At 43.2% G+C, this 282178-nt stretch overlaps 2 protein-coding genes and 1 long non-coding RNA gene across 3 annotated transcripts; 1 reads left to right on the top strand and 2 right to left on the bottom strand.

Annotated features, from left to right (window-relative positions):
- The first annotated feature begins 38760 nt into the window (after positions 1–38760).
- Positions 38761–61798, top strand: LOC134359663 (POU domain, class 5, transcription factor 3-like). Its single transcript, XM_063073161.1, has 5 exons — positions 38761–39414; positions 40455–40566; positions 53312–53442; positions 56891–57055; positions 61556–61798. The coding sequence occupies exons 1-5, from the start codon at positions 38761–38763 to the stop codon at positions 61796–61798; spliced, it is 1305 nt and encodes a 434-aa protein (XP_062929231.1).
- Positions 61799–62813: 1015 nt separating this feature from the next.
- fut7 (fucosyltransferase 7) lies at positions 62814–177617 on the bottom strand. Its single transcript, XM_063074171.1, has 5 exons — positions 177306–177617; positions 176965–177068; positions 129102–130122; positions 113286–113408; positions 62814–63083 (listed from the first exon to the last, which is right to left on the bottom strand). Exons 3-5 carry the CDS (start codon positions 130023–130025, stop codon positions 62814–62816), a joined length of 1317 nt encoding a protein of 438 aa, XP_062930241.1. The 5' UTR covers positions 130026–130122; positions 176965–177068; positions 177306–177617.
- A 21815-nt stretch (positions 177618–199432) lies between these two features.
- On the bottom strand, positions 199433–204852 carry LOC134360071 (uncharacterized). Its single transcript, XR_010021245.1, has 3 exons — positions 204802–204852; positions 201483–201579; positions 199433–199525 (listed from the first exon to the last, which is right to left on the bottom strand). It is a non-coding gene; the product is annotated as an uncharacterized LOC134360071 (long non-coding RNA).
- Between the last annotated feature and the right edge of the window lie 77326 nt (positions 204853–282178).

The raw sequence follows: 282178 nt of genomic DNA, 5'->3' as shown, positions 1-282178 counted from the left end.
AGTTTGAAAGGTCAAACTTGAAGGCAGAGTACATGGCAGAATTCTTAACAGCGTGGAGAAACAGCGGGATCCACATCCTTGATTCCTCAAAGTTGCCGCACAAGTTGATAGTTCTAAGTAAATTTATTATTGAAAGCACATACATGTAACCATATATAACCTTGGGATACATTTTCTTGCAGGCATTCACAGTAAATACAAGAAACACAGTAGAATCAGTGAAAGACCATCCTCAACAGGATGGACAAACAATCGATGTGCAAAAGACAACAAAAAAATAAACAAGCAATAAATATCGAGAATATGAGATGAAGAGTCCTTGAAAGTGAGTCCATAGGTTGTGGAAACAGATCAATGTTGGGGTGAGTGAAGTTATCCCCTCTGATTCAAGAGCCTGATGGCGAAGAGTAATGAGTTCCTGAACCTGGTGGTATGGATCCTGAGGCTCCTGTACCACCTTCCAGATGGCAACAGTGAGAAGACAGCATGGACTGGATGGTGGGGGTCTCTGATGATGGATGCTGCTTTCCTGCAACAGCAGTCTGTGTAGATGTGCTCAATGGTGGGCAGCACTTTACCATGGTAGACTGGGCTGTATCCACTACTTTTTTAGGCTTTTTCATTCAAGGGCATTGGTGTTGCCATACCAGGCCATGATGCAACCTATCAATTTCTCTCCAGCACTTATCTATAGCAGTTTTCCAAAGTTTTAGATGACATGCCAAATCTTCACAAACTTCTAAAAAAAGTAGAGCCGCTGCTGTGCTTTCTTTGTAATGGCACTTGCGTGCTGCATCCAGGACAGATCCTCTGAAATAATAGCACTGAGGAATTTAAAGTTGGTGACTCTATCCACCTCTGATTTCCCCAATGAGAACTGGCTCATGAAAAGCCAATTTCCTCCTCTTGAAGTCAATAATCAGATAGGGTAGTTCAGAAGGCCCTTGTTGTGTAGCCTCTCTCTATAAAACTCTGGTAAGATTGCATTTGGACTATTGTATTCAATTCCTCATAGGAAAGATATGGAAGCTTCCGAGAAGGTGCAGAGAAGAATTACCAGGATGCTGCCTGAACTAGAGGGCATGTCTTATGAAGACAAGTTGAGCAAGCTCGGGCTTTTCTCATTGGAGCAAAGGATGATAACAGGTGACTTGATAGAATTGTCTAGATGATAAGAGGTAAGGCAGAGTGGACAGCCAGCTAATATGAGAGAGCATAATTTTAAGGTCATTGGTGGAAAGTATAGCAAGGATGTCACAAATTGCAGTCACTATATATATAATCTATGTACAGTATATTTACACATGAATTTATGTATTTATAATTGGAAAAGTAGTGCAGTAGTGCAGATCCTCAGAGATGTTGAATCCTAGGAACCTGAACCTGCTCACCTTTTTCAATGCTGATTCCTCAATAAGGAGTGATGTGTGTTCCCTCAACTTACCCTTCCTGAAGCCCACAATCAATTCCTTGTTTTTACTGATGTTGAGTGCAAGGTTGTTGTAGCAACCACTTAACCAGCTGAGCTATCATACTCCTGTCGTCTCCTCGTCACCATCTGAGTTTCTGCAAACAACAGTTTTGTCATCGGCAGATTTATACATGGTGTTTGAGCTGTGCCGAGCCACACAGTCATGGGTGTAGAGAGAGTAGAGCAGTGAGCTAAGCACACATTCTTGAAGCGTGCCAGTGTTGATAGTCAGTAAGATGTTATTTCCAATCTGCACTGGCTGTGGTCTTTCCATGAGGAAGTCAAGGATCCAATTGCAGAGGGAGGTACAGAGGCTCAGGTTTTGAAGTTTATTAGTTAGTACTGAGCATGTGATGGTGTTGAACGCTGAGCTGTAATCAATAAACAGCAACTTCACCCAGGTTTAGCTATTTTCCAGGTGATCCAAGGCCGAATAAAGATTGCATCTGGTGTAGGCCTATTGTGGCAGTAGGTATATTGCACTGGGTCCAGATCCTTGCTCAGGCAGAATTAATTCTGGTCATGACATACCTCTCAAAGCACTTCATCACAGTAGATGTCAGTGCAACTGGGCGATAGTCACCCTGCTCTTCTTGGGCACTGTTATGACTGACGCCCTTTTGAAGCAGGTGGGAACCTCTGCATGCAACAGTGAGAGATTGAAGATGTCCTTGAACATACCTGCCAGTTGGTTGGCACAAGTTTTCAGTGCCCTACCACGTCCTGATGCCTTGTGAGGGTTCATCCTCTTTTATTAAATGAATATAGGGTGCACAAAATAAATACTTAAATTGTGCATTTAGGAGTACAACACTGCCTTGGACCTTGTGTCACTGAACGATGCAGCAGCTGACCCTGAAAACAGTTGATGACTTCATGACTTGAGCTGCACTAATGATTTAGCTTGCCTTTGGTAGAAAAAGTTTGAGTTGGTTAGAATAAGTCTTCCCTCTCAATGGATGTAAAAAGATTCTATAGCTTAATTTCAAAGACAATCTCGGGTAAGCTGATTGAGTAGAAAAGGCAGCGACTCGTGGCAGTTTGGAGCTATAAAGAAGTGGCAAATTGGAGATCAGAAGCCTGAGAAGACGTAGCTCACTCAGGTTCACCGCTTCAGTAGAAGGGCAGCGACTTGTGGTAGTTTGGTGCTTTGAGCAGCAGCAAATCAGTGTTTGGGATTAAGTGGCAAGAAGAAATTAAAGTAAGGCAGGTGCAATGGGAGCGGCCATTGTTGGAGTGGTCAGAATTAGAGTGGAGATTTTTAGGCTTTAGTTGTTCGAGGCTTCAGTGAGACAAGGCAAAAAAGCTATAGGTAGAATTCCCCCGCCCCCACAGTTTATTTTTCTTCCTTGCTTATATTTGCTCAGTTAGAACAGTAGAGATGCCAGGCAGTATAGTGGAATGCTCTTCTTGCAGGATGTGGGGAGGCAGGGAGACCTGCAATGTCCCTGATGACTAAACCTGCAAGAAGTGCATGCAGTGGCAGCTTCTAATCTCCATGTTAAGGAGTTGGAACTGGAATTGGATGAACTCTGGATCATTTGGGAAGCTGAGGGGGTGATAGATAGGACATATAGAGCGCTGTTACATCTAAGGTGCAGGACACAGGAAACTGGGTGACAATCAGGAAGGGGAAAGGGATTAAACAGCCAGTGCAGAGTATCCCTATGGCCTAGCAGAGGAAAGTCACAGAGGTCAGGTCTCTGGCACTGAGTTTGATTCTACAACTCAGAAGAAAAGGGGGGAGAAGAGGCAAGCGGTGGTAGGGGATTCGTTAGTTAGGGGAACAGAAAGAAGTTTGTGGATGAGAACCGGATTCCAGGATGATAGCTTGCTTCTCAAATCTAGTCCTCAGCATTCTTAAGTGGGAGGGTGTATAGCCAGAGGTTGTAGTCCATGTTCATACCAATGACATAGGCAGGAAAAGTGACGGGGTTCTACAAAGGGAGTTCAGGGAGTTAGGTGTTAAGTTAAAAGGCAGGACCTCTAGAGTTGTGATCTCAAGATTGCTACCTGTGCCACTTGCTAGTGAGGCCAGAAATAGGAAGATTATACAGTTTAACCCATTCTAAGGAGTTGGTGTAAGATGGAGGGCATAAGGTTCTTGGATCATTGGACTGTCTTCCACCAAAGGTGGGGACCTGTACAGAAAGGACAGTTTGCATCTGAACTGGAAGAGGACTATTACCCTAGTGGGAAGATCTAGTGCTGCACTGTGGGTTTTAAACCAGAGTTGGAGGAGGAGGGGAAACAGAGTGCCAGAACAGATAGTGGAGAGGTTATGGAGACATGTTGTTAAGACCTCTGACAAAGTCTGGAATCAAATGGTTGAGCATGGTGCGACTAATGTCCTCTTCTGCATATATTTCAATGCGAGAAGTTTCGTAGGATAAGCAGATGATATCAGGGCATGGATCAACACCTGGAGTTATGATATTGAGACTTGGTTGTAGGAGGGGACAGGACTGACAGTTCAATATTCCGGGATTCCATAGTTTTATATGTGAAGGGCAGGATGGATTAAAGGAAAGGAGGAGGGGTACCATTACTAGTCAGGGAAAATGTCACGGCAGTGCTCAGTCAGGACAGATTGAGAACTCGTCTATTAGGGCATTATGGGTGGAACTGAGAAATATGAAAGCTATGACCATGTTAATGGGCTATTTTACAGACCACCCAACAGTCCGAGGGATATAGAAGAAAAAATTTGCAGAGAGGTCACAGACTATTGCAAGAAACATAAGGTTGTTATAGTAGGTAATATTAGCTTTGCACGTATTGACTGGGACTCCCATACTATAAAATGACTATATGGTTTCGAGTTTGTCAAATGTGTTCAGGAACGCCTCCTTAATCAGTAATGAGAGAGTGTGTGAAACTTGATCTGCTATTAGGGAATGAAACAGGGCAAGTGACTGTACAGGGGAACATTTTGCATCTAGTGATCACAATGACATTAGTTTCAAAGTAAGATGGGAAGAAGATAGGTCTGATCCATGGGTAGAGATTCTAAATTTGAGAAAGGCCAATTTTGATGGTTATCAGAAAGGATATGGCAAGTGTGGATTGGGACAGGCTGTTTTCTGGCAAAAGTGTACTTGGTAAGTGGGAGGCCTTCAGAAGTGAACCTTTGAGAGTATACAGCTGTCAGAATAAAAGGTAAAGATAACTGGTTTAGAGAATCTTGGTTTTCAAGAGACATTAAGGCCCTGGTTAAGAAAATAATGGTGTATAGCAGGTATAGGCAAGTAGGAAGAAATGAGATACTTATGGAGTATAAAAAAATGCAAGAGAACACTTAAGAAAGAAATCAAGAAGGCTAAAAGAAGGCATGAGGTTGCCCTAGAAGACAAGGTGAATGAGAATCCCAAGGGATTCTACAGATATGTTAAGAGCAAAAGGACAAAATTGGTCCTCTGGAACATCAGAGTGGTAATCCATGTGTGGAGCCAAAAGTGATGGGGTCCTCCTAACTGATTTCTTTTGCATCTGTATTTACTCAGGAGACAGACACAGAGCCTATAGAAGTGGCATCAACTTCATAGACCCTATATAGATTACAGAGGGGGAAGTGTTTGCTGTCCTGAGGCAGATCAGGGTGGATAAATCCCCGGGGCCTGACAAGCCATTCTCTTTAGGCCTACAGGACGCAAGTGTGATATTGCTGGAGCCCAAGCAGAGATATTTAAATCATCCTTAGCGACAAGTGAGGTACCAGATGACTGGAGGATAGCCAATGTTGTTCTGCTGTTTAAGGAAGACTCTAAAAATAAACCTGGAAATTATCGGCCAAAGAGCTTGACATCAGTTGTGAGAAAGTTATTGGGAGGTATTCTAAGAACCCAGATATGTATGTATTTGGAAAGACATGGGCTGATTAAAGATAGCCAGTACAGTTTTGTATGTGATAGGTCATGAGCTAACCAATATTATAGAGATTTTCAAGGAAGTTACCAGGGAAGTGGAAGAGGTAAAGCTGTGGATGTTGCCTACATGAACTTTCGCAAAGCATTTTAACAAGGACCAACATGGCAGATTGGTCAAGAAGGTTCAGTCACTCGGCATTCAAGATGATTTGATTAGCTTTGTGTGAAAATCCAGAGCGTTGTATTAGATGGTTGCCTCTCTGACTGGAGGCCTGTGACTAGTAGAGTGCCGCTGGGATTGGTGCTGTGTCCATTGTTGCTTGTCATCTAATTCAGCGATCTGGATGATAATATGGTTAACTGAATCAGCAAATTTGCAGATGACACCAAGATTGAGGGTGTTGTGGACAGGAAGGAAGGCTATCATGGCTTGCTGCTGGATTTGGACCAGGTGTTAAAATGGGCTAAAAATTGGCAGATGGAATTTAATGCAGACAAGTGTGAGGTGTTACCCTTTGGTAGGGCCAACCAGGTTAGGCCCTTCACAATGAATGGTTGGGCACTGAGAATTGCAGTAAAATAAAGTGACTTGGGAATGCAGGTTTAGAATTCATTGAAAGTGGTGTCACAGGTAGATAGGGCAGTAACAAAAGCTTTCGGTACATTGGCCTTCATAAATCAAAGTATTGAGTACAGGGAATGGGATGTTGAAGTTGTATAAAACATTGGGGAGGCATATTTTGGAGTACTGTGTGCAGTTTTGGTCAGCTGCCTATAGGAAAGATGTAAACAAGATTGAAAAAGTACAGAGAAAATTTACAAGGCTGTTGCCAGGTCTGGAGGACCTGAGCTATAAGGAAAGATTAAATAGATTAAGATTTTGTTCCTCAGAATGTAGAAGATTGAGAGGAGATTTGACAGAGATATACAAAATTAGGATGGGTATAAATAAGGTAACTGCAAACAGGCATTTTCCACTGAGGTTGGGTGGGACTGCAACCAGAGGTCATGGGTTAAGGGTGAAAGGTGAAAAATTTAGGGGGAACATGATGGGAAACTTCTTTACTCAGAGGGTCGTGAGAGTGTGGAACGAGCTACCAGTGCAAGTGGAGCATGTGAGCTCGATTTCAACATTTAAGAGAAATTTGGATAGGTACATGGATGGTAGGGTGATGGAGGGCTATGGTCCAGGTGCAGGTCAATGGGAGTTGGCAGTTTAAATGGTACAGCATGGACTAGATGGGCAAAAAGGTCTGTTTCTGTGCTGTTCTTTTTGATGACTAAGTGGGACAATACTTATGCATCACCTAACATTGTTGCAGATGACTATTGGTCATTACTGAATTGTTCTTTCAAGGAACCTGTCAGAGTCAGAAATTTGGAGCCTGATTTTCAAATGTGCCTAGACGCGTGCATCATTTATACTCCGTGTGCATCATTTATACTCCAACTGAGTGACTGAAGTTGAGTGACCTTGGTTCTGTAATGAAGACTGAAGATATTAGTAAGCTTCTCATTGTTCAAGAATGTCAACTCCACACCAGCAGGTAACTTGTTGGTGTCTTTCTAGGCAACCCCTTAGGATGAAGGATGAGGTACTTTTTCTCCACTCTTGTGGGTTCTGAGCTTGTTCATGAAACCAGTGTGGGACCCTGCAGATTCTTGACAAATGAAATAAAATATGATAAAATTAAGAAGAGGGTCGGATATTAACATTCCCTCACTTAGATTGGGTTCTTGGGGAGCCCTCTTGATCAGAATTGGAGCTTTCATATTATCCCGTGGCACATAGAATGATAACAAATTTTGGAGAATAAGGAAATTTGAGAAGAATTCTTGATAATCCCTTGCACTTTGATGGAATCAGAGCCATTTATGAGGCCGAGAAATGCTGTGTACATTGGTTGTGCTGCTTTCTACATTTTCTCTGGACTGGGTTAACGTCCAGAGAAGACCACAATCTTTGTAGATTGGAAATAACATTTCCACCTCACTACAATTAACATTGGCGCACTGCAGGGATGTGTGCTTAGCCCACTGCTCTACTCACTCTACATCCATGACTCTGTGGCTAGGCACAGATCATACACTGTCTATTAATTTGCTGATGATACAACTATTGCTGGCAAAATCTCAGATGGTGACAAGAGGGCATTCAGGAGTGAGATATGCGAGCTAGATGAATTATGTCACAGCAGTAACCTTGGTCTGTAAGACCAAATAACTGATTGTAGACTTCAGAAAGGGTAAGATGAAGGAATACACACCAATCCTCATAGAGGGATCAGAAGTGTAAAGAGTGAGCAGTTTCAGGTTCCTGGGTGTCAGCATCTCTGAGGACCTAACCTGGAGGTAACATATCGATGCAGTTAGAAAGAAGGCAAGACAGCAAGACAACGGCCATTTTTTTTTCAGAGTTTGAGGAGATTAGGTATGTCCTCAAGGTGTTGTATTTGAATGTGGACAGTATACGGAATAAGGTAGATGAACTTGCAGCACAGTTGCAGATTGGCAGATATGATGTTGCAGATATCGCAGAATCATGGCTGTAAGAAGATTACAGCTGGGAGCTTAAAGTCCAAGGACACACATTGTATCGAAAGGACAGGCAGAAAGGTAGAGGGGGTAGGTTGATCTGTTGGTAAAAATTGAAATCAAATCATTAGAAAGATGTGACATAGGGTCAGAAGGTGGTGAATCATTGCGGATTCAGCTAAGGAACTGCAAAGGTAAAAAGACCCTGATGGGAGTTGTATACAGACCCCCAAACAGTAGTAAGGATGTGGCCTACAAATTACAATGGGAGATAGAAAATGCATGTCAAAAGGACAATGTTACAGTAGATATCGGGGACTTCAGTATGCAGGTAAATTGGGAAAATTAGGTTGGTGATGGATTCCAGGAGGGAGAGTTTCTAGAGTGTCTATGAGGTGGCTTTATAAAGCACCTTGTGGTTGAGCCCACTGGGCGATCAGCTGTTCTGGATTGGGTGTTGTGCAATGAACCAGAATTGATTAGAGAGCTTAAGGTAAAAGAACCCTTAGGGGAAAACGATCATAATATGATTGAATTCACCCTTGAATTTGAGGAGAAGCTAAAGTCAGATGTATCAGTATTACAGTGGAGTAAAGGGAAATACTGAGACATGAGAGAGGAGTTGGCCAGAATTGATTGGAAAAGAACACTGGCAGGGATGACAGCAGAGCAGCAATGGCTGAAATTTCTAGTAGCAACTTGGAAGGCATAGGGTATACACATCCCAAAGAGGAAGAAGTATTCTAAAGGCACTATGACACAACCGTGGCTAACAAGAGAAGTCAAAGCCAACATAAAAGCGAGAGAGGGCGCATATTAGAGCAAAAATTATTGAGAAGTTAGAAGATTGGGAAGCTTTTAAAAACCGACAGAGGGCAACTAAAAAGTTATTAGGAAGGTAAAGATGGAATACAAAAGTAAACTAGCCAATAATATTAAAGAGGATGCATGCCAAAAATTTCTACAGATTATACATAAAGTGTAAAAGAGAGGCAAAAGTAGATATCAGACAGCTGGAAAACTATGCTGGAGAGGTAGGAATGGGGGACAAGGAAATGGTGGACAAACTGAATAAGTATTTTGCGTCAGTCTTCACTAGCAGTATGGTGGAAGTTCCAGGTGTCAGGGGTCATGAGGTGTGTGAAGTTACCATAACTAGAGAGAAGGTTCTTGGAAAACTGAAAGGTCTGAAGGTAGATAAGTCACCTGAACCAGATGGTGTACACCCCAGCATTCTGGAAGAGGTGGCTGAGCAGATTGTGACAGCATTAGTAATGATCTTTCAAGAATCACTAGATTCTGGAATGGTTCTGGAAGACTAGAAAATTACAAATGTCACTCCACTCTTCGAGGGAGAGAGGCAGAAGAAAGGAACCGATAGGCCAGATAGTCTGACATCAGTGGTTGGGAATATTGGGGTACTTGGGGGCACATGATAAAATAGGCCAGAGTCAGCATGGAAAGTCAGGCAAGGGAAAATCTTGCCTGACAAATCTTTTGGAATTCTTTGAAGAAATAACAAGCACGATAGACAAAGTTGTGTACTTGGATTTTGAGAAGGCCTTTAACAAGGTGCCACACATGAGGCTGCTTAACAAGCTATGAGCCCATGGTATTACTGGACAGATTCTTGCATGAATAAAGCAATGGCTGATTGACAGGAGGCAAAGAGTCGGAATAAAAGGACCCTTTTCTGGTTGGTTGCCGATGACTAGTGCTGTTCAACAGGGGGTCTGTATTGGGACCGATTCTTTTTACGTTATATGTTCCTGATTTGAATGATGGAATTGATGGCTTTATTGCAACGTTTACATACAATATGAAGATAGGAAAATGGGCAAAGAAATGGCACATGGAATACAGTGTCAGGAAGTGTATGGTCATGCACTTTGGTAGAAGAAATGAAAGGGTTGACTCTTCTAAATGAAGAGAAAATACAAAAAAAAACTGAGAAGCAAAGGGACTTGGGAGTCCTTGTGCAGGATTCTCTAAAGGTTAATTTGCAGGTTGAGTCTGTGGTGAGGACGGCAAATCTCAATATTCAGCATTCGTTTCAAAAGGACTAGAAGATAAAAGCAAGGATGTAATGTTGAGACTTTAGAAAGCACTGGTGAGGCCTCACTTGGAGTATTGGGAGCAGTTTTGGGCTCCTTATCTTAAAAGGGATGTGCTGGAACTGGAGAAGGTTCAAAGGTGGTTCACAAAAACGATTCCAGGATTGAATGGCTTGTCATATGAAGAGTGTTTGATGGCTCTGGGCCTGTATTCACAATAATGAGAGGCGACCTCGTTGAAATGTATGTTCTTTCTTTTTAAATCTTTTTATTGAGTAAGTATACAAAAAAGGTAAGCCATATAAACATTAATACAATGTTAAAGTATAATAAAATTCCAAAAGATAACAATACCAAAAAGAAAATACTACAAACAATGTAATTTAAGCATAAGAAACCAAAATAACATAATAGTATACTAGATTTTATATATATCAATGGAAAAAAAGAAAAAAACCCCCCAAAAAAAAAACCCACCGTGCAACTAACTAAAAGCAAAGCAAAGCAATGGGCTAACTTGAAACCAAACAGAGTTAAACTTAAAATCACGTCCTCAATCCCGACCTCCATTAAAACAGTGAAAAAAAAACAAGAAGGGTAAATATTACATTAAATGAAAATATCGAATAAAAGGTCCCCAAATCTGTTCAAATTTAAATGAAGAATCATGAAGGTTACTTCTAATTTTCTCCAGATTCAAACATAAAATCGTCTGAGAAAACCAAAAAAAGGTAGTTGGAGCATTAAGCTCTTTCCAATGTTGTAAAATACATCTTTTCGCCATTAAAGTAAGAAATGCAATCATTCTACGGGCTGAAGGGGAAAGATTACTAGAAATTTTAGGTAGTCCAAAGATAGCAGTAATAGGGTGAGGAGAGATATCTATATTTAATACCTTAGAAATAATATTGAAAATATCTCTCCAAAAAGTTTCCAAAGTAGGGCAAGACCAAAACATATGAGTTAAAGAGGCTATCTGCCCCGAACATCTATCACAGAAAGGATTAATATGCGAGTAAAAACGCGCTAACTTATCTTTGGACATATGTGCTCTATGCACCACTTTAAATTGAATTAGGGAATGTTTAGCACAAATAGAGGAAGTATTAACTAATTGTAAAATCTGCCCCCAATCATCCACAGAAATGGTAAGCCCCAATTCCTGTTCCCAATCTACCCTAATCTTATCAAATGGAGCTTTCCTGAGTTTCATAATAATATTATAAATCATAGCCGATGCACCTTTCTGACATGGATTAAGGTTAATTATCGAATCTAAAATATATATAGGAGGAAGCATTGGAAAGGAAGGAAGTATAGTACTTAGAAAATTTCTAACTTGTAAATATCTAAAAAAATGTATTCTTGATAGGTTATATTTATTAGATAATTGTTCAAAAGACATAAGGGAACCATCTAAAAATAAATCCAAAAACCGTAAAATACCCTTAGTCTTCCAAGTTTGAAAAGCGCGATCCGTAAAAGAGGGAGGAAAAAATATGTTACCTAAAATAGGAATCGCTAACCCGAATTGATTAAGATCAAAAAATTTTCTGAATTGAAACCAAATACGCAAAGCATATTTAACGATCGGGTTAGAGACCTGCTTAAGGCGTTTCGAATCAAAAGGAAGAGATGAACCTAAAATAGAACCAAGTGTATAACCCTGAACAGATTGTAATTCCAATGCTACCCATTTAGGAATAGATAGTATATCCCGGTCAAGTAACCAAAATTTCATATGTCGAATATTAATAGCCCAATAATAAAATCTAAAGTTAGGTAATGCTAAACCTCCATCTCTCTTAGCTTTCTGTAAATGTATTTTACCCAGTCTCGGATTCTTATTCTGCCAAATAAATGAAGAAATTTTAGAGTCGACTTTATCAAAAAAAGATTTAGGAACGAAAATTGGTAATGCCTGAAACACATATAAAAATTTTGGCAAAAAAAACATCTTAACTGCATTAATACGACCAATCAAAGTTAAATATAAAGGAAACCATTTAGATGAAAGTTGAGTAATATGGTCTATTAATGGTAAAAAGTTAGTCTTAAATAAATCTTTATGTTTACAAGTAATTTTAATCCCAAGATATGAAAGGTAATTATTAATCAATTTAAATGGAAATTTATAATATAAGGGAAGATGTTTATTAATCGGAAAAAGTTCACTCTTACTAAGATTTAATTTATAACCTGAGAAAAGACCAAATTGTGCTAATAACTCTAAAACAGCAGGAATAGATCTCTCAGGATTAGAAATATATAAAAGTAAATCATCAGCATAGAGTGATAATTTATGGGACTTTAATCCCCGAGTTATCCCAGTAATATTTGAAGATTCTCGAATAGCAATTGCAAGAGGTTCTAATGCAATATCAAATAATAGGGGACTAAGAGGACAGCCTTGTCGAGTACCACGAAAGAGAGGAAAAAAAGGTGAGTTTAAAGAGTTAGTACGAACCGAGGCTACAGGGGAGTGATATAACAGTTTAATCCAGGATATAAATTTCAGGCTAAAATTAAACATTTCAAGCACCTTAAATAAATAAGGCCATTCTACTCTATCAAAAGCTTTCTCGGCATCTAAAGAAATAACACACTCAGGAACATTTTGTGAGGGAGTATAAACGATATTTAACAATGTACGAATATTATAAAAAGAGTAACGACCTTTAATAAAACCCGTTTGGTCTTCCGAAATAATAGAAGGAAGTACTTTTTCTAGTCTATTTGCTAATAACTTAGAAAAGACTTTAGAATCAACATTTAATAAAGATATTGGTCTATAAGATGCACATTGAGCAGGGTCTTTATCCTTCTTTAGTATTAAAGAAATTGATGCTCTATTAAAAGATTCCGGAAGTTTACCAAGTTTCAAAGAAGCCTCAAAAACCTTATAGAGCCAGGGAATCAATAAAGAAGCAAAACATTTATAAAATTCAATGGTAAACCCATCAGGGCCAGGAGCTTTCCCCAGATTCATAGAAAAAATAACATTCTTAATCTCATCCATTGTAATGGAAGTATCTAATAAAGAAGACATATCCTGTGAAATCTGAGGAAAGTCTAACTTATCTAGAAAATCATTCATATATTTAGAATCTCGAGGAGACTCTGATTGATATAAAGAAGAATAAAAATCACAAAAGGTTTGATTAATCCCCACATGATCCAATATCAATCGATCATTTTGGTTATAAATCTGATTGATTTGAGATTTAACATAATTAGATTTCAATTGATTAGCCAGCAGCTTGCCAATTTTATCACTGTGAACATAAAAATCACTTCTTGTTTTCTTTAATTGGTTTACAATCGAGGACGAGAGTAGTAAACTGTGTTCCATTTGAAGTTCAGTTCTTTGTTTGTATAGCTCCTCAGAAGGAGCCATAACATATTTCTTATCAATTTCTTTAATCTTGTCCACAATTGCCATCTCCTCCTGCTTCTGTTTCTTCCTCAAAGCAACGGAATACGAAATAATCTGACCTCGAATATAGGCTTTAAAAGTGTCCCAAAGAGTGTTAACCGAAATATCTTCTGTATGGTTAATTATAAAAAAAAGCTCAATCTGTTCATTCATAAAATTAACAAAGTCCGAGTCCTGAAGCAACAGCGAATTAAAACGCCATTGTCTATTGTTTGGTATATTGGCCATAATTTTAATAGAAAGCTTAAGTGGAGCATGATCCGAAATGGTTATAGAATCATAATCACATTTAATCACTGAAGGAATGAGACGAGAATCAATAAAAAAATAATCAATTCTTGAATAGGAATGATGAACATGTGAAAAAAAGGAAAAATCTTTTTCCTGAGGATGCAGAAAACGCCAAATATCCGTCGACCCAGAATCAGAAAGGAAAAAATTAATCAAATTTGCAGATTTATTAGGTAAAGTCCGTAAAGGAGCTGAACGGTCCAAAGCTGGAGATAAACAGGTATTAAGATCTCCGCCCCAAATCAATGAAAACTCGTTCAAATTCGGAAACTGATCAAACAATGATTTATAAAATTCCGGACAATCCATATTAGGAGCATAAACATTAACCAAAACTACTTTTTTATTAAATAGTAAACCACTAACCAATAAAAATCTACCATTCGGATCAGAGATAATATCCTGTTGTATAAAAGTAACTGAGGAATCTATAAAAATAGAGACGCCTCGAATCTTAGCATTGGAGTTCGAATGAAATTGTTGTCCCTTCCAGAATTTGAAAAAACGTAGTCTGTCCCCCCTCCGTACATGGGTCTCTTGTAAAAATAAAATTTGTGCTTTAAGTTTCCGGAACACTTTAAAAACTTTTTTTCTTTTAATAGGATGATTAAGACCATTAGTATTCCAGGAGACAAAATTAATAATAGACTCCATAAATCCTAAAGTCAACCCACAACAGGGAGGATTGACAATAGGCGCGACCCACAAACCCGGAGAGGGAACAGAACATACAAAAGATACCGGGGAAAAGGACGCAACCAGTACTTCAATAATGTATATAGCCCAAAGAAAAACAAACTAAAACGTGAAGCCCCTCCCGCCACCCCCCAGCCCAAGACCCCAAGGCAAAATCTAAAGCAGACCCGCCAGAAAGAAGCAAGCGCTAAAACTACCCCCATGACTTCCGGTATACGCTCCCTAAAAAAAAGGTATAAATATGAAAAGGATCAGCTAATTGTAAAACAGTAAAAAAATAAGTAAAAAAAAGTTAGCTCAATTAGAATACACACAGAACAGAACAAAAGCCGGAAAATATATATTAAAAAAAAACCACAATAAACCTCAAACTCATGAATAAACACAGCAACAAAAAAAATAGGATTATTAACATAAAGTGATTATAAAAAGCAAAACAGAATAAAATTTAAACAAAAACTACAAAATTTAAGGCCGCACAGGAAATACGTAAGATGACAAAAGGAAAGTAACCACCCAGAATCCCCTGGGAAAAGAAAGAAATGACGCAGTTAAAAAGAAAGTTTAGTAGCCATATTAAGAAATCAAAAGTAAACTTTTCTGCCCAAATAGGGCACAGAAAAGTTAAAACCAACCAATTCACAGCCTCCGATCGACGGAGAAAATTAAAAAGAAAGCAATTAAGATGTTGGAGATGAAAGTTGATCCAGATAACTCTGGGCATCCGATGGAGAATCAAAAAAACGAAGGGCTCCATCTGACATGCGAATCCTTAGACGTGCAGGGTACAGCAGCGCTGGTCTTAAATCCCTCTTATAGAATTCCGACATCACGGATCTGTAACGGACCCGTTGGTCCCAGATTGGTTTACTGAAATCTTCCACGAATCGGAACTTAAGATCCGAAAAATCAATGAAACCTTTAGATCGAGCGAATCGAAACAGTCTCTCCTTGTCTTGAAAGTAATGAAAACGTAAAATAACATGCCTAGGTCTATCTGACCTAGACGAGTATGATGGGATTCTGTGAACACGATCCAGTAGCGGTGGTTGGTCAGGAAATACAGTAGGGAATGCATCTTTTAAAAGTTGGGAGAAATATTTCATGGGGTTGTTACCTTCAGCGGCTTCCCTCACGCCAATCATTCGTAAATTCTGCCGTCGCATTCTAGATTCCAAGTCAGAGTTTTTAAAAGTCAAAAAGTCAAGTTTCTTCTTCATTACATTAATTGTTTCTTCGATTTTCCCCATCTTAAGCTCAGTTTGTTGCGCGAATTTTTGAAGATCAGATATAGCCGACTGATGTTCCGCAATACATGTTTGCATCTTATCAATTAAATCGGCAATTTTCTGGAAATTAGTTGAGATTTCCGTATGAATCAGGTCTTTAACAGGGCCTGCAATTTCCGTACGAATCATCTCCCTAACAGAGGTTGAGATTTCCCTCTGAATTAACTCCGCTATCGCTTTCAAAGTCACCGGTGATTCAGTCGGAGGGAGATCCGTAGCTTTCGGTTTAACCGGAGGTTTACCATCCTTGCCGTCTTTCTCGTTCTTAGACATAGCAGATCTAAGTTCCATCCAGTTGTCGGAGAATTCAGTTTAATTCAAAGTATTGTAAGAGTTGATGCCTTAATGGTTAATTAAAGTATAGCTGACCATAGAGAAAAAAAAACTCAGAGGTAATGGAGCGAGTCAAGAACGCGACTTCACTCCATGAGCGCTACCGGAAGTCGCCCGAAATGTATGTAATGGGGAAAGCCCTCGATAGCATGGATTTGGAGGATGTTTCCTATGATGGGAATGTCTAAGACCAGCAGACAGAACCTCAGAATAGAGGGGCATCCTTTTAGAACAGAGATGAGAAGGAATTTCTTTAGCCAGAGAGTGGTGAATCTGTGGAATTCTTTGCCACAGGCAGCTGTGGCAGCAGAGCCTTTATGTATATTTAACACAGAGGTTGATAGATTCTTGACTGGTCAGGGCATGGACGAATATGGGGAGAAGGCAGGAGATTGGGGCTGAGAGGAAAATTGGATCAGACATGATTAAATAGCAGAGCAGACTCAATGGGCCAAATGTCCTAATTCTGCTCCTGTATCTTATGGTCTTATAACACCAAAAGCGCTCGCTAACTTCTGCAGATGTACCATGGAGAGCATTCTAACTGGCTGCATCACTGCCTGGTACTGGGTGGATGGCTACTGTACAGGCTCGAAGTAAGTTGCAGAGAGTTGTAAAGTTAGTCAGCCACATCATGGGCGCTAGCCTCCATAGTATCCAGGACATCTTCACGGAGTGGTGCCCCAGAAAGGCAGCTTACATCATTAATGACCACCTTCAACACCCCCAGGACATAGCCTCTTTTCACTGCTAGCATCAGGAAGGAGGAACAGGAGCTGAAGGCACACACTAAACCATTCAGGAACTTCTCCTCTGCCACCCAATTTTGGAATGGACATTGAACCCGTGAACACTACCTTGCTACCTTTTTATTTTTATTTCTTTGCACTACTGCTTTAATTTAACTACTTAATATATATATTTACCGTAATTAAAGTTTTTTTTCTCTATTATTATGTTTTGCTACTGCTGCCACCGAGTTAACAAATTTCTCGACATATGCCGGTGATTTTAAACCTGATTCTAATTCTTCGAGTTAGCCAGATTTGCAGTGCAATTGGGATAAGCTTCTGAGTGGCAGAAAGGAGGCAAGTGAGGCAAATCTTGGCAATAACTTTGCCTGTGACCAGCAGCAGGGAGAGCCACTGACTGCTGCAGTGGGATTTGTCTCCTTTTCCTGCAGATAATGCTGATCTCCAAACGGCCCTGGACATGTTCTCCTCTTTCAGTATACAGGAAGTGAGGTGATCAACTTGAGCCAGGGCATCTAGTCCATAACGTTTTGGCTCTCCAGTATTTTCCACTACTGGGTCAGAGGCCTTACCTGTAATGTTTTGAGGCCTGACTCTGAGGCCTCATTTGTTTAGCTGGTCTGCTGATGTCACTGTGGGTGCAGTAGATAGACTGCTTTTAGATCGCGTTAACAACACTCATTTCAGTGACAAAGGTATGGATTTGCATAAACATGCCTGTGTTTCTATGCACTGAGCATGCCGACCATTAACATGCTCAACCCTTACCCCTACCCCAGCCCTCTCTCGCTCAGTACCTCCTTCCCACAAAGCCCCTTCAACTTTTACTTCCCTTCCTAATGTCCTTCTCTCTCTCCCACTCTGCCCCTTTCGTTTCCGCACTCTTTATTGTCCCCACTTTCCAGTTTTTAGTTGCTCACTCTACCAGAAGGGGCAAATCTTCAACCTCCTCATATGCTACTGGTTCCTCTTCACGGAACTCTCATCCGCAGGCAATTGCCTGTCCTGAGATATCCATACTGGAATGTTACTGGAATGATTTTATTTTCACAAATTAGGTTTGGGAGGTGAGAATAAATTATCCATTACCCCTTCATTTGGGAACAGCTTTAAGCAAGGAGTCAATCATGTAAAGACTCAGGCAAAGGACAAAAGGGAAGAGCAAAAGGCATTAATGACAAAAGAGACAAAGATTCAAGGCTAAAAGAGGGTGGTAATGGGACAAGTACACAAACAAAGGATGGGTCCTTGGAGGTGTGAATGGTTTCAAGAGAGCAGTACAGGGAAAAAATGGTGTGGAAAATCTGGCACCGGTGAGAAAACATTTCTGCAGACCCAGGAATGTGGCAGATTGAGGGGGTAGTTTTTTTCCCCCAAAGTGGTTGGTATCTGGAATTTGCTGCCAGAATATGTGGTAACATTAGATACACTCATTGCATTTAATAGACATTAGGACAAGCATTTAAGTAGGCAAGGCAAGGAGACACAAGAGGCCGAGGCAGAAATCTGGAGCAGAAAACAAACGGCTGAAGGAACTCAGCACGTCGGGCAATATCTGTGCAGCGAAATGGACAGCTGATGTTTTGGGTTGAGCCCCTTCATACAGAAGGCACAGAAGGATACCCAGCTCAAGAGGGTAGGTGTGCAAAATAGTCAGGATGGATAAGATGGGCTGAAGGGCCATTGTCTGACTGACTTGGATAGACCCCTCATCAGGTATCACCCCGCTGTGTTCTGCTCCAGTCACCAACTCATTACCACCAGCTTTCCAACAGTTCTCCACTCATTCAGCAATCAAGTTCTTGAAATAAAAATTGTGTTCGTTTGGAACTTGTGCATCTTTAACAATGGTGTGCGACATCAATCACATTAACCCAAGAATGGCACACCTGTTCCTTTCCTGTGGGGAATAATAAATCTCCTGTAAAATTACATAGCTCCATGGAATTATATATGGGATATTCTGTCTGGATGACTCATAAGTTTTTCATTGTACGTGTTCAAAGGAAAAAAAAATTCAGGACTGATTGGCTTGTCATATGAAGAGCATTTGATGGCTCTGGGCCTCTATTCATTAGAATTCAGAAGAATTCATTGACCTCATTGAAACCTTCAGGATGGATGTGGAGAGGATGTTTCCAGTCGTGGGAGAATCTAAGACCAGAGGACACAGTCTCAGAACAGAGGGGCATCTCAGTGGTGAATTCCTCATATTTATTGCAAATAGTGGTTTTATTGTCCTAGTCAGTGGCAGCCCCTGTCAGAGCTTGCCCAGTCAGGAGAGAAATGACAAAGGCAATCACGGCTTGGTCCATAACATACAGAGATGGCTGGTGCTCGAAGTGCAAGAGGACACTTTGATATCAGATCAGGGATCCGTTCATTGTTTGGGCACTGGAAGCCAGGGATCCAAGAACGGAGATGAGGAGGAATTTCTGTAGCTAGAGAGGTGAATCTGTGGAAATCTTTGCCACAGGCAGCTGTGGTGGTCAAGTCTTTATGTACGTTTGTATATTTAAGGCAGAGGTTAATAGATTCTTGATTGGTCAGGGCATGAAGGAATACAGGGGAGAAGGCAGGAGATTGATGCTGAGAGGAAAATTGGATCAGCCATGATGAAATGGTGGAGCAAACTCGATGGGCCAACTGGCCTAATTCTGCTCCTGCATTTTATGGTCTTATGTGACAGTAATAAACGAGTACCATCTGCTGCAAAAAAAAATGCTATATAGGAGTCACATTACAAACAAAATCTCTGGACAGCCTTAAAAATAACCCCAGGATGCTCCACATGCTTGGGACCTTCTTAACTGAGGATGAATGTGATCCCTACAGGGATCCAGTATAACAAGGCATTAGATCCAGTCATTGTATTGAGGCAGTTCTTAAACTGAAGTACCCCTGCTGTGTTGACTTCTGACTGAATGTTCACATTTATAGGCATGAAAGGTCTGTCTATTGATGGGTACATGTGGCACACGCCAGATGTCCAGACCACAGAAACCCCACAGAAGTCTGTGCACAAGATTCTTCCCAAGTGTGCTCAAATATTGACAACAGAGGCAAATAATGGCACACTTATCTTTAACTAAGTCGAAGTTTTGATCCTGCAGAATGAAGCACAGCTCCACCTGATTTACATTGCTGAACCCTAGTTTTGTTTGTTCCTCGTTTACTCCTCAGTGTTTGCCGTGATTCAGATTGTAACTCTTGTCCCTGGCAGAAGGTCATAGGTTTAAGTCCTGTTCTAGTAACCAGAGCACTTACTGATAGAATGTATAACACGAGGAGGTAACTTTGGATCCTGTGGCTATGTGTGATTTTCAAAAGCACCCAGTTTGTTCTATATACTGTACTTCCCCTTCTCCCCACTTTATTTCTTTTCTTTCTTCCCTCTTAATTAAATTCCTTAAAAAAAATCAGTGACTGAATTGGCATCCCTGTCAAAGAGAACTATGCCACATTCTGAATTCTTACTGCAAGAGAAAGATTTTCCTTACCTCATCTATCAGAAAAAGCCATCTTGTTCACTATTGTTAAGGGAAGGAAACTGCCATCCCTACTTGTCTGTAATTTCATATCGCCAGTTATATTCCTCAGAAATACTCCAGCAAGCTACTTGACACATAGGCCATTTAGAGATGGTAAATAAATATCTGCAATGCCCACATACTGTGAATAAATTAAAAGAAGGACCTTAATTCTCTCCTCGCTTGTTATGGATGCCCCGACAATGACAGATCTGTTGCCACACTTTAGGAAGAATGTGGTATTAATAGAGAGAGTGCAGAAGAAATTCATATTCCATATAGGTAGCCTCCAACCTGATGGCATGAATATCGATTTCTCCTTCCAGATTTTTTTCCCTTTCCCAATTTTTTTTCCCTTTCCCCTCCCCTCTTCTTCTATTCCCCATTCTGGCCTTAAACCTCTTCTCACATTCCTATCACTACCCCCCCCCCCCCGGGTTCCTTCCTCCTTCTCTTTCTCCAAAGGTCCAATCTCCTCTCCTATCAGATTCCTTCTTCTCTAGCCCTTTATCTTTACCACCCATTTGGCTTCACCCATCACCACCTAGCTAGCCTCCTTCTCCTCCACCCCCACCCCCGCCCCCAACTTTTTAATTCTGGCACCTTCCCCCTTCCATTTCAGTCCTGAAGAAGGGTCTTGGCCCGAAACATCAACTTTTTATTCATTTCCATAGATGCTGCCTGACCTGCTGAGTTCCTCCAGCATTTTGTGTGTGTCATCAGCCTATTGCCTAGAATGGAGGGCTGTAGTTAGAAGGAGACATTGAATACGCTGAGATCATTCTCACTAGAATGGAGGAGACTGAAAGACATGGATAGGGTAGATAGAAACTTTTTCTCAGAGCAGCTGAGTCTGGAATTAGAGGGAATCACACAAAATGCTGGAGGAACTCAGCAGGTCAGGCAGCACCTATAGAAATCAATAAACAGTCAATGTTTCAGGCCAAGACCCTTCATCAGGACTGGAAAGGAAGGAGGAAGGAACCAGAATAAGAATGTGGGAGGAGGGGAAAGAGTACAAGATAGATAGTGATAGGTGAAGCCAGGTGGGTGGGGAAGGAAGTAAGAAGCAGGGAGGTGATTGTCAGGCCTGCACAGGTAGGTACCTCTTCACCCAATTCACAGGTGTCACCTGCCACTTCGTTCCAACTCATCACCTGCAGCCAATTTAAACCCAGCTCTCATTCGCAGCACTTATTCACCCATCGAACCCGCCAGCCTCAACCAGTTGCTCTTAGCCTTCAGTTAGCTTGTTGCCTTCTTGTGTTAAGTATCTCTTCTGTCTTGCTTTGTGGCCCCTCGTGACTTGTTAATTTGCAATTTGTTATTAAAGTTATCAATCACCACTAAGTTGTCTCCATTGCTTTGTATTTGGGTCAAGCCTTCTCTACATTTCTAGAGAGGATGGGTGAATCGGCAATTGACCCAACAAAGCCTAAAGGAAGTTGTCTGTCGACATGAGCACACAGTCCAGAAGCAGCAGAAAACCATTGACCATCTACGCGCCACTCTCAACTAACTCTCCATTACCATCATGGCCTCTTCGAGCGCTTGAAAGGCGAGTTGTCTGCCCAGGACATACCCATCAGTTTCTTCCTGGGTTACATCCTTTCACATAAGGATAACCGTGGGCCCGTAGAAAGTGCGTGCCATTGTCGAATGACATCATTTGCATTCCCTTAAACAGCTACAGCGCTTCTTTGGCTTCTCCAACTTCTACTGACATTGCGTCAGAAAATACAGCCAAATCGCCACTCCTCCCACCCCCCTCACCAAGTCACCTACTCACAGATAACCTGGTCTGCGGCCACGGACCACGCTTCTGAGGAGCTCAAGAGATGCTTCACCATCTCTCCCATTCTCCATCGTCCAAACCTCTTCTGACATCTGACGTGGGTGCTGGGGCCATTCTCTCCCAGTGAGAACCGGGCAGGAAGACACACCCTTGCACCTCCTTCTCACGCACATTCAGCTCCACACAGCACCATTATGGAGTAGGAGACAGAGAGCTATTCACCATTAAATGGGTCTTGGAAAAATGGAGACATTGGCTGATGGGAAACACCAAGCCCTTCCTGATCTGGATTGACCACCAGAACCTCATATTCATACAGAAGACCCGCCCATTCAGCCCAAGTAAGACTTGCTGGGCCCTATTCTTTGAGCGATTCAACTTTGCCATTTCCTACTGACCTGGCTCCTAAAGCACTAAGCCAGGTACCCTGTCACAACAATTCAACCCAGCTGAAATAGAGATCGACTCTCAGCCCATCAATCCATCCTTGTGGATCCAGGCCCCACCATCTGGGATCTTGAGAACAAGATCCGTCAGGCCCTACAGCACAAGCCAGCTCTGGCCAACACACCTGAGAACTGCATGTTCGTGCTGGTGACCATGCGCTCTGAGGCACTCCAGTGGGCCCACACCTCACCCCCTCTCCAGCCATCCAGGCTCACAATGGACTCTGGATTTTCTGCAACACTGGTTCAGGTGGCCCACCATGATCACATATGTACATCAGTTCGTCGCTGCCTACCCTCAATGTGCCCATTCCACTTCCTCCAAACAGCAGCTCTGTGGGCTCCTACAACCTCTCAGTCCCCCGATGCCATGGACCCAAATCAACATGGACTTCGTCATCGGTTTGCCTCCTTTCGATGGAGCCATGGTGATCATGGCAGTGGGTGGACTGGCTCTCCAAGGCGCCCCTCTTCATTGCCCTCTCCAATCTTCCGTCAGCCGCTGAGACAGTGGACTTCGTTCTCCAGCATGTTGTTCGCTTCCACAGTTTTGTGTTGGACCAGGGCCCACAATCTGTCTCCAGCATCTGGTGAGTCTTCAGCTCCCTCCTCCGCATCTCAGTGAGTTTGTCCTCTGGCTATCATCCACAGACCAACAGTCAGTCAGAAAAAGCCAGTCAGCAAGTGGAGAAGTCTCTGCAATACTTCACCACCTCTAACCCTTCCACATGAACAAAGTATCTGCTCTGGATCAAACTATCCCACAATCTACACACCTCCTCTGCCACGGGTACAGTATGTCACCCTTTGAAGTATTTCATGGCTACCAAACCCTGTTGTTCCCTGCAGAGGTGCCAAAGGTGGAGGCCCCGCCCACCAAGGACCTGGTTCACCGATGCTAGAATGCTTGGACGAAGGCACAGAGGGCCAATGTAGCTGCCAACCATGCCTACTGCTGCTATGCTAACTGCCCTTGGCACTCAGACCACTCCAGAATGGGGACTGCGTCTGGCTGTCCAGCCTAGGTCTGCTCCTGCCAATCGGCTCCCGCGAGCTCTCACCCTGGTTCATTGATCCCTCTAAAATTATCCATCACTTCAACCAGTCACTTACCATCTCTAACTGCAAACATCCCTCAGGATCACACTGACCTTCCATGTGTCCTGCCTCAAGCCCACTTGACCATGGTCCTCTCAGGCCTGCACATACAGGTACCTCTCAATTTCTACCCAGTTAATGGGTGTCACCTGCAGCCTATTGGAACCCAGCTCTCATCCACAGCCCTTGTTCACCCATCGAACCAGGCAGCTTCAAACAATCACTCTTATCCTTCAGTTACCTTGTTGCCTGGTTGTGTTTAGAATCTGTTCTCTCTAGTTTTGTGGCCTGGTCACTTTATTTTGTAGTTTGTTATTAAACTCATCTCCTTCGCCATGTGTTTGGGTCAAGCCTCTTCTACATTTCCTGACAGCGATAGGTAGAAAAGGTAAAGGGCTGGAGAAGAAGAAAGTTGATAGGGGAGGAGGGTAGACTATGAGAGAAAGCAAAGGAGGAGAGACACCAGGATGTGAGAGGCAGGTGAGGAAGAGAGGGGAGCCAGAGTGGGGAATGAAAGAAGAGGGAAGGGGAAGGGGGACGAGGAAAATTTCCGTTTGCATTTTGTGCGTGTTGCCCTAGATTTCCAGCATCTGCAGAATCTCTCAAGTTCTGGAAATAGAGGGCATAGACAAAGTGAAAGGGGAGAAATTTAAAGGTGACTCAAAGGATAGGTTTTCCGCAGAGAGGGATGAATATTGTGTAGGGCCATACAGGCCTAATGCAGGGAAAGGAGATTAGAGTGGATAGGCTTCATGATCAGTGTAGACAAGGTGACTGAAAGGGTCTGTGTCTATGACATTGGTCATACTCTGCTCTGCAAAATGTTTTCCATTACATTTCTGGGATGAAGGGGGGTTTTAAACACTGGCATAGTGTTGGTGACTTGTATGTTCAAAACAATTGTTATAAAACTATTGAATAGTTCTCTTATGCAATACTATTGTACAACCTCACAATCAACCTTGCATCTTATTGTCTGCCTGCACTGCACATTCTCTGTGACTGTAACATTTTATTTTTCACTCTGTTATTGTTTTCCCTTCTACTACCTCAATGCACTGTTTGAATGCAGTGAACTGTATGGACAGTATGCAAAATAAGTGCTTTACTGTACCTCAGTATATGTGACAGTAATAAACCAGTTTACCAATTTAACTACCCCCTGACTATCACATCAGTTGCCATTAACAGTAAGACAGTGATCACACTGGATTTCCCAACAGGCCTACAAACATTTCAACCATACTAAGTTTTATTTTGAAAATATACTTTATTCATAATACATGTTCACACACAGGAAATAAAACACAATTTACATTCAGTGTTTTCTCAACCAATGCCCAGGGCACTGTTTTACAAAACACCACTGCTACTCATGTTTTCTCTTTAAACCATATATCCATGATATGCTTGAGAGGCTTTGACGCAGGACCAGGCCCCTCAGTATTCAGTGGCTGCAGGATCCTGAACTGTTGCCCCTCAAGACAGAGTCTTTGCAGTGGCTGCACTGAGGCTCAGTGTGTACTCCTGTGCCCAGCAGAACGGCAGTCAGCACTAATCGCTCACGGGCATCTGTTACACGAAGACAGCATGTTTCAACAGAATATCTCAGTCATATGGTCCCTCCTGTGGCTCTTCCTGGACTTGGCAAGTTGCCTGGCTTTTGAACAATAGCAAGCACAAAGCAGACTAGATCTCCATCTTGCGGTAGAGGAACTCAGCGGACATTCGACTTTTTAGATCAAGTCCCTTTGTCCAGAGAAGAGTCTTGACCTGAAATGGCGATTGTCCATTTCTCTCCATAGATACAAGAGATTTGGCAGATGCTGAAAGGCCCAAGAAACACACATAAAATGCTGGAGGAACTCAGCAGGTCAGGTAGCATGTATGGAGAGGAATAAAGAGCCGATGTTTTGGCTTGAGACCCTTCATCAAGACTTATCCCTCTGATGAAGGGTTTCAGCCCAAAATATCAGCTCTCAGGCATTCCAGCAGCAAGATCTTAATGGGTTATTACGTGAGCCCAGCCTTAGTGTCTCATGGTGGGGATAGATTCACCAAGGTGTTGCAATGACTGCACCAAACTTCAGTGTGTTCTTCACAGGTAGTCCTGAGCCTTGCCCTCTTCCAGCCTCTGTGTGCCAGGAACCAGGAGCTTGGAAACAATGCAGCAAAATAAATGCACCTTATATCAAGTCATAAAATGATGCAGTAAGAAAAACAGACCCTTTGGCCCATCACGTTGCACCTACAAACATCAATCCTACCCTAACCTATTTTCTGCTCTCTCTTGCAGAGGTTGCTACAACAGGTCTCACAATAAAGGAATCTGCAAAGTGCCCTCTTGCATACTGCAGAGATGAAACACAGGTACCAATGAATATGTACTGGTGGATATTTTAAATATGCAAGTGTCACACATAATAGCCTTGTTAGAAGAACAAGCTGTCAGAGTTGGCTGCTGTTCATTGGGAATTAACGTTGATTAAGTAAACCACACAAAATTGGCTTTCTGGTCACTGGCTCATTCTGTGATGGGACTCAGTGTCATCAGCAGAAGGCTGATCTAATTGTTGCCAACGAAGATGTTGTTTCGTGACTTGCCTCTTTTTATTCCACCTGGACTGTAGATTTGACTCATCTCCTTCAGAATGACTCCAAGCAGCCATCTAATAATTGGTTGAGCCATGCCAGCAGTAAGGTACAAGTTTTGAGCCCTCTCATTCCTGTGTTTGTATCAGGATGGAGAAATAACCTTCAGATTAGCATGTGACCAATAGCACGTTGGTGATGAAGTAAAGTGTGTCCAGTGTCAGCAAAGCTTTTCGGTTTTATGACTGTGTGATATGTTCCCGAAGGTAAATTTCTCAATAAAGTTAGGGACTGGTACAGAATAGAATCAGGCCCTTCAGTCCAATGAGACAACTCCAACCATCAAGCTCCCATTTACATTAATCCTATCCCAACCAGTTTTATTCTCTCCACCTTCCCATCACTATCCTCCTGTATTCTATCACTCACCTGGGGGTGGGGTGCAATTTACAGTGACCGGTTAATTTACTGACTTGCATCTGTTCGGGTGTGGGAGGACACCAGAGCACTCAGAGTTCTATCGGTCACAGGGGGAACATGGAAACTCCACGCAGACAACATTGGAGATCAGGGCTGAATCTGAGTCTCTGGAACTGCGAGGCTGTGGGCTCTGCGAACTGCTGCCATCATGTTGCCCGAACTCTGCAGGGAAAATTGCACAATGCTGAGCCAGACTCAGAGGGATGAGGAATAACACCAAAACCAGTGAGTGAGCCAGCAACCTTTACACCTTCTAACGATCTGCCATCTGATCTATTGTAGCGGATGAGTGGTTGTTTCAGATGTCATGCCCCTGTTGCTCTGTCTGCATGTAGATTCCAGGTGCTCTGGTTACAGAGACTGAACGGTCTCAGAACCTTCCTGAATTACCCTCCATGATGAATAGCCATGGAGAAGGGTTGTCAGGGCACTCCCTCCATCCACTTTCACCACGCCTCTCTCCACGTGGTCTCAACGTGACTGTTTTCCTGAGTTCTCACTGTGGCCATCTTCCTGCGCTTTCACTATGATTGTTCACCCGTGACCCTCTTCCTGAGTTCTCACTGCGACCTCTACTGCCGTTTCACCATGACCCTCCGCCTGGATTCTCACAATGTCCCTCTCCCTAAGCTCTCACCGTGACTCTCTAACCGTACTCTCACTGCGACCCTCTCTCTGTGTTTCCTCTGAATACATCTTTCCATGCTGTCACAGTATCTTTCCTCTTATACCATTTCCCTTCTTGTTTGTACCGTACACTTTACTTTTTGGTCACGTGACTGTTAAACCTGCATCCCTCTAAGGCAGTGTAACTGTGCCTCCATTCTGAAGCCTTTGTTGTCCTCCTTGTTGTGTTATCACTGTGCCATCACCCCCCTCTCCCTCTGTGTCCGTGTGTCCCTGTCCCTGTGTGCCTTGCCCCGTTCGCCATGTTCTAGTGTGTCCACGTTGGTGTTATAGCCAGAAAGACTCAACATTGCCTCTGCTTCTTTAGGAGGCTAAAGAAATTCGGCATGTTCCCATCCAGTCTTAACAATATTTACTGATGCACCATCAAAAACATTCTGTATGGATGCATAACAGCTTGGTATGGCATCTACTCTGTGTGATCATAAGAAACTGTAGAGAGTTGTGGACCCATCTCAGCACATCACAGGAATCATCTTCCTCCCTATGGACTCTGTCTATACTAAAGCAGCCAGCATAATCAAAAACCCCCATCCACACTGGACGTTCCCTCTTCTCCTCTCTCCATTTGGGAAGACGATTCCAAAGCCTGAGAGTTCATATCACCAGGCACAAGGATAGCTTCTATCCCACCATTACCAGACTGTTGAACAGACCTCTAGTATAACCTCTAGGAATCCTGGCCTCCCAATCTACTTCGTTATGATTTTATCATTTATCTACTCTGCACTTTTTCAGGAGCACTTTATTCTGCATTGTTGTTGTTTTACTTCATTGCATTGTGTAATGATTTGATCTGTATAAACAGTTTACAAGACAAGCTTTTCACTCTAGCTTGGTACATGACAACAATAAACCAACACCAATTCCAAACATGTTGTGACACCGAGACGCTGAAAGAGCCACTACATCACAATGCTAGAGATCTGGGTTCAGTTCTGACCTTGGATGCTGCCTTGGTGGAGTTTGCACGTTCCTCCAGGTATAGCGGACTCTTCTCATATCCTGAACATGTGGGGATTAGTAGGTTAATTCACCCATGTAAGTTGCCCCACCACAGTGTAAGTGAATAGTACGATCTGGGGGAGTTGATGGGAAACCTTGTCAATTTAGGGTTAATGTAAATGGGTGGTCGATGGTCAGCATGGACTCAGTGGGCCAACAACCCGTCTCTGTGCTGCATCTCTGGTGTTTTCAGTAACCAATACCCAGAGATTCTGCAGATTGCTGGAAATCTTGAGCAGCACACACAAAATGCTGCAGGAATGAAACAAGAATTCTGGCCTCCATCCCTTTCCTTTCCAGTCCTGATGAAGGGTCTCGCTCCAAAACAGTGACTGTTAAATTCCTTTTATATATCCTGCCTGATTGCGAGTTCCTGTGTTGACCAATACACTGTGGCTTCTGGCTCCACAAGAGTAAGCAAGGTTTCATTACCTAAGCTTCCTCACGCTTCCCTCAGGATCATTGATCTTCCACTTCAACTCCAGTTCTGTGGGTTCTCGGGTGGCTGATATGCCGATGTGGGATCTGGAGTCCTGCCATGGAGATGCTTGGTGAGATAGGCGATTGTGTTCTTCCAGTATCGTGTATCTTGTCCATTGGTAAATGCTGCTGACTGGCTCATCCCAGGCTGCAGGGGTACACTCTGAGCGATGAACTGAAGCTCAACGCCAAGGCTCTGTGTGGAAGAACCACAGTCAAGGTCCTGCTGTACTGGACACTCAAGGGTGGGTCGTGAATAACAACTGCTCAAGCATGAAGCATTGTTTTAGGGAATGTGAGTGCTGTTGATTGATTCTACTCTATTGAATTGCTGATACAATGAATGTAGGAAAGACATATACCATATGTATATTTATAAATAAGACCATAAGACATAGGAGCAGAATTAGGCCATTTAGTCCATCAAGTCTGTTCCACCATTCCATCATGGCTGATTTATTATCCCTCTCAACCCTCTCCTGCTTTCTCCCCGTAACCTTTGACACCCTTATTAACCCCTTTCTAACAGACGCATTCAGCTCTGCTGTCACAAGGATCGTTACAGAAAATCTTTCCTACCAAAAGCAATAAGCATATTCAACAGTTCATGTCTGCGCGACAAGACAACACATATCATAAAACAATAGTCTGTTTTATTATTTCATACATTATTGCACATTATCTCACATTGGTTTATTATTATTGTGCATGTTATTACCCTGTACTTTATCATTAGTCAACTCTGCACACTGCTAAGTGTGTTTTTAAATGTTGCTGCTGTAACAAAAGAGTTTCCCACTCATGATCAATAAAGTACTTATTATTATGGTAAGTAAGCACATATCAAGTTCTGCTTTAAACATATCCAATGATGTGACCTCCACAGCCATCTTTGGCAATGAATTCCACAGATTTACTATCCTCTGGCTAAAGAAATTCCTCTACATCTGTTCTAAATGGTTGTCCCTCTATTCTGAGGCTGTGCTCTCTGATCGTTGACTTCCCCCAGTACAGGAAATATCCCCTCCATATCCACACTATCCAGATCATTCAGTATTCAATAGATTTCAATGAGATCTCCCCCTCCCCTCCATTTTTCTAAATTCCAGCGAATACAGGCCCAAAGCCATCAAATGCTTCTCATATGTTAACATTTTCATTCCCAGATCTTTCTCATGAACCTTGTCTGGACCCTGTCCAATGGCAGCACATCTTTATTTTAAGCTAAGGGGCCCAAAATAGCTCACAACACTCCAAGTTCAACATGTGGCCACTTTATCAGCCATCTCCTTTACCTAATAAAGTGGCCACTGTGGAAGTTTGTGGCCTTTCTCTGCTGTAGCACATCTCACTTCGATGGTGGAGGTGTTATGTATTCTGAGATGCTCTTCGACACACCGTTGTTGTAACACGTTATTAATTGAGTTGCTGGTGCCTTCTGGTCGGCTTGAACCAGTCTGGCCATTCTCTTCAGACATCTCTCATTAAAAAAGGCATTTTCACCACAAAACAGTCAAAGTCACTTAGATTAGATCAAACATCAGAATGGGGAAGAAATATAAACAACTGAACCTCTTGCCCATGTCTATGTGTTTTTATGCATTGAGTTGCTGCCATGTGTTTGGTTGATTAAATATCTGCATTAACAAGCAGATGTACGGACGTACCTAATAACGTGGCCATTGAGTACAAGAGTGGAATTAGGCTATCTGCTGCATCGAGTCTATTCTGTCCTTTAACTATGATTGATTTTTTTATTCCTATTCTCCCATGTCCTCCTTGTAACTGTTACTGAGTGAGAACCTATCACTCTTACTCAATGCCTTGGCCTCTGTGACAGTGAATTCCACAGACTGACCAGCCTTAGGCTGAATAAATTCCTCCGTATCTCAGTTCAAAAGGAATATCTGAGGCTGTGCACTTGGATCCTAGATTCTCTTACTGATGGAAACACCCTCTCCATATCCACTCTGTCCAGGCCTTTCATTATCCAGTAGGTTTCAGTGAGTTTACCCTCATTCTTGTGAATTCCATCGAGTACAGAATCAGAGTCCGATGCAGAATCAGGTTTAAAATCACTGACATATGCCGCCGTGAAATTTGATAACTTTACAGCAGCAGTACAACGAAATACATGATAAATAAATATCGAGGAAAATAACCGAATTACAGTAAATATGTATCTATTAAATAGTTGAGTTAAAATAATTGGTGTAAGAAAAACAAATAAAAACAAGTAGTAAGGTAGTGTTCATGGATTCAATGTCCATTTAGAAATCAGATGGCAGAGGGGAAGAAGCTGTTCCTGTATCACTGAGTGTGTGCCTTCAGCCTTCTGCACCTCCTTGCTGACAGTAACAATGAGAATTACAGGCCCAGAGCCATCAAATATTCCTCATATATTAAGCTTTTCATTATCAGAATCATTCCCATGAACCTCATCTGGACTGTCGCTAGGACCAGCACATCTTCCTTGAGAAAAAGGATCTAAAATTGCTCGGTATGCTGTGGCACCTGGATTAAGGAGCAACAGACAAAAAACTGGAGAAATGCAGCAGGTCAGACAGCATCCATGAAGGACTCCATTACTTCACCAATCCATATTGAAGTTTGCAGACGACACCACCGTCATGGACTGAATCAACAATGCTGATAAATCAGCATCTAGGAGGGAGACTGAAAGTGAAGTCAAAAGAATAACCTTTCGTTCTATGTCAACAAGACCAAGGGACTGATTATATACTTTAAGAGAAGGAAACCAGAGGTCCATAGCCAGTCCTCACTAGAGGATCAGAGGTGGAGAGGATTAGCACTTCAAACTCCTAGGTGCTACTATCTCAGAAGATCTGTTCTGGGCCCAGCACGCGAGTGCAACTATGAAGAAAGAACAGCGCTTCTACTTCGTCAGGAGTTTGTGGAGATTTGGCATGACACCTAAAACTTTCACAAACTTCTATCAATGTGTAGTGAAGAGTATATTGATTGGCTGCATCACAGCCTGGTGTGGAAACAACAATGCCATTGAACAGAAAATCGCACAAAAAATAGTGGATACGGCCCAGTCCATCACGGGAAAAGTGCTCCCCACCATTGAGCACATCTACATGAAACACTGTCATAGGAAAGCAGCATCCATCATTAGGGACCCTCATTGCCCAGTCCATGCTCTCTTCTTACTATTGTCACCAGGAAGAAGATACAAGAGCCTCAGGCCTCACACCACCAGGTTCAGGAACAGTTACTAACCCTCAACCATCAGGCTCTTGAACTGAAAGGGATAACTTCACTTTCCCCATCACTGGAATATTTCCAAAACCAATGGACTCACTTTCAAGGACTCATCTCATGTTCTCGATATTTATATGATTGTTTCTTCTATTTACATTTGCACAGTTTGTTGTCTTCTGCACACTGGTTGAAAGCTGGGCAGTCTTTCACTGAGTCTATTATAGTTACTATTCCATAGAATTGTTGAGTATGCCCTTAAGAAAATTAATCTCAGGGTTGTATATGGTGACATATATGTACTTTGATAATAAAATTTACTTTGAACATTGAAGGGTCTTGATCCAATGTGTCCACTATCCATTGCCCTCCACAGATGCTGCCTAACCTGTTGAGTTCCTCCAGCATTTAGTGTGCTGTTCATGGGAATGCAGTTTGTTTCAAGGTTCGGGAACATACTGAGCTTTCATTGGCTGGCTTCAGTCAACAGTGAAAAAGACTAAGGAGCTGGTGGTAGATCTGAGGAGAGCTAAGGTACTGGTGACCCCTGTTTCCAGGGGGTCAGTGTGGACATGGTGGAGGATTACAAATACCTGGGGATACGAATTGACAATAAACTGGACTGGTCAAAGAACACTGAGGCTGTCTACAAGAAGGGTCAGAGCCATCTCTATTTCCTGAGGAGACTGAGGTCCTTTAACATCTGCCGGACGATGCTGAGGATGTTCTACGAGTCTGTGGTGGCCAGTGCTATCATGTTTGCTGTTGTGTGCTGGGGCAGCAGGCTGAGGGTAGCAGACACCAACGGAATCAACAAACTCATTCGTAAGGCCAGTGATGTTGTGGGGATGGAACTGGACTCTCTCACGGTGGTGTCTGAAAAGAGGATGCTGTCTAAGTTGCATGCCATCTTGGACAATGTCTCCCATCCACTACATAATGTACTGGGTGGGCACAGGAGTACATTCAGTCAGAGACTCATTCCACCGAGATGCAGCACTGAGCATCATAGGAAGTCATTCCTGCCTGTGGCCATCAAAGTTTACAACTCCTCCCTTGGAGGGTCAGACATCCCTAGCCAATAGGCTGGTCCTGGACTTATTTCATAATTTACTGGCATAATTTACATATTACTATTTAACTATTTACGGTTCTATTACTATTTATTATTTATGGAGCAACTGTAACGAAAACCAATTTCCCCCGGGATTAATAAAGTATGACTATGACTATGAACAGGCACAATTCTGACAAGAGGCCTTTAGTGTTCCCGGGTATGGCCCAACAGTGCCCACTCCCCAGTGTCCACTCAGGATGGATCTTCTGACTGGCAGGCATACCCCACCCTCTGTGTCTGCTGGCTCCTGTGGCCAAGATGCAGAAACCCTGTGAAAAAGGCAATCAGATTATTCCTCTCCTGTCTGCCCTTAGGCAGGCTAAACATCCCTGTGGTATAACAATGCCCAATTACTGATGCACTGAGACACTCCACAACCCCTGTAAATGCTGTCCTTGTCTAGTCTGCTTGAACTTTGATGTTGGAATCTCAGCTCTTGTTTGGTTAACTACTTATTTCCATTTCTTCCTTTGCTCAACATTTGTTTCCCCCTCTTCTCCCATCCACACTCCCCAAACAGAATCAGCAATCCCTTGATTGCTTCCGTCTCCATGGTGCAGATGAGGTGGGAGGGGGGGTGGGGAAGGCCTCCTTAACAGAGTTCCTGGACCTGGCCTAACCGGCCATTCAATACAAACAAGCTGTTATGGGACTCAGTGGGTACCATCTCCACCATGGACCTTCTGGCTATCCTGACAACAGCCCATGAGCAGTGAACATGTAAGTCCATTGTCATCATTACGTGCTGCGTAGAATGATGATGAATCTTGAGACCATGATTGTTCTTCACAAATTTTTCTACGGAAGTGGTTTGTTCTGGGCAGTGTCTTTACAAGATGGGTGACTCCAGTCATTATCAATACTCTTCAGAGATTATCTGCCTGGTGCCAGTGGTCGCATACCAGGACTTGTGATCTGCACCAGCTGCTCATACGACCATCCAACACCTACTTCCATGGCTTCACATGACCCTGACCCAGGGGGCTAAGCAGATGCTACACTTTGCCCAAGGGTGACCCTGCAGGCTAGCAGAGGGAAGAAGCACCTTACATCTCCTTTGGTAGGGATGCATCACCACCCCGGTACCGAATGAGTCCATCACATTACCAGAATAAGAAGAAATGTATACGACGGACTTTGTGTTCACGTGGCACCTCTGTAACATGAAATGCTCCTGTTCTCATCACTAACCCCTATTTGAGGCTGAAGGAAAGGAATGCATTTTTCTGTATTATTAAGACATTCCAAACAGTGGGAGCTTGCTCTACACAAAAGTGACTATAAGAATCTTTAACGACAAACCATCTGCTGGAGAAACTCAGTGGGTCGAGCAGCATCTGTGTGGGAGTGAAGGAATTGTCAACATTTGGGGTCGCAAACTTGCATTGAGTCTGAGAATGGGGAGGCGAGATGCCCATTGTAAAGAAGAGCAGGGATGTGATGAGAGAGGAGTCTGAGGTGGTTGATGGACTGAGGAGGGGTGTGAGATAACAGGCAGGTGGTTCCAGGTAGGGGAGGGAGTTGGGATGAAGTAGCAAGTGAATGGGAGAGTGGGGAGAGGGGGGAGAGGAATAAATCCGGTCAATATTAAGAATATGTCAAGAATGTTTACATTTGAACTTAAAAAATCTTGAAAAGAATTTTTCAATACTAAAACATGTTTTATAGATATTGCATGATGTAACACATATTTCACGAACAAATGGGCCCAGAAGGTAACTCAGTTGAGTTGGTAGTAAGGAAGGCAAATGCAGTTTTAGCATTCATTTCAATTGAACTAGACTATAAAAGCAAGAACGTAATGCTGAAGCTTTATAAGGCATTGGTCAGACCATATTTGGATAATATGAACAATTTTGGCCCCTATATCTAAGAAAGGATGTGCTGATATTGGAGATAATCCAGAGTTGATTTATGAGAGTGATCCCAAGAGCATTCCATGGCTGTGGGCCTAAACTTGCTGGAAAAATGAGTGTGGGTGGTGGGGGGATCTTACTGAAACCTACCAAATATCGAAAGGCCAAGATAGGGTAGACATAGACTACAGGGAACAGCCTCAAAATAGAAGCACATCCCTTTAGAACAGAGATGTGGAAGAATTTCTTTAGCCAGAGGGCAGTAAATCTGTGGAATTTATTGCAATAGATGGCTTTGGATGCCAAATAATTAGATGTATGTAAAGCAGAGTTTGATAGGTTCTTCATTTGTAAGTGTGACAAAGTATATGGGGAGAAGGCAGTGAAATGGTGTTGAAAGAGAAAATCCATCTGCCACGATCAAATTGCACTGCATTCTCAGTGGACTGAATGGACTAATTCTGTTCTAAAATCTTATGGTCTCATAGTCTCTCTGATCCATAAGCTGTTCCCAGAGACGCACACCAAGACGGACTTCAAGTGTTGCTGGAAGATCATTAACTCAATGAGAAACACCCTTTGATCTGCTCAAAACCTAATGGTCTCTGAGCACTTTGAAATGTTTGTAGAGGAACGCTGCCAACTGGCACAGTCCAGTTTGCAGGTGTAGGTACTGAGGGATGCACGAAACCTTGATGTGGCCAAAACGAGCCACAGAGGAAGGACTGCAATCTAGTGCTCTTCATGAACTGGACAAGGAGAGGCTGGGTTGACTGGGAAAGCCCCTTAATCATTGTATTAGTGTATCACCCCAGGGGGCCACATGAGTAGCAATGGTGCTATCAGCTTTAAAAAATGTAACAATACTTAATGCATTGTCTATGAATGTAAAGGCACGGCATGGTTTATTCTTGTACATATTTTTATTAGGAATAAAGTTTATTTTGTTAAAAATAGTGTGAGGTGGCACAGGGAACATATACAAGGTCTCAAATAAGGGGTGGGTTGTAAAGTACTGAGGTGATGAGAAATATTTTCACTCAGTGTGTTTTTTTGGAATTCTGTACCTTAGTGACCATGGAAACGGAGTCATTGAGTTTATTGAAAATAGGGACAAATAGGTTTCTGGAAATTAAGTAAATCATAAGATATGGGGACAGTGTGGAAAATGGCATGAGGTAGACCAGACATTATCTTGATGAATGGTGCAAGACAATTGAATGAGCTGCTGCTGTGGCTTCTCGCTGCTGCGTGATCTGCTGAGTTCCTCCAGCATTCTGAATGTGTTCCTATCATCTATGTTCTCATTCACCTTAAGGTGTCCCAAACGTTTCCAGTGATGATAATAATGATGATGATGGTTCTTTGCTTGCGAAGATCAGGAGGGAAGAAGAGTCCTCAGGACTGACACATGATCATTGGTGACTATAGAGGCCAATTCTGGGTCTGCAGATTCTGGAGCCCTACTGCTCGTCCCCCCCCCCCCCCCGCCCCCACCCACCACCGTGACCATAATTTCTATTAATTATACAAGTTGCTACAAAATAACAATTTCAGGACCTATCTCTGTGATAATAAACCTAATTCTGATTCTGAGATCTTTAACACAGCAAAGCACCCGCAGGAGCACTATCCCAAAGGCTGACAAAAATACTATACATTTCCACAGATGACCAAAAAAAGCTCACAAAAAGACAATTAAATACTTCAGGAGTGTCATCACCACTGAAGCTTAGACAATCAGTGCAACCAATCTTCACACAGCAAGTCCCACAAACAGCAAGTGAGATAATGAGAACAGATAATCAGGTTTAGTTAATGCTCTTGGTTGAAAGATAACTGATCTTTTGAAAACCGGCTCACCTGGGGATCTGCAGGAGAAAATTAACACAATTTTGTTTTAGTGCTTCGGAAATCAAATATCAATAAAATGTAATTTACAGATTTTTTTTCTAAGTTAATACGGCTAGACGCACACAAAATCCCACAACGTCAAAGTGAAAAAGTGAAACTCCGTTTATGAGACGAAAGGGCGGTAAATAGGAGACAACAATGTTGACCGAGTCCTCGAGACATGTTGGGGGAAGGGAGAACGAAACCCAGATCTCTCATGTTTCAAGAGCAACAGACACAAAATGCTGGAGGAACTCAGCAGGTCAGGTAACCTATATAGAAATGAGTGAACAGTCGTTGTTTCGGGCCGAGACCTGATGAAGGGTTTCGGCCAGAAACTCGGCTGTTGATTCATTTCTATAGATGCTGCCTGGCCTGCTGAGTTCCTTCAGCTTTTAATGTATGTTACTCTGGATTTCCAACATCTGTAGAATCTCTTGTGTTTATGCTCTCAAATTTCAAGTTGGTCACCGAGTGAAGTTTAGGATCAAAAAAGTGAGATGGGTTATCAGGCTATTTAAATAAACCGCGCCTTGTTTATTGCGTTAACGCCCCTATCTTTCTCCAAATAAGCGGTGCATTTAATGTTTTTTTTATTTATTTTGGATAAAAGATAAAAGAACGCAAAGGGAAAAATCCAAATCATTATTTGTGGTCGATATGGCGAAGATCCTTGAGGCACTTTGAGCATCCACCTCGCAAGACAGTTTTGAAGTTTTTGTTTGGAGTTGTATTGTGGAGACTGATCTGAGGTCCTGCAATGGGGGCCAGTCTCTCTTCGGAAGTGAAACACCGGGAGTTCCCATTCTTTTCTCAGATACAGAACTGCGGATTAACGCCACCTCAGAGATGGAAACGCACACAATGGCCAAGCGGCGCCTTTCATTCATTGTCCTTGAGACGCTGCAGGTTTCTGTCCCACTGTTCCTGCTGACACGCAGCCAATAAATAAATCACCACAATACTATCATCTATTTACTATATCCAGAGAAAGATCTTTGGTCCCCGTGGAGGGTACAAGGAGGAACATCCTGATAAGGTGTAAGGATTTTCAGATCAGACTACTCCAATACTGAATAACATCCCTTACCTAACATCTTGTCTTTTATTTCCATGTTTGAATTTTATCCCATTGTAAAATACTTTGAACTATATCGTTTATCTGAGAAGTGCTCTAAAAATGTTATTATTAAACAAATAAAATCACAAGAGATCTTGCATGCCGCTGGGAAAAAAAGAAGTGATTCCCAAATAATTCCCCAAAAGATCTTACATATCGCTCGAAAAAGTGATTCCCAATTGATTCCATAAAGATCTTGCACTTCGCTGGAAAAAGACGAGTCCCAATGAATTCTATAAAGATCCTGCAGGTCGCTAGGAAAAGCGACGTGTGTTATAATTCCTCACCTCTTGCAGCTCACCCAGTGCTTTGGGCGTGTTTATGACGAATTGCCCACGTTAAATTTACAATATTGTTAATGGGCTCAAACTATTTGCTCTTTTTTGAAGCCTTTGGTGGGGGGGGGGGGAGTCATTGGCGTCGTTCAAATTTGGATCATTTATTGAATCTCTTTGCATGCGGGAGCTCAGGACCCTGAGCGTTGTTGGGCAGACCGTCAGTCTCAATGCACGCTCAACTCATCAAGTTCATTTACACCTCGATCTTTTCCACGCACCCTAACCAACCCCAGCACCAATGAAATGGGCTTCACTTAACACACTGACCCAATCAGGTTGCTGACTCAGGTCAATGAGCTGAATGTTGTAGTGCTGGGATGACCACTTTAATGATGGGTCTTGCGGGAGTGCTGTGAGTGATTGTGTGTTGGAAGGATGTCTGGCAGGCCAATTAGTCCTGGGCAAGGTCCCAACGTGAACGGGACGGCTCAGTCCCCGGACAGGGCTGGACTGTTGCCTTTCCCCACTGGGGTTCTGCAGGATATGGGAGGGCAATTTTACAAGTCCGGTTACAACGGCATTTCGGCCCAGTATCTGTTTCCTTTCCCACCTCTGAAGAGTGAATACGGGCACTGTGAGGCGACAGCGTCGGGGGAACAGGCGGCAATGTCGCACTCCAGCTATTGGTACCAGTTACCTCCAGCCGAGGCGTCCGGAGCCGGACACTGGCCGCAGAGGCAGCACCCCACGCCAGCGCCGCTGGCTGGTACCTCGGCCCTCCTCAACCGGTCCGAGATCAAGACGGAGAAGGAGAGCGCTATCTTCCCCCAAGAGGCGAGGTACAACTCTCCGAATCCTTCCTATGGCCACAGGTGGAGCGGCGCCGGCTTCTGGCAGCCTGTCGCCGCCTCCAACTCGTCCCCGGCCGGGGGTTCCGGACAGTCTTACCCCGGTTTCGGAAGCTTCGCGTCGCCTCCGCAGATGTACACAAGCCCCACGCTACAGGGGGATACCGGCCAGCCCGCATCTTCAAACACAGGGTCCACCGGCACCACCAGCGAGGAAGGACAGTCTAGCGACAGCGAGGAGGTAGCCTACAATAAACCTTCTAACTAACTTTCTAATTCGGAGGGTTCTTGTTCCTTTCCATTCTTGGCTAAATATTTTATTTTCACACGCATCCAGGTACTGAAAAGCGTTTGTACTGTATGCCACTCAGATCATTCCTATACTTAGGGGAATTATGAAACAAAATGTGGAACTTGATACTGGGTTTATAGAGCTAGACAAGGGCCCTGATGCGATGGGTTAAGAGATTGAGAGTTCATGTAGCAGAGGTCTACAAGCAGTTTGATCTCACTTTCAGCAGGGGTTTTGAGGAATGCGTTAGACGGTCCAGGTTTCTGACCTTTGTAGGGCGCGTGAAGCTGACCTGCTTTTCCGTCTGTTGCCTTTAGGTTGTATTGTAGAAGGGGAAATATCTTCTCTCTTCTCTTCCTCCTTCCACCCCGCACACCCCAACTCCATGAACTGGTGAATCTTTAGAATCCTCTGCCCCAGAGACGGTATTTGGAACTGGGTTGGCTTCTTGGATATTGGAAGGAAGGGCCTCGGAGTATGGGTCTGAGTAGAATTAGTTGCCTTTATAAAATGGTGGAATAGGCCGTTTCTGCAGTTATTTGTCGATTTGATTGTGTACTTAATGACCTTTAGTATTTGGTTTAATGGGCAGTGATCAGTGTTGATAGTGCAAAAAGTTTTGCTTTCTGTGGTTCTTGTTAAGGTTGTAAACTAATTTTTAAACAAAATTTAAAACCTTGTCAAATGTTCTACAGCAACTTGATTCTAAGGCAAGATACTATTTTGAATAATGTGGTCTTTTGCTTCCTTCTCTCCACTTGTGTAACTTCAAAATAGTTCTGAGTTTTTAACCTGCTGCTTTATTCTCTAGTACAAAATAATGCTGAAGTGCTTGGTCAGGCCGCATCTGTGGAGAGCAAACTAAAATGTTAATTTTTCTTTTCGTAGATGCTGCCTAAACTAGATACTTATGGCATTTTCTATTTTTATTTCAACTTTTCAGCATCTGTAGTGTTTTGATTTTCACCACCTATTCTCTGTGCTTTAAGGAATATCCCACCAAAGAGAAAATGGAGCAGTTTGCCAAAGAACTGAAGCACAAGAGGATTACACTTGGCTTTACTCAGGCTGATGTTGGATTAGCTTTGGGGAACCTCTATGGTAGGTGAATAGGCAAGCACCAAATTCTTCCCTTCAGGAAAGAGTTGTGTTCAATTGATGTTTAAGCCATTTAATTCTATAATCCTCTTAATGGTGTACTGTATCTTGCTAATAAAGCCTGTGTGGAACAAGTTGTCGAGCTATCTTGCTGAGCTGATATTTGAAATGTACTCTGCATTGTATCTCCAGTTTTAATTTGGGATGGTGACTGGAGCTGGGATCATGTGGACTGCTAGATGACAATGCTGTTGCAATTCTCATTTATTTTTGAAGCTATGTTGATAAGGGAAGATCAGTTTAATTAAACTCCGAATGCAGATTGCTGTGGTGTTGTAAACATCAAGGCCTTCGAGCTCATTTACTTCACATTCTGCTATTTATATCCTGCTTTTTCATGTCCCACTTAGCCCAGTTCTTACTATAGCTTCCTAGTCTCCCAAAGTTTCTAACTTGAATCCCTTTGCAGGTTTTCCCTGTCTCTGTAATTACTTCCAAGTCCACATCTTGCACTCGGAACCCCTTCCCTTTCTATATATTGTTGTCTGTGTAATTCCAAAGTAATTGCTGGCCATGAGCTAGCTGGCTGGGTCCAACACTTGGCAATTCCTCATGACCTGCTACCACTTTGTTACTTAACTCCCCTACATCAGATCACCAGTCTCCAGTGCTTCAGTCTATCTGCTTTTGCAATAATTGTGTATTTTCTTCAGGCTTGCTGATTGCAATGCTCTCTATGCCATTGTCCTGTAAATAAGATAATTCAGAACTAGCTGTTTGCATTTTGTTCAAGTTCTTGTTCACTCACTGCCCTTCATTGTAATGACCACTGGTTTAACTATAAAATAGAAAGCACTTCACATTCCTAACTTTCTACTTAAATCCCTACTCCCTTATTTTCATACTGTCCAATGTGGCCAATCATATCCAGAGGTGCTGTGGATTCTTTTTCCCCTCAAAAGGTGTGAATATAAATATCCACTTGCTTTAATGCTGCAAATTCGGACCTGTTTTACTGTTGGCCTCAATATAAGCCTTTCTCTTGACTTGGAGATCTTAGACAAAACAACCCTTAAGCTCCTTAAATGCAAAGCAATTTGTTTAGCAAATTTCATCTTGTAGCAGAAAGTGGCTTTTCATTAAGTGTTCAAGACGTTAAAATTCTAAATTCTCTTTGTTGATTGCATTAATGCTAAAGTATTGAAATTGCTTTTCTTGTGCAGTACAAATCTTTTCAAGTTCTGAGATGGTGCTTTTGGTTGGTGTCCATCAAAGGATGGATTGGGATGGATGAACTGTGACATGCTGGGTGCAATGTGCTGGTCTTATCCTTCAGAAGCAACAAAGGTTTTGATTGGATGGTAGTCTTGTGGGCTTGTCTGCCTTTATATCCAGCCAAGCCAACTAGTCCATAGCCAACAATTACCTGAGTTGCATTGAAAATGATATGCAGCAAGAAAGGGTGCAAGATGTACACTTGGAGACAATTGCAACAATAGGGAAAGCTTGCAAAGGGATTTAAACTGAAGACATTGGGAGATTGCCAATCAATGTAGCATATTAAAAATGGGCTAGCAGAGCACTAATATTTTTCACATGCTAGAATATTATACAAATAAGCCTGACATGTTCTTTATTCATAAGAATGAATTGCATATTGTCTTTAAGCACCCTTCACTGACTCTCTGCAGTTATCTGCTTGGGGATAACAGCACACCAAGCAACATGGAGGAATTTTCCTCCCTCACCTATCTCAATTCTGTACAATTGGAAATCAATTCTGTTACTTTGTGTTGTGGCATTTCTCTTAATCTTTGCATGGAAGAGCTTCAATGATCCTTTTTGGTATATTTGTCAGTGTAGTAGTAGTTCTTGGAGAATGAGTTATTCATGGCTGAGATAAGATAAGGTGCCTGGTGTAACTGGTTAAGTTATCAGGCTAGTATATGCGTAGGATAACTATACCATCAAAAAACCCACATGGTAGTTGTAATATCAGTTTAAATCTGAAATACTTAAGAGAAAAGTCTTGATAAGAATGACAAACTACTGGATTGTTTAAAATGGCTTCTAGTTCACCAATGTCCTCCACTGAAGGATCTGCAGTCCTTGTTCGATCTGGCCTAGTGATGACTTCATAGTTCTGCCTTCTGAGATGGCTCAATTCCTCTTGCATCACAACCATTGTGTTCAAACAGAATAGAACCAGGTCTACTACCTGGTTTTGAGTGGGATACTGAATTCAGATGGGGAGAGTCAATTTCCTTCAACACCTGGGGATCAGTTTCTATTATAAATTAACTGTCCCATAATGATTCTGCAAATGTCCCTGTTTGCAAGAGTCCTTCAGCATCCCTGAGGACATCCTATTCCACAGTGGGTGCTAAAAATAGCTGGGGGGGGGGGATAATCCATTGAATTGTTGACCTTGGATCCAGACCATGAACTTTCATACTAACAGGGCAGATGTGGGCACATTTGGTTATGACAAACCTCCTTCACCTGGTGAGTTAATGCTCCTCTAACAACACATGGAAGAAACACTGAAAGTGGCACGAGTGCTTGTTGTGTTCCAGCTGGGGACTTCACTATCCACTTTGTAGAACCACTGTCTGAAGAACATTGATAACACATTTAAACTATTGCAGGTAGTGACTGAATCAGTATGACCTTTTCCTCATCACTCTTTGTACAGTAGATGCATCTGTCCATGACAAATGAACATTGCATTGTCCTTTAGAGACAAATCCTGTCCAGACAGAGGAAACTCTACGAGTGTGGCAGTAGACATGTTAAATGAAGCCTGCCCTCGAGCAGACGTAAAAGCTCAAAACTGGACAATGGTGAGGCACTATGGACCATCAGCATCAAAAATGTGCACCACATGGTAACATTGTAGCCTGGCATATATTTGGCCAAACCAATGGGAAGCACAGTTTGGCATGCTGGGAGCAGCACCATTCATAGCACCATAGCTACGAATGTCGTGCCTACCTAGTGAAATGCACTGTGCTAGGCAGCTTGTAATGGACAATGATCTCGCAGTCACTAGATCAGATTGAAGCCTTACAGTCCGACCACAGATGGACATGACCAATGGTGGTAAATGAAACAACTAACAGGAGGTTCCAAAAGCATTCCCAGCCTCAACAATACCAGGGCCAGGATTATGTCCCAAGATAAAGGATAATGCAATGTGAGTGACTAAGGTGAGGCTAAAATATTTGCACCAATGTTGAAAGTTGTCAAATAATCAACCCCTTTAAACTTCCCTTTGAGATCCCCACTACCTCAGCAGCCAATTTGATTCAACCATGTGATCTCAAGATAAGAGCTGAGACCACTGGATATGGCCAAGGGTCTGGGACTGGATGTCCAGTAGGGCTGAAGTCCTGCCTGGAACAAGTCAAGCTGCTCCAAGATGACTCCATTCTAATTTCTACTGTTTGCTGTCAATCATCAATAACATGATAGGTGTTACCAGCAATTCTAAGATCAACGCAGCCTAATTTACATTTTTGGATGGACCATTCTAGACCTGATCAGTCTTGGTCCAGACATGAACTAAAGGGTGAGTTTCAAGGTGAGTAACTGCTGTGCTATCAAGCAGTGGCATCAGGGAGTCTTGTTGGAGCAGTGGCCGATGGTGTGCCAAAGCCATGGCTACCAGCACAGGGCAGAGACCGTGCATTCTGCAGTGCCTCATGTCCTGACACCATCTACAGGGCACAAGTCAGGAGTGTGACTGAATTACGCACTTGCCTTGGTGAGGACGGATTAATCAATTGTCAAACTTGACACCATTTGGAACAAAGCAGCATAGTGTCTACCACCTGAAACATTGATTCCCTTGACTGCTAACGCACAGTCAATGCCTTGCGTGCCATCTATAAAATGCATTGTAGTTACTTGTATGGGCTAGTCTGACATACTTTGATGTCATGCCCTCCCACCAGTTAAAAGCCCAAGGGCATCAGGCCTTGAACACCATCACATGCAGGTTCTGATCCAGTTACACACTGTTTTGCCTTGGAAATACTTTGCTGGGACTAAATCCTGGAACACTCTCCCCAACTCTAGGAACACCTTCACTAGAGGACATACAGTAGAGGTGGCTCATGAACTTTGAGTCAATGGACAGTAAATACTGACCTCGATAGTGATACTCACTCTGACTTGTTTATAAGCAATGGACAGATTTGAGTTCATGGGCAATGGCATTTTTGATACAGTGAGTTGTGTTGGAATGTCCAGAATGTGAACAGAACACTTTGAAAGGAATTTGATACTAACATGGGGGGAAGAACATTTAATGATCAAAGGTAGGTAAACATGTTTAATGGGTAGCTTTGTGTCTTGAGCTGGCCACCAGTGCCTTTCACTATTTGGGTATCAGAAGGCTATATACGTGCAATGGTTGCCACTTTGTCCACTCTCTCAACTCTCTCAAAATTGGTGAGATTACTTGAATAACTTCCTAATAAAAGTAATTTTTAATAGAGCCGCAAAGAGTCTTGTATCAAATGTTCTAGCTGACTCTGGATACCTTATTTTTCCCTTCTGGCGTGCTTTAGGTGAGGCACTGTTGTGATTCAGAGGGACTGCAGCTGCGATGAGCTGTCTTAGTTTGGATATAGTCTGCTTTTAAAAATGTTTATATTTTGGGATGGCTTCAATCCTGGTTTGTCAGCATGAAGCAGAGAAGTAAGCAATGTTGACAAGGTTCCCAACTAAGCTAATCCCATTTCTGATATATGGCCCTTGTGCTTTTTACCCCTTTCCCCAGATATTCCTGTTCCCTGTCTCCCAAGAACCTTTTAAATGTTATTATTGTACTGCCTATCTCTTCCTCTGGCAGCTCATCCTCTGTACCGACCACACTCAGCAAAATGGTTGCTGCTTGGGTTCATAGTTTCTCTTCTGTCACCTTAAACCTATGACCTCATGTTCATGATTCCCAAACTCAGGGGGTGGGGTGATGGGAGGGAAGGAAAATCTGAGCAATCTCTCTATTTATGCCTCTCATAATTTTAATACACCTCCATCAGATCACCCCTTGTTCTGCTATGCTCCAACTAATAGTCGCAGCCTGCTCAACCTCGACATGAGTCATGGCAACGTCCTTGTACATCCAAATTCTTTTAACGCTTAATGATGTATATCCTATAGCAGGGTGATTAAATCTAAACAATATTCTAAAGATGTCCTCACAAAGATGGTGCACAACTGCAACCTAACATCACCATTTTTATAGTCAGTGCCCGGACAGATGAACACTAGTGTGCCAAGAACCACCTGCACCACTGTGATGCCACGTTCGGGACCATGTACTTCTCAATGCCTCTGTTCTACATCATTACCTCGGGTGCTGCCATTCACTGTACCAGTCCTACCCTCGATGTCTTCCCAAAACTGCAACATCTTTCACCTTTGAATTAAACTCCATTTGCTGCCTCTTCGCCCACTTACCCAGCTGATTAGGATTCCTCTCTAAATCCAGACAATTATCTTTACGCTTATTTTGGTGTCATCAGCAAACTTGCAATGCCTTGTACATTCTCATGCATTGGCCCAGTGATGATTGCAATTTTCCCAGCACTGAGCCCTGGAGAAAACCATTAGTCCTGGACCACCAGGTCGAAAACAACCATCCTACCAGTTCATCCCAGCCAGTTCTGTGTCCAATTAGTCAGACCTTCCTGAAACCCATGTAATCTAATGTTTCATAGCTGCCTACCATGCTGAGCCTTGTCAAAAGTCTTGCTGGTCCATGTAGACCACATCTACTACCCTACCCTGGTTGACCTTGATTACTTCAGAATGAGAAATGTGAAATGTTCTCACACAATATACGATAAATGTAAAGGTTACAGCATGCTCCCTTCACTCAGACCTGTTCATACAGAATAGTTGAATCAATTGATAAAAGTTTTAGTCATTCGATTGCCTCAAAAAAAGACATCCATCATTAAGGACCCACATCTGCCAGAACGTGCCATCTTCTCATTGCTATCACAGGAAGGAGGTACAGGAGCCTAAAGGCGCACACTCAGTGTTTCAGGAACAGCATTTTCTCCCCTGCCATTTGATTTCTGAATTGACATTGAGAACCCATGACCACTACCTCACACTTTTTTTGCACTACCTATTTAATGTGTGTATTACAAATATATTGCATATATAAATCATAGTACATTTATATTCACAGCTTTTATTATTGCATTTTGCATTGTACTGCTGTAAAACCATTTCATGACATGCTAGTGACATTAATCCTGATACTAGTGCCACCAAAACAGATTTGAGTGTGGCTTGTCTGTGCCTGATCTGTTCCTGATTCCTGCATTCCATCTAGCATTCTGTTAAACCTGTTATTCAGAGCCTTCTGCCTATTTGCTCTTTTATCAATCCTCCAGCTTCAACTGAAAGATAGTGGCAACCATCACAGCGGTGAAGTGATTTGTCCCGTGGTCATTCTGTGTAGACTCAAGGCATTTTAGCCTACTGAATCCAAGTTGGCCATCAGGTTCCCATTTATATTAATTCCATTTCAGTCGTCCCATTTTCCCATCAACTACACCCAGGATCAACAACTTGTCTACACAAGTGGTGCTTTTCAATGGCCACTTAATTTATTAATCTGCACGTATGTGGGCAAAGCCAGAACAATGGGGTAAGAACAATTAGTTACAAGTCTCATATAGCAGTAGTCAGTCTTGAAGCTACATTGCAGAAGATGAAGTAGCACCTCTACTGGCTGAGCTGTTCCTTCCCTGCTTGCTGTCACTGGCTTTACTCAGACAATTCTTTAAGCCCATTTATGTCACCATCTTTATTGCTTTTCCCTATTAAATGAATGCATAAGCTAAGGATTTCATTCCCACTCCTAACTTGTGTTCTCTGCGTTTGCAAACTCAAGTTTTATTTTTGCATTTCCGAAGTAATTTCAGCTTCCTACATTTTCTGCATGGCTCACTTGTGTGCTCTCTTCCTGGATCGAAGGGCTACTTTCTTGTATCAGAAACACAAATGTGGTATCTTTCTACAGAATGCCATATGATGTCATGGTTTAAGTGAGATGTTTAAAGCTAAACCGTTGAGTGAGACGTGGGTGCAATGTAATACTTTGCTGCTTTAGATCCAGAGCTGCTAGTATTCTGGACATTATTAGGTGTTGGTTGGGAAATGAATGACCTGTACTTTGGACATTTTTTAAAAGTACCATCAAGCTGCTCATCTACCATGACATTCCAAGGGATTGTTTATGCTGTCTTCAATTCTGTTCCAGTTCCCCATTACCTTCAATTCCTCCATCTTTCAAACATTGTCTGTGTCCACACCTAATGGTCTAGCTTCCATCACCCTCAGTGGTGCAGAGCTCCAAACTGCGCACCATGTTTCAGAAGCATTTACTTGGCCATGGAACACTCTGGTGAAAAGTGTTGAAATTTTAAATGATGGAGGGAGAAGTATGCAGCAAAATTGAAGATGAGAATCATTTAGAATTCTCCAGACAAAGCAGTTGGATGTATATCCAATTGATTAGTGACAAAGAGGACTTGCTCCATTGTATCAGTTTTTGGTATCTGCCCTGGATTGTTCCTCACTGATATTTGCATTTGCCCGTTCCATTGCTAACTCTTACAATGCAGCAGGTACCAATTCTCCATACTTGCTAAATTGCCCTTCCCATATTTTCTTCCTTCACTTCAAAGCTGTATGGTTCCTATTCTAAAGCTTGGTTAATCTGCTTAATAACACCTTTCTGAAATGTTTATTCATGGAGGGGGAGTATACTAGTGTGGCATTTTACCACTTGTGTGATTTATGGCAGGATTTTGTATTTCAGATTTCAGTAGCTCTTTCATAGCACTTGAATGAGATCATATTGACAAATACCCGCTTTGTTCCTTGACCTGCACATAGTCCCTATTCTAGAATCTTCAGACAAACAAGTTTCACTGAAACTTCCTTTCCTTCAGGGTTCAACAGGGAAGATGTTTCCCTGGACTGAGTGTGGAGCTAGAGGCCATGATCTCAGCAGAAAGGTCAGGCTGTTTAGGACTATGACGAAATCTCTTCACCCAGAATGATGAATCTTTGGCATTCTCTTCCCCTGAGGTCTGGTCACTGAATTAATTTAACAGATTGCTAAATGTTGAGGGATATGGGGATAGATCAGGAAAGGAGGTAGTGGAAGTGGGCAGTCAGCCAAGACATTTGAGGAATAATGAGAAGTCCTAAATTCTCAAACACCAGAAATTCTGCAGATGCCGGAAATCCAGAGTAACGCTTTCAAAATGCTGCAAGAACTCAGCAGGTCAGGCAGCATCTATGGGGCCAGATGAAAGGTCTTGGAGTGGCTAAGCAGCCAAAAGCAGTGCTCTATACCAGTGACGTCTCAGGAAAAAGGAATGGAATTGGTAGGTAGATTCATAGAATTGGATGAAAGTTTAAAAACAAGGATTTAGTACTCTGGAAGTGATTGATATACCCATGATTCACAAGTGGAAAGCAAACCACAGATTTACTTGCACTAACAGGTGGTGTAGGAGCAATGGGCCTAGTCCTTTAAAGTAAGGAGTCTTGTAAATGGAGGCACTGAACTATGGGAGTAAAACATCATGACTATCATAAAACCATAGGTTAAACTGGAATGGAATCTTAACTTTGAAGGACTTTTGTGCAAATGATAGATGGGTGTAGCAGCAGTTTAAAAAAAAGAATTAGAGTTGTGGAGGGTGGTGATGTGCTGGGAAGAATAGACAAATCAGGCTGAGTTGAACAGGTATAAAAATGGGGCGTGTGCTAAAGACCAACAGATCGGGGTTGTAGAGTCGGCAGCAGGTGGTACTACTGACTCCTTGACTCCAATGACCCAGGTTCCATCCTGACCTCTGCTGTTTGTCTGGGGTTTGCTTTCTTTCTCGTGATCGTGTGGGTTTACGTCCAGTTGCTCTGGTTTCTTTCCACATCTCAAAGCTGTGCAGGTTGACGGGTTAATTGGTTACTATAAGGTCATCCGTGGTGGCAGGAATGTTGGAAGGCAGGTGGTGGACATAAGAATGGACTGTAAGTGGGAGTATGGTAATGAAGGATCTTACTGAGAGAAGTGGTAAATGGTCTACTCTATGTCATGAGGTAGAAAGTCAAATAACCAGAAACTTTTTTTGTTGGGCTATTTTTGAAGAAGCCTAACATAAATTGAGGTGACAGAGAATGAGTATAGAAAGTGCAGAGTTCTTAATAGGATAACATGTTGATCAGTGCCTTGCATGCGCAGAAAAGTGGTACTGGACAGGTTTTGGGAAATTAATCTGGGTATGAAAGATTTTGGTTAGATTAGCAGATGCCTAGCAAAAGATAGACTATCAGGAAATGTTTTAAAGAGTAGCGCCAGATTTCCTTGGCTGAAACAATTTGATTTACATGGACTTTAGCAAAGCTCTGACAAGGTCCAGTAAAGGAGGTTGTTTTGGAAGGTGAGGGCATAAGGTATCCATGGTGTGTCGTCAAACTGGATCCAAAGTTGGCTTGGCATTAGCAGGTGTAGATGGAGGCAGTGGTCAATGGGGTTTTATGACTAAATTTTTAAGAGCTGGAATCACTTTATCATATGACTTGGATGAGAAAGTAAGTGGACTGATTTTTACCTTTCTATCACTGAAAGGATAGAGACCTATCAACTGGAAAGTTGGACGCAGTGGTGGCAGATAGAATTTAGTCCAGCCAAGTGTGAGAAATGCACTTTGGGGTATCAAATGCCTTCAGAATATGTACAGTAAATGACAGGGACCTCATTTCAGATTTATAATTTTCTGAACATGGTGATGCAGGTGGACAGACTTGTGAAGACGGCATTGAGTGGATGAATCAGTGAGTTCAAGAGTTGGGATGTCATGATTTAGCTGTGCAAAACATTGGTCAGGCAGTGCCCTGGAGTACTGTGTGCAATTCTCTCTGCCATATGGAAGGATGTAGTAGCAATGGAAAGAGGGCAGAAGAGATTTGCCAGGATATTGTCTGGAATAGTGTCCTGAGAAACTTTGTTTGTCCTCCCTGGAATTAGGAGGCTGATGAGTGACCTTTCTGAGGTTTATAAAACTGAGAGGCATGGATTGTCTTGGGGGGGGGGGGGTGGTGGGAAGACCACCGCTAGACAGCACAGTTTTCGGGTCAGAGGGAAGCAATTTCAAGGACATCTGAAGGTGATTATACAGATTGAACTGCCTGAGGATGTGGTAGGAGCAGATGGAATTAAAGGCATTTTGGAAAGCACTTGGGTAGGAAAAGCTTAGAGGCTTGCAGACAAATGGAAGTGTTGTAAGTGAGCATCCTGGTTGGCATGGATGAGTTGGGTTTAAATGGCTGCTTTGTTGTACAGCCCTGACTGGAAGCGGGTATGTGATGTGAAGCGGCTAGGTGTCAGAGTAGTGAGAGAGGGTCACGAAAAAGACAAAAGTATTTGAATCGGTGTATTGCCAAAGACAGACCAATCTGCAAAATCTTGGATCTAAGAAGACTTAAGTATTTAAGAAGAAAATGGGTTGGATAATCTTTAAAGGAAATGTGTGACAGAATGGCAACTGGAGAAAGCAGAGGTGCATAGTATAAGTATTACTAGCTAAAGTTGAAGCAAATCTTAAAGTTTTCTCCATGAATGTGAAAGGTTGCAGCCCATTTGAAACCAAAACAACAACTTGTGTGGTGGCTGTGTTTTTTTATTCTGATGAACATCACCACTTCCTAAAAGATGAAAGCAGTGATGTAAACTATTGAGAAAGAAGGTGAGGTGTCAAAAATAAGCCTAATGGAAGAATATTAGTAGCTCAACATCTCTTAAAAGTGGATGGATTGCTGGGTCTAGATCGAAGCTGGGTAAATTTCTCCCAATGAAAAGCTCAAACCCTGTGTCCTCCTGATCATATTTTTAAACTTTTACAGCTATTGGTGTGGATCAGTAACCCGAGGATGTTAGTATTCTTCCATTGTTTAAACGCACTAAATGACTACAGAATAAATTAGTGGCTGATGAATAGTGTAAAAATGTTTCAAGGATAACATAAAATTGAAGTTTGGATTGGCACTATTTAATTGAGGGCAGTTGATAATTTCAGAAGGTTAATTTACCCAAACTAATTGCTTTATTTTGAGGTATCAACCAATATTAATGAGGCGTGTTTTTGTGTAGTCTGGGTGAACTGCAGCAAGGCATTTGACAGCCAAGGGAAAATTTATCCTGAAAATAAGTTCACAAGGTCCAAGAAAAATGTCAAAGCAGATTAAAAGTTCTATGGGAACAAAAGTGCGGTGGCGGGGGTGGTGGTGGCAATGATCAAAAGGAGTTTCATTTAAGTGGTTGTGTGCAGTGGGGTTTTCTTTAGGGGCTTGCTCTATGCAATTCGTTAGTGATGTAAAGATCATGGTCAAGATTTTTCTCTGTAATGTGAATTAGCAGCATGATTGATAATGAGGGAAGTTCTGGGCTTCTGGACCATTGCAGATCAAGTGCATATGCTGACCCAAGTCCCAATTCACAATATTATGATTATGAAGACATGTAGTCCTATTTTATTGTCATTTAGTAATGCATGCATTAAGAAATGATACATTATTTCCTCCGGTGTGATATCACAAAACACAGGACGGACCAAGACTGAAAAAACTGACAAAACCACGTAATGATAACATAGTTACAAACAGTGTAACAGTACCATAACTTGAAGTCCATGAGCACAGTAAAGTTCAAAGTTCCACATCTCAAATGTTCCACATCTCACGCAGACGGGAGAAGGAATCAAAACTTTCCCTGCCATGCTGACCACAATCCGACTCTGAGTCATCCGAAAACTTCGAGCTCTGATCAGCTCTCCGACACCGAGTACTGAGCGCCACCTCTGTCTGAACAATTCGACCTCCTTCTCGGTCACCAAAGGCAGGCAAGGCCGGGGATTTTGGGGCCTACCCTCCGAAAGATTCCCGACCACACAGTAATGACAGCAGCGAATGGGCATTTCAGAAATTTCTCCAGATGTTCCTCTGTGCTTTCACGTCCATTCTCCATCAAATCAGAATTGTCCACAGCCACCATTTAACAGATACGATATCATTTTTCACTGGTGGGCTGCACACATGCAGGTGCGCCGCCATCTTCTCCTGCCTTATTATTATATTATGAAAAGGTCATGGTGCATCTGAGCATCTAGACTCAAAGGGTTTCCCAACCTTTTTATGCCATGGATCCCTATCATTACCTGAGGGGTCCATGGACCCTAGGTTGGGAACCCATGATAGGGGTAATTGTAGTGTAGATTTTGGGGTGTGGGGGACAGTTGTGGGCCATCTCAGGGAAGAGGTACAGGAGCCTGAAGATGCGCACTAAGTTTTAAGAATATCTTCTTCCCTTCCGCATTCAAGATTTGTGGTCCATAAGTACTACCTCACTAAACAAGACACACAAAATTCAGGAGGTCCTGCAGAATGGTCTCTGCCTGAAATGTTGACTGTACTGTTTTCCATGGCATGGCCTGCTGAGTTCCTCCAGCATTTTGTGTGTGTTGCTTGTATTTCTAGCATCTGTAGATTTTCTGTTTGTGATTACGCTCTCACCATTTACCTGTTTTGTTTTTTAACTTGTAGTAATTGTTTTGTCTTGCTGCCATAAAACAATTAATTTCATAATATGTCAGAGTTAATATGTCTGATTCAATTTTGACATCCATTGGAAGCTCTTCCTGTTTTGTTGTAGGCAAGATGTTCAGTCAGACCACTATCTGCAGATTTGAAGCATTGCAGCTGAGCTTCAAAAACATGTGCAAGCTGAAGCCGATACTTCAGCGCTGGCTGAATGACGCCGAGAACAACGGCAACCTGCACGAGGTAGGTGCATCTTGCTGGAAGTAAAGCCCGTAAGGTCACTGGATGGGCAGCTGCACAGCTCCTTCCTGTTCCTGGTGAACCTGGGCAAATCGCTCAAGTTTTAATAGTTCTGGCTGGGCATCTGATTGGGTAGAGGTGGTGAGGATTGTAGTGTGGCATGGAATTGCAATGTGGTCCTTGATGGTCATGCAGTTATTCAAGTCCCAAGCTTCCCTGAAAGCTTGACGGATCATGCACGTGGAAAGGAGCCTTTTGGCCCATCTAGTCCATACTGACCATCAGACAATCATTGAGAGTAATTACAATCTCCCCAGATATTATTACTCAACTGGACACCAGGGGCATCTTAATGACTAATTAACCTCCCAACCAGCATGTCTATGGGATATGAGAGAAGAACCTGAGCAGCTGGGGGAAATCCACATGGTCATGGTGCTATGTGTATTGGGCAGCAACCGGGTCTGGATTGAACGCAGATTAGATTACATTATGAGGACACTCCGTCCTCATTTATCGTCATTTAGAAATGGTCACCGAAGCATTGAGGTAGACACCTGGATGTGAACATAACTGTGCCTCACTTCCCAAGATCAAGTTGGTGTAGTGCCCCAAACCCTTTTAATCCATGTCTCAGTTGAATGGCACACTTAATCCTTCTAAATTGGATGGTTTGAGTGTTCCTTGTGCTAAATATCTAAACTGATAAGATCACAGCAGCTACATTGAATTATGGTCAAGCAGGATCAGAACAGGACCTTCACTCTCTGCTATGATGCCCATTCTAATCAAGCACCATCTTTTGATGTTTGGTTATTCTCTTCTAAACTTCCTATCCATGTACCTGTCCAAGTACCTTTTTAAACCTTGTTAGGGTGCCTGCCTCAACCACTTCCTCTGGCAGCACATTCCTTATACAGACTGCTGCTCAGCTCCCTATTAAATCTCTCCCCTTGAACTTGTGTCGTCTCTCCCCTTGAACTTGTTTCCTCTCATTCTTGATTTATCATCCCTGGGGGAATTAAAAAAAAACTGTACACGTGCCTTCCCTTTCTCTTGTGATTTTATTCGGTCTTTAATATTGAGCACAGGAATAGGAACTTTACTTCAGTTTAGTCAGTGCCTTGAAAAAGTACTCAGCCCCCACAATTAATTTATCATTTTACTGCCTCAGTTATCTATTTAGATACCATAAAGTGAAGTAGGAGGTTTTGAGCTAATCTGCAAAACATTGTGCAACATGTCAAATCAAAAGAACCTTCAAAACTTTACTAAAACTGAGTCTGAAGAAGTATTCATCCCCTTTGTAATTACTAAGCCAGCTTTCTCAGATGCGTACTGTATATTACTTTTAACAACTCACCCATTTTGTTGATGTATTAAATTGGAGGATCACTTGTTTTCAATGACTTAAGAATAAATGCTACCTCTCTCTGTAAGGTCCAACAGTATGATAGATTTTCAACAGACCAAACCAAAATGAAGGCAAGAGCATTCAAGACAAGTCAGGGAAATGACAATAGAAGTGCAAATCTGAGGAAAGGTACAAGATCATCTCAAAAACACTGAACATATCTTGGAGCTTATTTCAGTCCGTTGTGGAAAAAGTTGATTTTAAAATATGAAACCACAGCCTCCCTGCCTAGGTCAGGCTGTCCCTCTGAACTTGGTCGCCAGGCAAGAACTGCACTTGTAAGAGAGGCTACGGTGATGCCAACAGTCACTGAGTGAGCTGCAGATGTCAGTGGCTGCAACTAAAGATGGTCTATTTCTGCACAATTTCTAAGGCCTTGCACAAAAAGGGTATTTATGGAAGAGCGGCAGGAGTGGCCCTGGCTGAATAAGCATAACCTTGCCCCTAAAGACTTTCTAAAGTGACATTTAGAAGATACTGTAAAGATGTGGAAGAAGGCCTTGTGGTTGTACAAGACTGAAGTGGAACTTTTTGGCCTCAATACTAAGCGGTACATGTGATATAAATCTAATGGTAGGCATCAGCCAGGTAACACCATCCCTACTGTAAAGTATGGTGGAGGTAGCATCATCTTGTGAGGATGCTTTTCAGCAGCAAGGACTGGAAATCCAGTCAGGACTGAGGGGAAGATGAACGCTGCTGACTGGAGATTCCAGATTAAAAACCTACTAGCCTCTGCGAGAAAGCTTAAACTAGGATGGAAGTTCATCTTTCAAGAGGACTATGACCCAAAGCACACTGCCAGAGCATCTTGATTGCCATCTGCTGCTGCTCCCCAACTAACCTGGCACAGTTTCAGCAATTTTGCAAGGAGGAATGGGCAATTCTTGCTCCATGTAACACCTTTGTAGTGCTTGTCTTATCTCGTGAGTGGTTGCAGCACTGAGAAAATCAAATTGCATGTACTGCACACTAGGTGCTAATAGGCCATCAGAAGCTCTAGGTATCAGAAGGAGGCAGTGAATCGAAAACGTGCACTTCTGGAGGTAAGTTGTTATTATAAAAAGGGCAATATACACAATATTTATGAGCAAGAACAATTTGAAATTCCAACATTCTGTCTAGGTTCCAAATCACTATCAAATAAAACCAAGTTCCCTTTTAATTAGAATCAGTGAGATTTATTAGAATAACCTTTTACTCCCAATTTCTCTAATTAAATCTAGTATTATTCCCCATTAAAGGTTTACAGACTAACGTTTGCCTTTTTATTTATCCTTGGGGAAACTAATTGAATTCCTAATCTTAAGTATTAAAGTTAACCTTTAGTTTCAGTTCTGGTTAGTCAAATACAACAAAAATTATGATATGTGTAACAATAAATAAAATGTATATAACAATATAACTAATAAAAAAAAACACGCCATGCCTTATTCTCATAGCTTTTATCCCCCCTCCAAGTGCTCTTTTTTAAAAAAAAAGAAAGAATTCAGTAAACCTCGTTTTCATTCCTCCACAGGTGGAGCTTTCTAACATTGTGTCTTTGTAACATTACAACCCTAACCTGGGTTACAATCACATGTAAAGTCAATTGAGACTTGTCCAAAAAGACTACTGGCTGTGATAGCTGCGAGAGGTGACTCAACTACGTACTGAGCGATGAATACTTTAGAACTACTGCCATTTCGGTTTTTTGAAATTTTAGTTTTCCATGCTTTACAAATTTCCCTGTTGTTTGGGCTCTACTGTGGGGGTGGAATAAAACAGCATGTGATTCACAAATAAAAATTCTCAGTTAAGTTGATGAAATTCCTGGGTCAATACTCATTTATGTTAACAAGGGGTTGGGGGCTGAATACTGTTGCAAGGTGCTGTAGTTCCAGTTTATTTTAGTATTGCCCCAAGAGATGTTTTTAAGCAACTTTAAACGGTGAATGAATTCCTGCCAGAAGAATTTAAAATATTCTTTCTGTACTTTGATTGTTGAATTCCTCGTGGAATTGGTTTTGAACCTTTCCTTCCCTCTGACCTGCCAAGATTTGTAACGTGGAACAAGTTCTTGACCAGTCAAGAAAACGTAAGCGGAGAACCAGCATTGAGAATGGAGTGAAGAAAAACCTGGAGACCTACTTCATGAAGTGTCCCAAGCCTACCAGTGATGAAATCTCCCAGATCGCAGAAGACCTCCGATTAGATAAAGAGGTGCCTGGTTTTGCTTTTATCATTTGACTGCTGGCATTGTTGTAATGTTAACATAGTTAATTAGTCTTGAAAGAATTTGATACCATGCTGCAAGTTTGGAGAGGGAATTGCAGCGTGGCACCTCATTGAAAGGACTCACTAATAGGTTGAAAACAAAGGATGAATTAATGGAGGGATCCGCAAGCAAGGATGGTACATTCAAAAAAAAAAAGCCCCACGTACTGAAGGGTAATGGGTGAACTTAAGGAAGTCACGAGCTCAGGCGATTAGTTTATGGATCTCAAATGTACTGAGGGTACTCATTGGCAAAGCAGTTCAATCCAGGGCTTCTGGCACCAGATTACCTGAGGAAGAGGAGGAATTTCAGGCAGCATTGTGGAGACTATTGAACAGTGATGATGGGCAGGTTGAGGTAAGTGGCAAGATTTTGAAAGCATTATTTAAATACATGGTGTTGAAGACTTGGGAACCAGTTTGTAGTTGGGTCTGAAGACTATTTCTATTGTTTGTCCAAACCTGAACAGTTTTTTTTAATAAAAAAAAGGAGTTCATTGAGTTTCCCTGATGTTCAAGCAGATATTTCCTCAAAACTGACCTAGCTTTAACATAGCTGAACCTGTGAGAATTCAGTGATTCCTCCATCTTCTCAGGGCAGCAGTATTCCATGGAAATATTTTGAAGTTGTGATAGGTGCTGTGTGAAAACATTGCTTGATAAATGTTTCTGCAGTAATGCGTTGAACTGGATCATCGGCATTGGGGGGAAAAATGAGGAAACGTGGAGGACAACTTGTCAGTCAAATAGGGTGGTGATTGTAATGGGCTTTGCCGTTTCCATGTTTGAAAATCATAACACTGAAAAAACGGAGGTAAAAGTTCAGGAATGATAATGCCTTCATGTTAGTGAACATCAGCAAGGGATGGTTATATGTAATGGATGGTAATGATAACAATGTTAGATTTTTGTTTCACTTGTTTTCATTTAGGGAAGAAATTTGTCTATAGCTGGATGTTTCTCAAAGGTTCAAAGTGTAATTGTGTTTGTTAAACTACTCCAAATGTGGTATAAATTATCTGGATTTCTAGACATTTGAAAAGATGCAAATTGAAAGTTTTTGTGGATAATTTAAAAAATTCATGGTTTGAGATAATGTGCGTGGACAATTTTCTGATTAATAGAAAACCATGGACCTGTTGAGGATTTGAGTGTGTATTGTCCATGTGTGGTGGGAAAGGGTGGTTGCTTCTTGGAAAGTAAATTGTAAAGAGGACATGCTACAAAGATGGTAGGTCAAGTGAGCAGCCACATATCTGGAAAGTAGAGCACATTTTGGAGAGTGGATTGCAGAGTATGGACCCTACTATGGGTAAAATCTGAAACCTAATTTTAAGAGAATCTAAAAACATAACCTAAATGGTGATGAATTGTATAATTCAGAGGGATGTGAGTACCCTATTTCACCATCTGGAAATGGATGATGTACCATTCATCAGGAAAAGAAGCTCGTTTTAAGAAAATTGGGGAGGATGCACTTCAGTTGTATAGACCACTAGTGAGATTACAACACATGTACGGTTTAAAGTATTGATCTTATTTGGGGAAGGATGTAAATGCATTGGAAGTAGCAAGGATGTTTGCTAGTCTAACTGAAATTGATGAGTTTCCTTGAGGGAAAAGTTCAGCAGGTCTGGATTGAGAGCGATTTGTTTGGAGCATTCAACAGTCCTCAGTGGGCTTGACATGGTGGATATGGAGTGGATGTCTCCTCTTGCGGGAGAATCTAGAAATGGGAGCTACAGCCTTTCCAAAAAAAAGCAGCTTAATTTGGAGTTGAGCTAATATTTCTTCTCCTGATTGTTCTTGGGAATCTCTATGTCCACTGCTGTTTTGAAGAATGAATGTTTTTAGCTATACTTAAGCAAAGTGGAGGAAGGTTACTGGGAATTGTTGGGAATTGGTTTAGACAGATCAACTGTGATCTTTATATCTGGTAGATCAGATATCAGTTGTCTGAGTTCATCTTGTTTTAGTATTATTTGTATGTTAATAATTGGATACGGGTGAAATTGATGGTCTAACCCATGGAGAAGGTTTGGAGTTGGCAATATTGTCCTTCTGAATGGCTTGTACCACAACTAGGGTGGTAGTGTGCAATTTTGCACATAATTAGTCTCTAGTTCTTGCTTTTATTCATTATTGCATTGAGCATACATTATTGCTCGAGTACAGAGGACCATTGTTTTGTATTAGAAACAAAGTCTTAACTGTCTAGGTTGGAATTGGTTTATTGTCACATGTACTGAGATACAGTGAAGAGCTTGTCTTGCATACTATTCATACAGATCAAATCAATCAAATGCATTGAGGTAGAACAAAGTAAAACAATAAGATTTCAATGGTACATTTAATGTCAAATGTATACAATATACATCCTGAAATTCTTTTTCTTCACAACCGTTAATGAAAACAGGAGTGCCCTAAGAATGAATAACAGTTAAATGTTAAACCCTAAAGCCCCCCCCGATCCCCCGCCATGCAAAAGCAGCAGCAAAACAATGATTCCCCCTCCCCACTAGCAAAAAAAAAAGCATCAGCGCCCTCCACCGAGCACTCAAACATGCAGTAAAACATCAGTAGGGGTGATTGCAGTACCCCAAAGACTACTCGTTCCCCTGGTAATTCAACATACCACAGGCTGTCCCTTTCTCTAATAAGGGAAAAAGGGGTGTCCCCGTTTCACAGCGAGAGGGTATTCATAAAAAAACAACTTGCTGATTTACGATGTTAAAATTCTCTTGCGTCGCTTTTCCGAGCTCTGTGCCCAAAGAGCTCGGGTCCCTTGGCCACAACCGGTAACCAGCTTGCTGCTTTCAATCTTCCATCTCCCACGACAAACCAATTTCCTGCTGAGGCACCAACCTAGAGTCCGCCTGCCTCCAGAGTCTCACAATTCCAGAACCCTGAAGGCAAACTAGTCTCCTCGGCCACGTCCTTGGTATATCGAATAGCAGCCCATCATGAGACCCTGACAGCGGGTCCCATTCCCACGAAGGACCATAATCAGTGTGTAACTCTGGGTCAGGGTCTTTGAAAGGACCCTGAAAGGGGGGAAAATATAGATATTAAAGATAGAAATAGAACGGTTTCCGAAGATGCAAGCAAAGGATTCACTCTTAGGTGCCATCGTCCTCCAAACTCCACCTATACCCATGTAGAATAACCTGCAACGACAGTGCAGGTAAACAATAAGTTGCAAGATCATGAGGTAGATGATGAGGTCAGAGTCCAACCTATCATACAATTCTTTAATAGTCTTACAGCAGCAGGTAGAAAGTGTTTTTGAGCCTTGTAGGATCACTGGGGACCCAAGCCACCCCAATCACAATCTATTCCAGCTGCTACCATCTGGGAAGCAGGACCGCAGCAGAAAAGCCAGGGCCAACAGGCTCCGGGACAGCTTCTTCCACCAGGCCATCAGACTGATGAACTCAAGCTGACTTGAGTACTCTGTATTACATTGACTGTTCTATTTATTATAAATTACTGATTGCACATGGCACATTTAGATGGAGATGTAACGTAAAGTTTTTTACTCGTGTATGTGAAGGATGTAAGAAATAGTCCATTCAATCCAATTTTCTCAGACTTTTGTATCCTCTGCCTAGTGGGAAAGGGGAGAAGATCGAATGCCCAGGGTGGGTGGGGATTTTGATAAAGCTGGCTACTTTGCTGAGGCAGCAAGAAGTATAGTCAGTGTCCATGAGGGGATGCTGTCTTCCATGATGTGAAGTGTTCACAAATAGGTCTTTTTGCAGTCATATGCAGAACAGTTGCCATACCGAGCCATGCTCTTCCTCCATCTCTTGGTGTCTTGTTATCTGATTTTCCTTCAAAACTGCATAATTCTGCCTTTTGCATTTTAATATTAGTGAAACATTTGAAGAGAACATAAACATAGAACAGTACAGGCTCTTCGTCCCACAATATTGTACTGACTGTTTAACCTACTCCAAGACCCTTCTGTCCCACACAGCTTTGTTTTCCTTTCATCCATGTGCCTATCTGCATCTCTTGAATATCCCAGATGTATCTGCCTCCACCACCTCCTCTGGCAGTGTTCCATGGACTACCACTCTGCTTGTTTTTTAATAACTACCCCTGATGCCCCTCATACTTTCTACCAACCACACTAAAATTATGCCCACTCATATTGGCCATTACCACCTTGAAGAAGACACTGGCTGTCCACTCTGTCTATGCCTCTTGTCTTCCAATTACCAGATTTGTGCAAATACAGAAGTTTGTCCTCCTGCAATGCCATTGCAACCAACTCTTGGCTAATATTTTCTAGTTGGTCACTTCTACTTTAATTGATTCTGCTGGGGTGGACGTGCATTGAGATGATGGGAGAGAATGTTAAACTCCATGAGTATTTGGACTTTGGGTTGAAGTTTCAAGTTGGCGGTGACTGACTGGAATTAAACTTTTATCTTTTGCTAGGTGATCAGAGTTTGGTTTTGTAACAGAAGACAGAAGGGAAAGAGGATGACCCTCCCTTGTATGGAAGAGAATGATGTAGAGGTTCATGAAGGAAGCCCGATTCGCCTGCCCCCTGGTACTCTGATGCCTGATCCCACTGTAACCCAGGGATACGGTGCAGCACTGGTACCCCCTCCTTTGTATATGTCTCCCTTTCCCCAGCCTCTGCACCCTGCTGTCTCCATGGCCAATCACAACAGTTAAAATGATCACTTGTAGGATGCTTTTGATCTGCTTGTAAGGACATTTGATTCTAATGATACCCTTCAGTAAAAAACTGCCTGAGTTGTTCAAACTTTTTAGGGTCTAAGAAACGTCAAAGGGGGATTTGTCTGCTGCTGACTTTTAACATTGTCTCATTTTTTAAATTTGTTTAAAAAATTCTTTTCCCTAATGGGGTCTGAACTTTATCAAGTTTCATTTTATATAAAAATATATTTAATGGAAATCGTCTAACTTATTGTACTGAGATTTTTACCTTTGTCCCCCTCCAAATTTTGTGAGAAGTGCAAGTGAATGTTTTGATGTTGGTTACAATATTTCTTAATTGGCAAGTGGGATGGAACTACTAAATACTGCAGGCAAAGGAATTGTAGCTCCTACCTCAACGCGAGGGATCAGAGGAAGAAAGTAATTGAAAACATTTAAAGTTGCTGAGGAAATACGATGTCCATCTTAATGCCTTTTCAGTCCACTGATCTTTCAGGTGTTAATACCACTTGTCCCTTGAATTGTGGAGCATCTCTTTTATCACAAGGTGTCTTGATGCTGTTGTTTAGCAAGTTATGGGAGGAACTTGTTGTGGAATAGAAGCTTTGAAAACCTTTCCATTTTGAAGGATTATACAAGTCAGTGGAGTCTGCTGGAAGTTCTCCGGTAGTCGAATGTAGTCACTCAATGGCACACGATAGGGGATTATAGGAGATGAGGAAGGGTGGACGAGACTTGTAATGGTGATCAGAGTAGCGTTCAGATCTTTGGGCAGGTGGAACTCAAACCTTGGGGATCTATTAGAATCGTTCTTCCAAATGCTATATATGGACTGATTTGAAGATGACAATGGGGAAATATGTTCTAAAACTTCTAGTACAGTGCTCCTAATGAGTAGAGGGTCTGAGTGGTGCTAGACATGTACAGGCATTGGTTAGTGAAGTCACGCAGAAGATCTTTCCGATAATGTGAACGTTTTGCGGGGTGATGTTGGGGTGGGTTCCTTTCTTTATAGTAGTGTTGGGGTGGGCGGGTTCCTTGGTGGTGGCGGTATTGGGGTGGGTGGGTTCCTTTGTGGTGGTGGTGGTGTCGGGGCGGGCGGGTTCCTTTGTGGCGGCGGTGTCGGGGCGGGCGGGTTCCTTGGTGGCGGCGGTGTCGGGGCGGGCGGGTTCCTTTGTGGCGGCGGTGTCGGGGCGGGCGGGTTCCTTTGTGGCGGCGGTGTCGGGGCGGGCGGGTTCCTTGGTGGTGGCGGTGTCGGGGGTCGTGATGGGTCAGTTTCCTGGGGTGGAGGTGGTGCATCACTGATAAATGGGCTGCCAGTGGAAATTGGCGTTGAGAAGGGTGGGTGGGGGAGGGTGAATGGTGGTGGGGAGCGGGTCACCATTAAACAAAATGGTGGGAAATGGTCATTTTCAGGCTTTGAATCTGTAACTAAGGAAGGAGATGTTTGCCACGGTGAGGAGGTAGACTTGCCTGGTGTTAGGTAAGGAGAATGAGGCTAAGCTTACTAGTAAAGATGAAATTGTGAGCAGCAAGTCTTGAATCTGTTGGCAATCTACCTGAAACTTTGACTTTTTTTTTCCCCCTCCATGGATGCACACTAACTTCCTGACTACTTCCAGCGATTGTGTGTTGAAGGTTTCCAGCAATAGACAATAGGTGCAGGAGTAGGCCATTCGGCCCTTTGAGCTAGCACCACCATTCACTGTTATCATGGCTGATCATCCACAATCAGTATCCAGTTCCTGCCTTATCCCCATAACCTTTGATTCCGCTATTTTTAAGAGCTCTATCCATCTCTTTCTTGAAAGCATCCAGAGACTTGGCCTCCACAGCCTTCTGGGGCAGAGCATTCCATCTATCCACCACTCTCTGGGTGAAAAAGTTTTTCCTCAACTCCGTTCTAAATGGCCTACCCCTAATTCTTAAACTGTGGCCTCTGGTTCTGGACTCACCCATCAGCGGGAACATGCTTCCTGCCTCCAGCATGTCCAATCCCTTAATAATCTTATATGTTTCAATGAGATCCCTTCTCAGCCTTCTAAATTCCAGAGTATACAAGTCCAATCGCTCCAATCTTTCGACATATGACAGTCCCGCCATCCTGGGAATTAACCTTGTGAACCTATGCTGCACTCCCTCAATAGCAAGAATGTCCTTCCTCAAATTTGGATACCAAAACTGCACACAGTACTCCAGGTGTGGTCTTGCCAGGGCCCTGTACAGCTGCAGAAGGACCTCTTTGCTCTTATACTCAATTCCCCTTGTTATGAAGGCCAGCATGCCATTAGCTTTCTTCACTGCCTGCTGTACTTGCATGCTTGCTTTCAGTGACTGATGTACAAGAACACCTAGATCTCGTTGTGCTTCCTCTTTTCCTAACTTGACTCCATTTAGATAATCTGCCTTCCTGTTCTTACCACCAAAGTGTATAACCTCACATTTATCCACATTAAACTGCATCTGCCATGCATCTGCCCACTCATCCCGCCTGTCCAAGTCACCCTGCATTCTCATAACATCCTCCTCACATTTCACACTGCCACCCTGCTTTGTGTCATTGGCAAATTTGCTAATGTTATTTTTAATTCCCTCATCTAAATCATTAATAATGTAAACAGCTGCGGTCTCAACACTGAACTCTGCGGTACCCCACTGGTCACCGCCTGCCATTCCAAAAGGGACCTGTTAATCACTACTTTTTGTTTCCTGTCAGCCAGCCAATTTTCAATCCATGTCAGTACTCTGCCCCCAATACCAAGTGCCCTAATTTTGCCCACTAATCTCCTATGTGGGACTTTATCAAAGGCTTTCTGAAAGTCCAGGTACACTACATCCACTGGCTCTCCCTTATCCATTTTCATAGCAGAATCTTTATGCCTGAGCTGGGTTCAGTGGCGGCGGGGGGGGGGGTGGGGGGGGGTTTAATGGCTTCTGCTATGAAGTATTTTGAGTGTAAATCCACCTGTTGGATGAATGGCTATTGATTGTAACACTACTTTTTTCTTAGATCTAGCATTACACTGATGAACATTTATATGTTGATTCATGCCCATTTTGAGGCAGCTGAGCTGAAGGTCATGTGGATATTGGTGGTCAGGTGTGACGTAGGTGAAACTGATAAAATGTGTCAATGGGAAATAGGGGAGTTAGTCGGATGAGGCTGTGCTCAGCTAAATCTGCTGGGTATAACTTGTGACCTTGGTGAGGATGTTCTGGTTTTTGTAATACTTGGGATACTGTGTACCCATGATGATGTACTTGGCGTGTGAAATACTGCAAAGGTGTTCACCCTGAATGGTCGGTGAGTTGAACATGGTCAATGTGCTATCACAAGGCAGTGGCAGAGTTGCATGATCATTTGGTCAGTTGCTTACCCGGGCAGAAACAAAGGAAATGTATTTGCTTTCTGCTCACTCCATCCCAACTAGTATGCCATTTATTCTTTTTATACCATTGACCTGTTCACTGTCTTCCTTAAGCATGACTTTTACAGCACCCAATTCTTTTGCAGAATTTATCCCAGACCCACTTGCCTATATTACCCAATCTTGTTGCTGATCATCCCAACCCTAATCTGATTCTCTCCCTCTAAATCAGGGGTTCACGGACCCCTTGTTTAGTGCTAGGAGTCTATGGTATAAAGGTTGTGAATGCCTGCTCTAAATGATAAAGAACTAAACATTTTGGATAATCTTGCATCTCTTGCAAATATAACCATTTAAATTGGTTTTGGTAAATCTGCATTTTAAAAACAGGTGGAAGGCTCCAGATGTAATTTTACCAAGGTTCTGTGACTTCAGAGAGGCCAACTCTAAGCACTAGCATGTTTTATTTTGAGTTTTTTGCATCTGTGTCAATGTGAAGGAAAAATTGAATTTATTGCAAAGTCACTCACCTTCCCACCTGAATTGCTCCATTTACATTCCATTTGTTTTTGCATTGCAGCCTCTTGCCCTCGTCTTTACAACTAGCCTTTCTACAAGTTGGGACTCCTTCTTTGGCTAATTAATGTATGCTGTAGAAAAGGTTTGGGGCCTCATTGCAGGAGAACAACATTATTATCTGCTTTGACAGTTAACTTTGCTTTCCAAATAATAACCAGACCTGGTCCCTGTTTGCCTCTGGCAAATACCTTCTGATTCTCATTGACATCAGTTTCCACACCTTGTTAGTAACCTAAACACAAGTATCAACTTGGTGAATTGCAACTTTATCTCCAACTAAGCCTATTGCATTTAATATCAGTGTAGAATACATTGGGTCTTTGATCCTGTGTGCTTCACTGACAGATAAACAGATTTTGCTCTCTGCATTCACTGACCTGTGAAAGAAAACCTTAGGTGCGCCATCTAGTGGCTAACTGTCCAATAGCAGCTGTGGGGCCAGACTTCAGTGTGATGGTGACAATCAAAATGCTGGATAAAGCCTGCCTGCAACCGAAATAAATCATTATTGTAAGTATACTATTGTATCATACTGTATGTAAAAGAAACTTGAAATGGAAACTGCATTTATCGATTATTTACTTTGTGCAATACATCAACTGATCTTTCCCTGTGCCTGTCTTTTAAACTTTGGATGTCTGTCATATCTGGCAAATAAAACATTTAAGCCAATGAGGCTGGTTCAGTTCGAAGGCTTCTAGTCTCCATGTGGATGCCAGTTATCTGTTAATTATGCTGTGTGCCTGTTGTCATGGTTGCATTAGGTAAGAATGATCAGTTGATGGTGCTGTCTCTGGGTTGTTTTCTGCACAGTCTGGATGTGAAGATGTGCAAACTCTTCCGCCAGCATGTGACCAACCCAGAGATGGGTGATCTGAGGCTACAGCCTGACTGCGTTTGAAACCTGGTTCCTGTCAGAAGCTTATTCCCATGAGCCAGAAACAATCTAACTCTTCAAATTTTTTAAAAAAAAACACAACTTGGTACTTGGACATATTGTAGGCAGAATGATTTAGTTTGGATAAGAGTGCAATTAATTTGACATGACATTGTTGGGCCAAAGGTTCTGTTGCTATACTGCTCTATGTCCTATATGGAAGCCACAGAACAAGTAGCAATGCCAGAAAGTTGCAGGTCAGATGGCATTTGGAGGGAGAAATGATTATCATTTTGAGTCATAACATTGTATAAAAATTAATGGACTAAGACCAACTCTACAAATGGTTGTAAAAACAAAATTGTCAATTGGTTTGAAATGTTGCACATTTGTTGGAAAATGAAATTCAAGCAAAGATTTCAGAGAGGTGACTAATTGTTGTCTGTTGGTGCTTACAGACTGAGGAATTGCTGAGGCTGGGTTTCGCTGCTTCAGAAGTCTGGGTAATGAAAGCTTTTTTCAACTCTGGTCTTCTGTCTGGACTGAGGACAACTTGCTTCTGAGGTGGCTGGGCAAGTCAATATGGGAACTGCAGATTCTGCCACAAGTGGGGTGAGAGGGATTGTTTGGGAGAATTTGGATTCTTGTTCATATTCAACTTCTGAAGGAAAGGCTCAAGCTTTGAGGTCTTTTGTGTTCTGGACAGACCTAGTCTGGGGATTCCCAGAAGTCAGTGACAGCAATTATAATAGAGCACGATAACACAGAATAGGCTGTGACTCATGACGTGCCAGCCTTTTAACCTAGAATCAATCGAGCCTTCCCTTCTACATAGCTCTCACTTTTCTATCATCTTTCTGAGAGTGGTGTGGTTTTGGCCCAGGAGAGGACACTGAGTTTGTTTCTGCCAGTGGACATAAAGGATTTTGCAGAGACACTGGTGACATCTCTAATGTTTATGAAAGTTCTTTCCCCATGTTCCAAGGCTCAAATGTATAGGAGTGCAGGCGTTATTGGCTGATAGTTCAAATTTTATGCATGGTTTGATCTCCAAGAACTGAAGACAGCAGTGATATTTATCTGTCCATATTTTTGAGGGACCTGTGAATCTTCCATTGCCAGAAGGTAATGCTGTAGACAGGACAGGTTTGAGTGAGGATATTTAGTATCAGTTGTGTTAAGTAAGGCCTGTTTTGTATGTAGTCCCCCTGGCCAGCCTCAGGGTCACTCAGCTCACTGTCGTCTAGGGAAACAGCCCTTGGCCCCGCCAAACTGGGGAATCAGTTTATGTGGCTGCTGTGTGATGTACCCCACCCCGCCTAAATAACAGACAATACACCAGATACAATTAAATGATTTACAGTTTATAGATATTACTGGAACTATATAATTAAGAGAGAATAAAATATAAAAGGAAAATAAAAGGTGCCAAACTTATCAAAGTTCAGTCTCTTCGTGCACAAACAGTTGGAGCTCAGGACCCTTCTTCTTCATCCTGCAACCCCTCGGACCACCTCGACCGGCTGCCTGGGACCAACAACAGTGGTCGACCAGACGCTCCACACAAGCCCGTCTCCGTCTGCACCTGGTCCATCCTCTGTGTCTCTCTCTCTCCCGCCTTCTGCCCCAAAATCGCGCGCATACAGTATCTTACAGATACACCAAAAACATAACTATCGCAATTGGTTCATAACATCTTATCAGTAACGTGATTCAAACAAACTGCTAGTGGGAAGGGCTTTCTCAGCAGTTAACATAACAAAGAAGCCATTTTAATTAGACTATGCAGTGACATTAAAAAAAAGAAACCGCTTGCACTCTTTCGCCCCCCCCCCCACCAAATAAAGTCATGTCCTCATGACTTCTAAATAACTCGGCAACCAGTCCTACAGACACAGAAATCCATCCAGATACACACAGTGACATTGCTCCCCAAACAGTGGCCCTTCTGCCCGTCCACGGGTGCTACATAGGCCAACCTGTCTGAGAGCTCCCTAAACCTCCAAGACCTCCGTACCCCCTCACCTAAACCCTAAAGGCTCAGACACTACTAGGGATACCTTGGGCCTGCTTGCCGACTCCTCTCTCACTCAGGCCACCATTACAACTAGCAGTCCCGTGTCCGGGGCCCCGCTTCTTTTCCCTCCTGGTCCTGCTGTAACTCAGACTGCCCACAGCTAGCCCTCCCCACTACACCTGACTCGGTGGGAGAAGGGCCAAAGGTCTCTTCCTCAATTACGGGGAAGGTAGCGAAAGGCAGCCTGTACCACATGTTCAGCACATCATCGTTCTAATCCGTATTCTGCTTTGTTCCCTCGATCGGTAGCTGCTGTTTGAGTTTCTCCAAACTGAAACATTTAGCTGGGGCTACCCCTTCAGCCTCCTGCAGTCGAGACGTCAGTTTCTTCGGAGACTCCTTCAACTCTCACCACAGCCTCAACAGCTCTGACTCAGGGTTCTTGGCCATCTCCATCTGGGACGCAGCTACCCCACCAGCTTCTTCCACCCTGACCTGAAAAGCAGCAGTTAAAGGATGTTCAGCCTCTAGTTTTTTCTTCCTGATGATGTCTTCCAGGTCAACTTTCAGTTTTTCCACTTCATTTAAACTCTTGATAGTCATCTTCAGGTTCCTTTCAAGCGTCCACCTCCCTTTTCTGAGATCTGTCCTCCATTTCTTCACCTGCTCGGGAGTGGAGGCAAACTCCCCTCCCTGGGCTCTCGGTTTTCTGTTGGCCTTAGTCAGAACATTTCCTTGATCTTCCCCAACTTGGCCGTCTTCCAATCTTTTCGGAATCAACGTCTTGAGTTTCTGCTGATCCCTTCGAAGGTGGGTCACTGTTTCCTCTCACTGGATTAAATCATCAGTACATGACCGCAGTGTTGGCTTGGAATTCCGTTACTCCTTCTCCACGTTGACGAGCGTGAATTCCAAGTCTGCAATGGTCGTCCCACAAGTGCGGCACTCAGTCTCTGGCCGGCATTTCTGAGCACTCAGTTCAGCGGTGAAAATCCCCTCTCTCCCCTGTGTCGCATTCAGATTGACGACCTGGGTTTCCATCCCCAGGTCCACCACCGTCTGTCCGAACACCAGGAAGTTCAACTGGTATGTCGGGTCATTTTCTTCACATTGCACCAAACTCCTCCAGCCATAAACTCCTCCGCATGTGACTTCGCTTCTGTCGCCCGGGCTCAGCCACTCGCCTCGCTTCATAGTCCCCCCAGGCGAATCCAAGCTCTAGGCGGTCATCTACATACACCAAAACTTCACACACCTTCACTTCCCCCATGGTCTTCCTCATGCCCCGCGGGAAGGATGCAGGGGCTCCGGATATGCCCTTGGGCATCTTTTCAGTTCAGAAGAATCCTAGGGAACTAATAATGGCCGTCTTCGGCTCGACAGCCACACTCCTCGGGATCTGGCAACATCCACTCCTCAGATCCAGCACATTAAACTACATCGCATAATACACACACCCACACCCCTTCCACGCTGCCAGGGTCCAGTTGCTGCGACCTCTCTCTCACTGAGGTGTCTTCAGCGGTCAATTCCCCTCCCTCGTGGTAGTTCAGAGCCTCTACTAAGAGGGTCTCACCCTCAGCTACTTTCCCCAGGCCGTACCACCGCTGGGTCTCGCTTAAATTCGGTACCGGCTCAAGGCTGCTACACACGTCCTCAGAAGCAACTCGACATGCTGGGTGCCCAGACAATGCCCCCATTAACTCCAGGGTCATTAACCAATCATCGTCTTCTGGATAACTACTGAGACTAGTACCCAGAATCTCCGGTGCCCTTGCGGTTGTCAAGGGTAAATGCTTCAGACACCGGTTGTAAGACGAACTGTACAACATCTTGATCTGTGCCCCGGGGTCGAGGATGGCTTTAGCATCGCTTCCCTCTATCCGTAACGACACCCTGGGGCGTGGTCCCTCTAAGCCTTCGGGAATAGGGTCTTTTCCTTCCGGAAATTCATTGGTACATTGCTGGAAACGTGCTTCCCCGGAGACGCCTAGCCGTTCCCCACTGGGCCTCCACTAAGTTTCCCGACACCTCTCTGATCAGCTGAACAACTGAAGGAGGGGCTGATCCCCTGAAATGATCCCCCCGGCACTGCAAGCAATTTAGCTGCCCTCCTAGCCAGAGAAGACACACTGGAAACTTATCCCCCTCTTTCAAATAACTGACAGCTGTCACTACGGTGTAAGTGAACCTGACAGCTCTAACACCGTCTCCAGCCCACCTAATAAACTTTCAACCAATCCCTGTCGCTCTCCCTCAACCGAGCACTGCCACTCATCTAACAACTGAGAGATCCGCTCTGCCCACGTCTCGCACGCCTCCACCCCTCTTGGGGCGGGCACTATCCCAAACGCCAGGCGGAGCCTGCCAGAGCTAGAGCATTTATTCGCAGACCCTACCTCCAAATCAGACCACTCTTTCCTCTCTCTCTCCCAACAGCATGGACAGCCCTGAGTCCCACCTCCAACTCATCAATGCTAGTCTGAACTCGAACAAAGACCTCACCCACCTCGCATACAGCACTAACCAGCAAATAAGCCACAGAGACGCACATTACTGATTTAAACAGGGCAACAACACAGCATACCAGTAGATCCAATCCCAGACAAAAGCCCACACAATGTAGCCCCCCTGGCCAGCCTCAGGGTCGCTCAGCCCGCTGTCGTCTAGGGAAACAGCCCTCGGCCCTGCCAAACTGGGGAATCAGTTTGTGTGGATGCCGTGTGAGGTACCCCACCCCGCCCAAATAACAGACAATACACCAGATACGATTAAATGATTTACAGTTTATAGATATTACTGCAATTATATCAATAGAGAATAAAATATAAAAGGAAAATCAAAGGTGCCACACTTATCAAAGTTCAATTTCTTCGTACACAAACAGTTGGAGCTCAGGACCCTTCTTCACCCTGCGACCACCTCGACCGGCCGCCTGGGACCAACAACGGTGGTCGACCAGACGCTCCACATGAGTCTGTCTCCGTCTCTGTCTCCTCCTCGCCGAACGCCCCACTCGGGGTTTGACCCTATTAGTGGACTCACAGCACCTGGTCCATCGTGTGTGTGTGTGTCCCCTCTCCCCCCCTCTTCCCCCCCCCTCTCCCCCTCTTCCCCCCTCTTCCCCCCCCTCCCCCTCCCCCCCCTTCCCCCCTCTCTCCCCCCCCTCTTCCCCCCCCTTCCCCCCCCTCCCCTCCCCCCCCTCTTCCCCCCCTCCCCCCCCTCCCCCCCTCTTCCCCCCCTCCCCCCTCTCCCCCCCTCTCCCCCCCTCCCCCCTCCCCTCCCCCCCTCTCCCCCCTCTTCCCCCCTCCCCCCCTCTCCCCCCCTCCCCCCCCTCCCCCCCCTCTTCCCCCCTCTTCCCCCCCCTCTTCCCCCCCCTCCCCCCCCCCCCTCTTCCCCCCCCTCCCCCCCCCTCTTCCCCCCCTCTTCCCCCCCCTCTTCCCCCCCCCCCCCCTCTCCCCCCCTCTCCCCCCCCCCCCCCCCCCTTCCCCCCCCTCTTCCCCCCCTCCCCCCCCCCCTCTCCCCCCCCCTCTTCCCCCCCTCCCCCCCCCCCCTCCCCCCCCCCCCCCCCCCCCCCCCCCCCCCCCCCCACAATATCTTACAGATACACCAAAAACATAACTATCACAATTGGTTCATAACATCTTATCAGTAATGTGATTCAAACAAACTGCTAGTGGGAAGGGCTTTCTCAGCAGTTAACATAACAAAGAAGCCATTTTAATTAGACTACGCAGTGACATTTAAAAAAAAAAGAGAAACCCCTTACATGTATTTATTGCACAGGTTGAACATTGGTGAGTGTTTGCAATGCTCCCAAAGCTGGGAGGGTGAAGAGTTTGGAGTTGTGGTCCACATAGTTACCAATGGTATGGTTGTGGGGTGGGGGGGTGGGTGTTGGGGAGGCGTGGAAGGATGAAGTCCTGCAGTGCCAGTAAGGAGGATACAAAGCAAGATATCAAAGATCATAATCTTAATTAGTATCTGATACTGTCTGCTGGTAGAAGGAATGTAGTGTATGGCTGGAGAAATTGTGCAAGTAGGGAGGGCTTTTGGTTCCTGGGACTTGGGAACATTCTGGGGCAGATAGAATCTTAACAGGTTGGGTAGGTGGCATCTCAGTTCCAGGAGCAATATTGTGACAGTGAAATATACATGTGCATCTAGTGAAAGCTGAGATCAGCCTAAGCTCATTTAAAAGAAGATGCACCGACAAAGGTGATTCCTGGGGCATAGTCATTGTCCTTGGAATAGCAGCAGAACTTTTACTAGATTCTGATAGTTTGTATATGGCAGATACTGAGAGGTTGGGCTTTGTCGAGAGATGGCCCTGTTATTTTTTCCACTTGGCATTGAGAATTTTTGTTCTTTTTTTCACCCCTCCCCCCTGTATTATGGACATTAAGATGGTAAAGGTTGAAATCCACATACTTTTACTTGGTTAAGTAGATTGGGAAAAGTAATGAGGTAGGAACTGTCCATGAGATTGAGTAGTGGAACAGACTTGGTGTTTATTCGTCTTTTGCAATTGTTTGGGTGCCCACCAGGTGGCACCACTTTAACAGTCCTGTAAGCAGAGGGAGGAACTGTTCTGTCCTGCTGGTTCAAGAGGAACTAATAGGCTCACAACTAATTACCTACAAAATCCTCCTGATAAAAGGACTGAGCCCAGATCCAAGCTAATCCTCTAGCTTTCCACCTTGAAAGAAATGCTACTGTATTTTGCTTATGGCACTTGAGTGATTTTATAAAATTCTAAATCGCCTCCAGGGGTGTGTTCAGCTTTCTCAGCCATTCAGATTGAACCCTAATTCAGCCAAAAGTCTATATCTTCCTGTGTCTGATCAATTGACCTGTTTCCTATTCTGTTCTCTGACCTTTCATTTCTTTCTCTTGCGTATCTGATATACATTGAAATATCAGCTTGGACGACTGAGTGGCCTATGTGGATTCTCATGGTCCGTGACTGTTCTTTGGGCTTCTTATATAAAAAAAATAATTGTTTATCTGGATAACCCTACCAAAATCGAAATTCAAAGTAAATTTATTATTATAGTGTGTATTTGTCACCATATACAACCATTGATTGGCATTGATTTTCTGCAGGCATTCACAGAAATAAGAAATACAATTGAATCAATGAAAAACTACACACAAACAACCAACGTGCAAAAAAAAATAATAATACTAAGAACAAGAGTTGTCGAGTTCTTGAAAGTTGAGGTGAATCTCAACTCCTGTTGAAGGGTTTCTGTCCGAAGTGTCAACTATTTATTCCTATCCATAGAGGCTGCCCGACCTGCTGAGCTCCTCCAGCACATTGTGTGTATTGCTCTAGATTTCCAGCATCTGCAGTACCTCTTGTGGCTGTGAGGTGAATCGGTTCGGTGTTGAGGTGAGTGAAGTTATCCATGCTGCTGCAGGAGCCTGATGCTTGAAGGGTAATCAGAGTTAAAATTTAATATCAAAAGTGTGTATACAATGTACCGCTTTGTGGTTCATCTTTTTTGCAGGCACCCACGAAACAAGGAAACGCAATAGAATCCGCAAAAAAAACCACACGTAGCAAAGACTACCAATCATCTAATGTAAAAGGACAAATCGTGCAAATACTTGTATATAAACAAATAACATATTGAACGTTAGTCACCAAAATTAAGTCTTCAGCTGCAGAGTCAGTTCAACACGGAGTCAAATGAATCCGGCGCAGGAGCCTGATGGCTCCAGAGCAACTTCACCCGATCCTGGCGGCTTGGGACCCAACACTCTTGCACCCGATGGTAGCAGCAACAATAGAAGGGAGATGGTCAAAAGCAGGCAGATGTCACTGAACTCTGGTTTGGGGGGCCTTAACGATTTTAATCGGCTTGGGGTAATGGTGCTCAGCATGGGTTTGAATTCCGCAGTTGGGCCTCAATGTGGTGTCTGTCCCAGCTGGACCTGTAGTCACATTTGTCGAATCCTTCAGGAGATCGCAAAATTGCTAGTTCATCTAAATGGTTCAAAAGTACACTTTTTTAAAAAGGGGAAATTACAGGCTGTGATTTGCAGTGATCATAGCTCAGTGTCTAGCAGTTTTGTGAGCTGCTGCAAAATGTATATTGCCAATGTCAGCTTGAATTCTTAAATGCCAATAATCACAAGTTTTATTGTATTTGCCCCATTCTAACCCTTAGCTTCATTTGTCACATGTACATTGAAGCGCATAGTGAACGGCAAGAGATTCTACAGATAATGGAAATCTAGAGAAACACAATGCTGGAGAAAATCAGCAATGCCTATGAAGAGGGGAAAAAAAAGTTGACATTTTGGGCTGAGACCCTCCACCAGGCCTGAAAGGAAGGGGGAAGAATCCAGAAAAAGGTGGAAGAGGGGTGGCGAAGGAGCACAAGCTGACAGGTGATGGATGGGTGAAGCCAGCTGAGGGGGATGGTGGTTCAGTGGATGGGAGGATGAAGTGAAGCTGGGAGGTGGTGTGGGAAAAGTTAAGGGGCTGAAAAGAATCTGATCGGAGTGTGGACCATGGGAGAAAGCAAAGGAGGACTGGCACCAGAGGGAGGTTAGAAACATAGAAAACCTACAGCACAATACAGGCCCTTTGGTCCACAAAGTTGTGCTGAACATGTCTTGCCTTAGAAATTACTGAGGGTTACACACAGCCCTCTCTTTTTCTGAACAGCATGTACCCGTACGGGGGTCTCTTGAAAGATCCTATCGTATCTGCCTCCACCACTGTCGCTGGTAGCCCATTCCATGCACTCACCACTCTGCATTTATTTTAAAAAAACAACTACTTGCCCCTGACATCTCTGTACTTACTTCCAAGCACCTTAAAACTGCTGCCCTCTTTTGCTAGCTATTTCAGCCCTGGGGAAAAGACCTCTGACTATTCACATGATTAATGCTTCTCATTTTGTACAACCCTATCACGTCACCTCTCATCCTCTGTTGCTCCAAGGAAACGAGGCCAAGTTCACTCAACCTATTCTCATAAGGCATGTTCCCCAATCCAGGCAACGTCCTTGTAAATCTCCTCTGCACACTTTCTGTGGTTTCCACATCCTTCCCATAATGAGGAGACCAGAAATGAGCACAGTACTCCAAGTGGGGTCTGACCAGGGTCCTATATAGCTGCAACATTACCCCTTGGGTCTTAAACTCAATCCCACGATTGAAGGTGAATGTACTGTATGCCGCCTTAACCACAGAGTCGACCTGCACAGCAGCTTTGAGTGTCCTATGGACTCGGACTCCAAGATCCCTCTGATCTTCCACACTGCCAATAGTCTTACCATTAATGTTGTATTCTGCCATCATATTTGACCTACCAAAATGAATCACTTCACACTTACCTGGGTTGAACTCCATCTGCTAGTTCTTAGCCCAGTTTTGCAACCTACAATATCCTGCTGTAGCCTGACAGCCCTCCATACTATCTACAACACCCTAACCTTTGCGTCATCAGCAAATTTACTAACACCTCCCTCCACTTCCTCATCTAGGTCACTTATAAAAATCATGAAGAGTAGGGGTCCCAGAGCAGATCCCTGAGGCACACCACTGGTCACCAACCTCCATGCAGAATATGACCCATCTACAACCACTTCTTGCCTTCTGCAGGTAAGCCAGTTCTGGATCCACAAAGCAATGTCCCCTTGGATCCGACGCCTCCTTACTTTCTCAATAAGCCCTGCATGAGGTACCTTATCCAATGCCTTACTAAAATCCATACACACTACATCTACTGCTCTACCTTCATCAATGTGTTTAGTCACATCCTCAAAAAATTCAATCAGGATCGTAAGGCATGACCTGCCTTTGACAAGGCCATGCTGACTATTCCTAATCATGTGGCTCTCCAAATGTTCATAAATCCTACCTCTCAGGATCTTCTCCATCAAGTTACCAACCATTGGAGTAAAGCTCACTGGTCTACAATTTCCTGGGCTATCTCTACTCCCTTTCTTGAATAAGGGAACAACATCTGCAACCCTCCAATTCTCGGGAACCTCTCCTGTCCTCATTGATGCAAAGATCATCACCAGAGGCTCAGCAATTTCCTCCCTCGCCTCCCATAGTAGCCTGGGGTACATCTCGTCCAGTCCCGGTGACTTATCCAACTTGATGGTTTCCAAAAGCTCCAGCACATCCTCTTCCTTAATATCTACATGCTCAAGCTTTTCAGTCCACTGCAAGTCATCCCTACAATTGCCAAGATCTTTTTCCATAGTGAATACTGAAGCAAAGTATTCATTAAGTACCTCTGCTATCTCCTCCGGTTCCATACACACTTTTCCACTGTCACACTTGATTGGTCCTATTCTCTCACGCCTTATCCTCTTGCTCTTCACATACTTGTAGAATGCCTTGGGGTTTTTTTTTAATCCTGGCCACCAAGGCCTTTTCATGGCCCCTTCTGGCTCTCCTAATTTCATTCTTAAACTCCTTCCTGCTAGCTTTATAATCTAGATTCATATCGTTACCTAGTTTTTTTTTGAACCTTTCGTAATCTCTTCTTGACTAGATTTACAACAGACTTTGTACATCAGTTTCTGTGCCCTACCATCCTTTCCGTCTCATTGGAATGTACTTATGCAGAACCCCACGCAAATATCCCCTGAACATTTGCCACATTTCTTCTGTACGTTTCCCTGAGAACATCTGTTTCCAATTTGTACTTCCATGTTCCTGCATGATAGCCTCATTTTCCCCTACTCCAGTTAAACGCTTTCCTAATGTGTCTGTTCCTATCCCCCTCCAATGCTATGGCAAAGGAGATAGAATTGTGATCACTATCTCCAAAATGCTTTCCCACTGAGAGATCTGACACCTGACCAGGTTCATTTCCCAATACCAGATCAAGTACAGCCTCTCCTCGTGTAGGCTTATCTACATATTGTGTCAAGAAACCTTCCTGAACATATTTAACAAACTCCACTCCACCCCATCTAAACCATTTGCTCTAGGGAGATGCTAATTGATATTCAGGAAATTAAAATCTCCCACCACAACAACCCTGTTATTATACCTTCCAGAATCTGCTCCTCGATGTGCCTGTTACTATCGGGTGGTGTGTGTATATATAGATATAGATATAGATATAGATATATATAAAAAAATAAAAAACACCCGGTAGAGTTATTGAGCCCCTCCTGTTCCTAACTTCCACCTACAAAGATTCCATAGACAATCCCTCCATAACTTCCTCCTCTTCTGCAGGTGTGAGTGTCTGATCAACACTGCCACACTCTCACTACTTTTTGCCTCCCTCCCTGTCCTTTCTGAAACATCTGAAGCCTGGTACTTGAAGTAACTATTCCTGCCCCTGAGCCATCCAAGTCTCAGTAATGGCCACAGCATCACAGCTCCAAGGTCATAGGTGGGTGAGGAGAAAGGGCAAGAGGGGAGCTGGAGTGGCAAAGGAGGGAGGAGATTTGGAAGAGGGAGACAATTTACTGAAAAAGAAATCAATGTTCAACTCGGATGGGAGTCCATCTCCCCTCTACCGTCACCCTTCATTTGGTTGAGCTGGTTCTTCCACTCAATTTCTGTTTTAGCTCCTTCCACTTTTCCCCAAGCCCAAAGTGTAGACTTGGGGCCCCAGATATGCCTGTCTTTGTTGGCTATGTGGAATGGTCCACATTCCAAGGCAGGCCAGTGGCGTAGTGGTTAGGCTAACGCTATTACAGGGCCAGAAATCATAGTTCAATTCCCGCCACTGTGTTATGTACATTCTCACTGTGACCATGTGGGTTTCCTCCCACATGCTGAAGAGTTGTGGGAGGTGTACTTGTAGGTTAATTGGGCTTGTTGGGGCCAGAAGGTCCCTTTACTGTGCGGTACTGTATTTGTAAATAAAAATAAATGCATTGGTAATGTTCATCGACTCTTTCTGCTCTGTTATCGACTGCATTATTGCTACTTCCTGAAACCATGCTGAGCTCAGCAATTTCATCAACTTTGCCTCCCATCCTGCCCATGTCTGACACCTATATCCCTTTCCTCAATCTGTCTCCATCTCTGGAGATGGACAGTCTACTGATTCAAAATCAAAGGGTGATGAATACAGGACTGTAAGTGTCATATTTGAATGAACAGTGTATGGAATAAAGTAGATGATCTGGATTGGCAGGTATGATGTGGGAATCACGGGTCATTGTTGAAAGAAAATTATAGTTGGGAGCTTGACATTCAACAATACATCAAAAGGACAGTTGGGTAGGCAGAGGGGTGGTGTTACTCTGGTACAAAGTGAAATCAAATCTTGGAAGATGTCGAATTGTGGGTAGAGTTAGGAACTTGAAGGATAAAAAGACAGTAGCCAGGGTGTGGGCTACAAATTGTAATGGTGATAGAAAATACATGTCAAAAGGTCAATGTTACAATAGACATAGAGATTTAAATATGCAGGTAGATAAGGGGAAAGCCGGTTGTTGCCAGTTTTAGATCCCAAGAGAGAATTTCGAGATGGCATTTTAGAGCAGCTTGTGGTTGAGCTCATTTGAGGGTCAGCTATTCTGGATTGGCTGTGTACTGAACCAGATTTGATTAGGGAGCTTAATCCTTACAAGGCAATGATCTTAAAATGATGGAATTTGCCCTGCAGTTTTAAGAGTGACAAGACAGATGTATCAGTATTACTGTGGAGAGGTACGAGCGGGAAACACTTGGCTGCTTAGCAAAAAAGAGCCCATGGTATCACAGGAGAGGTAGAAGCATACATACTCATGATGGCAGGAGGCAGAGAGGGAATAAGGAGTCTTATTTGATTGACTGCTGGTGTCTAGGGGTGTTCTGCAAGGGTCGCTGTTGGGACTGCTTTTTGCGTTGTATGTCAATGATTTGGAATACTGAGCTGATGGCTTTGTGGACAAATTTACTGATGATACGAAGATAGATGGAGGGGCAGATAGTGTTGAGGAAGCAGGGAGGCTGCAGAAGGAGTTAAATTTGGAGTATAGAGAAGGAAGTGGCAAGTGGAATACAATGTTTGGGACTATATGGTTATGCACTTTGGTAGTAGAAATAAGTGTAGATTATTTAATAAACGGGGAGAAAATACAAAATATGAGGTGTAAAGGGACTTGGGAGTTCTCGTGCAAGATTGCCTAATGGTTAACTTGGAGATTGAGTCTGATGAGGAAGGCAAATGCAACATTGGCATTCATTTCAAGAGAACCAGAATATTAAAAACAAAGATGTAATTCTGAAGCTTTATGAGACACTGTGAGGGCCCACTTGGAAAACTGAGTGATCTTTTGCCCTTTGCTGAATTTAGAAGAATGAGCGAGGATCTCATTGAAACCCATCAGGTGTTGAAAGGTTTGGAGAGGGAGAGGATGTTTTCTATAGTGGGGGAGTCTAGGATGAGAGGGGCCTCCATTTAGAAAGGAAATTTCTTTACTCATGGTGGTGAATCCAGAATTTGTTGCCACAATAACTGTGGTGGCCAGGTCATTGAGTGTACTTAAGGCAGAGGATATAGATTCTTGAAAAACTGGGGCATGAAAGATTATGGAGAAAATGTAGCTGAGATGAAAATGAATCAGCTATGATCAAATGGTGGAACAAACGATGGGCTGAATTGCCTAATTCTGCTCCTGTGTCTTGTGGTCTTATGGTATGTTTTATAAACCTACTGACTCTTACAGCCACCTTGACTATACCTCTTCCCACCCCATCACTTGCAAAAATAATATTCCCCTTTCTCAGTATCTGTTCTCAGGATGTGGCTTTCCATTTCAGAACATCTGAGATGCCCTTCAAGGAACAGTTTCCTTTCCTCTACCATCAATGCTGTCCTGGCCCTCATCTCCATCTTCTGGACCTCTGCCCTCACCCCATCATAACGGGGACAGTGTTCCCAGTTCCCCTTTCCCCTTTCCCCTTTCCCTTCCTGCCACACCATGAGCCTCCACAGCCAGCACACTGTTCTCTGCCACTTCTGCCCTCTTCAAAGAGATCCTATCACTAAATATCTTTCCTCCTTCCCCACGCCATCTTTCTGCAGGGATTGTTCTCTCCATAACTCCCTTGTTTGTTCATCCCTCCCCACAGATCTCCCTCCTGATGCTTATCCTTGTAAGTGGAAGAAGTCCTACCCCTGCCCATTCACACTGACTGCCTCAAAATATCAACTGTTATTCCTCTTCATAGATTCTGCCCAACCAGCTGCGTTCATCGTGTATTTTGTGTGTTGACGCAGTGAAATATCGTCCAAGAGGACCACAACCCTGTCGTGGTTTGGAGGCTTGTGTGTCTCAATTACCCAGAGTGCTATGTTAGCTGGAGTCAGGGCTTTATGCTTTGTCTCTTGGTAAGGTCACCCATGCCAAACAGATCAAAGGGTAGAGGCCAGACTGAGTCGTCCACTGGTCCTCCAGGTTCAGGGGTTCAGCTCGGGGCTAACAACCCCTGATTGGTGAACAAAATTGTCACAGGAACGGCAATGAAGAATCCTACATCTGAGTGCAATGGTATTCCGGAGTCTCCTCCTGGGACTTGCATAACTGACAGCAGTGAAATCTGAGAGCAAGCTACCCGAAGATCGCTAGAGATGGAGGACCTTCATTGCTGCCCTAAATGCCAGTGAAATGGTGTTTGCATCAAGGACTAACACAGTCTGAAGATTGCTGGGGGCAGCCCCCAAGTATCACAATAGAATCATTATAAAATTTGACACTGAGTGTGATCTGTTGGAGTGGATGGCCGAGGAGCTGATAAAGTATCACTGAGGAGCAAGCGGTTTTAAAAATGGAATGCAAATCACTTCAGCCTCATTGAATGAAAGTAATTCTGAAACAATAATTCAGGAACCAAAATGGAGATGTGTTTTGGATTGGAGGAATTTAGAAGGAAGTTCAAGGTTATTGAGAAACATTACAAGGAGGAAATGGTTATGTTTGAAACTTCTCTGCCATTCAATAAGTCATGATTGATTTACTCACCTGTATCTTTCAAAGCTGTTCCTGCATCCTTTGGTTCACAGCAAGAAAACTAACTACCAGCTCAGTCAATTCTCATGTTAAATGAAAATATTTCACCTGGAGTCACGTGAGAGGGGCACTTCAACCTTACTGTGCGGTCTGCGCAATTTTTCAGATACTTCATGACATTTTATATCTGTTTGGAGACCAATGCCTGGACTGTCAATGATCACTTCTTGACCAACCCAAGACTGGACAGTTGATCGTTGTCCCTGACGTCGCCATTGTGTTATCATCTTGTGTCTAACAAACCATTGTCTCTGTCAGAGCCTAGTCCTCATATACATAAAGCATGACTTTGTTGCCATGGTGATGGTATTAGCAACAGACCCATTACCTCCTGTTTTAGTATGTCTCACATGGGCGTGGTATCTCATATCTATTGAACAAACCAGCATAGACTGGTTTGGAAGGGTAGAAATACACTTTGGTCTTGCACTATGCGTTTCTAAAATGTATGTTGACCCTTCAGTCTAGGTCATTGTGAACATAGCACAGTACAGTGCAGGAACAGACCCTTCGATCCAATATGTTGTGCTGAACCAAATAAATTAATAGTCAGTTGGCCAATTAAGTTAATCCTTTCTGCCTATACAATGTTCATATCCTTCCATTTCCCTCACATTTCACGTGCCTGTATCTGCCTCTACCGCCATAATACTAACCCTCCAAAATAATACTAAGGCTGTCCACTTAACAGCCAAACTATAATCATGTTTGTCATACTCTAGACGGGTTGTTCCAGCTATCACAGCAGCTCTATTGCACCTATGGAAATGTTTTAAATATACCTCTGGGCCACATGTTCCTTCCCCTCAAACTGGACACCCGCTTTTGAGAACTTAAAAAAAAAAATCAAATCTATTTTTGCTTGAGGTTAAGATATATTCAGTATATGGTGTTACTGCATGCCTGAATCATTTGCAGGTAGACGTCAAGTCTAATTTAGCATTTCAGCTTCCCCTTCTGAATCAGAAGATCGTTGATAATATCTGCTCTAGAAACCTGAAACACTTCTTCGGTACAACCTGATTTCTGTGTTAGGACACGGAGAAAAGTGTTCTCAGCTCATTGACTACACACAGCCATCAGCTGTTTTTTTTTCCAATTCTCCACATATCCCCATTAACAACCCTCAATCTACAGGGGTGAACATTTCTGAGATGTGGTAGAATACCTACACAGAGACAATACTAGAGGTTAGCATTGAGCTTGGGTCACTGGAACTGAGTCAGCTGTTTTATCAACTGCAGCACTGCTAAAATTTTATAACTTGTCACATTTGTAAGGGGAACAAAACTGTGGCACTAATTCTCTGTCAGTGCATGTGGAAGTTGTCTTAACACTATTTTGAAGGAATGTGGGGGAGAAACTATCTGCTTGGTCAATCTTCAGTCATGTATTACCTGCCAAACTGGGACATGGTATGTGTGGTGAGCAGATACAATGAGAGCAGGAGGAAATGGTATCAATGGGTAAGAATGAAGGCTGTTGAAGGTGATTACTCACAGCTAGGCAAGGGTGGACTGGTGTGTTTTCACCAGGTTAGGTGCTACAGCCACTTCAAGGAGGATGAGAATGTTCACCCTTGTGACAGATGTTGATGAGAGTCATTTCACTGTGGTAGAAGAGGCATGCTCCTGGCTGTTAGTATTTTTGATCTGGAGTTTGGGCATAAAGTTGGAAGAACATCTGGCGTGTCTGGGGTCTTCAGAAAGGAAAGGTTCTGTATTAAGGCCAGTGATGGAAGGGACAAACAGGTGCATTGTTGGGGTTGCAGGTGATGATGGAAGATTTGAATGGGGCAATACCTGAGCGGGAAGGGGCCAATTATAATGGATTAGTTAACATGGGGGGTTGGTCATGGGGAGGAGTTGGGTAGTTAGCAGTTTTGTGTCTGAGGAGCATAGGTGAACTGACTGAGGAAGAACCATGAAGGGAAATGGGAAGGAAACTTGGGATTTAGCATTTGGAAAAGGAGGAAGCTTGGCCTGGTGGCAAGAAAAGTGTTGGAGACATTTGAAAGTGTGACAGGGTCCTGAATTACCCCTATGAACTGTGCTTTTGAAAAGAGAGACAGAGGGGTGCCCAATTCAAACACCTTGATATAAAGAGAGAGGTATTTAACACCGACATCTTGTTTTTAAGAGAGAGAGAGACAAAGACTGTTCACAGTTTGTTTATACTTTCCCAAGGACATCGCCTGCTTGTACGTTCTTACAGAAAGAGAAGGAAGGAGCTGTTTGAATGACAGTTGGTGCTCAGTGCTGGGAGGTCAGATAATAGACCTCAGACACATGGTTTTGGACACTGAATGAGCTTTGTTGTGCCCACAGAAAAAGTGGGTTTTGGAGGATCGATCAGTGGCTCTTGCAGTGCGAACAGGGCGTGACCGGTGGGGAGTTATTTGTGTGTCCAACGCTCACCTGGGTTGATAGCTCCACCACAGAAGAACGGTCTCCTTTTTGTTGTGGTCACAGATGGTGACTTCTAAAGGATTTCAGAGGACAACGGAAAGACTGATGGTGACAGCTCACTTGAAGACTCAAATCTCTCCCTCTCTCTCTTTCCGTCACTACTCAACTCAATACCACAAACTGAACTGAACTTTACTCATCATGGTAGGACTATCCATTTACCCCTAGACTTGAAGCTTCATTTTCATATATTTCCACACACACATATATATATACATAAAAAAATCATTGCTAATCTGTTTGATCTGCATTTATATTACTGTATTGCGTAGTTGCTAATAAATACCATTAGTTAATAGCAATACTGGACTCCAAAGTGTTTTCCATTTCTGCTGGTTCTTTAACTCGTCACGGTGTAAGTGACAAAAGACTTTTTAATTTTTAATTTTAGTGTCTAAAGGTCAAACTCTCTAGCATCCTCTGTTATTGGAACTGAGAAAGGCAGAAGGGCAGACTGTTTGAGAAGTTGTTTTGCTGCTCAGAAAAGTCAGAGTTGCCTTCTCATTCAAGAACAATTCTGGGAAAAATCAGGTGTATTGGAGATGTGATCAGGCCTGCATGTGGTTTGGCTGGCTCTGGCCATGTGTGGATCAGCAGGTTGTCCAGCAGGCTGGTTTATGTCTGCAGGGCCTCACTGACAAGAAAAAAGGGCTGGGTGGGCGAATAATGATAAAGAGGTGAGCAGACAGGTGGCCTTTAAAATGTCACAATGGGTGTCTGGGCACAGTCTAGATATTTTGTAAATACAGTCCGAGGGGAATTGAGATGGGACTCATTTACACAGGTGGGAATGGGAGGAAGGGTGGAAGGTGATGCAAGGAAGTGATGGGGTGGATGGGAATAATCCAGATGAAATAACTTTTACTTCCCCTAGCATCACACTCTCAGAGCAATGATGAAGCAGAGCTGTTAAGCCAGTACTTGTTCACCACCGTGGGCTCAGTAGCTTATTCCAGCACAATGATTCTACCTGCTGCAATAAGCAGGTGTTAACTCTCCTCTGTACGTTACTAACAGAAGTTTGAGTAGACAATTGACTCTAAGAGCATACATAGAGATCATTATCTAATATCCAAAGAGACCGGTGGTTTTGCAAGAGAGATACACAGACTGTAACCCCAGTTTGCCCCTCCTCATTCCCAGTACCAAGATGAGTAAACCTTGCAATTCTGGTCCACTGTACAGTTTCATCTAAACATTGGTTCTGGATTTGTAAGTGAGAGTGTAGCTAGTGGAGCTGCTGCCAAAGACCTGGGATTCAATCCAGTTTTCAGGTGCTGTTGGTGAGGACTTTACACGTTCTCCCTGTGACCACATGGATTTCCTCCACAGGTACTTTAGTCATAGTCATAGTCATACTTTATTGATCCTGGGGGAAATTGATTTTCGTTACAGTTGCACCATAAATAATTAAATAGTAATAAAACCATATATAGTTAAATAGTAATATGTAAATTATGCAAGGAAATAAGTCCAGGACCAGCCTATTGGCTCAGGGTGTCTGACCCTCCAAGGGAGGAGTTGTAAAGTTTGATGGCCACAGGCAGGAATGACTTCCTATGACGCTCTGTGTTGCATCTCGGTGGAATGAGTCTCTGGCTGAATGTAGCCTATTAAGTCCTCACTGACCATCAGCTATCCATTAACACTAATCCTATTCTTTATTCTTCCCACATTTTCTTCAACTCAATTTTTAAGCCAGGGGTTCCCAACCTTTTTTTTATGCCATGAAGACTTACTGTTAACTGAAGGGTCCATGGGCCTAAGGTAGGGAACCCCTGTTTTAACCACTCCCTTACACACTAGGGGTTATTTACAGCAGCCAGTTAATTTACCAATTTGCACATCTTTGGGAAGTGGGAAGGAATACTGGGAAGAAGGATGCGTGGTTACAGGGAGAACATGTCAACATGCAGACAGCACTCAAGGTCAGGAATGAATCCTGGTCTCTAGTGCTGAGAGGCCGTGGTTTGAATCGCTGTGCTGCCTTTAAGTCAATCACCCCAATGTCCAGCAGCCTGTAGTGTTCACAGTAAATAGTTCAAGGTCAAGTACGAGTTGAGCATTGCTTCAGGAGTAGAGGGGTTTGTGCATCACTAGAACTGTGTGTAGCATCAAGTTGCTCAAGTCATGAACAAAATGACTTGCCATCAACCAAAAGGGCAAACAGTCGATATGGAAAAAGATCAGCTTGGCTTGTTGAACCTGCTGATAAGTAACAAGCTGTGTTTTGCTATTCTGGATGTGCTACACCAGCAAGAAATCACACCAGATCAAAACCACCAACAGCAGCTTAGCTTAGCTTCTGGTGAATTTGTCTGCAGTGCAGAGAAAGGTTTTGTTTTCGTATTCAATTCTCGAACAAGTTCCTTAATAAACCAATCATTCAGATTTCTGTGAATGAACCACACAGATATTTGTAGAAGAGATTGTTACAATTCATGAATTTACAAAACCAATTTTTTAAAATGGCGGTGAAAGATTGTATGTTTCAATAAGATCACCTCTTACTCTTTTAAACTCCGGTGTAGTGACTTTGCTATCGGGTACATCAAATGTGCCATCTGATAATCTGATGAAACTTCTGAGCCCTTCTGTTAACGGCTCATCTTTTCCATGGGTGGGGTGGTCAGACCTGTGTGCACTTTACTCATATTTCTATTTGTCTTTTGCTTTCCATTTGTTTCAGGAAGTGGTCAATTTTTTAGCTGTATCCTGTTATGTTGAAAAAAGGTAATGAAAAAACTCTATAACCACGAAGTGTCAGTAACGTGGCACTGTTAGCTGGTTGCCCCGCTCCGAGTCGTACCTAAGCTTGTGTGGTTCAGAGACCGTGGATGACCCTTTCTCTATAAGAATACGGTTAATCTCCAAACCAAAGTCGCCTTTGGGACCAAGCCATAAGCTGTCAGATTTCCCTGACCATGGGAACATTTCCATGCCCGTATCAGGCATTTAAAATTGGTCCTATTCTTCTGCTCTGTGCCCAAAACGTAGTTTTAATTGAACTTCCACCTTGGGGCAAATCTCTTCACTCAGAGTCATGCATGTGTAGAATGAGCCGCCAGAGGAGGTTCAATTATAACATTTGAGAAGTTTAGATGGGTACATGGTTGGGAGGTTTGTAGAGATATGGTCTAGATGAAGTAGGTAGGACTAAATAGACGATCAGAAAGCATGCACTAGATGGGCAGCAGGGTCTGTTTTGATGCTGTAGTACTCTGTGATTCTATCGTTTTCAGATCTTCAAAACAGGATTTCAACTTGTAGTATCGTCAGGCCGCTCTATATTTGTAGTAATATGTCTGTCTTTACCTGCACAGGTATCCTTAAGTACTAGTATCACAGCAGCAGCCTCCCTCTCAACGTCAGGAAAACCGAAAGCTGATTCCTTCATTTCAGGAAGGGGTAGAAGGATGAACGTGTGGCAGCCTACTTTTGGGGTCAGTAGTGGAGAGAGTCAGCAACTTTAAATTCCTGGCATTTGATATATGAATAACCTGTCCTGTCCTGGTCTCAGCACATAGATGCAAACACAAGAAAACCGCACAGCGTCTTTACTCTCTTGGGCAATTAAAGAGACTCTGCTTGTCACTGAATATTCTAAAAGCTTCTCCAGATGTACTGCTGAAAGTATCCTGACTGGCTGCATCATGGTCCGGTGTGACAATCTGAAGTAAGAAACTGCAGAGTTTAGGACCCTGTCCAGTACATCACAGGCACATCCCTCCTCACCATTGGTATTATCTACATGAGTTACTGCCTCAAGAACGCAACATAGCCGCAGAATTATGCAGCATGACTCTGGACTTCAGTTAAACTTGTCCACACCAGCCCGCATGCCTTCCTGAGCTTGTCTTATTTGTCCAAGTTTGGCCAAGATTGCTTTGAATTTTTCCTAAGTGAGAACCTGCACAAATGTCTTTTAACCATTGCAGTTGTTACCGTCTCCATAACTTCATCTGGCAGATCATTCCCATTAAATTCTGAGGAAAAATTTGTCCCCCTGCTCCCCTTAAATCTTCCCCATCCCCTTAATCCCATGCCGACCTGAGGAAAATGTCTGTAACCGTCCATTTTATCTACGCTTTTCATGATTTTGTATACCTCCAAAGATGGTGACTCCTCAGCCTCCTTCACTCCAGAGAAAATTGAATCAGCCTATCCAGTTTCTCCTTAAAACTCAATCTCTCCACCCTGGCAATAGCTTTGTGAAATGTTTCTGGCTTAAGCACATTCTTAATCTTCTTTCTGCAACCATCTGGAATTCTCCACAACATAACTCTTCCATTGTATTCTTTAATAAATGATACTTCTTCAAAGCCAAGGCTAAAAGACAACAGTGAATCTGTAGTAACTCCAGTTACCAGTATTAGCAAAGTGGGCTTGGTGGTTCTACTGTGAAGATTATTTCTGAGGCTAAAGATCACAAACCTGCAGATCCTCACTCTGCAGATGCTGCCTGACCTATTCAGTATTTTCTAGTTTAATTTCAGAAACCATCAGCCATAGTATTTTCCCTTTGAGGGCAATGTCCTTGTTTTTGACACACAGACTTGTGTTTTATGTGACCTTTGTCCCTTTTGCCTAATCTGCATTTTAATAAGAGCATGATAGAGGTAGCTGTAATCTCAGATTCCCATCTACCTATCATAGATCCTTAATGCCTTAAAACCTTCAGAGACTTTATTCTCAAAGTACAGATACATCAACCTCTGCAACACTTAGATTTGTTTTCTTGTTGGCATACTTGTAGATCCAAGAACCATAATAAAATCAATGAAAGACTGCAGCCAACAGGCCAGACAAATGACCAATGTTTAAAAGATGAAAAACTGTGCTAAGAGAAAAGAAAAAAAAAAGCATTATAGATCGAGAATGTGAAATTTAGAGTCTTTGAAAGTGAGTCTATAGGTTGTAGGAACAGTTCAGTGACGGGGCAAGTGACCTTTCACTTCATGTGGGGTAAGGTGAACCTTTGAGGAAGTGAGTTCCAAGAACTCCTGCCTATTTAAAAGAAAAAGAAATAGCTCCAATCCTTCAATGATATATTGAAATAGATCAAGGACACGTACTTCCCTTCAAACATTCAGTTCTGGAACCAACCAGCAAAACCCTAATCACTGCAGAATAGCAACACTGTGGTCAGATTGCACTAAAATGGAGATTGTTTCTTGTAAAAACAGTAGCCTGTTCATTGATGTATCACCCATCCCATTTTTTTTTTCACCAAACCATGGTTCTAAGACAACATCTTCCTCGCAAAATTACCCTTGATGAGTTCTGTTAAGCCTGCATGTAGAAACTACATCTAATCAGATGTTCAAGAGTGCTCTTTAATGATGAAAGTTATTAACATCATTAAATAAAAGTTGCCACATATCTTCCTTAACCCATTCCACACTGGACACAGTAGAAACTCTTGTGTTAGACATTCCCAAGAAAGCTTCCAACTCCCCAGCAAAGAAGATATTATAAGAAAAAGTGAATAAAGCAAAAGTACATCATCAAACATACTATTTTCTCCAAACTTCATGGATGAATATTTGCTTGGCTCAGATGAAGAATCTCAATTCAGAATGTTGGTGACCACAGACCCTAGCCCATCTCATACACGGCCACACATAATCAATATCGTGAAATTCCAGCTCAGACTGTACGTAGAGGCATGGAGCAATCCAACATGGAAACAGGCCCTTCAATCCATCTCTTCCGTTCTGACCAAGATGCTCATCTGACTGCGTTTGAACATACCCCTCTGCAGGTACTGCCTGACCTGAGTTCCTCTGGCACTTTATGAGTTGCTGTAAACAGGACTTGGAATGTGTAATTGAAAAGATGTGATGTGCAAGGCTACAGATGAGAGATGGGATTAGGCTGATAGCTCTTCGCAACTGGCATAAACTTGAAGAGCTGAAAGGCCTGGCTTCACTGTCCCATACATTTGCTCTGATTCTATGTAAAGATTTTCACTACCATTTGGGTGCAGATTAATTGATCTTGCTATCACGTGGAAATATGCATACACACACACACACACACACACACACACACACACATATGCTGGTTCCTGTGTTGTGTACCACACAAGACTACATACTTTGTTCAACATTGCTTCAAATCACTATTTAGGAGTCCACTAAGACAATTAGGTCAGGAAAGTCAAATCTGAAGGAGCATAATGCAAACAACCATCAATGGAACCAGCAGTCTACACCAATTATTCAAGCAAGTCGCCTGACCAAGAATTTGGGGTGTAAATAAATCGTGGAAGTATCCTGATGCAGGCTGTCTCCAGATTGATACGATCATAGAGAGATATGACATGGATGCAGGCACTTCAACCCATCCAAGCAAGTTGCAATTTCAGCTATTCAGCCCATTTCCCTTCAACACCTGCCCCTTCATGTACCTATCTATCCAAAAGCTTCTTAAATAATTTTATTGTACCTGCCTCTACCACTTCCTCTGGCAGCTCCTTCCATATACCCACCACACCTATGTGAAAAAGTTGCCTTTGAAATCTTACACCACTCACTCTAAACCTATCCCCACTTGCTTCGTACTCATCTATCCTGGGGAACCTTATCCATAACTCTCAAGATGCTATGACTTGGAGTAAAGGCTGACCAGGAACCACCTAAAGCAGGAAGTAGATAAATGCTCAACTCACACACTAAAATTAATCCGCATAGACCCATTGGCAGGTTCTCATCTGTCAAATAGATGATAAAGCATTAGTAGCAACATGCTTGCTTTTTCAACAAGTTTACACTTAGTTTGTTCATTAGGTACACCTGTTTTTTTAATGCAAATATCTAATTGTCCAGGTGTTTGGCAGCAACTTTGCATAAAAGTATGCAGATATGGTCAAGAGGTTTAATTGTTGTTCAGACCAAACATCAGAATGGGGAGGAGATCTAAGCGACCGTGGAATGATTCAAACCTGTTGTTCTGATGGAGATTTAAGTACTGGGCCAGATTGAAAAGGTCAGGGTGTCGAGGCCTGAGGCAAGGTTCAGATCACTGCTCCACACTGTTTATTCGGCTCTGTGCTGAACTATGGGACTCTCTTGCAGACTTCAGTTCAGAAATGTTATTTGCTTGAGGTTACTGTTTGCATGATTCTTTCTTTTCATTATACATTGGGTGTTGGATGGTCTTCTATTTTTATGGGTTATTTTATTCTTTTTTTATGGGCATGATGTGGTTTTTATTGTGCTGGGCACGTGGCCGTGGTTAAGACGTTCGTCTAGTGATCCGAAGGTCGCTAGTTCGAGCCTCAGCTGTGGCAGTGTGTTTGTGTCCTTGAGCAAGGCACTTAATCTGTGGTTCTGCCTGTCGGTGTGTTCCCATTCTTGGAGCTCGCCGATTGGCTGTGTTTTGGTATGTCCAGGTTCAGCCTGGTCGAGCACGTTTAAGGCCTTTGTGGTCCCTGTGGATATGAATTCTCACCAATGCCACAAACTGAAGCGTGGCGGGAACTGGGATATTGAAGACAGTGTGAGTGGCTGTCAGAGGCTTCTGTGCTCGGTAGTTGATCGATCCCTCTCTTTCTTCCTCTCAGTGGTGAGGAAGAGTTTGCTACCGATCCTCGAGTCAGGGAACTCAGAATAAAAAGCAACACTTCAGACTGACTAACGTCGAAATGGTGACTGTTGTCTCCCCTCTCGCTGTGGAAGGAGCGTTATCTGTCTCCCTCTTGTTAGTGAGAGAGAGTGCCTGTGGGATGTCAAAAATGTTGGAGTGAACAGTTAGTTTTTGATGTACTGTAGACCATGGTCTCTTTCGGGGGTGGCTTTGCTGTTGCAGGTATGGTGGGAGGTGGGAATGCTGATGCTTTATGTTGGAATAAGTGGAGGAGGCGATGTTTGGTGCTGCTTGTGTGTGAGAGCGTGTTCTTGTGTTTTTTTTTCTGTCATTCATTCTTTGGGGTTTTTTTTTCTGTTTCTTGGATGTCTGCAGAGAGTAAGAATTTCAGGTTGTATATCGTGCACATTCTCTGATATTAACTGGAACTATTGAACTATTAATGCCGGGCAGGGTGGTTGAGCATCTCAGTAAGTTGATAAGGTTGTTAAGAAGGCATGGGGTGGTGTTGGCCTTCATTAGTCAGGAGATTACATTCAAGAGCCGCGAGGTAGTTCTGCAGCTTGATAAAACCCTGGTTAGACCAGACTTGGAATATTGTGCCCAGATCTGGTCGCCTCATAAGAGAGATGTAGAATCTTCAGAAAGGGTGCCGCGACCAATTATCAGGATGCTACCTGGATTAGAGTGAATGTCTTATGAGGAAAGGTTGAGTGAGCCAGGGCCAGTGAAGGAGGATGAGAGGTAACTTGATAGGGGTGTACAAGAAATAGAAAGAGATGTTTTCTTGGTGTGGAAATAGTTAGCACAAGAGGACGTAGCTTTTAGGTGACGTCAGAGGAGGAATGTCAGGGTTAAGTTCTCCGCACTGAAAGTGGTGGGGATTGGCCAGACTGGTTCAAGCTGACAGGAAGGTGGCAGTAACGAAAATAACCCCAGTGGTGTGCAGATGAGGATCTCTGAATGCACAACACTTTGAGCCATGAAGGGAATAGGCTACAGCAGCAGAGACCACAAACATTCAGAAATACATTCTGTGGTCACCTTATCAGATACCTGCTGTACCTAATAAAGTGGCCACTGAACGTATTTATTTTTTCCCCAGAGTAACCAAATAGAACACTACAGCACAGTGCAGACCTTTTAACCTACTCTGTGATCAATCTAATGCTTCCTTTCTACATATCTCTCCATTCCTCTAGATTCCAGGTGCCTACCCAGGTCGTAGTTTCACCAATCACCTCAAAACTGTACATAGTGTAACAAGGCATGGAAACAGGTCCTTGGCCCCAATGAGTCTGGTTGACTGTCAAACACCCATTTACCCTAATCCTACGTGCATCCCAATAACATTCCAATCAACCCAATCCATATTCTACCACTCATCCACACATGAGGGGCAATTTACAGTGGTCAATTAGTTTACCGTCTTGCAGATCTTTAGGGTGTGGGAGGAAATCTGAGCACTGAGAGGAAACACCTATGGCCACCCAGAGAACATGCAAACATGCAAACTCCAAATGCATATGCACACACACACACACACACACACACACACACACACACACACAGAGCCAGAGATCGGGATTGAACCTGGTTTGCTGAAGCCAATGGCCAGCAGTTCCACTAGATGTGCCACTGTACGATGTTGACACTTAAGGTTGTTGGAAGCATTCCTCCTTATTTATTAATCTTCAAGAATTTACACACTTACGTGATGCAGTCTTTTTTCAGGAAAAGAGAAACAAAAACCAGATGGCATAGATTTAAGTTAAGAGGAGAGAGACTTAATAGTGACCTGAAGGCAATTTCTTCATGCAGAGTGTAGTGCCTGCACTGCACTTTTTGTGTAACAGAAACACTTCATTCTGCATTCTGCTATTGCATTTCCCTTGTACTACTTCAATGTACTAATATCTTGAAATATCTGCAAAACGAAGTTTTTATTTTTACGGTATCTTGCTATAGGTGATAATAATATTAAAAAAGCTATTCAGAGACATTTTCCTTATCGTTGATGACCTTTCATAAAAACATAAATCATGAGGGGCTTAGATTATTTGGATAGTCACAATCTTCTTCCCAGTGTAGCGGAGCGTAAAACTGGAGAGGGGGTTTAAGATGAGAGGGGAAAGACGTAAAGATCTGAGGGGCACAATAACTTGTTCACATTGGAGGGACCAATCATAAACAGGAGAAAATCTGCAGATTCTGGAAATCCAAGCAACACACGCAAAACGCTGGAGGAACTCAGCAGGCCAGGCAGCGTCCATGGAAAAGAGTACAGTTGGCATTTTGGGCCGAAACCCTTCATCAGCCCTGATGAACGGTCTCAGCCCAAAACGTCGAAGGTACCCTTTTTCCATAGATGCTGCCTGCCCTGCTGAGTTCCTCCAGCATTTTGTGTGTGTCACATGGATGATGCTGGATATAAGATATGAGTTGCCAGAGGAGGAAACTGTGATACCATATAAGGCATTTGGACAAGACTATGGATAGGAAAGGCTTGAAGGGATATGTCCAAACGCAGTCAGATGAGCATCTTGGTCAGAACGGAAGAGATGGATTGAAGGGTCTGTTTACGTGTTGGATTGCTTTATACCTCTACCTACAGTCTGAGCTGGAATTTCACAATATTGATTATGTGTGGCCGTGTTTGAGATTGGCTAGGGTCTGTGGTGATTCATTCAATTACTGCGTGGGCTACCTCTTTCAAATGCTGCTTCATTTTAATGTGAGAGTGTGCTCAAAGCACCTGGGTGTAAGGCTGCTACTGCTGCATCTTGGTGATTATTAGGGTAGCTATTAGAATATCCAGGATCACATACTGCTCATCAAAACATGCATAGCAGGCACTGGAGTGCTTAGCCCTAGATTCTAAAAGGTTCCCTTCCCAATCTTTTTTATGCCGTGGACCAATACCATTAAGCAAGGGATCTGTGAACCCCAAGTTGGGAACCCCTGGTCTAGAGTGTCTGCTGGCTGTGCTGGAAGTTTAAAAGAAAACTGTAGACAGTAGAAATCTGAAATAGAAATGCCAAGAAATAAACTCGTCAGGTCAGCCTGAATCTGTGGGGAGAGACGGAGTTAATGTTTCAATTCTTGGAGCTGTTTCAACTATTGTAATGGAGGCCCCTAGAACAGAAACATTCACGGTTAACATTTCCACTGAAGCTGATGACTTTTTCCAGCATTTTCAGGTATTATTCCATTATTGGGGTCTTTTTTAAGATGGAAAACCCTGGGATCAGTTAGCCCAGGATCAGTTACACAACTACGTGTCTTTCATTCATCAGTAGCAGCTCACACTCAATAACAGGGAATTTGATGCACTGCACATTGAGAAGGAAAGTAGTTGTACAATATGCACTTTTGGGATTGGGACGCACGACACAGGTAGCACATATACTTAAATAGAGAAGGTGTAGTTTTGAAAAAGAACAAATACAAAGAAATGTTAAGTAAATTTTAATTTAGAAACACAGAACTTGTTAGTGGATGGAGAACTGAAATCTCTCAGCTACAGAATTAGTCACTACTACTTAACAGACTGGCAGTGCACAGGATATAGTGGGCACCAGATGTTTTTCAGAGGAAGAGGAAGTGCTTAGTTTACTCTAGTTTAAACCATCTTAGCACATCCTTGCAGGTGCAATCACTGTTATTTTTACAATGTACAATGGATTTAGAAAAATGTGCAATGGTTCTTTACCTATTTTGAGGCATTTTTGGTCAGTCAGTTGCCTGATTATTTGATTTGCTTCTCGTAGTGGGAGTGACTCAGAAAGTAGCTTGAAATATGTGTAGAGCACCTCCAAATACTGAAGAGGTACTGCCAGCTTTGCTCAGTGGAGGGGTACCATCTGCCCCATTGGTACAAAATTCCCCAAACCTACCAGAAAGATAAACAAATTAATGTCAGCGTGCTCTCCCAGCCTCATTTTTGCCAGTCCTGATATCCTAATGACGCTCATTCACAGAGTCATAGAGCACTGCAGCACAGAAAAAGGCACTTTGGCCCATCTAGTCCATGCCAGACTATTACTCTGCACCCACCCCCCCATCAACCAGTACCTGAACCGTAGCCCTCCATTACCCTCCTGCCCACATACTTATCTCTTAAATGTTGAAACTGAACTCGCGTTCACCACTTCCACTGACAGCTACCTCTGAGTGAAGGAGTTCCCTCTCATGTTCCCCTTGAACTTTCACCTTTCACTCCTAATGCATGACCTCTAGTTCAAGTCTCATCCGGCTTCAGTGGAGGACTCATTTGTTGATTCTTGCTGTCAGCGTACCTGACAGCAGACTGCCAGGTGCTCCACTCTGTCCAGGTGGAGGAAGTGCCAACCACTGGGAATCTCTGTCCTGTGAGCACAGAGAATGTTGAAGGAGCCTTTGGCAAGGGAGGATCGGTGTGAGGTACATAAGACCACCCCTACATTCCACCCACTCCATCAGACCCCACCTTTGGCAGAGTTTGTGCTTTCATTTGGACACATCAGTAATCTCAGCGCTCGTTAAATTCAGGGAAGGAACAAGTCATCATCGATCCTGAGTGATTGGCTACGAATAAGAAGAGGATTTATTGAAAGGATTGTGACTGCACATCAAGGTGAAAAATCAATGGAGCAGTCATGTGGAGATTAGAGAGAAAGACTGTGTTTTAATTCCTAAGGCAAGTATATTGGGTGACAATCAACGATCCCTCTAATTTTTTTCTAAGGCTGCTCAGACCAACCCTTACTCTGAGCAGGGAGTTTTTTACATGCCCTTAAAAAATGCAAAGGTAAAATGTTCTAACTAGATGGAGTTAGCGTTCAGGGGGCCAGCGGTTTATTAACAATGAGCTGGCATTTCTCTCTCCCATACCCCCCACCTTTCAAATCTACTCCTTGGCTTTCCTTTTCTCCAATCCTGCCAAAGGGTTTCGGCCCAAAACGTTGACTGTACTTTTTTTTCCATAGATGCTGCCTGGACTGCTGAGTTCCTCCAGCATTTAGTGTGTTGCTCTTGTTAGCAAATTTACAGCTGCTGGAGAACAAGACTTAGTTCTTAGTTACACCTCTACTTTCTTAGAAGTTTGTGAAGATCCAGCATACCATCTAAAACTTTACAAACTTCTATAAATGTGTGGTGGAGAGCATATTGACCAGTAGCACCATGGCCTGGTCTGGATGCACCAAAGCCCTTGAATGGAAAGGCCTAAAATAAAGTAGTGGATGCGGCCTAGTCCATCACAGGTAAAGTGCTCCCCACCAGTGAGCACATCTACAAGGAGCGTTGTCACAGGAAAGAAGCATCCATCATCAACGGACCCCCACTATGCAGCCAATGCTCCCTTCTTGTTGCTGCCATTAGAAAGGAGGTAGAGGAGCCTTAGGTCCCACACTGCCAGGTTCAGGAACAGTTATTATCCCTCAACCATTAAGCCGTCAACCATCAGAACCAGAGTGAATAACACACATCTGAACACTGAACTGATTTCACAACCTATGGACTCACTTTCAAAGTCTCTACTAATGTTCACAATATGTATTAACTTGTTCAATCTATCTATTGATCTATTTATTTATTATTTTACCATTTTATATTTGTATAATGTGTTGCATTTTGCACATTGGTTGCTTGTCCACTTTTGTTTGGTGCAGTTCTTTAATTCTATAGTTTTTTTTGTACTTACTGTGAATGCCTGCAAGACAATAAATCTCAGAATAGTACATGGTGACATACATGTACTTTGATAATAGATTTACTTTGAACTTTGATTGTAAGTCTGTGGGTGATGTGAAAATTGGTGGTGCTTTGGATATTGATGAAGGTTGTCTAAGTCTACAGCAGGATGCAGATCAGATGGAAGGTTGGGTGGAGATTGAATGTAATCTTCACAAGAGTGAGGTCTTCCATTTTGTGAAGTCAAATATCTATAGGATATATACAATTAAAGTTAGAGCTCTAAAGAACAATGATAAATAGAGGGATCGTGGAGATTTTTAAAACATTTTCTTTTATTAAGTGCAATCGTGAACAATAGCCAGATCAGAAATGCTGATCAAGTCGACTAGTTCCCAAAGAGAACTCTGATAGGCCAATCAGATGGTTCACTGCTGCTCAGCGATAACAGGTCGCTAGCCCCTGTACCCCGGAAACACACCTGAGCCGTGCGGCAGAGGTATGTGCTATACATGACCTGATCTGAAAGCATCATGTTGACTCATAACAGATTGTGTTCACGGTGGAACAGCTTAGTCAAGGATGGGGTGATCAGCACAGATGGACAAATTATACCTCCACTATCCATTAACTATCATATCTATAGTTCTCTGAAAGTTTCAACACAGTTAGCTACAGCAGTGAAGAAACTATTGAAGACAAATTTACACCAAAAGTGGTTGGATCCCGTGCTGAATGTTGTCTGATTGCCTTCATTGGTTGGTACATAGAACTAAAATTTGAGACTTTATGCTGCAACTTTCTAAAAGATTGTTTAGACCACATTTGAACTCCTTTATGGAGATCTGGCCACCATATTATGGGAAAGAGAGAGTGTGCTGCACAGAGCACAGAGAAGTTTCACTTTGAAGTTGACTTGATTATCAGGCCATCAATTTTCAGAACCGGAGTGGATAACTTCACCCACCCCAATACTGAACTGGGGCGTTTTGGAACATTTCGGCGGTCTATAATTATTGCAAGTAGCCGTTTGGTGAGACAGCATGAGGTTTAAAAAGCGCTCTGGGCTTTTTAGGAAATTTTTGATGGGCTGCAATCATAATGATCTCTTAGGCACTCGGCAGGGGACAATAAAAAGAAGCGATGTGTAAGTGAAGGGGCCATTGTTGGTGTAGGCCAGTTAGAGTGGGCAGGCTTTGGTGAGAACAAGTGAACACTAAAACTTAAGCTTGAGAAGTTAGAGGTATTACAAGTTGGCTGGGTGGTAGTTCAGGCAGTGGAAAGCTCCTCCTGTGAGATGTGGGGTTTCACAGTATCGGACAGTCTCCCTGATGACCACATCTGCGGAAAGTGCACCCAATGTCAAGGTCAAGGTCAAGGTCAAGGAGCTGGAGTTGGATGTACAGGATCATCCAGGAGGCAGAAAACCTCGTAGATGAGACTTTTACTGAGGTGCTCACACCCAGAGTGCAGGCTGCAGACAGTAGAGGGGTGACAACCAGGAAAAGTAAAGGGAGCAAGCAGTTAGTGCAGGGTTCCCCTGTGACCATTCCCTCAGCAACAAGTATACCCTTTAGATATTGCTGGGGGACGGGGGTGGCCTATCAGGGCAGAGCAGTAGTAGCCAGGCCAGTGGCACTGTGGCCAAATCCGAGGCTCAGCCAGGAAGGGTAAAGTGTGCTGGAGCGGAAGTGATAGGGACACAGTAGTAAGGGGAATGGACAGCAGATTATGCAGCCGTGAAAGAGGGGCTAGGATGGTGTGTTACCTCCCAGGTGCAGGTGTCCAGGCTGTCTCAGAGTGGCTGCAGGAGACTCGCAAGAGGGAAGATGAGCAGCCAGAAGTTGTGGCACCAGTCACACAGGTGGAAAGTGGGAAGAGGATAGGGAGATAGGGAAGACGCTGAAGAGCAGGGCCTTCAAGGTAGTAATCCCTGGATTACTCCCAGTGGCGTGTGCTAGTCAGGACAAGTACAGAATAGAGGGCAATGGTATAGCAAAATTAGTGCGAAGATACAGGATTGGGAAATTTTTAAAAACCAACAGAATGCAATTTAAAAAAGGCCATAAGGAGAGAAAAGATGAAGTATGAAGGTAAGGCAGCCAATAAATATAAAAGAGGCCATGAGAATTTTCTTCAGATATATAAAGAGTAAAAGAGAGGCTAGAGTGGATACTGGACCACTGGAAAATAACGCTGGTGGACGTTTGATACATCTTTAAAATTTGAGCAAACTTGGCGACCTTTTATTCAATATTTTCATATGATCTAATTTTTATTACTTTTATAGTTAATTATTATTTTTTCTCCGCGAATTTTTAGATTTGATCAGAAGGATCTTCCCTTTTTTTTAGCTATATCCTCAAAATGGACTGCCCAGTCCCTTTTTCTTTTGTTTTAGGTAAGTTTAGTGGGGGGGGGTTTTCTCTCAATAATAGAAAATTTTGAATCTTTTTTTTCATGAACTGTTAAGAGCAGAGGTGGTTCTCTTTCCTCTTTATATTAGTTTAATACTATACATGATTTTGACAGTGTATAATCCTTTCTTAGTTTGTAAAATTGTTGAATTATGTATTTGAGATAACCTCTCCTCTGGTTTGTATTTACCCTTATTCTTTTAAATCAAAAAGTGGAAAATAATGCTGGAGTAGTGATAATGGGGACAAGGAAATGGCAGAGGAACTTAATAAGTATTTTACACCAGTCATCACTGTGGAAGACAGCAGTATTATGTCAGAAATTCGAGAGTGTCTGGGGGCAGAAGTGAGTGTAGTTGCAATTACTAAGGAGAAAGTGCTTTGGAAACTGAAAGAACTGAAAGATCTGAAGGTAAATAACTCACCTGGACCAGATGGAGTACACCACAGGGTTCTGAAAGAGGTAGCTGAAGAGATTGTGGAGGCATAAGTAACGACCTTTCAAGGATGACTAGATTCTGGAAAGGTTCCAATTGACTGGAAAATTGCAAACATCACAGCACTCTCCAAGAAGGAAGAGAAGCATAAGAAAAGGAATTATAGGCCAATTAGCTTGCCTTCAGTGGTTGGGAAGATGTTGGAGGCCATTATTAAGATGGGATTTCAGGATACTTGGAGGCACGTGATAATATAGGCCAAAATTAGTATGGTTTCCATACGGGGGAATCTTGCTTGACAAATCTATTGGAATTTTTTGAGGAATTAACAGGCAAAATAGAAAAAGGAGAGTCAGTGAATGTTGTTTTCTTGGATTTACAGAAGGCCTTTGACAAGGTGCCACACATGAGGGTGCTTAACAAGATAAGAGCCCATGATATTGCAGGATAGACACTTAACATGGCTGGAAGATTGGCTGTCTGGCAGGAGGCAAAGAGTGTGAATAAAGGCAGCCTTTTGTGGTTGGCTGCTGGTGATTAGTGATGTTTTGCAGGGACCACATCATTTCATCTTGTACATCAATGATTTGGATGACTGGAATTGATGGCTTTGTGTCCAAGTTTGTAGACAATACAAAGATAGGTGGAGGGGCAGGTAGTGTTGCAGAAGCAGGGAGTCTACAGAAGGACTTTGATAGATTAGGAGAATGGGTAAAGAATTGGCAGATGGAATGTAATATAGGAAAGTGTATGGTCATACACTTTGAATTATGCAGGTGTAGACTATTTCCTGAATGGGGAGAAAATTCAAAACTCAGAGGTGCAAAGAGACTTGTGCATGATACCCTAAATGTTAACTTGCAGGCTGAGTCAGTGGGAAGGAAAGCAATTGCAATATTAGCATTCATTTCAAGGGTTGATCTGCTAGCAATAGAAATTATAACAGGCATAGATAGTAAAGGCCAGCAAAATCTTTTCTTGCATGGTAGGGGTAAGAAAAAGCAGGGGCTATAGGTTTAAGGTGAAAGGAAGGAGTGGAACTTGTTGCCAGTGGAGGTGATGAAGTCAGATAAAATGGCCACATTTGAGACACTTAGAAAGATATTTAAATAAACAAGGCAAAGAAGGATATGGTCTGAATGCAGGCAAATGGAATTATCATGGGTGGACAAAGAGGTCGGTATGGATCTCGTGGGCTAAAAGATTGTTTTATGTGCTGTACATCTCCGTGACTCTAAAAGGTTCTATATTAATTCCAGCAGTTACAGCTCATGGATCAGTCATCTTTTCAAAATGTTTGAATTTTGTTTTGGCTCACTTTCAGCTATGTTATTCAAACTGCACTGAGCGACCACTCCCAAACATGTCATGGGATATTTTCTAATGCAACAACTAAATGACAAGATATGTTATAAGTTCTGACCTAACTGCAGTTGAGTGTAAAAGGTTCTATGTTTTGTGAAATGACCATCAAACATAGGTGCAGAATTAGGCCACCAGGCCCATCAGGTCCACTCTGCCATTTCATCATCGCTGATCCATTTCCCTCTCAGCCTCCTGCCTTCTCTCCGAATCCTTCCATGCCATGACTAATCAAGAATCTATCAGTCTCTGCCTTAAATATACCAAATGACTTTGCCTGCACAGCTGCCTGTGGCAACAAACTCCACAGATCCGCTACTCTCTGGCTAAAGAAATTCCTCCTTATCTCCGTTCTAAATGGACGTCCCTCGATTCAGAGGCTGTGTCCTTTGGTCTTAGACTCCCCCACCATAGGAAACATCCTTTCCATATTGACATGCTGGCCTTCATAGCAAGGGGAATTGAGCATAGGAGCAAAGAGGTCCTTCTGCAGCTGTACAGGGCCCTGGTGAGACCACACCTGGAGTACTATGTGCAGTTTTGGTCTCCAAATTTGAGGAAGGACATTCTTGCTATTGAGAGAGTGCAGCGTAGGTTCAGAAGGTTAATTCTCGAGATCGCGGGACTGTCATATGTCGAAAGATTGGAGCGACTGGGTTTGTATACTTTGGAATTTAGAAGGCTGAGAAGGGATCTTATTGAAACTTATAAGATTATTAAGGGATTGGACACGCTGCAGGCAGGAAGCATGTTCCCGCTGATGGGTGAGTCCAGAACCAGAGGCCACAGTTTAAGAATAAGGGGTAGGCCATTTAGAACAGAGTTGAGGAAAAACTTTTTCACCCAGAGAGTGGTGGATATGTGGAATGCTCTGCCCCAGAAAGCTGTGGAGGCCAAGTCTCTGGATGCTTTCAAAAAAGAGATGGATGGAGCTCTTAAAGATAGCGGAATCAAAGGTTATGGGGATAAGGCAGGAACTGGATACCGATAGTGGATGATCAGCCATGATCACAGTGAATGGCGGTGCTGGCTTGAGGGGCCAAATGGCCTACTCCTGCACCTATTGTCTACTGTCTATTGTCTATTGTCACTCTATCAAGACCTTTCAACATTTGAACATCCTTTCTTTCATATTTATGTCCTCTTGAAATGCTGACATCACAATTGCCTTCCTCACTACCAACTCAATCTGCAAATTAACCTTTAGAGGAACCTTGCACGAGGTTTCCCAAATCCCTTCATACCTCAGATTTTTTGAATTTTCTCTCTACTTAGGAAATGGTCTACAGTTTTATTTCTTCTACCAAAGTGCATGACCAGACACTTCCCAATACTGCATTCCATCTTGCCACTTCTTTGCACATTCTCTTTATCTAAGTCCTCTGTATCCCATCTGTTTCCTCAAAACTACCTGCCCCTCCACCTATCTTGGTATCGTTCACAAACTTGGCCACAAAGACATCAATCGAACTGTACAGAAATATGACGTTTGATTTTGTGTTTTCTTATTCTGTGTTTTCACTGATTTTTTTTGTTGCTGTTGTATGATTTATTTTATGCAGGGGAGGGTGTTTAATGTTTTTCTTTAGGTGGGTTGGTTCCATCATTCTTGTTTCGTGACTGTCTGTGGAGAAGATGAATTTCAGGGTTGTATACTTCATGTACATTTTGATAATAAATGTACTTTGAACTATTGAATTTTGATCAATTCCTTCATCCAAATCATTGACATATAATGTAAAAAGAATCAGTCCCAACACCGCCTCCTATGGACCAATTGTCACCAGCAGCCAACCAGAGAAGACTCCTATGTTCTCACTATTTGCCTACTGCCAATCAGCCAAAGCTCTATCCATGTAACCTGAAATTACATCCTTAACAACAGATCCGACATCTTCCCAACCACTGTGGTTAGATTACCTAGCCTATTACTTCCTTTCTTCTGCCTCTCTCCCTCTTGAAGAGTGGAGTGACATTTGCAGTTTTCTATTCCTCCAGAACTGTGCCAGAATCAATTGATTCTTGAAAGATCATTAGTAATGCCTCCACAATCTCTTCAGCTGCCTCTTTCAGAACCCTGGGTTGTAGGTCATCTGGTCCAGGTGATTTATCTACCTTCAGACCTTACAGTTTCCCAAGGACCTTTTCCCTGGTAATTGCTACTTCACACACTTCTGCCACTTGCCAACCTTGAACTTCTGTCATACTGCTAGTGTCTTTCACAGTGAAGACTGATGTAAAATATTGATACAGTTCATCTGCTATTTCCTTGTCCCCCATTACTACTCTCTAGCATCATTTTCCAGTGGTCCAATATCTACCCCCACTTCTCTTTTACACTTTATACATCTGAAGAAATCTTTGGTATCTTTTTTAATATTTTTGGCAAGCTTATCTTCATATTCCATCTTTTCCTTTTTAATGACTTTTTAGTAGCCTTCCATTGGTTTTCAAAAGCTTCCCAATCCTCTCACTTCTCACTAATTTTTGCTCTATTATATGCCGTCTCCTTGGCTTTTATGTTTGTTTTGACTTCTCTTGCAGGAATCTTTCAATGACAAACTAGCATATGTTTGAGAGTTGGTCCTGAATTGACGCTAAAGTGGAAGTGTCTCATCATCAGGTCTGATGATATGAATGAATGATACGTGCAATAATTTTTTCTCTTAGTTCTGAGGAACACAGCCTCACAACTCTAGTGAGCCGGGTTCAGTCCTGACCTCCAGCGGAGTTTGCAAATTTGACTTGAGACCACAAAGGTTTCTCCACAGGCTCCAGTTTCTTTCCACATCTACATCATGTGCATGATTATAGGTTAATTGTCCTCTCTAAACTAGCCCTGGTGTGTAGTTGATGGGAATAAGAAGAGAATAAAATGGAATTATTGTAGGACTGGTGTAAAATGGATGCCTTATGGTCATAGTGCAGATTCATTGGCCAAAAGAGACTTGCTATTTTGTATACTTACAGGAAAATTTTAAATTTTTTCAGTGAATGACTGGGTCCCCATTTTTTTTCCTGATTTTTCAGCCTCATGGGCAGAAAAAGACTTTGAAAATATCCCTGTGATACTTGTGCAATAGTGCAACATGACATTTGTGCAAAGTAAGACACGGGGACAAGTCCATAGTAGAGATCTGTAGGTGTTCTGTTGATGAGGTTGCAGGGTTAAGGATGTGCAGGCCTGTTCACAAAGCAGGTGGTTATAGGAAAGTAGGTATTTATGAAGCTGGAGGTGCTAGACCAGGTTTCTGTAACACCCTGACTGAAGAGCAGCAAGATCCAGATAGTTCATATCTATATGGATTTAGTAAGGCATTTGACAAGGTTCCACACGGTAGGCTTATTCAGAAAGTTAGAATGCATGGGATCCAGGGAAGTTTGGCCAGGTGGATTCAGAATTGGCTTGCCTGCAGAAGGCAGAGGGTCATGGTGGAGGGAGTACATTCAGATTGGAGGATTGTGACTAGTGGTGTCCCACAAGGATCTGTTCTGGGACCTCTACTTTTCGTGATTTTTATTAACGACCTGGATGGTGGGGGTAGAAGGGTGGGTTGGCAAGTTTGCAGACAACACAAAGGTTGGTGGTGTTGTAGATAGTGTAGAGGATTGTCAAAGATCGCAGAGAGACATTGATAGGATGCAGAAGTGGACTGAGAAGTGGCAGATGGAGTTCAACCCAGAGAAGTGTGAGGTGGTACACTTTGGAAGGACAAACTCCAAGGCAGAGTACAAAGTAAATGGCAGGATACTTGTTAGTGTGGAGGAGCAGAGGGATCTGGGGGTACATGTCCTCAGATCCCTGAAAGTTGCCTCACAGGTGGATAGGGTAGTTAAGAAAGCTTATGGAGTGTTAGCTTTCAAAAGTCGAGGGATAGAGTTTAAGAGTCGCGATGTAATGATGCAGCTCTATAAAACTCTGGTTAGGCCACACTTGGAGTACTGTGTCCAGTTCTGGTCACCTCACTATAGGAAGGATGTGGAAGCATTGGAAAGGGTACAGAGGAGATTTACCAGGATGCTGCCTGGTTTAGAGAGTATGCATTATGATCAGAGATTAAGGGAGCTAGGGTTTTACTCTTTGGAGAGAAGGAGGATGAGAGGAGACATGATAGAGGTGTACAAGATAATAAGAGGAATATATAGAGTGGATAGCCAGCGTCTCTTCCCCAGGACACCACTGCTCAATACAAGAGGACATGGCTTTAAGGTAAGGGGTGGGAAGTTCAAGGGGGATATTGGAGGAAGGTTTTTTACTCAGAGAGTGGTTGGTGCGTGGAATGCACTGCCTGAGTCAGTGGTGGAGGCAGATACACTAGTGAAGTTTAAGAGACTACTAGACAGGTATATGGAGGAATTTAAGGTGGGGGCTTATATGTGAGGTAGGGTTTGAGGGTCAGCATAACATTGTGGGCCAAAGGGCCTGTACTGTGCTGTACTATTCTATGTTCTATGTTCTATAGTGCAGTTCCTTGATAGTAGATGCCACCTTCTTGAGACAGCACCTCCTGAAGATGCTGTCAATGGTGGAGCGGGCAGTGCCCATGATGGACTGAGTTGTGTCCATCACTCACTGCGGCCTCCTGCATTCCTCTGAATTGAAACTGCTGTATCAGGCCATGGTGCATCTAGCTAAGCTGCTTTCAATAGGGCATCTGTTAAAATCAGAATATTCAGTGACTTGTCAAATCTCTTTAAACTTCTAAGAAAGTAAGGGCTCTGGAGTGCCTTTCACGTGATTGCATCTATGTGCTGGGCACAGGACAAGAGCAAGAGGTTAATGGCCAGAAATCTGAAGTGCTGCCATTTTCCAACTCTGACTCACCAGTAAGAACTGGCACGTGATCCCTCAACAGCTTCTTTCTGAAGTCAATGATTAACTCCTTGGTGTTGCAGCGTCCCTCAACCAGATGATCTGCTCATTCCTCTACACTGATTTATCACCCTGTGCGTTCAGTCTGGGAACTGAAGCTGTCACATTGAAAGAGATAAGGCTATTAGGCCATAACATATAGGAGCAGAATTAGGAGATGAAGGGTCTCGGCCTGAAACGTCGACTGTACCTCTTCCTAGAGATGCTACCTGGCCTGCTGCGTTCACCAGCAAATTTGATGTGTGTGGCTAGGAGCAGAATTAGGCCATTTAGTCCATCGAGTCTACTCCACCATTTCATCATGACTGATCTAATTTTCCTTTCAGCCCCAATCACCTGCCTTCTCCCTATATCCCCTCATGCCCTGACCAGTCAAGAATTATCAACCTCTGTGTTAAATAGACATAAAGACGGACTCCACAGCTGCCTATGGCAAAGAATTCCACAGATTCACTGCTCTCTGGCTGAAGAAATTCCTCCTCATATCCGTTCTAAAAGGACACCCCTCTATTCTGAGGCTGTGTCCTCTGCTCTTAGACTCTCCCACCATAGGAAACATCCTCTCCATTCTATCAAGGCCTTTCATCATTTGATACGTTTCAATGAGGTCACCCCTCATTCTTCTGAGTTCTAGTGAATACAGACCCAAAGCTATCAAACGCTCATCATATGACAAGCCATTCAATCCTGGAATCATTTTTGTGAACCACCTTTGAACCCTCTCCAGTTTCAGCAAATCACTTCAAGTCAAGTCAAGTCAAGCCTATTGTCATTTTGACCATAAGCTGCTGGTACAGTACACAGTAAAAACGAAACAACGTTCCTCCAGGACCATGATGCTACATGAAACAACACAAAACTACACTAGACTATGCGAGACAGCACAAGGCTACACTAGACTACATAAAACAACATAAAAACTACACTAGACTACAGACCTGCACAGGACTACATAAATTGCACAAAACAATGCAGGGCAGTACAATAATTAATAAACAAGAACATAGGCACAGTAGAGGACAAAATACAATATAATAATAAATGATGTAGTCTAGACTGAGTATTGAGGAGTCTGATGGCTTGGGGGAAGAAACTGTTGCACAGTCTGGTCGTGAGAGCCCAAAAGTTTCGGTACCTTTTGCCAGATGGCAGGAGGGAGAAGAGTTTGTGTGAGGGGTGCGTGGGGTCCTTCACAATACTGTTAGCTTTGTAGGTGCAGCGTGTGGTCTAAATGTCTGTAATAGCGGGAAGAGAGACCCCGATGATCTTCTCAGCTGACCTCACTATCCACTGCAGGGTCTTGCGATCCGAGACGGTGCAATTCCTGAACCAGGCAGTGATGCAGCTGCTCAGGATGCTCTCAATACAACCTCTGTAGAATGTGGTGAGGATGGGGATTGGAGATGGACTTTTCTCGGCCTTCACAGAAAGTAAAGACGCTGCTGGGCTTTGTTGGCTATGGAGCTGGTGTTGAGGGACCAGGTGAGATTCTCCGCTAGGTGAACACAACGAAATTTGGTGCTCTTAACGATCTCAATGGAGGAGCCATCAATGTTCGGTGGAGAGTGGTCGCTCCGTGCTCTCCTGAAGTCAACAACCATCTCTTTTGTTTTGTTCACATTCAGAGACGGATTGTTGGCTCTGCACCAGTCTGTTAGCCCCTGAGCCTCCTCTCTGTATGTTGACTCGTCGTTCTTGCCGATGAAACCCACCACGGTCGTGTCATTGGCAAACTTGACGATGTGATTTGAGCTGTGTGTTGCAGCACAGTCATGGGTCAGCAGAGTGAACAGCAGTGGACTGAGCACACGGCCTTCTAAGTTAAGGGGCCCAAAACTGCTCACAATACTCAAAGTGAGGCCTCACCAGTGCTTTATAAAGTCTCCACATTACATCTTTGCTTTTATATTCTAGTCCTCTTAAAATTAATGCTAACATCACATTTGCCTTCCTTACAACAGACTCAAACTGCAAATAAACCTTTAGGGAATCCTGCACAAGGACTCCCAAGTCCATTCGTGCCTCAGTTTTTAAAAAAAATTCTCTCCAATTAGAAAAATAGTCAACCTCTTCATTTTTTCTACCAAAGTGCATGACCATACACTTCCTGACACTGTATTCCATCTGCCATTTCTTCATCCATTCTCCCAATCTGTCTAAGTCCCTTTGTAGCCTCTCTAAATCCTCAAAACTGTCTGCCCCTCCACCCATCTTCATATTATCTGCAAACTTTGCAACAAAGCTATCAGTTCCATCATCCAAATCTTTGACATATAACAAAAAGAATCTGTCCCAATACAGAACCCTGTGGAACACTACTAGTCACTAGCAGCCAGCCAGAAAAGGCTTCCTTCATTTCCACACTTTGCCTCCTGCCTGTCAGCCACTGCTTTATCCATGCTAGAATCTTTCCTGTAATATCATGGGCTAGTAGCTTGTTATGCAGCCTCATGTGTGACACATTGTCAAAGACCTTCTGAAATTCCAAGAACATAACCTCTACCAGTTCTCCTCTATCCTATATAAACTATCCTGTTTGTTGTTTCTTCAAAGATTTCCAACAGCTTTGTCAAGCAAGATTTTCCCTTGAGGAAATCATGCTGACTCTGGCCGATTTTTATTATGAGCCTCCAAGTACCCTGAGACCTCATCCCTGACAATCGACCACATCTTCCCAAACCACTGAGGTCTGAATAACTGGCCTATAGTTTCCCTTCTTCTGCCTTTCAACCTTCTTGAAGAGTGGAGTGACATTGTAGTTTTCCTGTCTTCCAGAACCACTCCAGAATCTAGTGATTCATGAAAGATCATTACTAATACCTTCTAATCTCTTCAGCCACCTCTTTCAGAATCCAAATTGTACACCAATTGGTCCAAGTGACTTGTCTACCTTAAGATCTTTCAGTTTTCCCAAGAACCTTCTCTCTAGTAATGGTAACTTCACACATTTCATAACACCTGGAACTTCCACTGTACTGCTAGTGTCTTCCACATAGACTGATGCAAAATACTTATTCATTTCATCGGCCATTTCCTTGTCCACCATTCCTACCTCTCCAGCATCATTTTCCAGGGGTCCGATATCCACTCTTGCCTCTCTTTTACACTTTATACAATGAAGAAACTTCTGTATCCTCTTTAATATTATTGCCTAGCCAGCTTTTGTATTCCACCTTTACCTTTCTAGTGACTCCTTTAGTTGCCTTCTGTTGATTTTTATAAACTTCCAAATCCTCTAACTTTCACTATTTTTGCTCTATTATGTGCTGTCTCTTTGACTTTTATGCCGGCTTAGGCTTCTCTTGTTAAACACAGTTGTGTCATCTTTCCTTTAGAATACTTCTTTCTCTTTGGGATGTATATATCCTGTGCCTTCCAAATCACTTCCAGAAATTCCAGCCATTGCTGCTCTGCCATCATCCCTGCCAGTGTTCTTTAGCTTCTCCTTCTCAGATTTCAGGGTGAATTCGATCATATTATGTTCACTTGTGATCACACAAGGTTGATCTCAGTTTGGAGAACTTGAATTATATGGATCAAAGCACAGAACTGTAATTAAAATTTAAAGGCAATGGTCAAAGTAAGATTAAAATAAAAGTTATCTTACTAAAAAATTGCATGGCTTTGGAAAGAAAGCAATTCATTTAGATGAAAGTTTTTAAAAGTTGTTGAGGCTGTCCTCTGACAGATGCAACTGACCTACTGAATAAATAGAACATTAGAACTACAGTATATAGCACAGGAACAGGCCCTTTGTTACACGATATGCTGTGTCAATTATGATGTCAAATTAAACTAAACATTCCATTTGCACATGATCCATATCACTCCATTCCCTGCATGTAAATGTCACTACCTGATCTAAGTCGAGCTGACTGAACAGACTATTCCTGGGCTGTTTCGATGACTTTGTAGTTTGATGTTTTATATTCTGTGTTTTTCCACTCATTTTTGCCATTTGCATGATTTGTTCTTTTTTTTTTGCGCGTTGGGATTTGATGTTTTTCTTTGCACGGGCTCCATAGTTTTCTTTGTTTCATGACTCTCCGTGGGAAGATGAACCTCAGGGTTTTATACTGCATACATTCTTTAATAATAAATGTTTTTTTCAATCTTTACTTGCTCCACTACCCCTAGCACTGTATTCTAGGCACCCACCTCTATTTGTGTAAAAAAAAACTTACCCTGCATATCTCCTTTATACTCCCACACCTCACTTTAAAGGGATGATGATCTACCCCATCTATGCCTGTCATAATTTTATACACCTCAACCAGATCGCCCACAGTCTTTGCAGCTGGACTCTTGACCTCACCACCTACCTTATTATGATGTTGTACTTTTATTCTTTACCTGCACTGCACTTTTTATATAGCTGTTACACACTTTATTTCATATTGCTATTGTTTTACCCCTCCCTTCCCATCTCTCCTCCCCATCCCCTTTCCCCATTCCCTTCTCTCCCCATCCCCTTCTCTACCCCATCCACTCCTCTCCCCCCTCCCATCCACTCCCCTCCCTCCCCACATCCACTCCTCTCCCCCCCCATCCACTCCTCTCCTGCACCCCCCCCCCCATATCTTGTCGGGAATAGAATAAATAGTTATTCTAACACTTTCTGTTTTTGTTTTAGCTCTCCATCATACCATAAGTCTGTGATTTGGAAAGAGCATTGGCTCTTTGTTAAAAACTAAAGTGTTAACATTTACAAATTCAATGTTTGGAATAGTTTTCACATTTATAAAACCTTGAGCATTTATGCAAGGGGTTTCATACATCCCTATCAACAGTAGGAAGAGTGACAGTGAGCACAACTGCACGACAGTTCGAGTTACCGAGGTTCGATGCAGACCTCTGGTGCTGTCCATGTGTCATAGAACCATAAAGCAGGACAGCACACCCTTTGGCCCATATGATTCATACCAACCAAGATGCCCATCCAAATTAGACCCATTTCCCTGAATTGGGCCCATAACCTTTCCTATCCATGCACATATCCAATTGTCTTTTCAAAGTTACTATTGTACCTGCCTCAAACATTTCCCCTGGAACCTCAAACCATACCTTAGCACTCTCTGTGTAAAAGGATTGCTCCTCAAGTTCCTATTAAATTTTTCCTCTCTTACCTTAAACCTATCTCCTCTATTTCTTGATTTCACAACCTTAGCAAAAGGAGTGAGTGTATTCAGCCATCTATACCTCTCATATACATCTATAAGATCACTTTGCAGCCTCCTACACTTCAAGCAAAGTGTCTTAGTTTGTCCAACCTCTTCCTGTAACTTAGTCTCGAGTCCTGGCAACATACTTTAAAATCTTTTCTGCACACCTTCCCATTTAATAACACCTTTCCTAAAGGGAGGTGATTAAAAGTGAACAGAATATCCCAAGTACAGCCTCATGAGAATCTTGTACAATTGCAACATAACCTCCCAACATTTGTAGTCAGTGCCCTGAAAGATGAAGCATGCCAAATGTCTTCTTCACCTCCTGTATATCCATGACTCCATTTTCAGGGAACCATAGGCCTGAACTCCAAGATCCTCCTGTTCTGCAACATTCCCCAGGCCCTTCCTGTTTACTGTGTGTTACGTACCCCGTAACTGGGTTGCCAAACCAGCAGAAATGGAACGCTCATTGGAGTCTGGATTACTAGGAACTAATAAAGTTTTATTAAAGAACTAAGTAATACAGTACTCTAATCATAAGGATGTAAGTCATAGTCATACTTTATTGATCCCGGGGGGAAATTGGTTTTCGTTACAGTTGCACCATAAATAATAAATAGTAATAGAAATAGTAATAGTAATATTACTATTAGTAAATAGTAAATAGTAATAGTCATAGAAATAATAAATAGTAATAGAATAGTAATAGAAATTAGTAATAAATTGTTAAATAGTAATATGTAAATTATGCCAGTAAATTATGAAATAAATCCAGGACCAACCTATCGGCTCAGGGTGTCTGACCCTCCAAAGGAGGAGTTGTAAAGTTTAATGGCCACAGGCAGGAATGACTTCCTATGACAATCAGTGCTGCATCTCGGAGGAATGAGTCTCTGGCTGAACGTACAGGTTAGCTAGCAATGATAATAAATGTGACAGGTTAGCAATGATAATACACACATATACACAGAACTAGGGTAATAGGAATCAACTGAGCTCTATCGCAGTCTAGGGGTAAAATGATCAGTCTTAAGTGACGCAGATTTCAGTTCAGTTTAGTGCAGTTCGCAGTAACCGCTGTTGTGGTACCATTGGAGAGAGAGAGAGAGAGGGATGCAATTTGGATCAGGCAGACCTTTGATGTCTTCATAGTTGGTTTCGGGCCGACCCTTTTATGTCTTCTATCCCGCTGTGGTCACCGACTGTGACCCCTCCGTTCCGGATACAATCGTTCTTCCGCGGTGAACTCGGCACCCAGGCAAGGGCGGACACACACCCCAGGTTCCCACCGATCGTACCTTTACACCCTGTGAGCCTCTGGTCGGTTCCCTTGAACCAGACCTCCAAACTCCCACCACTTGTGGGGGCACACCGCTCTTTCCAGGGTCTCGTTGTCTCGTGGTGTCGTGGTGTGTCTCGTGCCTTAGCGAACCTGCTCTTTTTATCCCCCTGCTGGGGTATCACCTGTCCATCAAACTTCAAACAGTTCAGGTTCAAAGTAACTGGTCTGTCAATATTCTGAATTGTGTTTCTTTTCCGTTAATCCCTCTCTTCTCTCTTATTAACATTTTGAATGTTTCTCCATTGTCTCTCTTATCTCTCTCATTAGCATCAATCGTCCGATAGCTTTGTTTGGCGTCACATGTGAGACTGCTACCCTGGTTTGACTTTGCAAGATGCAACACTTTGCACATAGCTGTGGAAAACATGCATTTTCTTTGTGAGCATAAACACAAGAGATTCTGCAGATGCGGGAGGAACTCAGAAGGGCAGGCAGCATCTATGGAAAAGAATAAACACTCAATATTTCAGGCTGAGACCAATCATCAGGACTGGAGCACTAAATCATACACAAAAGATATTCTGCAGATGCTGGGAATCCAGAGTAACACGTACAAAATGCTGGAGGAACTCAACAGGCCAGGGAGCATCTACGGAAAGGAATAAACAGTTAATGTTTTCGGGCCAAGACCCTTTATCAGTCCTGATGATTTTAGAGCTGGGATAGAATTAATGGGCCAAGTGGATTCCTTTTGCATCAGAAGGATATATGAAATAAAAATATGAAAGCTGGAGAATACTACACCAATGGACACAGTGATTTTTCTCCTTGGGTCTGTCCAGCATCTGTAGCCCACACTCAGATAAACACTGGCGGGATGTTTAAATAGGACATTTTGGCAGTCAAAATACAGTATTCACTACGGAAAAGGATCTTGGCAATTGTAGGGATGACTTGCAGTGGACTGAAAAGCTTGAGCATGTAGATATTAAGAAAGAGGATGTGCTGGAGCTTTTGGAAAGCATCAAGTTGGATAAGTCACTGGGATCGGACGGGATGTATCCCAGGCTACTGTGGGAGGCAAGGGAGGAGATTGCTGAGACTCTGGCGATGATCTTTGCATCATCAATGGGGACGGGAGAGGTTCTGGAGGATTGAAGGGTTGAAGATGTTGTTCCCTTATTCAAGAAAGGGAGTAGGGATAGCCCAGGAAATTATAGACCAGTGAGTCTTACTTCAGTGTTTGGCAAATTGATGGAGAAGATCCTGAGCAGCAGGACTTATGAACATTTGGAGAGCCATAATATGATTAGAAATAGTCAGCATGGCTTTGTTAAAGGCAGGTCATGCATTACGAGCCTGATTGAATTTTTTGAGGATGTGACTGGACACATTGATGAAGGTAGAGCCGTAGATGTAGTGTATATGGATTTTAGCAGGGCATTTGATAAGGTACCCCATGCAAGGCTTATTGAGAAAGTAAGGAGGCATGGGATCCAAGTAGACATTGCTTTGTGGATCCAGAACTGGCTTGCCCACAGAAGGCAAAGAGTGGTTGCAGTGGTTGTTAAGCTGGTGCCAACCGCTGTAAAACAAGACAGAGAAGAAGAAGAAGAAGAGTGGTTGTAAATAGGTCATATTCTACATGGAGGCTGGGTGACCAGTGGTGTGCCTCAGGGAGCTGTTCTGGGACCCCTACTCTTTGTAACTGACCTGGATGAGGAAGTGTAGACATTGGTTAGTAAATTTACTGATGACACAAAGGTTGGGAGTGTTGTTGATAGTGTGGAGGGCTGTCAGAGGTTATAGCAGGACATTGATAGGATGCAAAAGTGGGCTGAGAAGTGGCGGATGGAGTTCAGCCCAGATAAGTGTGAGGTGGTTCATTTTGGTAGGTCAAATATGATCGCAGAATATAACATTAATGGTAAGACTCTTGGCTGTGTGGACGATCAGAGGAATCTTGGGGTCCGAGTCCACAGGATACTCAAAGCTGCTGCACAGGTTGACTATGTGGATAAGAAGACATACGGTGTATTGGCCTTCATCAATTGTGGGATTGAGTTTAAGAGCTGGTAGGTAATGTTGCAGCTATATAGGACCTGGTCAGATCCCACTTGGAGTACTGTGCTCAATTCTGGTCGCCTCACTACAGGAAGGACATGGAAACCATAGAAAGGGTGCAGAGGAGATTTACAAGCATGTTGCCTGGATTGGGGAGCATGCCTTATGAGAATAGGTTGAGTGAACTCGGCCTTTTCTCCTTGGAGCTACGGTGGATGAGAGGCGACTTGATAGAGGTGTACAAGATAATGAGAGGCATTCATTGTGTGGACAGTCAGAGGCTTCTTCCCAGGGCTGAAGTGGCTAGCACGAGAGGGCATAGTTTTAACATGCTTGGAAGTAGATACAGGGGAGATGTCAGGGGTAAGTTTTTTATGCAGAGAGTGGCGAGTGCGTGGAATGGGCTGCCAGCGGTGATGGTGGAGGGGGAACGATAGGGTCTTTTAAGAGACTCCTGGATAGGTACATGGAGCTTAGAAAAGTAGAGGGCTGTGGGTAAGCCTAGGTAGTTCTAAGGTAAGTACATGTTCACACAGCTTTGTGGGCCGAAGGGCCTGTATTGTGCTGTAGGTTTTCTATGTTTCTATGTTTCTATCACTTTGTTCTACTGAATTCCTCAGTGCCCTACCATTCACTGTGTGAGACACTGCCCTGGTTAGTCCTACCAAACTGCAACACCTCACACTTGACAGCATTAAATTCCATCTGCCATTCTTATCCTGTTTTTACAGCTGGCCCAGATCCTGCTGCAAGCACGATGGTCTTTCTCTCTCCACCACACCCCCAATCTTTGTGTCATCTGCAAATTTGCTGATCCGTTTAACCACATTATCATCCATCTTGCACTGAGGAATTTAGTAGAACAAAGTGATCTGGGAATACAGGTCCATAATTCATTGAATGTGGCATCACAGGTTGATAGGGAGGATATTTGCGGCGGACCAAATGGACGCATCTACTCTTTCACACCTAATTTAGGAGCCTCCATATATTGCGAGAGGGAAATAGGAGAAAGAGTCCTTATGGGTGGAGCTGAGAAACAGGAAAGGTATGGCCATATTAGTGGGATTGTATTACAGACCACCCAATAGTCAACGAGACTTGGAAGAGCAAATCTGCAGAGAGATAGCAGGCAACTGCAGGAAACATAAAGTTGTGGTGGTAGGGGATTTTAATTTTCCATACATTGATTGGGACTCCCATACTGTTAGGGGTATAGATGGTTTAGAGTTTGTAAAATGTGTTCAGGAAAGTTTTCTAAATCAATATATAGAGGGACCAACTAGAGGGGATGCAATAGTGGATCTCCTGTTAGGAAACGAGTTTAGGACAAGTGACGGAAGTCTGTGTAGGGGAGCACTTTGGTTCCAGTGATCATAACACCATTAGTTTCAATTTGATCATGGACAAGGATAGATCTGGTCCTAGGGTTGAGGTTCTGAACTGGAAGAAGGCCAAATTTGAAGAAATGAGAAAGGATCTAAAAAGCGTGGATTGGGACGGGTTGTTCTCTGGCAAAGATGTGATTGGTAGGTGGGAAGCCTTCAAAGGGGAAATTTTGAGAGTGCAGAGTTTGTATGTTCCTGTCAGGATTAAAGGTAAATTGAATAGGAATAAGGAACCTTGGTTCTCAAGGGATATTGCAACTCTGATAAAGAAGAAGAGGGAGTTGTGTGAAATGTATAGGAAACAGGGAGTAAATCAGGTGCTTGAGGAGTATAAGAAGTGCAAGAAAATACTTAAGAAAGTAATCAGGAGGGCTAAAAGAAGACATGAGGTTGCCTTGGCAGTCAAAGTGAAGGATAATCCAAAGAGCTTTTACAGGTATATTAAGAGCAAAAGGATTGTAAGGGATAAAATTGGCCCTCTTGAAGATCAGAGTGGTTGGCTATGTGCGGGGAGATCTTAAATAGGTTTTTTGCGTCTGTATTTACTAAGGAAACTGGCATGAAGTCTATGGAATTGAGGGAATCAAGTAGTGAGATCATGGAAACTGTACAGATTGAAAAGGAGGAGGTGCTTGCTGTCTTGAGGAAAATTAAAGTGGATAAATCCCTGGGACCTGACAGAGTGTTCCCTCAGACCTTGAAGGAGACTAGTGTTGAAATTGCGGGGGCCCTGGCAGAAATATTTAAAATGTCACTGTCTACGGGTGAGGTGCCGGAGGATTGGAGAGTGGCCCATGTTGTTCCGTTGTTTAAAAAAGGATCGAAAAGTAATCCGGGAAATTATAGGCCGGTGAGTTTAATGTCGGTAGTAGGTAAGTTATTGGAGGGAGTACTGAGAGACAGAATCTACAAGCATTTGGATAGACAGGGACTTATTAGGGAGAGTCAACATGGCTTTGTGCATGGTAGGTCATGTTTGACCAATCTATTGGAGTTTTTCGAGGAGGTTACCAGGAAAGTGGATGAAGGGAAGGCAGTGGATATTGTCTACATGGATTTCAGTAAGGCCTTTGACAAGGTCCCGCATGGGAGGTTAGTTAGGAAAATTCAGTCGCTAGGTCTACATGGAGAGGTGGTAAATTGGATTAGACATTGGCTCAATGGTAGAAGCCAAAGAGTGGTGGTAGAGAATTGCTTCTCTGAGTGGAGGTCTGTGACTAGTGGTGTGCCACAGGGATCAGTGCTGGGTCCATTGTTATTTGTCATCTATATCAATGATCTGGATGATAATGTGGCAAATTGGATCAGCAAATTTGCTGATGATACAAAGATTGGAGGTGTAGTAGACAGTGAGGAAGATTTTCAGAGCCTGCAGAGGGACTTGGACCAGCTGGAAAAATGGGCTGAAAAATGGCAGATGGAGTTTAATACAGACAAGTGTGAGGTATTGCACGTTGGAAGGACAAACCAAGGTAGAACATACAGGGTTAGGGGTAAGGCACTGAGGAGTGCAGTAGAACAGAGGGATCTGGGAATACAGATACAAAATTCCCCAAAAGTAGCATCACAGGTAGATGGGGTCATAAAGAGAGCTTTTGGTACATTGGCCTTTATTAATCAAAGTATTGAGTATAAGAGCTGGAATGTTATGATGTGGTTGTATAAGGCATTGGTGAGGCCGAATCTGGAGTATTGTGTTCAGTTTTGGTCACCAAATTACAGGAAGGATATAAATAAGGTTGAAAGAGTGCAGAGAAGGTTTACAAGGATGTTGCCAGGACTTGAGAAACTCAGTTACAGAGAAAGGTTGAATAGGTTAGGACTTTATTCCCTGGAGCGTAGAAGAATGAGGGGAGATTTGATAGAGGTATATAAAATTATGATGGGTATAGATAGAGTGAATGCAAGCAGGCTTTTTCCACTGAGGCAAGGGGAGAAAAAAACCAGAGGACATGGGTTAAGGGTGAGGGGGGAAATTTAAAGGGAACATTAGGGGGGGCTTCTTCACACAGAGAGTGGTGGGAGTATGGAATGAGCTGCCAGATGAGGTGGTAAATGCAGGTTCTTTTTTAACATTTAAGAATAAATTGGACAGATACATGGATGGGAGGTGTATGGAGGGATATGGTCCGTGTGCAGGTCAGTGGGACTAGGCAGAAAATGGTTCGGCACAGCCAAGAAGGGCCAAAAGGCCTGTTTCTGTGCTGTAGTTTCTATGGTTCTATGGTTTCTAAAGAACAACTGCGTGGGGGGTGGGGGCAGCAAGAGTTCACATTGGTGCTATGCAACAAACTTCCTGGTCACAGTTCAGAAAAGAGGCCGGGGTTGTCTAAAGAAGACATCAGAGTACATTGGGAACATTTAAAGGACACATTTGGAAAAAGATCACGCCTAAATCGTTGCAAAGTCGTGACCCTATAGAAGATGAGTTATTAACTTCAAACTTTCTGCATAATCACTCAAAGAGTTGAACTGCACATGCATGTAATGAGGGCTGTATAACTGATCTCCATCTAACTTAGGCCACAAACTTATCAATCACCCCCGCTGTGGACTGCTTTCTGGAGGTCCAAGATGCCGACTTCTACAGAGGAAGGATCTGTATGCTCCATGACCGTGGGACTAAGTGTGTATATGTAGGAGGGGACTATATTGAAAAATAAATGTACTAGGTTTTCTAAAATTGACTCCTTCTACCTTAGGCCATGAACTTATCAATCACCCCTTGTAGATGGCAAACAACAACCAACCCAGCACTGATCCCTGTGGCACTCCACTATTCACGGGTGTCCAGTTAGAGTGACAACCATCTACTAACACCCTGGCTTCTCCCACAAAGCCAACGTCTAATCCAATTTACACCCTCATCTTGAAAGCCAAGTGACTGAACCTTCTTGACCAACAACCTCCCATGCGGGACCTCGTCAAGTGCCTTGCTAAAATCCATCTAGACAAAATCCACTGCTTTGCCTTCATCAACTTTCCCAGTAACTTCCTCAATAATCTCTAAAAACTCACAACCTACCACATGCAAAGCCACACTGATGACCCTCAATCAGTCCATGTCTATACAAGTAGTCATACATCCGGTCCCTTAGAATACCTTCCAATAACTTCCCCACTACTGATGTCAGGCTCACCAGCCTATAATTTCCTGGTTTATTTTTAGAGCCATTCTTAAACAGCAGAACAATATAAGCTATCCTCCAATCCTCTCGTACCTATCCTGTCACTAAGGATAATTTAAGTATCTCTGCTAGGACCCCTGCAATTTCTGCACTCGTCTGCCACAGGGTCCAAGCGAATGCCTTGTCAGTCCCTGGGGATTTATCCACCCTAATTTGCCTCAACAGCAAACACCTCCTCCTCTATAATCTGTATAGGGTCCGTGAAGTTGATGCCATTTTGCCTTACTGCTGTAGATTCTGAGTCTATCTCCCAAGTAAATGCAGATGCAAAAAATCCATTTAAGATCTCCGCATTTCTTTTAGCTCCACGCATAGGTTACCATTCTGGTCTTCCAGAGGACAAATTTTGTCCCTCACAATCCTTTTGCTCTTAACATATTTGTTAAATTCCTTGGGTTTCTCCTTCATCTCATGCCTTCCTTTATCCCAAAGGCAAGAAAATCAGCAGATGCTGTAAACCCAAGCAGCGCATACAAAATGCTGGAGGACCCTGACGTAGAAGGGGAGACCGCTTTGCTGAGCACCTGTGTTCCATCCACCATAAAAAGTGGGATCTCCCAGTGACCACCCATTTGAATACTACTTCCCAATCCCATTCTGACATCTCAGTCCACGGCCTCCTCTACCTCTGCAATGAGACCACACTCAGGTTAGAGGTGCAACCCCTCATATTCCATCCCAGTAGCCTCCAACCTGATGGCTGAAAATCGACTTCTCAAACTTCTGGAAATGCCACCCCGCCCCCCCCTCCCCACTGCCCTTCCCGTTTCCCTCTCTCACCTCATCTCCTTACCTGACCATCACCTCCCTCTGGTGCTCCTCTCCCTTCCCTTTCTTCCATGGTTTTGTACACCCTCCTATCAGATTCCACCTTCTCCAGCCCTTTATCTCTTTCACCAATCAGCCTCTCGGCTCTTTACTTCGCCTCTTCCCCTCTCTGGTTTCACCTATCATTTACAAACTTGTGCTTCTTCCTCCTCTCCCCCTTCTTGCTCTAACTTCTCATCTTTATTTCCAGTCCTGATGAAAGGTCTCAGCCTAAAATGTTGACTGTTTACTCTTTTCTATAGATGAGGCCAGGCCTGCTGAGTTCCTCCAGCATTTTATGTGTGTTTTTCCTACTTTTAGCCCTCCTGATTTCTTCCTTAAGTGTTCTCTTGCATTTCTTATACTTCATAAGCACTTTATTTGTTCACACTTGCCTATACTTGCAATGCACTTCCTTTTTTTTCTTAACCAGAGCCTCAATATCTCTTGAAAACTAAGGTTCCCTACACCTGTTATTCCACCTTTTATTCTGGCAGGTACATGTCAGCTTTGTACTCTCAAAATTTCACTTTTGAAGGCCTCCCACTTACTAAGTACACCTTTGCCAGAAAACAGCTTGTCCCAATCCACACTTACCAGATCCTTTCTGATAACTATCAAAATTGGCTTTCGCCAAATTAGACCCCGTGGACCGTATCTATTTTTTTTGCATATTTACTTTTAAACTAACGGCATTGTGAACAATAGATGCAAAGTGTTCCATTACACAAACGCTTGTCACCTGTCCTGTCTCATTCCCTAATAGCAGATCAGGTATTGCACATTCTCTCATTGGGACTTCAATGTAGCCTTTTTACAGTATGGGAGTTGCAGTCAACATGTGGAAAGTTAAAATCACCTACTATAACAATCTTATGTTTCTTGCAACAGTCTGCAATCTCTCTACAAATTTGTTCCTCTAAATCCTGCAGACTGTTGTGTGGTCTGTAATATAGCCCCATTAACGTGGTCGTACCTTCCTTATTACTCCATTCCATCCGTAACTCCTCACTAGATGAGTTCTCCAGTCTGTCCTGACTGAGCACTGCCATGACATTTTCCTTGACTAGTAATGCCACCCCTCCTCCTTTAATCACTCCCGCTCTGTGCATCTCAATCAACAGAACTCCAGAATCTTGAGCTCCCAGTCCTGCCCCTTCTGCAACCGAGTCTCACTAATGGCTACAATATCATAATTCCAGGTGTTGATCCCTGCCCTGAGCTCATCTGCCTTTCCTACGATACTGTACCTCTTGCATTGAAATATAGGCAGCTTAGGTTATTAATCGCCACTGTTCAACTTTTCAATTCCTGACTTTGTCTGAGGTCTTGACAACATCTGTCTCCACAACCTCTCCGCTATCTGTTCTGGCATTCTGATTCCCATCTCCCTTCAGCTTGAGTTTAAACCCCCCTCGTGCAATGCTGGCAAACATTCCTGCTAGGATATTAGACCCCTTCCAGTTCAGGTACAAACTGTCTCTTCTGTACAGGTCCCACCTTCCCTGGAAGAGAGCCCAGTGATCCAAACATCTTATGCCCTCCCTCCTAAACCAAGTCCTTAGCCAGATGTTAAGCTATATAATCTTCCCATTTCTGGTCTCACTAGCAAGTGGCATGGTTAGCAATCCTGATATCACAACCCTGGAGGCCCTGCTTTTTAACTTGACATCTAACTCCCTGAACTCACTTTGCAAAACCTCATCACTCTTCCTACCCTGTGACATTGGTACCTACATGGATCATGACCCCTGGCTGTTCACTCTCCCACTTAAGAATGCTGAGAACTGGATCTGCAGTTTCCTCGACCTTGGCACCAGGGAGGCAATTACATCTACACCACCAGGACTGCCCTTCCAGGTCTGTGGAAATTCACTGTGAACAAACAACAATTGCACTTGCTGTCATTGATCTCACTGTGTGTGTGTGTGTGTGTGTGTGAGAGAGAGAAATAGGGGTCAAAGATCGTGGTCTTTGACCCCTATGGTTTTACTGATGTCAGGTGGTAGAAACGTCTGGTCACTGAGTACTAGGACTCAGCTGACTGACTGACAATGGTGGAGGGAGCTGAGAGATAGTAGAGGCAGTGAGACAGAGTTGAGTGTTGTTATATATATAAACGTAAGTGTACTTTTAAGAATTTGTGGTATTATCTCTGATGTTGTTTATTCCTGACCACAGATGCTGCCTGATCTGCTGAGTTCCTCCAGCATGTTGTGTGTGTACTGCTTAGTTGCCTTAGCTAAGAGTTACAGGAAGGAGACTATATATTGCCATTCCTGTGCCAACATGTGGGTCCACGGGCTCTTGTTCCAAGATAAGGCCACCCTCAGGGTGAAGGAGCACTAAAGAGCAGGTGTACTGGTGAACCTAATAAAGTGATCACTAAGCCCACATTTACATAATAGATAAAGCAGTGGGGAGGAGAGTATTTATCTATCATATAAAATGTGCATGGTATCATTTAGAGCACATTTCAGACCGTTTTTATTAAATATGTTAATGTCCTAACATTCGGAGAAATAAAACATATTCAAGTTAACAACTGTGAAGACACCTCAAAGTCAGTTGCAAACAAGTGTTGAACTGATAATTACACTCAATGGCAACACATTTTTAATACCGCATTGCCACAAATTCTTGCATTCCTCCAAGTATCTTTATAATGAAAGGACTTGTGAAACCACAAGTGTTTCTGTTTGTATTTTGTGCACTTTATCTTCATGAGGGATGGTGGTTCTGTTGCCTTTTTCAGGAAGACGCATTTTGCTTAACCAATGATGCAGCAAAGGAGTGGTTATCTATCTCGACAACTGCTTGCATGGAAATTAACTGAAAATCCTCAAACTGCAGGGACAGAAAATCTATAAATCACTGGCAACACTTCAAAGATCAGATAGCATCAGTGGAAGAGAAACAGGATTAACATTTCCGGTTGAAGAAATTTAACATGCTCTCAAGGGTCAGACAAAGGGTCTTGACCTTGAATTGTTAAGGGGTTCTCTTTCTGTTAAGATAGTGTGTGTTTCCAACATTTTATTTGTGTGAAAATTAACTTTGAGAATCTTGTGCAGGAGACTATGTGGATCATCTGTAAATTAGCTGTTAGCTCCCTTTGGAGAAATCTCAGCTTCAACCAGAAACAACTCTCTCCTCTTGCAGACACGTAAAGAGATGACAGCCCTACCTAATCCCAAAACAGCATCACAGAGGCACACACTCCTTCAGGGCACAGCAACATTTAAACCTAGAAATTAGTATACACCACTTCTTCAGTGTTAAAGTGTATGCATGTTCCTAAAGCTCAGTTGAAGAGTCATTGACTCGATATGTTAACAGATCAGACAGCATTTGTGGAAAGCAAAACTGTAGACTTTTCAAGTCAATGGCTCTTTATCAAAACTTCAGAATACTTTAAATATACAGCATTGAGCAGCTTCATTGTGTAATGCCACAGTTTCAGCTAGGGGTGCTGAAAACCTCAATTTAAATTTCACAAAATGACTCATTGTATCCAGGAACTTGTGCCCAATATCATTTCCTGAAGCTCCAATGTGTGTTTCTATCTCTGCTTCTGCTTTTCTCTCTCTGTCTCTGTCATTCTGGCTCTCCCCTCTCACTCTTTCACTCTCTTCTCTCCAGCTCTTTCTCTTTCTCTGTCTGTCTCCATCTCACTCTTTTCTCTCCCTCTTTGTCTCTTTCTGCCACTCATCAGTGTCTATCTCCCTCTCTCTCTTACTCTACTCTGTTCTCTCTGCCTTCTGCTTGCCTTCTCTCTCTCTAGCAGTCTTAGTCTCTCTCACTCACTCACATACACAAGCAAGCTCTGCCTACCGCCCTTGTCTCCCTCCCACTCATTGACTGCACCATCACATTGACTCACAACACCAACTCATATGTACACTTTGAGCCTTTAATTCCACTACATCCACTCTCTGGTGAACACCTGACCTGGTGAATATCAGAAACAAGAGAAAATCTGCAGATGCTGAAATCCAAGCAACACACACAAAATGCTGGAGGAACTCAGTAAGCCTGGTAGCATCTAGAAAAGTGTACAGTCGATGTTTCGGAGCGAGATCCTTCAGCAGAACTCGGTGAATATCATGCCTGGTGAATATTTGGACTGCTGAATACCAGGCCTAGTGAATACTGAGTCTGAGGACTGTCAGACCAGATTCTCTACTCATCAGGCCAGATATACACCAGGCCAGATACTCAAGAGATCTAATATTTAAGTTGCTTTGTGATTGTGCAGCTTTCACTGAGTGAAGCCATTCATTTTATTGATCACCAGTTCTGCTCATACTCTCCGAATCTCAGTTCCCTGTTCGAGTTTAACCAAGTGCATGTGGAGGGGTTTGCGGTGGATTCTTTAAATCACAGAGGGAATATTTAAGTACATAGATGCATTTTAGCCTCTATTGTCAAGTGCTGCAAGGCTGTGAAATCTCCGGGTTTGAAAAAGCCATGTTTACAATGAGCAAGTTCCTACCAGATGTATGGTACGGAACACTCTGATTGGTTGCTTCAACACCACTTTCATGACATAATGGTTGGGGGTGTTGTGAATAGTATGGATGGCTGTCAGAGGTTACAGCGGGACATTGATAGGATGTAAAACTGGGCTGAGAAATGGCAGATGGAGTTCAACCCAGGCAAGTGTGAAGTAGTTCATTTTGGTAGATCAAATATGATGGCAGAATAGAGTATTAATAGACTATTGGCAGTGTGGAGGATCAGAGGGATCTTAGGGACCAAGTCCATAGGACACTCAAAGCTGCTGCGCAGGTTGACTCCGTGGTTAAGAAGGCCTAAGGTGCATAAGCCTTCATCAATCGTGGGATTGAGTTTAGGAGCCAAGAGGTAATGCTGCAGCTATATAGGACCCTGGTCAGACCTCACTTGGAGTACTGTGTTCAGTTCTGGTCGCCTCACTACATGAAGGATGTGGAAACCATAGAAAGGGTGCAGAGGAGATTTACAAGGATGTTGTCTGGATTGGGGAGCATGCCTTATGAGAATAGGCTGGGTGAACTCGGCCTTTTCTCCTTGGAGTGACTGAGGATGACAGGTGACCTGATAGAGGTGCATAAGGTGATGAGAGGCATTGATCGTGTGGATAGTCAGAGGCTTTTTCCCAGGGCTGAAATGGCTAGTACAAGAGGGCACAGTTTTAAGGTGCTTGGAAGCAGATACAGAGGAGATGTCAGGGGTAAGATCTTTACTCAGAGAGTGGCGAGTACGTGGAATGGGCTGCCGGTGACAGTGGTGGAGGTGGATACGATAGGGTCTTTTAAGAGACTCCTGGACAGGTACATGGAGCTTAGAAAAATAGAGGGCTATGGGTAATCATAGGTAACTTCTAAATTAAGGAGATGTTTGGCAAAGCTTTGTGGGCCGAAGGGCCTGTATTGTGCTGTGGGTTTCTATGTTTCTAACACCTGATATGGAGGTTCTGAAACACAGGGTAGGAAGAGGCTCCAGACGATGGTAGGCTCAACCAACTCCATCACGGTCATCATTAATTTTCCTGCCCCCATTACCACATCCGGCCTCAGATCAACCAGGCCCCTTAAAACAGTGGGCTCTTAATTCCCATTAACACACCAGACCCCAGTTCTTGTACTGCCTTTAACAAAGTGAGGTCCCAGTTCCCGTGCTCACTTCAACACTTTGGAACCTGACTCCCGCTCTCACTTCAACTTATTGGAGCCAATTTCCCTTTAATACACTAGGTTGCCTGTCCCCACACTTATATTAAATTTACTGAGGCCCTGTTTCCTGCAATCCCTTGACGTTCACCTGGATCTGTAGTCCATTCTCCCCGTAACTAACCAGGCCCTATTGCTACACTTCCCTGACATTCTCCGTGTTCTCTTTCCCGAACTTACTTTCTTACACCAAAATGGGGAATTTTAAATGAGTGATTTAGAAGTTCTGTATCTTTAAGTTCAAGTTTATTGTCATCTGGCTGATTGTCCACAAACGAAACAACCTCTGTCCGGACCACGGTGTAGCCACAATACATATATCATGCACACCACATAAAATAATATATTACCATATTATTTAATAAACTGTAATTCAAAATGTATATAAAGTACGAAGCACAGGTAAACAGTTCGCTGTTCTAATGACGAGACCTCGGTGGGGGCCGGGTATTTACTAAAATCGGTTTTTCTTCTGAAAACGGCTGCGCCTAAACCCAGCCCATCGCGGGCTTCGATGTACCTGTAGGTGGAAGTGGTTCAGGAAAAAAATCCCAAAGAATTTGCTTGCTGCGAGCGTGTTTTTAAAGATGTTTTACCAGACGATTTTGGAATTTCGCTCCAATTTAAACCCCGCTCTAATTCCCTTTAAGACGTCAACGCGCCCCGCCCGTATAGGACAACCCCGCGTAGTCAGGTTGTCACCGCCAGCCTTGGGAATTTCTTCGCCAGGCTTTTGTACTTCATCACCGACAGTTGTCTGGATCTTTTCAGCATCATTACGGACGGCAGTAACTGAACTGATGGACTATGGAAGAGAGAGAGTGGTCGACTATAAAGCCCGCCCACAGAGAAAACTGATAGGTCTACTTAGCACAAAGAGAGATCAAGCAGGATTCATTCATTTTCTTTCTTTCTTTTTTTTCCCCCTCCCTCTCTAAAAAGTCGATTTCCGGGATATTTGTTGGATGAAAAAGTCATAGTTGACCACACATGACAGTCATGAGTTACATCAAGGAATGGACTGGCAAAAGTTTTGAAGAGCTTATCAGGACTTCTCATGTTAAAGACAGATGGAAACCCACGGCTGCCCATGTCATACAACATGGCACATAATGATGATGATAATGACTCTATCCCTTATTTCCTTCAGTATCCAGAAGTTTACATTTCCTTGTTTTAAATTAAATCAATAACTAAGTAGGAGCCCTAGGCTGTAGTTTTTGGTTGTAGGTTAGGGGGGCTCATTGTGATATTGTCAGAAGGAGGTTCAGGGCTTGCTAATACACAGGGCCATATGCAGAGCTATAAATCTCCACCTTGGACAATTACTCAGCACGTAAGGACATAAAGTATATGTATATAAAACTAGAAGACATAGATTTTGAGTAAGGGGTACGAGATTTTGAGTGGTCCTGAGGGAGACCTTTTTCACCCAGGGAGTGGTGACTAACTGTTTGCATTATCTGAGCGAGCAGTGGAAGTGGAATCACTGACTGCATTTAAGAATTGTCCTGATGAGCATTTGAATGGCCTGAGCATGAAGGTTATAGATTGGGTGCAAAAAACTGGGATTAATATAGTGGAGTACCCACTGGTCAGCATGAACATGATGGGCTGAATGGCTGTATGACTCTATAATATGCTGTTAATACCCACACAAATGATTAAGCCTAACATATAACATTGCCTATTTCAGTTCCTCTCTCCCCAGCTGAATACCTTGTATTGAGAGTTTCATTCTCAAAGAGCTGACAATATGTTTCAGCCCAGACGGGGGTTTGGTGCTGCCTTTCGGTTTTAATTCACATCCAGATCTCAGAGATGAGAACAAACGTCTCTTTGGTCAGGGCCTCACAACCATCAAAAAAATCTGCGGTATGTTCTTGCAGTGAACATATCCAAGGTCATGTTGCTACCTTCCTCAGCTAATTAGATTTTAAGTATTATTAATTTGGAACATATGTAAATGGATTAATATGATGGCAACTTCATATGTTAATGATATTAATATTCTGTATTTAGAAGTGGACTAAAAAAGATTTTTATCACAGGACACCAACCCTTATTTTTTTCAGCTACTGATCAGGTCATGGATTTGTACATCATAGACTTTGGACACTCCGCCCTGACCATATAAAAATTACATTAATCTTACACTAATTCAATGATCTCAGATTCTATACTCATCCATACACAAGGGGAAATTTACAACAGCTAAATAATCTGCCAACTCACACTTCTCAGGGATGTAGGAAGAAACAAGAGCAACTAGTGAAAAATCAATCAGTCACAGGAACAATGTGCAAATTCCACACACAGCACCACAGATTAGCACTGAATGCAGATAACTGGAAATGTGAGGCAGTGACATTATTTTCACCACGGTGTAAATGCCAGAATTTGCAGGTTTAACAGAAAAGGAAGCTGATTTCAAGCGAGCATGACAGAAGTACGGGGCTATTTGTTATATAATGGCTATATTAGGTTTAAACAAAAGCAATTTGTTTAATCTAATTTACATAATTTCCTCCATAAGGTCTCCACAAGCCTGTATTCAATTCTCATTATTAGTAAATCTCATCATTCAGAATAGAAACAATTGCAGATAATCACTTGCTAAGTACTTTAAGACAATAAGACATAGAAGAAGAATTAGGCCATTCAGTCCATCAAGTCTGCTCCACCATTTCGTCATGGCTGATTTATTATCCCTCTGAACTCCATTCTTCTGCCTTCTCCCAGTAATCTTTGAGGCCCTGGTTAATCAAGAACCTATCAACCTCCACCTTAAGTGTCAAAACATCATGACATTTCAGAACAATAAAACGATTATACAACTCTAGTCTATTAAGAATGTAATTTTATTTCATATATATTGATAATAAAAGTACTAATTTTGAGGTATGTTTAAAATAATCCTTATTCATGAAACCAGCCATATAAATTGTCATATATTTTTGACTGAGGAAGACTATTAAAATTAGTGCAAATGGTACAAAACCTTTCTGTCCAGTTTGTGTGCATCCTAACCGTGTAATGTCTTCTCCAGTTGAAGTACTTCTCATAGCGAGTCCTGTTTTGCCAGAGTTCCTTTAGGAAGCTGGCCAACTTCTCTTCAGAGGGAAAATCATTCACATGAATGAAGGAGTCTGGAGGAATAAACTTCTCGTAGTTGGCTCGTGGAGGACCAAGAACCACGGGAACGGACCCAGCCATGAAAGAATTTCTCCAGAGTTTCTCTGTGATGTAATCCTTGTGTATGGAATTTTCAAAAGCAAGGTAAAAGGCATATTTTGATATTGTTGGCAATAGAAGTGTCTTGGGCAGATATTTTTTGACTGACTTTCCATAGATGTTGATTTGCATGTACTTGGATAGATTCAAATGCACTTTTGCCCTCCAACTTTTTCTGTGGTAGTTGCTAATAACCCACGTGGCGAGAAAAGATTTCTCAGGAATAGAAACATCAGTGTGTCGGCTTCTTTTCATCAGATGTCCATAAGGGATGAAGATGTCAGAATCCCTCTTGTAGGTCATAGTCCAGTTGAAGAGACCATTTAGATGATGGATCCCTTTTGTGTTGGATGGAGATTCCAGAGAGACCCAGAGCCACTTTTGGTTGCGAGGCCTCTTCTCACGTGGTAGATTGGAGATGTTGTTTTGGAGCTCCCTGTGGTGGAATGCCACAACATTTGCACGGTCAAACATCGACTTGTTGCACGTAAGGATGCAGTTCTCAATAGCGTACAAATCCCGGCAAACATTTACTTCCGTGATGGAGTTGTTCAGGAACGGCCAGTTCCATACCAGCACAACCACGGGATCGTCGCTGGGACTTGTTGCTGGCTTGATTATTGGCCTGAAATTGTTTGGGAAGAGCGTGACAACTGCAGCCATGAGTGCAAGCACCATGAACAACCTGCACTTCTGTATTAAACGGAAGAGAAAAGCCATAGGCTGGATTGCCAACGACTGAAGCGAAGTAGCGACTGAAACTTTGTGTATAAGTTTGTACAGACATCAGCAGAGCACGTCTACTTGAGAGCTGTTTCTGTAGGAAAACAGAGAGACAGTGGTTAATATGTTGTGCCCTACACGTCCTTTGAACATACCAAGTATTTATCAACATTTTAAATTGGAAGAGGAAACAGCTGCGTAAAACCATTTCACCCGCAGTTCAAGGTGGCAAGAAAAATTAACAAATCACATTGCAGCTTTTTTGCTTTGTTTGTTTGAAGCTGTGCCACTTTGGGGCATAAACAATTGAATAGCAGAGAAAAAGTAGCCAGCTTCTAAAATGACTGTACAGTTTTGCTTTGAAACACGGACATTAGTGAAGAATAACGCTGGCCCTCTCATTACATTTGAACCTACAAACATTTGAAATCTGAGAATAAATAAACCATTCATCCCCTTAAGCCAGGTCCTCCTCTAATAAAATCATGACTGTATTGTACCATTAAGTCAGTTTTTCTCTCTCCACAGATGCTGCCTGATCTTTTGGGTATTTCTAGTACCCCCTTTTGTTTCAGATGGACTACATCCCAGAGTTCTGAATGAAGTTGCTGTAGAGATAGCAGATGTATTGGTTAGGATCTTTCAAGAGTCACTTGACTCTGGCATGGTTCTGGAGGACTGGGAAACTGCAAGTGTCACTCCACTCTTTATGAAGGGAAGAAGGCAAAATAAAGGAAGTTACAAGCCAGTTAGCCTAACTTCAGTGGTTGGGAAAGTGTTGGAGACTATTATTAAGAATGAGGTTTTGGGGTACTTGGAGACTAATGATAAAATAAGTCAAAGTCAGCATGGTTTCTGTGAAGGGAAACTTTACCTGACAAATCTGTTAGAGTTCTTCAAGGAAGTAAAAAGCAGTGTGGACAAATGAGAGGCAGTGGATGTCATTTACTTTGATTTTCAGAAGGCATTTGATATGGTGCTCCACATGAAGCTGCTTAACAAGATAGAATCCCATGACATCACAGGAAAGATACTGACATGGATAGAGGAATGGCTGACAGGCAAGAGACAGCGAGTGGGAATAAAGGAAGCCTTTTCTGGTTGGCTGCCAGTGTCTAACTGTGTTCCTCAGGGATCAGTATTGGGACTGATTCTTTTCACATTGTTTTTCAATGATTTAGATAATGGAATTGATGGCTTTGTGGCAAAGTTTGCAGTTTGCAGATGAAACAAAGGTGGGTAGAAGGGTAGGTAGTGCTGAGGAAGCAATGCAATTGCAGACGGATTTAGAAAAATGGGAAGAATGGGCAAAAAAGGAGGCAGATGGAATACAGTATTGGGAAATGTATGATAATGCATTTTGGTAAAAGAAACAAAAGTGCAGACTATTACCTAAATGGGGAGAAAATTCAAACTTCAGAGGTGCAAAGAGACTTAGCTGTCCTCATGCAAGACTCCCAGAAGGTTAATGTACAGGTTGAGTCCGTGGTAAAGAAGGCAAATGCAATCCTGGCATTCATTTCAAGGGGAGCAGAATATAAAAGCAAGGAGATAATGCTGAGGCTTTATAAGACACTAGTCAGGCTGCACTTGGAGTATTGTCAACAGTTTTGGGTTCCATATCTCAGAAAGGATATTTTGTCATTGAACAGAGTCCAGAGGAGCTTCACAGGGATGATTCTGGGAATGAAGGGGTTAACATATGAGGAGTGCTTGGCAGCTTTGGGCTTGTACTCTCTGGAATTGAGAAGAATGTGGGGGGATCTCATTGAAGCCAAATGTTGAAAAGATTACATAACGTGGATGTGGAGAGGATGTTTCCTATGGTGGAGGTGCCCAAAACTAGAGGGAACAGTCTCAAAATTGAGGGGTGACCCTTTAGAACAGAGGTAAGGAGGAATTTTTTTAGTCAGAGAGTAGTGAATCTGTCTGCCGCAGACAGCTGTGGAGGCCAAGACCATGGGTATATTTAAAGTGAAAATTGATAGTTTCCTGATTGGTCAGGGCATCAAAGGTTATGACGAGAAGGCAGGTGTATGGGGTTGAGTGAGATCCGGGATTAGCCATGATGGAATGGCAGAGCAGACTCGATGGGCTGAATGGCCTAATTCTGATCCTATGTCTTATGGTCTAAGATGCTGGAAGTTGGAGTAACAAACAAACTGCTGGAGGAACTCAGTGGGCCAAGCAGCATCTGTGAGGGGGAAGAGAATTGTCAATGTTTTTTAGTCAAAACTCTGTATCAGGACTATGAACGAAGAGGCAAGATGGCTGTACAAAGAGTGGAAGCGCAGTAGTGAGACCAAAGTCTGAGGGGGTCGGAGGACTTAGGAGCGATGTAAGATGACAGGCAGGCAGTGCCAGGTAGAGGAAGGAAATAGAGATGGAATTGGGATACGGTGGCACATGAATTTTAGATGGAAGCGGACAAAGAAAGAAAACGTATATAGAGAGGCATGTGGAGCGAAGTGGTAGGAGGGAGTATGAACGCTGGAGTCAGCTGCTGAAGAGAGATTAGCAGGAACAGAAAGACTACCTCTTTGTCAGTGTACCCTACTGAGGTAGGAACTTGCAAGTTACCACGTAAAACTATCACAAGTGTGACAAACGCAGTGTGGAGCAACACCATTCATCTTTCTGCCCCAGTTGCTAGTCTCGCTTGTCTCCCTTTGACTTTACCATATATGTAAAACAGCTGAAACTTCAGACTTCTGAAGACTGGCAGGGTCTGTATTGCTTTCTTTGAACTCGCTCTCGAGTGGCATCGTGTCTGCAGTGGGAGATCTGACTCATTGAACAGAATCTTAAGAGACAATATCTCTCCTTGCCATTGAGCAGAGGTTTAAAGGAGGGGATCCTCGTGCTGAAATGAGCTGTCGAGAAGCGGAATGAAATTTGCGTTGAAGGTTGACCAGAAGCTAGCGCTTTGGCTTTGAAGGGCAGTTAAAGGAGCACAGTGATCTGAGTGCAGACTGCATGGGGCTGCACTGGTAGAGCTACTGACTCAGAGTACAAGAGACTGGGTTCTATCCTGACCTCAGATGTTGTCTGTGGGACAGCGTGGTTCCTCCAAGTGCTGCAGTTCCCCCACACCCAAAAAAAACAACATGAGGACTGTAGGTTAATTAGCCATGTTAATAGCCTTTAGTGTGTAGGTAAGTTTAGAACATGGGCAGAACTGGAGTTGATAGGGTTATGGATAATTGATGGTTGGCATGGGCAGTTGTCCAAATGGTCTGTTTTTGTGCTGTACCTCTCTATATTTCAAAGTTGCTGGTTCTGTCAAGCAGTCTCTGAATTGCAAAACTCTTAGTCCTACGGATGAGGTTTGAGATTATTCACTGATGCCAACACTGAAAGCATTAACCTGACTCAAAGCCCCTGCTAACTGAGCATCTGAGGAACCTCTGGTACTGCTGGGCTAATGGGAGCATTATGGTGAGTTGCTATTTTCTGCTCTGGAAAAAGCACACGACTTAACTTGTCACTTCATAAGTCATCTGCAAAGCCTCAAGCCTCTGTTGACCGGGATAAACCGTTGGCTAGACATTAGATTACAGTTAAATTGGAACTACTAGGTGTTTGCAGCTTGGTTAACCCACATGAGGTGATGCCAGTGCAACCTAGTCAATTTGACCATGAGCTGCAAGCAAACGTTTGTGCAAAGTTCTGTATGTGCAATACCATCTTAAAGGCTGAAATGTGTAGGTCCCAGTAATATTTCCTCATTCCTGTGCCAGTGAAAGTCAGGGTAACAGGATGCTCCCCTCTACATTGCAACATGGTTTGATGTACCTCTTACAGTTATTTCTCACACCAGCAGGTTCAGGAACAGGCACTGTTACACCTCAGCCATCAGGCTCCTGATCCCGAGTGGGTAACTTCACTCACTCCAATACTGAACTGATTCCACAACTTATGGACTCACTTTCAAGGGTTCTACGACACAACGTTCTCAATACTTATTTATTATTTAATTATTTTTGACCTTTTGCATTTGCACAATTTATTGCCTTTGTTAGGTTTGCACATTGACTGTTTGTCCGTTTTGTGTGCGGTTTATTTATTTACTGAGATATAGTACCTTCCGGCCTGTCAAGCCATGACACTCAGCAATCCCCCAATTTAATCCAAGCCTTAATTCCCCAGCAATGCAAGAATTCATCTAATTGTGCTTTCAATATATTTCATGAGTAGCCTCTACTGCTTCGCTAGGTGGAGAATTCCATGGATTCACTGGGATGGAGATGGAAATCACCTCATCTCCATCTGAAATCTCTTGTCCAAATCTTGAGGCTATGTCCCCCTAGTTCTGGTCTCAGGACAATTTACAATGACCGATTACTTTATACTTTATACTTTATACTTTATTGTTGCCAAACAATTGATACTAGAACGTACAATCATCACAGCAATATTTGATTCTGCACTTCCCGCTCCCTGGATTACAAATCGATAATTAATATTAAAAATTTAAATTATGAATCATAAATAGAAAATAGAAAAATGGGAAGTAAAGTAGTGCAAAAAAACCAAGAGGCAGGTCCAGATATTTGGAGGGTACGGCCCAGATCCGGGTCAGGATCCGTTTAGCAGTCTTATCACAGTTGGAAAGAAGCTGTTCCCAAATCTGGCCATACAAGTCTTCAAGCTCCTGAGCCTCCTCCCGGAGGGAAGAGGGATGAAAAGTGTACTTACCAACCGGCATTCTTTGGACTGTGGGTAAAAACCAGAGCACCAGGCAGAACGGGAAGAACATGCAAACGCCTGACAGGCAGCGGCGGGAATTGACTTCCAGTCACCTGTACTGTAAAGTGTTGTGCTAACCGCTACTTTTTCCATTGACCCTGTTGCGTTTCTTTGTATTTACTGTGAATGCCCACTAGAAAATGAACCTCAAGGTTGTATATTATGATATATATGTACTTTGATAATAACTTTGAACTCAGCTGCACTTCGAATTGAAATGGGTGAAAGCGAGGTAGCACAGGGGAAGGTTTGGCTGTTCCATTTCTCTGGTACACCTCACTATATTCTGGTGGACGAGACAGAACGGAGGGGAGAAGTGAGACCAGAACTAGGGGGACATAGCCTCAAGATCTGGACAAGAGACTTCGGATGGAGATGAGGTGAAACTACTTTTCCCAGTGAATCCATGGAATTCTCCACCTAGCGAAGTAGTAGAGGCTACTCATAAAATATATTGAAAGCACAATTAGATAAATTCTTGCATTGCTGGGGAATTAGGGGCTATGGGGAGAAGGTATGTAAGTAGAATGAGTCCATGGCCAGATCAGCCATGATCTTATTGAATGGTGGAACAGGTCCAATGGGCCAGATGGCTGACTCCTGTTCTTATTTCTTTCGTTCTTATGTCCTCCGTGTCTATCCCACCTGGGATGCCAGGAAGATACTCAGAAATGGGATGGAGGAAATGTTGGAATTGGCATCATGAACTATTTTCAGGAGTGAGTCACCTCATACACCGGAGCGGTGCTACAGCCAGGGAACAAAAGGCAACGGGAAGTGTTGCTGGATTTCACACTGCAATGAATGTGATCTGCTGCAACTCTCCCACCTCACACAAACCTTACAGAGACCACACTGTGGCCCCTGTTGTACCATCTACCCACAAATCTTCCTCAATGCTCATGCCTTTACAGCAATGTTCATACCCACAAATACTTCTCTCTCTCTCTCTCTCTCTCTCACACACACACACACACACTCACTAAGCCACTGAGACACAAAAGATTACTGCAGATGCTGGAAATCTTAAACAACACCTACAAAAAACATTGGAGGAACTCAACAGGTCAGGCAGTGCCTATGAAGGGAATTGAACACTCAACACTTCAGGCTGAGACCCTTCATCAGGACTGGAAAGGAAGTTGGCAGAGGCCAGGATAAAAAGGTGGGGGGAAGGGGAGGGTGGAGGGGGGGAATGGAAGATTGAAAGCAGCGAGCTGGCTCCTGGCTGTGTGCCCAGAGACCCGAGTTCTTTGGGCGTAGAGCTCGGAAGAAGCGATGCAGCAGACTTTTAACACCATAAATCAGTGAGTTGCTTTGTTATGTCTCCCCTCTCGCTGAGAAACGGGGCCACCTTTTTTTTCCTTATTAGGGAGAGAGAGAGCCTGTGGTATGTCGAATACCGGGTGAACGAATAGTCTATGGGGTACTGCAAGTCTGTGTCTTTATTGATGCTTTGTTGCACACTTGAGTGCTCGGTGAGGGCTGCGAATGCATTTTTGCTGGTCGGGGGGGTCGTTGCTTTGCTGCTGCTTATGCATGGGAGGGCGAGCTGGGGGGGCTTTGGGGTTCTAACATTTAACTGTCTTTCATTCTTTGGGGCGCTCCTCTGTTTTCGTGGATATTTGCGAAGAGGAAGAATTTCAGGATGTATATTGTGATACATTTTTCTGACATTAAACGTACCTTTGAAACCTATTGAAACAAGCTGGCAGGTGAGAGGGAAGGTAGGTGGTGGAGGAGTGAGAGGGAGGTGAAAGAGAATGATGTGAGAAGTTAGGAGATGACAGGTGGGCTGCAGAAGAAGGAATCCGATAGCAGAGGACAGTGAACCATGGAATAGAAGGAAGGAGGTGGGATATCTGGTCTCAGCGATGTAGAGGATGCCACACCGGGAGCACCATATGCAATAAACGACCCAACGCACTCACAGCTAGCCTTGAACATCAAATGTCATTAGCCTCCATGGATGCCTGACCTGCCGAGTTCTTTCAGCATTTTGTGTGTGTTGCTGACCCATGAGCGTTGGACACTCAGACATGCAGAGAATATCTCACTCTCACACACGCACAAACTTACTGTCTCTCACACACTCGCTCACCCAGACACACTCACGCGCACATTTTTGTGCATGCACGTTCATGTGCTAGTGCGTGCACGCGCGCGCACGCACACACACACACACACACACACACACACACACACACACACGCACAAGCCGAGTTTGCTTACAACGAGTATCTGTTCAGTGAAGTGAATTCCAATTACAAAGACATTTTAGGTCAGAGTGCTGTGTCCATTCCAGTAACACAACCAAAATGCTGGAGGAAAGTTCATTGTCCACAGCTTCCACCATCTTCAACAGGATCCTACTACCAAACACATCCTTAACCAACACCTCCCCCCCAACCCTACTCCCTGTTTTCCACAGGGATCACTCCCTCCATGATTCCCTTATCTGTTTGTCCATCCTAGCACCCTTGCAAGCTGAAGAAGTGTTGCACCTGCCCATTCACCTCTTCCCTCTCTTCCATTCAGGGCTCCAAACAGTCCTTCCAGATGAGCCAACACTTCACCTGTGAATTTGTTGTGCTTGTCTACCCTATGCACTGCTGCCAATGTGGCTTCCTCTACATTGGTGAGACCCGGCATAGATTGGGTGACCACTCTGTTGAGCACCTTCATTCTGTCCACAAAAATCAGGATTTCCAGATGGCCAATCATCTTAATTCCAAACCCGTTCCCATTCTGACATGTCATGAGGCCACTCTCAAGTTGGAGGAGCAACACCTCATGTCATATTCCCTCTGGGTCGCTGCCAATCTGATGGCATAAACATCAATTTCTCCAGCTTCCAATAATTTTCCCTCCTCCTCCTCTCCTCTACTTCCATTATCCACTCTGGCTGCCCTCTTACCTCTTCTCCTCACCTGCCTATCATCTCTCCCTGGTGCCCCTTCTCCTCCCCTTTCTCCCATGGTCCACTCTCCTCCCCTATCAGATTCCCTCTTCGCCAGCCTTTTACGTTTTCCACCTATCACCTCCTAGCTTCTCACTTCATACCTCCTCTCCCACCCTCCTGGCTTCACCTATCACCTTCCAGCTTGTACTCCATCCGCTCTCCCCACCCACCCCCCATTTTTCTGTTTTCTTCCCATTTCCTTTCTGGTCCCGATGAAGAGTCTCGGCTTGAAGCATCGACTCTTTATTCATTTCCATAGATACTGCCTGACCCGGTCCCAGCATAACCTGAGGTCTGAAAAGCAATCTATCGCTGTGGGCCGAAGTGTTAGCCTGGATTTCCAGCATCTGCAGTAAAGTGAAGAAGAACCCTTCCAATTACAGAGACCATTCACAGACAAAGGTCAGAACCTTTGCTAAATTGGAAGATCAGGTATGCAAACATTCACTGAACATTAACCAAGGTACATTTCCTTACAATGATAGATGGCTTTTCACGCCTCAGTTTCTGCTGGTCACTCAGACTAACCGTTCAGAGCTGTGTACTCACAATGGCCGTGCATTTCCTTTTCTCCCCTATCACTTCAGAGTCAAGAGATATCACTCGTTTGTCACCTCCACTGTGCAGAGAAAATGGAGGAAGAGGAGGAGGGATCATACTGTCTTCTAATGTTCGTGTTAACAGCTCATAATGCTCAACAGACCCAATTAGAGGGAAATAGTTCATGTGCGGAGACACAAATGGAATGCCAGGTTAGTTAGGCCAGAAGGATATGGATGCTGGTGGGCCAACTTTCTGGAGAGGGAGATGCACATGAGCACTACCAGGGTTTTGGGGGAGCCAACAAGCGACGCCTGCAGCAGGTGATGTCAAAATGCAACGTCTGGCCTGCCAGGCAGCGTGCAATAGTTGATGTGGAGGTCCACCTGCTCTCTCGTTCAGGACTTCAGGCGCCAAGAGTCCATCATTCTGCCCTGGATGTGGTAAGCATCTCAGTGCGTGGACTTCCACAAGGCAGTTGTAGATCAAATAGGCACAGGCAAAGTATCTAAAACCTTTAAGTCTTGGTGTCACCTAAGGTTGCTTCAAGTGGAGTCCTGTTGGGGGGGGCGTCACGTGATGACGTGGGATTGAGACGTGTAAATCCAGCTCTCCCGTAAAAAATCAGCAAAGTACCGTTTAAACAAAGTAAAGTTAATAAATACTTTCCGAAAACTACTTATAAACTTCGTAAGACTACTCTACGATATGCCTCGTAAACCGCAACAGAAGAAGTCTGTTGTTGTGAAGTCGCCGCAAGATGGGAAGAAAAATGGGCCTACTGCAGCAATGAAGCCTCAGATTCAGGTTGGATCTCCTTCAGAGGAGACGCATTTTATCTCTGGCGTAGAAGAATGGGGAGCAATGGCGGCGGTAGCGGTCTCTCGGAAGAAGGTGCTGGAATTGCGCATGCGCAAAGAAGTACGCATGCGCAAATCGACACAACTTAAACTACAAGAACAGACGGCCACTGCAACTGAAAGTAAATCAGAGTCAGAATTGGATATCGCAGAGAATACAGATGAAGAAGAGGAGGAAGAACTGGAAGAGACTGGAAGTAAAGGAGACGACGGAGACATGAGAGAGGCTTTATTGCGCTTAACGGCTGAACTAAGAAAATTAAGAACAGAGCTTAGAGACGTGAAGATGTGCTATGATAAAGCTATGAAAAAACAGGATAAAATGGATAAGAAACTTCAGAAGATGGAAAGAACAATGGAGCATATTAACGATAGAGTAGAAAAAACAGAAAATAATGAGCTTGGCTGGAACACGGAAAGAAATCGACTCTTGGAGAAACTGGACGTGTTGGAAAATTTTAGTAGACATAATAACATTACAATTGTTGGTCTTAAAGAAGGTATAGAGGGAGATAATCCAATAGAATTTTTTCAAAGATGGATCCCGAGGAAGACCGATCAATTGAAATTGAGCGGGTATATAGAGCTCTAAGACCAAAACCACAAGATGACCAATATCCACAATCAATTTTAATAAAATTCTTAAGATTTCAAGACAAAGAAGGAATTCTACAGGTTGCTGCCCAAGCTGCCAAGAAGAGAAAAGGGCCACAAATGATAGAAGGGAAGAAAATTTTTTTCTACCCTGACATAAGTTATGAACTTTTGAAAAGAAGGAAGAAGTTTAATCCAGTGAAAAAAGCCCTATGGGATCACGGTTATCAATTTATATTGTGTTATCCTGCAACCTTGAAGATTTTTTTGCCTGGTGGAGAAAAAAGATTTTTTGACGATTACCGGAAAGTGGAGGAGTTTGTGCGAGATTCTTTAAATATTCACCAGATACAAGAACAAACTTAAGGGAGAGAGATGGATGGATTGAAGATGAAGACTGGATCAAGGATTAGGCCTGCTGAATTTTTAGGTGGATGAATATATAAATATATTATTAATTATATGAGGGAGGGGAAGAAAGGTTAAAATTTGAGGAATATTAGCTGGGAATAATAACATTAATTTTTTTTTCTATATATATATAATTTTTTGTTACGAGGGAGCTGGAAGAAACACTATCCAATCGCTACGTTATTCATGTGCGCAAACATGGCAATAGCCACAACCCGCACAATGGAGGTGGGTAGTGTTGTGTATCTTTCATTCACAACATTAGTGGGGGGGTATTTTGTCTTTTCTTTTTTTGTATCTTATCTATCTTTTTTTTCTTTTTGCCTGGATGATTGGGAGGGAAACACATAGCAACATGGTGAAGTTCAAAGAGATTCCCCAGGGAACTATGAGAGTTGAGAAGTTAAGTAATGTTTTAGATTTTAAGAGATAACTATGTAACATTTTTGAATATTTGGAGCCCTTATTTATAGCTCCGATGATGAAGATCTTGGTTCCTTGAGGGAAAGTAACAAATATATATAAAATTTATTTTTATCCCATGGAGCATGTGCAAACCTTCTAATATTCAGGTGGTTCCTTTTTTTTCTTTTTATCTTTTCTTTTTAGATAGGAGTATATATTGGGGGGGGAGGGTTAAGGGGAGGGGGGAGGGTAGATACTTTTTTTTCTCTTGTATCATTTTGAAAACTCAATAAAAATTATATATAAAAAAAGTGGAGTCCTGTTTAATGTTGCTTGGAAATAGATTAATCCTGAAAGATTAGAAATCTTAAAACCAGAAGCATATTGGGAAACATATTATTCCCACGTGGGAGTTAATAATCTGTGCTTGTGCGGTTCTGATGTTTTGACAGCAGTTGTATGATTTGTACTGCAGCAGGTACACAACCTGTTGTACTTCAGTCTTCGGAGACTTTGGTTGGCACTGAGAAACTTGGAAGCCCTATCTTTTTCCCAGGATGTCTACTTCTCAGTCATTGTTCACTGTCGTCTCTCAGTCGTAGCCCACGGCTTGCTACCTCAGACTTCAGCTTATCAGCACAAAATGTTACCATTATTAGCTGGCCGCTCCAGAGCTAGAGTTGTTCATAGACATTTAAAGTGATCTGTTACTGTCCAGCCAGCCAGCTAAAATGAAGTAATATGCTCCTGATCTGGCTGTGGCTACTGTGGGAACTGTCCTGGTGCACTAGGACCAAACAAGTCCACTAGGACAGTTGTCACAAAGGTGAATTTTTTTTTATCACCAATGTAGTGTTAGAAATTTTCTTTTGTCCTTAGTCTTTTGACTATTTCATTTACTAAAATCTTTTGCTTATATTCTCCAGCTTTAATAGTTTTGGGATTAGGGAATCTTTTAAAATTAGACATTGCATACTGTCTTTTATTGCTCACTTGAAAGCAGACACGCCGTAGATGTTTATCCTTTGGGCGTCAAACTCAGTAGCATCTGACATTACTTTTCAATGAGGAGGTATAACTTTGCACGGATAAAGTAGGTTATGCCCTACCATTGCCAGTTGCTCGAGTTGTAGTTTTCTTAGTCTATGCAACCTTTTCCTGGCCCATATTGTAACAATGGAAATGCTAGAGCATGGCCTTGCATTGAAATCTGATGATGCATTTTGGGAAAATTATATATAGTCAATGAAAATAGACCAGTAGATCAGGCAACAGATCGGGCAACATCTGTGGAATGAGAAACAATTAGTGTTTCAGGTTGTAGACCTTTGGTAAGGAAAGACAAGAAGCCTGATATTATCATAAAACCAACCAACAAGGTGGTGCCGTTGTGGTCTGATGAACTGATTTCTGCTTTGCAAAAACAAAACCTCAGCTGTCAACACACATCCGTATGCCTCCTAATGGGCCATGATCCCACTATCACAGATGAGTCCATTGTCTCCCAGGCCCATCTCATTTCCTTGGGAGATTTTCCCGCTGCAGCTTCAAGCCCCAGCTCATCACTGTCTGCTTCATAGTCATAGTCATAGTCATACTTTATTGATCCTGGGGGAAATCGGTTTTCGTTACAGTTGCACCATAAATAATAAATAGTAATAAAACCATAAATAGTTAAATAGTAATATGTAAATTATGCCAGTAAATTATGAAATAAGTCCAGGACCAGCCTATTGGCTCAGGGTGTCTGACCCTCCAAGGGAGGAGTTGTAAAGTTTGATGGCCACAGGCAGGAATGACTTCCTATGACGCTCAGTACTGCATCTCGGAGGAATGAGTCTCTGGCTGAATGTACTCCTGTGCCCACCCAGTACATTATGTAGTAGATGGGAGATATTGACCAAGATGGTATACAACTTAGACAGCATCCTCTTTTCAGACACCACCGTCAGAGAGTCCAGTTCCATCCCCACAACATCACTGGCCTTACGAATGAGTTTGTTGATTCTGTTGGTGTCTGCTACCCTCAGCCTGCTGCACCAGCACACAACAGCAAACATGATAGCACTGGCCACCACAGACTCGTAGAACATCCTCAGTATCGTCCGGCAGATGTTAAAGGACCTCAGTCTCCTCAGGAAATAGAGACGGCTCTGACCCTTCTTGTAGACAGCCTCAGTGTTCTTTGACCAGTCCAGTTTATTGTCAATTCGTATCCCCAGGTATTTGTAATCCTCCACCATGTCCACACTGACCCCCTGGATGGAAACAGGGGTCACCAGTACCTTAGCTCTCCTCAGGTCTACCACCAGCTCCTTAGTCTTTTTCACATTAAGCTGCAGATTATTCTGCTCACACCATGTGACAAAGTTTCCTACCGTAGCCCTGTACTCAGCCTCATCTCCTTTGCTGATGCATCCAACTATGGCAGAGTCATCCGAAAACTTCCGAAGATGACAAGACTCTGTGCAGTAGTTGAAGTTCAACCACCTGTCCAAGATCTCCAGGCAGGACTCTCTATGTAGACCCATTGTTTCAACCTGTCTTCCCCTAATGAAACTATTTCCTCCAGGAGCGAATACATCAGTTGCATGGAACCTTCCCTTTCCTTTCTGGATATGTCTTTGTCTCATAGACTGCACTGTCTCATTCCATGCCACTCTTACTGAAAAAGAGGTAAAATCAAAAATAATCCCACACCCTATTCAGTTCACCTACTGAATCAGGACTTTCAGTGTCGGAGACTATAGGCTGAGCTATTACTGGGGTGAAGAAAGTCAAACAGAATCAAGACAGGAACAGGATAGATAAATACAGCATAGAAGCAGGTTGTTTAGCCTACAAAAACAGCACTGATTATCAAACACTCATTTACACTAACCTAAATTCAAGGTTATTGTCAAAGGCATAGATACAAAGGAATAATTGGCATGAAAATGGGCCATAAAAATTCAACACATCCCATTATCTTTCATTTTCCCATCACATTCTCCTCCACATTTGCACAACTTCTGTGATTATTCAGGTAGAATCAACGATTATTGCCTACAGATTACGTTACTGGCAGTGCAGAACAAACATGACTTGAATGACCTCTTTCCGTTTCTATGCCACCAAAGGCTCAGTATTTGCAAAAGAAAAAAAAACCGAGCCACTTCACCCCCCCGAACAACTTCCTCTTTTACTATGACTTCACTGTTTGAAGGCTGCTTCCCTACCAGCCTTTAAACCTCACTCAGTATGCCGCTACCTGGAAACAAGGGATGGAAAATTAGCCACAGTCCCTCTCCCCTCACCCAGTCAGGGGGTGCGTGACTTCCAACAAGATAGGGCTGTCAATACACTGGGCCCAGAGTATCTGCAGTGTATTCTTAATCTATGGATATCTTTACTGTGGAGAAATATAAGTTACAAATTGTGAAGTATAAAACTGATGTACTCAGAAACCTACACCTAGCATTAGTCATTTCCATCTGGAGATTGAAGTACATTTTTGTTTTTAAGCATTATGTAGTTAAATATTGATTTCTCAGAAATCGAGCAGTCATGGCTTGTTTTGTATAATTTGATAAACTAGACCAGACATTAGTTGCAACCTTCCTTTGAAAGCATGGTGGGGAAATGGGACAGTGTTGTGCTGGGTGGGGGGAAGGTACCAGACAACATGGTCCTCCCACAACGCTGACCTTGGAGTTAGTCATGGAGCCACAGAGAGGCGCAGCGCAGAAGCAAGCTCCTTTGGCCCAGCGAGCCCATATTGATTGTCAAGCCCCGTGTTACGAGACGCTTCTGTGACGGGGTCCTGAATTACCCCTATGAACTGTGCTTTTGAAAAGAGAGAGAGTTATTTAACACCGACATCTTGTTTTTAAAAGAGAGAGAGAGAGACGAAGACTGCTCACAGTTTGTTTATACTTTCTACAAGGATATTGCCTGCTTGTATATTCTTGCAGAAAGAGAAGGGAGGAGCTGTTATTTGAGAGACAGTTACTCATCATCATAAGACTATCTATTTACCCCTAGACTTGAAGAAGCTTGGTTTTCATATATTTCCACACTTAGTGATATACTTACTTATATATAATCATTGCTAATCTTTGATTTATCTGCATTTATATTACTGTATTGCATAGTTATTAATAAATACCATTAGTTAATAGCAATACTGGAATCCAAGGTGTTTTCCATTTCTGCTGGTTCTTTAACCCGTCACGGGGTACGTGACACTTCCAACCGTGCCAGCTTCTGGGATTTAGACACCGTAACTCCCCAGAATACAGATAGCTGGCGTGGCCCCTTTAAGGGTTTAAGATGGCCCTGCTAACTGTTTTGGGCACCAAGAATCAAGTATTAAAGGAACACCTGAACTACTAGTGATATCATCGAGCGTTTGTTTTGTGCTGAGATCCAGTCTGATACTGCGTCTTGAACCTTGCTTCTGATACCCCAGCTTTTGGGTCCAAACTATCCTTGTCAAGGACTCTTGTCACACCTCAATGTGCACTCATCCCATTTTGTTCTCTTCGTACTGCCATCAACAGCAACCCCCTCCCCCCGAGATTCTATTACTCAATTACTTTAAGCACTCAATTAATTTAGCACAAGTAACCTAACATTAACAACCTGAACATACGGTGGGTGGTGCAGTAACATAGTGGTTGGCACAATGCTTTACAGTACCTGCAACCTGGATTCAATTCCCACTGCTGCCTATGAGGAGTTTGTACGTTCTCCCCATGGCCACATGGCTTTCCTCCAACTGCTCCTGTTTCCTCCCACAATCCAAAGACATACTGGTTTGGGAGGTTAATTGCTCATTGTGGATAGTCCCCTGATTAGGTTAGGATTAAATCTGGGGGTTGCTGGGTGGCCTGGCTCAAAGGCCCTAAGGGGCCTATTCCATGCTGTAGCTCAATAAATAAATAAACTGCACTAAACTTCATTATAAACATGATTAAACTGACAACCTACCAAGCAGCGTGCACTTAGGATGCTGAAGAAAACGGCAACACCCAGGGGAGATACAAGTGGTCACAGGGAGGACGTGCTATGTCAGTAGACAATAGACAATAGGTGCAGGAGTAGGCCATTCAGCCCTTCGAGCCAGCACCACCATTCGCTGTGATCATGGCTGATCATCCATAATCAGTACCCTGTTTCTGCCTTCTCCCCATATCCCTTGACTCCGCTATTTTTAAGAGCTCTATCTAACTCCTTCTTGAAAGAATCCAGAGAATTGGCCTCCACTGCCTTCTGATGTAGAGCATTCCACAGAACCACAACCCTCTGCGTGAAAAAGTTTTTCCTCAACTCCGTTCTAAATGGTCTACCCCTTATTCTTAAACTGTGGCCTCTGGTTCTGGACTCCCCCAACATCGGGAACATGTTTCCTGCCTCTAGCGTGTCCAATCCCCTAATAATCTTTGACATTTCAATCAGATCTCCTCTCATCCTTCTAAATTTCAGTGTATACAACCCCAGTCGCTCCAATCTTCCAACATCATTTTCTGTTGTTATTTGAGGAGAGGGGCATTATGAGTGTGAGGGAAGTTTGCTGTTCTCGGTGTCGGATGTGGGAGGCCCTGGAGTCTCCAAGCCTCCCGGACGTCTACATCTGCGCCAAGTGCATCGGGATGCAGCTCCTAAGGGACCGCGTTACGGAACTGGAGCAGCAGCTCGATGACCTTCGTCTGGTCAGGGAGAGTGAGGAGGTGATAGAGAGGAGTGGAAGGCAGGTGGTCACGCCAGGGCCACGGGAGGCAGACAAGTGGGTCACGGTTAGGAGGGGGAAGGGGAAAAGTCAGGTGATGGGGAGTACCCCGGTGGCTGTGCCCCTTAACAACAGGTACTCCTGTTTGAGTACTGTTGGGGGGGGCAGCTTACCCAGGAGAAGCGACAGTGGCCGAGCCTCCGGTACAGAGTCTGGCCCTGTAGCTCAGAAGGGTAGGGCAAGGAAGAGGAGGGCAGTTGTGATAGGGGACTCGATAGTAAGGGGGTCAGATAGGCGATTCTGTGGACGCAGTCCAGAGACCCGGATGGTAGTTTGCCTCCCTGGTGCCAGGGTCCGGGATATTTCTGATCATGTCCAAGATATCCTGAAGTGGGAGGGTGAGGAGCCAGAGGTCGTGGTACATATAGGTACCAATGACATAGGTAGGAAAAGGGATGAGGTCCTGAAAGGAGAATACAGGGAGCTAGGAAGGGAGTTGAGAAAAAGGACCGCAAAGGTAGTAATCTCAGGATTACTGCCTGTGCCACGCGACAGTGAGAGTAGGAATGCGATGAGGTGGAGGATAAATGCGTGGCTGAAGGATTGGAGCAGGGGGCAGGGATTCAAGTTTTTGGATCATTGGGACCTCTTTTAGCGCAGGCGTGACCTGTACAAAAAGGACTGGTTATACTTGAATCCTAGGGGGACCAATATCCTGGCAGGGAGATTAGCGGGGGCCTACTGAGGTGACTTTAAACTAGAATGGTTGGGGGGTGGGAATCAAATTAAAGAGGCTAGACGTGAGGAGGTTAGTTCACAACAGGGGGATGGGAACCAGTGCAGAGAGACAGAGGTGTGTAAAGTGAGGGTAGAAGCAAAAAGTACTAAGGAGAAAAGTAAAAGTGGCAGGCCGACAAATCCAGGGCAAGCATTAAAAAGGGCCACTTTTCAACATAATTGTATAAGGGCTAAGAGAGTTGTAAAAGAGCCTGAAGGCTTTGTGTGTCAATGCAAGGAGCATTCGTAATAAGGTGGATGAATTGAAAGTGCAGATTGTTATTAATGATTATGATATAGTTGGGATCACAGAGACATGGCTCCAGGGTGACCAAGGATGGGAGCTCAACATTCAGGGATATTCAATATTCAGGAGGGATAGACATGAAAGAAAAGGAGGTGGGGTAGCATTGCTGGTTAGAGAGGAGATTAACGCAATAGAAAGGAAGGACATAAGCCAGGAAGATGTGGAATCGATATGGGTAGAGCTGCGTAACACTAAGGGGCAGAAGACGCTGGTGGGAGTTGTGTACAGGCCACCTAACAGTAGTAGTGAGGTCGGAGATGGTATTAAACAGGAAATTAGAAATGTGTGCAATAAAGGAACAGCAGTTATAATGGGTGACTTCAATCTACATGTAGATTGGGTGAACCAAATTGGTAAAGGTGCTGAGGAAGAGGATTTCTTGGAATGTATGCGGGATGGTTTTTTGAACCAACATGTCGAGGAACCAACCAGAGAGCAGGCTATTCTAGACTGGGTATTGAGCAATGAGGAAGGGTTAGTTAGCAATCTTGTCGTGAGAGGCCCCTTGGGTAAGAGTGACCATAATATGGTGGAATTCTTCATTAAGATGGAGAGTGACATAGTTAATTCAGAAACAAAGGTTCTGAACTTAAAGAGGGGTAACTTTGAAGGTATGAGACGTGTATTAGCTAAGATAGACTGGCAAATGACACTTAAAGGATTGACGGTGGATATGCAATGGCAAGCATTTAAAGGTTGCATGGATGAACTACAACAATTGTTCATCCCAGTTTGGCAAAAGAATAAATCAAGGAAGGTAGTGCACCCGTGGCTGACAAGAGAAATTAGGGATAGTATCAATTCCAAAGAAGAAGCATACAAATTAGCCAGAGAAAGTGGCTCACCTGAGGACTGGGAGAAATTCAGAGTTCAGCAGAGGAGGACAAAGGGCTTAATTAGGAAGGGGAAAAAAGATTATGAGAGAAAACTGGCAGGGAACATAAAAATGGCCTGTAAAAGCTTTTATAGATATGTAAAAAGGAAAAGACTGCTAAAGACAAATGTAGGTCCCCTGCAGACAGAAACAGGTGAATTGATTATGGGGAGCAAGGACATGGCAGACCAATTGAATAATTACTTTGGTTCTGTCTTCACTAAGGAGGACATAAATAATCTTCCAGAAATAGTAAGGGACAGAGGGTCCAGTGAGATGGAGGAACTGAGCGAAATACATGTTAGTAGGGAAGTGGTGTTAGGTAAATTGAAGGGATTGAAGGCAGATAAATCCTCAGGGCCAGATGGTCTGCATCCTAGAGTGCTTAAGGAAGTAGCCCAAGAAATAGTGGATGCATTAGTAATAATTTTTCAAAACTCGTTAGATTCTGGACTAGTTCCTGAGGATTGGAGGGTGGCTAATGTAACCCCACTTTTTAAAAAAGGAGGGAGAGAGAAACCAGGGAATTATAGACCGGTTAGCCTAACGTCGGTGGTGGGAAAACTGCTGGAGTCAGTTATCAAGGATGTGATAACAGCACATTTGGAAAGCGGTGAAATGATCGGACAAAGTCAGCATGGATTTGTGAAAGGAAAATCATGTCTGACGAATCTCATAGAATTTTTTGAGGATGTAACTAGTAGAGTGGATAGGGGAGAACCAGTGGATGTGGTATATTTGGATTTTCAAAAGGCTTTTTACAAGGTCCCACTCAGGAGATTAGTGTGCAAACTTAAAGCACACGGTATTGGGGGTAAGGTATTGGTGTGGGTGGAGAATTGGTTAGCAGACAGGAAGCAAAGAGTGGGAATAAATGGGACCTTTTCAGAATGGCAGGCGGTGACTAGTGGGGTACCGCAAGGCTCAGTGCTGGGACCCCAGTTGTTTACAATATATATTAATGACTTGGATGAGGGAATTAAATGCAGCATCTCCAAGTTTGCGGATGACACGAAGCTGGGTGGCAGTGTTAGCAGTGAGGAGGATGCTAAGAGGATGCAGGGTGACTTGGATAGGTTGGGTGAGTGGGCAAATTCATGGCAGATGCAATTTAATGTGGATAAATGTGAAGTTATCCACTTTGGTGGCACAAATAGGAAAACAGATTATTATCTGAATGGTGGCCGATTAGGAAAAGGGGAGGTGCAACGAGACCTGGGCGTCATTATACACCAGTCATTGAAAGTGGGCATGCAGGTACAGCAGGCGGTGAAAAAGGCGAATGGTATGCTGGCATTTATAGCGAGAGGATTCGAGTACAGGAGCAGGGAGGTACTACTGCAGTTGTACAAGGCCTTGGTGAGACCACACCTGGAGTATTGTGTGCAGTTTTGGTCCCCTAATCTGAGGAAAGACATCTTTGCCATAGAGGGAGTACAAAGAAGGTTCACCAGATTGATTCCTGGGATGGCAGGACTTTCATATGAAGAAAGACTAGATGAACTGGGCTTCTACTCGTTGGAATTTAGAAGATTGAGGGAGGATCTGATTGAAACGTATAAGATCCTAAAGGGATTGGACAGGCTAGATGCAGGAAGATTGTTCCCGATGTTGGGGTAGTCCAAAACGAGGGGCCACAGTTTGAGGATAGAGGGGAAGCCTTTTAGGACCGAGATTAGGAAAAACTTCTTCACACAGAGAGTGGTGAATCTGTGGAATTCTCTGCCACAGGAAACTGTTGAGGCCAGTTCATTGGCTATATTTAAGAGGTAGTTAGATATGGCCCTTGTGGCTACGGGGGTCAGGGGGTATGGAGGGAAGGCTGGGGTGGGGTTCTGAGTTGGATGATCAGCCATGATCATAATAAATGGCGGTGCAGGCTCGAAGGGCCGAATGGCCTACTCCTGCACCTATTTTCTATGTTTCTATGTTTCTATATGACAGTCCCGCCATCCCGGGAATTAACCTCGTGAACCTACTCTGCACTCCCTGTCTGGCTGCTCCACTGTGTGGCCCTTTCAAGGCAAATAAAACATGCTCTTTTGTCACCTTTGGCAGTAATTCCCTCCAAATCTTGATCAGTATCCCCACAAGGTCATGCATTTCCAACACTGCACATTCATTGCCCTGTCTTCCAATTGGTCTATACTTTTCCTACCACTAACCCCCAACAGCAATATCGCCAGGGCATTTCCCTCCCCCCACTGCCCACAGCACACATATGGACCAGTGACTAACTTACTGAATCCAACCCCAGCTGAAGAGGACTTGGTGGAACATGAGGCAAGAAACCAAACGTCAATGTGGTCTTTGTCCCACTGCATCTGCGCTCTTTCAGCACCTTTCAGTCTAAGTACAGTTCATGTTGAGGAAGAGTGGAGGATTATCATGGGCAGATGGATATAATCTCAAGAACATCCATTGACATCTAATCTCCAATTTCTGCCCATAACCAACTATATATTGGTGAGACCCAGCATAGATTGGGGGACCGCTTTGGCAAGCACCTTCGCTCTGTCTACAACAAGGAGGATTTTCTGGTATCCAACCATTTTATTTCCACTCCCTATTCCCATTCTGAGACGTTGGTCTAAGGCCACCTCTACTGCTATGATGAGACCACTCTCAGGGTGGAGGAGCAACACCTCATATTCCATCTGGGTAGCCTCCAAACTGACAACATGAACATCGATTTCTCCAGCTTCGGTAATTTCTCCTCCCTCTCCCTACTCTCATTTTTCATTTCCCATTCTGGCTCCCCTCTTACCCCTTCTCTTCTCCTCTCCTCACCTACCCATCACCTGCATCTGGTTCCCCTCCTCCTTCCTTTTCTCTGATGATTCAGTCTCCTCTCCTATCACAACCCTTCTTGTTTAGCCACTTACCTTTTCTATCTTTCACCACCCAGGTTCACATTTCGTCCTCTGCACCCCCCCCCGCCACCTATCTATCTATCCCTTCACCTGGTTTCATCTGTCACCTTCCAGCTTGCACTCCTTAACCTTCCCCCACTTTATTAGTCTGGCCTCTTCACCCTTCCTTTCCAGTCCAGATGAAGGGTTTCAGCCCAAAACGTCGACCATTTAGTCCTCTCCTTAGATGCTGCCTGACCTGCTGAGGTCCTCCAGCATTATGTGTGTGTTACTCTGAATTTCGAGCATCTGCAGAATCTTTAGTGTCCATAACCAAGACTTGCCTGTCCTGCATTTTCAATTTACCATCGTTGTTCCTACCATCAAGATATATTTTCAAAATAATTGTTTCCGACAACATATTTCCTTTTCTAACATACACCGAAATTTCAACTAGGAAATTTGACAAGCATAAATTTCTTATATATTGTGGCTGTTAATTACAAAAAAACTATTTCATTCTAAGTTATAACTGCTATGCATTTGTTTTCTCCCTCTAAAGCAGTCAGCCCTGCTTTAATCCTTTATATCTTTTTGAACTAGCATGACTGGCGTTTACCAAGTATCCTTCGTCTCACTCCAGCCTTTTTGCTTCTAAACACAATTGTAAATTAGAGTTGTTTCAGCTGCCCTCCAACAGCTGATATTCACAAGAGGGGAAACACCCCTGTCTGCAATAGATTCTTAGCTTCTGTTGCCAAAAGGGAGCAGAAGCTCGTAGACATCACTTCATCTTTACATAACGTACAATACAAACTCCCAGACTTAACGCACAGTTCAACACATTCAGACCTCAGTCACTGCTCCCATGTTTCTCAGAAAACCGGTGCTGGTAATGATTCCATTTTTGACACTTATGTGCTATACATAAATAAGCATGGCATCACATGATGTATACAATCATATGCATGATCATTAAATGCGCTTCGAAGAATTTGAAATAACCTTGTAGACATAATTCCCACCTTAGTGTCTATGAGTTCCTTCATGCTTGCATCAACAGTTAGGCAGAGGTAGTAAAGCCAATAAAGAAAGCATTCTTTGCTGAAGGCAGTAACTCTCAACTAAACAGCACTGTCTGGTTACAGGGAGATATCAAAATTTACACCGTGTGATACAATCTACTTCTTGATTATATCCTACATGTATGTATCACTTCTTTGCTTCCCTTTTAGAAAGGAAATGAACCAATTCAAGTTGCCTACATTTATGAAGTTACACAATCATTTAACTAATAAACAGCTATAAATTTAGCCAATTATGAACCTACTCCATCCCTGCTTTCTGATCTCTTTACCGCAAGCTACACTCGGCATCCCTGAAATATTGATGTGAAGTACCATTCGTTTCGGTGGATCATGTCCTCCAGGGAGGTCCTGTACACATCTGCTCTCACAATCTCTACTACAAGCTGGAGATGCAGCAGATTCTGCAAATGCTGGACATCTGGAGCAACATCACTGCAGGAACTCAGCAGGTCAGGCAGCATTTATGGAAGGAAATAAACAGCCAGCATTTCAGGCTACGAAGGGTCTCGACCCGAAACATTGACTTTATTTTCCTCCATGACTGAGAGAATACATTTGGTATACTTGTGACTCCATAGTTGTGCACCATAATTAATACTCTTCACTCTTACTGCAAGCTGACATCTCAGGATATCAGTTACCATTATTTCCAAAGGAAGACTCTTCAGTTCCCTCACTGCATCTTCTCCGTGTAGCCCCCTGGCAAGCCTCAGGCTCGCTCAGCTGGCTTTCGTCTAGGGGGAGCAGCCTTCGCCCCCACCAAACTGGGTAGTCAAGTTTGTGTGGATGCTGTGTGCTGTACCCCACCCCGCCAAATAACAGACAATACACCATATGCGATTAAATGATTACACTTTATAGATCTTACTGGAACTATGTAATTAATAGAGATAAAATATAAAAGGAAAGTAAAAGGCGCCAAACTTATTAAAGTTCATCCACTTCGTGCACAACCGTTGGAGCTCAATTAACGGAGTCTTCTTTCCACCATTCGATCCTCTCCGACCTCCTCGACCCGCCGCCTGGGACCAACCACGGTAGTCGACCAGACGCTCCACATGAGTCTGTCCTCATTTCCTCTCCTCGCCGAAGACCCTGGGCCTCGGACTCCCACTCAGGGTCCGTTCTGCTGCCCAGCTTACAGCATCATGTCTCTTCTCCCTGTCCCATCGCGCCTTCTGCACCAAAGCCCATGAAACACAACAGCTTACAGACACCCACAAGAAAGAATAACATCTATCCTAATTGGTTCGTTCCCTCTCTTATCAATAATATAACCCAAATAAGCAGAGAGAGAGAGAGAGAGAACTCCTTGCATCGTAGTTATTACAGAAAAGCCATTTTTTAAAATAACATAACAAAGAAGCCATTTTGTGAGCTGTCACAGCAACATAAAAGAAGAAACCCCTTACATCCGTCAAATAGCTTTTCAACTTCTACCCATATTTGACTTCCACTCCCTGGCTTTCTCAGTCCAAGCTCCACCACCCCTGTCTCATGGCCTATTGTTATGTGCCATGGTAGCGTAGCGGACAGTGCAATGCTATTACAGTTTGCGGCATTCCGGAGTTTGGAGTTCAATTGCAGTGCTGTTCTGTAAGGAGTCTCTGTATATCCTCCTTGTGGAATGCATGGGTTTTCTCCGGGTCCTCTGGTTTCCTCCCACAGTCCAAAAGACATACCGAGTGGGTTAATCGGTCATTGTGAATTGTCATGTGATTAGGAAACATAGAAACATAGAAAATAGGTGCAGGAGTAGGCCATTCGGCCCTTCGAGCCTGCACCGCCATTTATTATGATCATGGCTGATCATCCAACTCAGAACCCAGCCTTCCCTCCATACCCCCTGACCCCTGTAGCCACAAGGGCCATATCTAACTTCCTTTTAAACATAGCTAATGAACTGGAGAAGGGTTAATCATGTTTGGTGGGGGTTGTTGGCCCGAGAGGGCCTACTCCATGCTGTATTGCAAAAGTAAAATTAATAAAAGTAAGTACACCTCAGTCACCAGAGCTGTCCATGTTTGCTGCACTCTCACCTCAAGCTGTGCTTTGTTTGTTTATCCCACTGTTCCAGAGCATGCAGCTGCACATCTAGTAGAGCAGCTGCCTCTCAGCACGAGAGACCTGGGTTCAGTCCTGACCTTGAATGCTTTCTGTGTGATTAAAACAAAAACTTCACCCCGTCTTAAATGTTTCTTCCCCTCGGCAGTTCATCTGATCAACCATTCTAGTTAGCCACTCCACCCACCCCTATTATCTCAGTGACTGCACTGTACCTGAAGCTCTTTAAACCATTTTTATAATGCTGTTTACATTGTAAATACACGCTGGTATTTATGTATTTAAACACATTTTATTCCTGATCTATACTTTAACTTCTAACTTACTTTTTACATAATTCTTTATTCTTTATAGTTGTTGAATGTTGTTGATTTTGTTGCAAGTCATGCCAATGCACCACAAGTTCCTAATGCACATGATGTATATAGTGATAAAGCTGATGCTTGATCCTTCTCCCGAAGACTGAGAGGGTTCCTCCACATCGCCACAACGTGCTGTTTGGTCATATTTAACTGTAAATTGTCCCTTGTTTGTAGGCGAGTGGTAGAATCTGTACAGAGTTGATGAGGATATGGGGAGAATGAAGAAAAGATTGATGCAGAAATAGTGTAGGTAGATGGTTGATGGCCAACATGGAATTGATGGGCTGAAAGCACTATTTTGTTGCTGTATGTTTCTGAGAGTCCAGCAATTTCATGATAACCATTGAACTGCTGCTCATCTCTGTAACAGTGTTCTGCAGCAGCGTCTGCAAGCTGGAGACTCCTCTGTGAGTGTCAAACTCACCTGAGAAGTGGTCTGCTTGGGCGAGGTCAGTGAACTGCGGCTCTGTAGCTCCCCACTGTCCGAGGAAAGTGGCAAATGCAGAGAGGTACGAGTTGAAACAAGGAAAAGAATGAACAATACCTGGAGCGACAGTGGGAGACATGAAAGAACAGAGGCATCCAAAGGTTATGACACCCCCCATTCCAGTGAGGCATCACTGAAGTGTAGCTTAACGGTCAGTAGACCAATCACTCCCTCTTGGTTAGATCAAACTGTGAACCTGGATGGTGATAGATTCAGAGAGTACAGCAACAGGCCCTTCTGCCCATCATCTCCTGGCTGACTTATCAAATACTTACTGTATTTAAACTCGCAGCCCTTGGACAATAGCCTAGTTGAAAGATGTTGAGTTACTCACGCATTCTTGGAATGTATGCCCACTGATCTGCCAGGTAGCAGGATACATTGTAAGAAAAGGCATGCAATGCATCTTCCTTTCCCAGCCGTGTCCGGAGAATAACAGAGCGGAGAGGTTTTGCTGAAGGCTTGTTGGGTGTTTGTGTACCTTTCTGATCACTGCATTAGATGTTATTCTTTCTTGTGTGTCTGTAAGCTGTTGTGTTTCGTGGGCTTTGGTGCAGAAGGCGCGATGGGACAGGGAGAAGAGACATGATGCTGTAAGCTGGGCAGCAGAACGGACCCTGAGTGGGAGTCCGAGGCCTTTGAACAGGGAGAGAAGGGCGAGAGGGTGCCATGAGTAGAGAGGAGGGAAAGCTCTGAGAAAGTGAGAAAAAGCTGCTTATTCAAAATGGATGAATCAGGTGTTGAGTGCTGTGAAGTGTCTTGTCAAGGAAGCTGGTCCTTTCCCTTGAGGATATGTTGGGTTTCATTGGAGCGGTGCACGAAGCCAAAGACAAAGAGATCAGAGTGAGAGCAGGATGGAGCGTTAAAGTGATAGGTAACTAGAAGCTCGGTGTTAGTCCTGCAAGCTGGAAAGTGATGCCCTGTGGACCATTGTGGCCTGATCTGTGTTCGTTTTTTCCACCGTAAAGAAGCACATCATGAGTTAAATGGAGTACTCTAGCTTGGAAGAAGTGCAGGTGAAGCCTGGGTGAAGTCTTTGAGACCTGGATAAAGAGAATGGAACAGGTTATATAGGGAGATACCGTTAGAGGTGGGAGTGGGTATTGATGGAGGTAGAAGAGTAAACCATCTTGTCCTCAAGAATGATGAATAGGAGAACAAGGGAAGATGGACCAGGTGGTAGCATTGTGTGTTAGATAAGCAAAATTCTAAATCTATTGAATATGGAACATCATGGGGTGGAAGATGAAGACAAGATTTCCCTTGTTCTGGGCAGGAAGAAAGAGTTTACGAACAGAATGGTCCAGGAAAGAAAGGGATGCTCTGGAAGCTACTATGAGTATGGTGGGGAGGAAGATATGATCGAGGAAAACAGAAAACCTAGTTTAAATGGTGGTGTTTGTAAGAATCAGAAATTAGGAGAACGGAATGAGCACTTTAACAAGATGCAAGGAAGTGAAGTCAACATGGCTGTGGCAGTCTGTGGCTTTCTGTCGGTTACGGTCAAAACCTCAACTCCCGAGGAAGAGCGAGAGAGATGAAAGTTGATAAAGGGAAGGGGAACAGGTGGAGAATGTTCAAGTGGGAAAAGGGTGATGACACTTTCTAGTTCTGCGCTATACAGGACGTGGCAGACACCATCACTATTGTTCTGGAAGAAGTGGTGAAGAAGGGAACAAGGCTGAGGAGGACTGAAACGAGAACACTTTCACAGACCCTTCAAAGGCACTCATCTCCCCCGCCTTCCCCACTACCAATCTCAAATGAACCTCAAGGTAGTACATAGTATGTACTTTGATAATAAGTTTACTTTGAACATTGATTCATAAACCTTCCCTTTTGTTCCTTTTTAGTGCGAGTTAAAATTTGTATGATCTCACATTCCAGTTCTGATAGGGGGCCAACCATCTGATCTCTGACTGCTCCTCTCTTGACGGGTGCTGCCCCTCCTGCCAAGTCACTTCAGCATTTTTGGTTTCATTCCAGATTTCCAGCGTCTATGACATTTGTTATAATAAGTGCCAAGTTTGCACTTTTGCAGAGAACTTTAAGAATCTGCTTTGTTTTGCACTTCAGTTAAAGATCACAGCCAAAAGATGTTTTCCTGTTTCATTTAAAGCAATGATAGTTATCTGATTATATCTGATATCCATCATTTAGAAGTCACAAATCCCACCCATTGGCATAGATTTCAAAGGGTGGGTGGGCTTGGTGTTACTGGTATCCAGGAGACCAGGGGTAGATTACGGTGCTGTAACTTTTGAAAGATATCTGTGAGAGATTTTTCCATTGGCTTTGAAGTATTTGACTATTTCCTGGAAGATAAATACTTATATTTCCTTTCACCCCCTGCAGATAGATAGTAAAATCATGTTCTCTTACACAGAAAAATTACACATACTGTAAAAGTAACTTTCTATTCCTTGTCAGTTTGCTTTATGGGCTTGAATAGCTACACATCACTATTTACACACACCAAGAATAGAGTACATTAGTGCACTCCTAAACAAGAGAAAATCTGCAGATGCTGGAAATCCAAGCAACACACACAAAATGCTGGAGGAACTCAGCAGACCTAACCAAGGTCCTGATGAAGGGTCTTGCCCCAAAATGTTGACTGTACTCTTTTGCATAGATGCTACCTGGCCTGTTGAGTTCCTCCAGCAATTTGTTAGTGCATTCCTTCCCCCTTTTATCCAGAACCAGTTTAACAATGGCAGGTTTTATCAAAGGCAGTCTTGTTCAAATCTATAAGTTTTATTCAAAAACTTTCTCGATCAGGAATAACTTTTTGCCCAGGAGAGCCCTTCTACAAGATTCTACCATAGGTTCTTTCACCTCAATTAGACTCACCTCAATGTACAGTACTTTCGCATCCAAAGAGTAGTACTTTGGACCATGCACAGCTCATCAATACTGCTTTGGAAAATTATCTTCAGTTTTAAGGCATAGACTTGGACCCGTAGCTTTCTGGGTCAGAGTAAAGAGCTGCCAAGGTGCCTCAGCTTACAGACTGGCTACGGTCTTCTTCATGTTAACAAGTTGCAGACACAAATGCCCTTCAGCTACTTATACTTCCTCATGTTACTGCTCTCCACAATTGTTCATAGCTGCCTAGTGTGAAGCCTTCACCCTGAAGCTGACCACAATAGTATCATTTCACCGCTTCCTTCCATTGACACTCAAGTTTTCCCCAGGAACTGCACCCTCTGAAATTAACATATCACAGCCAAGAACAAAGTCCCACAGACTTGGTCCTCTTAAAAATAATATGTAGAGCTCTTCCACTGATGCCCTAACTTCCTGCCTCTGATAGGCAGACTTTGATACAAATAACTCATTCTACAAACCTTCTGCAGTGGAAAGATAATCTGTTACAATTACATCAAAGTTTTCAATTCACAGATTTATCTAGGCTATGGAGCAAAACTCCAGAGACTCAAATACGTTTTTTTTTTGTCAAATTACTAAAATTCTGAGGAGACCATAAAGCTGACAATCGCATGTTACGAGAATACTTCTGTATAAATATTATTGACTTTTAAATAAGCTTAGCTTTGTTGCCGAGATTTTTTAAAGTCAGTATTTGAAGTCATGTTACTCTCACTTGGTGCATTAGAAATTCACAATTTTCAATTATTTTTGCAATAAGCACCTTCTATTGTTTATTAATAACACTGCAGTAATCTTAAATAAATGTAAACCTAATTCTCAAATCTGCTTTGTAGCATTAGCTTTATCTCAGATGATAGCACCCTTGCCTTCTAAGACAGGGGCTCCCAAACTTTTTTTTATGCCATGCAGCCCACCAGTAACTGAGGTGTCTGTGGACTCCATGTTGGGAACTTGCTCTAACTAGAACACACAAATCCAAATGCACTCTCCCCATTGCACTGAGTATCTGCTGCCTTTTGGAGGAACGATGAGCCTGAAATAGCAGTCCATGTAAATAAGGTAATTAAGAAGGGATAAGAGATCTTATCTTACTCGGCATATTTGGGCAAAGATGTCAATAGAAGGGTATAATATGCTCACAATTTGTACACCTCTAATCATTTTCCTACAATAAGAATGCTCAAGATTAGAGATTGTTTGTTGTCATTCCTCAGTACACAGTAGTAAAGGAAAACAAAATGATTTTTACTTCGGATCCGATGCAGCATTAAAACAACACACAATTAGCATAAAAAGCCCAATGAATATAAAAGTGATCTTATAAAACACAAGATTGCTATACATCAGGTTAGCTTATATACATAGACTGTACATACTCTGCATAAAGTGTTGCTAGGTGCAGGAGTACCTGTACATTAGGTGACTCTGAAAATAATGATAAAGTGACAAGGTAACTCATAGCAGGAGGAGCTCTTCTCCGTGGCAGCAGGGCATATGAAAACACAATAAGACAGTGATTGTCTGTGTAGGTATGAGGTGTGGAATGCAGCGTAAAGCGGCAGTGCACGGGGTGATGACGGGCACTCAGGAAGCCGTGAAGAGGAGTGGCTGATGTGGGTTTAGTGGTGATAGGGGGTGGTGGGATGGGTTAATGGGTGGAGGTGTTGATCAGCCTGATGACTTCAAGAAATAAACAGGTTTTTGAGTCTGGTGATCCTGGCTGGTGCCAATGATGCATTGGGTAGTTTTAACTACCCATTGTAGGGCCCGGCTGTCTGTCACAGTGCTTTTTCCATACCATACAGTGATGCAGCATGCTAAGATGCTCTCACCTGTGCCTCTGTAGAAGGTTGCAAGTATTAATGTGCATAGTCCAGCCTCAGAAAGTAGAGCTGTTGGCGAGCTTTCTTGACTGTAGATTGAGTGGACGTGTGAGATGTGCAGTAGTAGGAGACTGTGGTGCCGATATGAAGAGGGGTGTGAGAGCAGTGCGAGTATTCCCAAAGTCGATAACCATCTCCTTTGTCTTATTGATAAAGAGATTGCCAATGAGACAAGACAACAGGAGGTTATTTGCCTAGCACCGGGTCTTGAGCTCTTCCACCACCTCTTTGTAGATCATCTTATCAATGTTGGCAATGAGCCCCATCACTGTCGCGTCATCAGTGAACTTGACAATGTTCACTGTGTTTGCACTAGACCCTTGAAGTTCAGGTGACATTTGCGAGCAGAATGTACAGCAGTGGGCTTAGCACACAACCCTAGGGGCACCTGTGTTGAGAATGACGGAGATAAGCCATTGTGCATCCTGAGTCTCTGAGGTCTGTAGGTCAGGAAGTCCAACACCCTGTGGCACAGTGATTTACTTAGACTGAGGAGCAGGAGTTTGTTCACCAAGCTCTGTGGGACAATAGTGCTGGATCCAGAACTAAAATCCAGAAACAGCATTCTGACACGTGTCCTTGTTTTCGAGGTGTGTCAGGACCAGAGGCATAACAGATGCTATTGTAGCCCACCGGTAAGCCTCAGGCTCGCTCAGCTCGCTGTTGTCTAGGGGGAGCAGCCTTTGGCCCTGCCAAACTGGGTAATCAAGTTTGTGTGGATGTTCTGTGATGTACCCCAATACGATTAAATGATTACAATTTATAGATATTACTGGAACTATGTAATTAATAGAGATAAAATATAAAAGGAAAGTAAAAGGCGCCAAACTTGTCAAAGTTCAACCACTTCGTGCACAACAGTTGGAGCTCTAGTAACGGCTCTCTTTCCACCATTCGATTCCCTCTGACCACCTCGACCCGCCGCCTGGGCCAACCACGGTGGTCGACCAGACGCTCCACACGAGTCTGTGTTCATCTCCTCTCCTCGTCAAAGACTCTGGACCTTGGACTCTGGCTCGGGGTCCATCCCGTCGGCCGGCCCACAGCATTGCGTCCACTCTCTTTCTCCCCACCGCGCCTTCTGCCCAAAAACCCGCGCATCACAATAGCTTACAGACACACAAGAAAGAATAACATCTATCCCAATTGGTTAGCAACTGAATACAACTCTCTCTATAACCCAAACAAGCTGCTAGCGAGAGAACTTTCTCAGCAGTTAACATAACAAAGAAGCCATCTTAATTAGCCTACACAGTAACATAAAAGAAGAAACCCCTTATCACTATGGTGAGTGTACAGTGTGGCAGAGCTTTTGATGTGTGCCATTGTCAGCTGTTCAAAGCACTTTAAGATGATAGCATTTGGTCAAGTGCAGAGGCCAGTTCCATATTACCTTAAAATATTGAAGGTAATTCCTATTGAGTCTCTGCCAGCTGTCTGATCAATACCAGTTCTCCACAAATTCCCCACTAGTTACCTCTGTAACTCTACATTCCCATTAACTCCCTCCAGATTCTACCTTTCACCTACATGCTTACAGTGGCCAATTAATCTAATTAATCTCACATCTTTAGGATGTGGGATAAAAATGGGGCACCTGAGAGAAACCCACATGGCATCACCGAGGGAATTTGCAAACAGCTCCAGAGCTCAGGAGTGAACTTCAGTCAGTGGGGCTGTGGGACAGCAGCTCAATTGGCCCTGCCACTGTGCCACTCCTGCACCACCCGGCCAACTTAAGGTGATTCGAACAGGGCTGGGTGATCTAGACATAAGGAGAGACTGAATAGGGCTGTTTTCTGTAGAACAATGGCGGTTGAGAGTGACCTATTTCCCTTGGCAGAAAGGCTAATAGATTGTGGATATAGATCATTGACAAATAATCAAAAAAGAGTTAAAGAAAATTAAATCCTCTTTTTACTTAGCATGGAGCATTGAACTGAATGGCTTCCTTCGGAGCCAAGATCATAAAAAGAAACTGAAGTCTATTGGATAGAAAAAGTGAAGCTGAATTTTCTCCTGGAATTCAATTAGGGAGCCATTGTCTTACAGCGTGTCCATGCTGACTAAAATTCCCACCGAAGCTAGACCCAATTGCCAGCATTTGACCAATAACCCTCTCAGTCTTTCCTATCTATGTACCCATCCAACGGACGGGTTAATCTATTTGTCTTAACCACTGGCAGTTCATTCCACATACTAAACATCCTCTGGGTGAAAAGGCTGTCCCTCAGGTATCTATTAAATCTCTCCCTCCTTCACTTTAAACCTGTTTCTTTTTGATTCTCCAACCCCAGGAAACAGTCTATGCACATTCATCCTATCCATGCCCCTCAGTTTGTTACGAGAGGCCTGGGTGAGGATTGTAAGGACTCAAGGTACAGGAGTATCGGAGACTAGAATCAAGACACAATTTTGATTCTGAAATGAGAATTGGCTTCTTTACTAGATGCTAGACGAGAACCTAATGAAACTAGATGAAAATCCAAATGAGATAGAAATACGAAATGTAATCACAGACTGAAATAAAGTTGAGCTGACGATTGAGCTTTGAACCTGCGTTCAGGTTCTCTTTAAATATCCTAACCTTGGTGCCGAAACATGGCCGCCAATTAGCGGACAGGCCTGAATCTTTAAAGAGTCTGTGCCAGTTATCCATACTCTGGAGAATTGGAGCATTTAAACCCCGAGGGCTGGCCAGGTGTGTATCGTAAAATATTATTTAATACACATCAGAATCAGGTTTATTATCACTGACATATGTCATGACATTTATTCTTTTTTTGGCAACAGTGCCGAGCAAGGCATAAAATGTTGCTAGAAGTTGCAATAATAATAAAAATAAATAGATAATGCAAAAGAGGAATATTGAGGTAAATGTTCATGTGTTCATGGACTGTTTGGAAATCTGATGGATGGTGGAGAGAAAGAAGCTGTTTTTCAAACATTGAATGTGGGTCCTCAGGCTCCTGTACCTTCTCTCTGAAGGTAGGAATGAGAAGAGGGCATGCCCTGGATGGTGACCGTCCTTAATGAAGGATGTTGCCTTCCTGATGGATCGCCTTTTGAAGATGTCTTTGATAGTGGAGAGGATTGTGCCCATAAGGGAGCTGGCCAAGTCTACAACTCTTTACAACCTCTTTCAATCCTACGCATTAGTGCCTTTGGGTGATGCAACTAGTCAGGATGTTTTCTGCCGTACATCTGTACTAACTTGCTAAAGTCTTTGGTGACAATTTAATCTTCTAAACCTCCTAATGAAGAATAGGCACTGCAATGCCTGCTTTGTGATTGCATCAAAATGATAGCTCCTCTGAGATGTTGACATGCAGGAACTTGAAGCTGCTCACCATTTGTACGCTGACCCCTCAATTAGGACTGGCATGTGTTCTCCTAACTTCACCTTCCTGAAGTCCACAATCAATTCTTTGGTCTTGTTGATGTTATTGTTGAAACACCACTCATCTCACTCCTGTATGCCCCCTTGTCACCATCTGAGATTCTGCCAACGACCGTTGTATCATTGGTGAATTTATAGATGGCGTTTGAACTGCGCCTAGCCATACAGTCATGAGTGTAGAGTGAGCAGAGCAGTAGGCTAAGCACATACAGTATGCTTGGGATGCACCCGCGTTGATTGTCAGCGGGAGGAAATGTTGTTACTGATCTGCTCCGACTGCAGTCTCCTGATGAAGAAGTCAAGAATCCAGTTGCAGAGGGAGGTGCAGAACCCAGCTTTGAAATTTGTTGATCAGCACTAAGGGGATGATGGTGTTGAATGCTAAGCTGTATTCGAGAAATCAATGTACAATGTACGCTGTTGTCCAGGTGCTCCAAGGCCGAGTGGAGAGCCAGTGAGATTGTGCACACTCTAGACCTTTATGGCAGTAGGCAACTGCTGCAGGTCCACATCCTTGCTTAGGCAGGAGCTAATTCTAGCCATGACCAACCACTCAAAGCATGTCATCACAGCAGAAGTGAGTGCTACTGGGTGATAGTCAGTCAGGCAGCTCACCCTTCCCTTCTTGGGCACAGGGATGATCGATGCCTTTTTGAAGCAAGTGGGAATCTGACAGTACAGCAGTGAGATGTTGACCATGTCCTTGAATACTCTAGCTGGTTGGTTGGCACAGGTTTTCAATACCCTGCCATGGATTGCATATCATCTGGGCCTGACACCTTATGAAGGTTTGCCTTCTTGAATGACGTTCTGACATCAGTTTCAGAGACAGATATATACCCACAGTTTATCAATAGTATCACCCTTCATTCTCGTGCACTCCAATGGTCAGAGTCTCAATCTCCTCAGCCCCCATTCATGACTCAAATCCCTGAAGTCATGGCCACATTCAATGAATCTCTTCTGCACTATTTTCAGTTGCATAGCACCTTTCCAAGAGCAGGGTGACTAAATTTGAGCCCACAATTCCAAATATCAACATCTTGTACAACTGCAACATAACTTCAAAACTCATGCTTTGACAGATAAGGCAAGGGTGCCAAAAGTCTCCTTTACAAACCACACCCCCCCCCCCTGCCCCGGGTCTATCTGCAACACCATCTTCAGTGACCTGTGTACTCATACTTCTGGGCCCCCCTGTTCTAAAACATTTCCCAGGGCCCCTAGTGTTTACTGCCAATGACCAAAATGCAGCACCTCACACTTATCCAAATTAAACTCCATTCGCCATTCCTTGGCCTACTTACCCAGCAGATTAAGATACCTCTGTATATCCTGATATCCATCTTCACCGTCAACCACTCCAACTATTTTACTGACCCCTGCCTTGTAAATTCCCATTCCAATCATTGATATAGATGACAAGTTAATGCAGAATGGTTTGGAAAGTGAATGCAGGGAATGTCAGTCTGGGAAATGGATTTGCTCAGCGAAGTGATCTATCTAAGGAAGCCTCCAGTTATATTTTAATTCTCACTAATCACTTAAATATTGGGAAAGATAATGTTTCACTCAGCTGCAATTAAACGCAAAAGGAGAGAATGGAGTCGTCTATCACATGCTGCTAATCAGTACCCACCATGATGCCAAGTAGATTGGATATTTGCACCCCAATCACCTCCTGTGGTACCTTGGAGCTCCGTATTGGCTGTGTGTGAGATACTGACTGCGATGCTCAGAAATATGTTGCTGCATTTCCCAAACAGGAAATAACTGTGTTGAAATGATGCAGTGTTGCAATTTACAGAAAGTGCAGGCCAGGGCAATCAATGACTGTGCCATTGCCAGAGTTGACCTTGGGACCCAGCTACAGATACAGTATATGGTCAGAGTTAGTTACACACAAGGCTCTGGAAGAACTCAGAAGGTCGGCCTGCATCTATGGAGTGAAATGAACTCTCAATGTTGAAAAATGAAGGATCTTGAGCTGAAACTTCGATGGTACATTACCCTCCATACAAGCTTCCTGATCTGTTGAGGTCACCCAGCACTTTGTATGTTTCTCCAGATTCCAGTATCTGTAATCCCTTTTCAAAGCTGCTAACATTAGTTAAGTAATACAATGCTTTTATTCTAGGTGCAATGTTTGAGGTCAAAGTGCTGAAGCTTTGGTTGTGAGGCTTTGCAAAGAGGTAGAGCAGACCCAAGAGCAAAGGTAAGCACAGGTAAGACCTTCCAACCTTAGTTACAGTGACTGTTGTGGAAAGTATATTACCACTGCTCCTAACTAACTGCTTTAAGGAACTGGATCCGGAACAGAATCCACTTAAGATCAAGCAGGATGCTGAGAGCATCACAGATATGTGTTTTAGTAAGGTGGTCACACATGAGGTGCAGGCTGCAGGTAGCTGGGTGACCACCAGGAAAAGTCGAAGGAGTGGACAGGGTTTGCAGGATTCCCCTGTGGCCATTCCCTTTGAGAACAAGTATACCATTTTGAAGCAACTAACAATTTACTGGAGGAGCTCAGCGGAGGGACTTGGGCTGGAAGATGTTGCAGAGAGAGGTAAAGTGCGACAGGTTTTTAAAGTCGGTTCACTGGCACCCTGTCCACTTGTCCACTCTGTGGCCGGGAGGGGTCAGTGTACCATGTTTATATGGAGTTTGAGAGGTTGCAGCCCCTATTTGAACACCTGAAAGGACTGCTCCACGGGCTTTAGTTCCACTTCAGCCCCATGCTCCTCATACATGGGCACCCAGATTGGAAGGGGGCGGGTTGCTTGGAGGATCTACTGGCAGGCTTGTTCCTAGGCCTGGTCAAGATGGCTGTTCAAGCGTCCAGGCAGTAGACAGTGGAGGGCTCCGCCCAGGCTGACTGCCTACCCCTCTTCCGGGGATACATTCATGCCTGGATGCCCTGGAAGAGTGAGGATGCATCACGATGGGTACCATGGGGAAATTTCCAGGGAAGTTGGGTCCCCCAGGGAATTGGCTGTTTTATTGACAGTAATAACTATATTTTAATTTGAATTTGTTCACTGTCTTGTAAATACTTGATGTTTGTATTTTGTAGTTTTAAAAAAAAAATGATCCCAGCAGATCAGGTAGCGTCTGTGAGAGGAAAGGAAATGTCAACTTTTCAAGTCAAAACTCTGCACGTGTTCATTGGAGCTTGATACTCTAGTTGGCTTACCGTACGTTGGGCCATTATTTAAAAAAGCTTCCAAATACCTGGAACTATAGACTAATAAGTCTAACATCTATGGTAGGTGAGTTACTGGAAGGGATTCTGAGGATAAAACATAAATGCATTTGGAAGGACAGGAGTTGATTGGGGATAGTCAGCATGCCTCTGTGCATGGGAGATCTTATTTGATTTAAGAATAGGACACAGATGTTCATTCCTTCCACCACTGAGGGAAGTGGCTGCAATGTTTACCATCTACAACCTTCTCTGACAATACCTCCCAAACCTCAATCCTTACCATCAAGGATGACAAGTGTAGCAGGCATGTGGAAACACAGTCTTCTACAGGATCTCCTCCAAGGGAGGGAGGAGAAGATGGCAGCGCGACAGCAGCGCACGCGGCCACTTCGGTGGTGACGTCTGTTATCTGTCAGGTAGGGGACTGTGCACAATTCTGATTTGATGGAGACAGACGTGAGAGTACGGAGGAACATCTGGAAAACTTCTGAAATGCCCGCTTCGCTGCCGCTGCTACTGTGTGGTAACCAGAATCTCCGGGACAGAAAGCCCCGAAATCCTCGGTTTTGCGTGTTTCAGTGGGCGGGGCGAGGTCGAAGGCGCTCGGGAGGCTGTATCAGAGGGGCTGGTCGGAAGCTCGAAGTTTTCGGACGGATGGACTCAGTGTCGGCTGTGGTCGGCTGCTTCCAAGGCATCGGCATGTTGACGGTGCCTGGAGGTTTATGGCAGGGAGTTTCTCCCTTTTGCCGCCGCTATCGGGGACTTTTGAGACTTTATTTACTGTGCGCATGGTTTGTTCTTCATCAAATTATGGTATTGCTTTGCACTGCTGTAACTATATGTTACAATCTTGTGGTTCTGTCAGTGTTAGTCTTTGGTTTGTCCTGTTTTCTGTGATATCACTCCAGAGAAACATTGTATCATTTCTTAATGCATGTATGCATTTCTAAGTGGCAATAAAAGAGGACTGAGTGTTCTCATAATCTAAAACAAAGAGGACTGAGTGTTCTCATAATCTAAAAAACTGATCACCATCATGACTTGGAAATACGTTACGTGTCCTTCATCATTGCTAGCCTGAATCCTGGACTCCCCCCACCGCCCCACAACAGTACTGTGGGAGTACCTTCTCAAGAAGGATGGCTGCAGTTGAAATCGTGGCTTGTCAGCCCTTCCTCAAGGGCAGTTAGGGATGGACAATAAATGGTGGCCTTGCTGGTAATGCACAGATACCCAAAATGAACATAAGAAAAACAGGAATATGGACACCATTATGCCTTTGCACAATGAAAGAGGACACACAATGCCAGATTTTATTACAAATCCAGAACAAGAAACGAGCACAAGTCGGATGCATAAATCAACCAGGTAGAAATTTTCATGTGCAAAGTCACCAAACAGCAATCTTAACCTTTGGTACCATGAACTGATTCACCTTCTCGTTGTCCTATGTGAAAATATTTGGTCAAACAAAGCCTTCCTTTGCCAGGTGCAATAACAGAATCATAGAAGTGTTATGGCAATTATTATGACAAGTGTTATGTCTAACCAATCTTGTAGAGTTTGTCAAGCCACACCGAAGGGTTGCTTCAGTGCACCAAAGGTCCAGTCCTGCCGAAAGGTCTGGGCCCAAAACATCGACAGTACTTGTTTTCACGGATGCTGCCTGGCCTTCTGATTTCCTCCAGCATTTTGTGTGAATTGCTTGGATTTCCAGCATCTGCAGATTTTCTCTTCTTTGTAGAGTTTGTCAAGAGGTTATCAGAAAAATTGAAGAAGGAAAGCCAGTGGATGTTGTCGAAATGGACTTTAGCTAGGCCTTTGACAAAGTACCACATAGGAGGTAGGTCAGGAAGCTTTAGTTATTTGGTATTCAGGATGAGGTAGTAAATTGGAGTCGACATTGGCTTCATGGGAGAAGCGAGAAAGTGGTAGTAAGTGCTAGTTTCTCTGACTGGAGACCTGTGACTGTGGTCAAGATGCAGGTCGATGGGACTAGGCAGATTAGTGGTTTGGCATGAACTAGCTGGACCAAAGGACATGTTTCTATGCTGTGTGCTCTACGACTCTGGGTGGGCATTGAACCTATTATTTCTATGCAGGCAGAAAGCAGCAGCATTGAGTTGAATTTGAAATCTAATGTTAAACCACAAAGGAGTTGAATCTTGATAATGATGGAGACCCAAGACTGATGCAAACAATTTGGACATTACAGAATAGAAAACCTTTCAGTTTGAAAGAATATCTAGAATAATGGTGCATAAAGTTATCTACTTGTATCTTCCCCTGCTTTTAGCTCATCAGCTTTGATTTCATTGAGCAGTGCAATGGTGCAGCTGATAGTGTTGCTGCCTCACAGCTTCTGTGACCCAGGTTCAGTCCTGTTTCTCACATCCTGTCCGTGTGGAGTGTGCACAGTCTCCCTGCAACTGTGTACGTTTCCACCGCATAAACTGTTTTCTTTCCACATCCAAAAAAAAGTAATGTGTTTAGTCAGATAGTAGCTACCTGTGTGTGGTCGAGTGGGAAAATCACATTGTCATTGGTGTGTGCTGTAAGTGAGTGGTAGAATCTGAGGGTGTGGGGGAGGAGATGGGAATATGAGAGAATAAAATAGTGTAAGGGGGAATTAGAGTAAGTAGGGTGCTTGGTGTTCAGTGTGCACTCAATGAGCCCAAGAGCTTCTTCCTGTGCGATATCTCACTATGACTCCATGTATATAAATTGTCCCTAGTGTGCAGCTGAGCAGTAGAATCTCAGAGAGTTGATGGCTATGCGCAGAGAATAAAATGGGAGTAGGAGTGATATAAGTGGATGGGTTTTGCTCAGCACAGACTCAGTGAGCCATAAGATCATAAGACCATAAGATATAGGAGCAGAATTAGGCCATTTGGCCCATCGAGCCTGCTCCACTGTTTCATTATGGCTGATCCAATTTTCCTCTCAGCCCCGATCTCCTCCCTTCCCCTTGTATCTCTTCATGCCCTGACTAATCAAGAATCTATCAGCCTCTGTCTTAGATATACCAAATTACTTGGCTTCCACAGCCACCTTAGGCAATGAATTCCAGACTCACCACTGTCTGGCTAAAGAAATTCCTCCTCATCTCTGTTCTACCAATATTCTGCAATATTTCAAATTCCTCCTCATCTCTGTTCTACCAATATTCTGCAATATTTCAAATTCCTCCTCATCTCTGTTCTACCAATATTCTGCAATATTTCAAATTCCTCCTCATCTCTGTTCTACCAATTTTCTGTAATATTTCAAATTCCTCCTCATCTCTGTTCTACCAATATTCTGCAATATTTCAAATTCCTCCTCATCTCTGTTCTACCAATATTCTGCAATATTTCAAATTCCTCCTCTCTCTGTTCTAAATGGGCTTCCCTCTATTCTGAAGCTCAGTCCTCTGGTCTTAGACTCCCCCACCATAGGAAACATCCTCTCCAAATCTACTCTGTCGATACCTTTTAACAAGCCAAAGAGGGTTTTTTTCCATGTTATATAACTCTATTCTCTATAAGTATTATCAGATCAATTTGAGCAACGGATCACAAAAGTGGCCCTAGTAGGACAATTGATGATTACTGATTTTTTAGGGGGATTAAGAGAGAAAAAAAGTGGCAGAGAGATTTAGGTATGGAATGCAAGTACCTAGGACTCAAAGCAAGTAAAAGCTAATGATAGAGTGCCTAAATTCCTGAGACTGCCTTTTGGGAAATTTGATCATCTGGCTGTCCTCTTCAGTATGTGCATAACAGGCAGAGGCTAAAGAGCAAGATACTTCAGGTAAGGACAACAAAGAGGTGGTTGTGGGAGGCAAAGAAATAGCCAGTGGACTGGGCCATGTTCAGTGATTCAGAGGATCAGAATGAAGGTGCATAAAAGTTGCTGGTGAACGCAGCAGGCCAGGCAACATCTCTAGGAAGAGGTATAGTCGACGTTTTGGGTCGAGACCCTACGTCAGGACTAACTGAAAGAAGAGATAGTAAGAGATTTGAAAGTGGGAGGGGGAGGGGGAGATCCGAAATGATAGGAGAAGACAGGAGGGGGAGGGATGGAGCCAAGAGCTGGACAGTTGATTGGCAAAAGGGATATGAGAGGATCATGGGACAGGAGGCCCAGGGAGAAAGAAAAGTGGGGGGGGGAAGCCCAGAGGATGGGCAAGGGGTATAGTGAGAGGGACTGAGGGAGAAAAAGAAGAGAGAGAATGTGTGTATATAAATAAATAAATAACAGATGGGGTACGAGGGGGAGGTGGGGCATTAGCGTAAGTTTGAGAAGTCAATGTTCATGCCATCAGGTTGGAGGCTACCCAGACGGAATATAAGGTGTTGTTCCTCCAACCTGAGTGTGGCTTCATCTACCCGGAGGCTGGTGGGGTGGTAGGTGAGAACAAGGAGAACCCTATTCCTAGTGGGGTGGCGGGAGGATGGACACCTACGCTCTGTCCGCCAGAGAAAGCAGGATCTCCCAGTGGCCACGCATTTTAATTCCACGTCCCATTCCCATTCTGATATGTCTATCCACGGCCTCCTCTACTGTAAAGATGAAGCCACACTCAGGCTGGAGGAACAACACCTTATATTCCGTCTGGGTAGCCTCCAACCTGATGGCATGAACATTGACTTCTCAAACTTCCGCTAATGCCCCACCTCTCCCTCGTAACCCATCTGTTATTTATTTATTTATATACACATATTCTTTTTCTCTCTCTCCTTTTTCTCCCTCAGTCCCTCTCACTATACCCCTTGCCCATCCTCTGGGCTTTCCCCCCCACTTTTCTTTCTCCCTAGGCCTCCCGTCCCATGATTCTCTCATATCCCTCTTGCCAATCAACTGTTCAGCTCTTGGCTCCATCCCTCCCCCTCCTGTCTTCTCCTATCATTTCAGATCTCCCCCTCCCCCTCCCACTTTCAAATCTCTTACTAGCTCTTCTTTCAGTTAATCCTGATGAAGGGTCTCGGCCCGAAACGTAGACTGTACCTCTTCCTAGAGATGCTGCCTGGCCTGCTGCGTTCACCAGCAACTTTGATGTGTGTTGCTTGAAATTCCAGCATCTGCAGATTTCCTCGTGTTTCAGAATGAATATGCCATGGTTGTCACAGACTATTTAAAGAGACGTGGATGAGAGTGTCCCCACAAAATCATTCAGATTCTTCCCCAATCAGAAGCCCCGGATGAACCAAGAAGATTCGTTATCTGCTGACGTTCAGGTCTGGCGAGCAAGGAGAGTACAAGATGTCCAGGTATGACCTCTGGAAAACCACCTCATGTGCAAAGTGGCAATTCCAGACCAAACTTGAATCACAGAAGGATGCTCGACAGCTGTGACAGGGCTTGAATGCTGTCACCCTCCTACAAAGCAAAATCAAGTGACACAAGGTTTGCTCCCAGATAAGCTCAATGCTTTTTATCTTCGCTTTGACTGATAAAACCATGGGGGCATCTTCATGAACTCTCACAGATCCCCAGTGACCCTGTGACCTCACTTACTGAGGCTAACATGAGAGCATCCTTCAGAAGGGTGAACCCACGGAAAGCATCCGGCCCAGACGGTGTACCTAGCTGAGTACTCAAGGCCTGTGCTAATTAACTGGCTGGAGTGGTACTGACATCTTTAACCTTTCGTTTCAACAGTCTGAGGTGCCCACCTGCTTCGAGCAGGCTTCAGTCTTACCAGTGCTCAAGAAGAACATGGTGACCTGCCTCAATAACTACCATCCAGTAGCACTTACATCCACTGTGATGAAGTGCTTTGAGAGGTTGGTGATGAAACATATCAACTCCTGAATGAGGTGTGACTGGGATCCGCTCCAATTTGCAAACCATCAGAACAGTTTAACAGCAAATACCATTTCATTGGCTCTTCACTCAGACCTGGAATGTCTGGACAGCGAAGATGCATACATCAGGATGCTCTTCATTGACTACAGTTTAGCATTCAACACTACCATTCCCACAGAATCCATAAGCTCAATACCTCCTTGTGCAACTGGATTACCTCACTAGCCATTGGCCCCCAGGTCCCTCTCTCCCCCCAATGACCCACAACAAGAACATTGGCCACAAAATCCCCCTCTCCCCCCACGAAACACAACAAGAACATTGGCCCCCAAATTCCCCTCTCCCCCAGTCAGTTCGTACTGGCACCAACATCTCCTCGATAATCACCATCAGCGTAGGTGTGCCACCAGGCTGTGTGCTTAGCTCCCTGCTCTACACGCTTTACACTTATGACTGAGGCTAAGCACAGCTCCAATGCCACATTTAAGTTTGTTGATGATACCACTGCCATTGGCCGACTCAAAGGTGGTGACAAATCAGCATATAGGAGGGAGATTGAAAATCTGGTTGAGTGGAGCCACAACAACGACCTCTCACTTGGCATCAGCCAAATCAAAGAGCTGATTATTGATTACAGGAGGAGGAAACCGGTGGGGGGGGGGGGGTCCATGAGCCAGTCCTCATCAGGGGATCAGATTAAATTCCTTGACATTATCAGTTTGGAGGATGTGCCCTGGAACCAGCATGTAGGTGTCATTGCAAAGAAGGCACGACAGCGCCTCTACTTTCTTAGATGTTTGCATGCCATCTAAAACTTTGGCAGACTTCTACAGATGCACGTTGGAGAGTATCCTGACTGGTTGCATCACAGCCTGGTACAGAAACACACCAGGAAGCCCAGGCCATTACTGGAGCAAACTTGGATCCAACTCAAAGTGGCAGACACAAGGCAGAGTCGAGGTGTCAGGGCCCAAGCCTGAGAATGAGGATCAAGCTGATGTTTGACCGATTTAAGCACCAGGCCAGATTGGAAAGGGTTGGGTATGGGCCGAATCAAGGTGGCAGGTCCTGGGCCCAAGAGTGTATTAAAGTGGCAGGGCCCTGCTCTGAGAGCGAGGATTGTCCCACTCTCTGGCCAATTTATGGATTGGGCCAGATTGAAAAAGGTCATGGTGTCAGGGCCGGAGGAGAGGGATGGGCTGGTGTTCAGCAAAGTCTACTCGTCTCTGCACTGAACTCAGGCTGTGGCCTAGAACTAACGGCTTCCTGGATCAACTGCGACTGTCTTCGTGGCTGTGGACTCACTTTCTTGAATTCAGTTCTGAATGTTGTTTGCTTACTTTTATTGTTTGCATGACTTGTTTTTTGTTTACCCCCGCACACTGGGTGTTTGGCGGTCTTCTTTTTGAATGGGTTCTATTGAGCTTCTCTGTTTTGTGGCTGCCTGTAAGCAGCTGAATCTCAAGGTTGTGTATACCGTGATAATAAAGGTACATTTGAACTTGTTTGAGTGGAAGTGCCTACAAAACCTTATGGATACTGCCCCGCCTATCACAAAAAAGCACCTTCCTACCATTGAGCACATCTATAAGGAGCGTGGCCATAAGAAAGCAGCGTTCATCTCCAAGGATCCCCACTCCCCATCCAGTCCATGCTCTGTTTGCACTGCTACTCCTGATGAGGTATAGGAGCCTTTGGTTCCGCACCACCAGGTTCAGTAATAGTTATTACCCTTCAACCACCAGACTTCTAAACCAGTGTGGATAACTTCACTCAGCTCAACACTGAACCGATTCCACAACCTATGGAAACAACAGGAATTCTGCAGATGCTGGAAATTCAAGCAACATACATCAAAGTTGCTGGTGAACACAGCAGGCCAAGCAGCATCTATAGGAAGAGGCGCAGTCGACGTGTCAGGACGAAGGGTTTCGGCCTGAAACGTCGACTGCGCCTCTTCCTATAGATGCTGCTTGGCCTGCTGCGTTCACCAGCAACTTTGATGTATGTTGCCACAACCTATGGACCCACTTTCAGGTACTCTGCACCTCATGTTCTTAATATTATTTACGGTGCATTCCAGTTAATTGGGGCAGCAGTTTATTTGGGACAACTCTTAAAGAACAAAAACTAATCGAGAAAATAACCTGGATTTCCTTCATTCATTTGGGACACCAGGCTGCTTAATTGGGACTGGAGACTGTTGTCAAACAGTTTCTAACTCGCGCCAGCCGCATGCATTTGTCTGGCTGTTAGACACAGCACCATGCTTAAAGAGTACAGTTTTCAAATGGCCTCAGCTGCATGTGCTTGTGTTCAAAAGCATTGATTTTTGTCACTATTAATTTGGAAAAATAAGTAGTTAGTCAATTCTGAACTGTTTTGCTCTCTGTGGTTTGAAGCATTGAAGCTTAGAGATGCCAGAAACAGCTAGGAGTGAAAATTAAATTATTTTACTCCTTCAACAGGTTAGGATCTACAAAGAATTTGAAGGTATTGATGATCATCTTGAATGTTATAATAAAAATGAAGATTTGGAGGATGCAATGATCAAAAACATTGTATGAAGGCAGTCCATTACCTGCACGAGGTGTCTGCGCTGATTTTGTTCATTTAGTGTCAATCAAAAGCATATGGCAACATACACTGGATGAATTCTTTCATCAATAACTATTATGAACTAATACACTGTTTTTAGCACTGAGCGGTTTTCTAACTTGTTCTGCATTTTATTTAAATACGTGATTTGTTACTCAGTTAAACAGTGGTTTGTGTTTTTTATCCCTAGTTTAGCTACTTCGATGAAACTTCAGCTAATTGGGCAGCCACTTAACTGGGCCAAAATGTACTTGTCCCGATGTGCCCAATTAACCGGAATTCACTGTGTTAACTCATTTACTATACTTTGTGTATTTGCACATGTTTCTTCTTTTACACATTGGTTGATTGTCAATATTTGTTTGTTTATGTAGATTTTCACCGATTCTATAGTATTTCTTTGTTCTACTGTGAATGCCCACAAGAAAGTGAATCTCAGGATAATATAGTGATAATTATCTTATTTTGTACTTTGAACTTTGAAATTTGGGGACAAAGAAGCAACGAGACAGGAGAACAGCAGAGACCTCAGAGGTTTGTGGTATCAGGAATATAACAAAACCATAAGACCATAAGACAAAGGAGCAGAAGTCGGCCATTCAGCCCATCGAGTCTGCTCCGCCATTTTATCATGAGCTGATACATTCTCCCATTTAGTCCCACTCCCCCGCCTTCTCACCATAACCTTTGATGCCCTGGCTACTCAGATACCTATCAATCTCTGCCTTAAATACACCCGATGACTTGGCCTCCACTGCTGCCCGTGGTAACAAATTCTATAGATTCACCACTCTCTGGCTAAAAAAATTTCTTCGCATCTCTTTTCTGAATGGGCGCCCTTCAATCCTTAAGTCATACCATCTCGTACAATACTCCCTCATCATGGGAAACAACTTTGCCACATCCACTCTGTCCATGCCTTTCAACATTCAAAATGTTTCTATTTCATTCTTCTAAACTCCAAGGAATACAGTCCAAGAGTGGACAAATGTTCCTCATATGTTAACCCTCTCATTCCCAGAATCATTCTAGTGAATCTTCTCTGTACCCTCTCCGACGTCAGCATATCCCTTCTTAAATAAGGAGACCAAAACTGCCCACAGTATTTCAAGTGAGGTCTCACCAGCACCTCATTCCCTCATGCAAAAAAAAATGCCATTTAATAATCACAGCCAAAATGTGAAAGCAGTAAATGCACCCTGTGAATATTTCAACATTTGTATATGGAGGAATTTAAGGTGGGTGGTTATATGGGAGGCAGAGTCTGAGGGTCGGCACAACAATGTGGGCCGAGGGGCCTGTACTGTGCTGTACTATTCTATTCTTCTATTCTATTGCATCAGCCTGAACATCAAAAAAGATTAGATAAGATTAGCTTTTGATTTGTCACGTGTACATAGAAACATCGTAACATACAATGAAATCTGTTGTTTGCATCAAATCAAATCAGCTAGGATTGTTCTGGGCCGCTCGCAAACGTCACCACACCACACTGTGAGTGTCAACATGGCATGCCCACAACTCACTAACCCTAATCCTACATGTTTGGAATGTGGGAGGAAACTGGAGCACCTGGAGGAAACCCATGCAGTCACTGGGAGAATATCCAAGCCCTTTACAGACAGTCGCAATCTTACAGCTCTAAAGCATCAATAACTATTAGGAACTAATACACTGTTTTTAGCACTGAGCGGTTTTCTAACTTGTTCTGTATTTCATTTAAATACATGATTTGTTACTCAGTTATACAGTAGTTTGTCTTTTTTTATCCCTAGTTTAGCTACTTCTATGAAACTTCCAAGCATTTTCTAAAAAAAAGTTAGATAGACCCTGGAAATCTGAAATTTAAAAAAAAATAAGAAATTGCGTGTAAAACTGAGCAGGTCAGACAGTTTACTTAGAAAGAGAAACAGTAGCCACAGATGTTGTCTGACCTGCTGTATTCTTCTGTCATTTTCTGTTTTGAATTTGTTATCAGCCTGGACTGGTCTCTGAAATGGAACTTGAACATTTGACTAGACAAGACGCAGCCACTGAGCCAGAAACTTACTTCCAAAGTATCAGACCTTGCTGTAAGGAAGGGAAAATACGAATCAAGCTGCACAGCTTCTAAACAAACTTACCTTTGAGGGAATCTTCAGTGGTTATCAGGGGGATCTAGTCAAAATTGAGGACTCCAGCAGTGTGTGTGGATAGGCTAGATGACTTTGTCTTGGAATGATGCTCTCTGTAAATAAAAGAAGCACAGGTAAAGAAACACATGGCTCTTAACTTTGAGAGAGAACTAACGTCAAGGAAATATTCAGGCTCATTCACTGGTGAGAAAGGTTAATTCACTAGGTTGATTAAACAAACAAGATGCAATCTCAACAGATACATAAATAACATATTTAAAATGAATATACAGTATATTTTTGTCGAGTTTGTCAGGAGAGGGCAGAGGATTTTCATAGAGATGGTTTACCTTTTGCTACCCCGCCAGGGAACACGTCAAAATCATTCAGCTTGTCCGTGTTCTGTTTAAGTGCCACCAATTTATAATCGCCCGGTGAATGGCTCCACACCGACTGTTGACCTTGCACATTTCTTGTTGGAGCAATGAGCTGACACACAGAAAATTAGGGGAAGTAGATGAGGGGAAATCCCCAGAGACTTGGCTCTAAAGAAAGTCTGGCCAAGGAGAACCCATTCCCATCTAGTCAATTACTGTAAAAGCAGAGGATATCTAGAAAAGCCCATCCATACAACTTGTACTGTTGGAAATATATCAGCTGGCAGATTGGTGATCTCTTTGACAATGTCACAACTTCCTGATATGTTTATAAGCAATGTACTGTGTTGCAATATTCCCCAGAGGAAGATTACAAAGGAAATCAGTTTTTTTTTGAGGTGACATTTGAGAAATAAATACATGACAAAAGGAAGGACTTCGCTAGATTTTGATGAATCACGATATGGAATATTAATGTTTACCAGATAAGGTGGCCTCAGTTTAATGCCCAGTTTAGAAAGTGACAAGACGTGAATTGTTCATTGTGTTCCTGGAAACAAAGTGTTCAGGAAAGATAGGGGGAGAAAGGGAAAAAAGGTGTTGTGTTATTTGTTAAAGATAGTAGTGCATACTTGGGGAGGAAATATGGCATAAAGAGTCAGAGATAGTTTAAGGTTATTGGCTTTGACATAAACAGGATTTAAAAGGCATGAAAATTAGCTCTTTTTTGTAGCCACAGCTAGAAAGGCAGACAGGCTTATTCTGCGTTGAATCTCAAGACCATGTCCTCAGTTGGAGGGAGAATTGAACCCATGATGGAGCTGGCTGACTCCACCGCTCTCTGCAGCCTCTTGCATTCCTGTGCATTTGAGTTTCCATAGAATTTATCCGTTATTGCTAAGGGGTGACGGGGTGCAGATTCGTCTCTACCAAAGGAGGCATAAGGCACCCCTTCCCTCCGCTGGCCTGCAGGTCACCCGTGGGTAAGGTGTTATCTGCTTAGCCCCTGATCAGGGTCATGTGAAGCCATGAGAGCAGGTAGTGGATGGTCAGATGAGCAGCTGGTGCAGATCACCACTGACACCAGGCAGCCAGTTTCTGAAGATTATTGATAATGGCTGAGGTCACTCGTCTTGTAAAGACACTGCCCAGAAGCAGGCAATGGCAAACCACTCTGCAGAAAAAATTGCCAAGAACAATCATGGTCAAAGACCATGATCACCCATGTCATATGACATGGCACATAATTGTGATGATGAAAGCTGAGAAGCAATAGAGGGAATATTAGTGCCCTGGTGAGTGTACTCTACAGTTTTTCAAAAGTAGGAGAGATACAGAGATGAAACAAATGACAGAGAAGAGCAAGAACTATACAATGAAGAAATTTCATTGTAGCTCTTTAAATGAGGATCATAATAGTATTAAGAACAGTGTGGGTGAAGAGTTTCTAAAATGTCTTAAGAATAATTACCCAGAGCAATATATTCCTGGTCCTATGAAGAAAAAGGGTTTGCTGGATCTGATTCTGGGGAGTGAGGTGGGTCAAGCTCACTAAGTTTTGATCAGAAATAATTGAAAATTACTCAATTGTTCAAAATCTCCAGGTAAGATGGTGGCACGTTCGGAAGCAGCAGCCTCTTGGGGACCAAACAAAGGTGTTTTTTTCTTTGTTAAATGTCTTTTTTATTTATGATCGCAAGACAATGCTGGACTCCAAGAACTTTAGGTACTGAAGGTCTGCCCCATCAGTGAACTACTCATCGGCAGAGGAGCTGGACTGGGTGCAGACCATGTTACTGCCTGATACACGAAGCATTGGAGGCAACAGAGTTGGTGCGGTGCAATCGTGGGTGATTTCCTTGGATGTTTCTCTTGTGATCCAGGAGAGGAGATACTGGAGGTGGTGTAGCATGGTGTCCTTGCTTGGCTGGGGGCTGGTCTCTCCTGTCGGTGGAATGACAGGCTGGATTGCCTGCATATGCACTCTGCCAGGAACTGCACCATCAGCTTGTGGTATGTGTTGCCCAGAGACGTGGACTATATTTATTTATTTTGCATGACTATGTATTTTTGCTCACTATTTTGAATGGGCTGTGTATGTTCTGAATTTGAAACAGAAGGAAGAATAAGACTGGTAACTGCCTAAGGCTAGTCAGTTCCACTTCAGGGACGGAAATGGGTTTAGAAACATTAATCTGGTTCAAAATCTTTTACTTTTACCTCACTTTTTTTGGTAATATACAGTATTTCTGTTTTGCACATTAAAAAAAATCTATTCGATATATGTAATTGATTTACTTGTTTATTTATTATTATTATATTATTTTTTTCTCTCCTAGATTATGTATTGCATTGAACTGCTGCTTCTAAATTAACAAATTTCGCGTCAGATGTCGGCGATAATATACCTGATTCTGATTCTGAAATTGATAGTCTAGAAGAAAATAAGGCAAGACAGCACGGAGGTCCTGAGAACAAATCACGTTGAACCAACTTGTTAAGATGTTTTGATAAGGTAACAGATAGGATTGATGAGGGTAGTGCAGTTGATATGTATATGGACTTTGAAAAGACTTTGGTAAGGTGCCACATAACAGATTTATCTGCAAAGCTGATGCACACAACGTTAAAATAACAAAGGAATGACGAACTTAGAGTTAACCAACTGACAAATAACGGAGAATTATAGTCATAAACATAAGAGGTTCAGCAGACACAGGAAATGCGGAGCAACACATACAAAATGCTGGAGGAACTCAACAGGTCAGGCAGCACCCACAGGGAGGAATGAGTCAATATTTCAGGCTGAGACCCTTCAAAAGGTGTACATTTTACAGACTGGAGTAAGGTGAACTCTCGAAGTAATTGGAGCTAAGGCCATTGCTTATATTGAGCTTCGTTAATGAATTAAAATTGAGAGTGCAAGCCACAGATGAAGAGGGTAATGGTAGTTTGCAGCAGGATATAAACAAACTGGTGTGATGGGCTTGTTGCATGGCAGGTGGCATTTAATGCAGAGGAATATAAAGTGATGCATTTAGATAAGGAGAATTAGATGCAAGGTAGAATAAAGGATATCGTTCTAAAGGGGTGCAGGAGCAGAGCGATCTAGGAGAATGGGTGCACAAGTCATTGACGGTGGCAGGGAAGCTTGAGAAAATGGTTAATCGGACATACATGACAGTGAGTTTTATCAATAGGACATAAGAGTGTAAGTGCTGAGAAGTGTTGCCGCACCTTTATAAAATGTTAGTCTGGCCTTGGCTAGAGCATTGTGTTCATTGCTACTTTCTTCATTATTGGAAGGATATAAAGGCATTAGAGGGAAGTCATAAAAGAGTTGCAAGAATGGTCCCTAGGTTGAGGGACTACATTTACAAGGAATGATGGGAGAGGTTGGGACTGTTTTCTTTGGTGAGAAAAGATTTGACAGAAGTATATAAATTAATGAGGGTCCGGACAGAGTGTGGGTCTGAAGGCTGTTCCCCTTAGTGGAGGCATTGAGGATGAACAAAATATAAACAAGACCCTTTGAGCCTGGTTCAACACAAAATCTAATGGCTGTCCCTTTACGTTGAAGCTTTACAATTTAGATCCCCATATCGTCTTATTTCCCTGTTGTCCAAAGATCTCTCAGTCCCAGCATTGAATGTACTCAATAAACTGAGCACCCATGACTTTCTGGGTTACTGAATTTATGAAATTTCCCTTCAAGTGTGTGAACACTTTGTTTCAATCTCAGAAATTTGTCAGGGAAATTGCTGCAGTTGGCAATCAGAGTCTATTTACAGCAGCAAACAATACTTTAAACAACAGACTTTTCATTGTTTAGTTGGAGGAAATCCTAACTCATCCATTAATGGATGATTCTAACAGGATATCTGATGGCAAGGCGAAGGTGACTATCGTTAGTGTCTTCCGCAATTGATTTCCCGGTTGTAAGTCATTTCAGCTCCCCTCCCCATTCTACAATGACCTAACTTCGCCCAGTGTCAGAGTGAGAAAACCGGCACCTCATGTTCCACCTGGATAGTCTACAACTTAATAGCATGAGTAATGAATTCTCTAATTTCTGGTAACCTGCAGCCCCTGTTCCTTTCTCTCTCCTACTGACCCACCTAGGTCCTCTTGCACACCCCTTTCTTTCCAAATCACCCACTACTGCACCCTTGCATCGCCCCATCCCACTGTTTCCTTGTCCTTTTCAGATCCAACATCTGCTTCTATCTGCCCATCAGCCACTCAGTCCCCAAACCCATCCCTTCCCTCCCATTCCTATTCACCCAGCAACCGTCTCTTCCCTGGTTCCATTCATCACCTTCCTTCCTTATAATTGTTTAATTCCACTTTCAACCCGTTAGAAAATAAAGCACTCTCTCTCAACATGGGATAAGTTTGTAACAACACTCAGGAATGAGCTGATCAGTGGCAAGTGAGATTGGTAAGTCACAACTGCCAGAGCTAACTACCTCTAATGTGTGAGAGTGTAGCATTGCCATCAATGAGTCCATTACCATCAATATCCTGGGGTCACCGTTGACTACAAGCTCAGCCAGATCACACACACAAATTCAATGACATCCAGAGCGAGTCAGTTACAGTAAGTAGCTTACCTCCTGAATCCCCAAAACTTTCCACCATCCCTGAGGCACAACTCCAGAGCTCAGGAGTACAGAGCAATCTTTACTTGCCTTGGAACAGTACCAGTGACCCAGGTTTGATTCCTATCGCCAGGGCCGGATTTAGTGGGGCCGGGGCACCTGGGCTGGAGGCCCTGATGGGCCCCTGCTGACACCGTAAAATGCTGCTGTACCAAGCAAAAAAAGGCAAGGACAAGAGCAAAGGTTGTACTGGTCTAAATATCAAAGCTGTGGACCAGGACATTGGTTTAGGCTATAAACTTACAGGCCTTAAGAGGGAGGACAGAAAGTAATGCAGGTTCTTAGTTTGAAGGACAGCAACTAAAGCACTCAAAAATTGACCTAGGCTTAGTTGGCTTAGTAAAGTTATGAGGGAGACGAAGTATGATGTACCCAATCTTAAATCTTTATTTAGCTATTGCTGCACATACAATAGGCCTTATTTCCCAAACAATGCCAAAGCATTTTTACCTCGGTATTTTTCTCAACCGTGTGTTCTGAGAAGGTAAAACGGAAATGAGAGACAAAAAGGCCAAGAGAGATGGCACTATGGCAAACTAGGAAACTCGACAATACTCCAACAATCTTTCTGAAAAATGAGATCTCGCACATACTAACCTACTGCTGTGCTGTGAGGCTTGCAGAGTAAAGACCACTTATTACTTACTAGGTTTGTAAACAGTCAACTATTAGCCTATTGCCACAAAAACAGGAACAGCACTGACACACAAGCCTAGATATTTACAAAGTCAGATGCTTTTTTTCCCCCAAAATTAAAATTAAAGCCTAGTTCTTCTGGATTTCTTCACAGCAAAGTCCTTGATCAGATCACTAAAATCCAGTTTCCGAACAAGATCACTTTCAAGTGACATCAGAGTAAGATGATTCAGCCTGTCCTGTCCCATTGTTGACTTGAGCCTATTCTTCACTAGCTTGAGCTTGGCGAAAGATCGCTCACCACTTGCACTTGTGACAAGGAGAGTCAGGTAAAGCCTCAAAGCAATGCTCACATTTGTGGAGATGACCCGCAAGTTTTTTTTTCTCTCTGAGGAAGCCTAAAAGCTCTGTTGCGGATGAAATATCTTTGTCACTTACAAATTCCCTGAAATGGACAATCTCATCCACAAAGTCTAACTCCAGGTCAGCTGAGTATGTCTTTTGGAGATCAGATGCTCTCTTGCACAGATCTTGTACAGAGAGAGAAGTAGGGTTGCCAACTTTCTCACTCCCAAATAAGGGACAAAAGTAGCAGTCAAATACGGGACACTTGTGAAAGACTACCATGACCATGAAGCCTTGTGCGGGCAGCTGTGTGCGCATGCGTAACATGCGCATATGTGACGTGTGCATACGCGTACGTGCCGATTATTTTCCCGCAAATCAGTTTTGGCTTAATCTTCCCAACTACTCTGTACATTCATTATTTCTACTTTATATAGGCTGTGTATTTATCATATCATCCCTGCTTTTACTATATGTTAGTGTTATTTTAGGTTTTATGTGTTATTTGGTGTGATTTGGTAGGTAATTTTTTGGGTCTGGGAACGCTCAAAAATTTTTTCCATATAAACTAATGGTAATTGCTTCTGCGCTTTACGCCATTTTGGCACGAAAGGTTTTATAGGAACGCTCTACCTTAGCGGGGGAAGTACGGGACAAGGGCGGTCCCGCATGGGACAAACCAATTTAGTCCAATATACGGGATGTCCCGGCAAATACGGGGCAGTTGGCAACCCTAGAGAGAAGGGATATTGTTTAGGATGCCAAATGTGTTGTTAAGGTCATTATATGATGCAAATTGGCCATCAATTTCTGCAGGTAATCTATCCATCACAACCAAAAAAAACAGTAGCTGAAAAATTTTCTCTGGCTGACAAGCCAATATCAGGTGTTGTGGATTCACCTAGAAAGGCTGTACGTTTTCTTTTTCGTTGGGTGTCTTCTTTGTACACTTGTGAGACTGTTGGTGACATAGTTTTAGCCTGGGTCTCAAAAGTATCAAATTGATCACACAAGCTTGCTATGTATCCCGGTCGTGATCTCACCAAGTCCACAGCATTATACAGGTCTAGATTTACAGCTAGCAATGCAACACTTGCACTTTCAAAGTGCTGAAGAATGCAATGCGGTGGAAGGGGAATATAAGAGTCATTTCCTTGTTATGTACTCACCATTTATGAGCTTGCATTTGAAGTGAAATTTGGAAAAAAAACGTCTGCTGTTTGTATATTCATTCCGAAGCTTTGATATCCACATCCTTATTCTGGCAGGACTCTGGCCCTTTCTTAGCCCAGTGTGCTCGGACTGAATCATCTAATGTTTCCTTTCCCCAGCGAGCGGGATCAGTGCTGTAAGGATCCTCAGTAGCGGTAGCGTTAACATTAATGGCGGCCCGACTTGGTTGTTGGGAGGCCTCTGTGGTCGGGAATCCCAAAGTCATGCTCTCTGCTTCTTCAACGTTGGCTGCTGACTGTGGCAAGGATGGTGGTCCCGTGCTAACGCTGGTGCTAGCGCTAGCTGTTGAACAAGTCTCCATTTGTCCACCGGTCTCAGACTGTGACAAGAGCGATGGTACCGCTGCATCATCGAGAATAGGTTTAAAAAATTTCTGACAATTTCAATGTCTTTTTTAATGCTTCTTTCTCACGGTCCTCTTTTTCTTGTTTCTTTTTTCTTTTCTGTGCTCCACTCTCGTACTTTTTTTGTCTGCTATGATGATAGCTACCTATTTTGGGCCCCTCTGCAGCTCAGCCTAGCCCTGCCTAGAGTCCGGTCCTGCCTATTGCGGTCTGAAAAGAGATTGTATGTGCCCACATGGGTCTCCCCCGGGTGCTCCGCTTTCCTCCCACTGTTCAAAGATGTACCAGTTGGTGGGTTAGAAACATAGAAACATAGAAACATAGAAAATAGGTGCAGGAGTAGGCCATTCGGCCCTTCGAGCCTGCACCGCCATTTATTATGATCATGGCTGATCATCCAACTCAGAACCCAGCCTTCCCTCCATACCCCCTGACCCCTGTAGCCACAAGGGCCATATCTAACTTCCTTTTAAACATAGCTAATGAACTGGCCTCAACAGTTTGCTGTGGCAGAGAATTCCACAGATTCACCACTCTCTGTGTGAAGAAGTTTTTCCTAACCTCGGTCCTAAAAGGCTTCCCCTCTATCCTCAAACTGTGACCCCTCGTTCTAGACCTCCCCAACATCGGGAACAATCTTCCCGCATCTAGCCTGTCCAATCCCTTTAGGATCTTATACGTTTCAATCAGATCCCCCCTCAATCTTCTAAATTCCAACGAGTACAAGCCCAGTTCATCCAGTCTTTCTTCATATGAAAGACCTGCCATCCCAGGAATCAATCTGGTGAACCTTCTTTGTACTCCCTCTATGGCAAAGATGTCTTTCCTCAGATTAGGGGACCAAAACTGCACACAATACTCCAGGTGTGGTCTCACCAAGGCCTTGTACAACTGCAGTAGTACCTCCCTGCTCCTGTACTCGAATCCTCTCGCTATAAATGCCAGCATACCGTTCGCCTTTTTCACCGCCTGCTGTACCTGCATGCCCACTTTCAATGACTGGTGTATAATGACACCCAGGTCTCGTTGCACCTCCCCTTTTCCTAATCGGCCACCATTCAGATAATAATCTGTTTTCCTATTTTTGCCACCAAAGTGGATAACTTCACATTTATCCACATTAAATTGCATCTGCCATGAGTTTGCCCACTCACCCAACCTATCCAAGTCACCCTGCATCCCCTTAGCATCCTCCTCACTGCTAACACTGCCACCCAGCTTCGTGTCATCCGCAAACTTGGAGATGCTGCATTTAATTCCCTCATCCAAGTCATTAATATATATTGTAAACAACTGGGGTCCCAGCACTGAGCCTTGCGGTACCCCACTAGTCACCGCCTGCCATTCTGAAAAGGTCCCGTTTATTCCCACTCTTTGCTTCCTGTCTGCTAACCAATTCTCCACCCACACCAATACCTTACCCCCAATACCGTGTGCTTTAAGTTTGCACACTAATCTCCTGTGTGGGACCTTGTCAAAAGCCTTTTGAAAATCCAAATATACCACATCCACTGGTTCTCCCCTATCCACTCTACTAGTTACATCCTCAAAAAATTCTATGAGATTCGTCAGACATGATTTTCCTTTCACAAATTGGTTAATTGGTCATTGTAAATTGTCCGGTGATTAGGCTAGGGTTAAAGCAGGGGTTGCTGGGCGGCACAGCTTGAAGGGCCAGAAGGCCGCATTCTCAATAAATAACTAAATAAATACATGTGGAAGATTAGCTTTATTTGTCACATGTACATTAACACATACAATGAAATGTGTTGTTTGCATCAATGACCATGCCTTGGTGAGTAAAGTTCCAACAATATTCAAGAAGTTTGACACCATTCTGGAGAAAGCAGGCCACTTGATTGACCACCTATGCCCCACCATTTACCCCCTCCACCATGGCTGCAGTGTGCATCATCTGCAAAAGTTATTGCACTTCCAAGGCTACTTGGGCACCACCTCTGGGACCCATGTCTCTACTAAGCAGCAGGCAGGATAACACCTCTCTGAGCAGATTCCCCTCCAAATCACACATCATTCTGCGTCATATCCTGTCTAATAATTTTTATTCCAAAAAAGAACTTCTGCAGCTGCTTCGAGCTGAAATTCCTCTTCCCTGGAACCTATTCTTCATCCTCTCTGTGAGCTGCCTAAAATGTACTGATCAGCACTCCAAATGACTTAACCAGTGAATGGTGCAGGTTCAAACTAACCTTCCTGCTTTTGTGCTGTCCACCTCCGTTCACACGTTCTTGGACTGACGTGATTTATAACTGCTCTTGCAGCATGTCCCACCACTTTTGATGATCTATACCAATCTCCATCCATGGTCCTTCCTTGAAGCAGAGTAGAAGATGATGGAATCCTACAGGAGAAGAAGGTGGAACATAGAATCGAGAGAGGGAGGTGCAGAAGGTACAGGGGAATGGAGGGGGGGGTTGGGGATGGAAGGAATCTGTGAAAGATGGGCAGATGGAGAGGGTTGGGGAGGGGAAAGATAGGGTGATAGGGGCCAGGTAGATCAGTGGGAAAGATAAAAAGAAAAAAGGAACTAAGGTGGAGCAGTTACCTGAAGTTGGAGGAAGGGTCTCGGCCTGAAATGTTGATGTAACGTTCCGTTATATTGGCTCGTGTATGTCTAGGGGAAATCCCGCCCAGCACCTGCTTCAACACTCCCCTCAGGGTCAGTCGTCACCCGAATCAATCACAAACATCAATCATCAGCCAGCACACCCAGTAAATTTTAACAAATGCACTTTATAGATATTACTAATTCTATGACATTAATATACATTTGATACAGAGAGGAAAGTAATGGGAAAAAAAAGGCACCAACACTTATCAAAGTCCAAGTTCTTCGCGCGCTACCATTGGAGCTCAATTCGACGTCAGACGACCACCCGAATTCCGTCGACTCACGGCTCGGGACCACCCTGAGTGATTGACCGGAGCCTCTCCGCACGTCCGCCGTCCTCCTCGTCTCTCCTCCGACTCCCCGCCAAAACCCAGTCCACAGTCATATCATACAGCATGGCATCCGAAAACAAAACGATACATAACCACCCATTGGCTAATAGAACCTTGTTATCATCATTTCAAAGTAAAACAAACTGTTAGCGCAAACTCTCTGCAGCGTTAAAACACAACAAAGCCGCATTCCCCAGATTAACATAACAAAATCGCCATTTTAAATGTAACAAAAGAAAGACCCCGTACGTTGACTATACTCTTTTCCAGAGATGCTCCCTGGCCTGCTGAGTTCCTCTAGTATTTTGTGTGTGTTGCTAGGAGATCTCAAAGTTCATGTTGCCAGGTTGTAGGGTAACCCAGTGGAATATGATGTGCTCTTCCTCTAGTTTGACTTTAGCCCCAACTTGGCAGAGGTCAGACATGTCTGTGTAGGAATGGGGAGGAGAATTAAAATGGCTGGCAACTGGGAGATTGAATGACCATGACAGATGGAGTGAAGAAGCTTGACGAATAGGTTCCACCGATCACCTTCCAGCTTCTTTGTTTGTCACTGGAGAAAAAGGAGAGAAATTATGGGGAAAAATCAGACAATTCTAAAATAGAATTGTCTGATTTTCCCCATAATTTCTCTCCTTTTTCTTGTATCAGAATAATCTGATTGACTCACTCTCTACCACACTTCCAAACGTTGCGTCTGCAGTTTTCAATTTTTTCCTGCTCATCCGAATCTCAGCATCTATAGCATATCAAAAAACAGTGGTTCCAGCATTGACCTCTGGGAAACAATACCATGCACCATTTTCCAGTTCACTAGAAGTTTTCTTGATTTCTGACTCTAAGCCCATTTTATATCCATACAATGACAGGCCCTTTAATTCCATGGCCTCAATTTTGCTGCTGAGCCCTTTTGTATGGAATTTTATTATGAGACACCTTCTGAAATTCTATGTAGACACCACCTACCACATTCCCCTCATTGATCCTCACTGTTACTTCATCAAAAACAAAATCAATGAGTTATTTTTGGCACCAAGGAGACTCAGCTCGTCATGTTTGTGCAGGACTTAAACCAGTCTTCGGTCACTTATAGATTAACCAAGGAGAAAAGAATAGGAAAACAGTCCTTCATGCTAAACCTTGCAGGCAATGAACTACACGATCATGGAGGTGGCACAGTTGTGCAGCAGGTAATGCTGCTTCCTCATGTCCACCCGTGTTTGATCCTGACCTTGAGCAACATCTGAATGGAACCTGCACACGCTCTCTGTGACTGTGCTGGCATCCCCTCTCCTGGGCGCTCCTGCTTTCTCCCACATCTTCATTGCTCCTTGTTAGGTTAATTGACCACCATGAATTGTCCCCGGTGTAGACGGGTAGCAGAAGAACTGTTGGGAGTTGACGGGTGTGTGACAGAGAGTAAGTTACAGGGAAATAAATGAGGGACTGGACTGATGAGATTGTTCTGAGGGCCAGCATAGACTCATTGGGTGGAGTGACCTCCATTTCTGTCACAGGAAAATTACGCTCTTAACCTAATATCCTAAAGGTAATGGGGCAGAAGTAAATAACGTATCTGCACCCTGGAGATGGAACTATCGAGCATAAAGCAATTGATTTTTACACAGAATTTCATACTACAGCCACATGCCACAACACTGGCATTAATGTCAACCCCACAGCACTCCCTCCTCTCTTTATCCAGCACCATTAGTATAAACTTCCATTCCTTTCTACTTCATTATGTATCCAACTTCTACTGAAGTATAGACAATATCATCCAACCTTTCAATATATAGTAGACGGCGGAGTGGAGCAGTATTTTGTGCTATTACCTCACCGTTCTACAGACCTGGAACCCAAGTTCACCTCCATCTGCGTGATTTTGCACATTCCCTTTGCGACCCTAAAGGTTCCTTTGCATGTTGCAGTTTCCTCCCATAGGGCTGAGTTAATCGGCGACTGTAACTTACCCCTTTGGTTAGTGACAAAAGGGGAATGATGTGAGAGAGATATGTTGCAAGGGTACAAGGAGTTAACAACCGGGGAAATAGGGACTGTTAGAATTTCCCCCCTGTGACCTGATGGGCTGAATGTCCTCCTGTTGTTATCAGGATAAGATATACTTTGGAGTTGAGATGGTCAGTGTTTATGTCTCAGCTCACTGTTGGCATGAATACTGATTTTAAGTTACCATGTCAGTTTTTTGTGAACCTGCCACCAATCTTGGTGCTTTGTAGAAGCGGTTAAAATTGATAAATTGGCTTATTATTGTCACATGTACCAACGTACAGTGTTAAACTGTTTTGCACGGCGTCCGTATAGATCATTTCTTCACAGCAGTGCAAGGAAAAGCAAAAGGAGAATGCAGAAGAAAGTATTACAGTTACAGAGAAAGTGCAATGAAGGTAGAGAGTAAAGTGCAAGTTCACGACAAGGCAGATTATGAGGTCAAGAGTCCAGTGTTAGGCAGCCAATCAATAGTCTTAAAACAACAGGAGGGAAACTTTCCTTGAGCCTGGTGGTACAATATGTGCTTTCAGGCTTTTGTATGTTCTATCTGATGGGAGAATGTCCAAAGTGGGTAGGGACTTCGATCTTGTTGGTTGGTTTACTAAGGCAGCGAGAAGTGTATTCTGGAGTCTCTGGAGAGGAGGCTGGTTTCCATGATGTGCTGAGCTGCGTCCACAACTCTGCAGTTTCTTGCGGTCTTGGGCAGAGTGATTGAGCTTATCAGTTCATCTTATGATACTCTGTATTAGACAGACAGTCATTAACATTAGCCAAAAGACCAATAGAATCTTACAAATCATAGGATACAAGTAGGAGCTGCATAGCCCCTTACCATTATCACTTAAGAGAATTACTCAACAGTAATACATACCTCTTTCACTGTCCCTTTTACTCCACTTGACCTTATCATCATGACAACACAAGTCTCTCCCAATCACAAATTTTTTTTTTATCTTTTCGGTCTCACCCACCATCTTCTCGGCAACTTAAATTCATTAATTTCTCTTTCCCAGTCTTGAAGAAGGGTCTTCTGTTTGAAATGTTAACCCTGTTTCCTGCTCCACAGATACTGCTTGACTTTTCCAGTATTTCCAGTATATTCTGTTTATATACACATCAAGCAGTACTTAGATGGGATGTGGTTTCTAGCTTCTACCATCCTTTCCGATACAACGTTTCACTTGGTAAAAAAACCCTCAACATCCATTGACAAGAATCCCCATCATCTGAGTCATACTCTCTTCTTGTGCTGCCATCTGGAGGCATGGAGGCCTGAAGTCCCACACCACCAGGTTCAGGAACAGTTACTTTCCAACAGCAGTTAGGTTCTTGAACCAACCTGTGCAGCCCTAACCTACCTCAGCAATGGACCACCTCTTGCACTACTATGAACTGTCTCTGAATGTGTTTTTTTTTTGCAGTAATGTCTTATTTTTACAGTCTATTATTTCCCTTCATGGTCTTGTATAATTTATATATATTTTATTTTCTCTATATTGCTTGAACTTACATCTCTGTAATGGAGAGCATGAGCAACTCCAAATTCTTGGGTATTACTATTTCAGAGGATCTATTCTGAGACCCAGTCTCTACTTCCTTAGGTCTGCAGAAATTCACTATGACATCTAAAACTTTGAAAAAAAATCTATAGTAGTGTAGTGGAGCGTATACTGACTGGCTGCATCACAGGCTGGTATGAAACCACCAATGCCTTTGAATGGAAAATCTGACAAATGGAGTGGGTTCAGCCCAGTACATCACGGGAAAAGCCTTCCCAGCCAGTTAGCACATCTACATGAAACGCTGTTGTAGGAAGGCAACATCCATCATCAGAGATGCCACCACCCAGGCTGTGCTCTTTTCTTGCTGCTGCCAACAGATTGAAGGTACAGGAGCCTCAAGACTTGCACCACCAGGTTCAAGAACAGTTTCTACTCCTTAACCATCAGGCTCTTGAACAAAAGGGATAAGTACACTCACGTACCCCATCAATGAAGTGTTCCTACAGTCAATTATCTCACTTTAAGGACTCTTTATCTCATTATCTCATGTTCTCATTACATATTGCACAATTTGCTGTCTTCTGCACTCTGGTTGATCTATCATTGATCCTGTTTACAGTTACTATTCTATAGATTTGCTGAGTCTGCCCATAGGAAAATGAATCTCAGGATTGTATATGCTGACATATATCTACTTTGATAATAAAGTTTACTTTGACTTTTGATGTTGATGCTGTTGCAAGCAAGCTTTTCATTGGACGTACTTCATTGTACTTGTGTACATGGCCATAAACTTCACTTGATCTCATCCTTTTACCAATTATTTTAAGTCTATACCATATGGTGTTTGGCCCCTTAGCTATTGGAAAACCTCCTTCCTATTTAATACTTTTAGGCCCGTTCTAATTTTGTACACCTCAATTATGTCTCACATCCTCCTTTCTTCTAAAGAAAATGACCCAGTCAGGCAAATGCTTCCTCTTTATACTTTTCCAGTCATGACGAGAATCTCATAAATCTGGAGGCATAAACGACCACAGATGATTTATTCCAGAGGAAAAAACTGAACAAACTGTTGGAGGAACTCAGCGAGTCAGGAAGCAGTCGTGATGCAGGGTGTCGACCCAGAACATTGACAATCTATCACTCTGCCTCCACAGATGATGAGGAGTCCTCTATGCTGTACTCAAGCTATCGACTAGCTCTTAATAGTGCTCTCCTCAAATTTTGCCTCCTTGCTTTTATATTCCATACCTACAGTCAAAGTCAAAGTCTGTCCCGAGCCTTGTGGCCCATCAGGCCAGTGCTTATGCCGGTTTCTGTGGTATGAAGCGACTGAGAGTACGAGACTCCCCCGCGCCCCCCCCCGGATAGGCGGATAGGACGCTAGTCTATCGCGAGGTTAACCTCCTAGCATTTTGCCGATACCTATTTTCAGCTGGATGGACTGGAGCAGTGTGTGGTTAAGTGCCTTGCTCAAAGACACAACATGCTGCCTTGGCCGAGACCCAAACCCACGACCTTCAGATCGTGAGCCCTACGCCCCAACCACTTGGCCACACGCCACACACGTACCTACAGTAGACTAAAACAAAATCATCCTATGTGTCTTGTTAACCATCTTACTGACCTGTCCGGTCACCTCTAATGATCTGTGAACTTACACTCACTGTGTACCTTCTGTTACCCACAATACTCCCTGCTTGTATGTGTCATTTATTGTATATTCAGAATCAGAATCAGGTTTATTATCACCGGCGTGACGTGAAATTTGTTAACTGAGCAGTGGCAGTTCAATTCAATACTTAATATAGAAGAAAAAAAAATAATAAATAAGTAAATCAATTACAGTATACGTATATTGAATAGATTAAAAATCGTGCAAAAAACAGAAATACTGTATATTAAAAAAGTGAGGTAGTGTCCAAGGGTTCAATGTCCATTTAGGAATCGGATGGCAGAGGGGAAGAAGCTGTTCCTGAATCGCTGAGTGTGTGCCTTCAGGCTTCTGTATCTCCTACCTGATGGTAACAGTGAGAAAAGGGCATGTCCTGGGTGCTGGAGGCCCTTAAGAATGGATGCTGCCTTTTTGAGACACCGCTCCTTGAAAATGTCTTGGGTATCGTGTAAGCTGGTACCCAAGATGGAGCTGACTACATTTACAACCCTTTGTAGCTTCATTCGGTCGTGTGCAGTTGCCCCCCTCCCCATACCAGACAGTGATGCAGCCTGTCAGAATGCTCTCCACCGTACACCTACAGAAGTTTTTAAGTGAATTTGTTGACATGCCAAATCTCTTCAAACTCCTAATGAAGTATAGCTGCTGTTTTGCCTTTATAACTGCATCGATATGTTGGGACCAGGTTAGAATTCCTGAGAAATCTTCACACCCAGGAACTTGAAACAGCTCACTCTCTCCACTTCTGATCCCTCTGTGAAGATTGGTATGTGTTCCTTCGTCTTACCTTCCTGAAGCCCACAATCAGCTCTTTTGTCTTACTGCGACACCATTCCACCAGCTGGCATATCTCACTCCTGTTCGCCCTCTCATCACCACCTGAGATTCTACCAATAATTCCCTTGATTTGTTGCACCTAAATACATGGCCCCACACTTCTTGGGAGCAAATTCCATTTTCCACAGTTCTTTTCAACTGACCAGATCATCTGTGTCATCCTGCAGCGTAAAATTTGCTCCTCTCTAACAACCACACATCCAATTCTTGTAACACCTACTTGACTTCTCAATCGCATGGCCTGCATTTGCCTCAACCTGTAAGAGACAGGTAAAGGGACAAAACTATTTTTAAGAAATCAGAGAGGGAGACCAGTGCTAACTGACTATATAGTGGTTTTTTTTACCCTGGATTTTTCCCCCAGCATTGAAATTGCTGATTCTGTCCTGATATGATTTACGTCAATTATGTTTACTTTAACTTACGTTTGTTCTCATCTTGTAATGTACAGTGTTGCTGCTACCGGAAAAAGCTGATTTTCATGCCATTTATAGCCTGTGTATGTGTGCCTATGACAACAATAAACTCAAATTTGATCATTTATGCTCCTGGCTCCTGATCATTTTGTCAAATATACTCTCTATTTCCTTCCAGAAGCAATATTCAGAAACCATGCACCATGTGTTCAGTCTGATAAGACCAATGCATGAAACAAACACATACCTTATTTGAATTAATATACACTGCAGGATTAGCTGGTAATGATTATACTGTAGTTGTGTATCATGCATCCGGTTTCCAGTGAGGTTGCCAAGAGATTGAACATTTCTGTAGTTTAAAGACTACAGTCTACTGGAAGTGAGGGTGACATGGACAGTGACAGTGGTGCATGAATTGTGAGGGGAAGAGTAGGCAACTTTTCCACATAGAGGAGGTGTCAAGAACTAGAGAGCAGCGTTTTAGGGTAATGGGTTCATGGGGATCTCTGTTACCCAGAGGGTTGGTTGGAACCTAGAGCACAACTATTGAATTTACCCAAGAGTCATCTCTCCAGGGAGCCATCACACAGGAGACGGTTTATCTTGCTGTGTGTGATATCCTTCAGATACTGTGACCATGTTGGAGATATGAGAAAGTGCAACAGGCGCTTTGAAAACTGTTATTTTTTGAGGTTAGATAAACAGCACTGAGCGTCAAATGTTTTGAGTCACAGAGCTGTGCAATACAGTGTCCGGTCCTTCAACTCATCACATTTGTGCAAAGTACCACGAATCCATCTAGAATGTTCTCCTGTGCTAGCACTGAATCCATAACCTTCCATGCCTTTGTGATTTAAGCGCTTATCCAGATACATCAGAAATGTTGTGAGAGTCTCCCCCTCAGGTAGTGTGCTCCAGGTTCCAACCACCATAAGGGTGACTTCTTTCCTTTCTCAGATCCCTTTGAAATCTCTTATCCCCTGCTTTAAACCTATTGTTATAGTACACGCCTGGCCGTGTCTTGGTGGTTTAGACGCTCTGACTCCCTGGAGTATGGATAGCCGGTGTCATCCCTTAAAAGATTCTACCCCGCTCCACTGGAAGTGAAGCTTTGGCAGCCATGTTTTGGCACCAAGATTTGGATATTTAAAGAGTACTTGAACTCAGGTTGGGGGTTCAATTGTCAGCTCAATTTTGGTTCAGTCTGCAGCTACATTTAGGGGTTCTGTCTCATTTGGTTTCTCGTCTAGTCTCATCAGATTCTCATCCAGAACCCTGTTCTCATCTCAGTCTCAAAATCGTGTTTTGATTCTAGTCTTGGATACTCCTGCACCTGGGTCCTTACCATCCTCACCTAGGACCCCGTCACCCTTCATTTTTAGACACCTCTGTAATTTAGAAAAGTTCTCCACCATCTACCTCATAATTTTGTTTAGCTGTGGTATACCACCCTAGTGAGTCAGTCTGGACTTAATAGAACGTCATTAGGAATGGGCAGGGATAATTCCATGATAATCAGACATATGCGGTTCTAAGGAAGCCATCTGAACCACATGGACAGACAATAGACAATAGATGCAGGCGTAGGCCATTCGGCCCTTTGAGCCAGCACCGCCATTCACTGTGATGGGCACCCAGTGGTGTGAAACCCTCTTTTTCTGTTTGTGCTGAAACTACCAATATCTCGTGTGTAGGAAGAATGCAGTTTGAAGCACCTGAGGTATAAAGGCATGCACGTTACAGATCTATATTTTATTCTGCTCCATGTTCTACAGATGTTTTCACATATGGCTTCTTTAACCTAATGCTTCCATTTACGATGTTTCTGTGTTGGAAGCCAGCCTAACATTACTCTTGTGGCTGCTTGAGGCTATTGGTGCCTTGTCAGATGTTTGTTGGCCACGCTTGATTTTTTTCAGCAGATATCACATGCTGTTCTGGACATCAACAGCATGTATTAGTTTCTGACTTGAGAGAATGGCAGATTGGCGAACTGGGCAGAACTGTCAGCTGCACCCAGCCACACTGATCTTTCCACTACATATGTGTGATTGTGTTTTAGCACCTTCTTTCCTCTGACCCAGGTGACTAAATGCACCATAATTTGCTGTTGTAACCGCCTCCAAAAAAAAACTTGCACCCAGGCTCTTAAGCTTGAACACATCGTCTTGTGCATTTCTCAGCTTTTATTCTAATCTTCTAGCAACATATCATCACCAGGGTGAAGAAGAGACAATCCAACTCCGCCACCCTTACTACAAACTGTTGCCTACAAACATACTAAACTTACTGTCAACTAGAAGGTCTATTTCGGGGTTGCACAGCCAGGAATTTGTTTCAATGCTGGCACTAATACTTATTCTGTCCTCTTCTAGGTTCACTGCACTGATATACTCCAGATGACCTCAAGTTCAAGTTTAATTGTCATTCAACCATACATAAATAGCCATATACATGAATACAGCCAAACGGAACAATGTTACTTCAGGGCCAAGGTGCAAACCACCGTACCAACAGTCATACACAGCACAAGGCACATATAGCCCATATAAGTAAGATAGCAGTAAATATACAGTCACACAAAAAAATGTAATATAGCCCAAATCCCTGTATCTATGGATGTTGTTGGCAAGAACAAGCCCATAGCAGTCTGCAGATGAATCCAGACCAGCTTGTCTTCCAGTGAGTGAACACTGGAGGGCAGCACCAATGCCGGCATGGATGCAGTGCCTCACCGCCCCCGGCATCACTTTTCCTGGCCTCTGCTCCAGGCAACACCGTGGCATGAGGCCTAGCTGGTGCAAGGCAAACAACACCCCCAGCGTCAGTACTGCCAATAAACCAGTAAACTGGATTGCGGCATTCCACAATACCAAAGTCCAACAGGGTCTGGTGACCACATGAAAATAACTGAGATAATCACTCACTGTTGGACTGCACACCGCCTTTGCGCCTCTCTGTAGCGGGCAGCAACATGGTCCGTACCAAGACCAGCTCCTCCGCCAATGAGCAACTCACTGATGGAGTAGGCCTGCAGTACTACAAGTTCATAATGACCAGCAGTGTCTTGTGATTGTATAAAAGACATTTCAAAAAGACATAACAGCTTTGTTTGGCTCTGTAGAGGCGGCTGCGTCTGACCGTTTTACCAATGTAATAGACCATATGACTCTAAGGCATAGAAGCAGAATTAGGTCATTCGGTCCATCAAGTCTGCTTTGCCATTCCATCATGGCTGGTTTATTATCCTTGTCAACCCCATTCTCCTGCTTTCTTCCATAACCTCTGACACGCTCATGTTCAAGAACCTATCAAACTCCACTTTAAGTATACCTGTAATGCCGCGGTACAGTTTTGCCGCTAAGCTTTTACTACTAATGCTGTAGGGTATTTCATCTAATAGTTTTCTGTAGAAGCAGCGCTTTCTGCTGGTAGTATTTGGGTTACCGTTAAAGATAAGAGGTTGCGATGTTCAGCTCAGGAATGCCGGGTAAGTCAATCAGGATGGTGGAATTGGGAGAAGATTCTAGAGAAAGCTGGGTGGAGAGGTTTTTGTGATGGACACTGGTGTGGGTCGAAGTCTTTCTGGCAGGTGCTGGGAGAAGACAGGAGAAGCTGGCTGAGGATACCGTCCCTGTTGCATAAGGTGCTTTGTGCAGATGAATGGCTTCAAGGACCAGTCCTCCCGTGGGGGAGCCGATTTGTTTGAGATGAATTTTGAGTGACATTTGGAAGGTGCTGTGTGCTTTCCTGCAGACCGTGGGTCCAGCCCATGAGTTATAAACACCTTCAAGATGAGCTCCAACATATTTGGACTGGGTTAACTGTAATAGGCCCTTGTCGTTTTTTTTTCTTTTTCCTATGGACTGTTTGGTAAAGCTGATATTTGTAAATGTACTTTCTTTATCTTTGTATGCAGAGTATGATCCATTATTTCTTGCCAATGGCTAATTGCATGGGGTCAGTACTTACAGAAATCGGGGTTCAGGTGGTTGAGACATCCCAACTTCGCGGTTTTCATGGGACCCAAGTCATACCGACCCTAGGATTTGAGAAAGGTGGTTTACTCACCACTAGTCCAGTGGCTATTAGTGAGGGGCTAACTAGCCGAACCTTTAGAGACACCCGGTAGAAAGGGGTTTCATATCCAATGACTTGGCCTCCATAGCCATCTGTGGCAATAAATTCCACAGATTCACCACCCTCTGGCTAAAGGAGTTCCTTCTCATCTCTATTCTAAAGAGATGACTCTCTATTCTGAAGCAATACTCTCATGTCCTAGACTCCCCAATCATAGCAAACCTCCTTTATTAATTCTTAATATACAATTGTTTCCAATAAAATAGAACTTTGGTAATGCTCCTCACTTATATACATCCATAGCATTAGTAGCCTGTCTTAATTCACCATGTCATTCACCATGATATTGGATATCATAAAGACCTTTCCCTCCCCTCCTCTTTCCGCTTTCCACAGGAATCACTCCCTATGCGACTCCCTTTGTCCTCTCGTCCCTCCTCACTGATCTCCTTCCTGGTCCTTATTCTTGCAGCTAGGAAACTGGCAACACATACCCCTATACCTCCTCCCTCACTATCACTCAGGGCCCAAACAATCCTTCCAGTTGAGGCCACACTTCACCCATGAGTCTGTTTGGTTCATCTACTGAATCCAGTGCTGCTGTATATTGGTGAGACCTGACGTAGATTGGGAGACCGCTTCGCTGAGCACCTATGCTCCGTCTGCCCAAAAAAAAATAGGATTTCCTGGTAGTCCCCCATTTAAATTCCACTTCCCATTCCCATTCCAACATGTCAGTCTATGGCCTCCTCTACTGCCGTGATGAGGCCACACTCAGGTTGGAGGAGCAACACCTTATATTCCGTTTGGGTAGACTGATGGCATGAACATGGATTGCCCCCTCTTCACCATTCCCCATTCCTGTTTCCCTCTCTCTCCTATCTCCTTACCTGCCTTTCACCTTACTCTGGGGCTCCTCCTCTTTCTCTTTCTTCCATGATCTTTTACCCTCTCCTATCAGATTCCCTCTCCTCTAGCCCTTTATCTCTTTCACCAATCAACTTCCCATCTCTTTACTTCAACCCCTCTCCCTCTCCCTGTTTCACCCATCACCTACTACCTTGCACTTCCTCCCCTCCCCCCACCCTACAATGACTTTTCACCTCTTTTTCCAGTCCTGATGAAGGGCTTCGGCCCGAAACATCAACCGTTACATTCCTTCCCATGGATGCTGCTCAACCTGCTGAGTTCCTCCAGCGTTTTGTGTGTTTTGCATTGCATTTCCAGCATCTGCAGACTTTTTTTTGTGTTTTGTATTCCTTCAGCTGGTTGTTTTTCAATTAAACAATGCACTACGTAAATACCTTTATTAATGATCATCGAAAAGCTGCAGTGTTACTGTTCTCAAAATGAGCGATCCACATTTCTGTCTCTGCACCCCCTCAGCTGTGAACACTGGGAATGTGGCAGCATTTAAGCAGGAGTTACAGCAGCTTGGCGAGAAGATTCAGACTCATGGCGCCACCATACTGATCATCCACCTGTGGCACAATTACGTCAAAACAGGATCAGTGATCCAAACTGGAATATTTACCCACAGCAGCTTCTTATGCCACCCCATGATCACTTTATTCAAAACCAAGTCCTGAAAGTACCTAGTTGTGATGAGCAAAAGTATATTTGTCCCAAATTAGAGCACTACCTGCTAATTTTGAGTTACTGGGAATTAAGGTCATGCTGAAGGTCAACCATGTCTTGCGATTCCTTAATTGAGTGCAAGTTTTACTTAAAGTGGTGTTGAGGTTCCCATGCTGATTTTAGATAGAGTTATGGATGGGAAACTATATGAAGGAAAGTCAATGGATGTCACTTACCTGCATTTTAGCGATACCTTTGACGAAGTTCTAAATGGGGGGGAGGGGCGGTGTGATCAAGGAAGTTCAGTTGCTGACATTCAGGATCAAGTAGTAAATTGGATTTGACTTTGACTTTGCAGGAAAAGCTAGCGAGTGCTACTAGCAGTGGTAGACGGAGGCCGGAGTCTACTGATGTGCTGCAGGGATCGTTGCTGGGAACCTTGTGGTTTGTCGTCTGTATCAACGATCTGGATGATAAGGTAGTAAACGGGGTCATCAAACTTGTGGATGACACTGTTGTGACTGTGAACAATGTCAGCAGAAATTCACTGAAGCTTATGGATATAGAAGTCTTATTCAGCAAAATGAGCAGCAGGCATCATATTTGAGACCCTCTTTGAAGAAGAGGCCTGCTTGTCTCAATATTATGTTACATTTTTATATGCGATAACAGCAGGACAATTCCATAGCTACAATGTATCTACAATGCTTTCTTTTAATTATATATAACTATTAAACACCTCCATCTTCACACCCACACTCCAGACACACAAAATTAATGTTAATTTGCACTGACTCCGGGCCATATTCATGCACATACAGGCATCTGAGGTCAAATGGAGTGTTTCTTTGTTTGGAATCAACCTCAACATGCAGCTCCAGGAAGACCATTGTTCAGAGTTGCACTTAAAATTCAATATACAATCCACATTCAGGTTTGAAGACTGGCTGCTGTTGAAATTAGTATTTGCTCTCTTCCATAATTCCAGAATATGCCCTAACAGACACTAAGAATGGGACACAGTGGACAGCAAGGAAGGCTATCAAATCTTGCAGTGGGATCTGGAACAGCTGGACAAATGGGCTGAAGAACGACAGATGGAATTTAATGCAAACAAGTGTGAGATGCAACACTTTGAGATGACAAACCAGGGTAAGACATACACAGTGAACAATAGGACATTGAGAAGTGAGTGGTAGAACAGAGGGCTCTAGGAATATAGATCCATAATTCCTTGAAAGTGGCATCACAGATAGAAAGAGGCATCATATTTCAATAGAGCGTAAAGAGAGCTATTGGCATATTAGGCTTGATAAATCAGAGTATTGATTATAGGAGTTGGGATGTTGAAGTTGCATAAGACTTTGGTGAAGCTAATTTTGGAGTATTGCATGCAGTCTTGGTCACCAGTCTACAGGAAAGATTTCAATGGAATTGAAAGAGTACAGAGAAAATTTACAAGTATGTGCTGGGACCAGAGGACCTGAGTTATAGGGAGAGATTGAATAGGTTAGGACTTTATTACCTAGAACATAGGAGATTGAGGGGAGATTTGATAGAGGTATACACAATTATGAGGAGTAAATGCAAGAAGGCTTCTTCCAATGAGGTTGGATGAGAGTAAAACTCAGTTCAGGGTGAAAGGTGAAATTTTGAAGGGGAACCTGAGTGGGAACATTTTCATACAGAAGCTGTGCTTGCTCTTCAAATCTCTCCTGGCTGCCCATTTTCTGTAAGTACAGTTTACGTAAGATGGTAACAAGTATTCAGCTTATTTTTTCATTGGACCTCCTTGCTTCTCTTATCTCATAATGTCTCCCTTCTCCTTCCTCAGTGATCACTCTCCAATTGCTCACTCACCTGATCCCAGCCCCGGTTTATTTGCTCGTTCACTCTGCTTCCCTCATCTAAGGAGGAGTCGGAGAAACCCAGATTATTTCCTTCGGAGCAGTGGAGGCTGAGGGGAGACAGGATAAAGGTTTTTAAGATTACAAGAGGCATAGAGTAGACAAATGATATCTTGTTTCCAGGGTCAAAATGTTTAATGCTAGATGCCAAGCATTTAATTTGAGAAGGGGTGAATTCCAAGGAGATGTGCAGGGCAAGTTTTTACATAGGAAGTGGTAGGTGCCTGGAATGTACTGCCAGATGTGGTAATGGAGGCAGGTATTCAAGAAATGCTTAGGCAGATGAATATGCAGATAAAAGAGGGATACAGATATTATGTAGCAGAAGAGATTAGTTAGGCATTGAATTACTAGATGAATTATTTCAGCACATCATGGGCACAACGGCTCATTCCTGTGCTGGAATGTTATATGTTCTATATTCTATCTGCTGTACTGTCCTATGTGTACTGTACTGTTCTATGTTCCATAGGCAGGGTTTAAGAGTCGGCACAACATTGTGGGCCGAAGGGCCTGTACTGTGCTGTACTGTTCTATGTTCTATATTCTGTGTTCTATCGACTTTCTAAACCCCCTACAGTTTTTCTCTGTGCCCTATCTAATCAATCCTTTTGGAGGTATTTTAGGATATCTTTATATATCTGTTATACTTCACTGTATTCTCTTCTAGGATTTGATGATTCCATAAGTGAATCCACAGTTCTGGAATGTAAGAAGACAATATCCTAATTAACTATAGACAATATTTGAAGAGTAATTTATCATAATCATGCTGAGAAACAATATCTTCTTCAAACAGAGCAAAGTAAAAATTACAAATATACACCATTTATTCAGAGTACAAAGTCTCAATTCTGATGTTAAAATATTTGATGAAAATTTCCAAATTCAAATTTTTATCAGAAGACTGAACAGATTTCCTTCCTCCCATTATGAGAGTATTGATTAATCTCATGATAAGCATGTGTTGTGTAGATGGATACTTCTTAATCACCTCTGGGTCTTCCTTTATTTACGGATGGCTGACTTGTAAAACATTTCTTCCCATTCCCTTTTTTTTGAGGGAATATGCAAAACACTATTTTTTTACAACTTTCAATGAACCTTCTTAACATTTTCAGTTTCTTTTTAAAATAGTGTTTATAAAACTGATTTATGTCGCTGAAGATTTGACTCCTCTGAAGTAGTGTGTTCTGTTCCCTTCTGACAAACATTTAAAACTAATATCCCTGTACACCTCTGCTTCTCAGATGTCCACTGTTAGATACGTGGATAATGACCGAAAGAAAAAAAAGGAGTCACTTACTTTCATGAAAGGGTGTTTATTAAATGCGTCAAAACTTCACACAGACTGTGCCCAAGGTCAGGATTGGACCTCTGTCTCTTGTGCTGTGAGATAGTGGATCTACCAGCTGTACCACTGTACTTCCTAGTTATACCTTATCTGATTATGTCTGATTATGAATTACTACAACCTTACTGTATAACTTTATTCTCCAAATGGGCTTGTTGTTGCCAAGACCCCACCTGTCAATCGTTCCTCCCTGCCTGAGCAGGTGATGATGGGCCAACCATCTGGACCATTGAAGTCCTTTCCATACCCGGGATCGTCTGTGGTGAACTGGCTCTGGTTTCCTCAGGTGTTCAGACCCAGTAATAGTTAAATCAACTGAAGGGTAATGAGTCGGGTGGGGGCAGGATGATGTGGTGAAACATCAGAAATTTTCATTTGATGCAAGATTTGCTGGTTCAAATGCAGAGAATTTTGAGGTGTGGTTAGTAAAGGTCCACCATAATAATTTAAGGTAGGTACCGACAGGAATTGACCCAGCAACAATGAAACAATACGTGACAATTCTAATAATCCAGCAGCTGAATGGTTGGAAATCCTAATGGCCCATCATCTGGCTCACTCATTGGCCTGGACAATGATCTCAGGAATGAAAGGCTTAATGTATGAGTAACGTCTGATGCCTCTGGGTTTATACTCGATGGAGTTCAGAAGAATGAGAGGGGAGCTCATTGCAATCTACTGCATATTGAAAGGCCTGGATAGAGTGGACTTGGAGAGGATGCTTCAATTATTATGAGAGGCCAGGGTCTGAGGGAACAGCCTCAGAATAAATGGACTTGGTTTGAGATAAGGAAGAATTTCTTCAGCCAGAGTGTGGAGAATCAGTGCAATAGAGAGCATTGGAGGCCCAGCCTCTGGGCATATTTAAATCAAAAACTGGTAGTTTTTTGATAGATAAAGAGTTAAGGATTACAGGGAGAAGGCTGGAGAATGGAGTTGAAAAATTATCTGTCATAATTGAACAATGGAGAAGATAACAATGGGCCGAACAGCCTAATTCTGCCCCTATAACTTATGGTCTTATTGAATGTGAGCAGAGACTAATTGTAAGAAGTCAGCATAGTTTTGTGCAAGGGAGATCATATTTCACATTCTGAGAAGACACCTAAGAAAATTGATGAAGGTGAGGGTAGGCATGGTTTGCATGGATTTTGGTAAGAGATTCTGGTCCAGATGTTTGAGGCACAAAAGATACGATGGATGTTGGCAAACTGGATCCAAAATTGGCTTAGTTATAGGAGGCAGATAGTAATGGTCAAGGCTGCTTTTCTGAATGGAAAATTATTACATGGTGTATCTCAGGAATTAGTGGGACCTTCATTGTTTGTAATATACATCAATGACTCGTATGAGGAGATAAATGGTCAGATTAGAAGGTTTTGCAGTTGACACAAAAATTGATGGAAGTGTAGATAGCACAGAAGTTTCTCTAAAGTGAGACATAGATTACTTAATTAATTTATTTACTTATTTGGAGTTACTCTGGGGAGTAGGCCCTTCCACCCTTCAAGCTACACTGCCAGCAATCTCCAAATTAACCTTAGCCCAAGCACGGTACATCTTACAATGATTATTTAACCTACTTTGCCCAGCACAAGCTCTTAAAGCTTTCCCTAAAGCCCTAAGAAATTTCACCCCCTCTGGTCCTTTCACACTTAATTGTTAAATTGATTTAGTACTGTCACATTTGCTGAGGTACAGTGAAAAACTTTGTTTTCAATGTCATCCATACAAATCATTTCTTCACACCTTTACATTCAGGTATTACAAGTTCAGACAATAGCAGAATGCAGAATAAAGTGTTATAGCTACAGACAAAGTCTAGTACAAGCAAATAGTAAGGGTTAAAGCCATAATGGTGTGGATTCCATGGGCATGAGTTCACCTTATCATATTAAGAGACATTAATTTTTCTTACAGAAGTGGGATAGAAGCTGTCCTTCAGCCGGTAGTATGTGCTTTCATGCTTTCATATCTTCTGCCTGACGGTAGCGGAGAGAAGAGAGAATGCCCAGGGGTCTTTGGTTATGCTTGCTGCTTAACAGAGGCAGCAAAGAGTCTATAAAGGGGAGGTTGGTTTCACTGATGTGCTGAGCTGTGCTCACACCTCTGCAGTTTCCTGTGTCTCATGCAGAGTAGTTGATATAAGACTATAAGAACTAAGAGATGAATTAGCCCATTTGGCCCATCAAACCTGCTCCACCATTCTATCATGGCTGATTTATTATCCCTCTCAACCGCATTCTCCTGCCTTTTCCCTGTAACCTTTGATGCCCTGATTAATCAGGAACTGATCAACCTCCATCTTAATTATACCCAATGTCTTGGCAACTTGTGGCAAAGAATTCCACATATTCACCACCATCTTGCTAAAGAAATTTTTCCTCATCTCTGTTCAAAATAGACATCCCTCAATTCTGATGCTGTGCCTCTGGTCCTAGATTTGAGGGACATCCATTATGAGAACAAGAGTCCATCTTATCACACTAAGAGACCATTCATTAGTCTTTTAAAAATGGGATTGAAGTTCTCCTTGAGCCTGGTGGTGTGTGCCTTAAGGCTTTTGTATCTTCTGCCTGATATATCAAGCCATGATGTGTACATATAGAAGGTTTTCTATGGTGTATCAATAAAAATTGTTGAGGGTCAAAGGGGACATGAAAGTATCTTTAGCCTCTTGAGGAACTTCAAAGTTCAAAGTAAGTTTATCATCAAAGTACATATGTGCCACCATACACGACCCTGAGATTCATTTTCTTATGGACATACTCAAAAAATCCACAATGGAATAATAACCATAACAGAATCAGTGAAAGGTCACACTAACTTGTGCAAAAGACAACAAACTGTGAAAATACAAAAAGAAAGAAATATTAATAATAAACAAGTAGTAAATATCAAGAATGTGAGATGAAGAGTCCTTGAAAGTGAGTCCATAGGCTGTGGGAACATTGCAATGAAGAGACAAGTGAAGTTATCCTTTTTAGTTCAGGAGCCTGACTGTTGAGTGGCAATTACTGTTCCTGAACCTGGTGGTGTGACTTCTGAGGATCCTGAACCTTCCTCCTGACAGTAGCAGTGAGGAGGAGCATGTCCTGGCTGTTGGGGTCCCTGATGACGGATGCTGCTTTCCTGTGACAACATTTCATGTATATATGTTCAATGGTGGGAGGGCTTTACCCGTGATGGACAGAGATGTATCCATGACTTTTTGTTGGATTTTCCATTCAAAGCCATTGGTGTTTCCATATCAGGATGTGATGCAACCAGTCAATACACTCTCCACCACACGTCTACCAAAGTTTGTCAAGTTTTAGATGTCATGCCGAATCTTCACAAACTCCTAAAATAGTAGAGGTGCTGCCGTGCTTTCTTTGCAATTGCACTCGCATGCTGGGATCAGGAAATGGTCCTCCGAAATAACAACACTGAGGAATTTAAAGCTGTTGACCGTCTCCACTTCTGATCCTCCAGTGAGGAGTGGCACATGGTCCTCTTGTTTCCTTTTCCTGACGTCAATAATCAGCTCCTTGGTCTTACTGACATTGAGTAAGAAGTTGGCGTTATGACACCACACAACCAGATTCTCAACCGCCCTGCTATATACTGATACATCACTACCTTTGCTTCAGCCTATGACAGTGCTGTTGTCAGCACCAGTGAACTTGAACATGGCACTGGAGCTGTACTTACCACACAGTCATAAGTGTAAAGTGAGTAGAGCAGGGGGCTAAGCACACAGGTGTGTGGTGCACCTGTGCTGACAGAGATCATGGAGGAAATGTTGTTGCTAATCTGCACAGATAAGGGTTTTTTTAGTGAGAAGATCGAGGATCCAAATACACAAGGAGGTATTGAGGCCAAGATCTTGGAGTTCATCAATTAGTTTTGAGGGGATGGTGGTATTATACGCTGAGCTGTAGTTGATAGAGAGCATCCTGGTGTATGCATCTTTGTTATCCAGATGTTCCATTGTTGAGTGAAGAGGCAATGAGATGATATCAGCTGTGGACCAGTTGCTTCAGTAGGCAAATTGCAGTGGATCCAAACCACTTCTCAGGCAAAAATTAGTATGTTTCATCACCAACCTCTCAAAACACTTCATCGCTGAGGAGGTACATTCTTCTGGACAGTAGTCATTGGGGCAGTTACCGCATTCTTCTTAGGTATCGGTATAATTGAAGCCTGCTTAAAGCAGGTGGGCACCTCATACTGCTGAAGCAAGAGGTTGAAGATCTCAGTGAACACTCCAGCCAATTGATCAGTGCAAGTCTTTAGTACTTGGCCAATGACCTCATCTGGGTCAGATGCTTTTTGTGGGTTCACCGTCCTGAAGGCTGCTCACACCTTGGCCTCAAAGACGGAAATCACAGGATCACCAGGGGCTGTGGGAGTTTGTAATGAATCCTCCATGTCTTGACAGTCAAAGTGAGCATAGAAGGCATTGAGCTCACCTAAGACCTGTTGTCGCCTTGATTTAACTTTATAAGAGGTGATAGTATTCAAGTCCTGCCACAACCGCTGAGCATCGTTCATTAATTCAAGTTTAGTCCAGAATTGCCACCTTGCCTGTGAGATGGGTTTCTGGAGATCATACCTGGACCTCTTGTAACTCTTTTGGTCACCAGACTTGAATGCCTCTGATCTGGCTCTTAGCAGAGTAGAGGCTCTACTCTGTAATGACTAGAGGTGCTGGCGCGTTTTCTTGGCTTTGGCACCTACCTGGCTGGCTGAGAATAGGATATTGGTGATGTTCACTCCCTGGAATTTGAAGGTCTTAATCCTCTTTCCCTGAGCACTGTTGATTAAGAGAGGAGCATGTGTACTACCCCCCTTTCTGAAGTTTTGCTGACAATAAGGGAAAAGTTGCTGTTCTGGCACTGTCATTATCTCCTTCCTGTCCTCTACACAGCAACAATGTCAGTAAGACCGAGCAATTAATTATGTGCTTCAAGAAGGGAAGTCCACTTCAGGGAAATACATCAGTTCTTATCAAGGGGTCAGCAGTGGAAAGGGTGAGAATTTTCAAATTCCTGGATGTGAAGATCTATCCTAGGTCCAACATATTGATGCAATTACAACGAAGGCACGACAGCAGCTATATTTCATTAGTCTGTCACCAAACACTGGTAAATTTTTACAAATGCACTGTAGGGAGCATTCTAAATGGTTGCATGACCACTTGGTATGGAGGATCCACGACACTGGATCAGGAAAAGCTGCAGAGAGTAGTAAACTCAGCTAGCACTATCATGGGTACGAACTTCCCCAGCACTGAGGACACCTTCAAAATGTGATGCCTCAAGAAGGTGGCATCTATCACTGAGGACCCCCATCACCCAGGACATGTCCCCTTATCATTGCCACGATCAAAGAGGAGGTACAGCAGCCTGAAGACAAACAGTTAATATTTTAGCAACCGTTTCTTCCCCTCTGCTATCAGATTTTTGAACAGTCAATAAACCCATGAACACTAACTCACTTTTACTCTCGTTTTGCGCTATTTATTAAATTTTTATATATATATATATATATATATATATATATGTATATACAGTCTGTCTGAGGCCTCTGTTGGTCAGAGTTGACTATGGATATTGCATCCTAGCTGTCTAGATACGCAATCCTGGGCAGCACAATATGGAGAGCAAGCTGTTGCCCATGTAGCAAACTCCCCTTCTCCATGCAACTGATGAACCAGAAAGAACAGCAGAAACCAACAGTGTCACAGGAGTTACCAGTCAGCATTGAACTCAATGTAGGACTGCCTTAGGGATTCCAGCTCCGTATTTTTTCCACAGGGTTTACTCCCAAAACCTTCCCCATGAGTGGCTTTAGTCACAAGGTAGTGGAGGTTTGAGATCAGAGTTTTCCTTCTCCTAGATAAGCTGCCAACCACAGTTTCCGAGCCCCACCTGCCTGAAGCGACTGGTTTTAAGGCACCAGTAATCTGCCTTTGCTCCTTCTCCTGACAGTAGAAACGGTTCATCCAGGCTTAATAGCTAAGCCACACAAGAAGGTCAGAAGCTGGACTTGGTTGTCAGAGGCTATTTCAGGTGCATGCCATCGAGTGCATTTAATAGGTAGTGGGAACTTGTCATGGTCCGGTCCATGAAGTCCGCATTCTGGTTCATGGTCTGGTTCGTGGACTCAAGGCTCCGGATCTTCCAGCTGTCCCTTGTTTGAGTTAATCATACACACCTGATTCCCATCTTGGGGCTTGGAATATAAATAGCCTTGGGGTTGAGTGTGAGCTGCTGGTTTGTTTTGTCAAGATCTCCTGGGAGCATCCTGCTGGAGGAAGGCTAGAGTAGCCAATTGCCATCTTTAGGCTGTGTTGGGGAACCATCCCCTCATAGAGCCTTGCTTTCAGTAGTCAGAGCTGTCTTTGTGGTATGGATTTGGCTGTTTCCTGGGCCAGCTGAGTGGCTGCCAGCTACTCTGAACTAGGTAGGGATCTGGCTGTTTCTATAGTCAGCTGAGGTTGCTGGCTGAACTGAGACTTGGAGCTACCCTGGATCAGAGATGGAGCTGTCTGTTGTTCTTTGGTGTTGTCTCTCCTTGTCCTTGCCTCTGTGGGGTAAGCCAGGCCATTTTGCTGTTGCCCTGCAGGGGAATGTGTCTTGTCTTGTCCTTGCCTCTGTGGGGTAAGTCAGACTGTTCTGCTGTTGCCCTGTGGGGGGTCTTGTCTTGTCTTGTCCTTGCCTCTGTGGGGTAAGTCAGACTGGTCTGCTGTTACCTGATGGATGGTCCTGTCCCACCTTGGTGTGGAGAAGTTGAGTCCTGGCTTGTCGAAGTATAAGTCCTGGTTCTTTGTCAATGTACTATCCTGTCTCATGTTGGTGTTGTGTTAAAGATGAGTCCTGGCTTTTCGAAGGATAAGTCCTGGCTCTATGTTAATGTACAGTTCCCAGTCTGTCTCAGAGTTCCTGCCTCTGAGTTATCAGCCTCCACAAGCTCAGGATCCCAGACCCCAGCCGGCAGCCAAGCTCCATGAACATTAGCCTGAAGTCCCCAGCCTCCAAGCTTATGACCCTAGGCCCCAGCCTGGAGCCTCGAGCCTCAAGAGCAAAGACCCCAGCCTGTCTCCAAGCTCAGGCTTCTAGACACCAGCCTCGTCTTGCCCTGAAGCTATGTCATGTCCTTGCCTGGTTCTGGAGCCCGAGGCAAGACCCAGGTTCTGGGTCCTTGTCCAGTCTCGGACTCTGAGTCGAAGCCTTGTCTCCTAGTCCATGGTTTCTAGTCCTGGTCCTGCTTTCTCCAGCCCAATTCTGCATTCTTGTCCCTGCTCCTGGTCTGAATCCTGTTATGTCCCTACTCTAGTCAAGTCCTGTTCCTTGTACTTCAGTGTCTGCATCTTGCATTTGGGTCCATTCCCAATGCCCCTTTGTGACAGAACTTGTCCCCACCTCCCAGCTATAACAACCTTAAGGAACCAGTATACAATATATGCAGTTTATATTGTAATTTATAGTACATTTTATATCTTGTATTGTACTGCTACTGCAAAAGAACAAATTTCACAACATACTGTATGTCAGTGATAATAAGCCTGGTTCTTATTCTGACACATTATTATTTGAGATTCGACCCACTGTGGCGGTAATATCTGCCAGTGTCTAGGTGGATTTAGAGCAGAATCAAGCCACGCAGTGGTGAGTGTATACTAAGTCGTGGGCTGAGAACGAAGGCCCTTGTAGAGCACCACTATTGAGCATAATCATGGTGGAGAGATTGCTATCTATCCTGACTGATTACGGTCCAGAGGTCAGGAAGTTAAAGATCCATTGCAAAGGGTGGTGTGAGTCCCAGGTCTAGAATCTTGGAAATGAGCTTGCTTGGAACTGTAGTATTGAACACAAGGCTGGAGACAACAAACAATAGACTAATACAGGTGTCCCCCGCTTTCCGAACGTTTGCTTTATGACATTTCGCTTTTACGAAAGACCTACTTTCGCTAACTGAAAGAGGATTTTCGCTTTTATGAGAAAAGATGCCTGCTTTAAACCTGTTTACCCCAAGAAAGACTACCATGACCATAAAGCCTTACGTGGGCAGCTGTGTGCGCATGCATATACGTGTGCATGTGTGAGATTTTTTTTCTACAAATCGCTTTTGGCTCAATCTTCCTGATTCTGTTATGAAACTACACTGTACATACATTATTTCTACTTTACCTAGGCTGTGTATTTATCATATCATTCCTGCTTTTGCTATATGTTAGTGTTATTTTAGGTTTTATGTGCTATTTGGTATGATTTGGTAGGTTATTTTTTGGGTCTGGGAACACTCAAATTTTTCCCATTTAAAATAATGGTAATTGCTTCTTCGCTTTACACCATCTTGGCTTACGAACGGCTTCATAGGAATGCTCTATCTTCGGATAGCGGGGGAAACCTGTAAAGGTAACACTCACAAAATGTTGGAGGAACTCCAAGTCAAGCAGCATCTATGGAAAAGGGTAAACAGTCAATGCTTTGGGCTCTGACCCTTCATCAGGACTGGGAAAAAATAGATGAGAAGTCAGAGGAAGAAGATGAGGAGGGGAGGAAGAAGTACAAGGTAGTAGGTGATAGGTGAAACTGGGAGGGGGGAGAGGTGAAGTAAAAAGCTATGAAGTCGATTGGGGGAAGAGATAAAGGGCTGGAGAAGAGGGAATCTAATAGGAGAGGACAGAAGAACATGAAAGAAAGGGAAGGGGGAGGGCCACCTGACGGAGGTGATGAGCAGGTAAGGAGATAAAGTGAGAGAGAGAAATGGGAATAGGGAATGGTGAAGGAGAAGGGGGTGAAATTTATGTGCACCCCTCAAAGCACTTCATGTTGGTAGAGTCAGAGCCCTCAGGCAGTCATCATTAAAGCACATTTACCTTATTTTTATACAAATTGCAGCCATCAGGCAAGTGGTGAATATTTCATCATACATTCTCTTTGATAGGGTATAGCCTCTGAAGAGTCAAGGAGCTTATGGCTCTTCGCAGAGTATCTGACCTTGCAAGCAAACTCCTCACCAAGCTTCTTGACTTGGGACTCAACACCTCCCTTTGCAACTGAATCTTTAACTTCCTGAGCACTGGACCACAATCAGTCAGGATAGGTAGCAACACCTCCACCATGATTGTCCTCAGTGATGGTGCTCCACAAGGCTTTGTCCTCAGCCCAATACGTACTCTGCACTCACCACTGCAATGCTCCATTCTGCTTGAAATCTGTCTAGAGATTGGCAGATATTACCACCATACTGGGTCAAATCTCCAATAATGAGTCAGAATGAGAATCAGGTTTATTACTGACGTACGTCATGAAATTTGTTATTTTGCGGCAGCACTACAGTGCAATTTATAAAAACTGAGTGATCATGCAAGAAGGGAACTAGTGAGGGAGGCCACCAATAGACCTATGACAACTCTGGAGAAGTTACAAACTTCGGTGGCTGAGATGGGAGAGGCTGTGCATACTATACCTGTTGCCTGGGTGCTTCACCAGTCGCAGCTTTATGAGAGAGTGGCAAAGAGAGCCCATGTTGAAAAAATCTCACATGATATCTCATGTGATATCATTTCACCGGAGAGCAGCGTGCGCTGTTCGCTGCCGCTGCTACTGTGCGATCGCGAATCTCCGGAGGGAAGGCCCCAAAATCCCCGGCTTTGCCTGCTGCTGGCGACCGAGGCTGAGGTCGAAGCGCTCGGTACTCGGTGTCGGAGGGCTGATCAGAGCTCAAAGTTTTCAGATGACTCAGTCGGACTGTGGTCGGGCATGGCAGAGAGAGTTTTCTTCCTTCTCCTGTCTGTGTGAGGTGTGGGACTTTCGAGAGACTTTGAACTTTTTTACTGTGCCGTGGCCTGTTCTTCATCAAGTTATGGTATTGTTGCACTGTTGTAACTATGTTATAATTATGTGGTTTTTGTTAGTCTTTCAGTCTTGGTCTGTCCTGTGTTTCTGTGATATCACACCAGAGGAATATTGTATCATTTCTTAATGCATGCATTACTAAATGACAATAAAAGAGGACTGCATGTCCTCATTATCTTTTTAAAAAAAAAACAACTAGAATTTGCCAGGAGGCATGTGGGAGACTCTGAAGTCAGCTGGAAGATGGTTTTATGATCCTATGGTAATAAAACACAGGAGGACAGGAAGGTACCTCACCACCATCTTTACAAGGTCAATTAAGGATGGATATTAAATGCTGGCTTTTTCAGTGAATATAGATCCTAAAGTTGAAATGCAAAAAAATCCGAAGGACCACTGGGCTGCCTTAGATTGTTTAGATGTGGCTGTGATTGATGCAACGAAGTATCATTCCCAGAATGTTTGCTGACTTCATAAAATGTTTCCAATGTGCTTAATTTGTGAAATTTGAGAATGACAACCTCAGCAGTGAAAACAACTGGGTAAGTCTCCATTGAGATGAAGCAAAAATGGAAAAAAGTAACAAACATTCAATGGCAGAGTTCCTGTCTTTGTTGGTCAAGATGTTCAGAAAGTCCTAAACTTTGTCCACCTAATTTATTTCAAGTAGGAAACTGAGTTCAGTAATATTAATGATCAAAATACAATGTGATGTCTTTTACTGTCTGCCACAGTTAATGTAATGACACAGGGAACTGTATCCTGGAATTGAAACATTTATATAAACAGTTCTTGATATCTGAATTGCATGCCTAGGAGATTATTAAATAAAAACTCTGTTCTGCCAGTATTCCAGAAATGCAAGGGTCACAAGCGCTACTGAACTCAGATAATAGTGCCTTGATTGGGTTTGGGGAATGTCCTAGAATAAAAACATTACAAAATTGTAAAAAGTCACAAGTCTGAAAGCTCAAATCTTACTCTGTCAACTTGAGTGTAAAGTCTGGTCACACTATCTAGTGGAACATTGGGGAAGTTCTCCACTGTTGGAGAAGATTAAAACAGAAATAACATCTTATCTGTTCTCATGGGTGGGTGGGCAAGACCCAAAGGCATTTCTCTGAAGTAGAGAAAAGGACACAATTATCGCCACAATTAATTTTCATCCTTCAGTAAACCTCAATTAATAAATAACTGGTTACATGTCTTTATCCTAATGCCTTCCATGGGATCATGTTGTGCAATAGCTAAATGTTCTCCATTAGTACAGCAACATGACTTTGCAAGTAATTCATGGTAACAAGATGCTTTGGGACTTAGTGTTATAATGAAAGGTGCTGTATGAATTGTAATTAATTTTTATACTTTAAAAAAATATATATCACTCTACCAACTTACCAACAGCCCTCTCTAGCACTTTCTTACCCCTGCAACTTAAAAGAGAAAGTTGAATGCCGGTACCTGAAATTTAAAAAAGGATAAAATTCTGAAGATGAATAGAAGGTCATTCAGCATCTGTGATGAGAAAAGACAGAAAAGTCAGCAGATACTGGAATCTGGAGCAACACACAATCCTTAGTGCAGAGTTCCGACCCAAAATTTTCACAATTCCTTTCCTCCCACAGATGCTGCTTGACACATTGAGGTTCTCCACCAGATTGTTTGCTGTTTTATGAAGAAAAAGGACTATTAAGGATATTTCTGATCTTTATTCTTCATTAGTAATTTATTTTCACTTTCTCTTTTAACAACTGTTACAAAATAGTTGTCTCATAATCACCCTGAGATTTAACGTCCAATATGGCTCTTCTCATTCCCATCATTTCTAGAGGCTGACGTGAAAACTCACATCTCCTTCATTTATCACTAGTTTTGCAGGATTTCATGGTGATGAATCTTCAATGAAATTGAAGGATGGCATTAATTTAGTATTTCTTCAGGATCCCTGCGATCCTCCCAGAAACCGTGGAAATATAGGGAAGACAGGTGGTAGCAATGTGTCCCTCCTCATTGTCAGGTTTCCCTATTGTGACGAATACACATAGATAAGATGTTAGCTGTCCTGTGTGATCAGCAGTTGGTCTGCCACCTGTCTTCAAGAGAGGGATAAGGGACACAATGAAACAGCATCTGGAGATGTGTAATGAAGGGACAGGGGAGAGAGAGCTGTCTGGAGCGGCTCCCCCCTTTGAACCTTGAACTGTTTGAAGTGATGGACAGGCGATACCCCAGCAGGGGGATAAAAAGGGACAGGTTCGCTAAGGCAAGACACACACGACACCCGAAGTAACGAGACCCTGGAAGCGGTACGCCTCTCACGAGTCGGTGGGGAGTACCAGACAACGGCCAGGGTGGAAAGGTACGATCAGCGGGAACCCGGTGTGTGTCCGCCCTTGCCTGGGTGCTGGGTTCACTGCAGAGGATCGACCACATCTGGAGGAGGGGTCACAGTCGGTGACCTCAGGTGACATCACCAAGGACCTGCCCAAAAGCTGCTTGTGAGCCATATCGCCGGTCTGAGTGAAGCCGTGTCTGAATGATCAGTTGTTCCTGTTCCCTCTCTCTCTCCCCCCACATTGTCCATCGCCATGGCAACGATTACTGCGAACTGAACTACTAAACTGGACTGAACTTTGAGTCACTTTGAAATTTGGTCATTTACCCCTAGACAACGATAGAGCTTGATTGATGCTGTTATCTTAATTCTGTGCACATGTGTGTTTATCATCGCTGAACTGTTGCATTTATTATCCTTTCGATTACTGTGTTGCTTGTTTCTTTAATAAAACTTTCTTAGTTCTAGTAATCCAGACTCCAACTGAGTGATCCATTTCTGCTGGTTTGGCAACCCAGTTACGGGGTACGTAACACTATATACGACAGAAACCGGACAGTAACCTCGTACATGGCGTCTATCGAAAATCCACTCACACGGACTTACACCTCAACAGTAACAGCCACCATTGCACCTCCCAATGTAGAGAGCTTCCAGAAATACCAGGAAATGTCAGCCACCGTATCTCCACAGAATGTGCGACACCCCTGCCATTAAAAGCTGCCTCTATTATGGATTTTCCACTGCCCCGCACTACCAAAGCTCTGCAAGGGTTTTTAGAAATGTTGAATTTCTATCACCGTTTCATTCTGTGAGCTGCTGAACTTATGCCCCCCTTGTGTAGTGCCTTTATTTGCATGCCTCAGTGGTCAGTGGATATTACCAGAGCATTTGACGACACCATCAAGCTCCTTCGACTGCAACCCTACTGGTGCACCCACTCCCCAATACGCCCATAGCCATCACTGCTGCTACCTTAGGCTATGCTGTGGGAGCTGTGCATGAACAGTTAGTTGGAGGCCTGTTGCAGCCAGTTGCCTTCCTCAGCTGCCAGCTGCCACCCCCCCTACCCCCACCGCCCCAAGAGGAAGTTCAGCATGTTTGACCTTGATGTTCCTGGTCTGTATCTGGCTGTCTGCCATTTTTTTCTCTCTACTGGAGAGTTGACATTTCACAATGTTCGTTGACCACAAACCCTTTGTACACCCGATGGCCAAAACATCACACCTTTGTTCTGTATGCCAGCAACGCTAACTGGCCCACATTTCAGAATTCACGACTGACATACAGCACATCGAAGGGTTGCGTTCAAGGCCATTGATGCCATACACATTGGGGTTGTCTCTGCCGGTGTGGCAGGTGACCAAGCAATCGACCCAGAGGTCCAGCTTACAGGACACAGAGTGGCTCCAAAAGTGAATCTGTAGCCCCCTGCAGCTGGGTTGGTATACGGGCAGCCTGATTTTATTCCTGCAACCATGACCGCCTGTTCATCATCTCAGCGGCATATCACCCTCCTCGGTAAATTCAATTCCTGCACACCTATTCCTACCTCCCATTATGTGCTTACAGCACTGCTGTTTAAGTTGACCTAAATTCTACCTCATTCATTTTGTCCACCAGAATGCACATCCACACCCCCTTAACCCCTCTTATGATGGCCAGTTCTGCATTTTGGAATGGGGCAAGAAGACTTTTATTGTAGATAGGATGGATAAACCTGGATGTGTTTCTGTTGATCTCCTTAAACTGGCCCACGAAGACCTGGATGGTTCCACTACCTTTCCCCCTGCATCACAACATGACTCTGGATGAGCCAGAGGCACCCACTGTTACCCCAACCAAAGCACATAGGACCCTAATACAAGCTCCAGACAGACTCACAATGCTGGTTTTCTGAGGGGGGGAGTGGAATGTGGGTGCCAGTGTAGGTAATGTAATGAGTGACAGATGACACATATTGTTTATGATAGAAACTGTTCTTCAATAATCGCAAACACTGTCACTGAGTTGCATTCACTTTGGTGTCTGACGTAATGACATCACTATAGGGCAACACACATCAAAGTTGCTGGTGAACGCAGCAGGCCAAGCAGCATCTATAGGAAGAGGCGCAGTCGACGTTTCAGGCCGAGACCCTTCGTCAGGACTAACTGAAGGAAGAGTGAGTAAGGGATTTGAAAGCTGGAGGGGGAGGGGGAGATGCAAAATGATAGGAGAAGACAGGAGGGGGAGGGATAGAGCCGAGAGCTGGACAGGTGATAGGCAAAAGGGGACACGAGAGGATCATGGGACAGGAGGTCCGGGAAGAAAGACGGGGGGGGGGTGACCCAGAGGATGGGCAAGAGGTATATTCAGAGGGACAGAGGGAGAAAAAGGAGAGTGAGAGAAAGAATGTGTGCATAAAAATGAGTAACAGATGGGGTACGAGGGGGAGGTGGGGCCTAGCGGAAGTTAGAGAAGTCAATGTTCATGCCATCAGATTGGAGGCTACCCAGACAGAATATAAGGTGCTGTTCCTCCAACCTGAGTGTGGCTTCATCTTTACAGTAGAGGAGGCCGTGGATAGACATGTCAGAATGGGAATGGGATGTGGAATTAAAATGTTTGGCCACTGGGAGATCCTGCTTTCTCTGGCGGACAGAGCGTAGATGTTCAGCAAAGCAGTCTCCCAGTATAGGGCAATTGCTTTTGGTTTGTTCGTAATGGGTGTAAAGGTTACGGCTTTTGTTAAGGACGTAAAATGACTCTCGCCTGTTTTATTCACACAATCCTGCTGTAGTGTCTACAGGTAGCACTGCCTCAAGAAGGCAAGATGCATCATCAAAGATACCCACCATCTGGGCTTTGCCATCTTCTGGGACGTACACAAGCCCCAGCACCGGATTCAAGAACAGCTACTTTCCTTTAATCAGTCGGTTTGTGAATTAACCTGTACAACCTGTAACCTGAGGACATGAGTGGAGAGTTAAAGGGCAAAAGTTTAGGGGTAACATGAGGGGGAACTTCTTTACTCAGAGAGTGGTAGCTGTGTGGAACGAGCTTCCAGCAGAAGTGGTTGAGGCAGGTTCGATGTTGTCATTTAATGTTAAATTGGATAGATATATGGATAGGAAAGGAATGGAGGGTTATGGGCTGAGTGCAGGTCGGTGGGACTAGGTGAGAGTAAGAGTTCGGCCTGATTCCGTGCTGTAATTGTTTTATGGTTATTTGCTTATAACCCTAGTCTCTGCCGTGCAGCAACACTATGAACACCCTGATCATTTTGCTCTGTGTATTCCTTTTTGTAAATATATGTAACTGATGCCTAACTTGTGAATACACCGTACATGATGTTATATGCCTGGGATGCTGCAGCAAGGAAGATTTTCGTTGCACCTGTGCACACATGTATTTGTGCATATGACAATAAACTTAACTTTGACTTTGGACATAATAAATCTCACAGTGAAGATAGCCCTGGCCATTCAATTGGGCCTTTGCAGAAGGATGCAGCCATTAAACAGCACAGGCTGACTGTACAGGATCTTCTTTGCAGACAAAGTGTCCTGACTAGTCTCCTCCTTTGTCTGGAAGTGGGGAAATTTGCTGGTGGTGCTGCTGGTTTAATCACACGCCGCAGATCCTGTTCTGATTTTGGGTACAGGTCCAAATGATTTCCGTGAAGTTTCTCGTAAAATAAAGTCTTCTGTGTCCAAGGTGTTTGTGACGGTTTTAAGGAAAATGGTCATAATTCTTTCCAGCCACACTTGTTTCTGCAATCCTCAGAATCCTTGACTTAAATGGAAATGACTCTCGGCATGTTTTAATATGTTTATGCGTTCTCGTACAATTACTTTTTTTTCAATGTGGAAACTGCTGAGTACAGAAAAGTCACAGTGGAAGTGTATACATTGTTTGGCAAGCAAGTGGCTGACAGGGGCCACATTATTATTGTGTTACTGCAGTTCAGTACAATATCATGAACATAGAGAGAGTTCTCATGGGAACGTTGGAAATAGGATTATTTGGTCATTTGGTCCTTAGAGCTCATGGCTAATCTGTCTTGGGACCCTGATTATTCTATTCATGCAAAATAAAACTAGATATAATTTAAAATCAAAACTGTGCATTCGCTGGAAATCTGATGTAGAATCACTGTTTGTTAGTTGTTCCTCTCCGTGCCTTGTGGTGCATCGGGCAGCAACCTTGCCGTTTCTTTTAGCATTTTGTCTGCATTTTACGAGGCCGAGCTGCTAGCTTGATGCTCTATCCAACATGGATGGTAAATATGCAAGGAGTCATCGGGATTTGAATCCAGGACCACACATCTCGAAATCAAGTGCTGATGCCACTACACCACTATCCAGCATGTAGAATCACTGAGTTGAACATTAACTTACTTTCTCTCTCGTCAGGTGCTGCCTGGCCTGCCAAGTACTTCCATCAATTTCTGTCTTTAAAACTATGTCTATTTGTAATTAACAGTTCTATCAATAACATGATTTGGCGAGTCCTTGAGGGCCACCCAGTTGTGATTTTCTCTAGTTTGTGGTACATTGGGTAACTGAGGCATGTTTGATGGCTCTGGCCTACTATAAATTGTCCCTGGTGTATATGTTTGATGGAATAGATGGGAATGAGGGAAGAAGAAATTACAGGGGAAATTAGTAGGTGAATGAGGTCAGTCTGTAAGCCAACATGGGACTGAATAATCTTCTGCTTTGTCTGGAAGTGTGGAAATCTTGAGTGTTTCCTGGAATTCTCCTTTTTACATAAACTACATCCTCCTGATGAAGTGTCTCAGCCCAAGAGGTTGACTGACTATTCCTCTCCTGACCTGCCGAATTCCTCCAGTATTTTGTGTATGTTGCTCCTTAATGGATTGGGTCATTCCCATTCAAATGGTTAACACTCTTCAAATGCATTCCAACATTTTCAAAAGAAGCTACTGGGTTTAACCAAACCACAACCAAAGTCCTGCTGAAGGGTCTCGGTCCAAAACTTTTTCCATAGATGCTGCATGTCCTGCTGAGTGACTCTAGCACTTTGTGTGTGATACTGGGCTCAAATAGTTGGTAGCAAAAGACAGCAGAACTTGGACAACTATGCATGCCTGCTGCCATTTTAAATACTTCAGCCCTCGGATTTAGCACAGATTTTATTTCAAGGACAAAGTAAAACGCATACAACCAGGGAGGTTTCTTGACCTATAACATTGTTCCTCTCTCAGCAGGTGTCATCCGGTCTTCCGACAACTTCCAACGTTCTTTGGTTTTATTATGGACTCCAGAGCTTTTCTCCGATAGTTCAAGTTTATTGTTATTATAGGCATACATGCACCGGATATAAATGCGATGAAAATAGGCTTTTTGCGTCAGCAGCATAGTGCATCACAAACATGAGAAACATAAATTAATATAAATTTAAATTAACATAAATTATGCATATTTTATGCAACAGAATTAACAAAACTAAATATAATCACACTAGTGCATGTTGAATGAGAGTGAAAAGTAAGTAAGGTCGCATGTAGAGTTAGAGTTCTTCAAATCAGTTCAAGAACCTGTTGGCTGCTGGGAAGACAATATTGGTGAAAACTGAGGTGTGGACCTTCAGAATCCTGTATCTCCTGCCTCATGGAACAGATGGTGGGGGCCCTTGATGATGAATGTTGTCCTCCTGAGGCATCACATCTTGTAGATGTTCTTGGTGATGGGCAGAGCTGTGACAATGGTAGAACTGGCTGAGCCGACCACTCTTCGTAGTCTCTTGAGTAATGCCTGCACGTTGGAATTTCCATACCAGGCCGAGATAGAACCGGCCAGAATGTGCTCCAACTGGACATTTGTAGAAATTTGTCAGTTTTCTTAAATATCTAAGAAAGAAGAGACACTCATCTGCCGCCTTCACGGTTGTATATATGTACTGGGACAGGTTTCAAGGGTACAATTAATGTCAGAGAGATGTGTACAATATACATCCTGAAATGCTTTTTCTTCTCAACCATCCATGAAAACAGAGGAGTGGCCCCAAAGAATGAACGACAGTCAAATGTTAGAACCCCGAAGTCCCCACCAGCTCCCCACCCTCCCATACGTAAGCAGTAGCAAGCAACGGTCCCCCCCCTCCCCCACCAGGAAAAAAAGCATCAGCACTCACCACTGAGCACTCAGGCATGCAGCAAACACAACAGCAAAGACACAGACTTGCAGTACTCCAAAGACCACGTGTTCACCCGGTATTCGACATACCCCAGGTTCTCTCTCTCCCTCATACAGGAGAAAGAGATGTTTCCGTTTCACAGCGAGAGGGGAGATATAACAATCAACTCGCTGGTTTACGATGTTAAAAGCCCATTGTGTCACTTTTTCCGAGCTCTGTACCCAAAGATCTCAGGTCTCTGGGCACACAGCCAAAGATCTTCCAGCTCCCACAACACACTGGTCTGGGACACTGGCCTTCGATCCGCTCACCTCCAGAGCCCCGAGAACCTAGGCCTCCAAAGGTGAGTCAAACACTTAGGCCGCGCCCTTGGCATATCAGATAACAGCCAGTCATGACACCCCAAGAGTGGGTCGCATTCCTGCAACGAACTGAAGTCAGCGTGTAACTCCAGGTCAGGGTCTTCAAAAGAATCTTGAAAGGGAAAACAGAGATATTAAAGGTGGAAATAGAACTGTTTCCGAAGATGCAAGCAAAGGAGTCGCCGTTTAACGCCATTTTAACTAAGCTCCGCCTTCCGAGGATAGACTGTTTCTATTGTTTTCACTTTCATGTTATGCATTTTAACAGGGCAGTCAGGGATTCAATTTTTACCACACAAAGCACAAATTAAATGCAGCATATATTGAAAAAAAGGCATGGAATATTGCTGATAAAATTTATTGTTGTGCTACGATTTAATATACTTGTTTGGGAGTTCAGTCAAAGTCTAATGTGGTGTTTTTCTGTCCCCTTCTGGAGGAGGAAGGAATCTCTTCAAACCACAGAGAATGAGAAGTTAAACAAACAAATTTTTTTGTTGGGCAAACTCAGTGGATTGAGAGCATCAGTGGGAGGAAAGAATGTGTTGATGTTTTGGGCCAGAACTCTGCACCAGGACTGAGAGTAGAGAGTCAAGGCCAGCATAGGGAGAAGCACAAATGGACTCTGAGGTGATTGGTGAACCGAGGAAAGGTGTAAGATGACAGACAGGTAGGGGGTGGAGTTTGAAGCCTGTGGCAGGTGAATGATAGATGGAAGCAGACAAGGAGCAAGAAGAAAATACGAGATAACAGATGGAGCCAAGCAGGGTGAATGGGAGTGTGAAGATGGGATATAGCTGCCAAAGGAAGATAAGCAGGAGCCCCAGTGCTAGAATCTGATAAGTTATGGGGAGAAGGCGGAAGAACGGGTTTGAAAGGTTTAATAAATCAGCATGATAAAATGGCAGAGAAAATTTGATGGGCCAAATGGTCTATTTATGCTCTGTTTTATGGTCTTATGGTCTAAGTAAATGAGGTGAGGATGTGAAGTATTAAAGGAGAAGGGAGTGGTGAACTGGATGTGAGGTGAGTGCTGGGGTAAGTGGGGGCGCAAACCTTTGTGTGAAGTTGGGAACACACTCCCACCCTACCCCAGACCCCTTCACACATCTTCATCCTTTTTCCACTTCTCCATACATCAACTTCACACGCAGGTTACCTCCCCCACACCGCCACCCCACCTCTCCTCTGGTTCCAACTGTCTTTCATCCCTCCTTTCTCCTGCTCGAACTATGATTGTTTCAAAGTTCAGAGTAAATTTATTATCAAAATACATATGTCACCATATTCAACCCTGAGATTCGTTTTCTGGCAGGCATACTCAATAAATCGATAATAGAATAATAACCATAATAGAATCAATGAAAGACCCCACCAACTTGGGTATTCAACTAGAGTGCAAAAGACAGCAAACTGTGCAAATACAAAAAGAAAGAAATAATAATAATGAAGAAGCAAGCAAAGCAATAAATATTGAGCAACATACATCAAAGTTGCTGGTGAACGCAGCAGGCCAAGCAGCATCTGTAGGAAGAGGTGCAGTCGACGTTTCAGGCCAAGACCCTTCGTCAGGACTAACTGAAGGAAGAGTGAGTAAGGGATTTGAAAGTTGGAGGGGGAGGGGGAGATCCAAAATGATAGGAGAAGACAGGAGGGGGAGGGATAGAGCCGAGAGCTGGACAGGTGATAGGCAAAAGGGGACACGAGAGGATCATGGGACAGGAGATCCGGGAAGAAAGACAAGGGGGGGGTGACCCAGAGGATGGGCAAGAGGTATATTCAGAGGGACAGAGGGAGAAAAAGGAGAGTGAGAGAAAGAATGTGTGCATAAAAATGAGTAACAGATGGGGTACGAGGAGGAGGTGGGGCCTTAGCGGAAGTTAGAGAAGTCGATGTTCATGCCATCAGGTTGGAGGCTACCCAGACGGAATATAAGGTGCTGTTCCTCCAACCTGAGTGTGGCTTCATCTTTACAGTAGAGGAGGCCGTGCATAGACATGTCAGAATGGGAATGGGATGTGGAATTAAAATGTGTGGCCACTGGGAGATCCTGCTTTCTCTGGCGGACAGAGCGTAGATGTTCAGCAAAGCGGTCTCCCAGTCTGCGTCGGGTCTCGCCAGTATATAAAAGGCCACATCGGGAGCACCGGATGCAGTATATCACCCCAGTCGACTCACAGGTGAAGTGACGCCTCACCTGGAAGGACTGTTTGGGGCCCTGAATGGTGGTAAGGGAGGAAGTGTAAGGGCATGTGTAGCACTTGTTCCGCTTACACGGATAAGTGCCAGGAGGGAGATCAGTGGGGAGGGATGGGGGGGACGAATGGACAAGGGAGTTGTGTAGGGAGCGATCCCTGCGGAATGTAAAGGGAGGGGGGGAGGGAAAGATGTGCTTCCATAGGTTGAGGGAACTTTTCAATGCTAGGGCAAGTGAAGTTGAGTGAAGTTAACCCCTTTGGTTCAAGAGCTTGATGATTGAGGGGTAGTAACTGTTCCAGAACATAAGGTGTGGGTCCTAAGGCTGTTCTACCTTCTTCCTGGTTGTAGCAGTGAGAAGAGAACACGACCTGGGTGGTGGGCTCCCTGTTGATGGATTCTGCTTTCCTCCGACAACACTCCATGTACCATTTGTAGATGTGCTCAATAGTGGGAAGGATTTTATCCATGATGGACTGGGGCATATCCATTACTTATTGTAGGATTTTCCATTCAAGGACATTGGTGTTTCCATTCCAGACTGTGATGTAGCTAGCCAATATATTTTCCATCACACATCTATAGAAATTTATTAAAGTTTTAGATGACCTGCTGAAACTCCACAGACTCCTAAGAAAGTAGAGATGCTGCCATGCTTTCTTCATAATTTCACTTGCATGCTGGGCCCAGAACGCGTCCTCTGAAATGGTACAACCGAGGAATTTAAAGTTGCTGACCCTCTCCAACTCTGATCCTCCGATAAGGACTGACTCATGGACCTTTGGTTACCTCCTCCTGAAGTCAATAATCAGTTCCTTGCTCTTGCTGGCATTGAATAAGAAGTTGTTGTTGTGGCACGACTCAACCACATTTTTAATCTCCTTGCTATATGCTGATTTGTCACCACCTTTGATTTGGCCTATGAAAGTGGTGTCATCAATAAACTTAAATATGGCATTGGAGCTGTGCTTAACTTCACAGTCATAAGAGTAAAGTGAGTAGAGCAGGGGGCTAAGCACACAGTCTTATGGTGCACTTGTGCTGATGGAGATTGTGAAGGAGATGTTGTTCCCAATCTGAACTGACTGGGGTCTGCAATTGGGGAAATTGAGGATCCAATTTCACAAGGAGGCATTGAAGCCAAGATCTTGAAGCTTATTGATTAGTTTAGAGGGAATGGTGTTACTGAGTACTGAGCTGTAGTCAATAAACAGCATCCTGATGTACGCATCTTTGTTGTCCAGGTGTTGAATGAGGATCTAGTGGGATGGTATCTACCGTAGTCCTGTTGCTTCAGTAGGCAAATTGGTGCAGATCCAAGTTGCTTTTCAGACGGGAGTGGATATGCACCATCACCAACCTCTCAAAACACTTAATCACTGTGGATGTAAGTGCTACTGGACGATAGTCATTGCAGCAGGTTACCACGTTCTTGAAGCCGACTTGAAGCAGGTGTGTACCTCAGACTGTCGAAGCGAGGGGTTAAAGATCCCAGTGAACACTCCAGCCAATCGATCAGCACAGGTCTTTAGTACTTTGCCAGTTAAACTCATTAGGGTTCCCATGGGTTCGCCCTCCTGAAGGATGTTCACACGCCGGCCTCAGAGACTGAAATCACGGATCATCAGGGCTGTGGGAGTTTGCAATGGTTCCTCTACCTTTTGACTGTCAGAGTGAGCACAGAAGGCAGTAAGCTCATATGGAACCAAAACCCCATTGTTACCTATGTTAACAACAGGAATTCTGCAGATGCTGGAAATTCAAGCAACACACATAAAAGTTGCTGGTGAACGCAGCAGGCCAGGCAGTATCTCTAGGAAGAGGTGCAGTCGACGTTTCAGACTGAGACCCTTCGTCAGGACTAACTGAAGGAAGAGTGAGTAAGGGATTTGAAAGTTGGAGGGGGAGGGGGAGATCCAAAATGATAGGAGAAGACAGGAGGGGGAGGGATGGAGACAAGAGCTGGACAGGTGATAGGCAAAAGGGATACGAGAGGATCATGGGACAGGAGGTCCGGAAGAAAGACGGGGGGGGGAACCCAGAGGATGGGCAAGGGGTATATATTCAGAGGGACAGAGGGAGAAAAAGGAGAGTGAGAGAAAGAATGTGTGTATAAAAATAAATAACGGATGGGGTACGAGGGGAGGTGGGGCATTAGCGGAAGTTACAGAAGTCGATGTTCATGCCATCAGGTTGGAGGCTACCCAGACGGAATATAAGGTGTTGTTCCTCCAACCTGAGTGTGGCTTCATCTTTACAGTAGAGGAGGCCGTGGATAGACATGTCAGAATGGGAATGGGATGTGGAATTAAAATGTGTGGCCACTGGGAGATCCTGCTTTCTCTGGCGGACAGAGCGTAGGTGTTCAGCAAAGTGGTCTCCCAGTCTGTGTTGGGTCTCGCCAATATATAAAAGGCCACATCGGGAGCACCGGACGCAGTATATCACCCCAGCCGACTCACAGGTGAAGTGTTGCCTGTGAGTCGGCTGGGGTGATATACTGCGTCCGAGGGGGAGGGGAGATCCAAAATGATAGGAGAAGACAGGAGGGGGAGGGATGGAGCCAAGAGCTGGACAGGTGATAGGCAAAAGGGATACGAGAGGATCATGGGACATGTGTAGCACTTGTTCCGTTTACACGTTACCTATGTTATTTGATTTAACTTTATAAGAGGTGATAGCATTCAAGGCCTGCCACTACTAGTGAGCTCTTTCAGCGATTTGTTTAGTCCAGAATTGCCATGTCACCCGTGAGATGCCTTTCTGGAGATCATGCCTGGACCTCTTGCAACTTTCTTGCTCACCAGAATTGAATGCCTCTGATCTGGCCCTCAGAAGGTTGTGGATCTCATGGTTCATCCCAGGGTTCTGGTTGGGGAAAACTCTGAATGATTTTGTGGGGACACAACTAAATAGTGGTGACAAACAACTAAATGTCTCCAAGAATATCCCCATCCTCAAAGACAGTGGGGCTCAGCAAGTTCTAGGAAACTAGAAGGCAACCGTATGAAAAGGAATACAAATCATGAGGGGCAGGCAGTAGACAGGGAACGCACATTGTCTTTTTCCCTCAAAAAGAGAACCAAAAACAAGGGGGCATAGGTACAAGGCAAAAAGGAAAAAGATTTAAAAGTTATCTGAGGGACAACTTTTTCCACCCAGAGCTCATCTGGAAGTGAAGTCCTGTTTGCATGGAATGAGCTGCCAGAGGAGGCAGGTACAATAACAACATTTGAAGGAGACATGGATAGGAAAGGTTTAGGGGGATAGAGGCCAAATATAGGCACATGGGACTAGCTCAGGTGACCACATTGGCTGGATGTACAAATTGGTCTAAATAGCCTGTTTTCTTGCTGTATGATTCTATGAGTGTCAAAAAGGCTGAACACTCACAACCATATTCAGCTAGAAGTGTTGAACAGACAACCTACCTCTGCATCCTGCTGGGATTACCATCCAATTTTGCTTTAATTGAATTGGTGAAGTGATTAGAGGGGAGTTCAGAAAGAACGATTTCACTCGTGAAAGGCGTCTGGAGGGTCAGCGGAGGAGAAACACTAACCACATTTCCACATTAATTGGATGAAAACCTGAGCAGCCAAGACTTGCAGCAGTGTTGGATTAACTTGCAGTGAACTCTTGTATCTTCTTTCTGTGCAGTGAACTTCTCTGACCAGAAGATCTGTCTGCCTCATCTCTAGGAGTATATCGTGGTTTGTATTGTTCATGCCAGCAGCTGATACATTTAGTCCAGCAGTCCTTCCCATAGCAAAAAACAAACACACTGACACCATTGACACCCCATTCCCAAATATCAGATTGTATTCACTCCCTCTGACAGCTCCCTGCCCACATCCTGTGTCTTTGCAGGTTCAGCAATGCTTCATCCCTCAGCTGTTGATTACCTCTGTAGCAGATTCCATTCAATGGGGCGGATCCTTCCCATGTTACACATTCCTTCCCTCTGGTATTTCTATCACGTTGATACAACAGTAATGTTGTCTCCCTTCAGAATGTATGTTTATAGCAGCAGAATGATGTGCTTCAGAAAATTAATATTCAGCCAAATGGGTAACATCTGAGGACGTGACTCAACAGTTAAGCCTTGGCTGGGATTTTTGTAAACAACAGTCAGAGTCATAGAGCACAATGGCACAGAAACAGACCCTTTCACCCATCTAGTCTGTGTTGAACTATTATTCTGCCTAGTCCCATCGACGTGCACCTGGACCATAGCCTCCATACCCCTCTCATCCATGTAGTGTACTTGAACAAATTTCTCTTAAATGTTAAAATCGAATCACTTCCACCACTTTCGCTGGCAAATCGTTCCACACTCTCACCATCCTCAGAGAGAAGAAGTTTCCCCCCACGCCCTCCCCCAGGTTTCTCTTAAATACTTCACCTTTCATCTGTCACCAGTGACCTCTAATTCTGGTTTCACCCATCCTCAGTGGAAAAAAGCCTGCTTGCATTTACCCTATCTATATCCCTCATAATTGCTGTGACTTGCAAAGGTTTCTCCTTAACTTTTCAATGGCAAGTGCAGCTGGTGCATTGACACAAGAGACTGCAAGTACTGGAATCTGGAGCAACCCCACAAAAATCCGGAAAAATTTGGCAGGTCAGGCAGCTTCTATGGAAGGAAGTAGTTAATTGACAGTTCGGGGTGAGATCTTTCATCTGTTTTGGATTTAGTGCACCAGACATGATCTGGTGCATTGCCATGTTCGTCCCTAATCAATACCGTTCCTTGCTTTCATTTAGGAAGGGAATCAATTAAAATGAATACAGGAGATTGACAATGTAGAATTCTTATTGATTCACAGGGACATCAAGTGAAGTCTGATGTCTGAAATAATTATCATTCATGAACCGAGCTCAGAGTGTTGGAACTCTGTGTACATCACCCAGGACATGCCTTGTTCTCATTGCTAGCACCAGGAAGGAGGTACAGGAGCCTGAAGATATACACTCAATGATTCAGGAACAGCTTCTTCCCCTCTGCCATCAGATTTCTGAATGGACATTGAACCCATGAGCACTACCTCACTATTTCTTTCTTTTTATTTTTGCACTACTGTTTAATTTAACTATTTAATATATTTTTACCTACTGTAATTCACATTTTTTCTATTATTATGCATTTCATTGCCCTGCTGCCGCAAAGACAACAAATCTCATGATATATGCTGGTGATATTACACCTGATTCTGACTCTGACTCCACCTCGGTGTAGGAAGGAGGGCAGAAAGTGCAGAGGGGATTCAGCAGGCTGAAGTGTCTCACTAAGAGGAGAAACTGGGTAGTTTGTTTTCCCTGGACTGGAGAATACGGAGGGAAGTTTTGGGAGGGGAAATCTGATAAAAGTGTGTAAGATGATGTAGGGCATAGCTAGGGTAGCCAGTAGGAAGCTTTTCCCTGAAAAAGACTTTCTAAAATTAAAGTGCATATGTTTAAGGTTAATTGTAAGAGGTTTAGAGTTGATCTAAGGAAGAACTTACTGCCCAGAAGATACTAGAATCTGGAGTCCAGAATGTACTACCTGAGTGGATGGTGGAGGCAAGTACTTTATACTTTATACTTTATTGTTGCCAAACAATCGATACTAGAACGTACAGCCATCACAGCAATATTTGATTCTGCGCTTCGCGCTCCCTGGAGTACAAATCAATAGTAAATAGTAAAAATTTAAATTATAAATCATAAATAGAAAATAGAAAAGGGAAAGTATGGTAGTGCAAAAAAACCAAGAGGCAGGTCTGGATATTTGGAGAGTATGGCCCAAATCTGGGTCAGGATCCGTTCAGTAATCTTATCACAGTTGGAAAGAAGCTGTTCCCAAATCTGGCTGTACGAGTCTTCAAGCTCCTGAACCTTCTCCCGGAGGGTAGAGGAACAAAAGTGTGTAGGCTGGGTGGGTCGTGTCATTGATTATCCTGGCAGCACTGCTCCGACAGCATGCGGTGTAAAGTGAGGCCAAGGATGGAAGATTGGTTTGTATGATGTGCTGGGCTGTGTTCAAGATCTTCTGCAGCTTCTTCCAGTATTGGACAGGACAACTTCCATACCAGGTTGTGATGTACCCTAGCAATAATAATTAAAATAAGCAAATGAATCACCAAGGCATTAAAGGCCATGGACTAAGTGCTGGTGAATGGGTTTAGTGTAGATGGTCAGCATAGATATAGTGGGCTGAAGGACCTACTTCAGTGTCAGATATCTCTGTGACTACTATCATCTTAAAACAATAGCCCAAAAGCAGAATAATGCAGACGCTGAAAATATGAAATAAAATAGAATGTGGGAAATAGTCAGCAAGTCAAGAAGCATCTTAGGAATGAGAACCAGTTTAATGTTTCAGCTTGATGGTTTCATTAGAACTGGGAAAAATACAAGATAAGCCAGATTATAAAATACAGCTTTAAACTGCCCCAGATGAAGCATATATACATAGCTAAACAATTGGCTTTTACCACACCCCCACCCACATGACTATCATAATAACGCACAGCACAGAATATAATGCAGACGGAAAACAGATGCATGGATCCTACAAGGGGCAAGGAGAAAAGAGAAGAAAAACAGTAAGTTCATAATAGGGGGTGTTGGATTAAGGTCTAAATGGTTGAACTTTCTTTATAGTTGCTTTTATGTTTATATAATCACTTGTTTGTCTGTAAATGTTCAGAAAAATTTTAGTCATTTTTAGTACAGCTGGTTTGGTATATTGTTGCAGTTCATTTGTCTGTGGTCCTCATAACTCATAGGCTGTTCTTATCAAAAGAATTTTCTTATCTCTCTGCCTTGAGCTAGTTTTCAGTACAAAGATGACCATGAGGAGAGATCCTTTATTCTTTCTTACTGACAGTGGAGAGAATTGGTTACTGTTGTTTCTTAGATATGAGCATCTAGTAAATAGCTGTAACCTCAAGATTTACATCTCATTCCTGACCTCTGAAGAACCTTCTGGACAATATCATCTCCAGATCCAACAGGTAGAAACCAGCTGATCTTAAAGGAGAAAAGAGAGACGGACTAGGCTGAACAATGATGGTAAAAGCATAATTGGATAGCAAAACATTTGAAGGACACGTAAACAGCTGATTAATAAAATAAAGAAATAAAACAAAAGAAAAAGAATGAAGGTGCTGGAAATACTAAGACTGGAAATGATGGTTATCTGAAATTGTTGAATTCAGAGTTGGTTTTGAAAGTCTATAAGTTAAAACATAGAATAGTACAGCACAGTACCCGCCCTTCGGCCCACAATGTTGTGCTGACCCTTAAACCCTGCCTCCCATATAACCCCCCACCTTAAGTTCCTCCATATACCTGTCTAGTAGTCTCTTAAACTTCACGAGTGTATCTGCCTCCACCACTGACTCAGGCAGTGCATTCCACGCACCAACCACTCTCTGAGTAAAAAACCTTCCTCTAATATCCCGCTTGAACTTCCCACCCTTTACCTTAAAGCCATGTCCTCTTGTATAGAGCAGTGGTGTTCTGGGGAAGAGGCACTGGCTGTTCACTCTTAATATCTTGTATACCTCTATCATGTCTCCTCTCATCCTCCTTCTCTCCAAAGAGTATCTTGAGGTACTGTTTCTCAAAATAACATTAAAGTTTGTTGGAATGATCTTGGAGTCCAAGAGCAGTGATGGCAGGGTGTGAATAGGATGGAGATAGTCAATCCTATGACTTTGATGGCACAAAACTACTGCGCTGTGCCAGTGGCTTTAGGACCACCTGGTGAAGGAAGCCATTGAAATAAAGCTAGAGAAAAAGAATTTTAACAAAGACAAAGGTCTCGCTCTAAGTAAGAATGTAATTTGATTGTAAACAAGGTGGGACTGTGGAAACGTGATTGGATGATTACTAACCAATCAGGTGTGATGGACAACACGGGTATGTATACCAGCAGAGTAGACATACCTAGGCATTATCCCTGATGAAGATGACAGAGTTTGTCATCAAAAAGTCAGTTAAAATCGATACCTGTACCTAGCCAGAGAAGAGTTTTTACTGATCACATTTACCCTCTCTAAACTCCTCATAATTTTGGATACCTCTATCAAACCTTCTCTCATTCTTCCTCATGCCAGGGAATAAAGTTCTATCCTATTCAACTTTTCCCTATAACCCAGGTCCTCAAGTCCTAGCAATATCCATGTAAATTGTCTCTGTGTTCTTTCAATCTTATTGATACCTTTCCTGCAGGTAGATGACCAGAACTGTACACAATCCTCTAGCTTAGCCGGCACCAACTTCATCATCACATCAAAACTCAATTCTTTGATTTATGAAGGCCAATGTGCCAAAGCTCTCTTTATGACCTCACCTTTCTGTGATGCGACTTTCAAGAAATTATTGGTCTGTACTCCCAGACCCCTCTGTTCTAAGTCTCTACTCAGTGTCCTACCGCTCACCACGTAAGTTACACCTTGGTTTCTCCTTCCCAAGTGCAACTCCTTGCATTTGTCTGCAATAAATCCCATCTGCAATTTTGAGCCCATTTTCCAGCTGGTCCAAATCTCAGTGCAAGATTTGATAATCTTCCTCACTCTCCACTATGCCCCTAATCTTGGAGTCGTCCGCAAATTCACTTATCCAGTTCACTACATTATCATTTAGATCACTGATTATAGATGACGAACAACAATGGATCTAGCATCAAATTCCATGGTACATCACTAGTTGCAGCCCTCCAGAGAGAGAGGGAACCATCTATGACCACGCTCAGTCTTCTCCTACGAAACCAATGTCTAATCCAATTTACTACCTCATCCTGAATGCAAAGCAGCTGAAACTTCTTGACTAGCCTCCTATGTGGGACTTTGACAAAGGTGTTGCTAAAGTCTATGTAGACAATATCCACCGCATTTCCTTCATCAACTTTATTGGTTACCTCTTTGAAAAACTCTATAAATTAGTTAGACATTTCCTGCTATGCACGAGGCCATGTTGACTATGCCCTTTTTTGCCTCAAAGCACTTTGATCTGTATGAACAGTGTGCAAGACAAGCTTTTCACTGTATCTTGGTACATGTGACAATAATAAACAAATACCAATACAAATACCATTTGTTCTCCTCAGCACATAGGAGATCGCATTGTGTTACATCTCTGTTTATTTTCTGATCCTTAGGATTCTTCCAGGTGTCACGTATGGCGAGCATTCTTAAAGTCTTAACAACTATTTATTTTAAAGTAAAAGCAAATATTCAAGTGCTAAGCAATCTAAGTAAAGAGCAGAGAACCGAAGCTAAATGAATGAAAAGCAATCAAAAGCTGCAGATAAAAAATGACGCCTCTGAAAAATCCGTCACTTACATAATCGAGATAAGAGAAATTCCTTAGATAAAATGACCCAATTGTTGGTTGCACAATTACAACAGCTGGGTAAGACCATAAGACTTAGGAGCAGAATTAGGTCATTCAGCCCATCGAGTCTGCTCTGCCATTCCATCATGCCTGATCGTGGATCCCACCTAACCCCATACACCTGCCTTCTCGCCATATCCTTTGATAATGTGCTAATGTGTATGTGCTTTGATGATGGGTAGTGTGCAAATACTTAGCCAATGAAAAGTGAAAAGGTGTGTGTGACTGCTATATTGCTTTCTGCCAGTAAGTGGGGATGAGCCACCTTGTGAAAAATACATGAGTTTGTTAAAAAGTACTAAGAATACTGAGGCTGTCTACAAGAAGGGTCAGAGCCGTCTCTATTTCCTGAGGAGACTGAGGTCCTTTAACATCTGCCGGACGATGCTGAGGATGTTCTACGAGTCTGTGGTGGCCAGTGCTATCATGTTTGTTGTTTTGTGCTGGGGCAGCAGGCTGAGGGTAGCAGACACCAACAGAATCAACAAACTTATTCGTAAGGCCAGTGATGTTGTGGGGATGGAACTGGACTCTCTGACGGTGGTGTCTGAAAACAGGATGCTGTCCAAGTTGCATGCCATCTTGGTCAATGTCTCCCATCCACTACATAATGTACTGGGTGGGCACAGGAGTACATTCAGCCAGAGACTCATTCCACCGAGATGCAACACAGAGCGTCATAGGAAGTCATTCCTGCCTGTGGCCATCAAACTTTACAACTCTTCCCTTGGAGGGTCAGACACCCTGAGCCAATAGGCTGGTCCTGGAATTATTTCCTGGCATAATTTACATATTACTATTTAACTATTTATGGTTTTATTACTACTTATTATTTATGGTGCAACTGTAACAAAAACCAATTTCCCCCGGGATCAATAAAGTATGACTATGACTATGACTATGATTAAAATACAACTTTAGTCTTACATTAATTCATCTTATATGGCATATTAAGAAAACAGTACTTTCCAGCAACTGTGAGTGCCAAATATACTGCCATTGGGAGGAAATGGAAGCAAATCACCAGTTTCCCTAGGCAAGTGTGCTGGGTAGGCAGAGTGGCACAGCTAGCAGAGCTGTTGCATCACAGCTCCAGTGGTTCGAACCTGGCCTCTGTGTGGAGTGTGCACCTTCTCCATGTGAGCTTGTGGGTTTCCCTCATTCGCTCTGCTTTCCTCCCACATCCCACAGGCATATGGGTTGGTTGATTCAGTTGTGTGTAGATGAGTGGCAGAATCTAGGAGGAGCTGATGGCAATTGGAGAGGAATGGGTTACAGGGAAAAGCCGTGGGAGAATGGGGCTGCACTGAGAGCAGGCATTGGTAGCCGCAGTGGGCCAATGGCTTGAGGTTATACTGTATGGTGTTGGTAGGTAAAAAGTGAGAAGGTAGGGTAGGTAAGACTGAACAGGAAGGTGGTATGGGAAGAAGAGACAGTCTTGGTAGAAATGAATTGAACACTAATTCTTAAAACTTAGATTCTTGTTAACTTTTCCTATTTCTGATGATAGATCATAGACCTGAGGTATTATCTCTGTTTTTCTTACCTGACTGAGTGTCACCAGCACTTTCTTTTATTCATTCTGCTGTAAGGTTTCTAGTGAGAGGGATGGAGACTGCAAGCACCGAGTTGAGAGTAAATTGACTGATGGTGCTGTAGGAAGTTTTTCACTACAATTGTGCAGAGATATAGGTGTGCAACTGACAATAAGCTCAACTGCGTTTTAAGGCTGTCATTGCACTGGGAACTCTTGTTTCTCATTGACTGAGATTAAAATCTGTTAATGCAAAGTAAGAGTTTAGAAAATAAGTATAGAGTTCAAGAGAACTGAACCATTTTGGACTGGTTGCAAAAATGAGGCAAGTGTGCATGCAGCTGATTGATCGCACGGTGGATCGAGTGGGCTTCCTATATGCAGAGAGCTCTCCCTCTTTTTGCGTGGGTTTTCGAGTGCACGTGTTTTCATCTCGACAAGCTCACTTTGTTGCTCCCACACTTGTAAGTTGCCCAGCATGTACCAAGACTCAGTAAAAATCTTTAATCAGGCCACGCCATTGTCTTTCTTCCTCGGCGTATATTAGATTAGATTAGATTATGAGGACACTCAGTCCTCGTTTATTGTCATTTAGTGATGCATGCATTAAGAAATGATACAATGTTCCTCCAGTATGATATCACAGAAACACAAGACAGGCCAAGACTAAAACTGACAAAAACCACATAATTATAGCATATAGTTACAACAGTGCAAAGCAATACCGTAATTTGATAAAGAGTAGACCATATATTTGACAAGAATAAAGACAGATTGGTCTAGAGATAGCTTGTTATTCTGGTTCTATGAAAGAAATGTAAGGGAGTTGATTCTGCCATTGATAACATAGATCTCGGATCCCCTAGTGCTTGTTCTTTCCTCCCACCAGATGAAGCCAATTGTCCAACATCAGTGATTGTGAATAATCAGCTTGGAACAGACTAGATGGGCTGAAGGGCCTGTTTTTGTGCTGATTTTCTGCTCTCTGACTTTAGTTCCTCCAGCTCATTTTTGGGAAGGTTGAAGATTTTGTTTTTTGCCCTTCTGCATACGCACTGTTTACATCACTGAGTTCAGTTCTCACCCACCCTCCTTCCCTGCAGGAGAGTGAAGCCGCCTGCATTCTCAGAGTTCTGGGAGGCTCTGACCCACTGCAGGGAATGAACACAAGAGCTCAATGTCAGCGAACGCATCTTATGCCAGATGGTACCTGCAGCGCCCCCAGACCCAGCTCCTACACCATCATCACACATCCACCAGCTACCTCAGACTGATATGTTATGTGCATAGGCTCCAGCTCATCCTTACAAGCTTGAAACAGATGCAGGTTTCGCAACTACAACTCAAGCGTGAGAGTTGCACCATCCAAACAGATTGCCCTGAAGACCTTAACCAATTTCCCATTCTCCCATAGGACATAGAGGCGGCACAGTCTAGCAAACTGGAGGCAGGAATACCAGTGTTCCCTAAGTGATATGGAAGTGCTGACACTGGATATTATTGGATAGTCAACACCAAGTTGCTGTGTTAAATGGTAACATTATCCGAGTTTGCGTGCTCTCCCGCTGACTGTGTGGCTCGCCTCCTGAGTGCTTAGGATTCCTCCTACAAGGCAAAGACATGCCAGTCTGATAGACTGGCAACTGGAAATTGATCTGGCTGTGTAGGGAATGGTACCATCTGTGGGGAGTTGACGAGAATGTGTGATTACAGATTACAAGGAAGATGATTTGGGAATGAAATTGTTCTGTGAGCTGACGTAGACTCATTAGCTATGGCTTCCTTACATTTCAAAGGAAATAAGGAGAAATGATTTTGGTAAAACAAGTACCTCCCCTTGCCCCACACATACTTCTTGACTCGTGCGTTTCTCTAGCAGATTATTGAGTGTGCCCACAAGAAAGTGAACCTCAGGGTTGTATATGGTGACATATATGTACTTAGATAATAAGTTCACTTTGAACTTTGACCTTTGAACTTTTTGCTCCAGGTTCCAGCATCTGCAGTCTCCTGGGACCATCAGCCAATCCAGCTCCCTGACCATAGGTGGATAGGTTGAATTGCTTGATACTCGCGGAACATCAGCCCACGATAGGCCATCAACCTTTGTCATTGATATTACAGAAATGCAGTGTCAGAGTCAATGCCATAGCTGTCCTGTAAGGAGATCCAAAGATATAGCCCTAAACTCCTAAAAGAGCAGCAGCCACTGCAGCCCCATGATCCTGTCTTGGTTCAGGCAAGTAGTACTCACGATATTGAGCTTCAGCTGAGAGTCTTCAGATAAGAAGGGGAAACCAAGTAATGCCAGCAGAGGGAGCACAGTGTTAGAGAAAAATAGTTGGCCTATGTATATTTTCAATTCAGTGCAATGGCACTTAATATTTATTGGCATTGTGCTTGCTTATCTAGGCTTAAAAGCAAGACGTGCAAAAAGGAAAAAATCAGCAAAAGTTAATAAGGATCATTCACAAACTGAGAAGGAGAAAGTAAATTGTGGAATAAGAAAATTTCAGTGAAATTAAATGAATATTTTGTGTCTGTGTTCATGGAATACACAAAAGCCTCCGAGAAATGATGGAGAGTTAGGGGGGGTTGGGAGTAAAAGAGGGGTTCTAAGTGTAAGGGGTTTCTTCTTTTATGTTACTGCAAAGGCTAACAAAATGGCTTCTTTGTTATGTTATAATTAAAATGGTTTTTCTATAATAATAACTCCAAGGTAAGGAGTTCTCTCTCTCTCTCTCTCTCTCTGCTTGTTTGGATTATATTCTTGATAAGAGAGGGAATGAACTAATTGGGATAGATGTTATTCTTTCTTGTGTGTCTGTAAGCTGTTGTGATGCGCGGGCTTTGGCACAGAAGGCATGAGGGGACAGAGAGAGGAGATGTGATGCTGTGACCCTGGGCGGCGGGACTAACCCTGAGGAGGAGTCCGAGGCCCAGGGTCTTCAGTGAGGAGAGCAGACGAAGACAGACACTTTCTTTTCCAAACTTTTTATTAATTTTCAAAATTACAAACATAGTAACAATATTAATGAACAGAGATTGGGATTACATTATTAATAATTGACATTGCAAATATAACATTGGTAATAATACAGATGTATTAAATTTTCCAAACTCTAAGTATAATTAAACATGGTAGAGGGATAAGTGAGAAAAAAATCTAAAAAAAACCCCCAAATTAGAAAAGACATATTAATTAATCTAAGCGATTGCACGGGGTTTTTTTTTGTATGTTAAATTTAAAATGGCTTCTTTGTTATGTTATACTTGGGAATGCTTCTTCGTTATGTTAAATGCTGAGGAAGTCTCTAGCTAGACATTTGCTTGGGTTAATACAGATAGCAGGGTGCTATTAGCCAATGGGTATTCATGTTATCGTTTTTTTCGGGTGATAATACTGTCTCATATGACTGGGAATGGGGGTTTTTGGCGGGGAGTCGGAGGAGAGACGGGGAGGACGGCGGACGTACGAAAGGCTCTGGTTGATCACTCCGGGTGGTCCTGAGCCGTGAGTCAACAGGATCCGGGTGGTCGTCAGGAATTTATTGAGCTCCAACGGTTGTGCACGAAGAACTTGGACTTTGATAAGTCTGGCTCCTTTTTTTTCCATTACTTCCTTTTCTGTACTGAATTTATATTAAATTCATAGACTTAGTAATATCTATAAAGTGAACTTGGTAAAACGTACTGGGTGTGCTGGCTGATGATTCGTGTTTGGGATTGATTCGGGTGGCAGTGGTACAGCAACCGACTCAGCGGGAAGCGTTCAGGCCGGTGCCAGGCGGGATTTCCCCTAGACATATACAAGTCAATATAACTGAGCATTACACGATATTAACCTAAACTAAATAAAACTAAAAACAAAACTATAGGAAATAAAAGACAGGCTAACATATTACATTGGATAAAATCATTGATGTCATTAACTCCACTCCTCTGTCCATGTATTTTAAGTTAAAAAAAAGGATTTAGAAAGGTCAAACTACATCATATGGAAATGTTGAATAAACGGTCTCCAAGTTTCTTCAAATTTAACCCAAGGGTTGGAGGTGCCACTTCTAATTTTCTCTAAATTTAAACAAGATACAATTTGAGAAAACCATTGAAATGTAGAAGGGGGATTGACCTCTTTCCAGTTCAATAAGATAAATTTTCTAGCCATTAATGTTAAAAAAGCAATCATCCGACAGGCTGAAGGAGATCAGTAACTATCTTCCATCATTGGTAACCCAAAAATCACAGTAACAGGGCGTGGTTGTAAATTAATATACAGAACAGTCGAAATAATATCAAAAATATCTTTCAAATAGTTATGCAAGAAAGGGCAAGACCAAAACATATGAGTCAAGGAAGCAACTTCAGAATGGTATCTATCACAAATTGGGCTTATATGTGAATAGAAATGAGCTAATTTGTCTTTAGACATATGTGCCCTACGCACCATCTTAAATTGTATCAATGTATGTTTAGCACATAAAGAGGACATGTTAACTACTTGAAAATTTTTTGCCCATTTTTCCAAAGGTAAATGAAGTTGGAGTTCTCTTTCCCATTCATTCTTAATTTTATCAGATATACCTGAATTTACTTTCATAATCAAATCATAAACGAATGCTATTAAACCCTTCTGAAAAGGATTTAAACCTAGAATTTTTTCCATAATATCAATTGGATGTGAAGTTGGAAATGTGGGTAAATTAATATTTTAAAGGTTTCTAATTTGTAAGTGTCTGAAAAAATGAGATCTAGGCAAATTATATTTATTAGGTATCTGTTCAAAAGACATGAGACAGTTATCCAAAAATAAATCACGAAAGCTTAATATACCCTTCACTTTCCATACCGAAAAAGCTTGATCTATAATAGAAGATTGAAAGAAAAAATTAGCCGCAATAGGGCTTGATAAAATAAATTGGTTCAAGCCAAAAAATTTATGAAATTGAAACCATATTTGTAGTGTATATTTAATTATCGGATTAACCATTTGTTTATTTAATTCAGAAATAACAAATGATAGAATAGTCCCTAAAATGGAACAAAGAAAACCCTTGTACAAATTTACATTCCAGGTTTACCCACTGTGGGCGTAAAGTTATATCCAAATCTTGTGTCCAAAATATTAAATATCGGATATTAATTGCCCAATAGTAAAATCTAAAATTGGATAAAGCCAAACCACCATCCTTTTTAGACTTCTGTAAGTATTTTTTACTTCATCTAGGATTTTTGTTCTGCCATATGTGTGAAGAGATTTTAGAATCTAAAGTATCAAAAAAGGATTCGGGAATAAAAATTGGTAATGCTTGAAACAAGTATAAATTTTTTACCTTTAATTGATCAAATTAATCAAATCTTTATTAAATGGTCCCCATTGTTTCTATCAATGCTTGGTCGAGACAAAGACAGACTCATGTGGAGCATCTGGTCAACTACCGTGGTTGGTCCCAGGTGGTGGGTCTAGGTGGTCGGAGGGGATTGAGTTGCAGAAAGAAGACTTTGTCAATTGAGCTCCAACTGTTGTGCACAAAATGGTTGAACTTTGATAAATTTGGCGCCTTTCACTTTCCTTTTATATTTTATCTCTATTAATTACATAGTTCCAGTAAGATCTATAAAGTGTAATCATTTAATTGCGTATGGTGTATTGTCTGTTATTTGGCGGGGTGGGGTACATCACACAGCATCCACACAAACTTGATTACCCAGTTTGGTGGGGCCGAAGGCTGCTCCCCCTAGACGGAAGCGAGCTGAGCGAGCCTGAGGCTTGCCAGGGGGCTACATAAGAAACTAGTTTTAATGAAAAAATATCAGAGGATCTGGGGCTGAGAGCCGTTAACTTCCAACACCCAACAACCTGCACCTCATGGGTTTTGAAAGATGGGGCTATGGAGGAAGTGGATGGACTGGCCATCATCTTCCAAATTTCCACATGGTTGAATGTAAAGAAAATCATGTTTGGTAGATACTGTATGTAAGGCTTTTTTGAGGTTACATTCAGAAGAATAGAGAAGGGAGGGCCAATCGATACAGTGGATTTTGACTTTCCGAAGGCCTTTGATACAGTACTACACTAGAGATTATTTAGCAAAATTAAAACAATGTTAAATCATGGGAGCAAGGGAAACACACCAGCATGGATTGAGCATGCTGGTTAAAGAGCAGAAAGCGGAGAGCAGGAGTAACTAGGAAAGGTGTAACTAGTAAGATTAGCATGGGATTAGTTCTAAGTCCCCAGCTGTTCACATTTCATATCCAATGATATAGGTAACAGAACTACTGTACTTTTTTCCATGTGGATGATAATACAAAGCTGGTGACAGTGTGGGTTATGAGGGGGTTGCAGGGATGTTTCAGGAGGATCTGGAGAGGCAAAATGGTTGGGTAAGGACCTAGTAGATAAAATGTAATATGGAGATATAGGAGGTCATGCATTTGGTAGAAAAAGTAGAAAGATGGAATGTAATTTGAAGAGAAATTGAAAAGTTGCTGAAGAAAATTGTAATTCAAATTGTTCTCTGAAAGAGTTACTTAGATCTCATCCAGGTTAATTACACAATTTGCATACGTATTTTAATTTTTCAGAACGAAGACAATTTGGTTGTTACAAACATGAGAAAATCACCAGATGCTGGAAATCCAAAGCAACACACACAAAATGCTGGAGGATCTCAGCAGGCCGGGTAGCATCAATGGAAAAGAGTAAATAGTCCACGTTTAGGGCGGAGACCCTTCATCAGGACCCATGAAGGGTCCAGGTCCAAAACTTCGACTCTTTACTCATTTCCATATGTAATGCCCTGGTTCATATTTTTACTGTTGTGCTGTATGTATTTCATTTTGGCAGTTCTGTAAGAGCAGTTTGTTTTCAGCTTGTTTCGGTTACCATTGAGGATAAGGGGTGAAGTGGAATGTGTGCCATCCAATTAGCGGGAGGTTTTCTTGCCGAGAGACAATAAGGTTGGTCTTGGGCTTTTGCTCGGAGGGAGATGAAGAGAGAAGACAATGGGGTGAGCCAGTTGTAGTAATAATCCGGAGGCAGACCCGTTTGTTCAAGATGAGCTCCAACTTGTGAAGATTTGACTGTTTAATTAGAACGGGCCCTTTTCTTTTTGTTATTCTTTACTAACCCTTCAGTTAAGATTCATAAATATAATTCCTTTAATCGTATGCGGTGTACTGTCTGTTGTTTCACGGCATTGAGCCGTAACAGGGTAGCAAATTACAGAGCATCCACACAAGCTGAGGTTTAGCGTGGGAGAACACCTCAGCCTCACGAGTTCAGCAGGGCTGGAGGCTATCTTCCCTAGATTTACACACCCAAGGAAACCAGGGTGTTTCATACAGATGCTGCCTGGCCTACTGTGTTCCTCCAGCATTTTGTGTGTGTCGATTTGGTTGTTAGTCCATTTGACAGTCAGACACATTATTTGGATATTTCATCGCTTCATGTATATTTCCCTTGATCCCGTGCTTTAATTTCGCTTTATAACTTCTTGTATGGCACATCTGGAAGTTAATTGGTTTCTGGGTGTCCTTGTGCAAAAGTAACTGAAAATTTACTGATACAGATACAGTAAGCAGCCTGGCGAACAAAAGTAAGGATACCTTTCTGCAATTTCACAGGTTCCTGATAAGACTGCATCTGGGGTAGTCTTTACTAGTCTAGACTCACTATCGAAGGAGGGATATGCCTGCAATATAAGGGGTGCTTTGTAGGTCCGCCAGATTGAATTGTGGGACAGGGGTTTTGTCTTATAAGGAGAAATTAATTAGACTGCATTTATACTCTGTAAAGTTCAGAAGAGTGAGACAATGTCATTAAGGGATTGACTGGCCAGATGCAGGTTCATGTTTCACCTGCTGGACTGTGCAGAATCTGGTGTCACAGATTCAATATAAGGTATCAGACATTCAGACTGAGAAGACAGCCATTGAAAAGAGAACACTTCAATGTATATTAATTATCAAAAGCATGTATAAATTACACAACCTGAGATTTGTTTGCTTACAGGTGGCCACAAAGCAAGAAATCCTAAGGAACCCAATTTTAAAAAAGGACCATAAAAGATGGAAAAACACACAAATCATGCAAGCAATAGAAGCAAATGACAACATTCCGAACCGGACTGAGTTCTTAGGTCCACTCCCCGGAGCAGCTGGAGTAGGCCAAAGCCTACTCATATTAGCCATTTCTGTTCATCATATTAGCAGGACAAAAGTGCTGCGAAACTCGCAGAGACAACAGCCGCTGGAGAGAGGAATGAACATTGCAGGAGAGTGAGCGAAATCTGTTCAACCCTCGCCTCCAGTCCCAACCCTTGGGCTTTCCAGTCCATCTGGGCCAGCATTTAAATTGTTCAAGCAGTGAGTAGTAAATCACTCTAGGGCTCGGCACAGCAACGCGCTTGCGCAGCACAGCCCGAAGCCGTTCTCGATCTCACCAAATCAGCCTGCGCTTGGAGCAATCCAACCTCGTACTCAGGTTAGGTGGACGGGCATCAAAACTCTTCCACATCGACTCCTCTCCAAGTCGCTCACTCCAACAGTGACAGTGATATGAATTCTGTCTTTGACCTGTCTTGAACACGTTGCCCCTTGGCTTTGTGGTGTACGTGCGCAGTCCATCCTTCGAATCAGCTTCCTCTCCACTTTCTTCTTCATTGTTTGCAGTGATAGTTTACCACATTTTACTTCACAAAAAGTGTTATTAATAATCTTTTAGTTGTATTTCTTGCCATCTGAACTACCAGTGAGCTGTTGCACAACTGCAGTAGTACCATCTTGAACCAGAATGTGTGGAATTCTCTACCCAAGAGCTCTGAACAGGTTCGGCCCGTCAGATATTCAGGATGAACTTGAGTAGATCTTCAGCAAAAAGCAAATAGCTGGAGGAGCTCAGTTGGTCAGGCAGCGTCTGTGTAGAGAAATGGGCAGATAGAGAAGAGGTAGCCAGTACAAAGAGGTGAAGAGAAGACATTTAGTCTTAAATATCACTTCAAAATATCAAACATGAATTTGGCATTGGGAGGGATAATAATTTGATGTAACAAATTAGCTGGCAGCAATCCAAATACTGTAAACTCCACAATTCGATACAGTCAGGACTTTGGTGCAGCAGGACTGATAAATCTTCTGGACTATCGCATGTGACTCCAATTAATATGCCAATATACTTTTAGTTCACTTTTTAAAGATGTCACTATTAATATCATAAACCAGTTATGTTTAAAGGGAGTGTGGTAAAGAGAACCCGATGAGTTTCAGTGGAGCCTGGAAATAGTTTCCCTGGTGACTTTCAAGAGAACATGGGGGCTGAAAACCTGGTGTGTTGTGGAGAGTGTAGAGATTATGGGCATCAAAGTTCAACCTTCAAAGTAAATTTATTATCTAAGTATGTGTGTGTTACCATATACTACCTTGAGCTTATTTTTTCTTGCAGCATTTACAGGAAAAATTTTACAAATTAGAATTTTACAAAAAAAAACTATATATAAACAAAAAAAGACTGGCAAACTTTGATGTGCAGAGGACGATCAACTGTGCCAATGAAAACAACATTAGTTGTAAAGAGTCCTTGAAAGTGAGTCTGTGGGATATAGAATCAGTTCAGAATGAAGTTTTCAAAGTTCAAAGGGCACGTGTTATCGAAGTATGCAAACTTGAGATTCACTCCTTATAGGCAGCTACAAAACAAAGAAACCCAGTAGAACCTATTAAGAAGAAAGACCATCAAACACCCAATGTGCAAAAAAAGAGAAGAAATCATGAAAGCAATAAAAAGTAAGCGTATATAGTTCAGAACTAAAGTTCACAAAAGTAAGTCTACACCCATGAAGCCAATCCAGAAGCCCGTTAGTTGCAGGCCACAGCCTCGGTTCAGTGCAGAGATGAGCGGACCTCACTAAGCAGCGAGCTGAACACTGGCCCATCCCTCACATCTGGCCCCGGCTCCCTGACCTTTTTAATCTGACCAGGTGCTTAAATCAGCCAAACCTCAGCTCGTTCCTCACCCTCAGACTCGAGTCCCGCCACTTCAGTGTGTTCTCAGATCCGGGCCCCACCACCTTGATTCAGCCTGTACCCGACCTTTCCAATCTGGCCTGGCACTTAAATGGTTAAACATCAGCCTATTCCTCACCCTTGGGCACCGCCCCCCCCCCCCCCCACTCCGGCCCCACTGCCTCGACTCTGCCTAACCTCGGATCTGCCACTTTGAGTCAGCAACACTCACAACACTCTGGAGGAACTCTGCAGGTCCGGCAGCATCTGTGGAAATAAACAGTCTACATTTCGGGCCGAGACCCTTCGTCAGGACTGAAGAGGGAAGGGACAGAGGCCCTATAAAGAAGGTGGGGGGAGGGTGGGAAGGAGAAGGCTGGTAGGTTCCAGGTGAAAAACCAGTAAGGGGAAAGATAAATGGGTGGGGGAGGGGAAGCAGGGAGAGGATAGGCAGGAAAAGTGAAGAAGGAATAGGGGAAAACACAATGGGTAGTAGAAGGAGGCGGAACCATGAGGGAGGTGATAAGCAGCTGGGGGAGGGGGCAGAGTGAAACTGGGATGGGGGAAGGGAGGGGGAGGGAATGACCAGAAGTTGGAGAATTCAGTGTTCATGCCCAGGGGCTGGAGACCACTCAGACGGTATATGAGGTGTTCCTCCTCCAACCTGAGTTTAGCCTCATCATGGCAGTAGAGGAGGCCATGTATGGACATATCTGAATGGGAGTGGGAAGCAGAGTTGAAGTGGGTGGCTACCAGGAGATCCTGTCTGTTTTGGCAGACGGAGCAGAGCTGCTCGACGAAGCGGTCCCCCAATCTGCATCGGGTTTCACCGATGTAGAGGAGGCCGCACTGGGAGCACTGGATGCAATAGATGACTCCAACAGACTCACAAGTGAAGTGTTGCCTCACCTGGAAGGACTGTTTGGGGCCCTGAATGGTGGCAAGAGAAGGAGTGTAGGGACAGGTGTAGCACTTACGCTTACAGGGATAAGTGCCGGGTGGGAGATCCATGGGGAGGGACATGTGGACCAAGGAGTCCAAAGATGTCCTGGAACAGAAAGCCTAATCCTGGGAGCAGATGTGGTGGAGACGGAGGAACTGGGAATAGGGAATAGCATTTTTGCATGTGGCAGGATGGGAAGAGGTATAGTCGAGGTAGTTATGAGAGTCAGTGGGCTTGTAGAAGATGTCAGTGGACAGTCTGTCTCCAGAGATGGAGACTGAGAAATCGAGAAAGGGGAGAGAAGTGTCTGAAATGGACCAAGTGAATTTGAGGGCTAGGTGGAAGTCAGAAGCAAAGTGGATGAAATTGACAAGGTCAGCATGGGTGCAGGAAGCAGCACCAATGTAGTCGTCTATGTAGCAAAGAAAAAGTTGGGGAGCAGTACCAGTATAGGTTTGGAGCATAGATTGTTCCACATAACCAACGAAGAGGCAGGCATAGCTGGGGCCCATGCGAGTGCCCATAGCTACACCCTTGGTCTGAAGAAAGTGGGAAGAGCCAAAAGAGAAGTTATTAAGTGTGAGTACCAGTTCCGCCAACCGGAGGAGGGTGGTGGTGGTGGGGAACTGTGTTGCTTTGACCCCAGCATCTGCAGAGTATTTTGTGTTTACTTCGAATCAGCTCCAATTCTGCTCCAGCAATGACCGAACATTGGCTCATTCTTCGCTCTGAGAGTCAGGCCTTACCGCCTTGACTCGGCCCATATACAGCACACCACAACTGTCCTCTGCCTTCCAGGCTTCAATTCACACCACAAAAACACTAGGTCGCTCAGGAGGTTCAAAAGCTCAACTCCAAAAGGGAAGTTACAGTTTGTTAATTGCAGTGATTGTTTTCCAGAAAAAATGTGATTGAAAGAGTAGTTAGTAGTTTTGTTTGCTGCCAGTAAGTCTGTGTTTTACCAGCATCATCTTAAACCAGACATTTCCATGCAATTTCAGCAGCCTCATGCTCGAAGGTTAATAATTGCTCCAGATCTGGTGGTGTAGGAACTAAGGCTCTGATACCTCCTGCCCAATGGTGGTGGACACCTCTGATAAACCCAATAAACCTGAGGCCAGTCAGGGTTTCCAAACAGTCAGATAATTAGTCTGCCAGTGACAAAACTTGCTGACGTGAAAAATGAAAGTAACTGTACAAGACAATTGTTTGCATTCTAAACTGCTTTGTGCGAGGATTAACTAATCCTGATCAAGATTCATTTCACAACCTACTTATTTTTATTTCCCAGTTGAATCCCAGCCCTTTTGATATTCACTGATACTCTTTTGCCTGTTTCATTGCATCACATAATGTTAAATTGTCACACTCTCCTGGGGACAACATTAGCGTTTTGTGCAGCCGGCATTGTCATGTCCTCCTGTTGGAGTCATGACCCTTGTGCTCCATAGTGTTCAGGTGTTCATCCAATTCCCCACCCTGACCCCTGCTCCTCCCAAGGGGTGTGACATGAAGCAGAAAAGAGATAAGTGCGTGTAATTTAAGTAAGCAGAAGCCATGCTAGTTATTTATGTATGTATGTATGTATGTATGTATGTATTTATTTATTTATGTATTGAGATGACCTGGATGTGGGGGTAGAAGGGTGGGTTAGCAAGTTTGCAGACGAGACAAAGGTTGGTGGTGTTGTGGATAGTGTAGAGGTTGTCGAAGACTGCAGAGAGACATTGATAGAATGCAGAAGTGGGCTGAGAAGTGGCAGATGGAGTTCAACCCGGAGAAGTGTGAGGTGGTACACTTTGGAAGGACAAACTCCAAGGCAGAGTACAAAATAAATGGCAGGATACTTGGTAGTGTGGAGGAGCAGAGGGATCTGGGGATACATGTCCACAGATCCCTGAAAGTTGCCTCACAGGTAGATAGGGTAGTTAAGAAAGCTTATGGGGTGTTAGCTTTCATAAGTCGAGGGATAGAGTTTAAGAGTTGCGAGGTAATGATGCAGCTCTATAAAACTCTGGTTAAGCCACACTTGGAGAATTCCTGTTAGCGTTCATCAGCAGCTTTGATGTGTGTTGCTTGGAGTACTGTGTCCTGTTCTGGTCGCCACAATATAGGAAGGATGTGGAAGCATTGGAAAGGATACAGAGGAGACTTACCAGGATGCTGCCTGGTTTAGAGAGTATGGATTATGATCAGAGATTAAGGGAGCTAGGGCTTTACTCTTTGGAGAGAAGGAGGATGACAGGAGACATGATAGAGGTGTACAAAATAATAAGAGGAATAGATAGAGTGGACAGCCAGCGCCTCTTCCCCAGGGCACCACTGCACAATACAAGAGGACATGGCTTTAAGGTAAGGGGTGGGAAGTTCAAGGGGGATATTAGAGGAAGGTTTTTTACTCAGAGAGTGGTTGGTGCGTGGAATGCACTGCCTGAGTCAGTGGTGGAGGCAGATACACTAGTGAAATTTAAGAGACTACTAGACAGGTATATGGAGGAATTTATGGTGGGGGGTTATATGGGAGGCAGGGTTTAAGGGTCGGCACAACATTGTGGGCCGAAGGGCCTGTACTGTGCTATACTATTCTATGTTCTACTCAGCGGGAATAGGCCCTTCTGCCCCTTCAAGCCACGCCACCCAGCAATCCCTCAATTTAATACTAGCCTAATCATGGGACAATTTACAATGACCAATTAACCTACTGATCGGTACGTCTTTGGACTGTGGGAGGAAACCGGAGCACCCAGAGGAAACCTATGCGGTCACGAGGAGAACATACAGACCCCTTACAGGCAGTGCCAGGGATTGAACCTGGGTCACCTGGACTGTAAAGTGTTGTGCTAACCACTATGCTACCGTGTCACCTTCAGTCAGTAGCGAGGGGAGTGATGCCATTTGAATAATGAAATACAATGATGGGGTATGGTTTGCAAGAAGTTAGTATCTATTATTAATGATGACATTTTGGGGTACTTGGAGGCACATGCTAAATTAGTCCAGCTATTTCCCTTGAGGGGAAATCTTGCCTGACAAATCTTTGGTACCTTTTGAAGAAATAAAAAGCAGGATAGACAAAGAAGAGTCAGTGGCTGCTGAATAAATGCCCATGGTATACTTTATGCTTCATACTTTATACTTTATTGTCGCCAAACAATTGATACTAGAACGTACAATCATCACAGCGATATTTGATTCTGCGCTTCCCACTCGCTGGATTACAAATATTAAATATTAAAAATATTAAAAATAGTAAAAATTAGCAAATATTAAAAATTTAAATTATAAATCATAAATAGAAAATAGAAAAATGTGAAGTAAGGTAGTGCAAAAAAACCGAGAGGCAGGTCCGGATATTTGGAGGGTACGGCCCAGATCCGGGTCAAGATCCGTTCAGCAGTCTTATCACAGTTGGAAAGAAGCTGTTCCCAAATCTTGCCGTACGAGTCTTCAAGCTCCTGAGCCTTCTCCCGGAGGGAAGGGGGACGAAAAGTATGTTGGCTGGGTGGGTCGTGTCCTTGATTATCCTGGCAGCACTGCTCCGACAGCGTGTGGTGTAAAGTGAGTCCAAGGACGGAAGATTGGTTTATGTGATGTGCTGTGCCATGTTCACAATCTTCTGCAGCTTCTTTCGGTCTTGGACAGGACAACTTCCATACCAAGTTGTGATGCACCCTAGAAGAATGCTTTCTATGGTGCATCTATAAAAATTGGAGAGGGTTTTAGGGGACAGGCCAAATTTCTTTAGTTTTCTCAGGAAGTAAAGGCGCTGGTGGGTCTTCTTGGCAGTGAACTCTGCTTGGTTGGACCAAGTCAGGTCACTTGTGATATTGACCCCGAGGAACTTAAAGCTTTTGACCTGTTCCACTTGCGCACCACCGATGTAAATTGGGTCGTGCAGTCCGCTACTCCTTCTGAAGTTAACAACCAATTCCTTTGTCTTGCTGACGTTGAGGGATAGGTTATTGTCTTCGCACCATGCCACAAGGTTCTTAATTTTCTTTCTGTACTCAAACTCATCATTACTCGAGATACGGCCTACAATTGTTGTGTCATCAGCAAACTTATATATTGAGTTTGATGGAAACTTGGCTACACAATCATGGGTGTACAGTGAGTACAGCAGGGGGCTGAGTACACAGCCTTGTGGGGCACTGGTGCTCAGAGAGATTGTAGAGGAGAGCTTGTGCCCTATTTTTACAGCCTGGGTCCTATCTGTGAGGAAGTTGAAGATCCAGCTGCAGATCTGAGTGCTAAGGCCCAGGTTCCGGAGCTTAGGAATCAGTTTATTTGGAAAGATGGTATTAAAGGCAGAGCTGTAGTCAATGAAAAGGAGCCTTACGTATACGTCTTTATTCTCCAGGTGTTCTAAGGAGGAATGTAGGGCCAGAGAGATGGCATCTGCCGTTGACCAGTTGCTCCGGTAGGTGAATTGCAAAGTATCGAGGTTGACCGGTAGGCTGTGATTCATGTGTGACATAACCAATCTCTCGAAGCACTTCATAGCAATTGATGTCAGAGCCACAGGTCAATAGTCATTCAGGCATGCCACTTTGCTCTTCTTCAGCACTGGGATTATCGTTGCCTTCTTAAAACACGAGGGGATCTTAGACTGAAGCAAGGAGCAGCTGAAGATGTCAGCAAACACTCCAGCTAGCTCACTTGCACAGACCCGGAGAACCCGTATTATAGGAAAGGTACCAGCATGGACAGAAAATTGGTTGACTTACAGAAGGCAAAGAGTGGGAATAAAGAGGGCCTTTTACTGGTTGGCTACCTGTAACTTACAGTTTTCTGTAGGGGTCACTGTTGGATCCACTACTTTTCATGTTATACGTGTAATGATCTGGATGATGGAATTGATGACTTTGTGGCCAAGTTTGTGGATGACACAAAGATAGGTGAAGGGGCAGGTAATATTGGGAAAGCAGGTAGCCTGCAAAAGGATTTTGACAGATTAAGAGAATGTGCAAAGGAGTGGCAGGTAGAATAGTGTCAGGAAGTGTATGGACATGGACTTTGGTAGAAGGAATAAAGGCACAGACTTTTTCTAAACAGAGAGAAAATTCAGAAATTGGAGATCCAAAGGGACTTGGATTCCCTAACGGTTAACTTGCAGGGTGATTCAGTAGTAAAGAACACAGCTGCAATGTTACCATTTGTTTCAAGGGGACTAGAATAAAAAACAAGGATGGAATGCTGGGATTTTATAAAGGATCGGTTAGACCATATTTGGAGCATCGTTTGTAGTTTTAGGACACATATCTAAGAAAGGATGTGCAGCATTGGAGAAGAACTAGATTAGATTAGATTAGATTATGAGGACACTCAGTCCTCGTTTATTGTCATTTAGAAATACATGCATTAAAAAATGATACAATGTTCCTCCAGAAAGATAGCACAGAAACACAGGACAAACCAAGACTAAACTGACAAAACCACATAATTATAACATGTAGTTACAACAGTGCAAAGCAATACCATAATTTGATAAAGAGCAGACCATGGGCACAGTAAAAAAAGTCTCAAGTCCCGATAGCCCCATCATCTCACGCAGATGGAAGCGCCGCAAACTTGCCGATGCATTGGAAGCACCCGACCACAGCTGACTCTGAGTCTGTCTGAAAACTTCGAGCCTCCGAGCAGCCCTCCGACACCGAGCACCGAGCACCATCTCTGCTGAGCACTTTGACCCCCCCCCCGGCTGCCGAGCAACAAGCAAAGCCAAGGATTCGGGGGCCTTCCCCTCCGGAGATTCAGGTTACCACACAGTAGCAGCGGCAGCGAAACAGGCTTTTCAGAAGTTTCACCAGATGTTCCTCCATGCTCTCACGTCTGTCTCCATCAAATCAGGATTGTGCACGGCACCCTACTTGATAAATAACAGATATTCATCACCGGAGTGGCCGCTGCGCGCTGCATCGTGCCGCCATCTTCTCCTCCCCACAGGAGGTTTACAAGAACGATCCTGGGATGAAAGAATTAATAAAGGAGGAGCGTTTGATGACTTTGAGACTGTACTTGCTGGAATTTAGAAAAAAAACAAGGGGATCTCATTGAAACCTACCAAATACTGAAAGGTCTAGGTAGAGAGAATGTGGAGAGGATGTTTCCAATAGTGGGGGAGGCTAGGATCAGAGGGCATAGCCTCAGAATACAAGGGTATCCCTTGAGAACAGAGATGAAGTGTAATATATTTAGCCAGACGGTTGTGAATCTATGGAATTCATTCCCACAGATGGCTATGAAGGCTAAGTTATTGGGTCTATTTAAAATGGAGGTAAGTAGTTTCTTGATTAACAAGGGTGCCAAAGGTTATGGTGAGAAGCTGGGAGAAACGGTTTGAGAGGGAAAATAAATCAGCATGATTGAACGGTGGAGCAGATTTGATGGGCTGAATGGCCTAATTCTGCTCCTATGTCTTATGTTCTTATGATTAGTATTAGATTCCCTTCCCCTGAGAAAAAGGCCATGACCTTTCACCCTATCTATTGTCCTCATCATTTTTAGTACCTTTAGAAAGCATTCCTCAGTCTCATACACTCCATGGAAAAATATTCCTGACTATCCAGTCTCTCTTCATAACTTAAAGACCATAAGACCATAAGACAAAGGAGCAGAAGTCGGCCATTCGGCCCATTGAGTCTGCTCCACCATTTTATCATGAGCTGATCCATTCTCCCATTTAGTCCCACTCCCCCGCCTTCTCACCATAACCTTTGATGCTCTGACTACTCAGATTCCTATCAATCTCTGCCTTAAATACACCCAACGACTTGACATCCACTGCTGCCCGTGGCAACAAATTCCACAGATTCACCACCCTCTTGTCGCCTCACTATAGGAAGGATGTGGAAGCATTGGAAAGGGTACAGAGGAGATTTACCAGGATGCTGCCTGGTTTAGACAGTATGCATTATGATCAGAGATTAAGGGAGCTAGGGCTTTACTCTTTGGAGAGAAGGAGGATGAGAGGAGACGTGATAGAGGTGTACAAGATAATAAGTGGAATAGATAGAGTGGATAGCGAGCGCCTCTTCCCCAGGGCACCACTGCTCAATACAAGAGGACAGGGCATTAAGGTAAGGGGTGGGAAGTTCAAGGGGGATATTAGAGAAAGGTTTTTTACTCAGAGAGTGGTTGGTGCGTGGAATACACTGCCTGAGTCAGTGGTGGAGGCAGATACACTAGTGAAATTTAAGAGACTACTAGATAGATATATGGAGGAATTTAAGGTGGGGGGTTATATGGCAGGCAGGGTTTGAGGGTCAGCACAACATTGTGGGCTGAAGGGCCTGTACTGTGCAGTACTATTCTATGTTCTATATTATGTATGTTCTAAACCCTCTATGGTAGTAACATACTCATGAATCTTCTGCAGCATTTCTACTTTACTGACGCTTCCTGTAGCTGGGTGACCAGAGCTGCACATAATACTCCAAGAGTGGTCTCAGCAACATCTTGTACAATTGCAACATGACATCCCAACACGTACTCAATTCTCATCTCCCATCTCCGATCCCACAACATACAGAAATGGAGTGTAAGTAATAAACACAAGGGATTCTCTAGATGCTGGAAATCCAAATCAACATACACAAAATACTGGAGAATCAATGCCTGAAGCTGCCTGGCCTGCTGAGTTCCTCCAGCATTTTGAAGTGAAAACAAATCACATTTGACCCATTTTGTGAGACATTGTATGCACGTATTCTCTGAGTCTGACACTCCACCACAGTTAATTCACTTCAGCAGTGCACGATTTTTGTAAAGTGATTTGCTTTCCCCTGATGCCATGAAAAGTATTTTACAAATGTTCAATAATTCTTTCCTTATAAGTTATTATTTTAACTCTATTGAAGAGTACTGAGCTCAATACAATGGACATACAGCTTGAGAATGGGGCTTTGGTCATCTGATTTATGAAGTGCTGTGTTTTCTAATACAAATCGGCTATAATTTCTCCATGAAAACACCACACAGCAGCCGTAGGTCTTTGAAGGAGAACTGCGCTGGTTTCTAAGTGACATTTTCAATTACAGAAGATAAGGTGGAGCTGTAGTGGACAAAAAAAACGAGGTTTTTTTTAGATTATGAGAACATTCAGTCCTCTTTTATTGTCATTTAGAAATGCATACATGCATTAAGAAATGATACAATGTTTCTCCAGAGTGATATCACAGAAAACAGGACAAATCCAAAGACTAACACTGACAGAACCGCATAATTATAACATATAGTTACAGCAGTGCAAAGCAATATCATAATTTGATGAAGAACAAACCACGGGCACGGTAAAAAAAGTCTCAAAAGTCCCCAAGTCGATCGAATCCCGAGTCCCCGATAGCAGGCAGCAAAAGGGAGAAGAAACTCCCTGCCATAAACCTCCAGGCACCGTCAACTTGACAATGCCTTGGAAGCAGCCAACCACAGCCGACACTGAGTCCATCTGTCTGAAAACTTCGAGCTTCCAACCAGCCCCTCCAATACAGCCTCCCGAATGCCATCCTCTGCCGAGCACCTTCGACCTAGCTCCGGCCGCTGAAACAAGCAAAGCCGAAGATTTCGGGGCCTTCTGCTCCGGAGATTCCGGTTACCACACAGTAGCAGTGGCAGCGAAGTGGGCATTTCGGAAGTTTTCCAGATGTTCCTCTGTACTCTCACGTCCGTCTCCATCAAATCAGTATTGTGCACGGTCCCGCACAATTATTCATTACCTGAGATTCTGGAGTAACGCTGTTCCCAGAATTTGCATTAGAGCATTAGAGAGGAATTTCCCAGACATTCTGAGGTGGCTTCATGATTCTATCTTTCTGCAATTTTGTTTTCTTACGGCATAATATGTATTTAGATGATAGGCCAGTGGCGTAAGTAATTACATTGGGTCTGGAAGATATCAGATGACTGACCTGATAGTCTTTTCTTCATTCCTTTATATAAATATTTCAGTGTTGTGGTGCAATGTTCATGCTGGATTGGGGCCAGGCCCCTCCCATCAGTGCTGTTTGGTGGAAGACTAGCTGGATTGTGTGCATGCATGCCTGCGTTCATCTGTGGACTTCTGAGGGCTTGTTCTTGCCAACGATCATCTATGCACCATCAATCCGCAGGGCACGTCATTCAGGACTTGAGCTATATTATATATTTTTTTGTTTAACTGTATGTTTACTGCACTCTTTTATGTGCTACATGTCCCTTATGCTGTGTAGAGCTGTTGGTATTGTGTTTTGCACCTTGGCCCTAGTTTCATTTGGTTGTATTCATGGGTATTCATGTCTGGTTGAATGACAAGTAAACTTGAAAGTAAATTTATAATCAGAATTACATATATGTCACTTGAGGTTACAACCTTGAGATTTGATTTCTTGCAGACATACATAGTAAATCCAAGAAGCTCAATAGAATCAGCAAAAGACCACACCCAACAAAATGGACAAACGGCCACTGTGCAAAAGACAACAAACTGTGCAAATACAAAAAATATAAATAAACAAATATATCAAGAGCATGAGATGAAGAGTCCTTGAAAGTGAGTCCATAGATTGTAGGAACAGTTCAGTGATGGGGTGAATGAAGGGTCAACAGTGAACCCCACTGGTTCAACAGCCTGTTGGCTGAGGGGTAATAATTGTTCCTGTACCTAGTGGAATAGGTCCTGAGGCTCTTGCACCTTCTTCCTGGTGGCAGCAGCGAGAAGAGTGTGTGGCCTGGGTGGTGGGGGTCTTTAATGACGGTTGCTGCTTTCCTGCGACAGTGCTCCATGTAAATGATCTCAGCGGTGGGGAGGGCGTTACCCTTGATGGATTGGGCCGTATCCACTTTTTGTAGGCTTTTCCTTTCAAGGGTGTTCCATACCAGGCTGTGTTACAACTGTGGTACTCTCCACCACACATCTACAGAAGTTTGTCAAAGTTTCCGACGTCATGCTCTATCTTTGGAAACTTCTAAGGAAGTAGAGGCGCTGCCGTGCTTTGTAATGGTGCTTACGTGCTGGTCCCAGGACAGGTCCCCTGAAATAATAACATCAAGGATTTTAAATTCCCTCCCCCCCTCCCGCCGATCTGAACTTGAACTTGAAAAGGACCCTTCGGCCCAGCACTTCCATACTGACCTCTTTACCCATCTACACTCATCTCAGTTGCCCACATTAGGACTTCATGCTTCTATACTTTGCCTATTTAAATGTCTGTCTAAATAAATTTTAAGTGTAGTGATTATATCTGATTCCATAGCCTCCTCTGTCAGTGTTCCAGATATCAATCACTCTCTATTTCAAAAACTTACTGTCATATCCCCTTCAAAACTCCTACCTCTCACATTAGAACTATCCCCTCTTCATTTTTGACACTCCTCCCAGGGGGAAGAAGTTGTTGATGGTCGATCCTACCTATGCCTGCAGGAAACGTATCAGCTTCCTTCTCTCAGAGAAAATCAGCCCAATCCATCCAGTCTCTCCCTATAACTAAAGCTCTTCAATTCAAGCAACATCCTCTGCTCTCTTTCCAGCATGATCCATCTGTTATCCAGCTTCAAGAAAGGTGTCTTCTAGTGGAATGAAGAATGTGCACATACCTTGACACCCTTAAGCTAAAGCTAACTGGCATGATTTTTTAATTGATATACAGTGGATTCCAGTTAATTGGGATTCATTTGGACCAGTACATTTTGGCCCAATTAAGCAGCTGCCCCAAATAGCCGAAGTTTCATGGAAATTATTAAAAACATAAAAAAAGACAAACTACTCTTGAACTGAGTAACAAATTAGGCACTTAAATGAAATATAGAGCATGCTTGAACACTAACAATACTACTACAGTACTATAAAACTGTAGTTCCTAATAGTTAACGACAACCAATTCATCCCCAGTGTATGCTGCCATGTTCATTTGATTGCCTGTAAACCTATCAGTGCAGGTAACTAGTGAAAATAATGAACTACCTTCATACAATGCGTTCAACGATTGCATCCTCCAAATCTTTGTTTTCACTGTAACATTCAAGATGATTGTTGAAAGCTTCAATTTCTTCATAGTTCCTACCTTGTTGAAGTAGTGAAATAATTTCATTTTCACTGCCAGCATTTTCTGGCATCTCCAAGCCTGAATGCTTGAAACCGCAGTGAGCAAAACAGTTCTGAATTGTCTCACTGCTTATTTCTCACCAACTATCAGTGACAAAAATCACAACATTTTGAACACAAACACACACAAGTGAAGCTATTTAAAACTGTTTGCTCTAAGCACAGTATAATGTCTAGCAGCCACACAAGTGAATGCAACTGATGCTAGTTAGAAACTTTGGCAACAACCTCCTGGTCCAGTTAAGCAGCATAGTGTTCCAAATAAACAAAGGATCTCGGCTTTTTTTGTGATTAGTTTTTTGTTCTTTAAGAATTAGCCCAAATAAGTGGTTGCCCTGATTAGCCCAAGGCCCTATTAACTGGAATCCATTGTATTGAAAATGGATATGGGCTTTGCTTTGGAACTTTGCATACCTCTAATTTATCCAGTGACATTTGGAATCAAATCAAAAAGAATGCTTTCAAAATTAGCTCTTTGACTTTTGAGCTGGGTGTGTCTTTAGTAGAACATAAAAGTTTAAATCACTTCTCTTTATCAATTGGACTCTCTTCTACCTGACATGGGATATTGAGTTCTGAAAGGATATTAATCAAAGAGATTCCAGCAGAAAGATGCAAGACAAACCATAAATCTAGTTTCAGAGTCAGCTCAGTGTTTCAAAAAGATGATGTGACCAATTAGAAAAAATATTGCAGGACTAAATAAAGAATCCAGATTTATCAGACAAAGATATCTTGTTGGCTTAAAAACACGCAAAAAGAGCAGGTGTACAACTGCTAGGGGTTAAGTGGATCTTAAGAACAAACACAAAAGCAAGGCAAGAAACAATCTGAAGGTGATCCCATCAATGTACATAAGGCCAGGGTAACATCTGTATATAAATCAGCATTTTCAGTGTAGACAAAAAGATGAAATTAACCTCTGAATTCTTTTCATTCATACCTTTATTTCAAAAATATACCTTCCCATAAACTAAACATGCAAGAAATATAATATATGATGTCTTTCTTCACATTCAGTGTGCTATCAAATCAATATGTTCTCTTTACAATGCTTCAACCCCAACTCATGTTTTTCTCTTTGAACAGTACATCGCTGAAGTATTTGAGAGGCTGTTACACAGGAGCCAGTCCCTCAAAATCCAGTCACTCGGCATGTACTTGTTTACCCTAGAATTTGCTAGATGACAACTTTTTTTCAGTTCCAAAGTAAACCTTATTTCATAAAAACATTACAATAAATACACAAACTGTGCATGGCTTTCTTTCATTGCTCAGTCAAAATATTCCTGGTATCACCTGTCTAATGCATTTGTAATGTTAGCACTGGGAGGCAGGGTGGAGATATGTCTCTATCAAAGGAGGTGTAAGGCGCTCTTTCCCTCTGCTAGCCTGCAGGACATCTTTGGGCAAGGTGTAGCACCCGCTTAGCCCCCAGATCAGGGTCACGAGAAGCCATGGGAGCAGGTGGTGGATGGTTGTATGAACAGCTGGTGCATATCACAAGTCCTGGTTTTAGGACAACTGATGCCAGGCAGACAATCTCCGAAGAGTATTGATAATGGCTGAAGTCACTATTTTTGTAAAGACACTGCCTAGAGGAAGGCAATGGCAAACCACTTCTGTCAAAAAAATTGCCAAGAACAATCATGGTCATGGAAAGACCATGATCGCCCACATCATATTCCACGGCACTTAATGAACGAGCAAATGTTAGCATCTATGTATAAACCACTCATGTGGCCTCATTGGACAATACAAATTTCAGGTATTGCAAGGCACTTACAAGAAGTCAAAGTTGAATTTATAATATGCTTGTGCAGGTGCAGTGAAAAACTTACTTGCAGATATTACAGACACATAGATTCAGAGAAGCAGCATCCACAAGGAAAGCATAATACAAATACGTCAGCCCCTCATAGCAAAGGCTGAGCTCATCCTTTTTCAGTGGTAATAGGACCCTAGGCTGAAATCCTTCCTCACAGACATTTGCTTTGTCTGCACTGGGCTTCAGTGTATCACTATTTCCTTCTGCAGACTGGAAAATATCAGTTGGCAGCATTCCCTGACGGGCGTCTCAGTGCACTGGCAAATCAACAAGGTTTGGGCAGACCAATGTGTGTCTTTCAGCTGATGACCCTCCAGCCCAGTTGATATTTGCCTCAGTGAGCATCCTGGGAATATCTTATCGATCAGAGTACCCTCTGTTACACCACTGTTCAGAGTAAACCTCAGCAAGCATTCTTGCATTCTTTTCCACACCAAATCCACAAAGAGATGAGAGACTGTCCCATTCTCATTGGTACTCATCTCAAGGGCAGTGTGAATTGAGGGTGAGCCTCTGATTGTGCAGGCAGGATGTGACAGGGAGGAGCTCCTTTCACTGCCAGCAAAGCAAGGTGTGGTGCTTGTTGCCGAGTTCTGGTGATGAGGCATCCACTCTGGAAACCATTCTGTAGGATCCATCATGTTCTTTTCCCTGCAAAATATTCTGCACTGACCACTGCCTGATGGACTTGTAATCAAAGGGATTTTCTGAAAGAACATCTCCATAAAGGATGTGTAGTGTGGTAAGGTCCAATTGAATGGAACATTGGATGACAGTGAGGTCCAGCTGATATTTGTTACCTGTAATGGTCCTTCCAAACCAGATCATTTGGGTAGTCAGACTGGATAGTGAAGGAGATGGTGACCAGTTGAGCCAGTCGTCAATGAGCGTGATGTTGTTCTTCCTATGATGGACTAGTCTGAGGCCAGCTCAGACTGGTTGCAGATGCTGATCATTTTGTGCACTGACCATGGGCAGAAGATACTGATGCTGTTCACGTACAAGGAGAATTGGATCTGGGAGTACCCTTGCTTGGCATCGTCACCCCTCTTATGCCCAGGCACTTACTGACTTACAATTTTTTTTTAAAAACCAAATATAAAACCTATTTATAATGAAAAATATACACAAAAGAATATAGACTGAGTCAAGAGCTTTACATTCGTGGTGTCATTTGGACAATACATTAAGTGTGGCTGGTTCTTTACATCACATTGCGATAACATTTTTTTGCCCATCACCTATCACCACCTTCGGGGTGATGCAGCACCTTGGGGTGATACACACCTACACTATTTGAAGGGTTTCTCCACTGGACTCAGTCTCTCAGAGGAAGTACACTAGACTGTAGTGCTTCCACACAGAGCTTTGTATTGACTACACCAAGCTTCAGTGTGGCCCTCAGCATATACTCCTCCAGTCTGGCATATGCCAGTCAGCAACATTCCCTGACAGATTTCTCACTATGCAGGAAGGCCAACAGATCTTGGGCAAATCCAAGATCTTCTTTCACTGAACTGAGTTCTCTGGGTGTGAAGAACATATCAGGTAACTAAATCATTGCAACAAAGCAAAATGAGTTGCAGTCTGGCTCACCTGCCTTCAGCTAAGGATTGGCTGGGTTATTCAATACTTCTGTGACCAAACTAAGGTGATGTTCTTCATGGATTATACTGTATGATCCTTGTCTGGGATATGTTGATTCTATGCAAAAATTTAATAAGGTCCAAATTTCAATGCTTTGAGTTTCTGTGTATCATATCAGAAAAAAAATTGAATTGATTGATCCATATATGTAAACACAAAATAATCTGCAGATGCTGGAGTCAAAGCAACACTCACAACATGCTAGGGGAACTCAGCAGGTCGGGCAGCATCCGTGGAAAAGAGCAGTCAACGTTTCGGTCCAGAACCCTTCATCAGGACTGAAGAGGGAAGGGGCAGAGGCCTATAAAGAAGGTGGGGGGAGGGTGGGAAGAAGGCTGGTAGGTACCAGGTGAAAAACCAGTAAGGGCAAAGATAAAGGGGTGGGGGAGGGGAAGCAGGGAGGTGATAGGCAGGAAAGGTGAAGAAGGAATAGGGGAAAGCACAATGGGTAGTGGAAGGAGGCGGAACCATGAGGGAGGTGGTAGGCAGCTGAGGGAGGGGGAAGAGTGAAATAGGGATAGGGGAAGGGAGGGGGAGGGAGTTACTGGAAGTTGGAGAATTCAATGTTCATACCAAGGGGCTGGAGACTACCTAGATGGTATATGAGGTGTTGCTCCTCCAACCTGAGTTTAGCCTCATCGTGGCAGTAGAGGAGGCCATGTATGGACATATCTGAATGGGAATGTGAAGCAGAGTTGAAGTGGGTAGCTACCGGGAGATCCTGACTGTTGTGGCGGATGGAGAGGAGGTGCTCGATGAAGCGCAGATTGGGGGACCACTTCGTTGAGCACCTCTGCTCCATCCGCCACAACAGACAGGATCTCCCGGTTGCCACCCACTTCAACTCTGCTTCACATTCCCATTCGGATATGTCCATACATGGCCTCCTCTACTGCCACGATGAGGCTAAACTCAGGTTGGAGGAGCAACACCTCATATACCGTCTGGGTAGTCTCCAGCCCCTTGGTATGAACATTGAATTCTCCAACTTCCGGTAACTCCCTCCCCCACCTTCCCCCATCCGTGTTTCACTCTGCCCTCTCCCCCAGCTGCCTATCACCTCCCTCATGGTTCCACCTCCTTCCACTACCCATTGTGCTTTCCCCTATTCCTTCTTCACCTTTCCTGCCTATCTCTTCCCTGTTTCCCCTCTCTCACCCCTTGATCTTTCCCCTTACTGGTTTTTCACCTAGCACCTACCAGCCTTCTTCCCACCCTCCCCCTACCTTCTTTATAGGGCCTCTGCCCTTCCCCCTTCAGTCTTGACAAAGGGTTCCGGACTGAAACGTTGATTGTTCTTTTCCACGGGTGCTGCCCGACCTGCTGAGTTCCTTCAGCGTGTTGTGAGTGTTGATCCATATATGGACTGCTCATTACTCTCTTGAATTATCCGAAGCAGTAGAAGTGATTGATGTAGGTATATTACTTGCCAATAAGGCAAATACATAATCTAATCAGAAAGGCCTTAGGACTTAAACAGTACAGGGGCCTCTCGCATTTATTATGTACATTGCTTTCCTGCTATTTATGATTAGTGTAGAGAAAGCTTCTGTCCCCAGGAGGTAAAATCTAGCTCTGCTAAGAGCTGACTTTATATAGGGCACTTGGGAAACTGACTGGACAAATGAAAATCATTAAAGCATTGTTAACTATATACTCAATCTGTTAAAATGACAGTTAAAATTAGAGCTAGGCTTTTTGGAATGTAGAATGGAACATGACAGTGCAGGCTCTTTGGCCTACAATGTTGTATTGATCCTTTAACCTGCTCCTAGATCAATCAGTCCTTCCTCTCCCACGTGGCCCTCCATTTTACCGTCGTCCATTTGCCTATCTAAGAGTTGCTTAAATGCCCTCAATGTATCTGCCTCTACCACCATACCCAGCAGTGCATTCCATGCACTGACTATTCTCTGTGTAACAAATCTACCTGTGACATCCTTTCTGTACTTTCGAACAATCACCTTGGAATTATGCCCTTACGTATTAATCATTGGTCCCGGCTGTCCACTCTATTGATACCTCTTATTAATTTTTACACCTCTAACAAGTCACTTCTTGTCTTCCAATGCTCCAAAAGAGAAAAGCCCGAGGCTGCTCAACCTTTCCTCAAGAAATTCTCTCCCTAATCCAGGTAGCTTCCTGGTAAATGCATCTTTAAAGGTGCTACATCCTCTCTATGATGACAGGACAGAACTGATTCACGAATTACCAGTGGAGAGATGCCAGGGATTGAATCTGGGTCCTCATTCATGCAAAGCATGCACTCTTCCATTGAGAATCACACACAAAATGCTGGAGGAACTCAGCAGGCCAGACAGCATCTATTGAAAAGAGTACAGTCGACGTTTCGGGCTGCAACCCTTTGGCAGGACTGGAGGTAAAAAAGCTAAGGAGTAGATTTGAAAGGTGGGGGGAGGGGAGAGAGAAATGCCAGGTGATATGCCCATCCATGGCCTCCTCCATTGTCGGGATAAGGCCACACTTAGGTTGGAGGAACAACACCTTATATTCCGTTTGGGTAGCCTCCAACCTGATGGCATGAACATCAATTTCTCAAACTTCCAGTAATGCCTCCACCCCCTCCTCACCATTTCCCATCCCCTTATCCTTCTCTCATGTGACTTCCTTGTCCACCCATCACCTCCCTCTGGTGATCCTCACCCAGACCCTCTTTTCTTCCATGGCCTTCTGTCTGTTTCACCAACTTCCTAGCTCTTTGATTCATCCATCCCCCTCCAAATTTCACCTATCCGCAGCTTTTCTTCTTTAGTCCTGCCAAAGGGTTTCAGTCCGAAACGTCGACTGTAGTTTTTTTTCCCCATAGATGCTGCCTGGCCTGCTGAGTTCCTGCAGCATTTTGTGTGTGTTGCTCAGGTTTCCAGCATCTGCAGATTTTCTCTTGTTTCTGACTCTTCCTGGACTTGCAGGGAAAAGGTGAGTGGAATTTGATAATTTTCTTCTGAAGAAGCTTTTGTTATTGGAAAAGTTGGAACTATCAGCACCAAAGGAAATGGAAGTTTCACAAGCGATACGGAGCAGAAACTGGAAAATGGAGCTTTGAAGTAGATTGCCTGTGATCCAATTAAATGATCAGCCAGGGTCAGAGGCCTGCATGCACCAATCTATCTTCTACCTTTCTTGTGCCCCAGTGAGTGGTAACCCAGCTGGGATACTTTGAGTCCATCAGATAGAGCCTGTAATTTGATCCAGCAATAGAACTTTAGATACACATTATCTAAAGTTAAGATGTATATTTCTCCAGTGATCAATCAACAAAAAAATTCAAAAGCATCCAAGTGATACTAACAGTACACCATCAAATCAAGGAGCTAGTTTTGGACTTGGTCTTGCATCCAACATTCCTTCTTTCCCCAACATGCTTCAGTTGTTCAGAAATGAAAAATAATGACCCTAACATCCAACTGTTAAGGCAAGGCCTAAGCAACACTCTATGCTGCATCGAAGTCAGTAGGGTTGTTCTATACAGGTTTAACATGCAGTTCCTAGAAATGGAAAAGACATCAGTTCTTATCAGCTGACCTTTGGCAAACTGAATGGGAATAAACAGCTTAAGGGATTCATTTAGAACACAGCAGTTCTTTTTAATATTGTGCCTATCAAAATCACCAACCAAAAAGCATATCCAAAATGTTGGCTTTAGGAAATGTATTGTTTTAAAGGCAGTTCTAAATGGTCCTGACGCAAGGTAAGCAGTAGATCATCTGAATAACGTCACTCAGACATGAAGAACCAAATGTTTCCTGATAAAATCTATGCACTGGGTTTGTTTTTCTTTTGTTGGAACATCTACCATGAATGATGGAATGTTCAAAAGTACAGGTCATTCCCAGGGAATGCATGCATTTTTAAAAAAAAAACAGATGTCTAAACGTCAATTCTGTCCGTAAGTCAGAAACACACACAAACTCATTCGACATGGCAACTTTACCTCCATAGTATTGCAGTGAATGGCATTGAAAGCACACAAGACAGATTTGACAGAACAATTACAAAAAGTGGAGAGAGGCGATAGGAATGAATGTTTGTATGTACGTCAGACTTTTGAATTTAATAATACTTTGGGAGTCCATTGAAACGTACGGGTGTCCGTATGTTCGTTATCACATATCTATCATACGTATATTGTTATAAGTTAATTTGAAATTTATCAGGAAAAGCTCTTGTCTCGGTGTTGTGGGAATAAAGTATTGCATTGCTGATAAACCAGAACATTATATTATCTGATATTTATCCGCCAAAGGATGTGCGTATACATAGATAGAGACTTTCAGATCTGCGGTACCTCCCAAAGAATTACGCAGTTACATCATGATTTTGCAGTCTGCTGACTACTGTAACAAACGAAGTCTATGAGTCAATGTGTGCACAGTATAGATAACCTGATGGTAAACATGGCTTAAAAATCCACAATCATATTTGATCTTGTGAGTTCAACATCCTTTTCCTTTCCAATAACATGTTAGTTTACTTTGATTAGGGTGATTTCTTTTTTTTACTGAATTACTTCTGTTGTCTTGTTGCCACTTTTGCACCTGACTTATACCCCCTGGCACACGGCACTCCAAGAGATGATCTAATTGAACTGCTTAAGTTGATTAAAGGCTTTCTTAGGGAAGGTCCTCAGAAGCCTTTTCCTCTGATGCGTAAGTGCTGAATGATGGATGAGGAACAAGTAGAGTTGCTTCTTCACTGCTCCAGACCTTGGGTGCTGTCTGTGTGGAACTTGCATGTTCTCCCTGTGACCAATGGGTTTCTCCAGGTTCTCCAATTTCCTTCACATCCTACAACCACGTAGGATGATAGGCAACGGATCACATGTTGAGAGAGTTGCTCAGAATGTGGAAAGAATAACAGAGGAATAGTACAAATGGCATGTGATGTAGGTGCCATGTCCTGTATGGATCTTATGATTCTATATTGCTAAATAATTTGTACAAAATAACCTAGACTCAATGGCCAGATGGGGCAGGGCAAGATGTAAATCCCCTTCAAAAGATACACTCAATGACAGAGAAACATATACAATGTACATCCTGAAATGCTTTTTCTTCGCAACCATCCACAAAAACAGAGGAGTTCCCCCAAAGAATGAACGACAATCAAATGTTAAAATCCCAAAGTCCCCCCTCCCCACGCGTAAGCGGCAGCAAGCAACAATCCCCCCTCCCCATCAGCAAAAAAAATTGCTACTCACCACAGAGCACTCAAGTGCGAGCAAAGCAACAGCAAAGACACAGACTTGCAGTTACCCCAAAGACTTTGTGTTTCATCCAGTATTCGACATACCACAAGTTCTCTCTCTCTAATAAGGGAGAAAGAGGTTTCTCTGTTTTCACAGCAAGCAGGGAGACATAAAAACAACTGGCTGGTTTATGATGTTAAAAGTCCGCCATGTCACTTTTTTCAAGCTCTGTGCCCAAAGATCACAAGGCTCTGGGCACAGAGCCACAGATATTCCAACTCCCCCGACGACATACGGGTCTCCTGCCATGACACCGACCCTCAATCTGCCCGTCTCCAGAGCCCTGAGATTTTAGGCTTCCAAAGCTGAGCCAAATACTGAGGCCGAGCCCTTGGTGGGTCGAACAACAGCCAGTCATGAAACCTCGACAGCAGGTCCCATTCTTGCAAAGAATCGTAAAAGAATCATAATCAGCGTGTAACCCCAGGTCTTCAAAAAAAAGAACCCTGAAAGAGAAAAATAGAGATATTAATGATTGAAATGGAACTGTTTCCGAAGATGCAAGCAAAGGAGTTGCCGTTTAGCACCATCATCACTCTGCTCCACCTCCTTCAGTTTAATAGTTAGCAGTCCTCCATGACACAACCAGATAAGCACCAATGCCATCCATCCTAATAAACAGTTTAGGTGAAGGCAAGAATTCAAAATCAGAATTAGAATCAGAACCAGGTTTTTTATCACTGACATGTGTTGTGAACTTTGTTGTTAAGCAACAGCAGTCGAGTGCGATACATAAAAATTTTAAGTTATGACAAGAAATATATTAAAAACAAATAAGCAGTGCAACACTGAGTCAAGAGATTTTTGACGAACTTTTCACTCTTAGATAATTAACTAAAATAAAATACAGAAAATTCTGGAAATACTTAGCAAGTTAAGCCACAACTGTGGAAAGAGAAACTTTAAGTCGAAGATCCTTTGTCAGATTTCTTCCCACAGATGCATTCTAACTTACTTAGCATTTTCAGAATTTTCTGTTTTTAATTTAAGATTTCTTACATCTGAAATCTGGTTTGCTTTTATAAGACTATTAACTAAACTCATCTCATTGATCTAGGAGAGCTACTCTCTAAATGGCTCCTAGTCAAACCATTACTGGTCTAAAATGAATCTTTATAAACTTAACTGAGAAGTTCAAAATCATGAAAGCTTCTGATGAAGTCAAAAAGGAGATAGTTCCTGGCTCAAGGATCAACAGTAGAGGTTATTGGCCCTTGAGGAAACTATAGGTGGATGATAATTGGTAAAATTGTCAGGAGGTGAGATTGAGAGGTTGAATTAAGTCTGTTTTATTATGATCTGAGTGTGATGTATGAACAAGTCATTGAAGAATCAATAATAGCTTTCAATAGGGAGCATAACTGAAGGGGTGAAGATGGCAGAGCTATTGAGAGAGAGTGGGTGGGGGTAGGTGCAGGAACTAATTGGATGCCTCTTCCAATGACTGACACAGACATTATGGATCAAATGGTTTCCTTCTGTGTTGTAAGAGTTTATTTTATTTCATACTAAAATGCACTTCAGGGGCAGCTTCTCATTTCCTCAGATATTCCCATTAACTAGTTTTACAATGTGTGCACCTGCCCTGCATTGCCCTGTGTCAGCTCAGCAAAACCTACAGCTTTCCAGCCAGTGAAGTTAAGGTTCCTTGTTAACATCTGTCTGGTCTGATGTACTGCCCATCAGCTTCAGCTGTATTGTTTTCAGCTTCGGTCTCCTTATTTAAAGACCTGGAAGTAGTGTAGAGAAGGTTCAACGTATTCATTCCTTAAATGAAGTAGTTATCATTTCAGAGATGATTAAACAGTTTAGACCTTCCTTTATCAAAGTTTGCGAAGAGGAGATATTATTGAAACATTTAAAATCTTTAGTGTAGGCACTAGGAGAATGTTTACTTTAATGGGGTATTCTAGAGAAAGGTATTGTTTTGTCCATTTAAGACAATGTTGAAGAGGAATTTGTTCTGAAAGGGTTATAAATTGTATTTCATCTCCTGGAGATCTTTATAAAATGAGACTTTAAGTACATTCAAGGCTTAAATAAATAGGCAATAAATTAGAGAAAAATATTTCATGTGATGAGATGATAGGAAGTTAAACTTTCCCATGTTTATGTTAGTCAAGGAGATCAGTGTAACTGAACTGGTCCCTCTGGAATCTTCATCATACTTCTTACTCGACTTAAAGTGAGGACCTTGAACCTACGGAAAAGTCAAGCTCTGTGTTGAACTTCCCAGAGCTCTCCACACATGTGCAATCAAAATGTAAATGTCCAATGAAGATGTAAAAATGTAATATGTAGAAGCTTTCGATTTGAGCACTCCTCCTCATTGGGTGGAGGAGGGCTCAAATTGAAAGGCTTGGATCTCTTCAGAGGGACCCGTTTTCTCTTCCTACTTTTCATGATCAGCCTTGTCATGCCACCACATTCCCATCGCAATGACAGAGCTATGCAGACTACAACATCCACAGATAATTTACCAACTCGTCCAATTCTTAATGCAGCTCATTTCCAGTGAAAACACTGATAGTCTGAGCATATTTTTAATGGTCTTTAAACAATGCTTCATTAGATTGTTGGAAGTCTTCTCTCCTGTGGGTCTGACAGCAGCCACGTTTGATCAGATTAAGCTTGTCTGCAGTATTCTCCTGTGCAAGAAGTATGCATAATAAAGACAGAAGATCAAAGCCTGCTTGCAGATTTTTGTATCTATCGTTTCTAAAAGTAAAGTCTTTTAAGTATTTGAGAGGCAAAAGTAAATGACTCTTGGTAAGGAAGAGAATTAAAAGTCACGTGGTGGTGGTGGTAGTAATAGCAGCAGTAGGCAGTGGCACAGGAGTTGAGATTGCAATCAGATCAGCCATGATCACATATTGCATTGATCTGCTCCTGATCTGATCCTTGAACGTTTGTATGTTTTGTATCACATGATCAGAACTCTTACTGTGGCCGGAATGGAAATCAATGGTGAGCACACTGAAAGCATGTTGTTTTGTACTTGACCGTGATAGAGATCTTTTATTGCCCACACTGTTGCCGGCCAGCACTGTTAACTGTCGAACCGCTCGATCCAATGAGTTTCTCCAGCAAATTGTTTGTTGGCGCCACATTCCAGTATTTGCAGACCTCTCTCTCTCCACAGTCAACTGGTGTGTTGACTCTAGCTGACAGAAAGTTCTTTGCAATCTGTTTGTGCTACACTCTACACTGCGACGCACAAACTCAGGGAATTATATCCCTTGGTTATAGGTCCAGTGCAGGAACAGTCAGAGATCAGAGGCAACCGCTTGGATTTGCCATACTGATAATGATGATGCTGTCACACCCTCTGTTATAACTGGGCAAGATTGGTCACAGATACAAACGCACAGCTAATCACAAATATCTAAGTGCTCTGCCAGTGAAGCTTTGGTTCTCCAAGGACTGCCCCGATGCAACCTGCACCAAGAGAATGTGACTCTGGGTGCCATCATGAACATGTCAGCAACAGGGCAATAGCTCCCAGTTCTTACATGAAAAAGAGCTGAAAAATCTTTCATTATCCAGTTGGGAGTAACTAAACTATTTATAACAGTTTAGTGGATAACTTCACTCAGCTCAGCAATGAACTGATTCCATAACCTATGGTTTTACTCTCAAGAACGCTACAACTCATGTTCTCAGTATTAATTAACTAATTAATTAATTCCTCTTTTAATATATATTTATCTAGTTAATTAGAGAGTTATTTATTTATTTATTATTATTTGCGAACATTCTTCCTTTATGCATTGGCTGTTTGTCAGTCTTCGTGTGTAGCTTTTCATTGATTCTTTCGTATTTCTTTGTTCAACTATGAATGCTTGCAAGAAAATGAATCTCAGGATAGAATATGCTGACATATATGTACTTTGATAATGTACACATGAGGAATTCTGCAGATGCTGGAAATTCAAGCAACACACGTCAAAGCTACTTGTACTTTGATAATATTTATTTGAACTTTGATAATGCAGCAAATGAACAAACATTGTGGCCTGACAACACTGATTTGACATCCAGCAACACCTGTGATTAACAGTACTGTATATCTGTACCCATTTCCAGTTTTAACATTTATAGCAATGCAGCAAATCCAGACTGTTGGCTGTGGTCTTGAAATCCTGCATTAATTTTCTTCTAGGTTATAAAATGTAAAGTAACAAAAATCTTTTTCTATTTGTCTCCCATGCTTTTTTTTTCATCTCACATACAGTATATGCTGTTTCACATTCTGTACAATAATTTACACTTAATGCACATGTCCTGCTCTGTTGTTTCCTCCATTGCTGTTCACTGACGACTTGTCAGTCTCAGTATCGCTGCTCACACAAAGCGCTGAACCCCCCCGCACAGATCGAGTTACGAGAAATCTCTGCTGACAAGCTTGCTGAAAGTCTGATGCTTTTCACAAAGGAGGCAGCTATTCAGCCGATTAGGCCCATTCCTGCTAGCGATATCATTTACCCTCCTTATTTGTCCGTACCTTATTCCTTCTCACACATGCCAGTTTGATTCTTTTATTTTAAACCATTAATTTGCACGGAAGGTTGAATTACAGGAGCTAATTAAAATCTACCAACATGTTTTGGGGATGTGTGAATGGGTGAAACACATACGACCACAAGGAGAAAATGCAAACGCTGCTCTGGTAACATTTGGAATCAGGATCTACCCAGATCCCTGGAGCTGTGTGGCAGTAGCACTACCTTCTACGCCACAAACCATCCACTCTGTCACTGAGGAATGCAACCAGCTTTATAGAGCACCACAGTAGCATAGCAGTTAGTGCAATGCTATTACAGCTCAAGGCATTGGAGCCCAGAGTTCAATTCTGACATCATCTGTAAGTCTGCACGTCCTCCCATGGAACGTACGCGTTTTCTCCGCGTGCTCCAGTTTCTTCCCATAGTCCAAAGGCATACAATTGAGCAGTTAATTGGTCATTGTAAATTGTCCTGTGATCAGGCTACAGTTAATCAGGGACCACTAGGTGCGGCACACGCTGATAATGGTGGTGTTTGGCTTGCTAGCTAATGGAAATCGGCCATAATCTGTTCAGTAATAGTTTTTAATCTTCACAATAAAAGCTATTTTGCACCTGCAGTTTTCTCAGCATGCTTGGCACCAATGGAAGGTTGAGCTCTTCCAATAAAGTCTACATAAACATGAGCAATGCGCTTTGTTGGATCATATGAGAACAGCCATCCTTCCTGCTGTCTTTGGACCATTGATGTGAGAGTCACACAATCCTATCGGAGTGCATTATTTACCCACTATTGATTTACTATTCCAGCACTCATGAGGTATTTCTAGAGGAGTGAGGACTTCTTTCAGTTGTATATTACGCTATCTGTGAGAGAAAGACAGAGTCATCACCCCCAGATCAATGATCATTCTTTTTATCCTTATTCCTGTGTTGGACACAGTACTGTGGAGATGATCAGTACCAGGCAGGCAAAAGGAAGAAAGGGAGGCCCAGTGACACAGTTGGTAAAGCTGCTATCTTACATTTACTAAGACCTACAATAGGCTCATTCCTGACCTTTGGTACTGTACATGTGCAGTTCGCACTCTCTCTTTGTGACCACATGGGTTTCCTCACACATTCCAAAATTGTGTGGTTGATATATAAATTTCCATTGTAAAACTTGCACCTAGTGTATAGATGAGTGATGGAGGGTGGTGGGAACAGAAGCAGTTAATGAGAACATGCCAAGCATAAAATGGTTTTGGTTGTCTACTATTTTTGGTTTTATTTTATAAATGTACGGTATCCTTACAACTCATGTGTTTTTTCTATTTTACTTGTTCACAAGGAGGAGAGCGTGGCCCGTCACCCACAATGTTCTGAACTCTGAAAAGAAAACTGCTTTTTTTTATACAGAATTCACCTATCAGTTGCAGATATTGATCATTGTAAATTGTACAGGTTTGAATTTCTCACTCGCAAGATCAATCGCTATTTACAACAGAGGTGTTGAAGTTTTGATTGACTTTAAGCAGACAGCCAACGATATTTTGAAGTTAGTAAAGACAATGGAGCTTTGTTATTGGGCATGTTTCACATCCATCTGTAACCTCATCTGTCCTCAGCACCGTAAAGGGGCACGATGCCTCAGGAAGACCTTCCTGGAAAAGTCTCACTACAGAGGCCTCATTTGTTTGGCTTGAGTACACACCACCACAGTCACACAAATCTATCTTGTCTGTAGTAAGCAGAGGTGTCTCCAGCAGTGACTTCAAAAGTCTTGCTTGACTATAGACTTACTGCAACTTCCACACTCCCTCCTCTTGCCCTGTAGAGGGCACCATAAATCTTACTGAATTTCAATAACACAGAGTTCTGAAACTCCACGACAGTTTCTTCAGGCTGTTGATATCGGGTACATACATGCAATCCTGGCTAATAATGGCACAAGAACCACCTGTCTTAGACAACAGAAAGTCTAGTGCTAGTCGATTTTGCGGGGCCACAGTTTCAGATTGCCACTATTTTGGCAGTAATGACAGGGATGGCCAAACTGGTACCATGTAGCAGTAAGCCAATTTCTTCAGTGCCAAGGCCATATTGATGCTTTCGCGAGTGAGTCTGGCAGGTCCCCAGAACGGGGATGCTACTATCCAGAAACGCTGTTTCTGTAATGATCCTTTGATGGAGCCGTGCTCAGTGGGATGCAGACAGAGTGCGGGCAGGTGGTACATATGTGGTACTACATAGGCCAGATAGCAACAACTCCTCAACAACATTGGTTCAGGCCCATTTTTGGGGTACTCCTGGCAGGCATTGAGGGGGTTGCTGGCCCATGCATTACCATTTACAGCATTCGGAGGGTCACCAGTGGTATAGGCGTTGTACATACTGTTACCCAAGTCTACTCCTATCCCTTGCTGGTTACAGTAACATACTTCACCCCTATCCCTATGAACCAGCTCCAGTGCGGGAAAGGGTTGTGCACTCCCTGCAAGTAGGTTGATAATAACCCTCCAAACAGTTGCATTGGCAAGAGTTATTCATATGGGCAGTGCAATCCCGTGTTCCCTTTCAAATCTAGCTTTGTTTTCAAAGTAAGACACAGAATCAAACTCACTACAATTCAGGGGTACAAATGTATTGTCAATCCACCTTTCAAATGTATAGGGATATCCGAAACACACCCAACCACCTGACTGGGTAATACGCAATGCATATTCATGATTAAGGTGAAGAAGAGTGTTAGGAGTAATTGGGTTATGAGATACTTCTGCATTTGGGCAAAAAAAAGTGTCTAAATTAGCCAAATTGCATAATGTATATTCCTTTTTAAAAAAAATACACTTACCAAATTGTCCTATGCTTCATGTGGGCTCCAATCTGGACCACAGCAACACCTTGTCTTTTTGTTTTAATGCTGTAGCTTTCCTATGTCAGCAACTGAAGTGGCGTACCTTGACTCCTCCACACAGGAGGAAATTTGTGTTCCAGCAGCAGGCTCAGCTCTTCGCTCAAATATGAACAGCCTACGATTTATGACTGATTATGACCAGGGCTGAGTTCCTTTTTTCCATATAACAAAGCTAAGGGTTAATCATCTTGGTGGAACTTCCAGGTGACTGTCAACGTGACTTTCATCAACGATTATAAAATGTTAAAAAATAACTAAATAACTGGGTCTGGAACACACACATACACTCTTTTGACACAGGCATTTTAAAAATTTTACTTGTGCACAAAGAGAACAGCATTGGCCCCCGTTACCCACAACGTTCTGAAGTCTGAACAGAAAACCACTCTTTTTATACAGAATTGGCTCATTAGTTACGGATATTGATTGTTGAAAGTTGTATATGTTTGAATTCCTTACATGCAAAGTCAATCTCCTTTCACAATAAATGTGTTAAAGTCCACTGGAACTTCAAGAAGATAGCCAATGACATTTTGAAGTTAGTCAAGACAATAGAACCTTAGCTGTTTGGTATATTTCACATCCTTCTGTTATCATGTCTGTCTCTGGCACCCACTATTGTGGAAAGGGACTCTATGTTTCAGGAAGACGTTTCTGGACAAGTCTCACAACAGAGGTCTTGCTCATTTGGCTTGAGTACACATTGCCACTGTCCGTCTCATCTGTAGTAAGCAAAGATGTCTCTGGTGGTGACTTCAAAGGTCTCACTTGACTACAACTGCCAGTGTGTCGATAACTTCACTCACCTCAACACTGAACTGATTCCACGACCTTTGGGCTCACTTTCAAGGACATCACAACTTATGTTCTCATTATTTGTTTGTTTGCTTGCTAGTTTGTTATTTTATATTTGCACAATTTGTCTTATTTTCACACATTGGCTGTTTGTCAATCTCATTGAGTCCATTGCTATTCTGCCATTAACCCTGCTAGTGTTCCCTTTCAATCAACCTTGGCCAACTGCTCTCTCATACCTCTGTATTTCAATTTAGTCCAATGTAATACTGACACATTTGACTTCACCTTCTCCCTTTCAAGCTGTAGGAAGAATTGTATCATATGATGATCACTACCTCCTAAAGGGTTCTTCTACTTTAAGCTCCCTAGCCAAATCTGGTTCATTACACATCACCAATGCAGAATTGCCTTGCCCCTACTGAGATCAACCATAAGTAGCTCTAAGAAGCCACCTTGTAGGCATTCTACAAATTTTCTCTCCTGGAATCCAGCACCAACCTAATTTTCCCAGTCTACCTGCCTATTGAAATCCACTATCACGCTCTTTTGACATTCTTTTCTATCTACTGTTGCAATTTGTATCCCACATCCTAGCTACCATTTGGCAGCCTGCATACAACTCCTATCAGGATCTTTTAACTTTTGCAGCTTCTTAATTCTACCCATGAGGATTCTACATCTTCCATTCCTATGTCATCTCTTTCTAAGGATTTGATTTCATTTTCACCAATAGAGCCACAATATCCCCTCCACCTACCTGCCTGTCCCTGTGTTGGAGGTTAAGCTCCCAACTATGCTGTTCTTTCAGCCACAACTCAATGATGTCCCCAACATCATCCCTGTCAATCCCTAACTGCACCACAGGGTCATCTACCTTATTTCACATACTGCACGTTTTCAAATATAACACCTTCAGTCCTGTATTTATCACACATTTTTATTTTGCTCCCATGTTACACTTTAACTCATCCTGCACTTTTGCCCTGTCATATACCTGTCCTTCCTTACAGTCTCACCACACACTGCATCCACTTGTATAGCAACTGCCTCATCCTCAGCCCTATCACTCCTTCCCATCCCCCTGCCAAATTAGTTTAAACCTCCCCAAATGTCCTAGCAAAGTATATTGGTCCTCCTTGAATTCAGGTGTAACCTGTCCTTTTTGTACAGGTCATACCTTCCCCAGAAGAGATCCCAATGACCCACACATCTGAAACCCTTCCCACTGCACCAATTGCTCAGCCACCATTCATCTGCCAAATCATCCTATTCTTACTCTCAGTGGTGCTTGGCACAGGCAGCAATCCAGAGATTACTACCCTGAAGGTCCTATTGTTTGGTGACTACCTCCCTGTAGCTCTTATCTATCACCTCTTCATTCTCCCTTATGTGCTGAAGGACATTGGGCCGCAGCTCCATTTCCTTAACATGATCTTTGACAAGAGGCAGCTCAAAGCACCTTGTGTAGATATAGTTAAAGGACATTGGATTATTCCCAGAGTTCTAACATTTCACACAAGAACATACCTCTAACTCTGGACCCATTCTTGGCTTACCAGCTATATACTAATAGACAAAGAAAGAGAAAAATAAAGTTTCTCGAAACTTACTTAGAACTGTGCTCAGTTCTGGTCGCCTCACTACAGGAAGGATATGGAAACCATAGAAAGGGTGCAGAGGAGATTTATAAGGATGTTATCTGGATTGGGGAGCATGCCTTATGAGAATAGATTGAGTGAACTTGACCTTTTTTCCTTAGAGCGACGGAGGATGAGTCGTGACCTGATAGAGTTGTATAAGATGATGAGAGGCTTTCACCATGTGGATAGTCAGAGGCGTTTCCAGGGCTGAAATGGTAGCATGAGAGGGCACAGTTTTAAGGTGCTTGGAAGTAGGTACAGAGGAGATGTCAGGGGTAAGTTTTAAAAAAAAACACAGAGAGTGGTGAGTGAGTGGAATGGGCTGCCAGCGACAGTGGTGGAGGTGGATACGATAGGGTCTTTTAAGGGACTCCTGGACGGGTACATGGAGCTCAGAAAAATAGAGGGCTATGGTAACCCTAGGTAAGGACATGTTCGGCACAGGTTTGTGAGCTGAAGGGCCTGTATTGTACTGTAGGTTTTCTATGTTTCTAACTTCCACCAGTGCTTGCCGAAGCCTGTTGAGTCAAAGTCTCCCATTCTAACACTGGCCCACTCACGTTGACCACTCCGCCTACCCCTCCCTACTTTTTATTGGCTCAAACAAAACTCACTCCCAATCAGAGTTGTTCTTTTCAAATGGCTCCCGCCTTGCAACAACGTCTCTGTCTCACACTTGCTACTTCAAAAGAATGTCTGAGATGGGTGGGGTCATTGATTGTGCTGGCTGCTTTACCAAAGCAGCAAGAATTCTAGACAAAGTCTGTAATTCGGGTACATGGGTGTTCGATAGTGAGTATAGTCTTGGCGGCTGAACGGCCTGTTTTGGTGCTGTATTCCTACATGACTCTACGACTAATAACTAGATGGATAGTTATCACACATCATCTCTATACGATGTGATGGAAGGTCATCTGTCAGAACCCTTGTCAGCTTCTTTCTCCAAGCTTGCCACCTGAAGCTTTGCAAAAGGATTTACCAATGCCACTGCAGGGTCTTTACCTGAAAAGCCAACAAATCCTCTTTCCTTCCCCCCCGCCATCACACAGATGCTGCTTGACCTGCTGAGTTTCTCCAGGATTTTACTTTTCTCTTTACCAGAAGATTTTTGTAGCTTGCTGCTTTTCCAGAAGTTTTTATTGTTTAGTTGTTCATTTATTTATATATGATAAGTGCTTTGACACAGAGTTGATTTGGCACTTCCAATAGATTATTTAAACATCTCCTTGAACTGACAACATAGGCACCTTTTCCAATGCAGATTCCAGCTGCATCGTTTGGATGATCTACATGATGTCTTCAATCTGGTGAAAGGTTAGGCAGCAATTGCTGACACATGGGGGTAGCAATGTGTCAGTTCTTCTATTCATCACTGGGAAAACCCACACTTTCTATACTTGTGTTCTGTCAGAGATCTGTGCGTTCAAAGGCAAAGTTTATTTTCCCCTGTAAGCATTTCTCACAGAAAAGCACAAATTAAATCCGCAGTCTTATGCTAGTTTTGTATTGATTTAGTAGGATTCAATTTTTTTTCAGTCATATCATGAGCTTAGTTGACTCACATTACATGTTAATTGGGTTAAATATATGCACTAGTTTTCTTCAATAGAGGAGCTACATGCAGGAGTACAGCTTTGACTGTGCAATCTCCTCTTCAGTGATCCATTATTTCTTCACATGTCACAGAGATATCATAAAGAGATCACATGGAACCATGCCCTTCATCCCATTGGGTACACACGGACAGTTAACCAACCATTTCCACTATAATCCCTTTTCCATTCTACTCATATTCTTATCAACCCTCCCCAGATTTTACCAAACATCTACACACTATGGGCAATTAACCTATCAACTTGCATGATACTGGGATCTGGGAGGAAGCTGGAGCACCCAGGGGAAACACAAGAGGAACATGCAAACTGCACACGTATTGGGATGGCATGGTAATGTAGTGGTTAGCACAATGCTTTACAGTAGCAGTGATCCGGGTTCAATTCCCGCCACTGCCTGAAAGGACTTTGTACGCGTAAAAGGTTTCTTCTTTGTTATGTTAAAATTAAAATGGCTTCTTTGTTATGTTAATCTTCTATGTCGCTGCGTATGTGAATTAAAATGGCTTCTATGTTATGTTAAATGCTGAGAAAGTCTCCAGCTAGCACGTTGCTTGGGTTATAACAGATAGCAGATGTACTATGAGCCAATGGGTGTCCATGTTATTCTTTCTTGGGGTGATATGCTGTCTCACATGGCTGGGAACCAGGGGTTTTGGCGGGGAGTTGGAGGAGAGACCGTGAGGACGACGGAGGTACGGCGAGTGCTCTGGTTGATCACTCCGGGTGATCCCGGGCTGCGAGTCGACGGGGTAAGAGTGGTCCCGAAGAGGTCCCCAAGTTCCAACGTGTGCACGAAGAAATTGAACTTTGATAAGTCTGGCGCCTTTTCCATTCCTTTTTTTGTATTGAACTTCTATTAATCTCATAGATCTAGTAATATCCATAAAGTGTAATTGGTAAAATGTACATTGTGTGCTGGCTGATGACTGATGTTTGAAGCTGAATCCGGTGGCAGTTGTACAGCAACCGATATAATCAGGAGAAAAGGTGGGTGGCGAACGGGGTTTCCCCGAGATAAATATGAGCCAATGTAGCTGAGTGTTACATATGTTTTCCCCGTCTGCATGGGTTTCCTCCGGGTGCTGTGGTTTCCTCCCACAGTCCAAAGACATACCAGGTGGTTGGTTAGTTGGTCATTGTAAATTGTCCCATGATTAGGCTAGGAACACACACACACACACACACACACACACACACACAACTCCTACATGGTTTGAACCCGAGTATCTGATACAGAGAGACAACAACAGGGAAATGTAACATGTGAGTCTGGCTGGTAGCTTTTGCATACCCAAATATGGTCCTGCCACACACAAAATCCACCAAGACTTTTAGGTGGCAGGAGTCACTGGATCAAAATCTGGTGCCCTATGATTATCACAATGTACTGTGAAATGCCACCTAGACATACATAGATCAGTACATGGAAGTAGTAAAAAGAAATCAGAATGCAGGATAGTGTTGCAGTTACTGAGAAAGTACAGCATAGGTAGACAGATAAAGCCATGATGAATTAGATTGGGAGATCAGGAATTCATCTTTTAGCGTATAATAGCTCCATTCCGGAGTCCAGAACATTCCAATTGACAGTTTGTTTATTTAATAATACTTGCCTTATTTATTTAGTGATGCAGCTTCGCTCTCCACCATCAAGAGGAAATTGAATTCACTTGAAGCTCCTCCAGCAGTTTCCTTGGCTGAAAGCAGCTGCTCAGCATAAGCCAGGAATCACATCTGAAATGCCCTGGCACTGTTAGATTATGACTGATCTCTATCTCACATCTGCCATCACCATCCATCATCAGCTTTATCTAATGGAACTTTATCAGTTTCAACAATTAATTCACTTAATTTAAATATTAAGTCTCAACATCCGTCTTGGAAGAGAGGGGTCCAGCTTCTTAAGATGGTTTGCTATTGGGTTATTAATATCACGTGTACGAAGATATAGTGAAAAACCTGTCTTGCAGACTGTCCACACAGTTCAAATCATTACACAGTGCATTGAGGTAGAACAAGGTAAAATAATAAGATAGCAGAATAGAGTGTAAAAGCTGCAGACATAGTGCAGCGCAGGTAAATAAAGAGCAAGATCATGATGAGATAGACTGGGAGGTCAAGGGTTCCATTGCATCATTCAAGAGTCCGATAACAGTGGGACAGAAATGTCCTTGAGCCTGCTGGCACTTGATTTTGGGCCTTTGTATCTTCTGCCTGATGGGAGAGGAGAAAAGAGAAAATGCTCAGGGTAGGTAGAGTCTTTGATTATGCTGGCTGCTTTATGGAAGCAGCTAATAGTATAGACAGAATCCACGGGGGTGGGGGAGGAGAGGCTGGTTTCCATGATATGCTAGGTTGCATCCACAAATCTGCAGTTTCAGGAGGTCACATGCAGTGCAATTTTTTGAAGTGTTTCATGGTCTCACACATAGATAACCTGTCTTAACCTTTCTTAGCCTGTAGAAGCGTTTAGTCAGCTTAAAAATACTTTTTAGTGCAAACAGTTTTACAAATGTCGGTAATCTGCTCTAAAATCTGAATATGTAAAAATAAATATTATTCATGTCACATAAGAGTTTTGTTAAAGGTGATAATTTGTAAATAGCCTTTTTATTCTTTCATGGGCTGTAGTTATCAATGGCATTCCCATTAGCTGTTTGAGCTATTTACTGTACTTACTTAGGCCATTTCAGAAGACACTGAAAAATCAGTTACATTTTTGTGGGTCTGGAATTTATGTGTGGATCTAGAGTTGCTCTGGTAGGGAGCTGGTGCAGACACAGTGGGTCAAATGGTCTTCAGTGCTGTAAGCATTTTATGCCTCAATGATCAGAATCAGGTTTAATGTCACTGGCTTATGTCGTGAAATTTGTTGTCTTTGTGGCAGAAGTACAATGCAAAGCATGATGAGAGTTAAAAAACTAAATTACAGCAAGTATATATACTATATTAAATACTTGAATTAAAGAAGTAGTGCAAAATTAGAAATAAAAAGTAGTGAGGCAGTGTTCGTGGGTTCAATGTCTAGTCAGAAAACAGATGGCAGAGGGGAAGAGGCTGTTCCTGAATCATAGAGTGTGCCTTCAGGCTTCTGTACCTACTCCTTGATGGTAGCAATGAGAACAAGGCATGACCTGGATGATGGGGGGTTCTTAATAAAAGACACCGCCTTTTTGGAGCATTCTTTCAAAATGTCCTGGATATTATGGAGGCTAGTGCCTATGATGGAGCTGACTAAAGGCTGATTTATACTTGTGCGTCAAATGTACGCGTAGGTATGGCATGGCCGCATACCCTACTCTGTACTCTATGCAAACCCTATGCCGTAGCCTAACGCGCACCTCTCCCAAAATGTAATTATGCGTCGTGGCAATGCAGACCGCAACAACTATGATTGGTCTGCTTGGTAGCATCGCATTTCTTCCTACGCTGCAATAGCTTCCCATTGGGTGACTGAAGGGCAGGGAAGGAACTCTGGCTGCAATGCTTTTCAGAAAGCTTTACAGACCTCCGAAATTATGGAGGACACATTTCGCTTTTACGAAAGACCTACATTAGTACCTGTTTTCGTTAACCAAAAGGGGATTTTCGCTTCTACGGAAAAAGACGCTCGCTTTAAACTTGCTTACCTGAAGAAAGACTACCATGACCATGAAGCCTTGCACGGGCAAGTGTGTGTGCGCGCATGACGTGCGAATGCGTGATGAGCACATGTGTATACGTGCCGATTTTTTTTTGACAAATCGATTTTGGCTCAAAATTCCCGATTCTGTTAAGTGACGCTACACTGTACATACAGAAAATTCACCCTCCTTCAGTTTCAGTCGCCATTGTTTGAAGTTTGAGTTTCTTCGTGTTGAGTTTCAACACGAAGAAACTCAACACAGTGGCATAGAAACCCCACCGCCAACTAGCGTTTTGGCGGTGAATTGCAGAGCGACACAGACACACCAACGCACAAGTATAAATGCTCACAACGGCGTAGCCCACTTGCGTAGGCTACAGTGCAAGGTAGTACGTACAAGTATAAATCAGCCTTAATTTTACAATTCTCTGCAGCTTATTTTGATCCTGTGCAATAGTATTCCCCCTCCCATGTCAGACAGTGATGTAGCCAGTTAGACTGCTCCCCATGGTACATCTGTAGAAATTTGCGAGTGTCTTTCAATGACATACCAAATCTCCTCAAACTCCTAATGAAATACAGTATGCCTTTTTTTTTGTAGCTACATCGATATGTTGGGTCCAGGTTAGATCCTCAGAGATATTGTAACCCAGGAACATGAAATTGAAATGATTTACGTGGGAATTACAGGTTTCCTTCCTTAAAGAATTTTTTTTTAAAAAAAGAATAACCAATAGTTTATCATTTTAGATATATTTAATTATTTTAATGTTGTCCTGTTGGGTATCTCGTAATCTGTAGTAAATACACTGAAAATGGTATCATTCCCTTGTGCTTTGGTCATTACTTGGTGTATTGCTGAATTATCAGATGGTATTATGGTTCCAAACAGGGTACAAAATATTCAAGTTTAATTGTTTAAGCAAATATAAATGTTTTATATAAAAATCACACCCTTCACTTTCACTGTGACCTACACTGAGATCTCTGCCTTCCTGTGTTTGGGTTTCTAAACATTCAGGTTTTTAAATTCCACGTTTGGAAACCTTATGTCCAACAGCTAAACTTCAGGATTCCCTCCCTAAACTTCAATGGCTTTTGCCACTTTATTCCTTGGAGTGTCGGAGACTGAGAACTGATCCTATGTTGGTCCACAAGATCATAAGGGGCATTGATAGGACAAACACACTCAGCCTTTTTCCCCAGGGTTGCGAAAACAAAAACTAAAGAGCAGAGGTTTAAGGAGAGAGGGCAAAGAGTTACTAAGAACTTTTGAAGGGCAACTTTAAAAAAAAATCAACTCAAAAGATGGTGTGTGTATTGAATGAACTGCCAGAGGATGTTGTTAAGGCAGGTACAATAACATCTTTTAAAAGACGACTGGACAGGAACATAGAGTAAAGGTTCATAGGGTTTTTGGCCCAAACATTGGCAAATGGAACTAGCTTGGGTAGGCATTTTAATTGGTATGGACCAGTTAGGTTTCCATGCTGTATAATTACATGGCTTTCTACAATTCATGTTTTTTTTCTTTGAATGCGTGAACTACCAGCAAGTTCAGCATTAAGTGCCAAGCACAAATCACCCCCGAGTAGGTGGAAGTGACCTGATTTCTTGAATCGTTGTACTCCATCATCGAGG

This window comes from Mobula hypostoma, chromosome 21 (assembly GCF_963921235.1).
Source record: "Mobula hypostoma chromosome 21, sMobHyp1.1, whole genome shotgun sequence".
Classification (NCBI taxonomy): domain Eukaryota; kingdom Metazoa; phylum Chordata; class Chondrichthyes; order Myliobatiformes; family Myliobatidae; genus Mobula; species Mobula hypostoma.
Note: the sequence above shows the minus strand (reverse complement) of the source record. Positions and strands in the feature narration are given on the sequence as shown.

Bases quoted from the DNA above. Each gene is read 5' to 3' on its own strand.
- LOC134359663 (XM_063073161.1), top strand. From the start codon at position 38,761: ATGTCTGGCAGGCCAATTAGTCCTGGGCAAGGTCCCAACGTGAACGGG. The intron at 39,415-40,454 runs GTAGCCTACAAT...CTGTGCTTTAAG, and splicing joins AGTCTAGCGACAGCGAGGAG to GAATATCCCACCAAAGAGAA. The intron at 53,443-56,890 runs GTAGGTGCATCT...TGACCTGCCAAG, and splicing joins ACAACGGCAACCTGCACGAG to ATTTGTAACGTGGAACAAGT.
- fut7 (XM_063074171.1), bottom strand. From the start codon at position 130,025: ATGGCTTTTCTCTTCCGTTTAATACAGAAGTGCAGGTTGTTCATGGTG. The intron at 113,409-129,101 runs GTTAGGATGCAC...TCTTTTCCATAG, and splicing joins ACTGGAGAAGACATTACACG to ATGCTGCCTGCCCTTCTGAG. The intron at 63,084-113,285 runs GTAGCAGTCTCA...CCTCCACCCCAG, and splicing joins TCTTGCAAAGTCAAACCAGG to GAAACTGACCCATCACGACC.